The 257,711-nt window shown below is 47.2% G+C and overlaps 1 protein-coding gene across 3 annotated transcripts; it reads left to right on the top strand.

The window, feature by feature from the left end:
• Positions 1 to 45,583: 45,583 nt before the first annotated feature.
• Positions 45,584 to 250,143, top strand: ttc39b (tetratricopeptide repeat domain 39B). Of its 3 annotated transcripts, none has more exons than XM_072517056.1 (19): positions 45,584 to 45,752; positions 121,312 to 121,346; positions 161,778 to 161,882; positions 168,201 to 168,332; positions 189,129 to 189,205; positions 189,978 to 190,045; positions 198,161 to 198,225; positions 220,272 to 220,374; positions 220,498 to 220,563; positions 221,066 to 221,174; positions 226,192 to 226,259; positions 229,441 to 229,500; positions 233,145 to 233,306; positions 235,490 to 235,581; positions 238,691 to 238,811; positions 241,434 to 241,545; positions 242,293 to 242,410; positions 243,557 to 243,673; positions 245,858 to 250,143. In XM_072517056.1, the coding sequence occupies exons 1-19, from the start codon at positions 45,720 to 45,722 to the stop codon at positions 245,952 to 245,954; spliced, it is 1,740 nt and encodes a 579-aa protein (XP_072373157.1). In that variant the 5' UTR covers positions 45,584 to 45,719; the 3' UTR covers positions 245,955 to 250,143. The 3 variants fall into 3 exon arrangements, with proteins under 3 accessions (XP_072373157.1, XP_072373159.1, XP_072373158.1); XM_072517058.1 differs by lacking the exon at positions 45,584 to 45,752 and adding an exon at positions 79,115 to 79,201; XM_072517057.1 differs by lacking the exons at positions 45,584 to 45,752; positions 121,312 to 121,346 and adding an exon at positions 148,048 to 148,151.
• Positions 250,144 to 257,711: the final 7,568 nt, after the last annotated feature.

Genomic DNA, 257,711 nt, shown 5'->3' with positions numbered 1-257,711 from the left:
CTTTGCAAAAGATTCTGTCAGTATGGCATTAATTGACAACACACAATTTCATTTCTCTGTCATGACCTGCATTTCATAAATGTTTTCCTTATACCCCCGTGAAGCACATTGGAACCTTTTTTCCCTACATCAAAGATGTGACATGTTGTAATTCTACTGTACATCTTCCTGCCCAACATCCAGTAATGGGTGGGACCAAACTTTCTTCAGTTCAGCATTGGCAAGATGTAATCCATTTTAATTGCTTCTGCTTGGAATTAATAAAATTCCAACCCCCTTACCAATTTCTTGCTCACAAAGCATGAACTTCATTGACATTCTTGTTGATCCCAAACTTAAATTTAAACCCTGTATTCTATTGATAGGATTATTTATTCTACTTTCATAACATTGTTCACTTCTTTCCCTACCTCAACCCAACCCATTTGAAACTGTCATCCATCTTTTCTTCACTCTGACAATCCATTCAGGCTGAAAGTACAACACAGGTGGATGGCTATGAGGATAGACTTGACCCATAGTTGGCTGGAACCCACCCGTATTTCTGATATCAGGATATTTTCATGCCCTGGGAGCTGCTCCTATTGCAAGAGTGAGAGGAGTTTGAGAAATTTTTTGTCACCAAGATTGAGACCATCCAATCAGCTGCTTTTACCATTTCCCTCTTCCTCTAATGTAGCAGGCCATATTTCCCCTAAGGCAGCCCTTTACAGTAGCCCTGAATTGATCTAGTTTCTCCCCTATCTCTCTATCTTGTCCTCTCTAAGCTCAACCCGTCTACGGGACCCACCACTGGCTTTTTTCAACCCTATTCCCACTGAATTATTAACCACCAACCAACTTCCCTGCCCGGCTCCTATATTAGCGGACATTGTTTACAGTTTGCTGTCCCCAGGTTCTGTCCCTCACTCCTTAAAATGTGCAGTAATGGCCCCTTAACCCTTGATCCCTCCATCCTTGCAAGTTACCACCACATCTCCAACTTCCTTTTTCTTTTCAAAGGCCTTGATTGAACATGTTGTCAGCTCCCAAATTTGTGCCCATCTTTCCCAAAACTCCATGCTTGAATCCCCCCAATTAAGCTTCCATCTTAGCCACAGTACCAAGATTGCTCTTGTCCAAGTCACAAATTACATCCTATGTGACTGACAAAGCTAATCTATCCTGCCTCATTATTCTCAGCCTGTCTGCGGTATTGACACAGTTAACCACACCATTCTCCTCCAGCACCCCTCCACCATCATCCAGTTGGTTGGGACTGCACTCATTTACTTCCATTCTTAAGTATCCAATCGTAGCCAGAGAATTGCCATTAATGGCTTCCATTCCTGTTCCTGTACAGTTGCCTCTGTATTCTCAAGGACCTGCATTTGGCTGCCTCCTATTCCTCAACTACATGCTGTCCCGCAATATTCACCAGAATCCGAAACCACATCAGATTCATATGTACACTGACGATACCCAGCCCTCAACACCAACTCGCTCAACCCCTGCACGGTCTCTAAACTGTCAGATTGTTTGTTCGACATTCAGTACTGGAGAAGCAGATATTTCCTCCAATTAAATATTGGGAAGACTGAAGCCATTGTCATTGTTCGTACAAAACAAAATCTCTGTTTGCTAACTCCTGACTCCATTTCACTCCTTAGCAACAGTCTGAGGATAAATCAGTCTGTTGACAAATTCAACGACTTACTTGGCCCAAACTTTCAACTACATAAATCCACACCATTTTGGCTTATCTCTCACTTGTCATTTTAAATTTTTCTTTGGTTGCTTTGTTTAATACCATGCATGGTGATGAAACTTGGAAATTTAAAGTGCAAACTGGAATGCGTAACATAAAAATGTGAAAACCAATAAAAACACTTTTTAAAAAAAAAATCCACACCATAACTAAGACCGTCAATTTCTACCGCTGTAACATCACCCAGTTTCGCCCCGGTTTCAGTTCTGCTGATTACTTTCTATCTCTAGGCAAGAATGCTCTAATATACTGGCCTATACCTCTCGTATTGTATCCTTCATAAACTAGTGGTCATCCAAAACTCTGCTGTCCACACCCTTACTCACACCAGATTCCGTTCAGCCATCACCCCTGTGCTCCATGAACTATACTGGCTCTCAATTAAACAACACATCAATTTTAAAGTTCTTTACTCACCTTAAAATTCCTCCATGAGCTGACTCTTCCCTAGCTCTGTAATCTGCTCCAGTCCTACAACACTCAGAAATATCTTTGTCCTTAAATTCCACCCTATTGAGCACCCCCACTTTAAATCATTCCGCTATTGGTGACTGTGCTTTCAGTTGCTTAGGCTTTAAGCTCTGGAATTCCCTCCCTAAATCTCTCTGCTTCTCTATTTCCTTCAAGAAACTCCTTAAAACCTACCACTTGACCAAGCTTTGGATCATATGTGCTGATATCTCCTTATGTGGGCTGGTGTGTATTTTGTTTTATTATGCCTCTGTGAAGTGCTTTGGGACGTTTTATAAATTTAAAGGTACTATATAAACACAATTCATTTTCACTGGCTTGATAAGTTAAATCATATCCATAAGAGGTAGGAGAACTGTCTTTTCTCATACTGTTCAATATAGAATGGGTTGGCACAAATTCCCAACCACACCCATGAACATAGACCAAAGTACACTGATGTGTGAAGGAAGCTGTTATCGAATTCCAGTGAGATAATCTCTGCATCTTCATAGAATAACTCTTTTATTAAAATGGTCTTATTCATTTCACCAAACAACAGTAGTGTAGACTGAATGGTCACATGATGACATGGCTACTTAAAGGGTCACGTGTTGGAAGTGCGGCTGTTCTTCCCAGAGCATCGGCATGTAATAGTTGCTCAGAGTACTTAATAAACTTGTTGTTACAAGTTTAGTCGGTCGCCAGTCTTTGGAACCCAGGCATCAGGAGTTGGCAGCATGACACAGGGACTTTGCCGCATTGACCTGCTTGTGTTCAACAAAATAATTGCAGATAACTGGGTAAAGTTTGAAAAGTGTGGTGCATCTACTGTGGTGGCGATTTATCAGATAAATCCAGAAAGGTACAAGCAAATACTTTACAAAATCTAGCAGGCCCCTAGGCCATCAAGCAGTTTGAATATTTTGTCTTCCAAATGGAGCAGAAGAAAGAGGACCCCTTTGAAAAGTTTGAGAAGAGCATAATAATCGACAGGCATGCGCTTAACGTACAAACTAAAGTTTTGACAAATCAATAGTATCCTATACTGCAACTTAAACAATTTTAGCAAACATATTCTGTGGGCTCCACAGTGATCTTGTCCGCAAGCCGCTTCTGTGAGAACGATTTAACATCGCAATCAGCCATCAATAACTACATCCTAAATGAGCAGTCCCAAAAAAGCAGCACCATCATCCTCAGAACAGCATGTTTGGCGTTTGGTAAATGCTACAATAAATGTGGAAAATGGAACCATCTTGCGAAATGCTGCAAATCTAAACCACAGCAACCTTCCAATGTCACCAGCCACATTGCAGCCAGTCGTTTCTCAATGGGCCGAATGACCTCCTGCACTGTAGGAAATGTATGATTCTATTCCAGAGGCTGAGCCAAGGACATTTACCCAAGGCACGGCTGCAGCAACATGTTGGGCTTAAATAAGGGGCTCTTTCCAAGGGCCGATGCAAACTCAATGGGCTGAATGACCTTCTTTACTGGAAATTCTATGTTGGGCAAATATGATTGGTCTCCAACAACTCAAACCTTCTTCCTTTTGCCACACATTATTCCGAGTCAGGGCTGGTGCAACTACTAGGAAATCTAGGTGGTTGCCTTAGAGTGGCAGCATTTGACAGGGGATGGGGGAGGGGGGGGGGCAAGGGGTGGCAAAGAACTGAACAAACTATTCATCAAATTACACAAGTATAGAAACAGGTTTCAGCATTGGGAATGAAAGGCCCAGATCTACTGATATTAAAAAGGTAAAGTCACCATACTCCCAGATGACCATAGCGTTTTGACACCCTGGCAAGTGCGTGGTCAATTCCAGCCCCAAAGACCCCGGAGTCCCAACATAAGTGAATTAACCAATAATTTGTATATTTTCCTGAGATCTTTGACCCTTGACTGCTCCAATGACTTATAGGCACCAGATTTGCAAGTAAAACATTTAAAACACTTTATTTATAACACGATAGATATGTAATGGCAAAACATAGAACAACAATCTGCTGATCTAATTATTCCCCAAACCCCATACCACCCTCCACCCAGACACCTAAGACAGCCACACGGTGGGCAGGTATTGAAAGGGCTGGAGACAAATATTGCTGCTGAGGTGATAGTCTTTGTAGTCAATGATCTTGAATCATCCGTTGGTTTGGATCCTCTAATCTGTGCCTTGGATTAAAACCCACAGGTTGCAAATTTTTCTCTGGTGTGTCACTTTCACTTAACTGATCTCCATCTCCCTAATGATAATTAATAATAATCTTTATTGTCACAAGTAGGCATACATTAACACTGCAATGCAGTTACTGTGAAAAGCCCCTAGTCGCCACATTCCGGCGCCTGTTTGGGTACACAGGGAGAATTCAGAATGTCCAGATTACCTAACAGCACGTCTTTCGGGACTTGTGGGAGGAAACCGGACCACCCGGAGGAAACCCACGCAGACACGGAGAACGTGCAGACTCCGCACAGACAGTGACCCAAGCCGTGAATCGAACCTGGGACCCTGGCGCTGTGAAGCAACAGTGCTACCCACTGTGCTACTGGGGACTATCTTAGAATTCTCTACCTGAGAATTTAAAAGAAAGGTTTCCGTCCACTGGAATTCTTGTTTGCTCTTTCTGCAGATCAAGATTAACTGTTGTGAAGAGAAAATAAAAGGCCCTTTCTTCCACACCGTTAGCGATCTCAGGGGAGAGCTATCAGCACTGTGCCTTCCCCAACCTTCCAAACAGAGGTGAGGCTTTCACAGACCTGGCTGGAGGGTGTTTGTAGCCTTTTGAACAGAGGTTAAACTTACTTCACAGGCCTGGTTGCATAGAGAGAGTGTTTTAAACCTGCTTCTGACTGCTCTCGATGTCTAAGCAGAACTACTGAGAGACAAAATGGAATCTGCCTTCTGTTCCAGAATCTTTTGAATGGCTCTACCAATCACTTTTTAAAAATATAAATTTAAAGTACCCATTTCTTTTTCCAATTAAGGGGCAATTTAGTGTGGCCAATTCACCTACCCTGCTCTTTGGGTTGTGGGGCTAAGAGTCACACAGACACGCATGCAGACACGGGCTCTACCAATCATAATCGAGAATTGAACAAGACCCGGAATTGACTACTAGTAAAATCACACCATGGGACTATGCCACACAGGAGACTGCATCGAGGGGAATCCATTTGGACCATTTCAAATAGCAGCATACAGCGGTGAGGGAGGGGGTCTGTAGTTTGAAAGCAGCCAGAAAGACAGGAATTAAAAAGAACAAAAGGAGCAGACAAGGATTTAAAAGACGATCCTTACAATAGGCTGCTGTCCCCTTTGAGGAGGAGAGCTGACTCATTTAACCTGAGGATCACCACACTTCAGGAGAGGGGCAAGGCTGAGAAGGTAGGCCTTCGTGAATAACCTACCTACTGATATACATCCACATATACTGACGTACATATAGATTTCAATATTAATATTGCAGTCTTTCCCAAAAGTTTATTATATTCTTAATTATGTTTATGTGATAGTTTCACAAATTTATACATCTACATGACATATTGTCAAAGAACATAATTTAGTTCAGTCCACTATATCATAATTATTGATGTGTAGATTGTACATAAATCATCCAGTAATTTTTGCAGGAGCACATATGTGACAAATATTACACATTATAATATGCATTTCTTCTAGTACGTAGCCTGTGAAAAGTACAGTACAATGAGAATGTACAATTTGTGTTATAATCTCTTTTGTCATGTAAAATAAATCTAATAATTATGAATTCAGAATTTTTATTCACATGACTGCACAAATTTGATTTTTGAAATTTCATTGTGGGTCGGGGGCACAAAGCAGAAGGTTCACCTGTAGGGTACCTGAAACTCTTGCACTGGCTCTCTTCCTAGTGAAACCAGTGGAGAAGTGTCCCCGATTCCTATTGTATTCAGTTTTTCATGGGGCCCTTGATGCCATATTCGGTCAAATACTGCCTTGATGTCAAGGGCAGTCACTCTCATCTCACTTTTGAAATTCAGCTCTTTTTCCAAGCTTGGTCCAAGAATGTAAAAAAATATGGAGCTGCGAGGAACTGGTGGAACCCAAACTGAACATTTGTGAGCAGGTTATTGCTGAGTAAATGCTGCTTACGTAGCTGGCCGACAGCACTTTCCATCACTTTGCTGATGGTTGAGGAGAATTTGATGGAATGGTAGCTGGCTGGATTGGATTTGACCTGCATACCTGGATGATTCTCCACTTTTTCAGGTAGATGCCTGTTTTGTAGCTTTTGGAACAGCATGGCATAGTACAGCATGTGTTCTGGTGCACAAGGCTACAGCAGTACAGCTGCCATGTTGCCAGTCTCCATAGCTTACATTGCAGCCAGAATGCTTAGCTATTTTCTGATATGGAAGAAGTCAAATTGGCTGGAGAATTTGATCTGTTAGAGTGAAAATGTCAGGAGGAGGTTGAGATATGTGGCAAAACTACTTTCCACTCAGGCTGAAGATAGTTTCAAATAATTTAGTCTTGCCTTTTGCACTGTAGCCAGGTAAAATGGCTAACTCCCGATTTAGAATGGCTAACTCCCGATTTAAAATGGCGAACGGCAAAGGCTGATGGGAAAGTCAGCCAACAGGACACAAACGAGCAGCTGCATGTTGAGTGTGTATTTACCTCTGGAAAGGCCAGACAAGATCGATACCGGCAACCATCAGCATAACAAAACACCAGCCATCTGCATATTAATGAGCAATCCCCGGGAACAATGAGCAACATTTAGACACATAAAGCCAAACCAGACTCTTTGGCGCCAGCAGGAGCCTACACAAAGGGAGGTGAACGACCACCTCAGGACCGCCTATCGATCAGGCAACCGTTCCAGCATTGGAGAAAATCGAACCAAGTGATTGGGACAAAGTCCAATCACTTGGAACCAGGTACAGGGTCTGCCCCGAAAGGTGGGAAGCCCCTGGGGACTATAAGAATCAAGCCCAAGTTCAAATCGTCCTCTTCTTGACCGGGTCACTCAGCAACGTGAACCAACCCTTGACAGTGACCGGTCCAGCCGCCACTGATATCCAGTAAGTCTTACTTCAATGCTCGCTATGAGATAGGCGCTCCTAGCTACCAATCTGTACCAACTTTGAATCCCACAGGCTCAGAACCCGAACGAAAGGCCATTCATTTCCCTGACCTGGTGGGCCAGTTCCAAGTTAAGTATTGGCCTGTTAGTCGTAGAAGTAGCTTAGACGTAGAATTTGTACATGAGTAGTGATTACTGTGTATAATAAATGTGCTTTGATTTAAATCTTCCTAAGCGGTGTATTGGATTATTGATCATTACTCGGATTTGAACCACGTGGCGGTATCATAAAGATACCTGGCGACTCAAGAGCAAAGGTGATAAAACAGAGCAATTAAACTAAGGCAAAAGTTAGCAACATTATTTGCCGACATCCTGACGGGACCCGATCTAGAAGTGGAAAACCACTCCGGGAGAACCCAGAATTTGAATTAGAGATCCAATTGGAAACAGAAAACCACAAGTGTTCAAGCAGTTCTGATCAATAGTCATAATTTGGAAGTGTGTGTATGCATGTGTAACTAACAGGGCTATAAGGTAAAGCTGATTGATTTTTGTTGCGTCAAAACTGCCGGAAGTTTGTATATCGGAAAGTAGCGAAAGCCGTACCCGTATTTACAGCACCGCCTGAGCTCCCCTGTTCCAAATTTAAAAGAAGCATTCGGATAGGAAAGATGGCAATGCAGGCAATGCAGCGCCTAATGAACCCCGAGGAATTTGCGGTCGCAGCGACCAGCAGCAGTAGAGTGGGACAATGTCCCATTTGGGAGGAAGAGATCAGGAAATATCTCAAAGGGAAAGGATGGCCCCTTTGGAATGAATTCTGTGATAACGAGGAATCAGGTCCCGGGAGTATAAGACATTCTTGGTGGGACAACCTGAGCGAGATCCACAAAAAGAGCTCAGGGAAAGTTCGCAAGCCGATGGCAATCGTGTCCTGCTTGGCACAATTGCGAGGCACAGAGGATGTCGTTAGGACGCTCCGGAAAGAAGTAGAGGGCATACATCTGATGAGTAAGGTCGATGTAAGCGAGGTAGAAAAGGAGAATTTAGACTTGAGAAGGAAATTGGCAGCAAAAGGTGGAGAGGTGGATGACGCCAGAAGGGCTCACCAGTCTTGTCTGGCGCACTTAAGCAGCTTCCAGTCTCAATACGAAAAGGCCTATCAGGACGCGCAACGTGCAGTCCTGGTACGAGAAGAAACGGAAAAACAAGTAGAGGCATTACAGAAATAGTGTAGTGACCTCAAGGCAGCATTAAGAGCACTCCATGCTGCCACCACAGAACAAAGACAAAGCACATTAGACCACGCAAAGTGCCGGAAGCAGATTGCAGAGCTGCAATCACTGCTTTCTGTTCAAAAAGGTTTTCAGGAAACCTTTGGAGAAAGATTAGATCAGGAAGACGGCCCTGATTGGGAAGAATTGAATGAAACAGCGCAGAGATATGTTCAGGGAACATGTGCGCAGGGAAAGCCACAAAAGAGAAAAGCGCCCCAACCCCCCACACAGCAGATAGTTCAAGCTCCAATGAACTCAGTAACCACCCACCGCACAGCCACATCGGACGATGCGGAATTTCTATTTTCCACCCCCTTAACAGTGACCCAATTACGGGACGCGTGCGATAAAATCACACCGTTCCTCCCCACCTCAGACCCCCACCATTTCTTTGCCACAGTTAAGCATCAGGCGACCATGTACGGCCTGAATGAGCGAGAGCACGTAAAGCTCACCGTTTTAAATTTAGACCCGTCAGTAGCAGCAGCCCTTCCCGACCCACAGAATGTAGGAGGAGGCACCCTTGCAGAAATGCATACCGCGATCCTGGATGCGATCGGGTATAACCGGGGTGACCCTGTAGATGGCCTCAACAAATGTAGGCAAAAGAAATCAGAGCACCCCACAGCGTTTGCTGGACGCCTGTGGATCCACTTTGCAGCAGTCTTTGGAGACTTAGACCGTGCCCATTCGTCCCCAGACAACATGGCCAAATGGACCCGAATCCTTATCTCCCATGCCACAGAGGCAGGACAAAAAACCTGTACAATTTATGACCCCTCAGAGGAAGCCCACAATGAGAAATGGGTTTTAAAAAGATTGTCCCGCGACTGGGAACAGTCTGTACAAAGCAAACCCGCAGTTAAATAATCCCCCCCCCCCCAGAAACCACCGGAATGTTATAATTGCGGACAATTAGGACATTACGCACGAGAATGTCAAGCCCCCCTGAAACTGCAACGGAATCAGCCCACAAATGCCCCCCGAACCAGCGATGGCACCAACAGCCCCGACCCCCCACCCAGGGAACCATACCCAAGGGAACAAAGCACCAGAGAGCCTGCTCCACCTTATGTGCCCCAGGGGTCATGTAACAACTGCGGGCAGCCAGGACACTTCGCCCAAGACTGCAGGAGACCCCCACCAGCTAGACTAGCCCCCAGATATGAAGGAGAACACCACCCACAGCAGCAACATGGTCCCAGCTGCCCCATGCAAACTGTGAGCGCTTACCCACCACTTCTTATGGCAGCGTTCCCTCAGCAAGGCCACTTCATTTTTTTAAAAATAAATATTTTATTGAAAATTTTTGGTCAACCAACACAGTACATTGTGCATCCTTTACACAATATTATAACAACACAAATAACAATGACCTATTTTATAAACAAAAAATGAATAAATAATAAATAACAAAAATGAAATCTAACCCTAATTGGCAACTGCCTTATCACAAGTAACACTCTCCAAAAATATAATTTAACAGTCCAATATATAATTATCTGTCGCAACGACCTATACATATTATACAGTATATATTAACAACCCTGAGAGTCCTTCTGGTTCCTCCTGCCCCCCCCCCCCCCCCTCTCCCCCCTCTCCCCCTCCCCCTGATCCTGGGCTGCTGCTGCTGCCTTCTTTTTTCCATTCCATCTATCTTTCTGCGAGGTATTCGACGAACGGTTGCCACCGCCTGGTGAACCCTTGAGCCGACCCCCTTAGAACGAACTTAATCCGCTCTAGCTTTATAAACCCTGCCATGTCATTTATCCAGGTCTCCACCCCCGGGCGCTTGGCTTCTTTCCACATTAACAATATCCTGCGCCGGGCTACTAGGGACGCAAAGGCCAAAACATCGGCCTCTCTCGCCTCCTGCACTCCCGGCTCTTGTGCAACCCCAAATATAACCAACCCCCAGCTTGGTTCGACCCGGACCCCCACTACTTTTGAAAGCACCTTTGTCACCCCCATCCAAAACCCCTGTAGTGCCGGGCATGACCAAAACATATGGGTATGATTCGCTGGGCTTCTCGAGCACCTCGCACACCTATCCTCCACCCCAAAAAATTTACTGAGCCGTGCTCCAGTCATATGCGCCCTGTGTAATACCTGAAACTGAATCAGGCTTAGCCTGGCACACGAGGACGACGAGTTTACCCTGCTTAGGGCATCTGCCCACAGCCCCTCCTCGATCTCCTCCCCCAGCTCTTCTTCCCATTTCCCTTTTAGTTCATCTACCATAGTCTCCCCTTCGTCCCTCATTTCCCTATATATATATCTGACACCTTACCATCCCCCACCCATGTCTTTGAGATCACTCTGTCCTGCACCTCTTGTGTCGGGATCTGCGGGAATTCCCTCACCTGTTGCCTCGCAAAAGCCCTCAGTTGCATATACCTGAATGCATTCCCTTGGGGCAACCCATATTTCTCGGTCAGCGCTCCCAGACTCGCGAACTTCCCATCCACAAACAGATCTTTCAGTTGCGTTATTCCTGCTCTTTGCCACATTCCATACCCCCCATCCATTCCCCCCGAGGCAAACCTATGGTTGTTTCTTATCGGGGACCCCCCCAAGGCTCCAGTCTTTCCCCTATGCCGTCTCCACTGTCCCCAAATCTTCAGTGTAGCCACCACCACCGGGCTTGTGGTGTAGTTCCTCGGTGAGAACGGCAATGGGGCTGTCACCATAGCCTGTAGGCTAGTCCCCCTACAGGACGCCCTCTCTAATCTCTTCCACGCCGCTCCCTCCTCCTCTCCCATCCACTTACTCACCATTGAAATATTAGCGGCCCAATAATACTCACTTAGGCTCGGTAGTGCCAGCCCCCCCCTATCCCTGCTACGCTGTAAGAATCCCTTCCTCACTCTCGGGGTCTTCCCGGCCCACACAAAACCCATGATGCTCTTTTCAATCCATTTAAAAAAAGCCTTCGTGATCACCACCGGGAGGCACTGAAACACAAAGAGGAATCTCGGGAGGACCACCATCTTAACCGCCTGCACCCTCCCTGCCAGTGACAGGGATACCATATCCCATCTCTTGAAATCCTCCTCCATTTGTTCCACCAACCGCGTTAAATTTAACCTATGCAATGTGCCCCAATTCTTGGCTATCTGGATCCCCAGGTAACGAAAGTCCCTTGTTACCTTTCTCAACGGTAGGTCCTCTATTTCTCTACTCTGCTCCCCTGGATGCACCACAAACAACTCACTTTTCCCCATGTTCAATTTATACCCTGAAAAATCCCCAAACTCCCCAAGTATCCGCATTATTTCTGGCATCCCCTCCGCCGGGTCTGCCACGTATAGTAGCAAATCGTCCGCATACAAAGATACCCGGTGTTCTTCTCCTCCTCTAAGTACTCCCCTCCACTTCTTGGAACCCCTCAACGCTATCGCCAGGGGCTCAATCGCCAGTGCAAACAATAATGGGGACAGAGGGCATCCCTGCCTTGTCCCTCTATGGAGCCGAAAATATGCAGATCCCCGTCCATTCATGACCACGCTCGCCATCGGGGCCCTATACAACAGCTGCACCCATCTAACATACCCCTCTCCAAAACCAAATCTCCTCAACACCTCCCACAAATAATCCCACTCCACTCTATCAAATGCTTTCCCGGCATCCATCGCCACTACTATCTCCGTTTCCCCCTCTGGTGGGGCCATCATCATTACCCCTAACAGCCTCCGTATATTCGTGTTCAGCTGTCTCCCCTTCACAAACCCAGTTTGGTCCTCGTGGACCACCCCCGGGACACATTCCTCTATTCTCATTGCCATTACCTTGGCCAGGATCTTGGCATCTACATTTAGGAGGGAAATAGGTCTATAGCATCCGCATTGTAGCGGGTCCTTTTCCTTCTTTAAGAGAAGCGACATCGTTGCTTCAGACATAGTCGGGGGCAGTTGTCCCCTTTCCTCTGCCTCATTAAAGGTCCTCGTCAATACCGGGGCGAGCAAGTCCACATATTTTCTATAGAATTCGACGGAATCCATCCGGTCCCGGGGCCTTTCCCGCCTGCATGCTCCTAATTCCTTTCACCACTTCTTCTACCTCGATCTGTGCTCCCAGTCCCACCCTTTCCTGCTCTTCCACCTTGGGAAATTCCAGCCGATCCAAGAAGCCCATCATTCTCTCCCTCCCATCCGGGGGTTGAGCTTCATATAATTTTTTATAAAATGTCTTGAACACTCCATTCACTCTCTCCGCTCCCCGCTCCATCTCTCCTTCCTCATCCCTCACTCCCCCTATTTCCCTCGCTGCTCCCCTTTTCCTCAATTGGTGTGCCAGCAACCTGCTCCCCATATTCGTACTGTACACCCTGTGCCTTCCTCCATTGTGCCTCTGCAGTGCCCGTAGTCAGCAAGTCAAATTCTACATGTAGCCTTTGCCTTTCCCTGTACAGTCCCTCCTCCGGTGCTTCCGCATATTGTCTGTCCACCCTCAAAAGTTCTTGCAGCAACCGCTCCCGTTCCTTACTCTCCTGCTTCCCTTTATGTGCCCTTATTGATATCAGCTCCCCTCTAACCACCGCCTTCAGCGCCTCCCAGACCACTCCCACCTGGACCTCCCCATTATCATTGAGTACCAAGTACTTTTCAACGCACCCCCTCACCCTTAGACACACCCCCTCATCTGCCATTAGTCCCATGTCCATTCTCCAGGGTGGGCGCCCTCCTGTTTCCTCCCCTATCTCCAAGTCCACCCAGTGTGGAGCGTGATCCGAAATGGCTATAGCCGTATACTCCGTTCCCCTCACCTTCGGGATCAACGCCCTTCCCAGCACAAAAAAGTCTATTCGCGAGTAGACTTTATGGACATAGGAGAAAAACGAGAACTCCTTACTCCAAGGTCTGCTAAATCTCCACGGGTCTACACCTCCCATCTGCTCCATAAAATCTTTAAGTACCTTGGCTGCTGCCGGCCTCCTTCCAGTCCTGGACTTCGACCTATCCAGCCCTGGTTCCAACACCGTATTAAAATATCCCCCCATTATCAGCTTTCCCATCTCTAGGTCCGGAATGCATCCTAGCATCCGCCTCATAAAATTGGCATCATCCCAGTTCGGGGCATATACGTTTACCAAAACCACCGTCTCCCCCTGTAGTTTGCCACTCACCATCACGTATCTGGCCCCGTTATCCGCCACTATAGTCTTTGCCTCGAACATTACCCGCTTCCCCACTAATATAGCCACCCCCCTGTTTTTCGCATCTAGCCCCGAATGGAACACCTGCCCCACCCATCCTTTGCGTAGCCTAACCTGGTCTATCAGTTTCAGGTGCGTTTCCTGTAACATAACCACATCTGCCTTAAGTTTCTTAAGGTGTGCGAGTACCCGTGCCCTCTTTATCGGCCCGTTCAGCCCTCTCACGTTCCACGTGATCAGCCGGGTTGGGGGGCTTCCTACCCCCCCCCCCCTTGTCGATTAGCCATCCCCTTTTTCCAGCTCCTCACCCGGTTCCCACGCAGCTGTATCTCCCCCAGGCGGTGCCCCCCCCGCCCTTCTCCTCCCATACCAGCTCCCCCCTCTCCCCAGCAGCAGCAACCCAGTAATTCCCCCCTCCCACCCCCCCCCCCCACTAGATCCCCCGCTAGCGTAATTACTCCCCCCATGTTGCTCCCAGAAGTCAGCAAACTCTGGCCGACCTCGGCTTCCCCCCGTGACCTCGGCTTGCACCGTGCGACGCCCCCTCCTTCCTGCTTCTCTATTCCTGCCATAATTATCATAGCGCGGGAACCAAGCCCGCGCTTCTCCCTTGGCCCCGCCCCCAATGGCCAACGCCCCATCTCCTCCACCTCCCCTCCTCCCCCATCACCACCTGTGGAAGAGAGAAAAGTTACCACATCGCAGGATTAGTACATAAAACTCCTCTTTTCCCCCCTTTTTTAACCCCCCTCTTCGCCCCCCACATTCGCCCCACCACTTTGTTCAAACGTTCTTTTTAATAACCCGCTCATTCCAGTTTTTCTTCCACAATAAAAGTCCACGCTTCATCCGCCGTCTCAAAGTAGTGGTGCCTCCCTCGATATGTGACCCACAGTCTTGCCGGTTGCAGCATTCCAAATTTTATCTTTTTATGAAGCTCCGCCTTGGCCCGATTAAAGCTCGCCCTCCTTCTCGCCACCTCCGCACTCCAGTCTTGATAAACGCGGATCACCGCGTTCTCCCATTTACTGCTCCGAGTTTTCTTTGCCCATCTAAGGACCATTTCTCTATCCTTAAAACGGAGGAATCTCACCACTATGGCTCTGGGAATTTCTCCTGCTCTCGGTCCTCGCGCCATCACTCGGTATGCTCCCTCCACCTCCAACGGACCCGCCGGGGCCTCTGCTCCCATTAACGAGTGCAGCATCGTGCTCACATATGCCCCGACGTCCGCTCCCTCCGCACCTTCAGGAAGACCAAGAATCCTCAGGTTGTTCCTCCTTGCGTTGTTCTCCAGTGCCTCCAACCTTTCCACACATCGTTTCTGATGTGCCTCATGCGTCTCCGTCTTCACCACCAGGCCCTGTATGTCGTCCTCATTCTCGGCTGCCTTTGCCTTCACGACCCGAAGCTCCCGCTCCTGGGTCTTTTGTTCCTCCTTTAGCCCTTCGATCGCCTGTAGTATCGGGGCCAACAGCTCTTTCTTCATTTCCTTTTTGAGCTCTTCCACACAGCATTTCAAGAACTCTTGTTGTTCAGGGCCCCATGTTAAACTGCCACCTTCCGACGCCATCTTGGTTTTTGCTTGCCTTCCTTGCCGCTGTTCTAAAGGATCCACTACAATCCGGCCACTTTCTCCTCCTTTTTTCATCCGTATCCAGGGGGGATTCCCTTCTGGTTTACCGCACAGTGTTTTTAGCCGTCAAAATTGCCGTTGGGGCTCCTATCAAGAGCCCAAAAGTCCGTTTCACCGGGAGCTGCCGAAACGTGCGACTCAGCTGGTCATCGCCGCACCCGGAAGCCGGCCACTTCATTTTTGTTTCACTCCTCCTTCCTTTCTTCTTCGGTCACGCTGCACTCCCTCCATATGCTAGTTACACCCCAGCCCAAATGTGATTTACGATGTCCCGTATTCTGATGGAACCTGCAGAATGTTTTATGTTGTTTGTAAGTTTGTCAAATGTTGTATGTCCGACAGGAGAATTTTTTTTCTCACTGCCCCACGCCTATTCGGCCGATACCTCGGAGGACTTGCCTACAGAGACTCACCATTGCCAGACACTAGTTCAGTAGAAACCTCTGAGAGCTTGCCTGCAGAGACTGGTTAAGTAACCAGACGCCCGTTCGTAATTGCCCTTCTGGTTCAAAGGTAGAACCACTACGGCAGCCCCACCACGATGACTACATTTTTTGCCCGTTCTTGTCGGTTGCTCAGGTAGTGGAGAAACGGCTTGGGACCCGCCCTGCCTGGGGACCCCCCCCTCTGGTCAACTACGCTCGGGTAGGGGAGACACGGCATTGGTAGCCGTCCTACCCGGGGACTCCACCCAACCCGTACCCGTCGCGGCCCATACGCACCTCATTTTGGCACTTTTCGTTCAAAAAGTTGTTTTGTTTTAGGTAACCTTTAGGTTGCCAACCACATGCTATTTACATCCTGAAACATGTGGATGGTAAATTGCACAGTCTGCGAGACGGCTCGCACTGGTTCATTATTGGGAAGTGTGTCTTGTCCTAAAATTCAATTTTTGAAAAATAAATGAGGGAGTCACACATAGTGACCAATTATAAAGGGAGTAATTGGCACTACAGGACAGACACACTATCGTACGAGATATTAAACAAAGATCGTTACAGACACTATGCTTGTTTCCACAGAACTCCAGGACCGGAGAAGAGAAGAATGAAAAGGAAAGAGAAGAGCCGTGAGGACTTCCTTCATATGGATCAGCACCATGATTATGGACATTTGGTTGCGCGTGAACGCGAACCCCATGACTTCAAGCCCCCCAGCCATTAATGTTTCACTTCCCCGCAGTACCCAGAGCCCAGTCACCAGCGACACCACATCATCTTGGTGTGCCAGGTTTATAACCTGCTACTCTCTGTCCTATGTAATCAAAACATTACTGGTATTAGCGATACTCTGCTGCATTGTGCAGACTCTGCCATGAAGGAAGTGTTCCCCCCCCCAGGTCAGGGAATGGAAAGCACCATAGTTATGTGATCCTTCACGCTTTGCGTTAGGATCACAAGGAGGGAATGTAGCCAGGTAAAATGGCTAACTCCCGATTTAGAATGGCGAACGGCAAAGGCTGATGGGAAAGTCAGCCAACAGGACACAAACGAGCAGCTGCAGGTTGTGTGTGTATTTACCTCTGGAAAGGCCAGACAAGATCGATACCAGCAACCATCAGCATAACAAAACACCAGCCATCTGCATATTAATGAGCAATCCCCGGGAACAATGAGCAACATTTAGACACATAAAGCCAAACCAGACTCTTTGGCGCCAGCAGAAGCCTACACAAAGGGAGGTGAATGACCACCTCAGGACCGCCCATCGATCAGGGAACCACTCCAGCATTGGAGAAAATCGAACCAAGTGATTGGGACAAAGTCCAATCACTTGGAACCAGGTACAGGGTCTGCCCCGAAAGGCGGGAAGCCCCTGGGGACTATAAGAATCAAGCCCAAGTTCAAATCGTCCTTCTCTTCTTGACCGGGTCACTCAGCAACGCGAACCAACCCTTGACAGTGACCGGTCCAGCCACCACTGATATCCAGTAAGTCTTACTTCAACGCTCGCTACGAGATAGGCGCTCCTAGCTACCAATCTGTACCAACTTTGAATCCCGCAGGCTCAGAACCCGAACGAAAGGCCATTCATTTCCCTGACCTGGTGGGCCAGTTCCAAGTTAAGTATTGGCCTGTTAGTCGTAGAAGTAGCTTAGACGTAGAATTTGTACATGAGTAGTGATTACTGTATATAATAAATGTGCTTTGATTTAAATCTTACTAAGCGGTGTATTGGATTATTGATCATTACTCGGACTTGAACCACGTGGCGGTATCATAAAGATACCTGGCGACTCAATAGCAAAGGTGATAAAACAGAGCAATTAAACTAAGGCAAAAGTTAGCAACAGCACTCACTTGCTGGGCTTTGCGATCATTGAGGATGGGGCTGTTCATGGAGTCTCCTGCTTTTAGCTGTTTAATTGTCAACACAATTAGCAATTAGTTGTGGCAGGATGGCAAAGCTTTGATTTGATTGTCGGTTGTCTGATCACCTTCCTCTTTTGTTTTAAGATAATATTTTATTCAAGGCATTTTCACATATACACAGCAAAAGAAAATCAGAAGAACAACAGAACAACTCAATGAACAACCTCACCCCGCCTGCCCCCTGACACCAACCCCTCACCACATCTCACCTTCCCCATTTTAACCCCCTTAAACCCCTTCCTCCAACTGACCCCTCAATTCTCCTTAAATCGATAAGCGGCTTCCACTTCCGAGTGAATCCCACTGATGACCCCCTCAGAATAAACTGGACCTTCTCCAGCCTCAGGAATTCCGCCAGGTCACTCACCCATACCCCCGCTTTTGGCAGCTCTGACTCTCAACTCCCGTCTCCAGGTGATCAGGGAGGCAAAGGCCAAAACATCGGCCTCTCTCACCCTCTGGACTCCCGGGTCTTCAGACAGCCCAAATATTGTCACCTGTGGACTCAGAACTGCCTGCAAACCCGACACCTCGGACATCACATCCGAGAATCCCTGCCAGAACCCTCTCAGTCTTGGACATGCCCAGAACATGTGGATATGGTTCGCGCCACCCCACCACCCCCGTGCACCGCCCACACCTATCCTTTACCCCTGCAAACCACCTACTCATCCTCGCTACCATCATACGAGCCCGATGCAATGTGGGAGACTTAACCTCACACAGGACGAGGACGCGTTCACCCTCCACAAGGCCTCCGCCCGCGTCTCAGACCCCATGTCCGCACCAGCTCCTCCTCCCATTAACACTTAATGTCCCCCAACAGGGCTCTCTCCCACTTCATCAATTCCTTATAGATATCCAACACTTACCCCTCTCCTATTTCATCCTTCGACAGCACCTTATCCTGCTTACGAATCCCCAAACCTGCAGGTACCTAAAACCATTCCCCCTGGGCAACTAATGTACTTCCTCCAGCCCCACAAATTTCCCCCATGAACAAGTCACTGAAGTGCTCAATCCACGCTTGCCACCACCCCCTAAACCTCGCATCCAGCCCCGCCGGCGCAAACCTATGTTTATTACTTATTGCCGCCCGCACCGAGGCACCCTCCAGTCCCAAATTCTGCCTCCAATGCCCCACACCCTTCGGGCCAACATCACCACTGGACTCAGGGAGTACCTGGCCGGTGAGAACAATAAAGGCACCAATAACAAAGCCCTCAAACGCATACCCCCACACAATGCCGCCTCCGCCCTTCCCCCCACCAACCCCTCCCCCACAGCCCATTTCCTTACCATAGCAATGTTTGCCGCCCAGTAATAGTTCATCATGTTCAGCAATACCAGCGCCCCACACCCGTCACCCCTGCTCCAAGAAAGCCCACCACACCCGCCCACACAAATCAAGAGATCAGCCGATTGACTTTTCTAAAAACTGACTTGGGAACAAAGATTGGGAGGTTCTGAAATAGAAACAGAAACTTCAGCAGTACCATAATTTTCACTGTCTGTACCCATCCTGCCAGGCAGCACATCCCACCTCTTTAAGTCCACCTTCATCTGCTCCACCAGTCGAACCAAGTTCAGTTTATTCAACTGCGCCCATATCACCACTTTGATACCGAAATACTTGATACACGCTCCCAACATCCTAGATGGCAACTCCCCCAGTCTCCTTTCCTGCTCTCTGGCCTCAATTGGGAACACCTCGCTCTTTCCCATATTCAATTTGTATCCCAAAATCTGGCCAAAGTCTCCCAGGATCTACACGATGCCTCCAATGCTGCCCACCAGGTCAGAAATATATAATAACAGGTCGTCCGTGAATAATGGACCCCTGAGCTTGAGGCCGCCCCCACCACTTAATCCCTATCCAGCCCTAAGGGCCATTGCCAGCGGCACTATTGCTAAGGCGAAAAGCAACAGTGAGAGCTCACCCTAACCCCTGTCTTATCACAGTACTGCCGATGCCCTCGACGACTTGGGACTTGACCGGTCTAAGCTTGGATCTATAACCGCATTAAAATCCATCAACATTTACAAGTTTAATGTCTTTCAAAAAATGCTGCTTTTTTAAAAAAGTCATATGATCAAAGTGAATAACCTCATATGTCGCCATACTATACGCCCGCCACCTGCCACCTTGTTGCTCACTAACCAAACCTGTCTATGTCTCTTTGTAGCTTCTTTGTGGCCTTCTCACAGCTTGCATTCCCATATAGCTTCATTTCATCAGTGAACATAGATACATGTCTGTCTCTTTGTCTAAGTTATTAATATAGATATAAATAGCTGAGGCCCCAGAACTGAGTTTTGTGGCACTCCACTGTCACAGCTTGCCAAATTGAAAATGCTCAATTTATCCTTAATCTCGGTGTCCTGTTCATTAACAATCCGATCACCCCCCTGCTCCATAAGCTCTTGCCTTATGCACTATCCTTTCGTATGGCACTTTACGGAGCACCTTTTGAAAATCCAAGTATACTACGTCTCCTGGTTCCCTGCAGTGTTGTTGCCCACTCTGCACCAGATTTGCAAGCCATTCTTAATCCCTTCAATTTTGCATGCACAAAACTTGGCCTGTTCTGGAATATTGCCAAAGTAAAATTTGTATATCAATTACACCTGGTTAGTCAGAAATTCCACCTTCCGCATATTGGCGAAGGAGACACACTGGGATATGTTGGACACTTCCCATACATTTGCAGCTGACAAATATAAATTTCTTTACCCGTCAGTCTGGCCTCAATAAAAGTCGAGATGGATTTGCAGGTACAGCATTAGTTATTTTATTTGACTTGCAAGCCTGATTCATTTCACAGAGGCACAGGACTAGTCTCCTAGACCCTTGGAAAACAAATGAAGAAAGAGACAAAGGGATTTCTGCAAATACATTCAAATGGCATCAAGTTTCACATACACGATTCCCATAGATCATCCTATACCCCTCCTGACCTGGCCATACATCCTGATTGGCTCACTTCTCATCCCTTTCTCTGGCCCCCTATTACCCAGCATCCTTTTCTCCTCCTTTGCTGGACACACCTCCTCCTTGCTTTGCCATGCGGTCTGAAATCCTTTGTCTGTGAACTCACCAGGATGAGACTGGCCTATCTCTACATTACAGTAACTAATATCTCTAAAGTAACTATTTTATATCACATTCGTCATTCCCTCCTTTTATCATTCCATGATAACCGAACTATCCAATCCATAGCTACGGTCCCTCATCTAAAAAGATCCGTCGCTGCATTTCCAATTCCTGGCGTAGCCGCCCCCTTCATCTGCTGCACCCTCATGGATTTTGACAGCCAAGATTTTAGGGGCGTTGATCTGTTCCAGTGCACCCCGCATTCTACCCATCACACATTTAAGGACAGCTGGGCCCACAAAGATGCAGCCAATAGCCACTGCTAATTACATGGCCATATTTATCAAGCAGTCCTTCCAACCTCCAAATCCCCAGTTACCGCAAGAGCCAGGATCCTGCATTCCGTCCAGGTGATCCCGTATGCGATCCATAAATTTAGTGATATTAGCGGTTAAGTCTTGAACTCCCATGATACACTTGCCCTGTACTATGGCGCATGCCCCACCCTCACGGGCCAGAAGATAGTCAAGAGCATACCGGTTCTGCATTGCAAACAACCGCAGCTACAAGACGCTCAGAATTCCCCACCCGGCTGAGTGGCCCCGGTTAGATGCGAGAACCTGAGGTTTTTTCCAGTTCTCGCAGAATTCAGCTGAGACTGCCCAGCGGGTTAACTGAGTATGCAACATCCACGCCGAGGGGCAGGGGACTGTGGTAGGGACTAGAGTCCCAATAGCAATTTGGCAGGGAAATGGGGGTGACAAAACATTGGTCGCTGTGCCATTAAATAAAAAGTAGTATCCTTGCTCCGTGTGCAGGCTAGCATCGCAATCAGTATATCGGTTGCGTAAGGATCCCCCAGTAGCCCAGTTTATCCAGCTTTGAAACGCCCATTCGGGCCGCCTAGCAATGCAGAAAGCCCTAGTCCCAACAGTGATGTGAGAGACATTCGCCCAGCCACAAAGGAGCTGGAGGCCGGCGTTCAATGGAACGCAGGTGGTGTTGTAACAAACGCATTGGCCAGACGCCTGGGTGATATGGCACCTCCTGTCCGTAAAGGTGAGGAACAGACATGTTATATTTGTTTCCACCTCTACCAGCAAACAGCCGTATCCTTCACTTCTGAAACAATTCTTGTACAACCGGGAATCCCTATAGGGAGTGAAGTGGCTAGGTATGTACGCCCTCCACCATTGCAGCCTATCATACTGTGAGTGGGAATTATCCCGAGGAAGGGGAAGGCAAATAGCCGGTGGTGCTGAACCCAGATCACAAGGAAGAGTGACTTGCTCGGGCGGTGGCTCGGAACGCTGACAATGAACCACCGTTTGGGGAGTGCCCAAAAGCGGTGAAACAGAAAATAACCTAGACACCGCTGCGGGGTTCGGGTAGCAGACAACCCGTCCCTGGCCATACAAGCGGTGGTAAATCTGGTAAAAAAGAGATTCATACTACCCGGGTTTTCCTCAGTTTGGCCTCTAAATGAATTAAGTGTATCTCCTGATAACCTACGTTCTAGTTGTACTCCCCTTCTCACACCCTCCGCCCTCTCTCTAGTCCCCCTCCCTCTCCCACAACCTCTTCCTACTCTCTCCTGATGGTCTGATTTTACCTTTATCGCACCAATCTTAACACATCCAAAATCAATTTTACATGTACTCCAAAAACAAGGCAATGTCCATGTAATGTTCCCTTCCCATCGCCGGGACCGGTGCAATTGCTTCATGAGTCCTGCATTGTCCGTGAACTTGATGACCTTCCATGAGTCGATACCATGTCCTCGTATTTGGGGGCAGCGAAGAACATCACCTTTGCATAAATGAAATGTCCTTGTAGTTTGGTTGGGGTTACAAATGTAGATAATATTTCCCTTTTCCATGTCCGTCGCCAATAACACTCCAAGCGAGGTGAGGCCGAATATCACACAGACGGTGCGTAGCCACCCCATCATGCTCCACACCTGTAAAATAGCACTGGGGAAGGGAGGCAGGTTAATCTGTCCAAGAAAATGAGGCCCGTTATCAGAACTCAACTGAGCTGGTATACTGTACCGGGGAATGATTTTCCCGTTTCAGAACTTTAACCACAGTAGCAGCTTTATTATCAATAGTCGGATACGCCTCAACCCATCTGCTGAACACATCCACAATGACCAAAACATATTTATAACATTGACAGCTTTCCAACTCAATGTAATAGAACATAGAACATAGAAAATACAGCACAGAACAGGCCCTTCGGCCCACGATGTTGTGCCGAACCTTTGTCCTAGATTAATCATAGATTATCATTGAATTTACAGTGCAGAAGGAGGCCATTCGGCCCCTTGAGTCTGCACCAGCTCTTGGAAAGAGCACCCTACCCAAACTCAACACCTCCACCCAACACCAAGGGCAATTTGGACATTAAGGGCAATTTATCATTGGCCAATTCACCTAACCCGCACATCTTTGGACTGTGGGAGGAAACCGGAGCACCCGGAGGAAACCCACGCAGACACGGGGAGGACGTGCAGACTCCGCACAGACAATGACCCAAGCTGGAATCGAACCTGGGACCATGGATCTGTGAAGCAATTGTGCTATCCACAATGCTACCGTGCTGCCCTTAAGAACAAATAAATCTACACTATATCATTTTCCCGTAATCCATGTACCTATCCAACAGCTGCTTGAAGGTCCCTAATGTTTCCGACTCAACTACTTCCACAGGCAGTGCATTCCATGCCCCCACTACTCTCTGGGTAAAGAACCTACCTCTGATATCCCTCCTATATCTTCCACCTTTCACCTTAAATTTATGTCCCCTTGTAATGGTGTGTTCCACCTGGGGAAAAAGTCTCTGACTGTCTACTCTATCTATTCCCCTGATCATCTTATAAACCTCTATCAAGTCGCCCCTCATCCTTCTCCGCTCTAATGAGAAAAGGCCTAGCACCCTCAACCTTTCCTCGTAAGACCTACTCTCCATTCCAGGCAACATCCTGGTAAATCTTCTTTGCACCTTTTCCAGAGCTTCCACATCCTTCCTAAAATGAGGCGACCAGAACTGTACACAGTACTCCAAATGTGGCCTTACCAAGGTTTTGTACAGCTGCATCATTACCTCATGGCTCTTAAATTCAATCCCTCTGTTAATGAACGCGAGCACACCATAGGCCTTCTTCACAGCTCTATCCACTTGAGTGGCAACTTTCAAAGATGTATGAACATAGACCCCAAGGTCTCTCTGCTCCTCCACAATGCCAAGAACTCTACCGTTAACCCTGTATTCCGCATTCATATTTGTCCTTCCAAAATGGACAACCTCACACTTTTCAGGGTTAAACTCCATCTGCCACTTCTCAGCCCAGCTCTGCATCCTATCTATGTCTCTTTGCAGCCGACAACAGCCCTCCTTACTATCCACAACTCCACCAATCTTCGTATCGTCTGCAAATTTACTGACCCACCCTTCAACTCCCTCATCCAAGTCATTAATGAAAATCACAAACAGCAGAGGACCCAGAACTGATCCCTGCGGTACACCACTGGAAACTGGGATCCAGGCTGAATATTTGCCATCCACCACCACTCTCTGACTTCTATCGATTAGCCAGTTCGTTATCCAACTGGCCAAATTTCCCACTATCCCATGCCTCCTTACTTTGTGCAGAAGCCTACCATGGGGAACTTTATCAAATGCCTTACTAAAATCTATGTACACTACATCCACTGCTTTACCTTCATCCACATGCTTGGTCACCTCCTCAAAGAATTCAATAAGATTTGTAAGGCAAGACCTACCCCTCACAAATCCGTGCTGACTATCCCTAATCAAGCAGTGTCTTTCCAGATGCTCAGAAATCCTATCCTTCAGTACCCTTTCCATTACTTTGCCTACCACCGAAGTAAGACTAACTGGCCTGTAATTCCCAGGGTTATCCCTAGTTCCTTTTTTGAACAGGGGCACGACATTCGCCACTCTCCAATCCCCTGGTACCACCCCTGTTGACAGTGAGGACGAAAAGATAATTGCCAACGGCTCTGCAATTTCATCTCTTGCTTCCCATAGAATCCTTGGATATATCCCGTCAGGCCCGGGGGACTTGTCTATCCTCAAGTTTTTCAAAATGCCCAACACATCTTCCTTCCTAACAAGTATTTCCTCGAGCTTACCAATCTGTTTCACACTGTCCTCTCCAACAATATCGCCCCTCTCATTTGTAAATACAGAAGAAAAGTACTCATTCAAGACCTCTCCTATCTCTTCAGACTCAATACACAATCTCCCGCTACCGTCCTTGATCGGACCTAGTCATTCTCATATTTCTCACATAAGTGTAAAAGGCCTTGGGGTTTTCCTTGATCCTACCCGCCAAAGATTGTTCATGCCCTCTCTTAGCTCTCCTAATCCCTTTCTTCAGTTCCCTCCTGGCTATCTTGTATCCCTCCAATGCCCTGTCTGAACCTTGTTTCCTCAGCCTTACATAAGTCACCTTTTTCCTCTTAACAAGACATTCAACCTCTCTTGTCAACCATGGTTCCCTCACTCGACCATCTCTTCCCTGCCTGACAGGGACATACATATCAAGGACACGTAGCACCTGTTCCTTGAACAAGTTCCACATTTCACTTGTGTCCTTCCCTGCCAGCCTATGTTCCCAACTTATGCACTTCAATTCTTGTCTGACAACATCGTATTTACCCTTCCCCCAATTGTAAACCTTGCCCTGTTGCACGTACCTATCCCTCTCCATTACTAAAGTGAAAGTCACAGAATTGTGGTCACTATCTCCAAAATGCTCCCCCACTAACAAATCTATCACTTGCCCTGGTTCATTACCCAGTACTAAATCCAATATTGCCCCTCCTCTGGTTGGACAATCTACATACTGTGTTAGAAAAGCTTCCTGGACACACTGCACAAACACCACCCCATCCAAACTATTTGATCTAAAGAGTTTCCACTCAATATTTGGGAAGTTAAAGTCGCCCATGACTACTACCCTATGACTTCTGCACCTTTCCAAAATCTGTTTCCCAATCTGTTCCTCCACATCCCAGCTACTATTGGGGGGCCTATAGAAAACTCCTAACAAGGTGACTGCTCCTTTCCTATTTCTGACTTCAACCCATACTACCTCAATAGGGTGATACTCCTCAAACTGCCTTTCTGCAGCTGTTATACTATCTCTAATTAATAATGCCACCCCCCCACCTCTTTTACCACCCTCCCTAATCTTATTGAAACATCTATAACCAGGGACCTCCAACAACCATTTCTGCCCCTCTTCTATCCAAGTAATCCATTTGGAGCATCTCAAAGGGACCACTGGGCAACGGGGTTTGCCCCATACCACAAGGGATACCTTTGCCGGTGTTATATTGCTGACAAATCAAACACCGAGTGCTGATACTCTGAGCCAACCCCTGCATTTTAGGGTGCCACCAAGTGTCCAGCAACAAATCACTAGTCCCCCGAGCCCCACAATGAGTTGCAAAGTGTACACATTCAGTGACCCATAAAGCCAGTACATCAGACATACAAGTCTGATGTGCTGGCATGGTCCATTAAGAGGAAACAGAATCATATGTACAACCTAACCGTTTCCACATTTGTTTATCACTCTCAGGAGCATCCTCCTGTAACCTTATGACGTCTTGGATGGTTGGCATTGGCTTGTCAGAGGCAGACCTATTTATTGCAGAACTTTTAGTCTGACTTAACATTTTAGGCACCATCACTTGCTGAATTTGCGCGGCTGTCCGCGCTGCACAATCTGCTTGTTCATTACCAACGTCGACTGGGGTCTTACCGTTTGTGTGGGCAGCGCATTTAATGACAGAAATCTGCACGGGCATAAGGAGGGCCTGTAGTAGGTCATTAACTAAACCCCGGTGGGATATTTGACCACACATAATCATGTCAGGTTGTTCTGACGAAATATCACTCAAATTGTCCCTTATTGTGGTAGTTTCCTGAATCAAGGCTAAACAGTCGTGGCCAGGTGCGTCTTCATGGACAGGGGGACCACTAAGAAAACAGGCTGCATTGATAGTGGTACAGTGTTTAAATGTCAGACCTGGATTGTTCAAAAGGTATATCTCATACCTATTCTGACGAGCTGCGGTAAGATGCTGAGTCTGCAGTTGCCTCAGTAGTGCGATGACCGAGTGGGAGCTATACACCGTAATATCCTGTTGGAGAGTGAGAGCATGTAACGGCTGTGCGATGGCATTGATTGAATGTAAATCCTGTACTAATCAGTACTGGTCTGGCTTAGCTGGTTTAGGCACAGCAAGTATGGGGGTGTTACATTCTGATTGGCAAGGGCCCAAAATACCCTGTTGCAACAGCTCTCGGATTAATTTGTCCATAGACGGGGCTGCAGTCGAGTGTTAATCGTTTCAGGGACCTCAAAATGTTTTATGGCAGTGCCGTCTGGCGTGACTTGAAGTGCGTACTCTGTTGGATCTGAATGATCCACTGCCCTCCTTACCATAGGTCCCAGATCCCTGGCATGGTACTGGTCGTGGACCTGACGTGTAATATGAGGGCTTCCCGAAGCTGACTGTGGCGGTATTGTAACAAAATCGGCTGTACCTTCTTTTCCCGTGACTGTGGCTGTAACTTTGACTGGCCATTCGGTCCCAATTAATGGCCTGTATTTGTCCACCAACTCCCTGTTTTGTCCGGTTCTGTCATAGGCCAGGGTAACGTGATGCAGTAAATGTTCAATGTCTAACGTCCACCACTGGGGGGGGGGGTGATAGAAATATAGCACTGTTGTCTCATCCTCCATGATTGAACCGTTACCCCTTCGTCTCCGCACTCTAGCTGTAGCTGGAAGATACACAGTAAATCTCGGGCCAACAGGTTACAGTCCAATCCAGTAGTCATTACAAACTGATGATCTGCAGACTTATTCTCGTAAGTGACTGTCACAGGTTCAGAGATAGGATACTCACACACCTGTCCTTGGAACCCCGACAAATGCTGCGTGTGGTCAGATAGTGGTAGTCGAAGTTCTGATTGCACTGAAGACATGGCTGCTCCAGTGTCGATTACAAATGGGTGATGTTGATCTCCTGTCTGCAGAGAGATACTAGGTTCCCTGTCCGATTGGAGAGTCCTTATGACTAAATTAGTTAGTCAATCCTGTGTTGGGAAAGGGTTTGCCTGGGAGAAGTCAGTGTATCTCGTCTGTCCTCCCCTTGGCGGGTACCCCCTCCTTTGGGTTGAGTAGTCTCCTTCTGCTGCCTTTCTTTTAAAGGGGCATTCCTGATGCCAGTGATCTGCACGGCCGCAATTAAAATATGCATTGCTCCCTCTATATCTGCCCCGTCCTTTTCTCCCAGTAGACCAATGGCCCCTCAGAGGGGGCGGTGGTTGTAAAGCTATGGGTACATACGGTGGGCCATAAAGAGGAGCTGAGGGTCCCTTTGGGTGTGTTTGATATCCTCCCCCTTGCTGATCCACCCACCAAAGTCACAATATTGGGGTTCCAGCTGGTAAACCACCGTTTCTGCCGCTGGTTGGGGTCTCAGATCATCCTTTTTCATTACATACTCAGTCTTAATCTTTGTAACTGAGCCTCCTTCCTGGCCTACACCCTCCTTTCAATAAAATCTGACTGCCCTTGCCATCTGGGAAGGGTCGTTCTCTGTCCAATTCATGTTATTACATTTCACAGCAGTAGCCACGGAAGGTGGTAGGCAATGCATTAACATAGCACAATATTGAGGGGAATTCTGACCATTTTGATATGGTAAGTCGCCTGACTGGTAGATTTCATTAAAACTTTCCAGAAATTCCTCTGGCTCTTCAATCTTTTTAGGTTTGAGGTCTAAGATAGCAGAAATATTTATGGGCTTTTGAAATGTGCTATTCAATGCATTCAGGATTTGTGTCCGTCTATCGTCGTCCAACGCATGGGCTTGCTGAAGTACGGCGTGGCTAGCATAATTCAAGTGATTAAGATGATTGTGGTACTCTGCTGGGGTTAAAACCTGCTGGACTAGGGCCCAGAGGTCCCTAGAATCAGCTTGATAAATTGAGATGGTAGTTCTCAGGGAATCCACGAAAGCAGCAGGAGATTTTTTTCTGTCTGTGATTGTAGCCATAATAGCCATCATCTCACTGGGTGTCCATGGGAAATAAACGTCTATCGTGGGCTGGGCCCCGGCAGTCACTGCGTCAAGGTTTGGTATCTTCCTAATCGGCAACTGTCTCAGAGTCTCACCAGGGGGCACTCTAGCTATTTCCTCTGGTTCTTCCAAGACTTCGACGTCCCTCCCTGTCACTAGAGGGAGTTCTTTCTCTTCAGAATCATCCCTGGCATTTCCCTTTGTTCTCGAAGTTTGCGGTTTCCCCTTGGTCTGAAGGGATTTAGGTGGTATGCTTAATTGTTTCTGGTTAGGATCAGGCCCTTCTCTCGCTGTCTGAGATCGGGTCCTAGAGCTAACTGGGCTTGTGGAACAGAGCTCCTCTTCCCTCTTAGATCGTGAAGATGGTAAATCGGGACCCACGCTATCAACCAAAAGGGCTGGAGTGACTGGCATGATTGGAATCTGGGGAGCAGTGACTGGATATAAATTATTATACTCTGGTGGTTCTGGAATTAGTGCAGACAATGCTACAGGTGCAGTCGAAATCCTAGCCGACCTGGTCAAATTATCTTAATTTTCATCTTCTGCCTCTGTCAATGCAAGGCCAGCCATTGAACTACGTAGCCCATTGTTTGTTTGTTTTTTTCTTCACTAATTGGAATCCCCATTTTAAGGGCATTTTCTTGCCAACTTAATAACATGATCTTATCCCGCTCATGTTGACGATATTGTCTCCATAATCTAATTACTCTTTAGCTTTCATACTTTGGCTCTTTCTTTTTTTTTATATATATATTTTTTATTTGCTTATTTATAACCAATGACAATTTTTTTTTTTGCTCCTTGGCAAAATTATTAAAAAGGTTCTAACAGTGTTCTTTTAAAACTTAAAATGTTTGAAAATTCAAATTGAATTACTGCAACTTGCAAGCTTAGCTCTGATCTCAACTCAGAACTAAATTTACGATTTGCTTAACACAAACTTGCATAACATTTACAACTTAATTAATTCTTTATCTTAACAATTTTTCTTTTAACAAGTTTTTCTTATGTTCTCAAAAATGTTAGCTGCTATCAATGAGGGAGCAGTTAGCTGCGGTGATGTATACCGGAGCAAAGTCAACTGTCATCTCCAGATTTACACTTTTTAAAATGGTGTCAGTGAGTTTCTTTCAGTTTCTATTAATTCACAAATAAAATGAGATAAACATTATTTCAAGTAAGTAAAACTTAAGATTCTGGCAATTGCAATCAATTGCTTTCGAAAATAATAACTTTTATCAAAGAGGTGGAGAAACTCACTGATTTCCTTTAATTAATTCAAAACGTAACTTTGCTGGAGTTCACTGACTCAAAGGAAAGGTATCCGATTACACCACAGGCTGCTGCTGTTATCTCAAGGCCTATGTGAGAAGCACTGTCTGTCGTCTTTAACTTTGGCTGCTGTTGTTAACCCTTTGAGAGACTTCTGCTTTAACTAACATGCAGCATCCAGTTCTATGGATGTTCTTTGTTTTGAAATTTATCCAAGCAATTCCCCATAATCTCAACTAGTCCTCAGAACTGCGTTTTTCGCCACTACAGTCCAAGGGTACAATTTTAGCTTAATCAACTATAGATTTAAAACACTCATTGAACAGAACCCTATCCTGAGGTCCCATCAGTTCTCCAAAAACACTCACACATGGAATTAAACCATCTTTAGATTAAAAAACACTCATTGAACTGAACCCTCATCCTGAGGTTACATCAGTTATTCAAAACACTCGTAGAACTGAACCATCTTCTGATGTCCCATCAATTCATCAACAACACAATTAACCCAAAACTGAACTATCAATTATGATATCCCATCAGTTTAATTTTTTAATCCCCAGACTGACCTTTGATTTCGTTGAGACGATCTTTCCGTACCAACCGCGAGTGACCAGACTAATCAGACGATAAGAAGAGGGGAAAAAGCAATGCGCGGTCATTTTCCAGCTTTACATTGTGGGCCCCTTTTTCCACTCTCCCTCCGTCCATAAATCAGTCTAATTCTGAGTTCGCAGCTGGCCAATGACCATCTTGAGAAATCCCGGGTTTCCGGCACCAAATGATAAATATAAATTTCTTTACCCGTCAGTCTGGCCTCAATAAAAGTCGAGATGGATTTGCAGGTACAGCATTAGTTATTTTATTTGACTTGCAAGCCTGATTCATTTCACAGAGGTACAGGACACAGGACTAGTCTCCTAGACCCTTGGAAAATGAATGAAGAAAGAGACAAAGGGATTTCTGCAAATACTTCAAATGGCATCAAGTTTCACATACATGATTCCCATAGGTCATCCTATACCCCTCCTGACCTGGCCATACATCCTGATTGGCTCACTTCTCATCCCTTCCTCTGGCCCCCTATTACCCAGCATCCTTTTCTCCTCTTTGCTGGACACACCTCCTCCTTGCTTTGCCATGCGGTCTGAAATCCTTTGTCTGTGAACTCACCAGGATGAGACTGGCCTATCTCTACATTGCAGTAACTAATATCTCTAAAGTAACTATTTTATATCACATTCGTCGCAGCCACCTCCCTAAAATTGGCACCATTGATGAGGATATTCAACACTGGATCAGATGTGCCTACTCAACCTTCTACAAACTATGGCAACTCCACAAGCAATCAGGCAAAACTCCTACAAGGTCAACTTCGATGGACTGGACACTATCTGGATGGCCAAAAAGCATCGCTGCCACAGGTCCTCTTTACTCAGCTCACAGATAGCCAGTGCTGCAGTGGCAGAAAAAAAAAGTTTCAAAGACACACTGAAGTTCTCCTTGAAGAGCAGCAGCGTTAATATTAATGACTGGGAGATGCTTGTTACCAATCGTTCAGAATGGCAACTTGACAATCAAGCTGCATGATGTTTTGAGTGACAATGTTTAAATGATGAGGCAGAATAGCAGCAGAGAGGAAAGAAAAGGAATCAAAACCTGCACTCTGAATCCCACTACCTTACATCCTGCTTCATGTGTTTAAAGAACTGTGGGTTGAGAATCAGCCTGTTCAGTCACATGAAGACCCAAGGCAGAAACCCGCAACCCTGAGTAGATGTCAACCTCAAATCAAGGAACAGCTGCTGATGTTGAGTTACATCCTTAAAAAATTGGAATAAATTTGTCGAACAGGACTTCCTTTTCGTAAAACCATGTTGACTTGTTCTAATCATTTGCTTTTCTAAGTGCATTGTTAAAACCTAAAGAACAGATTCTAGCACTTTCCAGATGACTGACTGGTCGTAGTTCCCCAGTTCCTCACTTCTTCCTTTCTTGAGTAGCAGTGATACATTTGCTAACTTCTAATCTACTGGGAGCATTCCAGAATAGAAATATAGAAAATAGGAGCAGAAGGACGCCATTCGCCCTTCAAGCCCGTTCCACCATTCATTATGATCATTTTTTACATTTCGGCGCCTGTTCGGGTACATAGAGGGAGAATTCATAACGCCCAAATTACTTAACAATTTGTCTTTCGGGACTTGTGGGAGGAAACTGAAGCACCCGGAGGAAACCCACGCAAACACGGGGAGAACGTGCAGATTCCGCACAGACAGTGAATCGAACCCGGGTTCCTGGTGCTGTGAAGCAACAGTGCTAACTACTGTGCTACAAATGCCAGTCTACCGTGTATCCTCAGATTATGACCACTGGTTCTGGACACCCCCCACCACTGGGAACAGCCTTCTTGCATCTATCCTGTCTCGCCCCGTTAGATTTTTCTAGGCTTGTATGAGATCCCCCTTATTCTTTTGAACCCCAGCAAATACAATTCTAATTGACTCAATCTCTTCTCATATGCCCGCCCTGCCAGTCTGGTAAACCTTCGCTGCACTCTCTCTGGAGCAAAAAACATCTTTCCTCAGACAAGGAGACCAAAACTGCACATAATATTCCAGGTGTGGCCTGATCAAGGTCCTGTATAATTGCAACAAGACATCCCTGTTCATTTGCCTTCTTTACACCTTATGCATCTACATGCTTACCTTCAGTGACTGGTGATGGCCGATTTAGCTTACTTGGCTCGACAGATGGTTCATGGTGCAGAGCAAGGCCAGCTGCGCAGGTTCAATTCCTGTACCAGCTGAGGTTATTCATGAAGACCCGCCTTCTCAACCTTGCCCCTTGCCTGAGGTGTGGTGATCCTCCGGTTAAATCATCACCAGTTAGTTCTCCACCTCAACGGGAAAATCAGCCTATGGTCATCATCTGGGCCTCTGGCACCTTTACCTTTAGTGACTGGTGCACGAGGACACCCAGGTCTCATTGCACATTCGCCTCTCCTAATTTATGGGCATTCCCGTTTTTGCCATTTGCATTTGTCCAAATTATATAGCATTTGCCATTCATTTGGCCACTCACTCAACTTGTCCAAATCACACTGAAGGGTCTGCATCCTCCTCACAGCTCACCCTCCCACCCAATTTTGTGTCATCTGCAAATTTGAGGATATTACGTTTTCCATCATTAATGTATATTGTGAATAGGGGCGGCACGGTGGCACAGTGACTGCTGCCTCATGGCGCCGAGGACCCGGATTTGATCCCAGCCCCAGGTCACTGTCCATGTGGAGTTTGCACATTCCCAATGTGTCTGCGTGGGTCTCACTCCCACAACCCAAAGATGTGCAGGATAGGTGAATTGGCCGTGCTAAATTACCCCTTAATTGGAAAAAAAATAATTGGGCACTCTAAATACATAAAGAAAAAAAAATATATATTGTGACTAGCTGGGGTCCAAGCACAGATCCCTGCGGTATCCCACTCGTCACTGCCTGCCATTTAGAAAAAGACCCGTTAATTCCTACTCTTTGTTTCCTGTCTGCCAACCAGTTTTCTATCCATCTCAAAACATTACCCCTATCCCATGCACTTAAAAACCACATCCACTGGCTCCCCTTCATCAACTCTGCTAATTACATCCGCAAAGAATTCAAGCATGATTTCCCCTTCATAAATTGATGCTGACTGTCCAATCCTGCCACTGTTTCGAAGTGCTCTGCTATAAAACCTTTGATAATTGATTCTATAATTTTCCCCAGTACCAATGCCAGACTTACTGGTCTATAATTCCCTGTTGTCTCTCTACCTCCCTTTTTAAATAGTGGAGTTACGATAACTACCCTCCAATCTGTAGGCAGTGTCCCGGAGTCTACTTCTGCTTGGGTTTCTCCAGCACTTTCTTCCGCTGATATTTATTACCTTAGTTTCCTCACTCTTACATTCTAGGTTACTTTATATTTCTGGTATCTAATTTGTGCAATCTACTTTGAAAATATAAATATTTGTTCAATATTTCTCCAAGTTTTTCATTTCCCATGATAATTCTTCCTATCTCAGCTTCTAAGAGGCTAACATTTACTTTAGCTACTTGCTTCCTTTTCATATATGTGTAAATGCTCTTGCAATTTGTTTTTATATTCCTGGCTAGTTTATCCTTATATTCTGTTTTTCCCCCTTTTAACAACTGTCGTGGTCCTTTGCTGGTTTCTTAAACACTTCCAAATCCTCAGACTTACTACTATTTTTGCAGCCTACAATGAATTTTCTTCATGAGATCTTTCTCACTGAGTTTTTGTTTTTTAATGGAATGCATTTTCTTGAATGTTTTCCATTTACTTTTAAATGTTTCCCACTTTATTTATTGTTATACCTTTTAATCTATTCATCCAATCAACCATAGCCAGCTCTCCCCTCATACCTATACAATTAGCTTTGTTTAATTTAAGATTCATATACATAATTGGAGTGTGCCATTTTCAAACTTAATTTTGCATCATGATAACTATTTCCTTGTGGATTTTTACTCTTGATGTTGCTAATTAACCTTGCTTCATTACACATTACTAGATCGAAGATAGCTTTATCCCTGGTTGGTTCCACAACACATTCCAGGAACCGGACATGAAGCATTTACAAACTCATCTTCCAGACCACCTTTGCCAATTTGATTGGCCCAGTCTTTATGAAGATTAAAGTTCTCCACAACTATTACATTGTCTTTGTTACAAGTTTAATGCTCTTCCAACAAGTGTTATGGGGCTTATAAACTACTGCCAGAGATATTGTGGTGCAGTGTCCTTGCCTTTGAGCCAGAAGTTCTGGTTCCAATCACATTCTGGGACTTCATGGCCCGGCAAGGTGCATTCATTACGCAGCCAACCTGTGTCAACATGTAAATTCTTCACCATGTGTCAATGTCGGGCAGTAAGAATGGGAGATATTGGTCAGTCTGGTTATGGATAGAGATTGGAGCCTCTATTTGTAGCTCCAGGCTATAACATGTATGTAAAAGTGTATCTTGTCACAGAAATTTGGGGACTCTTTGTGGGGCTGGTGCAGCAGATTGGTTAAATTCCTGTTCTAGCTGGAGTCGATTTTGGATATGTCCTTTCCCCCTATCTGTGACAGCTTGCCTTTGGGCAGGGAACTTGAAGAAGGTAGCCCCACTATGTTTTCTCATCCTCGCTAGTTCTTTTAAAAACAAATTCCAATTAAGGAGCAATTTAGTTTGGCCAATCCACCTACCCTGCACATCTTTGGGTTGTGGGGTGAGACCTATGCAAACACAGGAGAACATTCAAACTCCACACGGACAGTGACTCGGGGCCAGGATGGAACGCGGGTCCTCGGCCCCGTTGTTAGACGTTTTAGTTGCTGTGAAATGAAGAGTCTAAAGTTCTTGTTCCTTTTCACCAAACACCATTTATTTCCCTTCCACAGTCTCTGCACAAAACTCTTTACAACACACCACCTGACAGAGGCCACCTGAAGCCCCTTTACATATCAGTGTCAATAAATGGATACTTAACATAAAAATGTGACAACTAATTGCAATGTCTCTTAACCCATTACTTAACAGTCTCCCCTTCCTTGGAGAAAAAATACAATTAGGTGAAAACAAAATTTCAAGAAACTCAAAAACACACACATGATGTCCCCCCCTTTTCTTTTTTTTTTTGTTTGGACGAGAAAGAAAAAAAAGCAGTCACAGAAACAAGCGCCCTTCATTAACAATATCCAAAGATTTCTGTGAACTCGCCCTTCTTTTCGTAAAACAGTCTGACAGTTGATAGCTCTTGTCAACCCATTTAATTTTTGTTATTTCCCCTCTGTCCAACATCTGCTTCAAACTTGCGATGTCTATCCGTAACCTCTTTTCATTGACACTTTTTGTAGAGTGCACATTTTCCCACAGGAATCTATTGTCAATAGGTATATTACCCAAATCCCCTAATCCCAAAATTTCTGTCAATATCTTATATAAAAGGCCATATCCACTGCCTCTACAAGGCTTAACATCTCAGCAGCCAAAGTGCTTTTTACCACTCCTTATTTTCTTTGTTTCCCACACAAACGGGCAACATTTACCATTGTTCCCCAAAAGGAAAATTATAAAACCTCCTGCGCTTGAAACCCTATCACATAAATTTGCGTAGGACGCATCACTATAAACTATGAGTTTCAAGTGCTTAAGGTCACCTAAAACCGGGAACTTCAAAACACACTACTGCATTTTTAGTTTCGCCAACGCTTTATTTGCTCTTATTATGTCTTCCACTTTGGGATCATTCATTTTTGTACTCAACTCTAAGACATCAAAACTCACGTCCGGTCTAGTCTGTCTACCTAACCAGTTCAGTTGCCCAATTAAACTTTGTAGTTGCTCTTTTTCTATCTTTGAAACCATTGCGTCTTTTTGTGAAACTCGGCCACGACTAATTGCTATTGGTGTGATGCTTTCCAAATAAGATTGCTGACGTAAAGTTGCCCCTAATTTAGTCTGTCCAATTTCCAGTCCAATATATTTAAATGCACCGGAAGCCTGACTTCCAACCCTGAATTCTTTCCTCAAACCAGAGATTACAATAGCTTCAAAATCACTAGTCCCACCCCACAAAAAATCATCGACATGCATCATAAAAATGCCAGAAAGATTTCCTTTATAATGGCAGTAAAACATTGCAGGATCTGCTTTCAACTGGCAACAGCCTAACTTTAACAAAACTGACCTTACCAAAAAATACCAGACTCTAGATGCATCATTTAATCCATATACACATTTGTTCAACTTCCAGAGTACCCCTTCTGTGTTAGCTGCTTCTTTAGGAGGACGGAGAAAAATGTCTCTCTGGAGCGGATGCCCCTACAAAAAGGCAGCTTTTATATCTATAGATTTGCATTCCCATGGCTTTGTGGCTAATCGAGCCAAGAAGATCTTTAAAATAACCTTTCCTGCTGTAGGTGAATCTACCCTTAAATCCTGATCTTCTAAGTTTTCTTCAAATCCCCTTGCACGAGCCTGGCCTTCGCCTTATAAGTTCCATCCGGAAGAACTTTTTCCATGCAAATCCATCTGTGGGGTAGAGCTCTTTGTCCCCTATCCGGTACTTCCGTGTATACCCCAAATTCACTCCAACTATGCAATTCTTGCTGTTTAGCTTCTTTAATAACTTTTTCATCTAATTTATTTGAAGCCACCAAAATCTCACGTGCATGTGGGCTTCTACTCCTATTAGTATTCGTAGTCTTACTCATGTTCCGAGATCTTGACAAACTATGTCCCCTCTCCCGCCTGGTATCTCGTTCTGTACTGCTACTGCTTGATCTTTCCCTTCTGCTGTGGAATGTCCTTTCAATAGTTCTCGACCTTCTCCTGCGGACCTGTTCACTATCCGATGTACTATCTGAACTGGCACTGCGTTTCTGTGCCCTCCATTTTTGAACTTCGTTTTCCCAATCCATTGTCTTGACTCCTTCCCCTGATTGCTGTACATTCAACCAATGTTTATACTTTCCAGTGGCCTTCCCTGCTCTACTAATAACAGTTGCATCCTTCCATTGACTAGACCCTTCAGGCAAGTATGTCACTTTTGTACCAACTTTTGGCAGTTGCCCTTTCGGAAAAATGGCCTGTTATAATTCACCAGAAGTGTTGTGTTCCTCCAGAGAAACCCTGTCTATATCAGCTAATTGGTCCTCAGTTCTGTAACACATGCGTACCAGGTGACTCTGGTTCCTCGTCATGTTTGTCTGCTCTGTCTTAATTTGAAAATTTGTGATCTGTACCCATTATCCTTGATGAATGTACCCTAACAGTTTGATTACCATGTTGCAAAATAATTGTTTTGCCATCTCTGCCCATGATCTTCCCTGGGCCTTTCCATTCATTAGAATTGCCTCTCTTATAGTATACCATGCCTCCTTGCTGAAAAATGGCATCTGGTGGCCGTATGTTATGTCTTAAAGCTCTGCGAATTCTTTCCGCGACTTCTGCTTCCAAAAAAGCTTTTCTACTGCTATGTAATGCATTTAAATGTTCAGCAAAACCAGAGCTAATTGTAGTCCCCTCCCAAGCTGGAGGCTGGTCATCCAAAATGGACGGAATTTTAGGATTTCTACCAAACACTAATTGATAACGACTATAATAAATTGAACATGGGGAAAAGTGAGTTGTTTGTGGTGCATCCAGGGGAGCAGAGTAGAGAAATAGAGGACCTACCGTTGAGGAAGGTAACAAGGGACTTTCGTTACCTGGGGATCCAGATAGCCAAGAATTGGGGCACATTGCATAGGTTAAATTTAACGCGGTTGGTGGAACAAATGGAGGAGGATTTCAAGAGATGGGATATGGTATCCCTGTCACTGGCAGGGAGGGTGCAGGCGGTTAAGATGGTGGTCCTCCCGAGATTCCTCTTTGTGTTTCAGTGCCTCCCGGTGGTGATCACGAAGGCTTTTTTTTTTTTTTAAAAAGGATCGAAAAGAGCATCATGGGTTTTGTGTGGGCCGGGAAGACCCCGAGAGTGAGGAAGGGATTCTTACAGCGTAGCAGGGATAGGGGGGGGCTGGCACTACCGAGCCTAAGTGAGTATTATTGGGCCGCTAATATTTCAATGGTGAGTAAGTGGATGGGAGAGGAGGAGGGAGCGGCGTGGAAGAGATTAGAGAGGGCGTCCTGTAGGGGGACTAGCCTACAGGCTATGGTGACAGCCCCATTGCCGTTCTCACTGAGGAACTACACCACAAGCCCGGTGGTGGTGGCTACACTGAAGATTTGGGGACAGTGGAGACGACATAGGGGAAAGACTGGAGCCTTGGGGGGGGGGGGTCCCTGATAAGAAACAACCATAGGTTTGCCCCGGGGGGGAATGGATGGGGGATATGGAATGTGGCAAAGAGCAGGAATAACGCAACTGAAAGATCTGTTTGTGGATGGGAAGTTCGCGAGTCTGGGAGCGCTGACCGAGAAATATGGGTTGCCCCAAGGGAATGCATTCAGGTATATGCAACTGAGGGCTTTTGCGAGGCAACAGGTGAGGGAATTCCCGCAGCTCCCGACACAAGAGGTGCAGGACAGAGTGATCTCAAAGACATGGGTGGGGGATGGTAAGGTGTCAGATATATATAGGGAAATGAGGGACGAAGGGGAGACTATGGTAGATGAACTAAAAGGGAAATGGGAAGAGGAGCTGGGGGAGGAGATCGAGGAGGGGCTGTGGGCAGATGCCCTAAGCAGGGTAAACTCGTCGTCCTAGTGTGCCAGGCTAAGCCTGATTCAGCTTAAGGTATTACACAGGGCGCATATGACTGGAGCACGGCTCAGTAAATTCTTTGGGGTGGAGGATAGGTGTGCGAGGCGCTCGAGAAGCCCAGCGAATTATGCCCATATGTTTTGGTCATGCCCGGCACTACAGGGGTTTTGGATGGGGGTGACAAAGGTGCTTTCAAAAGTAGTAGGGGTCCGGGTCGAACCAAGCTGGGGGTTGGCTATATTTGGGGTTGCACAAGAGCCGGGAGTGCAGGAGGCGAGAGAGGCCGATGTTTTGGCCTTTGCGTCCCTAGTAGCCCGGCGTAGGATATTGCTATTGTGGAAAGAAACCAAGCCCCCGGGGGTGGAGACCTGGATAAATGACATGGCAGGGTTTATAAAGCTAGAGCGGATTAAGTTCGTCCTAAGGGGGTCGGCTCAAGGGTTCACCAGGCGGTGGCAACCGTTCGTCGAATACCTCGCAGAAAGATAGACGGAATGGGAAAAAAGAAGGCAGCAGCAGCAGCCCAGGATCGGAGGGGGGGGGCGGGGGAGGAGGAACCAGAAGGACTCTCAGGGTTGTTAATATATACTGTATAATATGTATAGGTCGTTGCTACAGAATTATATATTGGTCTGTTAAATTATATTTTTGGAGAGTGTTACTTGTGATAAGGCAGTTGCCAATTAGGGTTAGTTTTCATTTTTGTTAATTATTATTTATTCATTTTCTGTTTATAAAATAGGTCATTGTTATTTGTGTTGTTATAATACTGTGTAAAGGATGCACAATGTACTGTGTTGGTTGACCAAAAATTTTCAATAAAATATTTATAAAAAAAAGATAAGGACTATAGCCCCCAAACATCTGCAATGAATTCTTTGCATGTACTGCCCATGCTAAAGCTTCCGAAGCATGTCATCGATGACAGCATGATTTATTTCATAGACACCATTACTAAATGGGCTTTCTGCAGCCGTATTCATAACTCTGATATTCATTTTTTAACACATATCCCTAAACTCATCATTAGCAAATTCTCCCCCATTGGCCGTAAGGAATTTTGCCGGTGGACGCATTCCTGTCCCTATCCATTTTTCCACGATTTGATCCAGAATTACTCTCTTTTCTTCGTACAATCGTTGATTGACTAAATCTGGTTGCTAAATCTACAAAATAAATATATTATTTGCTTTATCCCAGATCTTAAGGTCCATGGCCACAATGTCGTTAGAATCCCTGGCCAAAGGTAGGGTTACTATCGGTCGTGCTGGTGTCCTTCTGTACTTCCTACAAACTTCACAGCGGTCACTAACCGGATCTATCAGTTTAGTATAGTCGTCATCCCTTACCCCTACATCCTTTAATAGATTTTTCAGTCTGAGGAGACGGATGTGCAAATTGCCTATGCAGTTTTAATACCACAAGCTTTTTATCAGCTAAAATCCCATTTTCAACTGCCATTAACACATCCTTAACCACTCTACTTGAAAAATGATTTGTCAGTAATGGAATACAATAGTGTCCCGACTGTGTAAATTGTAAGTCCACCGTCTTTCCAAAAACTGTTGCCTTATCCTGTTCCATATCCAGTTTCATGTGTGCTTTCTTCATCGATGGTCTGCTCAGAAGCAAAGGTATCTCACTTGATACAACATCCGTGCTAATGAAATGATTCACTCGGCAATATTGCAAGGGATCACCACTCTTTTCAGTGACTTCAGAGTATTATCAACCCCAAACCTGAAACTTGTGGAACTTTCAAATTCCTTAAGCTTGTTACGATTTTCAGCATTCAAAGAGTCCAGGTAACATTTTAACCAGTCAATTCCACACACAGTAGATGTGCAGCCACTGTCCAATACAGCACAGTTGAAGGATTCTGCAACCAACACCCTCATTACTGGCGTAAAACTGCTTGTCAAAAGGACAATGCCTTCTTTCTGGTCACTATCTTTTTCCTCTTCTGACTCTTCCGTGTCATGTGTCGCTTCAAACACTCTATCATAACGAGTTGGACAGTTGAAAGCATTATGGTATTGAGAGTCACATCGAAAACATCGATTTATCATGCCCCGTGCATTTCTGGTGTTCATCTTCCTATTGTAGGTTCTAACTGGGTTTCTGTCTTCATAATTTCCTTGTCTCAGTCTCCGTCTATAGTCTTGAGCCCTGTTCGTAGCCATACGATTTCGCCATCCGGTTACTAGTGTATCTTCCATATTCTGCCTTATTGCAGGCTGACCTATTTGGGTCATCAGAGCCATCGGAATCAAATGTTTCCCCAGAAACTTTTGTAAAGCTTTTGTCATCTGTTCGAATAAGGTATCCTTATCAGTAAACTGAACTCCTGTCAAAACCAGGAGCCTATCCATGTTGCTCACTCTAGCACGGTCAAGTAATTTAAAGGCCAACACAGACTGTGGAAATTCCAGATTGTGTTTCTGCAGCCTTTTATATAGTCTGCCAAATTCCATTATATAGTCTTCCATGGAGATATCCTCCATTTTCCAGAACTTATCAAAATCCGACCATGCTTCATACGCACTTAACAAGTCATCTTTCTTATAAATCTTATCCATATAATGTAATAAAGTCTCCAGACCTTCTTCTGAGTCTAACTCTTCCAATTCCAGCTCAGAAAGCACGTTGTTTCGGATTTTACTGCCATATGGTAGAGAAAGAGCCAATGCCATACCTTGTTTTCTCTTTCCCAAAGCAGTTACTTGAGTCCACATAACTACTGCACTTCTCCATTGGTCGTACGATTCCCTTACAGAAAATAAGGGAGGATAGTCATATCCAGCCATCTTTATCCTGGGTTCAGCCATGTATCTTTTTTTTCCCCTTCTCACTCACTCCTTGATTTGATCAGGAAAAGTTGTATCTTTCAAACCTTCACATTTGCACAGCAACCATCCTCGGCTACCATTGTTAGACGTTTTAGTTGCTGTGAAATGAAGAGTCTAAAGTTCTTGTTCCTTTTCACCAAACACCATTTATTTCCCTTCCACAGTCTCTGCACAAAACTCTTAACAACACACCACCTGACAGAGGCCACCTGAAGCCCCTTTACATATCAGTGCAAATTAATGGATACTTAACATAAATGAGACAACTAATTGCAATGTCTCTTAAGCCATTACTTAACACCCGTGATGTATCAGTGCTAACCACTGCACTGCCTATCCTCATTAATTCTAATCTCCACCCACACTGATTCTACCTCCTGATTTTCTGCTGTAAGGTTTTTTCTCACTGATGTCATTATATCATCATTTATTATCAGGGCCACTCTTCCATCTCTTACGTTCTGCCATCTTGCTGGAGTGGAGCATAAATGGCTGAAAAAAAAACAGAGCTAACATTTCGAGTCTGGGTGAGTCTTTATCAAAGCCAAGACTGGTTCATCCGATTGATCTATTCCTATGTCATATAGCTCATGTAATCCAATGTACTGACCATAAATGTTGCATCACTTTATTCAATGTGCCTGGGGCCACTCCATTTAACTGGATTACCTTGTTTGATTCCAGGAAAATAATTTAAAGTATGTCTCTGGTAAATGACCTTCATTTATGCCCCCCTCCAATCTAAAAAAAAACCATTTGTGAAACAATTGAATCCTTTGGAAAATCCAACAGATTCGCGAGTCATCATTTTTATTCCATTCCTAAATTCTAAATTACCAACTGCTTTAGGGAGACTTGAATTCACAGTTGCTAATTGTTACTTCAGCTCCTTGAGTGCTAAACTAGTATAATAACCACTGCATCACCGCCTGAGATAGAGACGTGCCTCAAATAAAAACAGAAAATGCTGGATAAACTCAGCAGGTCTATCAGTATCTGTGGAGAGAGAAACAGAGTTAACATTTCGAGTTCCCTCGAGTGTTTGGGTTTTTCTCGGGGTACAAGCTGAATCTAGACAAGAGTGAGTATTTTGTGGTATCTCGGGTGGGGGTGGGGGTGGGGGTGGGGGTGGGCTGCCATTCCATAAGGCAGGGACTCACTTTAGGTACTTGGGGTGCAGTTTGCCTGGGAGTGGGGGCTCCGCAGGTACAACATTTCTAGTCTGGTGTGGAGAGTGAAAGCGGATCTGGCAAGGTGGGATGGTCTCCCTCTGTCACTGGCGGGTTGGGTACAGGCGGTTAAAATGAATGTGTTGCCACGATTTCTGTTTATTTTTCAATGCCTGCCGATTATCCTGCCAAAGGCCTTTTTGAGAGATTGAGGGAAGGATTACGTCGTTCATATGGGGAGGGAAAGTGGCCAGAGTTAGAAAGGTGCTACTACAGAGGGGAAGGAAGGCAGGAGGCTTGGGTCTTCCAAACCTGATGTATTCCTACTGGGCAGTGAATGTGGAGAAGGTGCGGAGCTGAGTAAGAGGGGTTGATTCCCAGTGGGTCAGAATGGAGGAGAGTTTGTGCAGGGGGTCAGGATTGAAAGCACTAGCAATAGCGCCACTCCTGATAGCCCCGGGGAAGTACTCAGAGAGTCCGGTAATAATAGCTTCACTGAAAATTTGGAGGAAGTTCCGCCAACACTTCGGGTTGGGGGCAGGGTCAAGGGAAATGCCGATTCGGGGGAACCACAAATTTGAGCCAGGGAGGTGGGATGGAAATTTTCGGAAATGGGAGGAGAAGCGGATTAAGACACTAAAAGATTTGTTTCTTAGGGGTCGATTTGCAGGATTGAAGGAGCTGGAAGCAAAGTATGCGCTGGAGCAGGGGGAAATGTTTAGATATATGCAGGTTCGGGATTTTGCTAGAAAGGAGATACAGAGCTTCCCGGAGGAGCCGGCCTCCATATTGCTGGAGGAGGTGCTAACGACAGGGGGACTGGAGAAGGGGGTTGTGTCAGCGGTCTACAGAGCTATTTTGGAGGAGGAGAAGGCACCGCTGGACTGGATCAAAGCAAAGTGGGAGGAAGAGTTGGGAGAGGATATGAAATGAAATGAAATGAAAATCACTTATTGTCACAAGTAGGCTTCAAATGAAGTTACTGTGAAAAGCCCCTAGTAGCCACATTCCAGCGCCTGTTCGGGGAGGCTGGTACGGGAATTGAACCGTGCTGCTGGCCTGCCTTGGTCTGCTTTAAAAGCCAGCGATTTAGTCCAGTGTGCTAAACCAGCCCCTGAGGAGGGGTTCTGGGGTGAGGTGCTCCGGAGGGTGAATGCCTCCATCTCGTGCGCGAGGTTGGGGCTGATACAGCTGAAGGTGGCATACAGAGCGCACCTCACGAGGGCGAGAATGAGCCGATTCTTCGAAGGAGTAGAAGATGTGTGTGAACGTTGCGGGGTGGGGGTGGGGGGCACTAACCACGTTCAGATGTTTTGGTCCTGTCCCAAGCGAGAGGATTACTGGAAGGAAGTTTGTAGGATAATTTCTAAAGTGGTGCGTGTGAAACTGGATCCGGGCCCCCGGGAGGCCATATTCAGGGTGTCGGACCAGCCAGGATTGGAAACGGTTCCGGAGGCAGATGTTGGAGCCTTCACCTCGTTGATCGCCCGAATGCGGATCCTGATGGGTTGGAGAGCAGCCTCTCCACCCTGTGCCCTGGCGTGGCGGGGGGACCTGTTGGAATTCTTGACTCTTGAGAAGGTTAAGTTTGAACTGAGGGGAAGGATAGAGGGGTTCTACAATTCATGGGCATTATTCATTATGCACTTTCAAGAACTGGATAACATTGAACATTAGTTGGGGCGGGTTGGAGGGCTGGGTGTTGATGGGGGCTATGGGGGATTCCTGATTCCTTTTTGGCAGTTGTTTATGTGAACATGTGGGTGAATGTTTTGGGTTTGGTGGGAGGATGGGATCGTTGTTATTGATATGGGGATTGACTTATTTGTTCCTGATTATTGTTGGTGGATGTAAATTGGGGAGAAAATGCGAAAAAGGAGAATAAAGGAATATTAAAAAAAAAACATTTCGAGTTCTTATGAGTCTTCGGAAAATCCCACCGAGCTTCCTCTGTTGCAGCCACAAATATCGATGTGAAGTGAGTGTGTGTATGATGCTGATGCACCTGGCGGGCAGGTGCCTGCCCCCTCCCCGGCTGTCACAGGGGGAGGAGTCTGCTCAAGACGACGACTAACAGAGGACTGGCTCCACTTTCGTTTTGTAGTGACACAGCGGCTGGATCCATCCGGCGGAAAGACCGCCACACAGGGACACGCTCGCCTCTCAGACCAGCCAGCCGGGTGAGCCAGTGAACAGAAACTTTCGGCAGGGTCACTCGCTGTGCAGATCATGGCCAACTGCAAGGAGACCGAGGCTGACGAGGTAAGTGCTCTGACCTTTTATGATTTGTTTTTTTAAATGCGTGTGTGGGGGGTGCAATGTTTGATCTGATTTGCATTTTTTGTGTGTGAATCGGAGCGAGATTAAATATGCTGCAGCTGAGGTGAGCCAGGTTAAAACACGAAGTATTGTCCTTGTATTTTTTTTAACTGGCTTTCACCCATTTTGTACTCTGGTGCAACCTAGCCGTCTGTCATGCCCAGTATTTTTAAACGTAGTAACCTTTATTTCCCCCTTTTACCAAAGCATATCCAATACTTTTACTGTTATTTTGGGGATCAGACATCTTATGATGTCTGCGGGTAGTGGCGCCCCCGGTCGCTGTATGTTAACCTCACTCTTGCCCTTAGATTAAGTGTCATTTAGAATGTATTTATTAATATAATGTGCATGTCCCCTTCCGTTTCAATGTTATTATTCCGAGATTGCAGCGCGCGCGCGCGGTGTTATCTGGTGACCGGGGCTTTTGCTAAGGGACCTTTCCTCTCCTATCGTAGTCATCACCCCCCCCCCCCCCCCCACCCCCGGTCTGAGGGGAGAAGCTCTCAGAAGTACTAGTCGGTGCTACCCTGCAGTTTTGTCCTAGGCTCGTCTGCCTCTTCAGAGTTAAGTGCTGCGCCCTAGCTTGTAAAGAGAGTAAGAGCATTTATGGACGTGGTCTTTTAAAATAATGACTGCAAAAAAAAGACCCAGAGGGAAACCAAATTATACAACTTGAAGATGGTGGACATACTTTGTGCGGCCAATTTGTCCACGGCAAGGCCCTCCAAACGTGGTTTTTTTTTGGGTGCAACAATGTTGGTTTGAGGGGTAGATTTTGGCCAGGACTCTGAGGAGTAAACCATGTCTTCCTTCAAAACAGTGCCGTGTGATCGTTTAGGTTTCACCTGAGAATACTGATGCGCCCTTGTTACACCTCATTCGAAAACATTTTTTTTGATAGTGCAGCATACCCCCCCCCCCCTCCCCCCGTGTTGAAACGCTAGTCGAGATTGTGTTTCATCAGAACTGGATCAGCTCTGATGAGCTGTTACACCAGAAGTGTTAACTTGTTCCATGTTCTCGAGATATGAGAGGAGATTATCTGAATATCTGCTCAGGCATGATGGATTTTTTGGACACACATACTGAGAAAACAGGTGGGTTGGAATATCTGCCTGTAAAGGAATCCGCCTATTTAAATAAATGAAAGGAAATTGGGTGAGGTTCTTTTTGAGAGTGTAATTATGATTTTACATATTGCCTGTGCCTAAGCGATCCAGTCTTCTTGGGTGCAGACCTGGAAAAACTTCCCCTTTTACTTTAATGAATGCATTTGGCATTCAAATTTGACTTAAAACGTTAATATTTAAAATCATTTTTTCAGTGTATTTTAAAGATCTCTTAGTTATTTCCTGTTCCTTTCCATAACTTTTTTCCTTCATTTGCCAAGTCTTTTGAACATTTAGAGAATAAAGTGGACTTTCGAATGCAGCCATCATGTTGTACATATCTGTCTGGGTTGTAAGATGTCCTTGCATTATGAAAGCACTATTTGCTAAAATGTAGGATTTGAAAATGTTGTGAATGATTATAATGCTCAAATGTCTACATAGTGCTTAACCAATTACGAAGCAGGTTAATACTGACTAGGTTAATACTGTACAAATTTAAGCCCACTTTTATTTTATTTTTAAAAAAATGTTTTTATTCTCCATTTTCACATTTTCCTTCAGAATTTACACCCCACCCACAAACAGTAAATGGTAACAAATACAAAATCAATCCCCTTAACAATACCAACGATCCCATCCTCCCACCACCCCAAACAACGGCCCACCTGTCAATATATGCATCCAATAAAACAAACACTCCCACGGTGGCAACAAAAAAGAAAAAGGAGCCTGGGACCGCCCATGGTCACCATTGACCTATGGCGTCTCCCCCCCCCCCCCACTTACACTCAACGCCCTCCAGCCTCTGAAAGAGTACCGTACATGATACCCAAGAGTTGTACCCCCCCCCCCACCCGGTCTCCAACTCCTCCTGTCCACTGCCTCTTGTAAAATTCCCCCCCCCCCCCCCCCCCCCAACCTCGGTTCCTTCCCCCCCCCCCCCAACTTTCCACCCCGGCTAGACCACTCGGACCCTGTTCTGCCAGGCTCCGATGGCCGCAGCCCCTCCCCCACCTCACTCCCGTTCACTGGCCGGCTTAAACCGGCCAGCGTGGAGGCCCCCCGCCCGGGTCCCTTTCCCCCTTGCCCGGCCCTAGGAAAGCCCAGAAATCCCCTTTTAGCACACAAACCCCGCATATCCACCTACATCTCAAAGAGCCCTCATTTTGAGTGAAAGTCCCATCATTTCCCTTGTCCAAATATATACAACATTGGCTCCTTTAGCCCATACAGCTGCACGCAGTGAAACAAAAAAGAAGAAATTACAGTCACGAGGTTACATCGGCACATGGCCATTTCTCAGTTCTGCCACAGTCTTTCTGCCTTCGCAAACTCCTCCGCTGCTTCCGCCGTTCCAAAATAAAAGCCCCTGAGCTTGTAAGTCACCCTCAGCTTTGCTGGATATACAATGCCGCACTGCACCTTGCTAATGTACAGTGCCCTCTTCACCCGGTTGAAGGCAGCCCGCCTCCTCGTCGGCTCCACCGTAAAGTCCTGGTATACACGTATACCAGCTCCAGCCCACTGCACCACCTGCTTCTGCTTGGCCCAGCTCAGGACCTTCTCCTTCACACTGTACCGACGGAAGCACAGAGTCACTACCCTTGGCGGCTCACTCGCCTTTGGTACAGGCCTCCACGACCGATGAGCCCAATCCAGTTTATATCGGGAGGGATCCTCCCCCTCCCCCCCAATAGTTTCGCCAGCATCGTGGCAAAATACTCAATCGGCCTCGGTCCTTCAACTCCTCCGGGCAGTCCCACAATCCTCAAATTCTGTCGCCTGGATCTGTTTTCCAGGTCTTCCATTTTTCATCGTAGATCCTTGTTAATGTCCATCACCTTCCGCATCTCCTTCCCCATCGAGGCAAGTTGATCACCGTGCTACAATAACGTCTCCTCCACTTCCTTCAGCACCTCCCCTTGCTCTCGCACCTCCGCCACTGCGCTCGCCACCGCCTTCGTCACCGGGGAAATCGCCTCCTCCACCAGCACACTCAATCTCTCTCATCTCCTTCCTCATTGTCTCTATGTATTTTGTAAACTGCCTTTCGAAATCCGCAGCCATCACCTTTGTTATTTCTTCAGCCGTAAGCAATGCGGCCTCCCCTGGTGCTCCAGCCTCCATTTTCCTTGGTGACCCCGCGGTGACCTTTCCGCTCCCCGACGGACCTTCAGCTGTTTTTCTTTCGGACGTTCTTTTGCTCACCCTCAACATTTTTCTTCACTGTGCCTTCACTCTGATGCCTCTATGCCTTCTCCCTGCTTTTGCCGCCTCCATGGACCCTGGGACCGGGCTTAAAGCCCCGAAAATGCCATTCCCGAATGGGAGCCCTCCATTATGCAGCCGCCTCCTGCCCGCCGTCCGCCCACTTTTATTTAAAAAAAGATTTTAGAAGGAATAAGGCGGTCATTCTTTTCATATGAACTGATAGAATCCCTACAGTGCAGAATAAGGCCATTCGGCCATTGAGTCTGCATCAACCCTTCGAATGAGCGCCCCAACCCGCCCCATTCCCATAACCCTGTAACTTAACCTGCACATCCATGGACACTAAGGGACTCTTCACCATATAGCCAATCCACCTAACCTGCACATCTTTGGAGTGATAATATATATTTTAATGTGTATGTATAATGTTTGTTTCAACTAAGAAACACTGCAATGTCATTATGTAATTTTGAAAATTATATCTATTTTAAACAATTTTTGACTGAACAAATATACGTTTGACAGAACTCTGGTTATATAAACGTAATTTACGCACTTGGGTAATTTCTTTTGAGACAGTCAACCAAATATTAAGAGCTCACAGTTACTTGCCATGCATAACTGTCTTTGTCAGTGTGCTACTTATAATAAGAAATTATTGTTAGACATATAGAATGGCACAGATGAAGGATTGAAATTCTAAAAAAACTTCTAAAGAGTTAAGGTAAGTGAATTATTAATGCCGTCTGAATCCTGGCATATTTATTTACTTCAAACTAAGGATTTCTTTCCAAATGCAGTGTAAGGTGCCCCGATGAATTGTTGATGCCTCAATCAGATTGTGATATTAGGTTTTGCCTTAATACTCAGCATAGCCTGACCTGTACCATAATGCTGTTTTTCGTTTTCTGCTTTTTAAAAATTTAAATCTCCATATTGTCCCATTGTGGGTTCATAGATTCCCTCTGGGCTCTCTCCAAGGCCTTGACATCTTTCCTGAAGCTTTGTTTTCAGGATTGAACATAATTGCCTAGCTGAACTTCGAAATAAAATTTAGAGATGCCCTGCCTTTCTTTGATAGGAAGATATTGAAACTGGTGTGATGCCTAGTTGGAATTAGGAATTTAGGAGCTTGAGGCCTTAATATCATGAATGTGACTAACCTTCATTTTTTAAAAAGTATTTTCATTTGTTTTGCATTTGTAATATAACATTGCAAGGAGCATGACACAGTGATAATGAGTTATTGACAGAGTGGGTATATGAGGCAGAAAAAAGATAAAATTAGGAATATAGGCAGGTATATATATACAAAGGTAAAGTGTGTACAGATGCGGGGGTCCTCACAATGGGTCCTCAGTGATCGGTTGCCACAACCGTGGCGTATTAACTGTATACATGTTGCCTCCTGAAGAATAAAGGGATTAAGGGTTATGGTGTTCGGGCCGGAAAATGGAGCTGAGTCCACAAAAGATCAGCCATGATCTCATTGAATGGCGGAGCAGGCTCGAGGGGCCAGATGGCCTACTCCTGCTCCTAGTTCTTATGTTCTTATGTTCTTCTGGTATTAAAACAAACTAGAGGTGTGTTTGGTGCTACCAGGGTGTACCTTGTTGCCATTGTTGTGACATCACCCATATGTTTCCTTGTCCTTTGTCCCCCCTGGCTTCACTGCCTTGCCTGCCCTGTATCCTGGTTGGTGTCCACCTCCCTTTCTCCTGCCCCCCCCCCCCCCCCCCTCTATTCCATTGTCAGGTTTTGTCGTGGCCTTTTCTCCTCCTCCGTCCCCCCCACCTTTCCCTTATTGGTTGCTGGTCACAAACAGGTCTTGGAACAGGCTGGTGAATTGCTTCCAGGTGTGGTGAAAGCCTTCCTCCGATCCCCGAATGGAGAATTTTACATGTTCCAATTTCAGAAATTCAGCTATGTCGGACAGCCAGTCCATGGCCTTGGATTGACACTGCTGATCTCGAGCCGTGCAGGCGGGCAATCAGGGAGGCAAAGGCTAGAACATCTGCCCCTCCCTGTAAAGAGGTCTGGCTGTTCCAATACCCTGAAGACCGCCACCAGTGGACATGGCTCCAACACCCTCTGCCCCACCACCACATTGGACATTGCCTCGAAAAAGATGATCCAGTACTCTACCAGTCTGGGACACGACCGGAACATGTGGGTGCCGTTGACCGTGCCTCACTGGCACCATTCACATTTGACCTCCACCCCCGTGAAGAACCCACTTGCGCATGTTCTGGTCAAGTGTGCCCTGTGCACCACCTTTAGCTACATTAGGCTCGCTTTGTGAAGGGTAGGTCATGCCTCACAAACCTTATCGAGTTCTTTGAGAAGGTGACTGAACAGGTAGACGAGGGTAGAGCAGTTGATGTGGTGTATATGGATTTCAGCAAAGCGTTTGATAAGGTTCCCCACGGTAGGCTATTGCAGAAAATACGGAGGCTGGGGATTGAGGGTGATTTAGAGATGTGGATCAGAAATTGGCTAGCTGAAAGAAGACAGAGGGTGGTGGTTGATGGGAAATGTTCAGAATGGAGTTCAGTTACAAGTGGCGTACCACAAGGATCTGTTCTGGGGCCGTTGCTGTTTGTCATTTTTATCAATGACCTAGAGGAAGGCGCAGAAGGGTGGGTGAGTAAATTTGCAGACGATACTAAAGTCGGTGGTGTTGTCGATAGTGTGGAAGGAAGTAGCAGGTTACAGAGGGATATAGATAAGCTGCAGTGCTGGGCTGAGAGGTGGCAAATGGAGTTTAATGTAGAGAAGTGTGAGGTGATTCACTTTGGAAGGAAAAACAGGAATGTGGAATATTTGGCTAATGGAAAAGTTCTTGAAAGTGTGGATGAGCAGAGGGATCTAGGTGTCCATGTACATAGATCCCTGAAAGTTGCCACCCAGGTTGATAGGGTGGTGAAGAAGGCCTATGGAGTGTTGGCCTTTATTGGTAGAGGGATTGAGTTCCGGAGTCAGGAGGTCATGTTGCAGCTGTACAGAACTCTGGTACGGCCGCATTTGGAGTATTGCGTACAGTTCTGGTCACCGCATTATAGGAAGGACGTGGAGGCTTTGGAACGGGTGCAGAGGAGATTTACCAGGATGTTGCCTGGTATGGAGGGAAAATCTTATGAGGAAAGGCTGATGGACTTGAGGTTGTTTTCGTTAGAGAGAAGAAGGTTAAGAGGAGACTTAATAGAGGCATACAAAATGATCAGAGGGATAGATAGGGTGGACAGTGAGAGCCTTCTCCCGCAGATGGAAATGGCTAGCACGAGGGGACATAGCCTTAAACTGAGGGGTAATAGATATAGGACAGAGGTCAGAGGTAGGTTCTTTACGCAAAGAGTAGTGAGGCCGTGGAATGCCCTACCTGCTACAGTAGTGAACTCGCCAACATTGAGGGCATTTAAAAGTTTATTGGATAAACATATGGATGATAATGGTATAGTGTAGGTTAGATGGCTTTTGTTTCGGTGCAACATCGTGGGCCGAAGGGCCTGTACTACGCTGTATTGTTCTATGTTCTATGCAGTGCTTCGCTCCAGAGTCCTTCCCCTATATCCATGCCTAGCTCTTCCTCCCACTTCACCCGCGTATCATCCAGCAATGACCGTACCTCTTCCAGTAATCATCCATACACGCCGGCGCATCTACCATGTCCTAGTTTGTGTACAGCCAGAACCTGTCCAGTAGGAGTGTCCTGGTAGCTGCGGTAACTTTGTTGTCTCTTTGCGGAGGAAGCTCCTTATCTGTATTATCTTGGCTCGTTCCCTTTCGGGAGCTGGAGCTTGTCGTCAGTTTCCCCCAGTGTCGCTACTCTGTCCCCTAACATCAGTACTCCTTTGACCTGTCTCCACCTTTTAAAGGAAGCATCTATTGTTGTATGGGTAAATCTATGGTTCTTGCAGATGAGGGCCATGTTGGACATTGCGACCAGACCGAAGTGGTGCCTGAGTTGGTTCCATGTTCTCAGTGTGACCACCACCAATGGTCTTGAGTACTTGGCTGGAGGCATTGGGAGTAGAATGTGCCAGTGCTCAGAAGAATGTCCCCGTGCAAGAGTTCTCTCCCCTTTTTACCCATTCCGCTCCGGGCTCTTTGACCCATCCCCGTTCTGCAGTGGCTGCCTGGTGATAAGAGTAGGAGGCCCCTACTCTATACCCATACTCCTCCTTCTTTGCAGGGCGCTCTTATGGATTCCCCCACAGACACAAGCGCCATGATTAATTTGTCTACTTTGGTGGCTGAAGATCCAAAGGGAACTGAACAGGAAGAGGAACCTAGGCAGTGCGCTTTCCCTTGCCCTTCCCTTCCCATGGGTTCACAGGGAAGATTTCACGCTTTTCAGGTTGAATTTGTAACCTGAGAAGGTTCTGAACTCCCTGAGGAATTCCATTATTCCTCCCATGCTGGCTAGGGGGTTCGAGATGTAGTGGAGCATGTCATCCGTGTCGAGTGAGACTCTGTGTTCCCTGCCTCCCCACCCTTCGCTGATCTGAGAGCGATGACCAGTGGCTTCATTGTCAGGGCAAATATTAGCACGGGCAGCGGGCATCCGTGCCTCTGTGCAACTGGAGGTACTCCGAGCTGGTGGTGTTCGTCCATACACTCGCCAGGGAGTGCTGTACAGTGGTTTCTCCGACGAGATGAACCCTGGCCCAAACCCAAACTGTTACAATATTTCCATGAGGTGCCTCCATTCGACTCTGACAAAGGCCTTCTCTGCAGCTAGGATGATCACTTCTGGTGTCTCCTCCCCGGGTGGGGGGTCATAATCACGTTCAGCAGGAGTCTGATGTTCGCCATTAATTGTCTACCCTTGACAAATGCTATCTGATCTTCTGCGGTCACCTCAGGCACACAACTCACAAGTCGCCTTGTCGGGCCTTCGCCAAGACTATGGCGTCAGTGTTCAGGAGTGACCCTCACTCCGTCGGGTCTTTTGTGTTTTTTGGGGAATCCGTGATATCGAGGTCTGTGCCAGCGTGGGCAGCACGGTCCCTTTCGATAGCGAGTCATTGAACATCTCACGCAGGTGCGAGGCCAGTGCTGCAGTAAATGTTTTTGTAGAAGTCCACCAGGAATCCGTCCTGCCTTGGTGCCTTCCCCGACCATTGCCTTCTTTCTTCTGGCTGCCTGCAGGTGCAACCTGTTGTAACTGGCATTCAACCCTCCCTCCTTGCCAGGCACCCCCTCCCTTTTGGTAGTTGCGCCGCAGCCCCCCTTTACTTTCATGTATTAGCATTTGCTCCCCCCCCCCCTCCCCCAGTTGAATAAGTGTTCAGCCTGGAGAGCAAAGACACGTTGTGTCCATATAAGTCCGCTATTGTTGTCTTCCTAGTCCGTACTTCTGGATGAACTCATCAGTGTCTTCCGGCATGTTAAAGTAATGTTTCTTATTGCCATACATTACCCAGAGTCTGGCCGGGTAAAGCACTCCGAACATCACCTTGTTCTTGAATAAAGCCGCCTTGGTCCTATTGTACTCAGTCCAGTCAGGTTGGCCCCAATGTTCTGATAGATTTGGATTGTCCCATCTACAGGACCGCGTTTCTTGCCCAGTTCAGAATTTGCCCCTTGTCCTGATATTTGTGGAGCTTGACGATAATCGCCTGTGCGGGTTCTCCTGCTTTGGACTTTGCCGGAGTCACCAGTGGGCCCAGTCTACCTCTGGCAGCTTGGGAATTTATCCCCCTGCAGTGAGTGGGCCTCTTTCGCGTTGCCGATCCCTCTTGATCCACCATATCCTGCTCTGCTTCGCTCCACATGTCTGCGGTCTGGATCTTCCTCCCCTGACTCTTGTTGCTTTTACCATTTTTCCGGCTCTGTGGCTGATTTTGAGGGTGTTTCCTCGGGTGGTTGTTAATTTAGTTTAAGGGTGGGGTTGTTATTTCGGTGTCCGTTTTTTGGGTTAAAAGGACCTAATTCCAAGTTAAGGAGAGCTACCTTTCGTGTGACTGTTCAGCACATCACCACCACCAGGAGTCCTTAGTTGTGAGTAGGTACCACTGGATACAGATCAGAGTGGGAATCATGGTTCTCTTTCCTCAGGTAACTTAAACTAGCCTTTTATGAGGTTGTGGTAGTAAAGGTATTACGGTACCTGAAAGGCTGCTGCACCATTGGTGGAAACTGTATGCTTTCAATTGGTTAGGATGTATGGTAGCTCCGCCCTGCTTGGCGGGGTATAAGAACCAGTGCCGCCCCAGCACCCTTCATTCTGAACCTGAGCTGTTGGGGGAAACATCTAGCTTATTAAAGCCTTCAGTAGTACTACAACCTCGCTTTAGTGGTCATTGATCGTGCATCAATTTAATAAGCTAGTTTAAAAAAAAAAAAGGATGGAGCTCCGAATCAAGCCAGAGTATCTGCAACTTAGCCCCCACGCGGCGAACTCAGCGGCAATCTTCAAGCACTGGCTGGCGAGCTTTAAAGGGTATCTCGGGACAGCCGAAAACACTACGGGAGTGCAGAAACTGCAAGTCCTGCACTCCAGGGTGAGCCCGGAGATTTACACCTTCATCAAGGAAGCGGAAGACTTTGATGCAGCAATAGACCTGCTAAAAGGACATTATATTCACCCGGTAAACCAGGTCTACGCCCGGCACCTGCTAGCAATGAGGCGACAAACCCCTGGAAGAATTCTACCGTGCACTCCTGGTTGTGGGGGAGAAACTGCAGCTGCCCGCAAGTTTCGGCGAGCGAACACACTGAACTCTTGGTCAGAGACACTTTCGTGGCAGGTATGCTATCCTCACAAATCTGCCAGCGACTGCTAGGAAAAGACACTCTAGGTCTCAAGGAGGCACAGGCCCTTGCAGGCTCCCTGGATGTGGCCTCCAGAAACGCCTGCGCTTACATTCCCGACCGCGCGGCAGCCCCCTGGGCAGCGTGGAACCCCTCCGCAGCCGACCCCGAGACATTCCCCATCCCTCCACAAGCCTGTGCTGCAAGGCAGCCTGGCAACCCCGGGGGGCCCCGCTGCTACTTTTGCGGGCAGGCCAAGCACACCCGCCAGCGCTGCCCGGCCCGTGCATCCACCTGCAAGGGATGCGGTAAAAAGGGCCATTTCGTGGTGGTATGCCAGGCCCGTGCGGTTGCCGCGGTCTCCGTCGGCGAATGCAGACCACCAACACAAAACTCTCCACGGTCCCCGTGCGGCCAGTGGTCGCGCCATCTTCCTACTCCAGGGCCACGTGCGGTACCCGCGCACTGCCATCTTGTCCCGCGGATGCCACGTTAGAGGGATGTGCGCTGCCATTTTGTGCACCCCCAGCCATGTGCGACCAGTGGGAGCCGCCATCTTGGATGAACCCCCAGGACCCCAGCTTGGCTGAACACTGCCCGAAGAGAACTCTCAACTGCTGTGATTATCCTCGGTGACTCTGGATCAGTCCTGGCCTCGAACGCTCTCAACTGCTACAACGACAGTATTCATCAACGGGCACGAGACGTTCTGCCTAATCGACTCTGGGAGCACGGAGAGCTTCATACACCCCGACACGGTAAGGCGCTGTTCTCTCCTCGTCCACCCCGTTAATCAAAAAATCTCCCTGGCCTCCGGTTCCCACTCAGTGGAGATAAAGGGGTTTTGTGTAGCAAACCTCAGTCCAGGGAAGGGAGTTCAAAAATTTCCGTCTCTACGTCCTTCCCCACCTCTGCGCGGCCACACTCCTAGGTTTAGACTTCCAGTGTAACCTTCAAAGTCTAACCTTCAAATTCGGCGGCCCTATACCCCCCTCCCTCTCGCTGTCTGCGGCCTCGCGACCCTTAAGGTCGACCCGCCTTCCCTGTTTGCTAACCTCACCCTGGATTGCAAACCCGTCACCACCAGGAGCAGACTGTGCAGTGCCCAGGACCGGATCTTTATTAGGTCAGAGGTCCAAAGGCTACTGAGGGAAGGAGTCATTCAAGTCAGCAACAGTCCCTGGAGAGCTCAAGTACATAGAACATAGAAAAATACAGCACAGAGCAGGCCCTTCTGCCCACGATGTTGTGCCGAACCTTTGTCCTAGATTAACCATCGATTATCATAGAATTTACAGTGCAGAAGGAGGCCATTTGGCCCAGTGAGTCTGCACCGGCTCTTGGAAAGAGTACCCTATCCCCATAACCCAGTAACCCCACCCAACACTTAAGGGCAATTTAGCATGGCCAATCCACCTAACCTGCACATTTTTGGACTGTGGGAGGAAACCGGAGCACCCGGAGGAAACCCACGCACACACTGGGAGGATATGCAGACTCCGCACAGACAGTGACCCAAGCCGGAATCGAACCTGGGTCCCTGGACCTGTGAAGCAATTGTGCTATCAACAATGCTACCGTGCTGCCCTTAAGAACAAATTAATCTACACTATATCATTCTACCGTGATCCATGTACCTATCCAATAGCTGCTTGAAGGTCCCTAATGTTTCCGACTCAACTACTTCCACAGGCAGTGCATTCCATGCCCCCACTACTCTCTGGGTAAAGAACCTACCTCTAAATTTCTCCCCCCCCTATATCTTCCACCATTCACCTTACATTTATATCCCCTTGTAATGATTTGTTCCACCTGGGGAAAAAGTCTCTGACTATCTACTCTATCTATTCTCCTGATCATCTTATAAACCTCTATCAAGTCACCCCCTCATCCTTCACTGTTCTAATGAGAAAAGGCCTAGCACCCTCGACCTTTCCTCGTAAGACCTACTCTCCATTCCAGGCAACATCCTGGTAAATCTCCTTTGCACCTTTTCCAAAGCTTCCACATCCTTCCTAAAATGAGGTGACCAGAACTGTACACAGTACTCCAAATGTGGCCTTACCAAGGTTTTGTACAGCTGCATCATCACCTCACGGCTCTTAAATTCAATCCCTCTGTTAATGAACGCGAGCACACCATAGGCCTTCTTCACAGCTCTATCCACTTGAGTGGCAACTTTCAAAGATGTATGAACATAGACCCCAAGGTCTCTCTGCTCCTCCACAATGCCAAGAACTCTACCGTTAACCCTGTATTCCGCATTCATATTTGTCCTTCCAAAATGGACAACCTCACACTTTTCAGGGTTAAATTCCATCTGCTACTGCTCAGCCCAGCTCTGCATCCTATCTATGTCTCTTTGCAGCAGACAACAGCCCTCCTCACTATCCACAATTCCACCAATCTTCGTATCGTCTGCAAATTTACTGACCCACCCTTCAACTTCCCCATCCAAGTCATTAATGAAAATCACAAACAGCAGAGGACCCAGAACTGATCCCTGCGGTACGCCACTGGTAACTGGGATCCAGGCTGAATATTTGCCATCCACCACCACTCTCTGACTTCTATCGGTTAGCCAGTTCGTTATCCAACTGGCCAAATTTCCCACTATCCCATGCCTCCTTACTTTCTGCATAAGCCTACCATGGGGAACCTTATCAAATGTTTTACTAAAATCCATGTACACTACATCCACTGCTTTACCTTCATCCACATGCTTGGTCACCTCCTCAAAGAATTCAATAAGACTTGTAAGGCAAGACCTACCCCTCAGAAATCCGTACTGACTATCCCTAAACAAGCAGTGTCTTTCCAGATGCTCAGAAATCATATCCCTCTGTACCCTTTCCATTACTTTGCCTACCACCAAAGTAAGACTAACTGGCCTGTAATTCCCAGGGTTATCCCCATTCCCTTTTTTGAACAGGGGCACGACATTTGCCACTCTCCAATCCCCTGGTACCACCCCTGTTGACAGTGAGGATGAAAAGATCATTGCCAACGGCTCTGCAATTTCATCTCTTGCTTCCCATAGAATCCTTGGATATATCCCGTCAGGCCCGAGGGACTTGTCTATCCTCTAGTTTTCCAAAATGCCCAACACATCTTCCTTCCCAACAAGTATTTCCTCGAGCTTACCAGTCTGTTTCACACTCCTCTCCAACAATATGGCCCCTCTCATTTGTAAATACTGAAGAAAAGTACTCGTTCAAGACCTCTCCTATCTCTTCAGACTCTATACACAATCTCCCGCTACGGTACTTGATCGGACCTACCCTCGCTCTAGTCATGCTCATATTTCTCACATATGTGTAAAAGGCCATGGGGTTTTCCTTGATCCTACCCGCCAAAGATTGTTCTTCGCTCTCCTAATCCCTTTCTTCAGTTCCCTCCTGGCTATCTTGTATCCCTCCAGCGCCCTGTCTGAACCTTGTTTCCTCAGCCTTACATACGTCTCCTTCTTCCTCTTAACAAGGCATTCAACCTCTTGTCAACCATGGTTCCCTCACTCGACCATCTCTTCCCTGCCTGACAGGGACATGCATATCAAGGACATGTAGTACCTGTTCCTTGAACAAGTTCCACATTTCACTTGTGTCCTTCCCTGCCAGCCTATGTTCCCAACTTATGCACTTCAATTCTTCTCTGACAACATCATATTTACCCTTCCCCCAATTGTAAACCTTGCCCTGTTGCACACACCTATCCCTCTCCATTACTGAAGTGAAAGTCACAGAATTGTGGTCACTATCTCCAAAATGCTCCCCCACTAACAAATCTATCACTTGCCCTGGTTCATTGCCAAGTACCAAATCCAATATGGCCTCCCCTTTGGTCCGACAATCTACATACTGTGTTAGAAAAGCTTCCTGGACACACTGCACAAACACCACCCCATCCAAACTATTTGATCTAAAGAGTTTCCACTCAATGTTTGGGAAGTTGAAGTCACCCATGACTCCTGCCCTGTGACTTTTGCACCTTGCCAAAAACTCTTTCCCAATCTGTTCCTCCACATCTCTGCTACTATTGGGGGGCCTATAGAAAACTCCCAACAAGGTGACTGCTCCTTTCCTATTTCTGACTTCAACCCATACTACCTCAGTAGACAGATGCTCCTCGAACTGCCTTTCTGCAGCTGTTATACAATCTCTAATTAACAATGCCACCCCCTACCTCTTTTACCACCCTCCCTAATCTTATTGAAACATCTATAACCAGGGACCTCCAACAACCATTTCTGCTCCTCTTCTACCTAAGTTTCCGTGATGGCCACCACATCATAGTCCCAAGTACTGATCCATGCCTTAAGTTCACCCACCTTATTCCTGATGCTTCTTGCGCTGAAGTATACACACTTCAACCCATCTCCGTACCTGCAAGTACTCTCCTTTGTCAGTGTTCCCTTCCCCACTGCCTCACTACATGCTTTGGCATCCTGAATATCGGCTACCTTAGTTGCTGGACTACAAATCCGGTTCCCATTCCCCTGCCAAATTAGTTTAAACCCTCCTGAAGAGTACTAGAAAACTTCCCTCCCAGGATATTGGTGCACCTCTGGTTCAGATGCAACCCGTCCTGCTTGTACAGGTCCCACCTTCCCCAGAACGCGTTCCAATTATCCAAATACCTGAAGCCCTCCCTCCTACACCATTCCTGCAGCCACGTATTCAACTGCACTCTCTCCCTATTCCTAGCCTCGCTATCACGTGGCATCGGCAACAAACCAGAGATGACAACTCTGTCTGTCCTGGCTCTTAACTTCCAGCCTAGCTCCCTAAACTCGTTTATTACCTTCACGCCCCTTTTCCTACCTACGTCGTTGGTACCAATGTGCACCACGACTCCTGGCTGCTCCCCCTCCCCCTTAAGGATCCTGAAGACACGATCCGAGACATCCCTGGCCCTGGCACCAGGGAGGCAACATACCTTCCGGGAGTCTTGCTCGCGACCACAGAATTTCCTATCTATTCCCCTAACCATTGAATCTCCTATTACTATTGCTTTTCTATTCTCCTCTCTTCCCTTCTGAGCCCCAGAGCTAGACTCAGTGCCAGAGACCTGACCTCTAGGGCTTTCCCCCGGTAGGTCATCTCCCCCCCCCCCCCCCCCGGAACAGCATCCAAAAAGGTATACTTGTTTTGAAGGGGAACGGCCATGAGGATCCCTGCACTGTCTGCCTGTTTGTTTTCTTTCCCCTGACTGCAACCCAGCTACTCTTGTCCTGTACCTTGGGTGTGGTTACACCCCTGTAACTCTTCTCTATAACCCCCTCTGTCTCCCGGATGATCTGAAGTTGCTCCAGCTCCAATTCCCTAACACTGTCTCTGAGGAGCTGGAGTTGGGTGCACTTCCTGCACGTATAGTCAGCAGGGACACCGGTGGTATACCTCACCACCCACATCCTACAGGAGGAGCATGCAACTGGCCTAGCCTCCATCCCCTCTTACCTTACAGAATATAGCTGCCCTGTGGACCAACTGGACCTCCGCCCTCCGACTCTGCACCCAGTTAGTTGCACTCTCTGTAAACTCCTGGCTCCCTTCTCGCTCTTTGCGGGAATGTAGGAAATGAAATGAAAGGAGCACCTTACTCCCACCTTGCCTAACTCCCTCAGTCACCAAACTCTCACTATAGCACTCAAATGCACCAAATTCAGCACTTCCTCAGTCACTAAACTCTCCCTATAGCACTCAAAAGCACCAAATTCAGCACTCAGTGCTAACAAAGTCTGCACTGTAGGTGGATCACTTTTATACTGTGAATCTGGCCTCTGAAAACTGGCCTAATCCAATTAACTAATTAACAAGCTCCAGCTGCAAGTACCTACAAGTAGAACCTTTTGTTTAAAGCTGATTGAAAATTCACCTTCTTCTAAACGAAACAGCAACTTAGTAATGGTGGTAAAGACCGGGGAGAAGCATAGGATGGTCATCGACTACAGTCAGACCATCAACAGGTTTACGCAGCGGGACGCGTACCCTCTCCCCTGCATATTCGACCTGGTAAACAGGATCACGCATTACAAGGTCTTCTCCACGGTGGATCTTGTGTCCGCCTACCACCAGCTCCCCATCCGCACTAGTGACCGCAAATACACTGCCTTCGAGGCAGATGGACGGCTCTACCACTTCTTAAGGGTTCCCTTCGGTGTCACCAACGGGGTCTCAGTCTTCCAGCGCGAGATGGACCGAATGGTTGACTGGTACGGTTTACGGGCAACATTTCCGTATCTCTATAATGTCACCATCTGCGGCCACAACCAGCAGGACCACGACGCCAACCTCAAAATTCCTCCAGACCGCAAAAATCTTTACATACAACAAGGATAAATGCATGTTTAGCACCGACCACCAAGCCATCCTCGGCTATATAGTGCGAAATGGAGTTATAGGCCCCGACCCTGAACGTATGCGCCCCCTTATGGAGTTTCCCCTCCCTCACTGCTCCAAGGCCCTGAAGCGATGCCTAGGGTTTTTCAGTTACTACGCCCAGTGGGTCCCCAACTATGCGGACAAGGCCCGTCCCCTGATCCAATCCACAGCTTTTCCCCTGTCGATAGAGGCCTGCCAGGCCTTCAGCCGCATCAAAGCAGACATTGCAAAGGCCACGATGCACGCCATCGACGAGTCCCTCCCCTTCCAGGTCGAGAGCGACGCGCCAGACGTAGCTCTGGCGGCCACCCTCAACCAAGCGGGCAGACCCGTGACCTTCTTCTCACGTACCCTCCATGCTTCCGAAATCCGCCACTCCTCAGTCGAAAAGGAGGCCCAGGCCATAGTAGAAGCTGTGCGACATTGGAGGCATTACCTGTCCGGCAGGAGATTCACTTTCCTCACTGACCAAAGGTCGGTTGCTTTCATGTTCGATAATGCACAGCGGGGCATGATAAAAAACGATAAGATCTTGCGGTGGAGGACCGAACTCTCCACCTACAACGATGAGATCTTGTATCGTCCCAGAAAGCTAATCAAGCCTCCTGATGCCCTGTCCCATGGCACATGTGCCACCGCACAAGTGGACCGCCTCCAAGCCCTTCATGAGGACCTCGGCCACCCGGGGGTCACTCCCTTTTTCCATTTTATCAAGACCCGCAACCTGCCTTACTCCATCGAGGAGGTCAGGACAGCCACCAGGGACATCTAAATCTGCGCGGAGCGCAAACCTCACTTCTACCGGCCAGAGAAAGCGCATCTGATAAAGGCTTCCCGTCCCTTTGAACGCCTCAGCATGGATTTCAAAGGTCCCCTCCCCTCCACTGACCGCAACACGTACTTACTGAATTTGATTGACGGGTACTCCCGGTTTCCATTCGCCATCCCCAGCCCCGACATGACCGCAACCACCGTCATCAAGGCCCTCCATAGCATCTTTGCACTGTTTGGGTTCCCCGCTTACATACATAGTGATAGGGGGTCCTCCTTTATAAGCGACGAACTGCGTCAATTCCTGCTCAGCAAGGGCATCGCCTCGAGCAGGACGACCAGTTACAACACCCGGGGTAACGGACAGGTAGAGAGGGAAAACGGAACGGGCTGGAAGACCGTCCTACTGGCCCTATGGTCCAGGAACCTCCCAGTCTCCCGCTGGCAGGAAGTCCGCCCGGATGCCCTCCACTCCATCCGATCACTGCTTTGTACCACTACTAACCTTACACCTCACGAACGTCTCCTTGTCTTCCCCAGGAAGTCCTCCTCTGGGACCTCGCTCCCGACCTGGCCGGCAGCACCCGGACCCATCCTGCTCCGAAAACACGTGCGGCGCACAAGTCTGACCCGTTGGTCGAGAGGGTCCATCTTCTCCACGCGAACCCCCAGTACGCCTACGGGGGGCGTACCCCGACGGCCGACAAGATACGGTCTCCCTACGAGACCTGGCGCCCGCCGGAGCCCCACGCACACCCCAGCCACCTGTTCCCCCCCCCCCCCCCCCCCAACCAGGCACCTGACAGGAGGATCGGTCCTTCCGCTGGCCCCGTCTAGGCCCCTCCATCCACCGACGCACCCCGCAGGAGCTCCCATCCCAGGTCAACCGTTTTCCCCACCAGCGCCGTCTAGGGGTGTCGAAGCTGCCATGGAGATCGAAGCCACGCTCCCGGAGTCACAGACGCTCGAGCCTCCACCAGAGTCACCACTGAAGCTAAGATGATCACAGAGGACGACCAGGGCCCCGATCGACTGATTGCTTCATTTTAAATTGTAAACTGTAAATTTAAATCGTTGTTAGAATTGTAAATAGTTACAAAACGCTGTACGGAGGTATTACGGCACCTCCATAACTAATTCTACCACGTTGCCATGTTTGTAGTATCAGGCCACCACCCCCGCCGGACTCTCTTTTTTTAACAGGGGGTGAATGTGGTAGTCGAGGTATTATGGTACCTGGTATGCTGGAGCACCATTGGTGGAAACTGTATGCTTTCTATTGGTTAAGATGTATGGTAGCTCCGCCCTGCTAGGTAGGGTATAAGAGCCCATGCCGCCCCAGCAGCCTTCATTCTGTACCTGAGCTGCTGGGGGAAACATCTAGTTTATTAAAGCCTTCAGTTGGACTACAAACTCGCTTTAGTGGTCATTGATCGTGCATCAGAGGTGCAGTAGCACACTAGGCAGTTCATTTATCCTAGTGTCTCCTAAACTATTTTCCAATGTGACTCATTTTAACACTAGAAAATTAATGTGATCCAAGACCGCAACAAAATCTAAACCACAACAAAGCAGCATAGTAATATTCGGGGTATAATAACATTTGTGCGCTCTGGTTCATCATATTATACATCATTGGGCAGCATGGTAGCACAAGTGATTAGCACTGTGGCTTCACAGCGCCCGGGTCCCAGGTTTGATTCCCTGGTGGGTCACTGTCTGTGCGGAGTCTGCACGTTCTCCCCGTGCCTGCGTGGGTTTCCTCCGGGTGCTCCGGTTTCCTCCCACAGTCCAAAGACGTTGAGGTTGGGTGGATTGGCCATGATATATTGCCCTTAGTGACCAAAAAAAGGTTAGGAGGGGTTATTGGGTTACGGGGATAGGGCTTAAGTGGGTAGGTGCAGGATCGATGGGCCGAATGGCCTCCTTCTGCACTTATGTTCTATCTATCTATCATATAAATATAGAACTCTTTTTAAAGTCCCTGTAAAAATGTTATTTTAGTCTATTACTTCATCTGAGCCATTCCAGCTCATGGACCTTGGCCAGGAAGTGCAAGCAGTCAGCATTGCTAATCTACAGCAACATCACATGAAAGCTCCCTAAAGGTAATCTTGACAGCATTGATTTTAGTGTGAGATAAGCCAAATAAACATTTCATTTTCTACTGAGGATTTCAAATGGCACAAAATTGTATTTGTAGTCCAAGAGACTGCAGCTTCACAGTGATTCCAGTAACACACAATTTGGCTTTAAAACAAAATGGATTTAATTTGCAAGGTAAGTAACTTATCTGAATGTGGAGCAGTGCTCCTCCTAATCTGGGGAAAGTAGAGTGCTTCTGAACAGGCATAAAACATAATGTGTGACTGTTACTCCCCATAGAACATAGTGCAGAAGGAGGTCATTCGGTTCATCGAGTCTGCAGCGACCCACTTAAGCCCTCACTTCCACCCTATCCCCGTAACCCAATAACCCCTCCTAACATTTATTTTGGTCACTAAGGGCAATTTATCATGGCCAATCCACCTAACCTGCACATCTTTGGACTGTGGGAGGAAACCGGAGCACCCGGAGGAAACCCACGCAGCCACGGGGAGAACGTGCAGACTCCTGTAGCCATGTAAAATGGCTGCGTTCCGATTAATCTGGCCAAAACCCAGTTTAAAACGGCTAACCCAAAAGACTGCTGGGAAAAGCAGCCAAGAAGACACAAGCAGGCAGCTGCAGACAGTTTTGCATATTCGGCTCTGGGAAGGTAGCCTAGATCGATACTGAGGGCTATCAACAGCCCATCAACCCAGGTATTCGCAGTTGCATTCAGGACTGTTTGCAGCCCATCTATTCAGACATCCACAGTTAAATCGGCTATCCACGGGAATAATTGCAACATATTAGCAATTGTATACCGGGCCAGACCTGTCGGCGCCTGCAGTGGCCGAAACAAAGACAGGTGAGCGACCACCCCCCGATCGAGGAATCGCCTCACCTTTGGACACATCGACCCCAGAGATTGGGGACAGATCCAATCACTTGGGACTCCGGGTCAAGGGCCGTCCCGGGAGGCGAGAAGCCCCTGGGCCCTATAAAAGTGAAGGTCCAAGTTCAGATATCTCTCTCTCTCTCTCTCCTCTTCGCCTGCTTGAGACCTTCGCAAGACCAGCCACCGGCAGTAGTAAGTTTGAATCCAGCGATCGCTACCCGGTAGAGACACCTAGCCACCGACCTGTAGCAGCCTTTTGAATCCCGCGGGCCAGATTTGATTGGACAAGCCATTCGTTTCCCTGACCTGGTGGGCTCTTCCTAAGTTAAGTATTGGCCAGTAGTGATAGGTTTATTATATAAATAGTAGTATTAGGGTATTAATATTGCTTGTTGTATATAATAAATGACCGTTTTAATCCTTACTAAGCGGTGTGCTGTATTATTAATCATAACCTGAACTTGAACCACGTGGCGGTATCATAAAGATACCTGAAGACTCATGAGCAAAGGTGACGTAAACAGAGCAAATAGACTAAGGTTAAAAAGAGCAACACTCCACACAGACAGTAACCCAGCGGGGAATCGAACCTGGCGCTGTGAAGCCACAGTGCTTTCCACTTGTGCGACCGTGCTGCCCATTGTGCTCCACACTTGAGGTTTCAGCCACGCTCTCCATATTGCCAGGTGACCGAAGACTTCCTGAAGTCCCACTCCATGCCCCAACCCTACACACACACACGCGCACACACACACAGTCATCATCCCTCTGGCCCCTCGCCAAACACAGGCAGGCACATACACAGTAATCCGCCTCTCTTCCACCCCCATATCATACACAGGCCAGCTAGCTAGTGGCAGCTCTGACAGTTTGAGCCCCAGCCTGCGCCTGAGCAAGTGTGGCTGTGGTGCTGCAGACAACATTTAAAAATCGTCTTGAGAAGAAGAGAAAAGCCCCAAGATGGTGCAATGAGTAGTGCAAAGGGGGCATCTGGCCCTTGGTCGGGGCAAGCTTTGGAGGAAGGGAAGCTCACAAACCCTGTCAATGTTTCTGTGACCCAATAGGGGCTACTACTGTTTCCCTTCAGACTTGCTGGAATAAAAGATATGATAATTAAGAGTTGTATTTGACATTTAGCTTCACTGGGGTAACCGGAAAATGGGTCATGCTGTAGTTGGGCAAGAATATGCAGCAACATTCTGTTTAGACTGTCTAGTTTTAAAGTTATGTTCCCAGCGACTGCTGGGAGATTAATTAGTACTACTTTAATAGGTGGTAAAATTACATTTGTTGAAAAATGAAATGAAAATCGCTTATTGCCACAAGTAGGCTTCAAATGAAGTTACTGTGAAAAGGCCCTAGTCGCCACATTCCGGCGCCTGTTCGGGGAGGCTAGTATGGGAATTGAACCGTGCTGCTGGTCTGCTTTCAAAGCCAGCAATTTAGCCCTGTGCTAAACCAGCCCCTGGAGATTATTATTAAGTTGTGGGTATTCTATTACGCGGTGTGAAAGTTGGCATCATTTACTCAAACAGCAACCATCACGATTATATATTTACAATTGTTGCGTGGTCACTTTCTGTGGCAACAACATGCCAAGTTCCACTTTGCAGTAGTAGATTCTGAGATTTTTCACCGGCAAATAGGGGAGGCCAGGCCATTCTATCTGTTTATAATTGTGCTGATTGATTTGTAGTCAGTGGTTATATTTTTATTGGATGGCATTGTGGAAGTTTGTAGAATCTTTGCATGTTTTTGGATTGTGGTGTTTGATTCTGTTCATTCATCCATGTTGCCACAAGAGGCTTTGACTGGAGCCTATTAAAACATTGCCTTGTCCCATTGTTTATAGCACCTTTTTGAACTCTGGAAAGATTGTGGTGCCCATTAAAATACAATACGGTTTTCCTGATGGCTTAAAGGGTAAATGCATGGGCTACAGTATGTGCGAGGTTTCAGTTTTGATCTTTCATCTTGCTAATTTAGCTTGTCTAGTGATGGTCGATAATGGGAGTGGGCCAGTGATCGGGGTGCTCTATCAGTCTGTGAGTCCAGAATACGGATCGGAAAGATCAGCTTGGGTTCACACCTTAACCGATTTGAATTAGCCAATTGGGCATAGTATTAGGCATATCCCTTTTTTTTTTAAAGCAAAAGAAAATTAAAGGCATATGTTTTTGACTTTGTGCCATCAGCTTTCATTTGCTTCTTAGCATAGTAACCAACTTATATATTGTGCAATGAATTTGAATTTTTTTGCAGTATATCACTTTCAATTAATGACTGACCAAGAAAAACTGCCAAGAAAACGACTCAGGATGAAGTTCATCTGCAGACAATGAGCCAAGGAATTGCTTTTGGGAACACATCACAAGACGTGACGGTAGCACTGTGGCTTCACAGAGCCAGGGTCCCAGGTTCGATTCCCTGCTGGGTCACTGTCTGTGCGGAGTCTGCACGTTCTCCCCGTGTCTGTGTGGGTTTCCTCCGGGTGCTCCGGTTTCCTCCCACAGTCCAAAGACATGCTGGTTAGGTGGATTGGCCATGATAAATTGCCTTTAGTGACCAAAAAGGTTAGGGATTGTTGGGTTACGGGGTAGGGTGGAAGTGAGGGCTTAAGTGGGTCGGTGCAGACTCGATGGGCCGAATGGCCTCCTTCACTATGTTCTATGACTTTCAACTGTGCTTCTGGCATCCAGCTTCTCCTACCAATGTGGGTGCAGGCGTTCAATAACAATGCAGAATAGTGGGAGTGGGTTTGGACGGGGCAGGGAGAAGACCAGGAATGCAGCAGAGGAGAGTCAGTGATGCCATCAGGAAGAACTAGTTTTGCACCAGTAAGGTGGGGAGTATTTTTGGTACATATCTGGGTGGGGGTTTTATTATGTCCGCTGAGCCCCCGCTATCTAGGAAGCTTGTATTCATCCAAGGTCATGGGGAAGCTCGCAGTCTGTACCCCGTGATTCTCAGGAGGGTTATAATCCCTTGCCCCCACTAAGTCCGTTGTGATGGGCCATCGCGCAGGACCTCGGGCCATCTTCGCCCTGGGTTGGCGCTCGGATGTCATCTGCGCAGGTTCTGGATGTGTGCAGCGCACGGGGGAATCGTCATTTGCCAGTTGAGCACCTGAAGCAGCATCTGTGTCCTGGTACATGGCAGCCTCCGTCTTCATTTCTGAGTCAGAATTGGAGATATCGGCATTCAGCATCTCAACGTCCTGGGATCTGTGATGGCGGTTCTGGCGCCAACATCGGTGGAGATGGCAATAATTATGGCAGTTCATCCGGATGAGAATAGGCCAATGCCGGTGTCCTGCTGCGGAGGTGATCTATGTGCCGATTTGAGACTCTACCGTGTGCCCATAACATGTACGACAGTGGCCTCGTCTGCTTAAACATGATGCCTGGGACCCACATTACTCCGTCACTGAAATTTCCGACATGTATCGTGTCGCCGGGTGAAAAACACCAAAGGGGCACATGCCTTCCATAGTCCAATTCTGATTGTGCCTGCCCGCCACGGACTTTCCCGCCAATGTCCGGCTACGCGAGGCTCAGGCATGTGTGGACGCACCACCCCATCAGTAGTTCTGATGCCATCGTGGTGGCGTGCAGCATAGTCCTGTAGTAGAAAAGGAAACTGGCCAGACACATCTCTTGGGAACCCGTAGTCTGCTTCCGCATTCCCCTCTTGAATGTCTGGACCATCCGCTCGGTCAGACCGTTTGGTGCCGGGTGGTGCGGTGCGGTGTGGACGTGATGAATCCGGTTGGTCTGCAAGACAACCCCGAATTCTGTGCTGGTGAATGCCGTCCTGTTGTTAGAGATGAGGATCTCTGGTATTAAAAGACTGCCAGAGCCACTCAATCATGGCCTTGGGGGTCGTCAAAAGCATTCGGTGAATGCCCATCCATTTGGAGTGGGCGTTGACCAGGATCAGGACTATCAATCCCTGGAAAGGGCCAGCAAAATCGATGTGTAGCCAAGATCGAGGCCATTTCCAAGGGTGGAAGGGTGCTGCTGGTGGCAGCTTTGGGTGTTCCTGGCACAGGCCACATTGTTGGGTGAGCTTCTCGATTTCAGTGTCGATGCCCGGCCACCACACGTAATTGCGGGCCAGCGTTTTCATTTTGGATACCCCTGAGTGACCGTTATGGAGATCCTACAAAATTGGGCCTCGCCCCTTCACTGGGACCATTTCACCTGCTTTCCATTGGAGGATACCGTCCTCTATTCTAAGATCCGTGATCTTTGTTGTGTAGGCTTTTAGGTTGTTGGGCAAGGTGAGGTGTTAGGCAAGGTGAGGTGTTGGGCTCCGGACAAATGATATGCTGGACATGGGCTAGCTGGGGGTCGTCTGGATCCAGTCCTGGATCTCGAACGCAGTGACGGGTAACGTGTCCATAAAAATGTAAAGCCACGATTACTTTGTCGGCACAAGCGGGCGGAAGGGGCCTGGTCGGCATGGGAAGCCGATTCAGGGTAACCTTGCCCAGGGAGGTGTTCCAACATGTAGTCATAAGCCGCCAATATTCAAATGTTGAATCTGTGCAGACGTGATGGGAGGGATCGCCCTGTCCTCTTTGAAGAGCCACAGGAAGGGTTTATGATCCGCTAATACTGTAAAAGCATGCCCACAGACGTACTGATGGAACCTTTTCACTAAAAATACCATGACCAAACCCTCCTTGATGATCTGGGCGTAATTCCACTCTGCCATGGCGAGTGTCTGCAAAGCGAGCACAATGGGTCATTCCGTGCCGTCGTCCATTCAGTGAACCAAGACTGCTCCGACACCATAAGGTGAGATGTTGCAGGTGACGATCAGTGGCTTGGCGGGGTCAAAATGGGTTAGCATTCGTGGCAACAAGAGGGGACCAACAGGGCCACAAGGTTTGGGATAAATCCCCCGTAATATTTTGTAAGCCCGCGGAATGAACAGAACTCCATAGGGTCGGTTGGGATGGGGGCCTGCTGAATCATTTGCACCTTGTCTTTGACTGGATGGAGGCTGTTTCGGTCCACGTGGTAACTGAGCCTCCCAGGTGTGCAATATGAGTGTACCCCAGCGGCTGAGAAACAGCGGAGCACCTCGTTGAGGCTCTTCAAATGTTCCTGGTCCGATGTCCCCGTGATCAGTACATTGTCAAGGTAAACCATGACTTGCGATAAGCCGTGCAGTATGTTTAGCATTACACGTTGGAATATTCGCAATCGGGTTTATTCGCACTAGCCCTGGTGTGTATTTACCGTCATGTATTTTCTGGATCCCGGGTCCAAGACCAACTGAAGGTAAGCATCGCTCATGTCGAGCTTCGTGTAAGAGTGACCCCGGCTGAGTTTCACATAAAGGTCCTCAATCAAGGTACTGGGTAATGGTCCAAACAGTTAACCTGGTTTACCGGCATTTTATAATCCCCGCAAAGGCATACGGTGCCAATGGGTTTTAGCACGGGCACTTCTTGTGCTGCCCAATCCACGGAGCTGTATTGGGCGGATGATGCCCAAACTCAGCAGACGATCGAGCTCAGCATCCACCTTTGGTCACAAAGAACAAAGAAAAGTACAGCACAGGAACAGATCCTTCGGCCCTCCAAGCCTGCGCCGACCATGCTGCCTGTCTAAACTAAAATCTTCTACACTTCCGGGGTCCGTATCCCTCTATTCCCGTCCTATTCATGTATTTGTCAAGATGCAACTTAAACGTCACTATCGTCCCTGCTTCCACCACCTCCTCCGGCAGCGAGTTCCAGGCACCCACTACCCTCTGTGTAAAAAAACTTGCCTTGTACATCTACTCTAAACCTTGCCCCTCTCACCTTAAACCTATGCCCCCTAGTAATTGACCCCTCTGCCCTGGGAAAAAGCCGCAGACTATCCACTCTGTCTATGCCCTTCATAATATTGTAGACCTCTATCAGGTCGTCCCTCAACCTCCTTCGTTCCAGTGAGAACCAACCAAGTTTATTCAACCTTTCCTGATAGCTAATGCCCTCCATACCAGGCAACAGCCCGGTAAATCTCTTTTGCACCCTCTCTAAAGCTTCCACATCCTTCTGGTAGTGTGGCGACCAGAATTGAACACTATATTCCAAAGTGTGGCCTAATTAAGGTTCTATACAGCTGCAACATGACTTGCCGATTTTTATACTCGATGCCCCGGCCAATGAAGGCAAGCATGCCGTATGCCTTCTTGACTACCTTCTCCACCTGTGTTGCCCCTTTCAGTGACCTATGGACCTGTACACCTAGATCTCTCTGACTGTCAATACTCTTGAGGGTTCTACCATTCACTGTATATTCCCTACCTGTATTCAACCTTCCAAAATGCATTACCTCACATTTGTCCGGATTAAACTCCATCTGCCATCTCGCCGCCCAAGTCTCCAAACAATCTAAATCCTGCTGTATCCTCTGACAGTCCTCATCGCTATCTGCAATTCCACCAACCATTGTGTCATCCGCAAACTTAGTAATCAGGCCAGTTACATTTTCCTCCAAATCATTTATATATACTACGAACAGCCAAGGTCCCAGCACTGATCCCTGCGGATCACCACTAGTCACAGCCCTCCAATCAGAAAAGCACCCTTCCATTGCTACTCTCTGCCTTCTATGACCTAGCCAGTTCTGTATCCATCTTGCCAGCTCACCTCTGATCCCGTGTGACTTCACCTTTTGTACCAGTCTGCCATGAGGGACCTTGTCAAAGGCCTTACTCAAGTCCATATAGACAACATCCACTGCCCTACCAGTAGTACCTCAGCCAATTAGTTACACTAATTTTTTTGCTGCAGCCGCTCATGGTTAAAAAATAATATCAAAAATGAAATGAAATGAAAATCGCTTATTGTCACAAGTAGGCTTCAAATGAAGTTACTGTGAAAAAGCTCCTAGTCGCCACATTCCGGCGCCTATTCGAGGAGGCTGGTACAGGAATTGAACCGTTCTGCTGGCCTGCCTTGGTCTGCTTTAAAAGCCAGTTCTTTAGCCCTGTGCTAAACCAGCCCCTTTGCATCAATCATATTTGTGACCTCCTCGAAAAAGTCTATCAAGTTAGTGAGACACGACCTCCCCTTCACAAAACCGTGCTGCTTCTCGCTAATACGACCACTTGCTTCCAAATGGGAGTAGATCCTGTCTCAAAGAATTTTCTCCAGTAATTTCCCTACCACTGATGAGGACATATGGAACCGGAGAAACACCAGTCTAGTATCCTGACCCCTCCAACATTGGTCTGGCTCTCGGCGGTAACGACCCCAGGATCAGAGGCAGGAATCATCGGACCCCGAAGGCAGCGCTCTGCGGGTGGCTGTACGCCTTAGACTGAGGATCTCCATGCCCCGTAAGTTCCAGATGCCTTGTTCCGTGCTCTCGCAGGATAGTGATTTTCAGTTGCCCTCTTCAGGTCCAAATGTGGTTCAGCTCAAAGTTTCCTCTATGCTGCAAAACGGCCTGTCTCACAGTGTCTCGGACAGTGATGCCCCAATTCATAGAACTCTGCAAGCTTCCGCAGGCGGACCAAAAGTTCCGGCATAGACCCTGTCCCCCAGTCTCTGAGGCGGTATGGAAATAGAAACGCTGAACAATAATGGGTGGCCTGGGGTTAAAATGCTCACCCACTAATGCGACCCAAGTCTGCGAAGGACCGTGTGTCCGGTGCGTCAGGGTATATTCATGCGGAACAAAATATTGCATTCGCTACACATATTGGGACCTATACCGTTGGGATGGTAAAGTCATGATGTTTAGAAACTTGTTCAGAACAATGCCACTGTGATTTTGGACAAAAGTCCCTAATAAGTGTGAATCTTGTACGGCTGTGGAAAATATTAAACAATGCAATAAAATGCAGGGAGAGTGCTGTTGGAGAGTGGTCTTGCTTGAGAGACTAAAGGAGTTCTGATTGTTCTCCTTTACAGCAGAGAAGGCTAAAATTGAGACATTTTGATAAATTTTGTAAATAAGGAGAAACTGGTTCCTTGGCAGGAGAGTGGTTCTCAGAAGACACAGATTTAAGATAATTAGCAGAAGAATCCGAGGAGAAGTTTTTTTTTGTTGTGTGTAGTGAATTGTTATGATCTGGAAAGCACTGTCTGTAAAGGTGGAGGAAGCACATTTAATAGGCACTTTCAAAAGGAAATTGGATATATATTTGAAAAAGAAATGTTTGTGGTGATATGCATCACTGTAACTACACAAGGGGTTAATGTAAATACACTACGACTAAGTAAACACTCGAGGGAGCACCAGAGACGTTATGACATGCAGACATACAGTTAATGAACACATAGAATAGAACACGATCAATGGGCAGTCAAGACACCCAGAGGTGACAGTACCACAAGGGGACATTACACAACCCATATATAAGGACAGGGCACACATGCTCTGTCTCTTTCCACAGGCGACACTTAGAGTCGAACAGGGGCAGATTAGAAGCATCACACCCACCACGTGGTTTAGAGCAGACTGGTTAGTTCGACCGAGTTACTGTAGCAAGATTAGCAGGAGAATCGAACTCGTAGAGAACTGTGCTAATGGTTCAATGAATCACATTGAACTTACTTCAAAGTATTTTGGTCAAAGCTGCATCAAGTTGCAGCCTGTGTTATCCCAGAGTACATAACACATCAACGTTTGTCGGACTTGGGGGAAATGCAGGGAAGCAAAATTAATTGGGTAGCTTTTTCAGTTGTTGTCAGACGCACAATGTGTTGCTTTATTTATTCTATGATATGGAATGCTTTGTACCCTTTCTGGTCCAGGACCATTTCCCATGAACCAAAGGACACAGTAATCTGGGCGCAGCATTGCTTGGGACATTCCAAGAACCCATTTCCTATTGGTATGCACACTGGAATCCAGGCCTGTTGGATTGGCAAAATTGACAGACTGCTTGTCCAGCCACAACTGAGTTTTGTTCACCTTAGAAAGAAATGTGAGACAAAAAAGTGAATTAACATCAGACAATTAAATATAACCAAACACAAGTTGTTGGAAATCAAATGATGGAGGGGATTTTGCGAATGTGTTCACAGCGAGCGCAAATGGCGAAGCGGACACAAAATCCCATGAGAGCTGGAAAATGAGAATCTACCCAGCGAGATCTTGTTTTCTGATTTTCTCCATCCCCGCCAATGACGTAATGAGTTTCCCACCCAGGAAGGTCAGGAACCTCATTTCAACGCATTTAAATATAACTCGTGGGCTTCCCAGCCATATTGTCCTCCCCACATTAGGAATTCCCCTCTCTCCGACATGACACGGTTTTAAAACTTTTTTAAAAATGTGAGCCGGGTGAAGGGAACCCGTGGTGGATGCACAGGTCATATTATAGCCCTTGTGGGAGAGGGACGTGGCCGGGCAGCACCCTGGTCCTGCACCAGGAGGTCTGCTTGTCAGGTACGCACTTGGGAGACCAGTCGCTCTGCTATTTTCAGAATCTATCACTTATGGTGTCGTCCCTTACACCTTTCTTGTCCTCCCTAAATACATCAACCAAATGTGCTGTGACAACTCGAACTACGAACGTGTGCTGTTAGACCTGCTGCAACAATGTTTGGCCCCATATGTAACAACACCCACTTACTTTATTGCAATGAAGCTTTCGTATAGGCTGTAAAGGAGAATAATAGGCTGTGGAATGACTTGAGATGAATACTGCAATAATGAGTGCATTTCTAGTGGGTGGTGTTACTGGGTGATGCGATAGGGGCTTGGATGGGGTGCTCTTTCCAAGGGCCGGTGCAGACTCGATGGGCCGAATGGCCAGCTTCTGCACTGTAAATTCTATGATTCTAGCCTTTCCTGGAGATTTGTGGCATTGAAGTGGCAAATGTTCCATGTTAGTTTGTATTCCAATCCGAAAGGAAGATGTGACGCTCATTTTGGTTCTTGTTCTAAAACCATTATAATCTATTCTCAGCTCAGTCTTCTTGAGAACTGAAGATGCATTTCTGTATGGATAATATTTTATGTCACTAATATTTTATGACAATAATATGCAGTTAAAGATCAAACCAATATCTGCATAATCACAACACACTATGATTAAGTAATTGTGAATAATGAACCATAACTCAGGGCGACGATGATGGGTCTTCTTGAACTCGTTCTGCAGAAATCATAATGGTGTTCTCACAATGGTGCTGTATAAGGAATTCCAGCAGATTGATTATTTTTACTTGGAAGGTCACCTGCAGTGATGATTATGACGTATCTGCTGGAGGGAGGTGCTGTCAAAGTGCCTTGGTGATTTGATGCTGCACATGCTGCCTGTTCATCTGCTTTAAATCGCTTGTATTATTATTTTATCTATATCCTCTTGTTCTTGGTTCTTCAAATACTTCTACCTATTCCATCCCATCTTTTCATATTTTAAAAAGTCTTTTGTAATGACCTCCTAAATGCATTGTTCCAATGAATAAAGGCTCAATTTTTCAAGTTTTTTGCACTTGTATTGTTCCCTTTCTAAGGGCCATACTGCACAGTGAGGCACAGTAAGACCTGAGGTCTTATGGAGATTTTTTAAACAAACATTTTGTTAAGGAATTTATAGTTTTATAACCACAAAAGATGCAAATACAAATGTAAATCTAATTCAGTGTGTAACACCCCCCCCACCCCCCAACCAGCAACCATACCCCGCCAACATAGTTTATGCACATAATCCCCAAGACCCTCCATCTCCTCTCGCTGAGCCCACCTAATGAGCCACCTCCGGATGAACCCTAACACTGATCCTCTCAGGGCGAACTTAATTTTCTCAAGCCTGAGAAACCTAGCCATGCGCTAACCCATACCCTCCAATTTTGGGGGCTCCGAGTCCCTCCACGCTAATAGGATCCGTCTCCGGGTTACCAAGGAGGCAAAGGTCAAAACGTCAGCCTCTCGCCCCCTGTGTCTTCCGACAATCCAAAGATCGCCACCCTCGCTTTTAGCATTGTGGACATGACATTGGCTAATCCCTGCCAAAATCCCCTAAGCTTCATGGAGGTTTTTTTATAGGGTCATTTATTACCTCTTGGCTTTTATTCTATACTTGGATGATAACTTCTAGACTTCATTTAGCGTTTTTTGTGGTTTTACCAGCTTGAGATGTTACTTTTACTGTGCAGTAAGAAGTTTTACAACACCAGGTTAAAGTCCAACAGGTTTGTTTCGATGTCACTAGCTTTCGGAGCGCTAGTGACATTGAAACAAACCTGTTGGACTTTAACCTGGTGTTGTAAAACTTCTTACTGTGCTCACCCCAGTCCAAAACCGGCATCTCCACATCATGACTTTTATTGTGAACCTAATACCCCCAAATCTTCCTTGCATTGCTGCCAGTACAGAGATAAATTCCAAATGCAGCGTAGATTTGCTTTTTAATTTGCCTGCTATTAACAATAGCAGATAGAATGTGGTCGTTTTACATACCTGAATCACTCTTTCTGCTGCCTGACCCTCAACGTGATCAGGGACCCTGAGCTCCACAGCACCAACATCATACAAGTGATTAGGCAGACACGGTGCTAAATTGTTTTAGATACCTTTGATCCAGGGCCAAGAATTCAAGGGATTTTGTTTATCAACACCCTGAATATACCAAGAATGTTGTAGATCAGGACTGCGAGGTGTGAAAAGAAAACACAGCTGTCACTGCACAAAGTAAATGGAGCAGTTATCACGCGGTAACAAGCAACTGTACCTCCTAGGTGATCCATTGTCATGGTTGCCAAACTCGTGCTTTATGAGGCAGACCCTAATTGAAAACAGAAACTGATCAGGACAGAAACTGATGAGGGCAATGAAAAAAGGAAACTGACCCTCCCCATTTCTTTTGTTTTTATAAATTTAAAGTACCCAATTCATTTTTCCAATTGAGCAATTTAGCATAGCCAATCCACCGACCCTGCACATCTTTGGGTTGTGGGGGCAAACCCTACGCAAACACTGGGAGAATATGCAAACCCCACACTGACAGTGACCCAGAGGCGGGACCTCGGCGCCATGAGACAGCAACGCTAACCACTTCGCCACCATGTTGCCTTCCTAGGAAATGGGGGTTCCATGTAGCTCGGGTTAGTTGTGCGCAGCCGTCGGCTTGGGGTCAGACTACAGTTTAGAAGGAGATTAGCTGAAATTCTTCATGAGGAAAACAGGTTTTGAAGGACTTTGTGACTGAGTTTGATGACCTGTGTACTGTGTGGGCTCAAGCCCATTTATGAGATCTGTCTTCATTGTGTCTGCCATTTAAAGTGTAGTTTATAATTGACCACAATTTGCCTGTTGATTCATGTTCAATTTACATAGAGGATTGGAGATAATCTAAGATAGTTTATTATTTGCTTTGTTTGAGAGGTGTAGTAAAATTTTCTGTTTAAACCGTGGAATCTTGTGTCTTTGTTCTTTTAGCAAATAACTGGGATTTCAGATTTTTCTTTTAAAGCAGTTACTGGTCTCCGAGATCGTAACATCATACTGTATTTCCAGCATGTCTCACAATTGCATGATTTGCAGACTAAAAGCTCACTTCTGTAGATTAAAGTCCAGGCAAAGATTCCCGTTCTTTGTGGATTTGTTCAAGTTAAAACATTACTTCTGGCAAACTGATCCATTTAATCACTGTTCAGCATGATTGGAAATGTTACTTGAACTAGAAATATACTTGCCCAAGTTGTTTTATATTTTTGCTTTGAGATTCATAATTTAGAATGTTTATTCAGTGTCTTGTTTACAAATTCCTGCTGTTAATAGCTAAGTCTGTTATAGATTCAGCAGTTTGACCAAGAGGTCTTTAAACTTGTCAGATGGTGCAATAAATATTGTTCAGATACATTAACTTTATAGTGCTAGGCTGATCATTCCTCCAGACACATTCTTCAATCATTTGGTTTTGATTGGTATCAGCCGTATTGCAGGGGTAGACAAAAGGTCATGGGTACACACTCCATTCCAGAAGAGAGCCCATAATCTACGATGACATTTCAGTGCAGTCCTGCTGGAGTGTTGCATTATTATTTGATTTGATTTGATTAATTATTGTCACATGTATTAGTATACAGTGAAAGTATTGTTTCTTGCATGCTGTACAAACAATGCATACCATACATAGGGAAGAAAGGAGAGACTGCAGAATATAATGTTACAGTTACAGCAAGGTGTAGAGAAAAGATCAACTTAATACGAGGTAGGTCCATTCAAAAGTCTGATGGCAGTAGGGACGAAGCTGTTCTTGAGTCAGTTGGTACGTGACCTCAAACTTTGGTATCTTTTTCCTGATGGAAGAAGGTGGAAAAGAGTATGTCCGGGATGCGTGGGGTCCTTAATTATGCTGGCTGCCTTTCTGAGGCAGCGGGAATTATAGATCGAGTCAATGGATGGGAGGCTGGTTTGCGTGGTGGACTGGGCTACATTCACAACCTTTTGTAGTTTCCTGTGGTCTTGGGCAGAGCAGGCTCCATACCAAGCTGTGATACAACCAGAAAGAATGCTTTCTATGGTGCATCTGTAGAGGTTGGTGAGGGTCGTAGCTGACATGCCAAATTTCCTTAGTCTTCTGAGAAAGTAGAGTCGTTGGTGGGCTTTCTTAACTATAGTGTCGGCATGGGTGGGACCAGGACAGGCTGTTGGTGATCTGTACACCTAAAAACTTGAAGCTCTCGACCCTTTCTACTTCGTTCCCATTGATGTAGAGGGGCATGTTCTCCACTACGCTTCCTAAAGTTGATGACAATCTCCTTCGTTTTGATGACATTGAGGGAGAGATTATTGTCGTCCAGTTCACCAGATTCTCTATCTCATTCCTGTACTCTGTCTTGTCATTGTTTGAAATCTGACCCACTACGGTGGTGTCATCAGCAAATTTGAAAATTGAGTTGGAGGGGAATTTGGCCACACCGTCATAGGTGTATAGGAGGGGGCTGAGGACACAGCCTTGTGGGACACCGGTGTTGAGGATGATCGTGGAGGAGGTGTTGTTGCCTATCTTTACTAATTGTGGTCTGTGGGTTAGAACGTTCAGGATCCAGTCGCAGAGGGAGGAGCCGAGGCCAAGGCTACAGAGTTTGGAGACGGGTTTCGTAGGAATGATGGTGTTGAAGGCTGAGCTGTAGTCGATAAATAGGAGTCTGACCTGGGTGTCTTTGTTATCTAGGTGTTCCAGGGTAGAGTGCAGGGCCATGGAGATGGCATCTGCTGTAGACCTGTTGCAGCGGTAGGCGAACTGTAGTGGATCAAGGAAATCCGGGAGGCTGGAGTTGATTCATGCCATGACTAACCTTTCGAAGCACTTCATGATGATGGATGTCAGAGCCACTGGACGATAGTCATTAAGGATCGCTGCTTAACTTTGTTTTGGTACAGGGATGATGGTCGTCGTCTTGAAGCAGTTGTAAAGAGAGGTTGAAGATGTCTGCGAATACCCCCGCCAGCTGATCCATGCAAGACCTGAGTGCTTGTTCGGGTACCCCATCCGGGCCATTGGCTTTCCGTGGGTTGACCTTCGAGAAGGCTGCTCTGACGTCTGCAGTGGTGATCTCACATACAAGTTCATCCGCGGCTTCTCGGGTGGAGGGCTCGCTCTAGCTGACCTCTTGCTCAAAGCAGGCATAGAATGCGTTGAGCTTATCAGCGAGGGGTGCTTTGGAGCCGATGATTTTATATGCCTTCATCTTGTAGCCCGTTATGTCTTGCAGACCTTACCATAGACAGCGTGGATCCGTGTGGCTAGCCTGGTACTCGAGCTTGGTCCGGTACTGTCTTTTGGCATCTTTGATGGATTTCTTTAGATCATATCTGGCTTTCTTGTATAGGTCAGGGTAGCCTGACTTGAACGCCTCAGACCTAGACTTCAGCAAGCAGTGGATATCCCTGTTCATCCAGGGTTTCCGGTTGGGAAACACGCGGATTTGCTTCTTTGGCACACAGTCTTCTACACACTTGCTAATGAAGTCAGTTACTGTGTGGCGTACTCGTTCAGGCTGGTCGCAGAGTTTTAAAATACTGACCAGTCCACTGACTCTAAGCAGTCCCGTAGGAGATCATCCGATTCCTCAGACCAACAATGCCCGACTTTCTTTGACGGATTTTCCCGCTTCAGTTTTTGCTTATAAGCCGGGAACAGGAGCACAGCCTTGTGGTCAGATTTGCCAAAGTATGGGCGGACGATAGAGCGGTAGGCATGTTTGATATTTGTGTAGCAATGGTCCAGGATGTTTGGGCCTCTGGTGGAACAGGTGACATGTTGGTGGTAACTTGGTAGTATGCTCTTGAGCTTAGCCTGATTGAAGTCCCCAGCTACAATGAACAAGGCCTCGGGATGTTTTGTTTCAAGGCTATTTGTGGTGGTGAATATTTTGTCCAATGTGATTTTCACATTCGCATGGGGTGGGATATAAACTGCCGTCAGGATAATGGAGCTAAACTTCCGCGGAAGATAGTAGGGGCGGCATTTTAGTGTCAGGTATTCTAGGTCCAGGGAGCAGAAACTCGTCAATGTTGCTACATCTAGGCACCAGGAGGTTTTTGTTTGGGAGGTAGACCCCACCTCCCCTTGCCTTGTCTGAGACCACCGTATGGTCCATTCAGTGGATTGAGAAGCCCTCTGGTTTTAGGGCACAGTCTGGTGATGCAGGAGTAAGCCATGTCTCCGTGAAGCAGAGCACACAGCAGTCCCTTAGTTTTCTTTGAAAAGTGAGTCTGGCTTTAAGTTCATCTAGCTTGTTTTCTAGAGAGTGGACATTAGCTAGGAGTAAGCTAGGCAGAGGGGTTTGGGGCCACATTTTTTCACTCTCGCCTGCATGTTTTCCACGCTTCCTGGAGTGACTGCTGCTTTTCGAGCCTGGGAGATGGTGAGAGTATGCAGTGTTCAGGGAATAGTTGTGTCCAATGAGGTTATTCACTCTGGTCGGTGTGTGGATGGAGGATTTGTTGCCTTGCTTGCGGTTCCTGCGTCGGTAGCTGGGTCTGCGCGATTGAGCGTTCCGGGTCGCTGTTGGGTTGCGGTTTGTCTTCACAGGTTGGTAGATGTCCAGACCATGCTCCGACGTGGATTGGGTGAAGGCCGGTAACTGGATGACGTCTCTGGGATCGCGGATGAGACGATGGCCGGGTCCGTGTGTTGGGGTCCGCAGGGTCCTTTCCAGATCGTGGTCTTCCTTCAGAGGGTGGAGGATCTCTAGACCTGCAAGTAAATTTGAAAGAGCAGTATTAGTGATTGTTAGGCTGTGGGAGTTGATTTTTAGGAGTGTGGGGTGACTCTTGAGGGGGGGAGGGGGGGGGAAGAAAGTGGAAGGAGTACTTGGGGCCTGCAGGGGGTCCCAGCTCTCCGGGTCACTGGGGTTGGAAGCTGGGGGGGTAGTAAAGTGGGGAATGAGACATTAAAGCACGGTTCTTGCTCCTGCAGGTGGACGCAAAAGACCCCCAGCTACTATTCATAGAAGAGCAGGGAACAAATTCTCATTGTCTTGATGATATTTATCCCTCCACTACCATGATCAAAATTAATAATTTCGTCATCATCTAATTGCTGTTTATGGGACCTTGCTGTGAACAAACATTACACGCGTGTCCGCACTTCAAAAGTTTTCATGGTTGGATTATGGAAGGTGCTATATAAATGCAAATTTATTCTTTTTGGCTATACAATCAATCCTATTTTCTACTTCACTGATACAAATGACCCCATGACTGACCAATACAAAATGACCAATGTTATTTCAGTCAGTTTTTGAGCACTGGCACCCTGTATTGATCTACAAAATATCATTGATCAAATATAATCTAGAAGTTCGAATATGGATTGAGTATGAACATCAAAAGAACAGAAACAGTGGCAGTTAGAAGCAATACATTAGAAGAAGCTAGAGTGAATGATGTCCCAATGGAAGAAGTAGATATGTTTGTCTACTTAGCACAAATGACAACCGAGGTTGGCAGATGCGATGCCGGAATTAGAAGAAGATAGAGATAGTTGGAAGTAATTTTGTAAGCATGAAGAATGTGTGAACAAGAAAATTCAAGCTTGGAGTGATGAACAATCTCGCAAGATGCCACATTCTATCTACTTTGCTGTATGCCCCATAAACCTGGATAACAAATAAAGATCTGTGAAAGGGAATAGGGGCCTTTGAAATGTGGATGCTAAGACATATGCAAAAAAAATCCATAAACAGACATGAAGAGGTGCTTCAAAACGCAAAAATAAACATGACTCTTCAATGACATCTAGAAAAGAAAATGTCAGTAACCAGCCATTTGAATCAGTTCTGAAAGGCTGCAGAGATCTCCAAGAGGGCAAAGTGGAATGAGGGTTGATCTAGGCCTGGTTGGGTGATGGATGTCACAGAGCGGTTTCAGACGAGCTGCAATGGTTGTGTGAGGATGGCGCAAGACAGACGAACATGGCGGTCCTGGATTTTTAATCCTTGAGGCGGGTAGGGGGAATCAGGAAAATTCCTGGCACAGCTTGCCAACCTCAGGAGAAAATGCCCACCATGGCGGAATCTTCATTGGGTTGGGAGCGAGCTAGAGGTTGGCCTGTTGACCCAGGAAGGGTGCTGAGATGGGCTGTTTAAAAGCACCGCTTTGGAACCATCCCTCACTCCTCACTCTCTCAACACTCCCCTGCCACCCCCTATCCTCTAATGGCTTTCCATTGACCCACTGTACACTTTTAGTATCAATGAACATCACATTGTAAATTAGGATGTGTAAAAAGAAGTTTTGAAAAACTGTACTTCATTGATGAGTCTCACCAAAGTCTGGACTGAAAGCTGGTAAAATGTCAATCATCGAGACCCTTCGAAGTTTCAAAAACCACAAATGGCAAACAATTTGCTTATTTTAAGAAACATTCGGAAATTGGCTGCAGAGATCAGCGAGCCTGAGCTGTCAATCAAAATATTTTACACTGGGGAGCGGGTGTTCTGTTATTCTAATAGATGTAAGGGCTCAGACAAGCCTCATTTAGTGCCGTTGGGCTGAGAACACATTGTTTCATTGATAACTCGGGCTCTTTGATCTCAGAAATCTATTTCACTGTTTGTTGACATAAGCAAATGTTTACATGTGTGTATTTTTTGAAGCTTCAAAAATGCTTGGATGTTTGACACTTATCAGCTCTCAGTCCAGACCTTTAGTTCATGGGAGGGATTCATCAATGGAGTACATTTTTTCAAAGATTTTTAAACACTTTACAATGTAATGTTCATTGACCCACTCTATGCTTTCTGGAGCCATTGAGCAAAGAAGTACCAGAGCTTGGCTTAGGGAGCTTGAGGGGACCAGCGGTGGGGTAAGTTGCAGCCTATCATAGGGGCTACCTTTTGAACTTGTGCTTTAAAAGGTACCCTCTTGCAGAGTAGGGTTCGTGACCCCTCATGAATCATGATTCCTTAAAAACCATGGCCCAACTCCAGGAAAATTGTGGAGGAGTTGGAGATGCCCATCTCTGCAACGGAGTCCTCCAGGGCAGTCATGCTACATGTAGGTTCTTATCCTTTAAAGGCACTCCGAAATCTATCTCAGCATGGGAATGGGGTTGAGAATCCTGAAATCGGGGCCCATTGCCATTTTCAAAGAGCTGCTGAGTTAATCCAACGTGAAAATCTGGCCCAACATACCGCAACAAACAAACAGCAGCCTTGATTTGTGAATCACCACAACAATTACTTTATTAGTAGTTGGAAAGTGTTGAAACTGAGGGAATAAAACAAAACAAATAACCTGCAAAATATAAAATACTACATTTATAGCTGCTGTTTATTATGGCATGCAGCCAATTTAATCCTTTTGTTCGTTTAATATGACAAAATCCTGCCACCTACAGAACAGCACAGTTTTAAATGAAGTCAACAACAATAGTGCTTATCTTCATTGGCACTGATACCATTTAAACAATTAAAGGAAATATGGCAGCAAGATCTGACAAACCACTATGCAATACTGACCAGACGGTGGGGAAACTTGTCTGTTTTTTAAAATAGCACTATGGGATCTTTACATCCACCTGAAAGTTACTCACTTTCATCTCTAATGCTCTATACATCTTTGTAATCCCTCTTTTTCTTCATAAAGCTAGCAGGTGTTAGGCATGCGCAGTGAATAGCGGGCTAGACGACTGCTGAATATGTATGAAGCTCAAGCTATGGAAGTGAGCTGAGGAAACATTGAAAGGTGCAATGTGCATCTGTCCGAATTGTTTCAAATCAAGAAGGAAAGCAATGAATCATTGCATTCTTTTATCAATTCTCACGTCCACAGGATGTCCCAAGATGGCAAATGTCAGACTATGCCTGCTTTATCTACCCTCTCAGCTGGGGGGAGAAAATAATGCCAAGGTTAACGCTGAGCAAGTCGCCTCACTACTCCTCAAATCCAGTTCCGTTCATTGCTTTTGTTCCAGACGGTGGAGATGGGGACTGTTGGGAACCACAAAGGGGATGAACACATCAAGGTGTGGCATGGCTGAGGCATTACATGAATACGTTACATCTGTCTTTACCAAGGAAGAAGATGTTGTCCAGGTAACGATGGAAAAGGAGATCGTTGAGAGTTGAATGGTTTAAAATTGATAGGTAGGAGGTATTTCTGTTTGTAAAGTTGGTGAGGACCCAGGACTGGATGAGAAGCAAATCGTGAGTGGAAATCATGGAGGCACTGACTGTAATTTTCCAATCTTCCTCCAACTCGGTGATGCCCACGTTGCACCCCATTCAAAAAAGGGTATAAAAAGAGAAACCCAGCAGTTACAGGCCAGTCAGTTTAACTTCGGTGATGAGGAATTTTTAATGAAAATTTGGGACAAAGTTAGTGGTCACTTGGGCAAATGTGGCCGCATTAAGCAAAGCCAGCATGGAATTGTGTTTAACGAACTTGCTTCAGTTTTTTGAAGAGGTAACTTATAGCATTAATGAAGGTAATGTCTTTGATGTAGTGTACATGAACTTCTAAAAGGTATTTAATAAAGTGCTGCATGACAGACTTGTGACCAATGTCAGTAGCAACATGGTTACAATTTTGCTAAGTGACGGGAAACAAAGAACAATGGTGAATAGTTGTTTTTCTGAAGGGAAGTTTATAGTGGCAATCCCTAGAGATTGGTGGAGTAGTACTAGATGAATTGCTCCTTCTGAGGGCCAGCAAAGACATGACAGGCCAAATGGCCTCCCTCTGTGCTGTAACCAGCTTATTCTTTTCTTAACCCTTTTTTGCTTTGTCGTTCTCCTTTCCCTACTATGAGTTTAGCCTGTAGTAACCAACTATGAAATTACTTGACTTGTGCCATTAGTAGCATTATCCCATGGTACTTGGTCATCTATATGGATTTTCTATTTACTTGAGGTGTGTGAACTTGTATGCAAGCGGGTGCAATGTAGCCTATATGTCTCTTGATGGTGTGTAAATTGTGGAGATGACCAAATTTGTTGAAAAAACAATTCATTGTATAAGATCTCTTTGTTCAAGGAGACTGAGTCACTCTGGTAGTCAGTACGAACAGTATTAATGCATATCATAATGTGCAATGTAAGAAGTCTTAAACATGATGTGCAATGTTTATGAATGCTCACTGTTTGACTTTCTGGAGATTTAAGGCTGGTCAAGTTGTTAAGTAACTGAACTTTTATACTTCTGATGTAGACTGACCAATATGTCCTGTTTCCCACTGATGGCAGCAGGAGGCCCTCTGGTCAGAGATTAGCAGGGGTCCACAGACGAGACTAGGTACAGTGCAGCAAAAAGGATGGAAAACCTTCTGTGAGGATAAGTTGCATGGTGCAGTCACTGCAATGTGGCATTCATAAGGTCATCAACCAATGTAAATGTGTGAATGTACAGAAATACTGGACAGGAGTTTGCGTTCCAGGCCTTGGCATCAGTGGAAACATGTGAGCTAAATGTGTGGAAACCAGATCATCATGGAACATAAGAACTAGGAGCAGGAGTAGGCCATCTGGCCCCTCGAGCCTGATGGAAGTTGTACCATTGCAGGAAGGTTTGTGTGTGGAATACTTACAGGGCACCGGAACTGTCATAGGCAAGCATGCTCACTTAAGGGGTAAGTTGCCCATCGAGATGACACTTGATAGCTGCAGGACAAAAGAGTGCATCACACCAGGAAGTGCTCCAAGACTGGTGATGGTGTCCCTGTCGAAGAGTTAGCAGACGAGCAAGCTGGTTGCTTCTGTGCAGACCAAGAGGCTGGAGTCTCGAGGCATCTGCACGAGAATGCCTCCAATCTAATGTTGACAACGGGATGTCAACAGGTATGCATGAGACATTGATGGGAAAATGGATTGTGTATTTTCCATTGCAGGTTCTTGCAGCAAGGTGAACATTGGAACCAGCATAAACCAAGCTGACCTCTGAAGACGAAGACATGGAATGCTCAGAGAATGCACCATCACATCAGTCGCCCACAACCTCCACCAGCACTGAGACAGTACACTCGGTGGGGAAACATTTGAGATTTGGCTCGGGATCACAATCTGGCGAGTACATCACAGAAATGCCCCCACAGTTGATGGAGGTTAAGGCTAACACCCAAGAGAGAGGACTTCTGGTGTCTTCTGGAGACCGGCTGAGGCCTGTGCTGATGGTGGATATGGTCATTAGACATTTTAAGAAGATGCACAGACAGGCAGGGGAAATCTAGCAGAGATGAAACCATGCGCCCACGTGAGCAAGTTCTGTTATAGCTTTGGCATGCGAGTACTTGTCTTCCTCCATGGAGCAGTTGGCCTCTGCCCTGGAGTGCCAGGTCCAGTGGAACTATTCGTGGCTGCTGGATATGGGCTCAAACGTGCATTCCATCACTCTGATCATGGACTCTATGCAGCGGTACTTTGGCGTAAAGGGGAACAAGGCACCTTGATCTTCTCCAGGAGCCCTTCTCCTCCAGGATTCAGAGGGATGCCATGGTGCACCAACAGGGAGGAGGAACACCAGCAAGCTGCTCGGGAGGTATAAATCAGAGGACATTCCAAGGGTGTGCTGCCATTCTTCCTCCCTCTGCCAGTGACTCCAGCAGCTGAGGTTAAAGAGGGTGCACCTGAACCTGTGTAGGAGACTCTCAGCAAGCCGGAGGACTCCGACAACCAGAGGACGTTTGCCAAGTTCATCTCAGGCAGTGGGGCGTAGCACGCCAAGGCTTGCTCCACCTCCGTTTCAGATGTTGGGGTAGCACCAAAGCACAGTTGTTGAAGGTGTAATCTTAAAAAAATGTTATGACGGGCTTTTGAATGAGCGTCAGAGACTGCAGCTGGAATTTGGGCTCCTGTCCACAGGTAAGGCAGAGGGACAGCTGAGGAGGGCAAGGGGGAGCGGTGTATGAATATGGAGGAAAAGCCAGCAGGATGCTGGCGCACCAGCTGAGGAAACAGGAGGCGGCGAGAGAGATTGGGAAAGTGAGAGATACAGGGGGGGGAAGGTGGTTTTGAATCCGGTGGGGGTAAATGATGTGTTTCGGGAGTTCTATAGTAAATTGTATAAATCGGAACCCCCAGCCGGGGAGGAGGGTATGGACCGATTTCTGGGAGGGTTGGGGTTCCCGATGAGGAGTTGGTGGAAGATTTGAGAGCCCCAATTGGGCTTGGGGAGGTTATAGACGGATTGGGGGCAATGCAATCGGGTAAAGCCCCAGGACCGGACGGGTACCCGGTGGAGGTTTGTAAAACGTTTTCCTGGCTGTTGGGGGCCGCTCTTTGTCAAGGCTTTTAACGAGTCAAAGGAGCTGGGAGTGCTCCCCCCAACGTTATCGCACGCATCGATTTCCCTGTTTTGAAACTGGATAAGGATCCTGAGAGCTGTGGCTTGTATAGGCCAATCTCCCTGTTAAATGTAGATCCAAAACTGCTGGCAATGATCTTGTCCATACGCATAGAGAATTTTGTCCTGGGGGTAATAGGGGATGACCAGACGGGATTTGTTAAGGGACGACACCTGATGTCTAACATTAGGTGGCTCGTTAATGTGATAATGGTGCTTGTGGAGTGGCGTGAGGTTGAGGTGATGGTGGCCATGGATGCAGAAAAGGGTGGATCGGGTGGAGTGGAGGTAATTATGGGATGTTCTGATGGTTTGGGGTGGCGGGGGAGGGGGGGGTGTGGCTGGGGGGAGGGGGAGGGGGGGTGGGTTGGGGGGGGGGGAGGAGGGGTGTGGAACATAGGGTCTTGCTCTGTGCAGATAATTTGCTCCTTTTATATAATAGACCCATTGGGGGGGGGGGATTGCAGGAATTATGGGAATACTGGAGGAATTTGGTCAGTTCTCAGGTTACAAGCTGAATATGGGCAAGGGCGAGGTGTTTGCGATCCGGACAAGGTGGTAGGAGAGGAGACTGAGGGAGATGCCGTTTAAAGTGGTGGGAAGGAGTTTTAGGTACCTGGGGATTCAAGCGTCAAGGGACTGGGGTCAGCTACATAAACTAAATTTGGGCAGGGTGATTAAGCAAATGAACGGGGACTTTCGTAGGTGGGATGTGCTCCCTCTGTCACTGGCGATGAGGGTACAGACTGTGAAAATGACAGTCCTCCCGACATTGCTGTTCGTGTTTCAGTGTCTTCCAATCTTCATCCTCCAGGCATTTTTTAGGAAGATGAATGTGGCGATCTCTGGTTTTATATGGGCCGGGAGAGCCCTGAGGGTGTTTAAGGTGGTGGATGAAATACCAATCCAGTGCACTGCTTTTTTCTGGATGATGTTGAGCCTCGTGTTGTTGGAGCAGCACTCCTCCAGGCAAGGTTGTTCTGCATGGGAACCGGGTATCCAGGCTTTGTGGGTTTTGCACAGGTATCATGAGCCATGTCTTCTGAGGATGTGCCCTGTTACCCAGAAGTCCACCCCACCCATGCGGCCATTGAGATGGAGAAAACCGGTGTGTTACCCGAGAGTGACTAAGGATGTAAATCTCATGAGAGCTCCCTGGGAAGTGAACACACAGGTGAAAGATTCCTTTCTGACCACAGACCAAATTCCAATTGAAAGAGTGAGCCCCCTTTTGTTTTATGAAGGCTGCTGGATGACCCCAGGCAACCTTTCCGCCATTTGTGCATTCAATTCCTCCTCTTATGTACAGACGTCCAGTTTTGGCACCAAATCCCCTAGCTCTGGCAGCCGGTCTCAGGCTCCTTGGTGAATTGCACAAAATTGTTAGCTCTTCTGACAGAGCGATGATGACCTCCCTGATACATTTGTGTGTTGCCACATATGTCTCCTGTAGAGCACTGGAAAGAGACACGGGCATAGAAATTCAATTCCACAGTGACTTCTCCGGTTTCTGGCATTGGATTGCCCCCAATCCATGAAGACATAGGCCGTTCTGAAGGAATGGACATAGGTGAATGACGGAAGCTCACAGCCACCTCAGCTGTCTCTGATATTTGCAGACAGTTGCAGCACTTGGTGGTGTCTCACTGGCCCCTGGTTGGCAGCATCCTGAGCTGCCAAAATCAATGCTGGCATCCCTTGTTTGTGTTTTGGATTTATGCCTGGCCCTGGGCCACCTTTTTGCCAGTTCCTCGCCAGCTGTGCCAGAGCTTGCAGAAACACTGGGTGCACTTGACTGATCTTGTCTGCCTGAGGTGAACTTCAAACAAAAGCCAGGCAAAGCCCTGGTCAGCACAGTCTTTAAGGCCCGCCCTCCTTTGCTGATCACTTTTGATCAGTGGGGAACCTTATACTTCACATTGGTCACATTCTGGTCTCGACCCACCCCACTGTGGACAACTCCATCCCTCCGCTTTACTCCAGAGAACTCTTCATGTTACAGTTATGTCTGTGGACATTCACACTGTGACCCTGGAAATGGAAGTCATCACCCTGCACCCTCCCTCAATCACCTTGACTTCCCCGCCTTCAATCTTGCCCTTCATTTGGTGACCCTCGCACTGTTGAATTGTTGAAAATCTAACTGGTTCACAAATATTCTTTTGGGAAGGAAATCTGCTGTCCATCCCTGGTCTAGCTTGTATGTCACTCCACTCCCATATCAATGTGGTTGGCTCTTAAATTGTCTTGTGAAGTTGCCTACAATTCACTCAGTTGCATGAGTATTGGGTAACAGCATCCACATCCACACAAGCAATTCCAATTAAAAACGGTGTCCGATTCGCTGGGGTCGGGTTTGACATACGAGAGGCTGACGGGCTGTAGCAACTCCACTCCCCACACACACTTATCCCAGCAAACAAGATGGCAACACAGAGAGCGGCACCCTTGTTTGCAGACCCCTACTGGCCGCCGTGGAGGAGAAGCGGGCCTGTAGCACCTGAGAGAGCTTTAAATAAAAAAGATAGAATGCTCACTCTGAACTTTACCAGCTTCGCGTACTACCTGGTTGGTGTCCCAGAAGGTGGTGTTCGACATTGGTGTTTTCAATCGAGCTGTTTACTGATTAGTTGCCTTCATCTGCGGAGTTCCCTCGTGAAATGACTAGCCTCTGTGGAATGGGAAAATAATATTAGATTTAAATGGTAGGAACTCTTCAAGAAGAAGTAATAGTCTGAGGTGCGTCTGCTGTGTGGAATTGTTTACACTGTGGGTGGATTACATGGTAGTGAGCAACAGAAAAACAACTATGCAACTCTTGCATAATAGCTTTTGCCCAGAGGTTATGATTCACAACTCCCTTTCAGATTGTGAGTTCTCTGTGCATAGATTGCCCGTGGAGAAGGGAAATGTGACTAAAAGTCCTCTGGCGGGATTCTCTATTTCAGAGATTTAAGTGTTGACGCCGGGACGGAATCTGTGGACTTCCACCACACAAAATTGGCACCGCTCCCGGTCCAATTCATTAACCATTAATAGGCCAGCACCGTCACGCGAAACACAAGCAATTCCAATTAGAAACGGTGTCCGATTCGCTGGGGTCGGGTTTGACATACGAGAGGCTGACATGCTGTAGCAACTCCACTCCCCACACACACTCATACCAGCAAACAAGATGGCAGCACAGAGAGCGTCACCCTGGTTTGCAGACCCCTGGCCGCCGTGGAGGAGAGGCGGGCCACCCTGTACCCTGGGGTGGGAAGTAGGTTGCCACCTGACGCTGGGGCTGGGTCATGAGCACTGTGGGCCCCACTGCCAGGACCGGACAGCAGTGCTACAAAAAACTGCACAACCTCTATAGGGTTGCCAGGGTGATTAGGCACCCCCCACCCCCCGGGAGAGGCTGCGCTGGGTTAGAGAAGACTGGAGGGGGACTGGGGGATCTGCAGCACCTCACCGCAGTTGTGCGGCGGGCACTGGACCTGGTTGGTAGGCTTGGAGAGAGAATAGTTGCTGAGGTGGAGGTCGGCATCGGGCGAGCAAGTGCTCCCCCGCTGAGTTGTACTTCCCCCATGGCACGTGTAGCACCACCCTCACACCATCACCCACGCCACCTCAACGTGCAATCCAATTGGGCAGCACGGTAGCATAGTGGTTAGCACAGTTGCTTCACAGCTCCAGGGTCCCAGGTTCAATTCCCGGCTTGGATCACTGTCTGTGCGGAGTCTGCACGTTCTCCCCGTGTCTGCGTGGGTTTTCTCCGGGTGCTCCGGTTTCTTCCCACAGTCCAAAGACGTGCAGGTTAGGTGGATTGGCCATGCTAAATTCCCCTTCGTGTCCAAAAAGGTTAGGTTGGGTTCAGGGGAAAAGGTAGAGGTGTGGGGCTTTTTTTTTTAAAAAAAAAAAAAAAAAAAAAAAAGTTTTTTATTGGGTTTTTGTACAGAGTATATTTCACCGTTCTGTACACAGGATATGATCTATCTGTATACATGTAAGTAGGCATCCGTTTCTGCCGGCGAGGCACTTTCCGGAGGGCAATCCTCGAGTGGGTCTGGTGCAGGGGTTGCCCCCCCCCCCACCCCCACCCGTGGTTCGCCTTTCCTTTCTCTTAGAATGAGTTGTGTCCCGTTTCCCCCCCCGGTCTATCTCTCCCTTTCATGCTTTGGCTTCTTTCCCCTAATTCTTGGCTACCTGGCTATTCTTCTCCATGTTTGTTGGCCACAAACTAGTCCCGGAACAATCGGGTGAATGGCTCCCACGTTCTGTGGAAGCCGTCGTCTGACCCTCGGATGGCGAATTTAATTTTCTCCATTTGGAGAGATTCCGAGAGGTCAGACAGCCAGTCTGCAGCTTTGGGTGGTGCTGCTGACTGCCAACCGAACAGGATTCTATGGCAGGCGATCAGGGAGGCAAATGCAAGGGGTCTGCCCTCCTCCCCAGGAATAGATCTGGCTGGTCTGAAACCTCGAAGGCCGCCACTTTCGGGCATGGATCCACCCTCACCCCCACCACTTTGGACATTGCCTTGAAGAAGGCTGTCCAGTACTCCAAGTCTGGGGTAAGACCAGAACATGTGGGCGTGGTTGGCCGGGCCTCCTTGGCACCGTTCACATCTATCCTCCACCTCTGGGAAGAACCTACTCATACGGGTTCTTGTTAAGTGGGCTCTATGTACCACTTTTAGTTGCGTCAGGCTGAGCCTTGCGCAGGTGGAGGTGGAGTTGACCCTATGCAGTGCTTCGCTCCAGAGTCCCCACCCAATCTCGATCCCCAGGTCCTCCTCCCTGATGCGACATCGATTCACTGAGAGACACGTTGAGAAGTAAACCGTGGTTTTAATCAGCTTACAACTGAGCCTGCCTGTGACCTGTACAACAAAGAATGCGGACCCGCAGATCAGCTTCCTTTAAAGTTCCTGTAAGGGGTGGAGCCATGGGCGAGCCCGTACATGCCCCGACATATTTCCCTGTGGGTGAAGCCGTACAGTGGCCCATAGGTGGAGCCCACAGGGTTAAACACATAACGTAATACGATACAGCAGTAACATGATATCACCGTGCACTGATGAATTAACAGTAGTTCCATTTACCACACTCCCATTTCCTTCTTGTTGGGTCCAGTACAATGTCGGCCCCTTCTACCAGTCGGTCGTACATGTCGCTGCAGTTTGCTCTCTCTAATATGCTTGCGTCCAGTAACACTTCCAGTAATGTCTGTCGTGGCGCTTGTGGGTAAGTCCTTGTCTCCTTTCGTAGGAAGTTTCTGAGCTGCAGGTAGCTTAGCTCATTCCCCTGGTCAGCTGGAATTTCTCTGTCAGTTCGTCCAGTGTCGCAACCCTGCCATCGATGTATAGGTCCCTGACTGTCAGTGTCCCCTCGTCCTGTCTCCACCTTTTGAAGGTGGCGTCGGTCAGTGTTGGTGTGAACCTATGGTTATTACAGATGGGAACTTTGACATTTTGGTCAGACCAAATTGCTGCCGTAGCTGGTTCCAGGACTGGAGGGTGGCTATCACCACCAGGCTGCTGGAGTGTGTTTTGGGTGGGGATGGGAGTGCCGCCGTGGCGAGGGCCCGGAGGGAGGTCCCCTTACAGAAGGCCTCCTCCGCGCGCATCCACTCGGCCTCTGGCTCCTTGATCCATCCCCTTACTCGCTCGGCCGTCGCCGCCATGATTAGTTTGTCTACTGCTTGGAAAAAGGCCTGGGAGATGTAGATCAGGATGGCTCTGAGTAGGAAGAGGTACCTGGGCAGCACGTTCATTTTGATCGTCTGGAGTGTGTTCCATCTTTGCAGGTCCTTTTTTACTTCCTCTGTCAGACTGGTGAGGTTCCATTTGTGGATCCCTTTCCAGTCATGGGCTATTTGGATCCCCAGGTAGCGGAATTTGTGTCGAGCTTGTTTAAACGGCAGTCCCGTTAATGCTGCCTCACCTACTTGTGGGTGTACCGGGAAGATCTCGCTTTTGCTCATGTTGAGTTTGTAGCCCGAGAAGGCGCCAAACTCTTTCAGGAGCGCGATGATTCCGTCCATGCTGCTTTGTGGGTCCGAGATGTAGAGGAGCAGGTCATCTGCATAGAGTGAGACTCTGTGCTCTCTGCCACCCCGTCGGATCCCCCTCCAGATTTTTGCCGCTCTGAGCGCAATTGCTAGTGGCTCGATTGCTAGGGCGAACAGCAGCGGGGACAGTGGGCACCCTTGTCTGGTGCCCCTGTGCAGCTGGAAGTATCGGGAGTTGGTGTTGTTTGTCCGTACGCTCGCCATGGGAGTGTTGTATAGGAGTTTTACCCAGGAGGTGAATCCTGTTCCAAGCCCGAACCGCTCCAGCCTCTGATGTATTTCCATTCGACTCTGTCGAAGGCCTTTTCTGCGTCTAGGGAGGTGATCACCGCTGGTGTTCTCTCCCCAGAGGGGGTCATTATCACGTTCAGCAGGCACCTGATCTTGGAGGTCAGCTGTCTACCTTTGACAAAGCCTGTCTGGTCTTCTGCGACCACCTCTGGCACGCAGTCTTCTAGCCTTTTGGCTAGAACCTTGGCCAGTATTTTGGCAACTGCGTTCAGCAGTGAGATGGTTCTGTATGACCTACATTCCGTTGGGTCTTTATCTTTCTTGGGTATCAGCGAGATTGAGGCCGATGCTAGCGTGGGTGGCGGTGTGCCCTTGGCCAGCGAGTCCGTGAACATCTCCCGCAGGTGCGGGGCCAGTGCTGTTGTGAATTTTTTGGAGAAGTCCGCCGGGAATCTGTCCGGTCGTGATGCCTCCCTGCCTGCATGGAGCTTATGCTATCCATGATCTCTCCCAGTGCTAGTGGTGCTTCCAGGCCCCGTTTTCTGCCCTCTCCCACGACTGGTATGTCCAATCCATCAAGGAACCGTTTCATCCCGGCCTCTCCCGTTGGGGGCTCCGAGGTGTACAGCCCTTGGTAAAAGGCCCTGAATGCCTTGTTGATCTTTTCTGGCTCTGTTTGTAATGCGCCTCTAGTATCCCTGATTTGCGCAATTTCTCTGGTGGCTGCCTGCTTTCTCAGCTGGTGTGCCAGCAGGCGGCTGGCTTTGTCTCCGTGTTCTTATAGGATCCCGTGTGCTTGGCGGAGTTGAAGCACTGCTTTCCTGGTGGAGAGCAGATCAAAGTTCCTTTGTAACTCTTTCCTCTCCGCCAGGAGCTCTACGGTCGGGGCCTCGGAGTATTTACGGTTTACCTCCAGTATGGAGTCGACCAGCTGCTGCCTAGCTGCCTTTTCCTCCCTATCTCTTTGCGCTTTGAAAGAGATGATTTCCCCTCTTAGTACGGCCTTTAGTGCTTCCCAGAACGTGGAGGACGAGACCTCCCCGTTCTGATTGTTCTCCATGTATTCTGCTATGGCCCGCGATATCTTTTCGTTGAAGGTCTTGTCAGCTAGTGGGGCAACGTCCAGCCTCCATGTGGGGCGTTGGGCCCTGCCTGTCTCCAGCCTCACGTCCATGTAGTGTGGAGCATGGTCTGATATCACAATTGCGGAGTGTTCCACTCTGTCTCTCCCCGGAAGCACCGTTTTCCCCACTGCAAAGAAGTCAATTCTGGTGTATACGTTGTGTACTGGGGAGAAGAAGGAAAACTCCTTCTCCCCTGGGTGGGTGAACCTCCAGGGGTCCACTGCTCCCATCTGTTCCATAAAGTGACCGAGTTCCCTTGCCATGTTTGCGGTTTTCCCCGTCTTGGGATTCCCCATGATTAGCCGGTGCGTCGCTATGTCAGGGATTTCTGCCATGGTCTTTTTGATGAAGCTCGGGACGTTCCAGTTGGGCGCATACACGTTAACTAGTACTACCGGTGCCCCATCCAGGGTCCCGCTAACCATGACTTAACCTCCCCCCGGGTCCGCAACCGTCTTTGTCGCCCTAAACATCGTACATTTGCTGATCAGTATTGCCACCTCCCTGGCCTTCGTCCCGTCCAGGAATGGTAGGTCTGTCCCACCCAGCCCTTTCTTACCCGCAGTCGGTCCTGCTCTCTCAGGTGCATCTCTTGAAGGAAGATTATGTCTGCCTTCATGTTCTTAGGTGGTTGAGGACTCTGGATCTTTTCACTGGGCCGTTGAGCCCCCTTACGTTCCAGGTGACTATCCTGGTGGGACATCTGTCCCCTCGCTCCTGTGGGATTAAACTTATTCGCCTGGTGGACGCGCCCCTGCCCTCTGGGGTTCCCCCGTTGTTAGGGGCTGTCCTAGATGGTCGCTGTCACTGCTCTCTCCATGCGGTCGGGCCCCTGCGCTCCGGGGCCTCCCTACGTCCAGGGGGACCCCACCATAGGCGGCCGCCACACGGGTAGCCCCCTTCACTTTGGGGTTTCCCTTCACCCAGAGGCCGTACTGGGTGGATGCCTGCAGCGATTCCTTGTTCCGACCCCTTGGTTGCGGCACTCCGTAGCCCTGTTCCTGTTCCTTTTCTAGCCTTGTTAGTCCCTCCGTCCCTGTGTTCCGCCCCCCCCCCCCCATGTCCCTCCCTTTCCTCCCCCTTTCTCCCCCTCTCCCGTATATCCCTCCTTTGCCCCCCTTTCCCCTGCTTCTGTCCCCATTTACCCTCCCGCCTCTGTTGAGTGGTCCCACCCGCCCTCTGCCTGGCGCCGTCCCCTCTGTTGTGGGCGCGCTGCAGCCCTGCTTTTTTGCATGTCCCCGGTGCTAGCTTTCTTGCTAGTGCGGCGACCCCCCTCTAGGGAGTTACTGTCTTGGTTCCCCCCTGCCCAGCCTCTGTGTTTTTTCGCCTACTCTTCCCCCGCTCCCCCTGTTTGCTCACCCTTCTCCGATACTCTCATATCCTTGTGATGGGGCCTGGATTCCCATCTATATCGTTGGGTAGCGGTTTGCTTTTTGTTCCAGGTGCGCTTGCCATGGTGGGGGCCTGGCATTGCCTCCCCACTTCGGCGCGTTGTTGCCCCTTACCGGGGTCCCGTTTTTCTACCCTCGCTGTTGGTTTTCCAGCTCATGTTCTTCGATAAATTTGTTTGCGTCGACGGGGGATGTGAAGAAATATTCTCTTTTTGGTATGTGACCCAGAGTTTCGCTGGGTACAGCATAACAAAGCGCACATTGCTCCTGTGAAGGGCTGCTTTAGCTCTATTGAATTCAGCCTGTCTCCTGGTCTGCCCCAATGTCCTCGTACACTCTAATGGGGTGCCCTTCCCATCTGCAGGTTCTGTTTTGCTTGGCCCAGCGCAGGATCGTTTCCCTGTCTTTGTACCGGTGCAGTTTGGCTATAACTGCCCTCGGGTGTTCCCCCGCCCTGGGTTTCGGGCGCAGCGACCGGTGCGCTCTGTCCATTTCCGGTGGGTTGGGGAACGTTTCCCTCCCCACTAAGTTGCCCAGCATCTCGGCCACGTAGGCCGTGGGGTTTCTACCCTCGATCCCCTCTGGCAGGCCCACTATCCTGACATTTTGTCGTCTTGAACGGTTTTGCTGGTCGTCCACCCTGCCCTTCAGGCTCCCCTGCATTGTGCCCAGTCTCGCCACCTCCTTCTCCAGGGCTGTGATCCGGTCGCTCTGGTCAGTCACGGCTTTTTCCAGCTCCTTAATGGTGGCCTCTTGGGCTTCCAGTTTCTTCTCTGCTCTGCCCAGGGCGAGCTGCACCTCTGCCAGGGCCTTGGCCATTACTGTCTGTACTGCGGCCTCTATGTCTGCTTTGGTCCCTGCCTTGCTTTCTTACTGGTGTTCCCTCAGTGCCTCGGCAAAGGCTGCCTTCCAGTTTCCCTCTGGCCCAGGGGGAGAAAGCTCCTGTCTGCCCAGTTCTTTTAGTTGCAGTGAGGCTGCCATTCCGCCGCTTCGTTAGTTAGCCCATCTGAGTGGGCTCGTGTATTGGCCCGTTTGCTTTTGGTGCCCTTTCTCCCTCTGCTTTTTGCTCCCTTCTGGCATTTAAAAAAAATTATATATATATTTTTTCAATTCCCTTATTCCCCCTTCCCCTCTTTTTCTCTCCCCCCTCCCTTCTGAGGAGACTTTTTTAAGGTAAGTTTGGTTTTCATTTTTGAGAAGCGTGGAAGGAGAGGGAGTGTTCTGTCCTTTTAACACTTTAAAGTCGGCTCCTCCCTTCGGCTCCTTGCGGCCCCCTCTCCTTCTCCCCTGGGGGGCTCTCCCCTCGTGCTTCTCCTGCTGCTCGCTCCGTTCCCGAGCGTCCGGGTCTCCGGCCCCGCTCCGCCTCGGAGTCCGGGTTGCTTCTCTTCCTTCTCTCCCGCCGTGCGGGGGCACAGTCGGCACAGCTCACACACCCGGGCGCGCGTTCTTCGTGGGGGGGACGGGGCGCGACTATGTGTCCCCCCCCCCTCTGGAGCTCCTCTATGTGCGACCGCTCCCCTCCGCCGCCGGAAGTCGAATCGAGGTGTGGGGCTTAAGTAGAGTGCTCTTTCCAAGGGCCGGTGCAGACTCGATGGGCTGAATGGCCTCCTTCTGCACTGTAAATTCTGTGATGATCTATGATGTGTCATGTCCTGTATTGGACGGCGGCCCGACCCCAGGAGCTAGCTGCCATCTGGACAGGTTTCGGGCATCTGGAAAGGGCTGTCCCATTGATAGTGGAGATGCAGTGACTGAACCAGGAACTACATGAGGTGTCAGCAACCATCCACTGCCTGCAGGTGCAGTTGGAGAGATCTAAGTGCCTCCAGGGGCAGAATGTGGTGCCAATCATGCATGCTACCCAGGCCAATACTGCATGTGTGGCATCCGTGGTGGACGACCTGGGATGGGCGGGGGGGAGACGGAGGCTGCGAACGTATAGGGCCAGGATACCAGCGGCCTAAGGCACTTTGTGCGGGCGATGGCTGAGGCACAGGACCGGACTGCCCTGTCATCACATGCAGCCATGTACAAGAGCCACCTGGACATTGCAGCAGCGCTCTCCAGAGCTTGGCCCAGTGGATCATAGCCTCCAGAACTGGCAGCGCCAGGTGGCGAGGGAGCCTCTGGGTTTAGTCTCGGTTGCACCCCAATCCCAAGGAGTAGCTCGTGGACATTCTGAGGGTGGAAGAGGTGATGGGGACCCTGCAGTGGTGGTGCAGGAACACTGCTGTCGCTCTCCTCGCAAGCCTCTGGTGCATCTGATTGGAAGAGCACGGTGGCGCTACGCCACCTTGGACACCGTTGTGGGAGCCTCTAGTCCTGGCACCCATCCCTGCTAACAGGGATACCTGTGACTGACACTACCCATGCCAGCGGTACACTCCGTGACTGCCATCTGGCACCCATCTGTAGGGGCTACTGTGCCCTTGGATGGGCCGCATGCTGCCCTGCCGGCGGATGGCAGCCAGCTGGGGGAGTGGAGTGCGAGGGCTGGCGGGTGGAGTGAGACTTTGGTGGGATGGAAACACCCATATGTCCGGTGTTAATCTGAGCAACCACAGGCCACGGTGGACGGTCAGTGGTGTGCACAGCAAGATGGCTGCCTTGCAGGCCGCAGCAATGGAGGTCCATGCTTGGATGCCCTGGTCCCACAGGGGTCACCCAGACCTCACGGCTCGTCCTCTGGTCACCCTAGTCGTCCCATGCCATGCCAGCATGAATTTCCCATGGTATCATATGCTAGTGCCCACCATGATGGATCAGGAAACTCACTGGAGTGGATGGGTGGAGCATCTACAGGCGGATCTTCCAGATTCATAGTCATAGAGGAGGTCCATTTTACAGCCTCCAAATGTTCCTGGTGATCCATTGTATTTTTCAGGAGTCCATCTTCTTTCTTCAATAGTGGGTCAGTGATGTTGGGCACTCTTTCGAGATGGTGTCTAGATATGATGGCAGACTACTCACCATCTGGCCTTCCCCACCATGGAATAAAATGCAAAACCCCTGGTTGCATAATTAGTGGGGTCGCAGCCAGAAGATATGGGGTGGTTTGCTGCCAGCCTTTGCAGTGGGAAGCACCCCATGTCCCCACCATGACCAGGTTACCTAGTCCCCAGAAGAGAGACTTCGGCCCTCGTGTTTTTGGAAGTGTTTTCGGCCTTATTAAATGCATATTGTGGTTTGTTTTGTTGCACATAATATATGCTGGAGATTTGGATCATTACAGAATGTGCTCATAATTTGGGTAAAAGCAAATAACTGCAGATCCTGCAATCTAATTATTTTTTATTTCAGGATAATGCATTGTATATTATGAGCCAAGATGTACACTGAGAAATAATTAACAAAATAGGTGTATGTAATTTTAAAAACATCTGCTCGATGAATACCTGGCCACTAAAAGCATGTCTTCAGGGGTATGACCCCAGATCTCACAACATTTTAAAATGCCAAGGTTGATGTGCGTCTTTGTCGTTGACGCTCTCACTCTAGTTATAAATCAATAGTTCTGAATCTTGTTCCTCATGTTTTGAAATTTCACATGTTGCATAACATCTCGCAAAGGTTGGTGCAGGTCATGTTATTCATCCACTGCTGTTGTGTATATCATGAAATGCCGAGCGCTATGTTTTCTCCTTCAGCATCCAAGTGGAAAATTGACCATTATACTTTTTGAAACAGAAATCGTTCATACATTAGACAAGGAGTGGCAAATTTCTCTCGGCTCTTATTAGTTTAATGCTGCCTTTTTGTTTGTAAAGCAACCCCACCTCAAACCATTGTATAAAAATCAAAGCCCAATTCCCTTCTATATTAGTAGATGAGGAAAGAATTGCATTCAATGGTATGCACAGCAAGATGGAAATTCCGTGTTGGCAAATGTAAGGTTTTTCCACTTCGGGAGGATGAGCAGAGTCAGGCCAGGTGCAGCACATAAGCGGTGCTCTTATGTAATCTTCTGTAAGGCGGCACGGTAGCACAATGGTTAGCACTGTTGCTTCACAGCGCCAGGGTCCCGGGTTCGATTCCCAGCTTGGGTCGCTGTCTGTGCGGAGTCTACATGTTCTCCATTGTGTCTGCGTGGGTTTCCTCCGGGTGCTCCGGTTTCCTCCCACAAGTCCCGAAAGACTTGCTTGTTAGGTGAATTGGACATTCTGAATTCTCCCTCGGTGTACCCGAACAGGCACCAGAGTGCGGCGACTAGGGGATTTTCACAGTAACTTAAATGTAAGCCTTCTTCTGACACTAATAAAGATTATTATTAATAGGGCGTCAGGAAGAAATGTGACATTTTTATTCTGTTCACCAATGCTGTGAACGGTCTGTGTGAGATCATGAGACTAGTGGTTGAGTGGTGTGTTTTTTAAAAGTAACAGATCGAAAGCTATGAACGAAATGTTGGGGATTTTGAAAAACTTGAGGATAGACCAGTCCCCCGGGCCTGACGGGATATATCCAAGGATTCTATGGGAAGCAAGAGATGAAATTGCAGAGCCGTTGGCAATGATCTTTTCGTCCTCACTGTCAACAGGGGTGGTACCAGGGGATTGGAGAGTGGCGAATGTCGTGCCCCTGTTCAAAAAAGGGAATAGGGATAACCCTGGGAATTACAGGCCAGTTAGTCTTACTTTGGTGGTAGGCAAAGTAATGGAAAGGGTACAGAGGGATATGATTTCTGAGCATCTGGAAAGACACTGCTTGATTAGGGATAGTCAGTACGGATTTCTGAGGGGTAGGTCTTGCCTTACAAGTCTTATTGAATTCTTTGAGGAGGTGACCAAGCATGTGGATGAAGGTAAAGCAGTGGATGTAGTGTACATGGATTTTAGTAAAACATTTGATAAGGTTCCCCATGGTCGGCTTATGCAGAAAATAAGGAGGCATGGGATAGTGGGAAATTTGGCAAGTTGGATAACGAACTGGCTAAGCAATAGAAGTCAGAGAGTGGTGGTGGATGGCAAATATTCAGCCTGGATCCCAGTTACCAGTGGCGTACCGCAGGATCAGTTCTGGGTCCTCTGCTGTTTGTGATTTTCATTAATGACTTGGATGAGGGAGTTGAAGGGTGGGTCAGTAAATTTGCAGACGATACGAAGATTAGTGGAGTTGTCGGCTGTAAAGAGACATAGATAGAATGCAGAGCTGGGCTGAGAAGTGGCAGATGGAGTTTAACCCTGAAAAGTGTGAGGTTGTCCATTTTGGAAGGACAAACATGAATGCGGAATACAGGGTTAACGGTAGCGTTCTTGGAAATGTGGAGGAGCAGAGAGATCTTTGGGTCTATGTTGATACATCTTTGAAAGTTGCCACTCAAGTGGATAGAGCTGTGAAGAAGGCCTATGGTGTGCTAGCGTTCATTAACAGAGGGATTGAATTTAAGAGCAGTGAGGTGATGATGCAGCTGTACAAAACCTTGGTAAGGCCACATTTGGAGTACTGTGTACAGTTCTGGTCGCCTCATTTTGGGAAGGATGTGGAAGCTTTGGAAAAGGTGCAAAGGAGATTTACCAGGATGTTGCCTGGAATGGAGAGTAGGTCTTGCGAGGAAAGGTTGAGGGTGCTAGGCCTTTTCTCATTAGAACAGTGAAGGATGAGGGGGCGACTTGATAGAGGTTTATAAGATGTTCAGGGGAATAGATAGAGTAGATAGTCAAGAGACTTTTTCCCCCGAGTGGAACAAACCATTACAAGGGGATATAAATTTATGGTGAATGGTGGAAGATATAGGGGGGATGTCAGAGGTAGGTTCTTTACCCAGAGAGTAGTGGGGGCATGGATTGCACTGCCTGTGGAAGTAGTTGAGTCGGAAACATTAGGGACCTTCAAACAGCTATTGGATAGGTACATGGATTACGGTAGAATGATATAGTGTAGATTAATTTGTTCTTGAAGGCAGCATGGTAGCATTGTGGATAGCACAATTGCTTCACAGCTCCAGGGTCCCAGGTTCGATTCCGGCTTGGGTCACTGTCTGTGCGGAGTCTGCACATCCTCCCCGTGTGTGCGTGGGTTTCCTCCGGGTGCTCCGGTTTCCTCCCACAGTCCAAAGATGTGCAGGTTTGGTGGATTGGCCATGATAAAGTGCCCTTAGTGTCCAAAATTGCCCTTAGTGTTGGGTGGAGGTGTTGACCTTGGGTAGGGTGCTCTTTCCAAGAGCCGGTGCAGACTCGATGGGCCGAATGGCCTCCTTCTGCACGTAAATTCTATGATAATCTATGGTTAATCTAGGACAAAGGTTCGGCACAACATTGTGGGCCGAAGGGCCTGTTCGGTGCTGAATTTTTCTATGTTCTATGAAACCATAATACAATGTGAGTAGGGCACATAATGCTGCTGTGCATTTATGCAGTGTAGCTGTTGAAATAAATAACTTGTATTAATGTCACATCTTTCACAACCTTTGACATTTCCAAGCATTTTATAGCCAATGACATAACTTTGAGGAGTAAGCACCGATGGGTCGGTGACACTGCTGCCTCACAGCGGCAGGGTCCCAGGTTTGATTCTGGCCTTGGGTGACTGTGGAGTTTGCACTTTCTCCCTGTGGCTACGGTTTCCTCCCACAGTCCAAAGGTGTGCAGGTTAGGTGGATTGGCCATGATCAATGTGTGGGATTACCGGGATCGGGCGGTGGAATGGGCCTATGTAGAGAGCTCTTTTAGAGGGTCAGTGCAGAATCGACTCGCTGACTAGATGACTCCTGCACTGTCGGGCTTCGATGGATTTATGAATGCGGTAGCCATGTTGCACAACTGACAAATACCTTGGACTTGATGGCCTGCAACCAAAAGTTCTGAAAGAAAAATGTCTATGGATATGATGGATGCACAAATAGGAATCATCCAAGACTCATTAGAATGGTCCCAGTGGATCAAATCTGACCCCATTATTCAAAAAAGGCGAGAAAACGGAACTGCAGGCCAGTTAATATGAAGGTGAAACCTATTATTAAGGAAATGGTAACAGGATACTTAAAAAATCATGGGCGTGATTCAATGGAAACATTTCTAAGTTCATTCATGGCGGGTTCTTCAAGGAGTTTCCCGCCGGCTCTGCTGGTAAGTTCCCAACACTATCCACTTAGTCACTTTTTTGGGCCCTGGGGAGTTCCTCACCTGGTTTAGCCCACACTTAGAATTTAATTCCGCATTGGGGAGCTGAATGCCAAGATTGGGACGCCGTTTTGAAAGGGTGCATCGATCTCAAAGTGAGCTTGTGGGTCCCTCACATCCCCCCCCACCAATGGAAAGGTTCTCCGCCGCCCCCCCCCCATCCCCCAAATGAGGACACACCCACTATGGGGTCCTTTCAGGCCCCCCATCCCCCTTAAAGCACCCCACCTCCCTTCCAGGACACCCACCCGTCACATCCGCACCCTTCATAGCCCCCTCCACCCTCCCTTCTTGGGCATGGCCCCCTGGAGCCCCGACCCTTGGCAATGGCACCCGGGCACCCTTACACTGCCACGCTGGCACCCAGGAGTGCTCCAGCCAGCTTGGCAGTGCCACCTGGGCATCTTGGCAGTGCCAAGGTGCCCATGTTGCAGGAGGAGGGCTAGGGGGCCACCCTGCACTATCCCGGATCACCCAGGGGTCTCTGATGGCCTGGAAGACCCCTCAGGTGCAATTCCGCCCTATTCACCTTCTTGTGGACCAACACTGATGGGCTCCCAGCTGCAAACTCGCTTGTGAATCTAGGGAGGCTGGTAGATCCCTCGAAGGTGGACCTTAAGTAGGTTTTCGACCTCCTTCAGCAAGCGCCATTCGGTAACGCCCCTTTTGGGCTGAGTTCCGATTCCCACACCTTGCGGGACTTGGTTGTAATCTCCGAGGAGCGGTATGCCGGGAGGCCCATGGGAGGCCTCTACCGGGATTCAACGCGGCTAGAGAATTGCACCCCTTATAATTAGGCAGAGCCAGCATGGTGTTATGAAAGGGAAAATTGTGTTTTACATAATTGTTGAAGTTTTTTGAGGCTATAAATTAGCAGGATAGATGAGGGGGAAACAGTCGATTTGGTATGTTTGAATTTTCAAAAGGCACTTACTAAAGGCATTCAGCAACATTCTGGGGTTTACCACTGATCAGAAATGGAACGAGACCAGACATATAAATACCCATGGCTACAAGAGCAGGTCTGAGGCTGGGAATTCTGTGTCGGGTAACTCACCATGTGAATTCTCAAATCCTGTTCGCCATCTCCAAGGCACAAGTCAGGAGTGTAATGGAATTCTCTGCACTTGCCTGGATGAGTGCAGCTCCAACAACGTTCGACACCATCCAGTACAAAGCCGCCCACTTGATTGGCATCCCATCCACCATCTTGAACATTCACTCCCTCCACCACCAATACTTAGTCGCAGCTATGTGTACCATCTATAAGATGCACTGCATCAATTCACCAAGGCTCCTTTGGCAGCACCTTCCAAATCTGTGATCTCCACAACCTAGAAGGGCAAAGGCAGCAAACGCGCCACCACCTGCAAGTCCCCTATCAAATTACTACTACCCTGACTTGGAATTATATTGCTGTTCCTTCACTGTCACTGGGTTAAAACCCTGGAACTCCCTTCCTAACAGCACTGGATTGCAGCAGTTCAAGAAGGCGGCTCACTACCATCTTCTGAAGGGCAGTTGGAAGTGGGCAATAAATGTTGGCCCAGCTGGCGGTGCCATACAGAGGTTTGCTTTGCAGGGTAAAGGCTTATGAGATCAGGGGTTAATTGATGTATAGCGCAGATGGAGAATTGATTAAGGACAAAAAACAGAGTTTAAATAAGCATGAATAAACATGTCCGTTTAAGATTGGCAGGTTCTTTCGAGTGGGGAGCTACTTGGGTTGCATTAGGCTCAGTTAATTTACCTATGTTTGCTGATGATAAAAAGGCAGGTGTCGTGGGGGGGTGGAAACACAGAGTCTGCAAACGGATGTAGACGGGTTGAGTGAGTGGGCAATAAGGTGACATGCAGTATAATGAGGGGAAATGTGAGGTAATTCACTTTGGTAAGAAGAATAGAAAAACAAGATACATTTACATAGTGAGAAACATTGGTGCTCGAGAATTTGGGATATCTTTGTTTGAAATGGGGAAGGTTAACGTATTGGTACAGCAAGCAGTTAGGAAGGCAAATGGTTTGTTGGCCTTTAATTGCAAGGGAGTTGGAACACGAGAAAAAAGAAGTTTTACTGCAATTGTGAAGAGCTTTGGTGAGAGCACATGGAGTGCTGTGTACAGTTTAGGTCTCCATATCTAAGAAATAGAATCATAGAATGATTACAACACAGGAAGCCATTGGCCTATCACAGCTCTGCTGGCCCTCTGAAGGAGCAATTCACCTAGTGCGACTCACCCAAGTTCACTGCAGCCCTGCGCATTCTTCCTTTTCAGATAATCCAATTCTTTCTTGAATTCCTCAATTGAACATGCCTCCACCATGCTCTCCAGCAGTGCATTCCAGATCCTAACATCTCATTGCATGAAAACTGTTCTCCTCATGCCGCTATTGCTACTCTTGTCAATCATTTTAAATCTGTTGGAAGGATCGAGAACCGGAGGGCACTGTGAGAAGAATTTCTCTCTGTCCAGACACTGCATGATTTTGAATATCTCCATAATATCTCCTCTCAACCTTCACTTCTCCAAGAAGAACAGTCTCAATTTTCCAGTCTTTGGATGTAACTGAAGTCCTTCTTCCCTGCAACCATTCTTGTGAATCTATTCTGCACCCTCTCTAATGCCTTCCCATCCTCCCTAAAGTGTGGCACCCAGAGCCCTGACACAGTATTCAGCTGAGGGTGAACCAGTCTTTTATACATGTTTAACATAACTCCCTTGCTTTTGTATTCAATGTCTCTAGTGATCAAGCCCAGAATGCTATATGCTTTATTCTGTACCTCAGCATTCACCAAATTATTTTCCAATAAGATCAATATATTCAAGAGGCGGCTGGATATTCAAGAGGCGGCTGGATATAGCACTTGGGGAGAATGGGATCAAAGGCGATGGGGAGAAAGCAGGATTATGCTATTGAGTTGGATGATCGGCCATGATTGTGATGAATGGCGGAGCAGGGTCGAAGGGCCAAAAGGCCTCCTCTTGCTCCTATCTTCTATGTATCAATTTTAAACCTTTAAAAGAACAAAGAAAATTACAGCACAGGAACAGGCCCTTCGGCCCTCCCAGCTTGCGCCGATCCAGATCCTATATCTAAACTTGTCACCTATTTTCCAAGGATCTACTTCCCTCTGTTCCCCGCCCATTCATATATCTGTCTCGATGCATCTTAAATGATGCTATTGTGCTCGCCTCTACCACCTCCGCTGGCAAAGCGTTCCAGGCACCCACCACCCTCTGCGTAAAAAACTTTCCCTTAAACTTTCCCCCTCTCACCTTGAAATCGTGACCCCTTGTAATTGACACCCCAACTCTTGGAAAAGGCTTGTTGCTATCCACCCTGTCCATACCTCTCATAATTTTGTAGACCTCAATCAGGGCCCCCTCAACCTCCGTCTTTCCAACGAAAACAATCCTAATCTACTCAACCTTTCTTCATAGATAGCACCCTCCATACCAGGCAACATCCTGGTGAACCTCCTCTGCACACTCTCTAAAGCATCCACATCCTTCTGGTAATGTGGCGACCAGAACTGCACACAGTATTCCAAATGTGGCCTAACCAAAGTCCTATACAACTGTAACATGACCTGCCGACTCTTGTACTCGATACCCCGTCCGATGAAGGCAAGCATGCTGTATGCCTTCTTGACCACTCTATCGACTTGAGTTGCCACCTTGAGGGTACAATGGACCTGAATTCCCAGATCTCTCTGTACATCAATTTTCCCCAGGACTCTTCCATTGACCGGATAGTCCGCTCTTGAATTAGATCTTCCAAAATGCATCACCTCGCATTTGCCTGGATTGAACTCCATCTGCCATTTCTCTGCCCAACTCTCCAATCTATCTATATTTTGCTGTATTCTCGGACAGTCCTCCTTGCTATCTGCAACTCCACCAATCTTGGTATCATCTGCAAACTTGCTAATCAGACCACCTATACCTTCGTCCAGATCATTTATGTATATCACAAACAACAGTGGTCCGAGCACTGATCCATGTGGAACACCACTAATCACCTTTCTCCATTTTGAGACACTCCCTTCCACCACTACTCTGTCTCCTGTTGCCCAGCCAATTCTTTATCCATCTAGCTAGTACACCCTGAACCCCATACGAATTCACTTTTTCCATCAACCTGCCATGGGAAACTTTATCAAACGCCTTACTGAAGTCCATGTATATGACATCTACAGCCCTTCCCTCATCAATTAACATTGTCACTTCCTCAAAGAATTCTATTAGGTTTGTAAGACATGACCTTCCCTGCACAAAACCATGCTGCCTATCACTGATAAGTCTATTTTCTTCCAAATGTGAATAGATTCTATCCCTCAGTATCTTCTCCAACAGTTTGCCTACCACTGACGTCAAGCTCACAGGTCTATAATTCCCTGGATTATCCCTGCTACCCTTCTTAAGCAAAGGGACAACATTAGCAATTCTCCAGTCCTCTGGGACCTCACCCGTGCTCAAGTATGCTGCAAAGATATCTGTTAAGGCCCCAGCTATTTCTTCCCTCGCTTCCCTCAGTAACCTGGGATAGATCCCATCCGGACCTGGGGACTTGTCCACCTTAATGCCTTTTAGAATACCCGAAACTTCACCCTTCCTTATGCCGACTTGACCTAGAGTATTTAAACATCTATCCTTAGCCTCAACATCCGTCATGTCCCTCTCCTTGGTGAATACCGATGCAAAGTACTCATTAAGAATCTCACCCATTTCCTCTGACTCCACGCATAAATTCCCTCTTTTGTCTTTGAGTGGGCCAATCCTTTCTCCAGTTACCCTCTTGCTCCTTGTATACGAATAAAAGGCTTTGGGATTTTCCTTAACCCTGTTAGCCAAAGATATTTCATGACCGCTTTTAGCCCTCTTTATTGCGCGTTTGAGATTTGTCCTACTTTCCCGATATACCTCCAAAGCTTCATCAGATTTAAGTCACCTAGATCTTATGTATGCTTCCTTTTTCATCTTAGCTAGTCTCTCAATTCCATCCATCATCCATGGTTCCCTAATCTTGACATTTCTATCCCTCATTTTCACAGGGACATGTCTGTCCTGCACTCTAATCAACCTTTCCTTAAAAGACTCCCACATGTCAAAGGTGGATTTACCCTTAAAGAGCTGCTCCCAATCCACATTCCCTAGCTCCTGCCGAATTTTGTTATACTTGTTCTTTCCCCAATTTAGCACTCTTTCTTTAGGACCACTCTCGTCTTTGTCCATGAGTATTCTAAAACTTACGGAATTGTGATCGCTATTCTCAAAGTAATCACCAACTGAAACTTTAACCACCTGGCCGGGATCATTCCCCAATACCAGGTCCAGTATGGCCCCTTCCCGAGTTGGACTATTTAAATACTGCTCTAAAAAAACTCTCCTGGATGCTCCTTACAAATTCTGCTCCATCTACGCCTCCAACACTACATGAGTCCCATTCAATGTTGGGGAAGTTAAAATCTCCGATCACGACCACCCTATTGCTCCGACATTTTTCTTTAATCTGTCTACATATTTGTACCTCCACTTCACGCTCGCTTTTGAGAGGGCTGTAGTAAAGTCCCAATAATGTTAGTGCACCCTTCCTATTTCTTAGCTCTACCCATATTGCCTCAGTGCTCGAATCCTCCATCGTGCCCTCCTTAATCATAGCTGTGATATCATCTCTGACCAGTAATGCAACTCCTCCACCCCTTTTACCTCCCTCTCTATCCCTCCTGAAGCATCTATACCCTGGGATATTTAGTTGCCAGTCTTGCCCTTCCCTCAACCAAGTCTCTATAATACCAATAACATAATATTCCCAAAGTTCCCTAAGTTCATCTGCCTTACCTGCTACACTTCTCGCATTGAAGCAAATGCACCTCAGACCACCTGTACCTTTGCGTTCATCGTCTCTTCCCTGTCTACTCTTCCCCTTAGTCACATTGCGTTTATTATCTAGTACCTTACTGGCTTTAGTTGCTGCCTCTTTACTGAACTCTAACTTCCTAATCTGGTTCCCTTCCCCTGCCACATTATTTTAAAACCTCCCCAACAGTGTTAGCAAAAACACCCCCTAGGACATTGGTTCCAGTCCTGCCCAGGTGCAGACCATCCGATTTGTAATGGTCCCACTGCCCCAGAACCGGTTCCAATGTCCCAAAAATCTGAACCCCTCCCTCCTGCACCATCTCTCAAGCCACGTATTCATTCTGACTATTCTTGAATTTCTACTCTGACTGTCTCGTGGCACTGGTAGCAATCCTGAGATTACTACCTTTTGAGGTCCTACTTTTTAACTTCTCTCCTAACTCCCTAGATTCTGATTGTCGGACCTCATCCCGTTTTCATACCTATATCGTTGGTGCCTATATGCACCACGACAACTGGCTGTTCACCCTCCCCCTTCAGTATGTCCCCTTCAGTATGTCCTGCAGCCGATCTGAGACATCCCTGACCCGTGCACCCGGGAGGCAACATACCATTCGGGAGTCTCGTTTTCGACCACAGAAATGCCTGTCTACTCCCCTTATGATTGAATCCCCAATGACTATAGCCCTGCCAGTCTTTTTCCCACCCTTCTGTGCAGCAGAGCCAGCCACGGTGCCATGAGCCTGGCTACTACTGCCTTCCCCTGGTGAGTCATCTCCCCCAACCGTATCCAAAACGGTATACCTGTTTTGGAGGGAGATGACCGCAGGGGACACCTGCACTGCCTTCCTGCTCTTTCGCTGCCTTTTAGTCACCCATTCCCTGTCTCCCTCACCAATCCTAATCTGCGGTGTGACCAATTCACTGAACGTGCTATCCACAACCTCCTCAGCATCGCGGATGCTCCAAAGTGAGTCCATCCGCAGCTCCAGAGCCGTCATGCGGTCTAACAGGAGCTGCAGCTGGACACACGTCCCGCACATGAAGGAGACAGGGGCATCGGCCGCGTCCCTGAACTCCCACATTGAGCACGAGGAGCATAACACGGGCCTGGGATCTCCTGCCATTTTTACACTTTACCTTAACTGATTACAAATATAATATCAAATAATGAATAAGTGAAAGGAATAAGGATTTTACTTACCAATCACAATACTTACCAATCCACGAAGAGTTAAATTTCACCCAGCAACTTACCTTCCCGACAGACCCCTGGCCACTGCTCCCGCCGAAAATCTGAAGCTATAACTTGCAGATAAAAGAAAAAGAAAAGAGAGAGCTTACCCGATATTCACTCACCCCCTTAGGTTAGAGGAGGTGGAAAGGTGGGAGACACTACAAGTGTAGTGTCTCGGGTTTAGCAACCGCCCAACTTAAATAGAGGTAAAAATCAAACACTTAAGCACCTACCTGATTCCCAAGCTGCACTCCGGCTCCCTCTCTCTCTCCCGCTCCTGGAAATGAAGGCCGCTGGAACCTGGGGGCAAGTTTAAACACCTACCTGAATCCCAAGCTGCACTCGCTGCTCCCTCTCTCTCAGTGATCCCATTAAAATGATCCCAGATACCAGCAAGAATAAAACAGCATAGTAATATCAGTATAATAAGTTCACTTCTATAAATCAACATATGCTACATCATGTAACTAAAAAGATCTGTGTGTTTGAAGTATTTGTTATTTTGTGTACTCATTAATCCATGACTTAATCTGAGCTACTCCACCTCATGAATCTTGGCCATGAAGCAGCTGAAACGCAAGTAGTGGGTTTTGAGATTGCTGATGTTGGAGCCCATGTCATTCTGCAGCACCATGATGAATGGGTTGGCTCAAACACAGATCACAGCTCAGTAGCGAAGACTTTAAATGGAGAGCAAAGTCTCCAGGAAAACTCTTGACCGTGAAAGATAATTCTGGAGTTTAAAGTTTCCAGGCTTGGAAAGGAAAAGATTGGACCTAAATCTTCAGGAACTAAAGAATCCTGTTTCATTCATTCTGGTAGAATTGTATTTGTCTACATGTTACTTGCGTACCTTTGTTTTTAAAATTTCGAGCACCCAATTCATTTTTTCCAATTAAGGGGCAATTTAGCATGGGCAATCCACTTGCCCTACACATCTTTGGGTTGTGGGGGCGAAACCCACGAAAACACAGGGAGAATGTGCAAACTCCAGAGCCGGGATCGAACCTGGGACTTCGGCGCCGTGAGGCTGCAGGGCTAACCCACTGCGCCACCGTGCTGCCCTATGTTACCTGCATACCTGATGGTGATTTTTATCAGCCGTGTTTAAAGTTAAATCATTTAGTTTAAAGCCTAATTTGTTTATGGATGTAGTGTTTAATTGAAAGTGCTTTTAACCTGTTTATTACAATAAACATCTTAAAACTTGAAACTTGTCATTTGGCATATTATTCAATTTGTACCCCGAAAACCGACCGAATTACCTCTAGGATCCCCCCAATCCTCCACAACAGGTCCGAAATATACAGTAACAAATCATCCGCGTAAAGCGAGACCCTGTGCTCCACCCCCCCCTCTCCCCTTGTACTATCCACTGCCAGTCCCTCGATGCTCTCCGCGCCATCGCTAACGGCTCTATAGCCAGGGCAAAAAGCAGTGTGGAGAGTGTGGTAGTCGGTATTAGGGGTATTACGGTACCCAGGTTCATGCTGTAAGACCATTGGTGTGGGAGGTACCTAGACAGCAATATCATTGGTGAAGCCTGCCTGCTGGTTCCGCCCAGTAAGGCAGAGTACAAGAGCCTGTGTCTCCCTAGCAGCTGCATTCTGTACCTGCGCTGCTGGGGGAAACATCTAGTCCAATAAAGCCTTCAATTGTCATCCAATCTCGCTTCTGGAGTTACTGATCGAGCATCAGAGAGTGGACATCCCTGCCTCGTCCCTTGGTGCAGCCTAAAATAACCCGAGCTCACCCGATTCGTCCGCACACTCTCCACTGGAGCTTGATACAGCTGCCGAACCCAATCCACGAAACCTTGCCCAAACCCAAAGCGCACAGTACCTCCCACAAATCGTCGCACTCCACCCGATCGAAGGCCTTCTCTGCGTCGATGGTGACCACCACCTCTCGTCCCTTGGGGCATCATTATCACATTTAGTAGCCTCCTGATATTAGCCGCCAGATGCCTCCCCTTAACGAACCCGTCTGGGGTCCTCCCCTATCACCCCTGGCACACAATCCTCAATTCTTGAGGTCAAGATCTTGGGCAATAACTTACCATCCACATTTAACAATAAGATTGGCCTGAACGACCCACACTGCTCCGGATCCTTATCCCACTTCAAAATTAGAGAGATCGAGGCCTGCGACACCGTCAGGGGGGGAGCACCCATGCCTTGTTAAACGCCCTTACCAACAAGGGCCCCAGAGTAAAACCCCCCTGGGTATCCGTCGGGGGCCTTGCCTGACTGCATTGTCTCCAGCACCTCCACCACCTCTACCAGCCCAATGGGGGCACCCTGTCCCTCCACCAGCTCCTCTTCCACCCTCAGGAACTCCAACCCCTCCAGAAACCACCTCATCCCCTTCAACCCAGCTGGGGGTTCCGACTCGTACAGCCAACTGTAGAAATCCCTAAACATCCCATTCACCCCCACCGGGTCCAAAACCATGGTTTCCCCAACCCCCTGTCCTTCACTTTCCCGATCTCTCTTGCTGCCTCCTGTTTCCTCAACTGGTGCGCCAGCATCCTGCTCGCCTTTTCCCCATATTCATACACCGCCCCTCTCGCCCTCCTCAGCTGCCCAACCTTCAATGCTTTCCATAATGTGGCCTCCGAGACCTCCCCTGTGTCATCTAGCTCCACATACCCCCGAGTGGCCGCCCTTACCCGCTTACACACCACCCCTCATCCGACAAAAGCCCCACATCTAGCCTCCATTGCGGGTGCTGGCCCCCCTTACTCACCCGCAAGTCCACCCAAGGTGGAGCATGATCCGGCACCACAATCATTGAATATTCTACATCAACCACCCCCGCCAACAGTGTCCTATCTAAGATTTTAAAAAGTCATTTCGGGTACACATGCAGAAAAAACAAAAATTCCTTTGCTCTCGGCCTCCCAAACCTCCATGGATTCCTCCCCCCCCCCCCCCCCCCCCCCCCCAATATGCTCCATAAACCCCCTTCGCTGCCGCCGACATCCTCCCCAACCTCGAACTCGACCGGTCGAACCTCCGGTCGAAAACCGTATTAAAATCCCCCCCCCCCCCCAATCCGTTATCGGTTGATGCGAGTCCAGATCGTTGATCTTCCCCAATACCTGCCTCATGACTCCACATCGTCCCAGTTCAGAGCATAAATATTCACCAACCCCACCGCCGCCCCCTCCAATTTCCCCCTTACCATCACCTATCTCCTCCGAGTCGGCCACCATACTCCCCATTTCGAACGCCACCCGTTTATTAATCAAAATCGCCATCGCCCTCATTTTAGAATCTAATCCCGAATGAAATACCTGCCCACCCTCTCCTCAACTTGGTCTGATCCACCACCTTCAGATGTGTCTTCTGTAACAGAGCTACATCTTCCTTTAGACTCTTTAAATGTACGAACACATGGGCCGTCTTGACCGGCCCATTCAATCCTCACAGGTTCCACGTGATCAGCCTGGTTGGGAGGAATCGGCCCCACACCGCCAACGATCAACTATAACTCCTCCTGGGCCAGCCCTCGAGCTCCCACTGTCATCGACCCTCCCCATACTACCTTTTAGAAACCCCTCCCCTATGAGGAGATCCCCCCCTCTCCCCACCACAAAATAACAAACACAACCCCCATCAACACATTAACCTCCTGTTCACCCCCCACTGCACTTCTGTGAACTATTGTTCCTCATCAGCCCCCTGTGCGTCCGGTCCACTTCCAAGGGCCGTTGAAAATGCCCCCTCTCCCAGCAGCATCTCGAACACCCGAGCCACTTACGCACCGGCATCTGCTCCCTCGCTGCCCTCCGGCAGGCCCACGATCCTCCAGTTTTGCCTGCGAGACCAGTTCTCCAGATCCTCCACTTTCTCCTGCAGCCGCCTCTGTTGATCCCGCATCAACCCCATCTCCGCTGCCATTGAGGCGAGCTGCTCCTCGTGCTCACCCACCATCTCGTCCACCTTCTGGATAGCCTGGCCCTGGCCTCCAACCTCGTCTCCAGGCGGTCGATCCCTGCCTTTTATCAGGTCCACAACCCTAGCCAGGTCCTCCAAATTCTCTTCCTCTGCTGGGTGAACATCTCATTCAGGAAGCCCGCCAGCTGTTCTGTCGACCACTGAGCGGGTATGGCCGATCCCTGACCCTCCGCCATGTTCACCTGTGTCGCAGGCACCAGTCCGACTTTGACCAATTGTTCCCTTTTTCGGCCACATCTGGTCCACGAATCCATCCACCGGTGGGACACTCTCTCCTACCACTCCTCCTGCACCTTCTTTAATTAGAAGATCCTCGTTAGCTGTAGAAAAGGTTCGAAAATTCCACCACGAGTGGGAGCCACAAAATGTGCGACCACTCTCACCATGGCCGTTACTGGAAGTCTGGAGCAGGGATGTCTTGATGCCAATATGCAGGGCCATTGTGAGACCACACCTGGAGTATTGTGTGAAGGTTTGGTCCTTATCTGAGGAAGGATGCTCTTGCTCTTGAGGGAGTGCATTGAAGGTTTACCAGACTGATTCCTGGTATGGTGGGACTGATATATCAGGCGTGATTGAGTTGGTTAGGATTATATTGTTTGGGATTCCGAAGGATGAAGGGGGGATCTCATGGAAACCTATACAATTCTAACAGGACAAAACTGGGGACTGTAAGAAGGATGGTTTGGGGGGGATGGTGGGGGGAGGAAAGAGTCCAGAACCAGGGCCACAGTCTGAGGATATCGGATGGACCATTTAGGATTGAGATATGGAGACATTACTTCAGACCGATGAGCTTTTGGAATTTGCTACCACAGAAAACAGTTAAGGCCTTAACTATGTTTTCAAGAAGGAGTTTGATATAGCTCTTGGGGCAAATGGAATCAAATGGGCTTCCACCTTAAACACATTAAATAAGCCATCCCCTATGGACAACCCTCTGTATACACAGGATCTGCTCAGACGAGGAGGAATGTAACAGACATTTACAGATGCTGAAAGACGCCCTCAGAAGAACTGGATATGGCACTCGACTCATCAATCGGCAGTTCCAATGTGCCACAGTAAACAAACAACCGACCTTCTCAGAAGACAAACAGGACACAACCGACAGAGTACCCTTCATCGTCCAGTATTTCCCTAGAGCGGAAAAACTACGACATCTTCGCAGCCTTCAACACGTCATCGATGAAGACTAACATCTTGCCAAAGCCACCTTCACTATTTGCCTTCAAACAACTGCGCAACCTCAAACAGACCATTATTTGCAGTAAACTACCCAGCCTTCAGGAGAACAGCCAACACGACATGACACATCCCTGCCATGGCAACGTCTGCAAGACGTGCCAGATCATCGACATGGGGTTACACGTGAGAACACCACCCACCAGGTACGCGGTACATACTTGTGCGACTCGTCCAACGTTGTCTATCTCATACGCTGCAGTAAAGGATGTCCCAAGGCGTGGTACATTGGCGAGACCATGCAGACGCTGCGACAAGAGTGAACGGACATCGCGTGACAATCGCCAGGCAGGAATGTTCCCTTCCAGTCGGGGAACACTTCAGCAGTCAAGGGCATTCGGCCTCTGATCTTTGGGTAAGGGTCCTCCGCGACAGCACAGAATCGCTGAGCAGAAACTGATAACCAAGTTCGACAACCAGGACCTTGGATTCATGTAGCATTACATTCACCCCAGCCTGAGCTTGCAAAATCCTACTAACTGTCCTGGCTTGAGACAATTCACACCTCTTTAACCTGCGATTATCTCTCCAGTCGCCCTGTCTGGACCTATAAAGACTTAATTACCTGCAAATACTCACATTCAAAGTATCATCTTGCATCATTGACTTTGTCTATATATGTGGTTGTGGAACCCACCTATTCACTCACCTGATGAAGGGCTGTGCTCCGAAAGCTTTAACCTGGTGTTGTAAGACTTCTTACTGTGCCCACCCCAGTCCAACGCCGGCATCGCCACATCATCATATATTTCTCTGGTCACCTTGGTCTGGCCCAAGTGTGATTCCAGACCCGCAGCAATGTACTGCCCTCAAAGATGGGTAATAAATGCTCACCTAGCCTGTGATGCCCACATCCGGTGAACAAATAAAGAAATAAACAATGATGGGGGAAATAATCGATCTTTCTGGGGCATCGTGACAGTTTAGAATCAATCTACTTCAACTGTAACACAGTGGGAATTTATTTTTGATGATGAAATATCCGGGGAGCACGGTGGTTAGCACTGCTGCCTCACAGCGCCGAGGAGCCATCTTAGATCCCGGCCCTGGGTCACTGTCCTTGTGGGGTTTGCACATTCTCCCAGTGTCTGCGTGGGTTTCACCCGCACAATCTAAAGATGTGCAGGGTAGGTGGATTGGCAATGCTAAATTGGCCCTTAATTGGGGAAAAAAAAAGAATTGGGTACTCTAAAAATGATGAAATATCAAAATCTATTTTTCATACATAGAAGTCCGTTTGCATGTAATTTTAGACCACAGCGATAAAGAAGTACTGCTTTTAATGTCCTGTGGGAGCCATAAGTTTGATATTCAGCAGTATTAGGGGTATTGAGGGGCTGGTTTAGCACTGGGCTAAATAGCTGGCTTTTAAAGCAGACCAAGGCAGCCCAGCAGCACGGTTCAATTCCCGTACCAGCCTCCCCAAACAGGCACCGGAATGTGGAGACTAGGGGCTTTTCACAGTAACTTCATTTGAAGCCTACTTGTGACAATAAGTGATTTTCATTTCATTTCATTTTTCATATTATTTTTTAACCATGAGCTGCTGCAGCAAGAAAATTAGTGTAACTAATTGGCTGAGGTACTATTGATTTGTGGGAGTGGGACTGGAGGAAAAATGGAGCTACAATGATCAATTTCCCATCATAACAGCAAGGTTTTTGGTTGAACAGGAGTCCCAGAAAATCACGGCATTGAGTGAATAATGGCGTATTTTACTTATGCCATAATGTTCCTCTGTTTGCCCTGGAAAACAAATCCAATACCTTGGTGCACCATTCCAGCAGCACAATTCTCTGGGAAATTCTTAGGAAGGGCAAAGGATTTTCATTAATATAGCACTTTTCATCTCTGGCGTACTAAAGTGCTTTAGAGCTAATGTGTGGTCACATGTTAGTTAGGAAAACATGGCAACTATTTGAGCACAACAAGGTGCTATATAAAGCAATGAGATATATGACCAGATTCAGAAAAGCTGGCTGACTGTGAAAATTAATCATGAAATAGCGACATGGGGGGGGGGTTGCCGAAATCGCGTTCGCCGATCGGCCAGAGAATCCCCATTTGCGCCAGAATTGGGGGTGGCGCGGCTTTTGCAATGCTCCACCCCCTCAAAAATGGCGTACTTGCAGAGTACGTCGCATGCCGTCAGGACAGCCACACAACGTCACCTGAGGCCCTCCCCTGATGCTCTGCCCCTAATGACCCGAGTTCCCGACGGTGTGGAACACTTATCCTTTTTATTTTCATGAACCCAGCATGGCGGCTGTGGAGTGAGCCACAGTTGGGTGGTGGGGGTGGGGGGGTCATTCCGCAGGCAGGGGGGGGGGCTTTGGCTGGGGCACAGGTGTGGGGTGGTCCGGGGGTGGCGAGGCTGATTACAGGGCGCGGATTTTGGCAGGCCGTGTCTGCGCGGCTGGCGCCATGTTGCACGGCACGGCCGCTGCCATGCGCATGCACGGCCACAGTCCCGGCAATTCTCCAACTGTATCCACAGGTAATGCTGGGGACTTTACACTGCGTGCCTGCTAACCCCCACCAGACAGAGGATCAGTACGCTTTTGCGCCGTTTGTTCGGGCGTAAAACTCCACTGTACCCACGCCAGCGTCAACACTTAGTCTTCAAATTGGAGAATCCAGCCTGGAACCTTTAACATCCAGCTGAGAGGGCAGATGGTTTAGTAACTCTTCTGAAAAATGGTACCTCTGACAAAGCGACTCTCCGACAATGCTACTGGAGGCTCTGACATTGGGGTCGCCATTGACAGCCCGAGGGGAAATTGGTTTATCCTGCCCCTTTATTTTCATTGGGTCAAGTGGGTTTTCGAAGGTGTCTGAAAACCCACCCTATTTGATGGTTCGTGAAACTTGGGAAAAGCCTACAGGGAAGTTGGAAACTTTCTGATGAGCAATGGTTTGACTGCTTCAGATGTCGCTATTAGATGTTGTATTATAAGTTAGATGCGTTTTTACTAGTGATGATTAGAGGGCTCTGTTCTGCAAAGGTAAGTTGAGCAATACATCAACCAGCATTATGTAAGTGTTGAAATGCATTGGAGTACTTTTCCCTTTGGGAAGGGCTATTATGCTGAAGAAAACCGTGCTTGGGAGCTCTGTTGTCATGGCCTGAGGATTGTCGTACTGGATACTAGGTGACTGGCTATGGAGAATACGTTGTGGGGGGTGGGATCATGGAGATGGCATGGGAATATGTGGAGGAATGTAGGGGACATGAATTTAAGGGGGCATAGGGGTTTGAGAAGATGTGGCAGCATGGGGAATATTAGGGGACCTTGGGGAGTTTGAGGGGCATGGAAGGGACATGGGGGTAGGTGGGCAAGCTAGGCTGGTGTTCCAGTGAACTGATGCAGGCCTACTAATCAGCGGGCACTCATCTGACACTGCCTAGGAACTCAAAAAATCCAAACTTTCCTGCTCTGAAGATGAAAATATGGGGGTATGGGCAGAGCTGATCGGCTTGTGTTTCTGCAGACAGGAAACGACCCGACTCACATTTCCTGGCACAAACATACAGGCCATTGCCTCAGTTCTGAATTAGCGGGTAGGAGGCTTGTATTTGTTTCAGCTTTAATTCAAGTAGATTCTCCTGTCACACAGGAAGCCTGTGTTGGTTTATACTGTGCAGTGTCACCAGTTTAAAATTTATCTTTGCTTATGTAGAGTCTCTTTTTCTCAAAGTATGTATATTGTTTATCCTTTTCTATAACTCTTGTACTTGCAGTAGGAGAGTCTATTGCCATAGATGTCTTTAAGAACAGATTTGTAGCTCAGCTCTCGCTGCAACATATTGGAGATGATAGCAAAGCAGCAGATAACTCAAATTAAGTTGCAAACAGTTACATCTGCCACCCCCTTTGAGTGTTGATCTGACGATTCTCTAATGGCTTTTGATCTTCCAGGTTGTACTTTTGTGAATTCAAATGCAATAATTTACACACAAGGTTTTTACTGTTCTTAAACCCACGTCAAAATTAAAATAAAGCAGTGCCAATTGCAGCAGTTTATCTCTGCCAACCACTATGATGTATGCAGTTAGCTTTTTTTCCTTATTTTTTTCTCACCACTGTAGTATTTTCAGCGAGGGGATAAATTTAACATTTGCTTGTGACTTGCAGTAATTTACAGATTAAATTCAAACGTAAAGCTGATATCAATTAATTTTTCAGATGATTCTAACTTTTTTATTCCACTGGTAAATTGAAGATTAAAATTTGCAATTTATCAGTTTCTTTAGCTGAATCCACCACTAGAGGGGCATCATTATACTTTCTTTGTTTTACAGGAGCAATTTGAAGATGCCTTTGAAAACATACCAGTGTAAGTAGAATGTTACTGTACCTAATTGTCTTTGCATATATGAGGAGACATTAGGTTCTTTGAAAACTGCTTCATCACTATTTCTAGTCATTTTTTATATATTCCGAAGTATTAAAAGGGAACTGTCAATGCTTTGACGGGGCAGATAATCATAGAATGGCTGTGTTCTGTGTGCCTATTGGGCATTGCAAGTCACTTTAATGTGCCGTATATTTGTCAATACGGTTTTAGTAACAACAAGGATGATGATGCCCATTTTAATTTTTTGGAAGTGTCTTATACTCCATGAGTCAACAAGTGAAATGTCCTTTGCTTTGTTAGTGTTAACACAGTCTTGCACATCAGCATATGGCTGCTGTTGTAATGCCTTTCGGGCTCCATGTATGGCTGCTTAAAGGGGGTCATCAGCCACCTACTTATCTCTCCGAAGCTAATCATGGATCAGTGATGGTGTCTGAAAAGGCTGAGGTAACTGCAAATTCCTCAGTGTAAAAGAATTGTGCCAGCTTCTGGAATACCATGCACATGTTTGCAGGAACACCTTGGAGCGGTCTGCACATGAGTGGACAGAGTTCTTGTTTATGAAGGTCCCTGGTTGACGATTTCGCACCGTTAGGATGAAATGTGCAGTCAATGGCTTCCTGTACTTGAGGAACATCTGCTATTTTTGCAACTCTGCCTCCAATCCTCTGTGGTCGTCATATCCATTGGGAAATTGTTATGCTCCTCTACGTGAGTAACTAGGGCATCTGAAACTGCTTTTATGCACCAGTGTGCAGCTGATTGTGAAATGGCACAGAGGCTTGTGGCGGACCTCTCTAAAGAACCAATAGCATAATAATTTAGAGCCAATGTGAGTACCACTGGCAGGGATAATGGATTTGCATACTGTAGTTCCAGATCTTGTTGCACATTTGGACATATTTTGATAACCAATCCCTATGTTAATCTGAGCTGCCTTCTGCACTGGTTTGCTGTCATATTGAGATATGACCACTACAGTTGGTATATCCTCATCTTGGAATTAAACAATGTTGTCCTCCTTCTCTTCACCCCCTTTTCCCTTGCCTGGTGCACGCTACTGTGCCTCCAACTCCTGGCTTTGTCCCTCCTTTCTGGGTGCACGTCCTGATCATGTGCCTCTATGGCAATGGTGCCACCTCCATTTTGCAACTTTTTGGCACAATATGTACTTGTCCCCACTTTTGGAATTCTCCTTCCTCTCACCTAGAATCCTGAGTCAAGTACGCCAAAGATATAGGCCCTTTCAAGGTCACCAGCCTTGTGACTCCCTTGGGTGTCAGCTACACGTTTGTGTTTGGAATGGATGAACATCTATGGCAGATAATAATCAAACATTTTGTGCTCACCTAAAATGTGCCTGACCTCGCCAAAGACCTAAGACTAGCTTTACAATTTTTGCAGTGTGGCAGGTTATGGAAATGGCAATAATGAAAACTCCTGCTTGTGGTCAGCAGTACTTTAAAATGTGTCTGTAAAATACCCATGAGTGAAATCCGTCTTGCACCTGTCCCCACACCCATGGTGAAAATGGTTCACTCCTAGCTCCACAATATGGTTTAAGTTTGTCTTTAGCAATATTTATTTTTAGTTCATTTTTACAGGTGCCATTGAAGAATCCTGGAGCAGGCCCATGATGTCTTGTTACCTGCCCTGTTCATCAGGAGCAAAGTTTGCAGAGGGCCTTTCAACAGGGGCCAGGCTCCTCATTAACATATTTGTGGTCGCCACAAATTATTAGTTGCAACTGTGCAGAATTGTAAATTTAGATTTTGCCATTTTCATGCTTTAGAAAATAGGCAGGATGCATGCCAATTTCCACCCCCAAACTGCTGGTTTCACACCAGGAAATTGAAGCACTTGGCTGTTCTTGCCTCGAATGGGTGATTTTTTTTTTCATTTTTCTAGAGGTAGGTGCGAGAGAGGCAGAGCTTGACCCAAGGCTTCAGAAAAATGAGCATTCGTAGGAAGAATTACAGGAGAGCTTCCGTTACCCAGTTGGGTTGCTGTGTCTAGACCTGAGAATGTTTCTGATGGCTAGAGTTACAGAATGAGCAGCCTGGGAAATGGTGGAAATGCTTAGCTTGATTTCTGCCAACCCATTTAACATTAAGGAAACAGCCCTGGCAGAATTTCAAAGGTACAAATTCACATTGGGAGGAATCCTGCCCGCCCTGGCGGGAGTCGTGGCGGGGACAGACAATTAGGCAGGAACTGTAAAATCATTCTTCCGACAGTGGGAACATGCGATCCTGACCATCATGGTGGGATAATGATGGGTCTCCATTTCTGCCAGAGGTGGCCAGGAAGCCCTTTTTCAACCCGTTGGCGGGATGCAAATGAACTCCCAATTAGACTCCTTCCCCCCACTGCCAATAATCACCCGCCCCCACCGGCATGACACCAGTCCGGAACCTAATCAGACCAACATGGCGCGCATATGTTGGGATTTACCTGGATGAAGACCTGGGCAGCTTGTGGAGAGTGGAAGAGATGGAGGCCTCTTGGAACAGATGAGGGTGTGAAGGGTAAAGGTTTTGCGTGTGCGGGAGGGAGGCTTCTTGCACATGGCTCGGCTGGCAAATATCTGTGCCTCCCAGTATACACGCATGATTCCAGGGGACGTAGATCCAGCCAGTGATGTCCCCCAGGGGGTGACTTAATGAGTAAGAATTACAGTGAAACTACATCGGGTCTGATTAAAGTGAAAGTGTAGTCTATTTACGAAAGTGTATGAACATTGAACAATTATAGTGCATCCATGCAACCACTTGTGAAATCTAAACTTCAAGGGGCTGGTTTGGCACAGTGGACTAAACAACTGGCTTGTAATGCAGAACAAGGCCAGTAGCACAGGTTCAATTCCCGTTCCAGCTTCCCCGAACAGTCGCCGGAATGTGGCGACTAGGGGCTTTTCACAGTAACTTCATTGAAGCCTACTTGACAATAAGTGATTATTATTATTAATTTTCCATACCTTGGGTGTGATTCAGCTAAATGGGAACAAAGTCTCATAGCGAGTACGTTTAATCTGTGTTTCCCGTCATTCGCAGAACCAAGAAACCTATGGCTATACAATGCCACTTGCATCAAATGAGGGACCTCAGTGGGAAACGCACAGCCAAAGCCGCACTGAGGTGCTCTGCATGCTGGAACTCCTTGGTGTAGTGAGAGATCGGGACACCATTTTTAAATGGCATCCCGATCTCCGAAGCCCCAGCCGTGGCCCCCAAACAAGCCAAGGTGCCCAAGCAGGCATTTTTTTTGCAAGGTGGCAATCGAGCCTGGGTTCCCTGCACAAGTGTTTGAGGGAGGAGGGGTCCGAGGGAGCCTAGGGACCACCTCCTAGTACATTTGAGGCTTTTTGGAGGGGGAGGGGGTCACATCGGGGGCTCCAGAGATTTAAAAATGGCATCCAGATCTCTCGTTACACTGAGGAGTTCTGGCAAGTGGAGCTCCTCAGTGCAGAAAGCAGGGTTATGCACGGGCTTGGCTGCGCGTTCCCTGCTGCGGCCCACTATCCAACCAGAGGCGCATTAAATAGTAAGAGTGTTTCTCAACACTGCAAGTGCCGGGAAACAAGCGACTAAACACACTTGCTATGGGGCATTGTTCCGATTTAGTTAAATTGCACCCATGACCGTTTATCCAGATTTAGTTATGTTATTGTGTCAGCGATATGATTTTGGCTGATTCCGTTTTATGATTTTGGCTGATTCCATTTTATGAGATGAGCTTGTTCCTGTTTGTGACTTACAGATGGTTGCTGGATTACAGATTAAAACAAGTCCATTATCCTTCAGCATATCGGCAACTCATTTATATAATGCTGTTTGTTTGTGGTTTTGAACATCAGCATGCATTCTGAAGGGTGTAGTAACAAAAAAGAAACCTTGTTGCAATGGGTGCTTAACTAATCTCCCTCACGGACTGAAGATCTTGACTTTTCATTCATGGTTTTTGGATACTTTCAATTGCAAAGTTTACTGCTGTTAATAATCACTATTTTTAAGGCACTGTTTGTAAAATCAAATAATTATCAGTAAATATTCAATTTTGAGAGCAAACTTTCTCTGGGATCTCTTATCAACATGGTCCAGGCAGAAAACATTTGGCCTGATCTGTTCAGAGAACAAGAGCAGTCACCTAAATGCAACTGGAGGGGGCCACAACGATAGGGCTGGCGGGGGTCAGGGAATGGGGTTGGAGGGGGGGGGGGGGGATCAGGGAGATGGGCTGGAGGGGAGGGTCAGGGGGCTGGGGCTGGAGGGGAGGGTCAGGGGGATGGGGCTGGAGGAGAGGGTCAGGGGGATGGGGCTGGAGGGGAGGTAAGGGCAAAGGGGCTGGAGGGGAGGTAAGGGGGCTGGAGACAGAAGGTCAGGGGGATGGGACCATAGGGCTATGGGAGTTTACAAAGGGATGCCTATATGGCTGGTGGATGTTACAAATATAAGAGAATTTGCTTCATTTGTTGATTTGCGCAAATATTTTGAAGTTTATATGCTCGGGAGAAAAGGAGCCAATGGAACAACCAATAAGACTGGGGGGTTTGTGAAGGATTGTGGTAGAATATGATGTTGTGGATTAATCGGTTGGTGTTTATGGGGGATGACGTTCGGGGATATTGGAAAGGCATTGGAGAATTTGAGTTGGGTGAAGCAATGTATTATGACCAACACCAAGGTGGGGTGGAGACTGGCCATGCTTTGAAAGGAAGAAATCTTGGTGTTAGTGGATAAGGGTTTAAAATCTCATCTCGGGGGCAACAAGGTCTCCGGCTGGATCACATTGAGAAGTGAGTTTGAACAGGTATCTAGGGATGAGCTGGCGAACTGGCTGAACAAGATGGAGTGAGTTTTGCTTATTTTGAGCTGTTTTTATATTTATATTTTATATTTTAGTCAATGCACAGCTTTGTCCAATTCTAGCTCTGACAGTGTGGTGATTGCAGCAGATAACTAAAGCTGTGCATCCTCAGGACCTTTACAAAAGATTGTGCACAATTATTAAGCCAGCTCCAGTGTTTTAATTGACCAATTTGAATCCTAGTTTGGACTGTCCCAACAAAATATATGCAAGATCAATCACTCCCTCACTTAATTTTAAACCAGCCATTCATCTTTTACTGACCAGTACTGACCAGTACAAGCAGAAGAGAACAAGTGAACATAATTGTCTCTCTGGGCAGTGTAAAAGCAAGATGTATTGTTCTCCCTCTCTGTCCCTTTGCTTAACCTCTCTCATTTACTCATTTTGGTGTTGGGTCTCAATGGGTAACACTCTCACCTTTCAGCAAAATGTTTGATCCCATAGAGGCTCGAGTTTAAAATTTAGGCTCATGCTCTAGCATAGTAATGAAGGAAATCTGCTGCTCTTACCCCGCCTCGCTGACATCTGGGGCGAAATTCTCCCCCAACGGCGGGATGTCCGCCGACTGGCGCCAAAGCCGGCGCCAATCAGACGGGCATCACGCCGGCCCAAAGGTGCGGAAGGCTCCGCATCTTTGGCGGCCTAGCCCCAACATTGAGGGGCTAGGCCGACGGCGGAGGGATTTCCGCCCCGCCAGCTGGCGGAAATGGCGTTTGTTTCCCCGCCAGCTGGCGCGGAAATGCGGCGCATGCGCGGGAGCGTCAGCGGCCGCTGTCAGTTTCCCAGCGCATGCGCGGGAGCGTCAGCGGCCGCTGTCAGTTTCCCGCGCATGCGCAGTGGGGAGAGTCTCTTCCGCCTCCGCCATGGTGGAGGCCGTAGCGGAGGCGGAAGGGAAAGAGTGCCCCCACGGCACAGGCCCGCCCGCGGATCGGTGGGCCCCGATCGCGGGCCAGGCCACCGTGGGGGCACCCCCCGGGGTCAGATCGCCCCGCGCCCCCCCCCCCCCAGGACCCCGGAGCCCGCCCACGCCGCCTGGTCCCGCCGGTAAATACCAGGTTTGATTTACGTCGGCGGGACAGGCAATTCCTGGGCGGGACTTCGGCCCATCCGGGCCGGAGAATCCAGCGGGGGGTCCCGCCAACCGGCGCGGCCGGATTCCCGCCCCTGCCCAATCTCCGGGAGCGGAGACTTCGGCGGGGGTGGGGGTGAGATTCACGGCGGCCAACGGCCATTCTCCGACCTGGCGGGGGGTTGGAGAATGACGCCCCTGACTCCAGACCCACAATAATATGGTTAACCCTTAACCGCCCTCTGAAATGGCCTAGAAAGCCACTCGCTTCAAGGGCAATTCGGAATAGGCAACAAATGCTGGCCTTGCCAGTGATTCCCATGTCCGTCCTATACTTAAAAGAGAAAAAAACTTTTTAAACCTTGCAGTAACAAAGACCATAAATGGACAATAAATGTTGGCCTTGCCATTGACACAATTTCTATTTTTAAAAAAATGTAACAATAGCTTTTGATAGAATGAAAAACAATAGCTAATCATATTGCAAAGCTTCCTTGTGAGCTCAGTCTTTCAAGAACTATCATTCTTTTTAGATTCTGAGTCGGTCAATCTTTAAATTGTTCAAGATCTGGAGAAATTATTGGAGAATCATTGAAAATGGAGCTGAGTGATTATTTTGTTCTTGCAACGAATTGGCAAAATTCTTCGGTGTCAATTAAAAATAGAATATTTATTAAAAGGATCCAATTTATTTTAATACACAAAATTATGACTAAGTTCACTCCTGTACGTTTTTAAAAATAAATTTAGAGTCCCCAATTATTTTTTTTTTCCAATTAATGGGCACTTTGGCATGGCCACCTAACCTGCACATCTTTGGGTCATGGGGGTGAACCCACGCAGACATGGGGAGAATGTGCAAATTCCACCCGGACAGTAACCCAGGGCCGGGATTCGGACCCGGGTCCTCAGCGCCGCAGTCCCAGTGCCAACCACTGCACCACATGCCGCCCTCCTGTACGTTTTCTTTAATGTAGCTGGACCATTTTCAGTGGAGAGAATTGAATAGCCAAGTTGGCAGAACCTGAATTGAAATTCAAAATTGACTTGATATCTGATCAAAACAATCCTGCTAATTTGGAATCAAATTATTCCTTCAAATTATTGGAACCACATCCTTCCTTGAATAAGTGGGCAGCACGGTAGCATTGTGGATAGCACAATTGCTTCACAGCTCCAGGGTCCCAGGTTGGATTCCGGCTTGGGACACTGTCTGTGCGGAGTCTGCACACCCTCCCCGTGTGTGCGTGGGTTTCCTCCGGGTGCTCCGGTTTCCTCCCACAGTCCAAAGATGTGCAGGTTAGGTGGATTGGCCATGATAAATTGCCCTTAGTGTCCAAAATTGCCCTTAGTGTTGGGTGGGGTTACTGGGTTATGGGGATAGGGTGGAGGTGTTGACAATGGGTGGGGTGCTCTTTCCAAGAGCCGGTGCAGACTCGATGGGCCAAATGGCCTCCTTCTGCACTGTAAATTCTATGATAATCTATGAAATGGAGCTTTACACTGTAATCTGCTGGTGAGGTTTTACCCAAATAGACACTCAAATGGGTGTAGTGCTACACTGGATGCACAAGTATGAACACTTCAATAGCAGAGGTGTAATTGCTGCAGCAAGCATACTCCCACGAGGCAGCTCTCCAGTGTTTTTGTAATTTATTTTAAAATAAATTCTTTCATGGAATGTGGGTGTCACTGGCAAGGCCAGTTGTTCATCTCTAATTGCCCCAGAGGAGGTGAGGATGAGCTGCATTCTTAAACCACTGCAGTTTTTGTGCTGTAGGTATTTTCAGAGCACTGTGAAGCGGGGAGTTTCGCGATTTTGAACAAGTAACAAAGAAAAACATGATATTATTCCAAGTCAGGAAAACACAGTGGAACTTGGAAGTGTGATGTTCACACCTGCCTGCTGCCCTGGCCCTTCTAAGCAGTATCAGTCACTGGTTTGGGCAGCTGTCAAAGTCTTGGTGAGTTGCCATAGTGCATTTAGTAGGTGCATACTGCAGCCACGCAATGTTGAGGAGAGTGAATGTTCAAGATTGTGGATAGATTTCTGATTTCTGATCCAATGGGCTGCTTTGTCCTGTATCTACACACTACCCCAGAAGACGTCAACTGCAACCACGTCAGTTTCCAAATGTACGCTGCTACGGCCGCGGCTGATGTTAACACTGGACAAGTCCGATCCCAGCGTGAAACCGGCTTGATAGATCATGACTTTGTTTTGTTGTAGAAAACCATGGAGGTCAGTCACTCTGCCAGTGTACTTTAGCACACAGCCAGAAGTTTCCGCCCCCGTCTCCTGCAGGCGTTTTGGCATGTGGGAGCAGAAAATGTGGCAAGAAGGCCAAAAATCATCTGCTCCATTCATCAATAACGAGCTGGACTTCCGGTGACGTCCATGGTGTGATTGTTCGCACACAAGGTGGCTCCTGCCTGGAGGCGTTGGGTTTTTGCGCTTTCTACCCGATTTTTGGGGGACTTTGTGGAAAGTTGTGAGGAGAGTGGAAGATGATCCGTTCTCTCCTGGACTGAAATATCTCCCGGATATCAGACCAGGTTAAAGACGGTCAGAGCTCTAGCCCAAGAGTTGGAGGGAACTCGTGGCACAGCACAAGCAGAGAAGATCGTGGAGGGGGAAGGGTCATCAGCGATGGCAAAGCTGCCAATGGATCGGTTGATGAGTTTCATCCAGGAGGAATTTCGGCAGCAAATGAAGGAGATTCCGGGGGATTAGTCGAAGGTGATTTGAGGGGGCAGTTGCACCTCTTGGCAGGACCTTGGATTGGGAGGAGAAGCGCTTGGGAGGCGCAAGGGCCGATGATCGAAGAGGTGGAAAGAGTGGTGTCAACAGAGCAACTGAATTGTATCGCTGACATTCTCAAGTCGCTGCAGGCGAGGGTGGAGGAGGAAGAGAATCGATATCGGCAGCAAAATGTGCATATTGTGGGCCTGCCAGAGGGAGTAGAATGAATGAGCGCCACGAGTTATGTTGCGAAGATTTTGCTAAGTTGGTAGAGGAGAATGTTCTCGATAAGGCCCCGGAGTGGACTGGCCCACAGGTCCTTGAGGCAGAAGCCGAGAGTGGGGGAGCTGCCACGGGCGGTGATTTGTGCTTGTGCACAAATTTCAGAAGAAAGAAAAGATTTTGAGGTGGGCCAGGTGACTCGTTCCTGCAGATGGGAAAGAAACCGGGCCTGGATATACAAAGACGCTGGAGCTGACCTGACCAAGAGACAGGCGGAATTCAATAAGGCTAAGGCTGCGCTGTATTGGTGCAAGGTCCGCTTTGTGGTGCTGTACCTGGCTAAACTGTGGGTAACATTTGAGGGCAAAGAATATTATCCTGGGACGCCGGAGGAGGCGAATAACCTCATCAAGAAGCATAGGTTAGGGGAGTGCTGAAGGGTAGACATTTGTACCAGTCGTATATAGTTTCACGTGTCCCTGTTTGTTTGAGGAACTTTGTATGTGCTATGCTTGCAGTAACCGTTTGTAACTGGCAGTAGCCATTGGGCCCCTCTGTGCCAGGCATATGCTGCTTGGCGTTTTGACCTTTTTTGTACTTGCAGGAATCGGCATCCGGATTTGCAGGCAACACCAGATCGCTTTCACGTGGTTGTAGCAAGCTAGTCTCTACTAATGGGCGGCACAGTAGCACAGTGGTTAGGAATGTGGCTTCACAGCGCCAGGGTTACAGGTTCGATTGTGCGGAGTCTGCATGTTCTCCCTATGTCTGCTTGGGTTTCCTCCGGGTGCTCTGGTTTCCTCCCACAAATCCCCAAAGATATGCTGAATTAAACATTGTGAATTCTCCCTCAGTGTAGCCAAACAGGTGCCAGAGTGTGGCGACTAGGGGATTTTCACTGTAACTTAATTGCACTGTTAATGTAAGCCTACATGGGACAATAATAAAGATTATTTGTGATTTTTATCAATGACTTGGATGATGGAGTTGAAGGTTGGGTTAGTAAATTTGCTGATGACACCAAGATTGGTGGAGTAGTGGATGAGGTGGAGGGCTGTTGTAGGCTGCAAAGAGACATTGATAGGATGCAGAGCTGGGCTGAAAAGTGGCAGATGGAGTTGAACCCTGATAAGTGTGAGGTGATTCATTTTGGCAGGACAAATTTGAATGCGGATTACAGTGTTAACGGCAGGGTTCTGAAGAATGTGGAGGAGCAGAGAGATCTCGGAGTTCATGTCCATATCTCTGAAAGTTGCCACACAAGTGGATAGAGCCGTGAAGAAAGCCTATAGTGTGTAAGCATTTATTAACAGGGGGATTGAGTTTAAGAGCCTTGAGATTATGCTGCAACTGTACAAGACCTTGGTTAGACCACATTTGGAGTATTGTGTGCAGTTCTGGTCATCTCATTATAGGAAGGATGTGTAAGCATTGAAAAGGAGATTTACCAGGATGCTGCCTGGATTGGTGGGTAGGTCTCATGAGGAAAGGTTGAGGGAGTTAGGGTTTTTCTCATTGGAGCGAAGGAGGATGAGAGGGTAACTTAATTGAGGTTTATAAGATGATGAGGGGGATAGATAGAGTGGACGTTCAGAGACTATTTCCTCAGGTGGATGTAGCTGTTACAAGGGGACATAAGGTTCATGGTGGAAGATATAGGAGGAATCGGGGTGGGAGATATAGGAGGGATGTCAGAGGTAGGTTCTTTACTCAGAGTGTTTGGGGCTTAGAATGCACTCCCAGCTATGGTAGTGGAGTCGGACACTTTAGGAACTTTCAAGCGGTTATTGGCTAGGTATATGTAGTGCACTATAATGATTGGGAGTAGGTTGATTTGATCTTGGTTTCAGATTAGTTCGGCACAACATCGTGAGCCGAAGGGCCTGTACTGTGCTGTACAGTTCCATGTTCTATGTCTATTACTAAGCAGACCACCAGTAAGGTAGGGGTGGTTTCTAATGTGAATAAAGGACAGATCACCGGAGAAGGGGCTGCAGTCCACCCCCTGTATGGGGGTTAGGAGTGGGGAAGGTTGCACTCCAGCACATGGGTGGGGAGGGGGCGGATGGTATGTTGCACAGTGTGGTTGCAATTGGGGATGTGTGAGGTCCACACAGGCCATAGGCACATCCAATTTAAAATGTTCAGGGGCTACCAAACTGTTAGGTACCAGAAGTACAATAGCATCAAGGAATTTCTTGTGAATATGCTCCATGTTGGATGGAGAGGTCTGTATGACCAAAGAGTATTTTGCTGAACAAAGTAAGTGAGAGCCATTCTTTCCGCAGGGCAATGCGATAGTCAATCAAGAGCCAAGCTGCTTGTTTATATTTTCAAACAATGCTAGGAGGTAAAATTGTCAGTAATCATTAGCTGGTGAATTCTCCAAGGCAACGTCTCTACCAACCTGAGTCCGCTTGAGAACCAATTAGCACTCTCCTCATAGAATATAAGGCTGTTGTTTTCTCTGACAATGTTATTCTTGCGATTGTCCTGATGAGTGCTAGACGAAAAGCTTTGACCAGATGTTTTCTTTTTTGAGCAATGCTCAAGTTCTGTACGACCAAGTGACTATTAATAAAGCATTCATTAAACAAGAAAAATGAACCCTATTACACAAGACAAAGGTTGGATAGATTTCAGTACAAATACCAGAAAATGATTCAGCCACACACTTCTCCTATTATCCCAGCAATATCCTTAAAGACACTGCCCCCCCCCCCCCCGGTGAAGATTTACCATTATCCCAACACCAAAGGCTTAGATTCTAACCATTCTATTCCAGCAGACGTCTGAACATTCATTGAAACCTTTTCCTCCAGCTCTCCCTGAGACACCCAAAAACCGCAATTCAAACTTGCTTCAACATCAGAGCAAACAAGAGTCCCCAGCCAATTTGCAAAATTTCTTACTAGAGAAGCTTCTGCCTCTGCACTTGCCATACACACACTAACTGACCGAATTGTCCCTCTCTCTTTTCCTGTGTCTCAGGACAAGTTTAACAAGAGTGAGTCTATCTCACCCTCCACGCTATGGGAAGCCCTTAAGGTTGTTATTAGGGGGCACATCTGGAAAGGAGTGTGAGGGTGGACTGGCAGAGGCTGGTGGACCCCATCCTTGAGGTGGACCATCCGTACTCGATTGATCCTACCCCCGAGTTGCTTGCGAGCAGAAAAAAGCTGCAGACGCAATTTGAATTGTTATCAACAGGTAAGGTGGTGAGTCAGCTACGGCGCTTGAGGGGGGGTAGTCTATGAATATGGGAAGAAGGCCAGTCGCCGTTTAGCATTGCTGCCTCATGGTGCCGAGGACCGGGTTCGATTACGGTCCTGGATCACTGTGTGGTGTTCGCACATTCTCCCCGTGTCTGTGTGGGTCTCACCCCCACAATCCAAAGATGTGCATGTTAGGTGGATTAACCATGCTAAATTGTCCCTTAATTGGAAAAAAAAAAGAATTGAGTACTTAAAATTTGAAAAGAAACCTTTGGCCGGGTCTGGTAGGGGGAGTATTTCGGGTATCACTAGCCAGATCCTGATCAGTGGAGTCTGCTTCATTGGATGAGGTGAAGACAAAGTTTGAGGGTGAATTGAATCCTATTCTGGATCGGGAGATGTGGAGTGAGGCTCTTCTCCGGTTAAACTCCACGTCCTCCTGTGCATAGCTTAGTTTGATCCAGTTCAAGGTCGTGCACAGCCACCAATGGCAGAGCGATTAAAACTGGTCAAGGCAAGGATGAGTAAATTTCTTTTGGGGGTGGAGGACAATTGCAAGCGGTGTTCTTGGAGGTCAGCCAATCATACTCCTATGTCCTGGTCGTGTCCCAAGTTGTTAAGCTTTTGGGTCTCTTTCTTTAACACCAAGTCAGAAATTCATTAAAAAAAAAAATAATAATAATAATTTTTCACAGATTATCACAACAGACCAATAGAACCCCCCCTTCACACAAATAATAAAACAACAAGAACAAAAGTGCATAAATAAACAAATAAACGTTAAACAGTAAACAATAGTGCATCCCCTACTAGACATGAACTTACCCCCTCCCCGGGTTGTTGCTGCTGACCATCTCCCAATGCTCCGCCAGAATGCTCACCTTCTCCAATTTAATAAACCCTGCCATGTCGTTAATCCATGATTCCACGTTTGGGGGCCTCGCATCCTTCCACTGAAGCAGACTCCTTCGCTGGGCCACCAGGGACGCAAAGGCCAGAATACCGGCATCTTTCGCCTCCTGCACTCCCGGCTCGTCCGACACCCCAAATATTGCACGCCCCCAGCTAGGCCTAACCCTGGAATTCACTACCCTTGACACCGTCCTCGCTACTCCCCTCCAGAACTCCTCCAATGCTGGACATGCCCAGAACATGTGCGTGTGGTTTGCTGGGCTGCCCGAACACCTCGCACATCTGTCCTCACTCCCAAAAAAACCGGCTTAGCCTTGCCCCGGTCATGTGCGCCCTTTGCAGCACCTTAAATTGTATCAGGCTGAGCCTCGCGCAAGAGGAGGAAGAGTTTACCCTTCCCAGGGCATCCACCCACATACCCTCGTTGATCTCCCACCCCAGCTCCTCCCACTTACCTTTTAACTCCTCCGCCGAGGCCTCCTCCTCCTCCTGCATCACCTGATAAGTTGAAGAGATCCTACCCTCTCCAACCCACACCCCCGAAAGCACCCTGTCCTGGACCCTGCGTGCCGGCAGCACCAGAAACTCCACCACCTGTCTCCTAATGAACGACCTTACCTGCATATATCTGAAGGTGTTCCCAGGGGGGAGCCCGAATTTCTCCTCCAGCTCCCCAAGGCTTGCAAACGTCCCGTCTATGAACAGGTCCTCCATCCTCCTAATACCTGCCCTGTGCCAACTCGGGAAACCCCCCATCCATTTTCCCCGGGACAAGCCGATGGTTCTCCCCTGTCGGGGACCACACCGAAGCACCCACCTCCCCCCTGTGGCGTCTCCATTGCCCCCAGATTTTGAGGGTCGCCGCTACCGCTGGGCTCGTGGTGTACCTCGTCGGAGGAAGCGGCAGCGGTGCCGTCACCAGCGCCCCCAGGCTCGTGCCCACACAGGATGCCATCTCCAGCCTCTTCCACGCTGCCCCCTCCCCCTCCATTACCCACTTGCGTATCATCGCCACGTAGCCTAATAGTACCCACATAAGTTTAATAACGCTACCCCCCCCCCCCCCCCCCCGTCCCTGCTCCGCTCCAAGAACATCCTTCTCACCCTCGGGGTCTTCTTCGCCCATACGAACCCCATAATACTCTGTTAACCTGCTTAAAGAAGTCCTTGGGGATCAGGATGGGGAGGCACTGAAACAAAAACAAAAACCTCGGGAGCACCGTCATTTTAACCGACTGCACCCTATCCGCCAGGGAGAGCGGCAGCATATCCCACCTTTTGAACTCCTCCTCAATTTGCTCCACCAGCCTCGTTAAGTTGAGCTTATGCAGGGCCCCCCAGCTCCTATCCACCTGAACCCCCAGGTATCTAAAACTTCTTTCTGCCCTTTCTAGCGGAAGCTCACCAATCCCCATTTCCTGGTCTCCCGGGTGCACCACGAACAGCTCGCTCTTCCCCATGTTGACGCAAGGCTTATACCCGGAGACATCCCCAAACTCCCTAAGGATCCGCATCACCTCCGGCATTCCCGCCACATACAATAGCAGATCGTCCGCATACAACGATACCCGGTGTTCCCCCCTCCCCTCGCACCAACCCCCTCCTGTTCCTAGACTCCCTCAAAGCCATGGCCAGGGGCTCAATCGCCAGCGCAAAGAGCAGGGGGGATAGAGGACACCCCTGCCTCATCCCTCGGTATAGCCGGAAATATTCCGACCTCCTCCTGTTCGTGGCCACACTCGCCACCGGGGCCTCGTACAGCAACCTCACCCAGCTGACTAACCCCTCCCCGAACCCAAACCTCCACAACACCTCCCACAGGTACCCCCACTCCACCCTATCAAAGGCCTTCTCCGCGTCCTTAGCCGCCACTATCTCCGCCTCCCCCCTCCACCGCCGGCATCATAATTACATTCAGGAGCCTACGTATATTGGTATTCAACTGCCTCCCTTTCACAAAACCCATCTGATCCTCGTGTATGACCCCCGGAACACAGTCCTCAATCCTCATGGCCAATACCTTTGCTAGCAGTTTCCCATCCACATTAAGGAGTGAAATCGGGAACATGGGGAAAAGTGAGCTGTTTGTGGTGCATCCAGGGGAGCAGAGCAGAGAAATAGAGGACTTACCGCTGAGGAAGGTAACAAGGGACGTTCGCTACTTGGGGATCCAGATAGCCAAGAATTGGGGTACATTGCATAGGTTAAACTTAACGCGGTTGGTGGAACAGATGGAGGAGGACTTCAAGAGATGGGACATGGTATCCCTGTCACTGGCAGGGAGGGTACAAGCGGTTAAAATGGTGGTCCTCCCGAGATTCCTCTTTGTGTTTCAGTGCCTCCCGGTGGTGATCACGAAGGCTTTTTTCAAAAGGATTGAGAAGAGTATCATGAGTTGTGTGGGCCGGGAAGACCCCGAGAGTGAGGAAGGGATTTTTGCAGCGTAGTAGGGATAGGGGGGTGCTGGCGCTACTAAGCCTGAGTGAGTACTACTGGGCCGCCAACATCTCAATGGTATGTAAGTGGATGGGAGAAGAGGAGGGAGCGGCGTGGAAGAGATTGGAGAAGGCGTCCTGTAGGGGGACTTGCCTACAAGCTATGGTGACGGCGCTGTTGCCGTTCTCACCAAAGAAATACACCACAAGCCCGGTGGTGGTGGCTACTCTGAAAATTTGGGGGCAATGGAGACGGCATAGGGGAAAGACTGGAGCCTCGGTGTGGTCCCCGATAAGAAATGATCATAGGTTTGCTCCGGGGAGAATGGATGGGAGATTTGGAACATGGCAAAGAGCAGGAGTAACACAATTGAGAGATCTGTTTGTAGATGGGACGTTTGCAAGTCTGGGAGCGCTGGCCGAAAAATATGGGTTGCCCCAAGGGAATGCATTCCGGTATATGCAACTGAGGGCTTTTGCGAGGCAACAGGTGAGGGAATTCCCGCAGCTCCCGACGCAGGAGGTGCAGGACAGAGTGATCTCAAAGACATTGGTGGGGGACAGTAAGGTATCAGACATATATAGGGAAATGAGGGACGAGGGGGAGATTATGGTAGATGAGCTGAAAGGGAAATGGGAAGAAGAGCTGGGGGAGGAGATTGAGGGGCTGTGGGCTGATGCCCTAAGTAGGGTAAACTCATCGTCCTCGTGTGCCAGGCTAAGCCTGATTCAGTTTAAGGTATTACACAGGGCGCATATGACTGGAGCACGGCTCAGTAAATTTTTTGGAGTAGAGGATAGGTGTGCGAGATGCTCGAGAAGCCCAGCGAATCACACCCACATGTTCTGGTCATGTCCGGCACTACAGGGGTTTTGGGTGGGGGTGACAAAGGTGCTTTCGAAGGTGGTGGGGGTCCAGGTCGAACCAAGCTGGGGGTTGGCTATATTCGGGGTTGCAGAAGAGCCGGGAGTGCAGGAGGCGAAAGAGGCTGATGTTTTGGCCTTTGCGTCCCTAGTAGCCCGGCGCAGGATACTGTTGATGTGGAAGGAAGCCAAGCCCCCGGGTGTGGAGACCTGGATAAATGACATGGCAGGGTTTATAAAGCTGGAACGGATTAAGTTCGTCCTAAGGGGATCGGCTCAATGGTTCACCAGGCGGTGGCAACCGTTCGTCGAATACCTCACAGAAAGATAGAGGGAATGGAAAAGAAGAAGACAGCAGCAGCAACCCAGGGGGGGGGGGGGGGGGGGGGGGTGGGGGTGGGGAGGGAGGGGGGGGGGGTGGGGAGGGGAGGGGGGGGGGGTGGGGGGGGGGGGTGGGGAGGGGAGGTGGGGAGGGGAGTGGAGGGAGGGGGGGGGGGAGGAACCAGAGGGATTCTCCGGGATGTTAATATATAAGTATATAAGTATAATATGTATAGGTTGTTGTTATAGATAATTGTATATTGGACGGTTAAAACATTTTTGGAGAATATTTATCTGGGACAAGGCAGTTGCCATTTAGTTTTGTTTTTGTTTATATATTATTTATTTCTTGTTTATAAAACTGGCCATTGTTATTTATATTGTGATATTGCTGTGTAAAGGATACACAATGTACTGTGATGGTTGGCCAAAAAATTTTCAATAAAATATATTTTTTAAAAAAGGAGTGAAATCGGCCTATACGATCCGCACTGTACAGGGTCCTTGTCCCGCTCCAGAATGAGAGAAATCTGCGCTCTAGACATCGTCGAGGCAGGACCCCCCTCCCTTGCCTCCTTGAAAGTCCTTGCCAGCAGCGGGCCCAACAGGTCCACATACTTCCTATAGAATTCCACCGGGAACCCATCTGGCCCGGTGCCTTCCCCGCCTGCATACTCCCCAGACCCTTGACCAGTTCCTCCAACCCAACCGGCTCCCCCAGCCCCGCCACCTGCCCCTCCTCTATCCTCGGAAACCTCAGCTGGTCCAGAAAGCGACCCATCCCCCCCTCCTCCGATGGGGACTCAGACCGATACAGTCCCTCGTAAAAGTCCCTGAAGACCCCATTAATACCCACCGCACTTCGCACCGTGCTCCCCCCTCCATCCCTAACTCCCCCGATCTCCCTCGCTGCCTCCCGCTTCCGAAGCTGGTGTGCCAGCATCCGGCTAGACTTCTCTCCGTACTCATGCACCGGCCCTTGCGCCTTCCTCCACTGCACCTCTGCCTTCCTGGTGGTCAACAGGTCGAACTCTGCTGGAGGCTTCGTCGCTCCTTGAGTAGTCCCTCTTCGGGGGGGCCTCTATCCACCCTTACCTCTCCCCCACTAGCCTCTCCCTCCTCTCCTTCCCCTCACTGTGGACCCTAATGGCGATCAACTCGCCCTGATCACCGCCTGCAGCACCTCTCAGGCCACCCCTACCTGCACCTCTCCATTATCATTGGCCTCTAGGTACCTTTATATACACCCCGGACACGCCCGCTCACCTCCTCGTCTGCCAACAACCCCACCTCCAAGCGCCACAGCGGGCGCTGGTCCTTCTCCTCCCCCAGCTCGAGGACCACCCAATGCGGGGCATGGTCAGAGATGGCTAGCGCCGAATACTCTATGTCCTCCACCCTCGGAATCAGCGCCCTGCTCATTACAAAAAAGTCAGTCCGAGAGTAGGCCTTAGGAACATGGGAGAAGAATGGGAATTCCTTGGCCCCCGGCCTCGCAAACCTCTACCGATCCACTCCTCCCATCTGATCCATAAACCCTCTCAGCACCTTGGCCGCAGCTGGCCTCCTGCCCGTTCTAGACCTAGAGCGATCCAATGCCGGATCCAGCACCGTGTTGAAGTACCCCCCCCCTCCATTATAAAGCCCCCTGTCTCCAAGTCTGGGACCCGGCCCAACATGCGCCGCATGAACCCCGCATTGTCCCAATTCAGGGCGTATACATTTACCAAGCCCACCCGCACCCCCTGCAGCTTACCACTCACCATCACATACCTACCTCCATTGTCTGCCACGATGCTCAACGTCTCAAACGACACCCGCTTCCCCACCAAAATCACCACCCCCTGATTTTTTTGCATCCAATCCCGAATGGAACACCTGCCCTAACCACCCCTTTCTTAGCCTTACCTGATCTGCCACCCACAGATGCGTTTCTTGGAGCATGACCACATCTGCTTTCAGCCCCTCCAGGTGCGCGAACACATGGGCCCGTTTGACCGGCCCGTTCAGGCCTCTTACATTCCAGGTTATCAGCCGGATCAGGGGGCTGCCCCCCCCCCCCCCCCCCCCCCCCCGCCCGCCCGCCCCCGTCGATTAGTAATAACCCTTTCTAGGCCAGCCACGTGCCCGCACTACCCGTTCCCCCCAGCGGCAGACCCCCGCCCCGACCTCCTCTACAGACTCTAACTCCCCCTTGGCCATTCCAGCTGCAGCCCGGTTTCTTTCCCCCCCCCCCCCAAGCTAGGTCTCCCCCTAGTAGCATTGCTCCCCCCATTGCACTCCCGTGAGTCAGCCGACTCCTACTGACCCCGACCACTCCCGCCGCTCCATCGAACCCCCACTGTGGGAGTCTCCCTCCCACCCACCCCCTCCTGTCCGTCAACGGGCTCTCTCCTCCTGTCCGTCAATGGGCTCTCCCCTCCACCATCCCGACCCCACCCCCTTCCCCTTGGCGTGGGAAAAAGCCCGCGTTTTCCAGTACCGGCCCCACCCCTTTCCACCCTTAGCGCAGGAAAAAGCCTGCGCTTTCTACCCACCCGACCCCGCCTCCTCTGGCGCAGCTCCCTTTCCAGGCCCAGTCCCAATTCTCCCGGCTCGGGCCCCATCTCCATTTCCAGCCACTGACGCCCACAGGCTTTTACCTGCCCCCCACCTACGAACCCACCTGACAGACAGAGAAGAAACATAGCCCAACCAACCGCACAATCCCCCCAAAACACGACACATCAGCCCCAGCCCTCAATCCGAGTCCAGCTTTTCGGCCTGAATAAAGGTCCACGCCTCCTCCGGTGTCTCAAAGTAATGGTGATGGTCCCTGTCGGTGACCCACAGTTGCGCCGGCTGCTACATGCCGAACTTCACCCTCTCCGATGCAGCACCGCCTTAGCCCGATTGTACCCGGCCCTCTTCTTAGCCACCTCCACGCTCCAGTCGTGATAAATCCGGATCTCTGCATTCTCCCACCTGCTGCTCCGCTCTTTGTTGGCCCACCTTAAGACACATTCTCTGTCCACGAAACGGTGGAACCGCACCAGCACTGCCTGCGGCGGCTCGCTGGGCTTGGGCCTCCTCGACAGCACTCGATGGGCCCCCCTCCAGCTCCAGGGGCCCCTGGAAGGACCCCGCGCCCATCGGCGTGTTCAACATGGTGACCACGTAGGTTCCGACATCCGATCCTTCCAGCCCCTCCGGGAGACCCAGAATCCGCAGATTCTTCCTTCTCTACCAGTTCTCCATGTCCTCGAACTTAGCCTGTCATTTCTTATGGAGCGCCTTGTGCGCCTCCACCTTCACCGCCAGGCCCAAGATCTCGTCCTCATTCTCCGAGACCTTTTGCCGGACCTCCCGGGTCGTTGCCCCTTGGGCCGTCTGAGTCTCCAGCAGCTTGTCGATTGACGCCTTCATCGGCTCCAGCAGCTCTGCCTTCAGCTCCGTGAAGCAGCGCTGGAGAAACTCCTGCTGCTCCTGTGACCACTGTGCCCACGCTGCCTGCTCTCCACCCGCCGCCATCTTGGTCTTCCTCCCTCGCACCTTTCTCTGCTCCAATTCCACTTTTTTCACCGCTCCACTCCTGGTCCAATCCATACAGTGCCAGGGAATATTGCTGTCCCCTTCCCACACTGGGAATCGTCGAAAAAGTACCGTAAGGGGCCCTAAAAAGAGCCCAAAAGTCAGTTTCTAGCGGGAGCTGCCGAATGTGCGACCTAGCTCCGCATAGCCGCAACCGGAAGTCAAGTCCGAGATTCATAATGTCGAACTGGAGCCTTGTCCATTGATGGCCATTTTCAGGGTATCGGGCTCGTCGGTGCTCCAGAAGGGTGTGAACACGGATGCCCTCACCTTTGTTTCGTTGATAGCCCAGAGGTGAGTTCTACATGGATGAAGGTCTCCTCAACCAGTGCCTCAACCTGGTTGGGTGACTTCATGGAATTTCTACATGTGGAGAAGGTCATGTACACCATTAGGGGGTCGATAGAGGGGTTTATACCCGAGATGGAAGCCATTCATTTCCTTTTTCAAAGAGTTAGTTACCATCAGTTGTTAAGGGTGGTTTTAGTTTATTGTTGTGGGGAAAGGTTTGGATGTGTTCTTAACTGTTGACTGTTCCTTTTATATTGTAACTTGAAGCATCCGTTTTATATTATATTGTTATAAATGAAAGCATTTTCAATAAAAATATTTATTAAAAAAAAGAAAATGCATGTACACAAAGAGGGCCCCAGACCTGCAGCACTCAAATCACAAAATAAATCCTAAATGTAACCAGACCCAGGTTTCATCTTTCTTTTTTTGTTAAATTTGGAGTACCCAATTAAGCGGCAATTTAGCGCGGCCAATCTACTTACCCTGCACATCTTTTTTGGGTTGTGGGGGCGAAACCCACACAAACACTGGGAGAATGTGCAAACTCCATACGGACAGCGACCCAGAGCCGGGATCGAACCTGGGACCTCGGCGCCGTGAGGCTGCAGTGCTAACCACTGCACCACTGTGCTGCCCTGGTTTCACCTTTCTATAAAAAATTAAACTTAAAGCTATACATTGTTCCGAACAAATCAATTACAAATTCTACCTTAACATAACCTCTCTTGATACCTCCCTTGCCTCTAAATTGTGAGACTGCTTGTCTGAAATCTAGTAATGGACGAACAGAAATTTCTCTTTCACCTATTTAAATATCGGGAAGACTGAAGCAATTGCTTTTTGTATCTAACATGAACCCTGCTCCTTGGCCACCAATTTCACCCCTCTGCTTGACAACTGCCTAAAGCTGAACCGGAATGTTTGCAACCTCAGTATCATATTTTACCCCGAGATGAACTTCTGATCATGCATCCACATTGTCACCAAGATCAACTTCATAGCATTGCCAGTCCTGCTCCTGTCTCAGTTTATCTACTGCTAAAACCATCATTTATGTCTCTATTACCTCTAGACTTGATTATTCAAATTCACTCATGCCAAGCCTCCCACTTCCTACTCTATGTAAACATGAGATTATCCTAAACCCTCCCATCACTCTCCTAACTCACATTAAGTCCTGTAAACCCATCACCCCTCTGCAAGTTTGTCTCTTGGTTAAGCAATATATAGATTTTATTCTCATTCTTATTTTCAAATCCCTAAATGGTCTCAAACCTCCCTATCTCTGCAATCCCTTCCAGTACACAACTATTTAGATACCTGCACCAGGTTAATTCCAGTGTCTTCCGGATCCCCAGTTTTAATCTGTCATTGGTGGCTGTGCCTTCAGTTCCCTGGGCCTAAGCTCTGGAGCACCTTCCCAAAACTGCTACACCTGTCTTTCTTCCCTTAATTTGCTCCTTAAAACCTACCACTTTGACTGAGCTTTCAGTCATCTGCCCTAATATCTCCTCATGTGGCTCAGCAGCATTATATTTTGTTTTATAATGCTCCTATGATATACCTTGGAACATTTTAAAAGTGCTGTATTAGTAACACTATTAGTAGTAGTAGAATGTGTTGAGCTGTTTGTGGCGTTGGTTGTGCTCTGGTCCAGGCAATTGGTGAATATCCCATCATGTTCCTGGTTTGTGCCGCCTTGTCTATCGGGACCCACAAGGTGAGTCGCTTGCCATTGGAATGTCCAGCCACTGACCTCTTACAGCCACTTCGCTCACCATTGTTGAACTGGAATCAGAGCTGCAGATGCTGTGTTCAGGGAAAGTGAGATATATATGAACATTTTATTCAGTCACACCCCTTGGGTTAGATAATGGTGCAGGTCTGGTTATTGGTTTGGCTGTGTGTCAGCCAATTAAGGAGACCCCTGGTGCTGGAAGAGCCTTGACTGTTGCCCCTAACCAGCAGGTGTGAATGAGGGCATAGTTTAAAATGTGGATGAGAAAACTGACCATTGCGCTGCATTACAGGAGGCCATCCAAGTGGGGCAAGTGAAAAAGAATGTGACACTAGTCGGGGCAGTATAGTCAGGAGAAATAGGTACTGTTGTTTGCAGCCATGACTGGAGTTCCAAATATTGTTTTGTCTGCCTGGTGCATTGGATCAGGACATTTCTTCACAGATGGGAAAAGAATGTGAGGGGGAGGGTTCAATTGTTGTGGTACATGTCATGTGGGAACTAGCAACATAGGGTGAACTAGGAATGAGGTTCTGCAGAGAGAGTTTTGGGAGCAAGGGTTGAAATAAAAATGCAGTACCTCCCAGTCAATAATATCTAGATTATTACTTGGTCTGTGGGCAAATAAATTCAAAAGCAGTAAGAGAAATGTCAAGACTGTAATTTTGGTAAAGATAAGCAGAATAGGTCAGGAAGTGACTAACAGCTTAAAGATAATGGAACATTACAGTTTCAGGTGACATCCAGAAAAAACATAAAAATAGTTTAAGCTAAAGGCACAATATCAGAGTGTGCAAAGCATTCACAACATAGTAAATGATTTAATAGCACATCTGTGAATAAATGGGAGTGTTTTCATAAGGGGTGGCAGTGGTGTGGGGGATGGGGGGCTGACCTGATGGTAAAAGGACAGCAGGATGAACCGATGGCTTACCTTAAATCAAAGAAGAACTTTTGAATGCCTATTTGTTTATTTTGATACTTTTATAAGCTTTGAACAGGATTAAGCCTTTTTCAAGGGGATGTTTGAATGAATGTTTGTTTATTTTGACAGTTTGATGAGCATTTGTTTTCATTTCCCAGTGTGAATGGACATGGAGGATGCACGGGGGATATGGAGGAGGAAGCAAGGATATGGCGAGGTCATGTGTTTGGGTGGTGACGGGTTGAGGAATGAGGACTAGGATGCTGAACATATATTTACAGAATTGGACCAATGCCCCAGTGAATGGATGTGGACCTTCCATCCTGCCTGTCTCAGTATCTGCCTGCTTCGTTTCCCACCTTGAGCCTGCCTCTAGTGGTGGCAATCTAGAATCCAGCCCTTCTCCACCACCCAAGAATAAAAATACCGTGGGCATACACTGCTGGATAGGAAGTGAGATCATGGCATCGGGAAATGACCCAACTCTCGATTCCTGCCTCAAGGAAGAAAACCTGAGCCTGAATGTTGAAACTGGATGCAGGCAGTACAGCTTCCACTAACCTCCAGAATGAAGAAGAGGAAACAAGTGGAGATTCAAGTTATATTCTCTGTTCAGCTTTTAAATTGCAGCAAATAGAAAGAGGCTGAATTAGCACTAGCATTTCCCTGGATGGGAAGGTAGCAAAATCTGGGTCATGTACAGTGGCCCTTGAGTATTTTGCTGTTTTTGGCCACGGGGAACATTTGGATAGACTGCATTCTTGACTGCAAGGTTAGCAGAGAATAAAATGATAAGTACAAAAGAAGTGAGGAGCACTCAACTAAAAATGTCAGCAGTTGTTGCATATATTTTTCTGCATAAATGTTGCTGCTTATTCCTATTAGCAGATGCCCCCCCCTTACACTGTGACATGGGCTGGCTCATCAGGGTGAGGGACTGACTCATGTAGAACATGGTGTGTGTAAACTCGAATGAGGAGTCAATGTCACTGTCAGCACAGGGATGGACAAAAGCGCATATCGCATCGCAAATTAATTTGTAATCGGAAACATCTGAGCCATGACATTGGATTATGGCTGCTAAAATCGGAAATGATTTGTTGGCAGAATCTAGTACTGCTTTTCTAACCATCTGTCGATCTAATGCTATCTGTAAATGGTGCTTTCTTTAACTAATATTAACAGACACCAAAGGGAATGTGGCTAAATACATATGGTTCTTTCACTCATCCTTGAAGTAATGCACTTATTTGAACCCTTGAAAGGAAAATTGATGTTGGAATTACACAGAAATGGTCTGTTGTTATGGTAACATCCAAGCTTCAGGCGGTACATAGAACTATGTCCTACCTTTTTAAAGAGGTCACCAGCTGTCATAGTAGAACTGTAAACTAACCTCCCCAAACAATGATCAACCATATTGCCAGAATCAGAAGCTCTTCCACATAACAACTTGATGGTTGGTTAACTCTCTTAGGGTGGCACTGGTTAGCACTGCTGCCTCACGGTGCTGAGGGCCCGTGTTCGATCTTGGCCCCAGGTCACTGTTGGTGTGGAGTTTGTGCATTGGCTGAGTGGGTCTCGCTCCCAAAACCAAAGATGTGCAAAGTAGGTGGATTGGCCGTGCTACAATACCTGTGGGGGGGGATTTTCCGCACCAGTTTTCTAGTACGGCGTGCCCCCGTTGGCAGCGGGATTCTCTATCCCTCCAGCTGGCCAATGGGGTTCCCCATTGTGGGTAGCCTGACGCTGTTGAGAAATTCCCGGGCGTGGGTGCACTGCCAGCGCAACGGAGAATCCTGCCGGCGGAGAATCCAGCCCACGTACTTTAAATTTTAAAAACACTTAGCAGTGTTTATTTGTGCCACAACACAAGGGGGAACACTTCCTGCACATGTGAAGATACAATTTCAGAGCCTGTGATGTCACAGCAACATCCCAGGCAGCTGCCATCATTAAAATGGACAAACGCAGGAAAGAAAACGCAACACTGTTCTGCTTCCCTTCCCTACCCACAGTGATTCCTTGTTTCTTCCGTTGCCACTTCACCTATACTCCCCACCCTCTCCTGCGGTCCCTTGCTTATTCCTTCACCACTGCCTTTTCCAGACTGGATGGTGGGGAGTAGAAGGGAGGAGTGAACGGGAGCGAGGGACCCTGGCAAAGAATGGGAGTGTGGGGGGGGGGGAAAGAAGTGGCGAAGGGGGCAGTAAGTATGTGGGAGGGAGCCGTAGGAAGCGAGCCTGTGGCCAAGGAGTGGCGAGTGCCAGTAAGGCACTGGCTTGGGGGAGGGGGACATGGGTCTCGGGGGTGGGGGGGGGGGGGGGGGATGGTGGAATGGCAAAGGGAGCCACAGTATTCAGGAGGGAGACAACAGCAGATGAGAAGGAGCTTGCAGTGGACACGCGGGTGCCGGCAACAGGCAGACGGGAGCTGGCAGCAGGTAGCAGGCAGGTGACAGTGGTGGGAGTGAACAGGCAGCGGTCAGGAATCAGCAAACAGTCAGCCGCACCACATTGATGTAAGTAGTTGAAAAAAGCAGGCACGATCCCATGGCTGGAGTGGAAGATAACGTACTGATTTCTGTTTCCTGTTCAGTGGCCGTTAGTGTTGTAAACGATAACTCACTAATCTGGCTGAGATGTACAGTAGCCAGGGCACTGGACACGCTGCCCCACTCTTTGGGCAGAATTCTCCCAACCAGCCCACACCGGGTTTGATGGTAGGTGGATACGGTGAATCTGGCAGGAGACAAAGTCAGAAATTTGCTGCCGTAAAGTCCCATTGTAATTCTCCCAATTGCAGTTCGCATTTCTGCTGACGGGTGGCGCAAACGCCATTTGCATTCATTTGAATCCCATGAATGGTCATTAAAACAGCTGCCCGCCAGTGTCCTGTCAGTCCTTTCAGTCTTGCATCACACCTGCGCGAATTTACATCGGCGTCAAACCTGATCGTTAATGAGTAAAGTGCACAAGGCAGCCGCAGTTCGCCAAAGACTTCGGGTGAGTGCAGCAACTTTCTGCCATCGTGCTGCACTGTCCCTGATGTGCTGTTCACTGCTCTGAGCAGACCAGTTCTTACCTTCATCTCCGAGCTGGTCTTCATGGACAGCACCATGTTGCTGGACCAATGGATCAGTCGTATCATGGGGTTGGCTAGACTATTAGTTTGTGATGCGGAATATATATATATATGCGACTTTTTATGGGATCATAAAACTACTGTTTTGGTGTAACCTTTAAAACTAAATATCTGCAAACTTGCAAGAGCAAGAATCCTTTTTTAAAAAATTGTCCTTGACGGTTTTCTTTTGATGGCAGATGCTGCTTTTGTGTCACACTGCCACTTGTGCTGTCTCTGAGCACTCTGATTCTGTGAAAGTAAAGAAGACTGCACAGAGTTGCTTATAGGTTTTTGTTGTGACTGCATGACGTTTGCTCAATAACGTGTGCGGAGATGAACAGTGAGACAGCATTGCCTAGTCTTTACAAAGCTGCAGTGCCTGTGAAAACCTTGCCTGCTGCTTACATTTGCTGGGACTGTCAGTGAGCCACAGGCCAGTTTAGTGGTTTCCCCCATGCAGGGAAAATTACAGATAACGAATGTAAGTGGCATGAATTTCCTTGTTTCTATAAAAAAAAAGCAAGCTTGAATGTGATGTCCTCAGCATATCTTGTTTTTACAGTGTGTTATGCAGTATCTTTTGATCCTGAGTGTATAGCAGAGGCCTTACTGCGTATTTTTGTTAGTGGTAGGAGGAGCTTCAGGTTCAAATGACTGAATAGCTGTGATAATGAATAATTCTATTTACATATACATCAAGGTATAAACGTATAGAATAGATGCTGCGGCAGTGACTGTTGAGGTTACAAGGAATAGATTTTTATGAAGGCTAAATGCTGCCATATGTGGAGTAACAGCAATGAATGTGTGTAAGCGTTAATGAAACAGTATGTACAAAATAATATGCCTAGAATACTCATGTAACCTGCGTAATGGTGATTGTGGGTTTGTTTATGTGATTAGGGCAGATAAAACTTAATGATCCGGGATGCAATAGATATTCCGTAGAATGCAACTCTTTGCTTTATGCTTTAAAATATAGGTAATTTATATCCTTTTGTCCATGGACTGGATTTTTGCATCCTGCTGGGGGCAGAAATGATGGCAGAAGAGGTTGAAATATCAGTGCCAGGTTTCCAGTGCCAGTCGGTTATATCAGGACAGGACATTGGGATCCAGGGGAAGACCCAGCCCTGAGATCCGTTCAATACATTATTTAGGCTGGATAAGTTAGTTAAAGTGTTCATCGAGAGTTTATGATTGCCACAGGAGCACATGGGCTGCAGACCAGCTCTATGCAGTCAGTCATGGCTGTCAGAAGATAATTGCTGGGCCTCATAAATGGGTGAATGGTGCACTGAGGGACTCTTTCAGAAAGGCAGGTTCCATCGGTTCAGTGCAGGTGGTGAGGAGAGTTATCAGTAAGTGCTCCGGCAGTGCAGTCAATCTCCTGGCATTATGGGGGCATGGGCGGGGGCCTCCAAGCAAAATTTGAAGTCAACATGAGAACAAGGAGGTCTGCAGCTAGCAATGGGGACATAACTCCGATTTCTGGCTCCTTAGTGGTGAGGAACAACACACTTCGCAAGAAGATGAAGTCCCAGATGTCAAGGAGACAGTGGACAGGGACACATGGCAGGAAGACCCCTACAGTGAAAATCCAGTGCCAAGTGAGTGAACACTTGGAAACACAACTTGATCCAAGGCTGATGTACCCGCATTAGTCATCTGCCTAATTATTTTGTTAAGTGCAGAAAAATCTTTGTCTACCAGCAGGAGACTCTTTATAGAGCCAGACACAACAGCTAATCAATGTGGCTGTATATATGTAAATTATGATTTAGGTCTATGCAAGGGATGAGGATCGATCACCTTCTGTAAGGACAGCTAATCAAGGTGGCTAAACAATGTTAACTGAGGAAATCTGGCCCATTATTCCATAGTGATGGGAACATTTTTCAGGTACATTAGAATACTGAGGATATCCGGCTTCTTCCATGTCAGCTCACACTTGGACAAGCGAGTAGAATTTAACACTACTAGAGACTATTGAGTTTCTGATTAAATATAGGACTTTGGATTGTCTACTTTCACTCTCTCTCCACAAGGAATTTGACACCATTGAGACTAAGGTGATGGTGTGGCTGAATTACAGATCTGGTGCTACTCATAGAGCTGTTATGTTACACAATGTAAATTACAGTCCCCACCTCCTCATGGGCTAAGATGTTTTTTTTACTTCTTTCATTGAGCTATACAAAAACCTAACATCACTGTGTAAAAAGCAAGATGGCCCATCCAGTCTTGTTTAATTTTGAATGTCAAATTATTTGATGCCACTATTTCCTCTCTCCCATCCTCTCCCCTCCCTCATGCTCCAGATCCACCACCATGGCAACCAACCCTGCCTCCCCCATGCTCACCCCCTCACCCCTCTCAACATCCTCACACCACCCACCCCTTAATCAAGGACACTTAGATCCCCACAAATCCATTTCTCATTCACATCTTCAAAAGAAAATTCTTCTTTCCTATTTTCCCTATCAAAGTGGATACCTTCAGTTATTAATGGTGCATTTCATGTGCAAAGTTCTTACCGAATCACTTAACCTGTCAATCCTTTTGCAGCCAATGTGTCCTCCTCAAAGTTTGCTTTGTTACCAGCTTTTTATTGTTGGCAAATTTTAATGCATCAAAACTCCAATTCTAAGTCATTGTTGTAGATGGTCATTCCTGAAGCCCCTGGAGATTGTTGTTCTCCCAACTGTCAAACTGCAGTTGACCCATTTATCCCTGCTCTTTCTGTCTGTTAACCAATCCCCAACCTATCACATTACCATGAGCTCTAACTTTGTGTAATAACCGCTTTGAGTGTCACCTTCGTGAATGCGTTATCAAAATCCAAACACACCATAGCAACTGGCTCTCCCTTCTCTACCCTACTAGTTTCCACTTTAACAGATACTCTCATGGATTTGCCAAATACAATTTTCATCTCATCAATCTGTTTATTTTGTGAAGTTATGTTATCAGTATCAAAGTGCCCTGTTACCTTTGCTGTAATTAGAGATTCTAGACATTTCTGTTATTCTGGACATTTCTGTTATGTCAGACTAACTGACCTAAAGTTCTCTGCTGTTGCTCTTCCTCATTTTTTAATAGGTGAGATATGTTTGCTATCTTCCAATCAGTGGTAACCATACTAACATCCTCCTACTGCTCCGCTAATGCTCGTCCTCCAGGCCCCCCGCCCCTGCTCGTCCTCCAGGCCCCCCGCCCCTGCTCGTCCTCCAGGCCCCCCGCCCTGCTCGTCCTCCAGACCCCCCCCCCGCCCCTGCTCTTCCTCCAGTCCCCCACCCCTGCTCTTCCTCCAGAACCCAGCCCCTGCTTTTCTTCCAAATCTCCTGCATTTCCACTGCCTTGACTCTCACTCTTCCTCTACCCACTGCTCTTCCTCTTCCTTCTCTTTTCTCCATCCTTCATTGTCTATATGAATATTCTTCATACCTTTGAGCAATTGAAGAATTTCATTGAGCAATGGTTCAAAGAATTATGATATACTTGAGACTTGTTGAGTGTGCCTAACATTACTTTTAAGCCCTGAAGATAAAAGGGATACTGACAATTTCAGTGACATAAAAGGGATACTGACAATTTCAGTGACTTTTTTTTTTAAAAACCAATTGAACTGATGTTTAGTGTGGACAATTCAGGTTTATTTTTCCTGAATAAATGGACGTGGATCTGGGCTGGGGTACAATTCCTCTGGTTCCCGGAGCGCAATGCTTAAGTGGCTTTTTCTCTAATGCTAATCTTAGTGAGTGATGGCAGGTTGATGAGAACCACCACTATTGGGCCCAGTCGTGTCCACATATGTGTCGTATTCAGCCGATACAGCCAGTCTTTGATGCCCATCACTTGCCTCGATATAGACCAGAACATCTTAATATCTGTTACTGTTCCTCTGTTACCTTTAACAGACGTTTGGACCCCCCCAGTGTGGAGGCCTGGATAAACGATATGGCTGGGTTTATCAAGTTGGAGAGGATAAAGTTTGCCTTGAGAGGGTCTGTGCAGGGGTTCTACAGGTGGTAGCAACCGTTCCTAGACCATCTCGCGGAACGTTAGGTGAGGGTCGGACAGCAGCAACCCGGGAGGGGGGGGACATCGTTCGTGGGGGTGGGGGGTGGGGGGTGGGGGAGTGAAGGGTGGGGGAGTGAAGAGTGAAGGGTGGGGGGTGGGGGAGTGAAGGGGGGGTGGGGGAGTGAAGGGGGGGAGGGGAGAGGAGGGAAGGGGGGGGGTGGGGGGAGAGAGGAGGGAAGTTGGGGTGGGGGGGAGAGGAGGGAAGCGGGGGGTGGGGTGGGAGAGGAGGGAAGGGGGGGTGGGGGAGGGGAGAGGCGAGGAGGGGGGGAGAGAGGAGGGGAAGGGGGAAGAGGAAGGAAGGGGGGGAGGAGGGAAGGGGGGGGGGGGTGTTCTCTGAGGGACATTTGAGCAAGAAAATACATGAATGATCCAGAAACTGACATGTACGGGAAGAATCCTATGTACAAAGTTATGTATCGTATTGACAGGCCATGTTCATGTCTTGCCACACAAGCTTTATTTCTTTTCTTTGTTACGGGGGGGGGGGGGGGGGGGGTTTATATGGTTGAAAATATTGTTGAAAAATTCTTAATAAAAACATGTTTTTTTCAAAAACAGACGTCTGGACTTTATTATTATCTAGTGTTTCTAATCTGTTTTGAGTTTCAGTACACATTACTCCATCATCACAATATCATCAGACCTCATTACTCCTTTCATCATTCATTTTGGTTAAGGCATAGGCATAGATTGATATTCCATTGTCTTTATCCTGCTTTCCGTAATCCTGTAATATTGACTATTGCCCTATTTAGTAGAAGTTTTTCATCAATGGAACAATACTTTTAGATTTTTCATCTAAAATTTCCATCCGACTCCTGCCAATTTTAGATAATCAATTTGAATTAAAAGGGAGACCAGCATATTTTTTTAAAGTTGCCATGATGTATGTGAGAGTGGATGGAACAGGAAAAATCAAATACAGTTTATATTTACATCAAATCCTTCAAGTAGACCCAAGGCACTTGAGAGATGCAAGAAAAACAAATACTGAGATAAAGAACAGTTTATAGAAAAGCTGACCAAAAGACTTGGTCAGTGAGATGGATTTTAAGTATTGTCTTCGAGATTGAGAGCGAGACATTAGCTTTAGGAAAGAAGTTCTGGGATGCAGGGGCCAGCACCAGAGTGCAGCTTGATTTACAGAGACAACAGGCAGAATTTAATGGAAACCTTTCTAAGTTCATTTGTGGGCGGACTTTTCAGGGAGTTTGCCGCTGGCTCTGCCAGCGAATTCCGCACCAGTATGAAACGACAACTTGGTCGTTTTTTGGGATCCTGCGGAGTTTCTTACCGGTTTAGCCAACACTTAGAATTTTTTTCAGCACTGGGGAGCTGAACTCCAAGATCGGGATGCCATTTTGAAGGGGTGCCTTGATCCCTAAGTTGGTGTTTGGGTCACCCCCCCAACCTGTGGCGATGTCACCCCCCCACACGCATGGGCACTACCCCACACCCCCCCAGTAAGGAAATCCTGTCATGGGGTCCCTGGGAGTCTCCCCTCTTCAGAATCTCCAACCTTCCAGAGGCCTCTACTTATATACATTTTTTTTTAATTTAGAGTACCCAATTATTATTTTTTTCCAATTAAGGGGCAGTTTTAGCGTGGCCAATCCACCTAACCTGCACATCTTTAGGTTGTGGGGGTGAAACCCACGCAGACATGGGGAGAATGTCCAAACTCCACACGGATAGTTACCCAGGGCCGGGATTCAAACCCGGGCCCTCGGCGTCATAGTCCCAGTGCTATCCACTGCGCCACATGCCACCCATCCAGAGGCCCCTACTTACCTGCCATGCACACCTCCCACCTTTCAAACCCCACCTTCAACCACCTTTCATGTGCATGGCCTCCCCTCGGGCCCTGATCCTTGGCAATGGCACCCTTGCACTTCCACCCTGGCACCTGGGAAGTGCTCCTGCCAGCTTGGCAGTGCCACCCAGGCACCTTGGCAGTGAAAGAATGGAGATGCTCAAAAAGTGGGAGTCAGAGGAGAAAATAGGGTGATGAATTTGAAGGGTTGCATAAGGTTATAGTAATAGATTTCATTATCGGGAGGGTTGAAGTATGGGACACTTGAACACTAGATTGAAAATGTTAAATTTGAAGCCTCGGGGAAATCAGGTGCCATTAAAGGTTAGTGAGGGAATAATCAAGCCTGAGTAGTATTTGGTACAGTACAGGATATGGAAAGCAGAGTTTTGCATGTGATGAAGTTTACGAAGGGTAGGAAATTGGGTGCAGCTTAGGAGCACATGGTGGTGACCAAGACATGGATGAGGGTTTCAGTGGAAAATAACCTGAGATAGTTTAATTGGTCAACATTATGGACTTGTAAGTAGGTGATCTTTTGCAATGGAGTGGGTATGGAGTTGGAAGCTGATTCTGGGTCAAATAGGAAGTGGCACTAATGAATAGGGGCCCCAGATGCTGCATAATGAGCCTCATGAAGCTTCATTGAAGCCTACTTGTGACAATAAGCGATTTTCATAAAAGGCCATTGCATGCGGTGTTGGTGGTGACATATTAATGTGGATAGAGGATCAGTTAATGGATAGGAAACAGAGTTGGGATAAAAGGGTAATTTTTAACTTGGCAAACTGTAACTAGTCGAGTGTCAAAGGAATTAGTGCTGGGGCCTTAACTATTTGTGATCTACATAAATGAATTGGATGAAGAGACTGACTATTATAGCTGAATTTACTGATAATACAAAGATGGGTCGGGAATCAAGTTGAGAGTCAGATATAAATAGTCTGCAAAGGAATATACATAGGTTAAATGAGTGGTGAAAATTTGACAGATGGAGTATGATGTGGAAAATATGAGGTTGTGCACACTGGCAGGAAGAATAGAAAAACATAATATTATTTAAATAGAGAGAGTCTGCGAAATGCTGTAGTGCAGAGGGATCTGGGTGTCCTTGTATAGGAATCACAAAGTTAGCATGCCGGTGCGGCTATTAGGAAGGCAAGTGGCATGTTGGCCTTTATTTCAAGGGGGTTGGAGTATAAGAATAAAGAAATATTGCTACAATTGTACAGGGCATTGGTCATATCACACTTGGAATAATGCATACAGTTTTCGGGGTCACCTTACTTGAGGGATATACTTGCATTGGAGAAAAATCAGGAAAAGTCAGGCCGATTTCCGAGAAGAATTCTTATGAGGAAAGGTTGAGCAGGTTTTCTCTACTCTCATTGGAGTTCAGACAAAGGAGTGGTGATTCTGAGGGGCCTTGAAAGGGTGGATGCTGGGGGGATGTTTCCCTTCAAGGGGACATCTAGAATTGGGAGGCAAGTGTAAAAATAAGGGGTCTCATATTTAAGTCTGAGATCAGGAAGAATTTATTCTCAGAGGGTCATTAGTCTTTGGCATTCTCTTTCCCAGAGAGCAGGGGAGACTAGGTCACTGAATATATTCAAGGATGATTTGGATAAATTTTTGATCAACAAGGGAATCAAGGTTTATGGGGGTTGGGCAGGAAAGTGGAGTTAAGGTCACAGTCAGACTAGCCGTGATCTTAGTAACAGATGAAGGAAATGAGGGACCGAATGACCTACTCTTGCTTATATTTCTTATGATCTTAAAGGAGGAAAGTGAGACAGAGGTGTAGGGATGGTCTTCCTTGTTCGTGTATAACAGGATTTGTGTGGCATACCGCGCGCGGCCATGGCAGCTGTTTTCCACATTTTCATTCACCCGCAATCAAACCGTTAATCATATTATCTGCTTTCCATTAGTGGTAATTACATACAGTATCATATGACATGTCGCAATTCCTGGTGGGTCTATTGGGTAGTCATGCAGCCAAGTTCTTGAGAAGCTAATAGAAGTCCTGCATTATTCCTGCAGTCTCACTGTGCTCCTGCTTTTGATGGTTTCTTCAGCATTTGTGCACATGCATCCACTACCACATGAAATTTAATTAATTGATAGCTTTGCTTATGGACACTGCCTGTTATGTATGGTAAGAAATCTATTCTGTTTGTTGTTTTAATTTTGTGTAAGTGTGAAGGTGTAATTTCACCATGGAAGGACGAAAAAGGAAATGTTTTCATTGTAACAGGACAGTGTTGAAAGCAGTATCACAGCCATGGTTGGATTGACTTAAAAGCTTCAATGTGCTAATGGCTGCGCATTTATAAAGCAGTAACGGATATTAGCAAAATCTCTTCTGTAAACATAATTAATAAGTCATAAATCGTTTTACTTGGGTGGCAATTTCCCCACTACAGTAAAGTTGAATTCTTTGCTGTGTTGAATGGGTTTTATCCCTCTGACATCAAAATCCTATCCTCCGCCTGCTATCTGATGTTCTTCCTTAGTTTATCAGGATATTTTTATCCCTTTCTCCTGGTTAATCATTATAAATGTTTATTATGTTACATTACATTCTTTATTTCTGCCCTTGTTTCACCTGAGAAACTTGTGAAAATAACAGATGACAATAAGTTGGAAGATTCTAAACAAAGTCATTCTCAACAAATCTAACTTGATCTTGTTTAGAATTCATCTTTCTATTTTGTGACAATTTAAGATTCTTGAAATGCTGCATCTAAACTGCGTCATTGTTGTCGCTAATCAGCGTCCTCCTTGGATGTTTTCCTGTCCTCTTGCCCTGAATATGGGCTCATTGGGTACAAAACGTATATGTTCTGGAAGCCAGTCTCCCTCACTGGTGAACGACAGCTTCTTCCAGCCTGCCCCACGTGACATGCCCTCTTGAGAAGGGTGTTCATACAAATATCACTTGTGAGAGCCAAAAGCAGCTAAACTAATCATGCTGACCTCCTGCTGATGTGATCCCCTAATTTGGACCGGGGAGGGTGAGGGATGGGGGGTGGGTGGGAGAGGAGAATATGGAATTCGCCAAGAGGCCTAAAACACAAGTATGAATTTCTCGTGCGATCCTCCACTGATGCTCACTATGACGGATCGGGAAACCCGCTGGTGGCTGGCATGAAATTGATTTTCACCCCCCCCTAATAAGATGCAGACAAAGGTCAGATGGGAATCTTCTCTCACACTCAATTCTTCACAATGATAGCAAGAAAACACACCAGTCCAGAATGCATCCAGAGCATCGTGGCATGTAGAAGTCGGGAAAAATGCCTGAGACTGATACCAGAGTTCAGGATGGAATCCGCCAGCAGCTGTGGACATGAACACCACAGCAGTGGGTGAGCGGAGCATCTGTCAGGTGAATCTTCCAGCCTCCGTGTCATCGAAGAGGTACCATCTTCCAGCCTCAAAAGTGTTCCTGGAGATCTATCTTATCTTCAGCAGATCCATCTTCTTTCTTCAATGGTGGGTCAGTGATGTTTGACTCCTTTTTCAATATGGCACCCAGATATGATGGTGGGACGCGCGTAATCAAGCCCATCCCACCACGGAATATGGCACCAAACCCTCGGATGCATAATTAATTAGGTTGGGGCTGGAGGATATGGCGTGGTTTCCTGTTGGCCTCCACAGCAGGAAGTACTCCCCTTCGACTTAGTCCCAGGTGGGAGAATTCCACCCAGTGTCTGGTGATGCCACCTGCAGCTTGCTTATCATGCCAGACAGTAGGATTAGGGTATTCTGGGTTTTGTAAAGACAACAACATACTGCAATCCTCAATATTCTCAGTGTTGCTGGATGCCGTGGGGAATTTATCAGCTGGTCCCATTATATAGAGAATCAATCCTTCCATAGGGCTACGTAGCAGCAAGCATCTTGTCCCTTTTTATTTCCTTTTCCTCGTTATGCTTAGCCCATTCCTTTCTTAATGTCTGCATCATCTCACTGCACCAAACGCACACTTTTCGGTGAAGAAATCTGCAAAAGATTTGTTAAGGACCATGCTTCCAATCTCCACGTTTTTTTAATCATCATATGTGGGTGTCGCTGGCTGGACCAGCATTTATTGCCCTTGAACTGAGTGGGTTGATCGGCCACTCCTGATGGCATTTACGAATCATCCAGCTATGGATCGGATCTGGAGTCACTTGTAGGCCAGACCAGGTAAGGATGGCAAATTTCCTTCTCGGGTTTTTCCAACAATCGGCAATGGTTTCATTGCCATCATTAGACTTTTGAATTCCAGATTAGAGCATCCAGAGCAGCATAAGGAGGGAGATGCCTCAGGGGAACTCCATACAGTTCCAAAAACAAGTAACAGGGCAGAGAGCAAAGAAATAGTCGGGAGCACAACTTCAGGAACTGCAGCTAATGGCAAAACTACAAGAAGTATACTGGTTAAACCAAAATTGAAAAATAATAAACAAGCAAATAAACACCAGTGCTGAGGGACAGGTATGGGGAATAGCCCACTGAGAGTTCTGTATTCAAATGCGCAGAATGTAAGAAATAAACTAGATGAGCTCCAGGTGCAAATGCAATTTGAAGATTATGATGTTGTAGCTATTACAGAGACATGGCTGCAGGATGGTCGTGACTGGGAATTAAATATACCTGGTTATAAAGTTTACAGGAGGGACAGGGAACATGGCAGAGGGGATGAAGTAGCCTTACTGACGAGAAACAGTAACACCTCAATGGTGAGGGAGAATATAATGAGGGGAAAGCATCCAGTGGAGCCCAATATGGGTGGAGCTGAGGAACAAAAAAGGATGTAAACTGTAATGGGTGTTGTGTATTGACCCCTTGGGAGTGTTAGATTGTATAAATGTAGAAATTAGTAAGTGTGTAACAAAGACAATAGTAATGTGGAATTTTAACTTACACTCAACTTGAGAGGCAGACAAGCACCTGTCAGAAAGGTAGTGAATTTCTAGAAATGTTTTCTGGATAGTTTCCTACAGCAATATGTTCTAGATTCAGCAAGGGGACAGGCAATATTAGATTTAGTTACGAGTAATGGGCCAAATTTAATTAATGGCCTAATTGTGTGCGAACATTTATCAAATATTAATCATAGCATGATTGAATTCGCTGTAGCGTTTGAAAGTGAAAACCCGATTCGGATACTAGAATTTTAGACTTTGGTAAGGCCGACTTTAACAGAATGAGACAGAGATTGTCCACGGTAAACTGGGAAGATCTGTTAATGGTCCAAACGACTGAAGATCAGTGGAGAATATTTAAAGAAACATTTAATGAGATACAGAGCAAATATATATTCCTGAGAGGAAAAAACAGCCACGGAGAACTAAAGAGGTTAGGGACAGCATAAAACTAAAAAAAAGGTCTTACAAAAATGCAAAATAAAGCACAGATTCGGAAGAATGAGATAGATACAAAGACCAGCAAAGGGTCACAAAGCAGTTTATAAGAGCTACTAAAAGGATTCTGAAAGGAAACTTGCAAGGGACATCGAGATTAATAAGAAGAAATTTTATAGTTCTATAAAGGGAAAGCGGGTGGTCGAGCCATGTAGGTCCAGTAACAGCTAACAATGGAGATATTGGGCGCGATCATCCCAAAAGGGAACAAAGTCCACGCATTTAGCCACGTGTTTCCCAGCACTCGCAGTACACAGTCAGTAACTAGGAAATTAATGGAACTGAAGAGTGACAAATCCCCAGGACCTGGCAGTTTCCATCTGGGGGTGTTAAAGGAAGTAGGGGAGCCCATTGTAGATGCCTCAACTATAATCTTTCAGTGTTCCCTAGATTCTGGAGTAGTCCCTCAGGATTGGAAAATTGCACATCACTCTACTTTTCAAGAAGGGTGAAAGGGGGAAACCAAGGAATTACAAACCGCTAACGTTTGTGCTGGGGAAATTGCTGGATAAGGGAGAGCCGGCATGGATTTGTGAAGGGAAGAGGCCTCAATTCATGTTGGGGCCTCGATTGTTCACATTATATATTAATTACTTGGATGATGGCATAGCAAGTCATATTTGTAATGATAAAAAGTTAGTGGCATTGTAGGCAACCTAGATGATGACATAAAATTGTAAGGAGATATTGACAGACTAGGTGAATGGGCAAAATTGTGACAGATGGAATTTAATGTAAGCAGGTGTGAAGTTATCTATTTTGGACAAAAAAAGTATAGAACAGAGTACTTTATAAATGGAAAGAGGTTAGGTACAGTGGATGTCCAAAGAAACTTGGGGGTTCAGGTGCATAGACCTTTAAAAATTTCAGGAACAAGTGCAGAAAATAATCACAAAGGCTAATGGAATGCTAGCCTTTATATCTCGAGGGTTGGAATATAAAGACACGGGTTATGCTGCCGCTATACAAATCCCTGGATAGACCCCACTTGGAGCAATGTGAACAGTTCTGGTCACCACACCTTAGGATATTTTGGTCTTCGAGGGTGTGCAACATAAGTTTACAAAAATGATACCTGGACCACAGGAATTGAGTTATGAAGAGAGATTACGCAGATGAGATAGTTAGATTTTGTTGAGCAACGTTATTAAGGGTTATGTGCGAAGGCAGTTATATGGAATTGGGTCACAGATCAGCCTTGATCTCATTGAATGGTGGAACAGGCTCGAGGGGTTGAATAGACTATTCCTGTTCCTATTACCTGGGTTACAGTCCAGTGACAAGACCATGACACCACTACCTCCCCACACGGGTTGCCATTCTGGTTTCAAATAGGCCCCACTCTTTCCTTCCTTACTCTTGACAGAGTTTTTATTTAAAATCCAACTGTGAACTATATTGGGACGTTGTATATCAAGTGTGATACAAATATAAGTTGTTCACTCAAGCTGTTGTCTTTTCAGTTCGTCATCCTTTTCCTTATGCATTCCTCCCCCACCTCCAACCTCCCCAGTGACCCCTTCTTAAAGCCCAACTCCTTGATCAAAGTTCTGTTCCTAATTCACTCCTTTTGGTTTGATGTCCATTTTCCTGAAAACTCCTTGGAGAGTGTTGTGAAATGTTTCTACATTCAATGGGTGCAATTTTCCAATTTTTTTCAGTCAGATTCTGACTGACACCTGACGTGTTGCACAGCTGAGTTTTCCGTCCAGAGTTTGAGCATCTCTCGGGAGGGAGAAAATTCAGGGGGCTGGTTTCTGCCATCACTGTGGCAGGTTGGGGCCTGCTAGAGCCGGCAAGGCCAGCTTCACAGAGATCTGGGTGCCCTTTAAAAACGGTGCCTTGTCCCTTGTCAGCACAGAAGCCCCCTAATGTGGGGGTTCCCTATCAGCAAAGGGGCTCCCTTCTCCCTTGCCCCCACAGACTACAAGCATTCGCATCAGGGGCTCCTTCCACCCCAACAATCATAATGTGAACCCCACCCCCAATGGGGCTCCCTGAATGGTCGACCCAGCACTGCTCTGGCACCACCTGGCAGTGCCAACCTGTACCGGGTGGGGGTAGGTGGGGGGGGGGGCACTTCCCAGGCATGCTACTTTACCCCTGGGGGCTATACCTAGCTTTGCTCCCCGGGGGATCCCCTCGACTGGGATTGCTAGTGTTGGTTGGATGTGCCCAGCAATTGTGTCCAGCAATCTCTGCTGAAGTCACACTTGGTGTGGACTTTGAATGAAAAAGGATTGGTTACCTCAGTGATGGCCCCCACTTGCTTGTGCTCACTTTTGAGATTTACACAGTGAATGTTGACAATTCAGCGGGTACAGAGGTTATTTGGGCCTATGGAACTGTAGAACAACTAAGGATAATGCCTTTGGTTGGAGCAAATGAGAAGAAAATTGTTAAGAAACAAATAATACAGTCTTGGAATGCTTTCTTTAGATTCTGCTCCTTAAAAGCATATTCCTGAGGGTGTAAGAGGCATCTCTTCCATGACATCAATTCCCTTCCAGTGCTGGGAGATTACCTTATTGCTTTATGATTCTGGACAGATGTGTGTTTTGTTTTACTTTGATTAAGACCTGTTAAAGATGCCGCCGTAACCTCTTGCATCCCAATGAGCCTTTCATGCTTCCTGTTATGTTACAATGGACTTATTGGGAATTTCTTAACATTTGCTAGCTTTCAATTTCTGTCCACGTTGGTATTTTTCATGTCTTCAGTTTTCTTCATTCCTATAATGTGCAGAATGATACCCATTGCCAATAAAGTTTATGTTTGCTTTCTATTATTTCAGGGCATCTCAGATGGACTTGAAGAGTGCCCTGGACGAATGTAACATTGCACTGAGTTTATTCTTAAGTAACAAATTCTCGGAAGCTTTGGATTTGTTGCGGCCATGGTAAGAAGCCTTTTGCATTTGAATTAAATGAGAAATATTTCAGTTTGTAGTTCCACATTTCCCATAATCGATCTTGCATAGAATTTGGACCACTTTCCAGTCCAATCAATTATCTACAATAATGACATACACGTGAATACAAGAAAATAAAGTTGACATTTAGAGTACAGGGTGCATTCTTGTGTATGTTGAAAAGATAAAATAATCACCGTTACCACCTTTATCACCTTTCCCGTACCAGCCTCCCCGAACAGGTGCCAGAAATGTGGCGACTAGGGGCTTTTCACAGTAACTTCATTTGAAGCCTACTTGTGACAACATGCAATTTTCATTTCATTTGAATTAATTTCAAGGTGCTTTGTTAGATATCAGAAAAATGGTTGTTGGCAGTCCCAGACATTTACTTTTAACTTTATTATTTTTAACTTTATTTATTGGGGCTGGTTTAGCACACTGGGCTAAATCGCTGGCTTTTAAAGCAGACCAAGGCAGGCCAGCAGCGCGGTTCAATTCCTGTACCAGCCTCCCCGAACAGGCGCCGGAATGTGGCGACTAGGGGATTTTCACAGTAACTTCATTTGAAGCCTACTTGTGACAATAAGTGATTTATATTTATATTATTTCACAGTTAAGCTTGAGAAGACAGTTGTTAATCTTGTTATATTGTTATTCTCACCAAGTGTTTGTGTTTGAGCCCAGCCCAGACTGAAGGAATAGAGATGCCTTCTCTGTATCAGTTATAAGGGCATTACGTAAAATGAAATTTACAGCTTTCACCTAGTTCTTGGTGGTCGTGATTTACATAACACAAAATTACCCATGATTTGACCTGCGGTTGGCCTGTGGTTGAATTGATAATGTCACTCAGATTACTGACTGCATGTTGCCCCTGAAGTATGTCCACCATACAGACCTTTTGCTTCTCACAGGCTTGCCCAATAATTAACTGAATTTCAAAAAAAGGTTGAGATGTTAAGAAAATTTTAAAAAGCTACTGAGTAAAAGTCAAGTAATGTCAAAGCATTCATCTGATAAGTTGAAAAGAGTAATTTTAATGACCAGGTCAGAGGGTTCAGTGTGTGCGTGTCTGTCTTACAATCAATTTCAGTGTGCTCACTCACTCATCCTCACCCACTGAGTATATGTTGGTATAGGGTGGTGAGAGTATGTGAGAATCCTATGGTTGGGAGTAAGAGCCACCCAGGCCTGCCGAAACTTTGTCCTCCTGAGGTTCAGCCTCGTACGAGCTGACAACCTTCTGCCTCCCACCCCTGGAGTTAATTAAACTAGAGGCGGTGTGAGATCGGTGTGGCGGGCCAGAGCCAAATGCATTGGGGGCTGCATCCAGCATGTGGGCCAAGGGTTAGACAGGTCTGGTGTATCCGGTCTGTTTCTGAGTTAGAAGGTTGTTGGTTCAAGTTACACTCCAGTGTCGTGCTGAGGGAATGCTGTCTATCAGAGACACTGCCTTTTAGAAAAGCCATTAAACTGAGACGCCGCCTGCTCAAGTCACAAAGAATCCCATGGCGCATCTTTGATGAAGAGCAGGGGAACTCTTTTTTGGGTCCTGGCCAATATTTGTCCCTCATTCAACATTACTGAAACAGACATCAGTCTGTTATCCAAATGCTATTCGTGTGAGCTTGCTTTGTGTAAATTGGCAGCACGTTTCCCAAACTACCTGTTTCTTCAATCTGCTATGATACTTTTAGGGATCCATAACTTTTAAATACAAAATTTGAATTTCCAATTGGTAGTTGAAAGGATGACCCGCTAAGTTTTCATGTTTTAAAACTGACTGTAACTAATGAACTTATTAATTTTATACCTGGGTGGGAAGATTCCAGAATGGAACCCTGGCTCAAAAAAGTTAACATTTTTTTAATCAAACGTGGCGGAACAGAGTCCCAGGACTGCTAAATAGTTTTACTAACAAGAAAAAACATTTATTAAACATGGAAAAATGTGATAATACTACAGCACTCCTTTACTCTCACTCTCTCTCACACACATACAGACACACACACACACCTAATACAAACAGGTTTGAAGTTTAACACCGATGTCAAAGTACTTTTGAAATACGATGGTCTCATTGACGCAAAGTCCCTTTGATGCACATAAGATGACTGTGGTCAATACAAATTCCCTGGGTGGTTCCCTAGGGGTTGGCTAGAAGAGCAGAGCTTGGCATAGGCGACAGGAGGAGAACCTTTTCAACTTGCTATTTAAAAGACTCCCTTCTGCAGACTGCAGTTTACGAGTCCTCTGAGGGCTGTGAACCATGACTCATGACTCTTTTTAAAAAAAAAAAATCACCTAACTCCATGAAAATTGTGTTGGAGTTGGAGTTGCCATCTCCGCAGTGGAGCTGGCCAGGTTGGGAGTGCTGGATGCAGGCTTTTGCCATGAACCAGCTTGTACCCTTTAAAGGCACCCTGAAATCAGACCACTAGGGAATGGTGTTGGGAATATTGGAATCTGGACCCACCCACCGTTTCCAAAGGGCCCTGAGTCATCAGAGCTTTGTGAAAATCCAGCCTTGTCTGAGCAGACCAGAACTTCAGTGTTGTAACTGAGATCTGGATAAGATCTTGTACAAGGATAGAATAGTATACTTTGTTTTGTTGTGAATTGTCTTCTAATTGCACTACAATGCCCCATGATATTTTTTAAGAACCACAAAACTAGTAAGTTAAAAACCATAGCATAACAAGTGAATGATTTGTTCTGTAGTTTTGAGATAAACACTTTCAAAATTACCAGTCTAATTTACCCACCTAACAGATTTAGAATGCGCTCACATCTCTTGGGGATTGATTTGTTTGTGCCTTGGATTGAGTTATGCTTGGATCTCTTTAGAAGTTAATGAAAGAAATTCCAAGTTCCATCTCCAATCGTGTCGCTCAGTTATTTGATGTAAATTTTATTGCGCAGGCTTAAAGAAAAACAATTGGTGAGGTGATGAAGCCCATACAGTGTGTTTGTTACATGTATGCCGATGAAGTGGTAGGTTGTTCCATTACATAAATGGGATGTTTCCTCCATCTTAGCTTTGGCTGCCAAATGTGAGGATGTAAAGAATTGCTTCCGCTCTATTTAGTAGATAACCCCATGGAACAATATTTATATCTTTACACTATTGTCTTCATTCTGCTTCCAAAGAAAATTATTTCTGGCAAGTTATATAACGGCTTCAGTGTCAGACAATGTTTGGCCCACTTCTGGTATCAAGTGGTGTTTTAAGTGGCAGAAGCAGGATTACTTGCTTTGTGTATGAGTTAATCTGACATTCTGCTTCCACCTCTATTCCCATAGTTTATAATTCTGACTTGAAGTGTTTGAATATTTTTTGTGACCAAATGGTACATAGGCATATATTTTTGATTGATTAAGGAATTGGAAAAGCTTTTGATCTCTTTTGAGTATATGAGACTGCTTGTTTGGAGAGTTATATACACCAGGTATGTGAAGGACAAACGTCATTTGAAGAATGGGGAAGATCGCATTAATTTTCCAAAAATAAATGACATTCCCCAATTTGCAGAGCACACAGCTCTCCTCTCTCCTACCTTAGGTTTTAAGTTTTGTTTTGCCTCTTGATCGTATTACCGTGATCTGTCGAATGGCTTTAGATTAGATATTAACTTTTGTAAATGTTACTCTTAAGTTCTGTTCATCATGAAGTGCTTCTGTTTTGCACTTTGGACAAAATTCTAATTGTTTGGTTCGAGAAATCCATTCGAATTTAGATCCACCCTTAGATTTATTTTTTTACTAAGCCATGTGTTGTAATGCAATATTTTGTGAGTGCAGTTTATTACATTTGGTAATCCCATTACTTTTAGTTCAAAGTAGACTATTTACTTTAATAAAAAAGCTTATTGTGAAGGCAATCTGTTATTTTCCCACTTCTGCAACATACCGAGATAAATGCGAAGTGATTCATTTTGGAAGGTCGAATTTGAATGCTGAATACAGGGTAAAGGCAAGATTGTTGTAAGTGTGGAGAAACCGAGGGATCTTGGGGTCCACGTACATAAATCACTCAAAGTTGCCACCCAGGTTGATAGGGTTGTTAAGAAGGCGTATGGTGTGTTAGCTTTCATTAACAGGGGGATTGAGTTTAAGAACCGTGAAGTTTTGCTGCAGCTTTATAAAACCCTAGTTAGACCGCACTTGGAATATTGTGTCCTGTTCTGGTCGCCTCATTATAGGAAGGATGTGGATGCTTTGGAGAGGGTAGAGAGGAGATTTACCAGGATGCTGCCTGGACTGGAGGTCATGTCTTATGAAGAAAGGTTGAGGGAGCTAGGGCTTTTCTCACTGGAGTGAAGAAGGAAGAGAGGTGACTTGATAGAGCTGTACAAGATGATGCGAGGCATGGATAGAGTGGATAGCCAGAGACTTTTCCCCAGGGTGGAAATGGCTGCCACGAGGGGATATAGTTTTAAGGTGATTGGAGGAAGGTATAGGGGAGATGTCAGAGGTAGGTTCTTTACACTGTTGCTATTTTTGTTTCTCTCTTTATGTGGCTCTGAATATGGCGGTCAATATGGTCGGCTTCCTTAATTCTAATTATGTTTTGCTCTAGAGTTACCAGGTATCTTTCGATACCGCCACAAGGTTCAAACCGAATACTGATCAAGGACTCGATACACCAGTTAGTTAGTTCAAAGTCAATGCCTATTTATGTACACACACAGTTAAATATACTCATGCACAAATACTACAGACTAAACTATCACTACTGCTAAAGCCTATACTTAGCTTCGGGCGCCCACTCAGTCGAGGAACAATGGCTGTTGTTCGGTTCTGAGGCTGCTGGGGTCGAAGTGGTGAAGGGGAACAACTAAGGTCGTCTGTCTGGTAGCGTGCGTTGACCTTGGACTTGCTCTGGTGCAGCTGTTGGGCAGGTCTCTCCTCGGTGAGAGCCGGGTCCAAGAGAATAATTCTCTCTTGAGGGATCCTTCTTGTACCCAAAGGGGCTTCGCGTCCTTTTGGGCGGGCCTTGAACTTGGCCCCAATTTATTGGGCTGTTTCTCGATCATTCCTATCGATTTCATCCAATAAAGGGGTGGGTTCCCTGATGGCTGGGCATGTCCTAGGTGGCTGTTGGCCAGCTTTGTTTCTTTAATCCTCTGGCGTTGGGGTGTCTGCCTTAATATCGGTTCCTCAAATGTTACTCTTTTGTTCCCAGAGATGGGCCATTAGTATGCTAATGAGCCTACAGTTTTGGGCTTGTCTGGGAGCTGCGGCTCCAATATACAGACAAACCCTGAACCTGCTTGTTTTCTCAGTATTGTCCATTTTCCCTGCAATCTTTGCAAAGTGTCCATTTTGTAAACGGGAAGTGGCCATCCCAGATGGCTACAACACAGAGTGGTGGGTGCGTGGAATGCACTGCCAGCAGAGGTGGTGGAGTCTGAGTCATTAGGGATATTTAAGCGACTCTTGGACAGGCACATGGACAGCAGTAAATTGAAGGGGTGTAGGTTAGGCTGACCTTAGATTAGGATAAATGGTCGGCACAACATCGTGCGCCGAAGGGCCTGTACTGTGCTGTACTGTTCTATGTTCATACCACCAACAGAGATCTCTATTTGCTATAGATATATTTAAAAAGGTACTGGAATAGCAGAAAAGTGCTTATTGTGATAAGGGAGGCAACCATTTCTCAGTTACAAGCTATATGGGTGCAATTTTAACTTAACCCACACGTCAGGAAATAGGCAGAATTTGATGGAATGCCAGTTTTAAACACTACCCCTATTACTGTCCATAGGTTCAGTGGAGGGTAAAATCAGATGGGACGTAGTCAAACCAGCAATGCCCACAATACTAGAAGCCCTCCAACTTAGGATAAAATTGTCTACAGTACTGTATTAATTGATGTATATTTTGAAACGAGTATGTCACTTTAAACGCCAAAAAGTATGGCAGAATGAAGAATCCGTAAAGGCTGGGGAGGGGGTTGAATAATAAAAAACAGTTCAATAACACATTGTGGATGTGGTACTCTTGCATCCCCCTTGTTGACTGTTGGTTTTAAATGGGGGGGTGGGGGGGGGGGGGGGGGTGGGGGGAAGGGGGTGGAAATTGCCATAAAACCCACACAGGACCAATTGATGTAGCTCGAAAAATGTAAACCTAGAAAATGAGTGGGGAAAATAAACAAAGGATTGGGAGGTTTGCCGAAAATGTTGAAGGAAAATGTCCCGTAATTTAATTGTGATAGTGGCAAAATCAGTACGAACATCCCTCTTTGCCATAGAACATTGTTCCCTCCAGATATGTAATTAGTTGTTTTTAATGCAGGTCCAAAAACAGCATGTACCACGCCCTAGGTTACAGCACGATGCATGCGATGCAGGCAGCCATGACCTTTGAGCAACACGATATCCTTGCGGCCATTGGAACAATGAAGGATGCTTTGCAAACCTGCCAGAGGTGAGTTTTGTGATGACCGGTATTGTACCGAATGCTTTGAGATTTGTTTATGGCAAACAACCACTATTACCACAAAAGGCATGTTTGTTGGAAGTATTAAGATATCCTTGTTGTACTTCATTTTTCTGATGGGAATTTTGTTGCCACAGCACAGGGACGAATAGTCATGCTTGATGTCGGAGATGGAAGGGTTAATTTCTCCATCCATTCTGTTATATAATATATCCTTTTAAAACCGTTATAATGAATATGTTTAACACTGTAAACAATTATAAAATTTGTTTAGAGCCCCTTCTGATGTTTTGTTTTTTAATGTTGAAATGCTCCACACTGTTTTGATGGCTACGACCTCTTTTCTGTGTTTAAGGGTAAGCATGTTGGAGAACCTTATAAAAGCAATAAAATCTAAGACCATAAGGCATAGGAGCAGAAGTAGGCCATTCGGCTCATCGAGTCTCCTCCACCATTCCATTAGGTCACGACTGATCTAATATAGTCCTCAACCCCACTTCACCACCTTATCCCCGTAACCAATGATTCCCTCTGTCTGTCTCAACATAATTAACGACAACCTCTAAAGCTCTCTACAGTAAAGTATTCCACAGATTCACTACCCTCTGAGAGAAGAAATTCCCCCTCATCTGTGTCTTAAACGGATGACCCCTTACTCTGAGATTATGCCCTCTGGTCTTAGACTCTTCCTATCCCCCAGCTCGCCGAGCTCCCACCACCCCTCCTCACCGAGCTCCCACCCCCCCCTCCTCGCCGAGCCCCCACCCCCCCGTCCTCGCCGGGCCCCCACCCCCTCTCCGAGCCGAGGCCCCCCCCGCCCTCCTCGCCGAGCTCCCACCCCCCCCCCCGCCGAGCTCCCACCCCCCCCCTCGCCGAGCTCCCACCCCCCAGCTCGACGAGCTCCCACCCCCCAGCTCGACGAGCTCCCACCCCCCAGCTCGCCGAGCTCCCATCCCCCTGCTCGCCGAGCTCCCACCCCCCCCCGCTCGCAAGCTCCCACCCCCCTCCTCGACGAGCTCCCACCCCCCAGCTCGCCGAGCTCCCACCCCCCTGCTCGCCGAGCTCCCCACCCCTCTGCTTGCCGAGCTCCCCCCCCCCCCCATCCTCGCCGAGCTCCCCCCCCCCCCCGCTCGCCGAGCTCCCACCCCACAGCTCGCCGAGCTCCCACCCTCCCTCCTGGCCGAGCTCCCACCCTCCTCCTTGGCGAGTTGCCGCACTCTGTCCAAAGCCGCACTCATTGCTGGTTGCATAGAGAGTGTGAATTCATATGCTCTGAACAAGGGGACTAGCTGAGCCCTGGTACAGCAAAGACAAGTTCAAGCTAGTTTCCTTCATTAAATAACTCTTTAAGGGCTGCCAGTAGATACCTTCTCTCCCCCCTACTTAGGCCCCTGGATGAGACATACTAGTTAAATAGTACTTGCAGTTGAATGTTAAGCACAAATTCAAACAATATTAGATTTTATGGCAAGATATTTAAAGTTTTCCTCTTCTCATCTAACTTCCATACTCTGTTCAAAGCCACACTGACCTATTTGGCCCTATTTTTCAGACAAGTCTTAATTGAGTGTGGATTAAGTATATTAAAAACGTTCTTAAATATTGCAAATTGGCATCAAAGTCTTTTTCTCTCTTGGTTTATAAATTTAAAGTACCCAATTTTTTTTTCTCCCCATTTAAGGGGCAATTTTAACATGGCCAATTCACCTACCCTGCACATTTTTTTGGGTTGAGGGGGTGAGACCCTCGCAGACACTGGGAGAATGTGCACACTCAAAATTGGCATCAAAATGTCTTAAGTCTGTTAATTTGGCCAAAGAGACTGCAGGATGCAATATGTTCACTTGCTGACTAGTATAACTTCGTGATCAGTCATTCGTGAGAAGTTACAATGAACATTTTATTTGCATTTTGTGAAATCATCTATTCTTCATGGGAACTTAGAATACATTGGCGGGGAGGCGGGGGTGAATTTGTGCTCGTGTTCGCTGCGAATGCAAGTGACGACACAGGCGCAGAATCCCGCGATAGGTGGATGCCCGCCAGGGACATCAAAAGCCACGGGTCATGGTATGCTGCAGGCTGCCTCCACCTCTTGAGGTGCGTGTCACTGTGCTGGTAGAGGGTGAGGATGACAGCTGTGACGCTTTGATGGTGGTGTCTTTGGAGTTCTCCTCTGAGGCGTTCCCATGGGAGGCGGGGGATGGGGCCACCCCGGTGGGGCCAACGCCGTCAGATGGAGAAGCTGTGGGAGAATGAACACGTGCTCCGTGGGGGGCATGGGTCTGTCTGTATGGCATTAACAACTCATGTGACAGGTCATCTGGGGGGGGGGGAGGACTTTGTAATCTCATCTCTGCGCCATACGCCAACCTCTACATTGGTTATTGATAAGTCCTCGGGCACCCCTGCGACCTCGTACGGGGTGAAGACTCTGATGTCCAGCATCCATCTGGACATTCACCTGCCTGTGGTGGGCTAAACTCTCCTGCGGGGGCACAGAGGGTGCATTGTTAGCTGAACACCTCGCTCATCAAGGGGGTTGGATGGGAAGCATCTGGGGTTGGGGGTGGGAGTGGAGTTGGGTGTCCAGTGCCAACTCACCCATGCGGCCCGGTGGAGGTCATTGATCTTGCCGCACTGGGTGCCGGTTCCCTTTTTAAAGTTCATTTACGGGATGTGGTTGTCGCTGGTTAGGCCAGAATTTATTGCCCATCCCTAGGTGCCCTTCAGAAGGCGGTGGTGAGTTGCCTTCTTGTACCACTGCAGTCCATGAGGTGTAGGTGCACCCACTGTGCTGTTAGGGATTTTGCGACAGTGAAGGAATGGTGATATATTTCCAAGTGAGGGTGGTGAGTGACTTGGAGAGGAACTTCCAGGTGGTGAGGTTCCGAGGTATCTGCTGCTCTTGTCCTTCTAGATGGTACTGGTTGTAGATTTGGAGGGTGCCGTCTAAGGAGTTACTGCAGTGCATCTTGTAGATGGTACACACGCCCGCCACTGTTCTTTTGTGGTGGAAAGTTTGAATGTTTGTGGAAGGAGGAGCAATCAAGGTGGGCTGCTTTGTCCTGGATGGTGTTTATCTTCTTGAGTGTTGTTGGAGCTGCACTCATCCAGGCAAGAGGAGAGTATTACATTACACTCCTGACTTGTGCCTTGTAGATGGTGGACAGTCTTTGGGGTGGTGAGGAGGTAAATTAGCCTTTGACCTGCCCTCGTAGCAACGGTATTAATATGGCTAGTCCAGTTCAGTTTCTGATCAATGGTAAACCCCAGGATGTTGATCGTTGGAGATTCAGCGATGGTAATGCCATTAAATGTCTTGGGTCGATGGTTAGATCCTCTCTTTCAGGAGATGGTCATTGCCTGCTTCTTGTCTAGCGCGAATGTAATTTGCCGCTTGTCAGCCCAAGCCTGGATATTGCCCAGGTCTTACTGCATTTGGACAGGGACTGCTTCATTATCTGAGAAGTCATGAATGGTGCTGAACATTGTCCAGTCATCCGCAAACATCCCCACTTCTGACCTTATGATGGAAGGGTGGTCATTGACGAAGCAGCTGAAGATGGTTGGGCCAAGGATACTACCCCGAGGAACTCCAGCAGTGATGTCCGGGAGCTGAGATGATTGACCTTCAACCATCACAAACATCTTCCTTTGAACCAGGCATGACTCCAACCAGCGGAAAGTTCCCCCCCTGATTTCCATTGACTCCAGTTTAGCTAGGGCTCCCTGTTGCCATACTCGGTCACATGCTGTCCTGTTGTCAAGGGCAGTCACTCTCACCTCACCTCTGGCATTCAGCTCTTTTGTCCATGTTTGGACCAAGGCTGTCCTGAGGTCAGGAGATAAGTGACACTGGTGGAACCAAAACTGTGCGTCAGTGAGCAGATTATTGCTGAGTAAGTGCCGCTTGATAGCACTGTTGATGACTCCTTTCATCACTTTGCTGATGATCGAGAGTAGACTGATAGGGCGGTAATTGGCTGGGTTGGATTTGTCCTGTTTCTTGTGTACAGGACACACCTGGGCAATTTTCCACATTGCTGGGTAGATGTCAGTGTTGTAGTTGTACTGGAACAGCTTGGCTAGGGGTGTGGCAAGTTCTGGAGCCCAAGTCTTCAGTACTATTGCTGTGATATTGTCAGGGCCCATAGCCGTTGCAATATCCTGTGCCTTGAGCCATTTCTTGATATGACATAGAGTGAATCGTATTGGCTGAAGACTGATATCTGTGATGCTGGAGACCGAGATGAATCGCCCTCTTAGCACTTCTGGCTGAAGATTGTTGCGAATGCCTCAGTCTTGTCTTTTGCGCATATATGCTGAGCTCCCCATCATTGAGGATGGGGATATTTGTGGAGCCTCCTCCAGTGAGTTTTTAAATTGTCCACCACCATTCACGGTTGGATGTGGCAGATCTGATGCGTTCATTGTAGAATCGCTTAGCTCTGTCTATTAATTGCTGTTTGGCACACAAGTAGCCCTGTGTTGTAGCTTCACCAGGTTGACACCTCATTTTTCGTTATGCCTGATGTTGCTCCTGGCATGCTCTCCTGCACTCTTCATTGAACCATGGTTGATCCTCGAACTTGCGGCTTCTGCCACTTCCTCCCAGCTGTCCTGTGGCTGACCCTCCGAGACTCTGGATGGAACAGGGTATCCTGACTGGTCTCTACTGCATCCAGTAATCTGCCTAGGTCGGCATCGCCGAATCATGGGGCTGGTCTTCTCGGTGGTATGGCTGCAAGCTTGTGTAGGGTTGAGTGTGCAGGATTGGTTTAAGTGCTGCTCTTCCTTGTTAGCGGGGGTGCCAGCGAGCGCAGTCCAAGTGTATCAGTTAAAATTTAGTCAACTGTCAGCGAATAATGAAATTATTCAGATGTCGAAGGAGCCTGTTGGCCCATGTCCCTGCCAGGTCTTTGAAAAAGCTACCAGGGCTAAATCGCTGCCTTTGAAAGCAGACCAAGGCAGGCCAGCAACACGGTTCAATTCCCGTGCCAGCCTCCCCGAACAGCCGCCGGAATGTGGCGACTAGGGACTTTTCACAGTAACTTCATTTGAAGCCTACTTGTGACAATAAGCAATTTTCATTTCATTTCTTTTCATTTCAAATTAGTCTTACTACTCTGCTCTTTCCCCTTAGTTGTATAATTTTTTCCATTCAGGTATTTCTCAGATTCTAGGTTATTATTGAATCTGCATCCACCACATTTTCAGGCAGTGCATTCCCGATCACAACCCACTATGTAAACAGTTTTCTTTTCTAGTGTCACCTCTGCTTCTTTTGCTGATTATTTTAAATCTGTGTCTGTTTACCAGCGTTTCTGCCACTGGAACAGTTTTTCCACATTCAATTATCAAAACTGTTTTTAGTTTTGAATACTCTACTTTATCACTCCTTAACATTTTCTGCGATGTAGAGAATAATTCAGTTCCTCTCGTCTCTTCCACATCTCTCAAGCTGCTCATGCCCAGTACCACGCCAGTAAATCGCCTCTTCAAGGCCTTGACATCAGCTGGAAACTGGCATCTACGTTCTGCCCTCCCACCACGATCTAACAGGATGTGACAAATTAGCAGGTTGCTCCTGTGGAGCCTTGTCAAATTAAGGACAGTGGCCTGGTTCCCGAGCCTGGAAGTGCGTTCAGCACGGCCCGTGGATATGGCCAACAGCTGTCTTGGCACTGTCGGCATTGCTGAAGGCCCAGCAGCAGGAGTGGCGGTGACACATCGGAGGCAGCTTCAGTAGGAGAGGATTGGCTGCCACTGCTTTAGGTACATCATTAGTGGAAACATCAGCCCCCCTGAACTGGCTGCAATGACATCTGTTCTGATTGGGGACACATGAGCGTTGAGAATTACTGAAAGGGTGTGTCTACGTGGCTGGAAAGGTTTTAGCCACTATTTCTGAAGTATCATGGCCACTTCCGGACATTACACTTTAACTGAGGGTCTAACCAGTGTTTAATGAAAGGTTTAGGATAGCTTCCTTGCCTTGGGAAGGCCCTTGTTTCCGAAGGCAAGGATCAAATACGCCCTTTGGCAGCTTTCTCAGCTCGTTGTATCCCGTTAAAAGACTTGTGCATCCAAGTCTCTGTTCTTGCACTCTTTAAAATTGTAACATTAGTTTTTATTGTCTCTCTTCTTTCTTCATACCATTCTATTGTCTGGTGAATTATCTATTATTGAAAACTTTAGCCAGCTGCCCTTACTTATGAGACGAACAAAGGACAAAAGCAGGTTTGCGGTTTAACCCAATTTTATTCACAATTCTCCGCATCTTTTATTGTAACTCTCTTTTATTTGGGTATTACAATCTTCAACATCACTCACACAGAATATGACTCTGACTCACAGCTGAGCTCTAGGTATTACCTGCACTTAGTGAAGGAAGCTGGCCAGGCTACAATCACTCCATGTGGATATCTTCTCTGAGCTTGGTACTCGGGGTCTCTTCTTCTTGCGATGGTTGTGCCTGGGAAATTCCCAGATTGTTGCTGATGATCTGTTCCAATGTTCCTTCTTTTATGCCGGTTCTGCTAGCGCGGAGTCATAGGTATATGGCTACACCTGGCCTGAATTCTGTTGTCCCATCCAGACTTAAACTCATTAATAGGCATAAACAGAATACTCTGTTGAGCTAGGATGATTCAATCAAGATCCATTGTCCTCTGAAACACTCTTGTCTGACCAACTACTTGCACATTATGGATCTAATGGCTCTAATGGCCTCTTAGTTTATCGTTCGTCCTGCTGCAAAGTTGATCACTTCTGTATGGAAGTAAGTTACATATTTAGAGCATGGTCTTGTTCTTTTGTGTAAAAGTGTTAACTACTGTGAGTGGGTAATCACAAAGTCCATAAAGCAATAACGAGTTTCTGTGTTGACTTGAGCGCTCTTGCAGTCGGCCAGTATCGATTTCAGCCAGGGCTTCAATTGGGCAGTTTCTGTTTCCGGCCTATGTGTGTTTTTTCTCCCTTGTCAGCCTGTTCCCAGTACCACAATTCCCACCAGAAGGAATCATTTCACACTTCTTTGCATCAGGTAAGAATGGGCCATTCGGTCTAATCAAGGCCATTCTGTCCACAGATTATGTACAATTTTCTCTATCCTGTACTTTGCACAATTTATTTAATTTAAAGGAATATTTCAATTTGACCACCAGCTCTCCCAACCCCCACCCCAAAGGTAATCCGTATTTTGAATAAGCATCTTTCCAACCCTACATTGTACTGTTTTGGATATATGAAAAACAATGACCATTCTACTTATCAATTTGTTTTTTGGTTCTCTGGGATAAGAGCACAGGGCAAATGACCTAGTTGCAAGTTTCCATAAGCCACACAAGGACATTTTCTTACGAGTTGGAGGATGAAAGGTTTATAGCAAATATAGAAGAGACATAGGGCTGAACTTACTGACCCTGGTGGCTGCCCTGTGTTCAGGATAAAAAGCTGGTGACAATTCCACTGTTGTCACTTCTGGGAGCCCCAATGGGATTAAATTTTAGCCTACAGCTTGCTGTGGGGGCTCCTATGCTTTAAAGGTGAAGAATCCACCTCTGAGAGCTGCAGACCAATCAGAGGACCAGCAGCTCTTCAATTGTGGCAGGGCCACCAGGAAGCATTGGTCACTGCTGGGACTGTAGCAGGCCCTAGGCCAGGAACCACAAAGGAGGCCCCAGAAGAGAGGTGAGTGGGGTGGACTTGCCAGGGCTGAATAAGTAGACCTGGGAGGGGGTGGTCCCCCTGGAGGGCAGTGAGTGTTCGTTCAGCAGGGTGGGAGTGATTCTTGACACTGGGAAGGCACTCCATGGGGCACAGGGTGCCTAATCAGGAGGGTATCCTGAACCCCATGGGGAGACGGCCAGGCAACACAACTTCCGCTACCTTCTTCCCAAAATATTTGGCAAAAAACAAATGTGCAGAAAAGTTTCTTGTTATGTTGATGGAGACTTGGATTTGATAGTGTTGGTTTACTGGATTTGTTGGTGGCACCCATGATGAATGTGTGGCGGAACGTATTTAGAGAATACGAGTAGAATACATGCTAATCTTGCATCATACCTGGTGTCTGCTTGACCTCTTTGTTTTTTCCCCTTGACTTTTCAAAAGAATAATATGCTGTTGAAATGCTTTTGAAAAGATAAAAGGAAAAGGCTGATGTCTCTATTTTCTGTCTCTCCGTCTCCTCTTTGCCACTGGATCAAATAATGAAAAACATTTTTTCTCTTTAAATTTTGTTTCTGCTTCCCTGCTGCACAAGATCAAGGTAAGAACGTTTCAAAATATTTTATTTCCTGACTAATTCCACAGGCTGTTCAGTCCTCTATCTGAAAATCATGTCAGCTGGCTGACGCCATCTCCAGCTTGGCCATTTCTGGCTTTAGCTGAGGCTGGAAAGTGGCAAAGAGGCCAGCTCATTCCAAGGAAGTGGTTTAGAATTTTAAAAGATGATAGTCAGGCTTGAACCTCTTCATCATTCAGGTTTGTGACTTTAGCTGCTATCAGCTTGTTTGCCCAATCATTGGGGAAGCACAGCAGTTTCATTGAGGCAAGGACTTTGTGGATTCAGGATGTGAGCATCTTTGATGGAGGAGCTTTCCAAATCTGGCAGCAATGCCGTCAACATTCCCCACACACCCTCATATATGGCCTCCAATCCAAACTCGCAGCCTCTGACCAACCCCAGCCCCCTGCCCCTCACCATTCTTTACTCGCTTTCCACAACTAGGCCCCTGATTTCCTCCCCAAAATGAGGCTTTGACTGTCCTGCACTGATTCCATCCTTCTGTCACCTCACCCCTTGTCTACTACCCTGGGAATCACCAATCAGCTCCCAGTCTGACTGAAGACCCAGTCTGTCAATCAGGATGTGAGGGAATTCCAAATCCCCCAGATATTCCGCCTGACTCTCTACCCTGAAAGTTGGGTAAGTAAAAGCTCTCCCTGGTAACTGGACTTTAAAAAAAAAAAAAAAAATTTAAATCGTCACTGTGTTTAATACTCCTTTTAATGAACAAAAACACAAACTGTGTTGATGATGGAGACAGAGGAGGAGGAAAATATGCAATTTTATTCTATGAATGAAAGCAGAAGCATTTTATGGTGTTAGGAGGAAAAGTTGAAGAAGGGAGTTTGTTTAGCTGTTGCTCTTTATACTATTAAATATTCGATTGCCACTTTGTACAATTGACATTGATTTGGTGAATCCCCATGTTCTCCCCATCTCTGCGTGGGTTTCTTCCGGGTGCTCTGGCTTCCTCCCACAGTCCAACGATGTGCAGGTTAGATGGATTGGCCATGCTAAATTTTTCCTTAGTGTCCAAAAGTTTAGGTGGGGTTACGGAGGAAAGGTGGGGCATGGACCTTGGTAGGGTGCTCATTCAGAGTGTCAGTGCAGACTTAATGGGCTGAATGACCTCCTTCTGCAATGATCTATGAGCTGCATCAATCACTTCCTCTTCGGATCATTTGGTAACAAATCCACTTATCATCTGAAGGAGTATGAAGTCCTTCGGTGGTCTGATGACTCTCAGAAGTCCACCAAGGTCAAACAAACCATACCTGAAGGTAACAATAATGTTGCTTTCTTTACAGTAAGATTGGTACTGATATATCATTGTCAGTCCTTCATCCAGTGTACAGGAACATTGCTGGAGGCACTCAATTGTCAACTTTTTTATGGCCACAATTGCTTGAGGTTTGACAAGATTGCCAGTCTTTCAGATATTTGAAGCAGATGTGCAGAATGCTTGTAACTTCATGAAGACGACCCTCATCCAAAAACGGCTCACATTTTCATTTGTTTTGTGCAAATAGTTTGATTTTGTTTTTGAGTTAGTGAAGCTGTGGCCTTTGTTGTCAATCAGATGCGTTTAATTTAGTTCTCTGATGAACGGTGCTCTGAATTTTTAAGCTAAGAATGCTTCCCAGTTTAATTTGAGGCATGCTGTTATCCAGTTGCTTTGCTTACTACCAGACGTATCAAAAGTAGAACGTTGTTTCTCACGCATGGGTTTTGGCAGTTTCCAAAGTTGTGTGTCTCACACAGACCTATTTAGGTAGTTTTGAGAGTTACCCGTTTCCAAGGGAAGGCTAAGCAGCACATCACCAAGTGAAAATTGTATCCCACACTGCTACCTCCATGCAGGGGAAAAGCACAGGTATATGTTGAGGATCATTGCACCTAGTCACAGGGCCTTAATCACTTCTGCTCAGAACTCAAATGAAAGGAACCTTTGCTAAGATCGGTTTTCAGTATAGCACATCTACCTGGAATACCTAATCACCGTTGAATTGATAGCACGTACATCCTACTGAATAATTCAGTTTTCTATCCAGGCAATTTGAAGTTCCTAGCTGTGGCCTCTGTCCACAATCCTTCCAACTTGAAACATTGTTGTTATGGTGGCATTAAGAATAGATTATTTGCCCACCATTTGGCAAGAGAAATCAAAGCGAGAGAAAACAAAAATGAGAAAAAATATTCTTAATCATTTCTTATTTTCTTGCTCTTAGTTGCAATATTGAACATTCAAATGACTAATAAATCCGGCTTATAGATTGTTTTAAAATTCATGTGTATATTTTAAATTCATGTGTATGTTTTAATGATTTTCAGGGAAGCTTAGTAGCTGGACTAAATTGCAAACGGTCTGAATCATAGAATCCCTACAGTGCAGGAGGCCATTTGGCCCATCGTGAAAGGGCACTCCGCCCAAGCCCCCCACCCTATCCCATTACCCCCCTAAGCTAACCTACACTGGGGGACAATTTAGCATGACCAATCCACCTAGCATGCACATCTTTGGACTGTGGTAGTAAACCCACGCAGACACGGGGAGAAAATGCAAACTCCACACAGCTCTGTTACATATCACAAAAAACATTGTGCTTTTATGTAAAGTAATAGGGAAATGGACTTGGTTATGTAGAGGGTAGTGATAGAAATTTCAGCACTGATGTAGGCCATTTGGCAGATAGTTATTGTACTAGTCTTCAATCCAAATTGTAGCTGTCTAGTATAATCCAACTTGTCTGCAGTTTCCCGATAGCCTTTTTAATATTTTTCCTCTGCAAGTATGCATTTCATTCTGTCTTGAACACCATGATTACTTGGCTTTACTGTCACCTGTGGTAATACATTCTATGCCATCGTAATGTCCCTTTGCATGAAAAACATTCTTCTAACTTTGCTCTTTCTAATTTTAGTGCAAATCATAAATTTATACTTCCTCTTTACCAATTGACCAATAAATGGAAATAATCTCTCACTATTTAACCTCTTAAACTTTTAAGCACAGATGAGATCCATCATAACCCTCTGTACTCACTGTTACACTTCCAGTTTTTCATGGACCTTTATACATAACTGTATCATTTTGTTCACAATCCTTTATAAAAAAAAAAAAAAAAAAAAAAAATTTAGAGTACCCAATTATGTTTTTTCCCAATTAAGGTGCAATTTAGCGTGGCCAATTCACCTACCCTGCACATATTTTCAGGTTATGGGGGTGAGACCCACGCAGACACTGGGAGAATGTGCAAACTCCACACACTGACCCAGGATCGAACCCGGGTCCTCGGTGCCATGAGACACCAGTGCTAACCACTGTGCCACCGTGCCACCCATTTGTTTTTAATTACTTTTTAGAGTACCCAATTATTTTTTTCCAATTCGGGGGCAATTTAGTGTGGCCAGTCCACCTAACCACATCTTTGGGCTGTGGGGATGAAACCCACCCAGACACGGGGAGAATGTGCAAACTCCACACAGTGATTTGTCCACCATCCTGTCTATAGAGTGATTGCAGACTGTACTTCAACTACAGCTGAGTTGATGTTGAGGAACATCTTTTGTATTTAATGTCATATATCCAAATTTCACTGTCTTATTTCGAACTGCATTTCTGCTGTTAAGATCTAAGTATCTGTATCTTGGATCATTTTGTCCACCACCCCATTGAATGGTCTACTATTAAGATGTCCTCTTCGTTCTTTGCTTTCCATACTCTACATACTGTTTTACATTTATTTGCATTGAACTACATTCTGTACACCCACTGACTTGTGCCTTGTTACAGTTTTTTGTACCCTTTAATGTGGCTTCAACAGTAACATTTTAAGGTGGAGGACGAATATGAACGGTGCCAGAGAGGCCCGGCCAACCACACCCACATGTTTGGGCCATCTCTGGACAACTGGTGATTAACAGTAAATACCAGCCGTGCCAACAATGACCACACCCTGAGAATATGCCATTTCCTTCTTACTATTTGTATCAATTTGTAGTTCCTTATCATCCTCCAATGGTACTCCTACAATCTGCCTTCACCCTTCTCTCTGAAAAGCTTATGCAGAGTTCTGAAGTACATCTGTCATTCTTTTACCCACTGTTACAAAATTATCATCTTCATTCCATTTCTTTGATGCCTTTTGTTTCTGATGTGCTTAAATGCCTTTATTATTTAGAATGTACCCATAGCTCGTCTAATCTCCCTTGATTTCTCTGTCACACTTTTGTATAACTTAAAGCAAGGAACTGCCTAGAAATAGACTAAATGCAGTGTTATATCAATTTGAGGATATTGAACCTACAATAGGTTGGCTATCTGTAAGGTGTAAACCCTTTATTCTGTGTCGGGTTTTCTGATGCATCTAGGAGATAATCCAATAAAAATTGGTCATTTTATTTTAAAAAATAAAAATACCCTTTATTTAGTGCCACCTTTGCAAAATACTGCTCATATCTCCAAAACCTTAACATCCTGATTTACAAAGAACAAAGAAAAGTACAGCACAGGAACAGGCCCTCCAACCATGCTGCCCCTCTAAACTAAAATCTTCAATACTTCCGGGGTCCGTATCCCTCTATTCCCATCCTATTCATGTATTTGTCAAGATGACCCTTAAACATCACTATCGTCCCTGCTTTCACCAGCTCCACCGGCAGCGAGTTCCAGGCACCCACGCCACTCTGTGTAAAAAAAACTTGCCTCGTACATCTCCTCTAAACCTTGCCCTCGCACCTTAAACCTATGCCCCCTAGTAATTGACCCCTCTACCCTGGGAAAAAGCCGCCGACTATCCATTCTGCCTATGCCCCTCATAATTTTGTAGGCCTCTATCAGGTCGCCACTCAACCTCTGTCGTTCCAGTGAGAACAAACTAAGTTTATTCAACGTCTCCTCATAGATAATGCCCTCCATACCAGGCAACATCCTGGTAAACCTCTTCTGCACCCTCTCTAAAGCCTCCACATCCTTCTGGTAGTGTGGCGACCAGAATTGAACACTATATTCCAAAGTGTGGCCTAACTAAGGTTCTATACAGCTGCAACATGACTTGCCAATTTTTATATTCAATGCCCCGGCCAATGAAGGCAAGCATGCCGTATGCCTTCTTGACTACCTTCTCCACCTGTGTTGCCCCTTTCAGTGACCTGTGGACCTGTACACCAAGATCTCTCTGACTGTCAATACTCTTGAGGGTTCTACCATTCACTGTATATTCCTTACCTATATTAGACCTTCCAAAATGCATTACCTCACATTTGTCCGGATTAAACTCCATCTGCCATCTCTCCGCCCAAGTCTAAATCCTGCTGTATCCTCTGACAGTCCTCATCGCTATCCGCAATTCTTTGTGTCGTCCGCAAACTTACTAATCAGACCAGTTACATTTTCCTCCAAATCATTTACATATATACTACAAACAGCCAAGGTCTCAGCACTGATCCCTGCGGAACACCACTAGTCACAGCCCTCCAATCAGAAAAGCACCCTTCCATTGCTACTCTCTGCCTTCTATGACCTAGCCAGTTCTGTATCCATCTTGCCAGCTCACCCGTGATCCAGTGTGACGTCACCTTTTGTACCAGTCTGTCATGAGGGACCTTGTCAAAGGCCTTACTGAAGTCCATATAGACAACATCCACTGCCCTACCTGCATCAATCATCTTTGTGACCTCTTAGAAAAACACTATCAAGTTAGTGAGACACGACCTCCCCTTCACAAAACCATGCTGCCTCTCGCTAATAGGTCCACTTGCTTCCAAAGGGAGTAGATTCTATCTCGAAGAATTCTCTCCAGTAATTTCCCTTCCACTGACGTAAGGCTCACCGGCCTGTAGCTCCCTGGATTATCCTTGCTACCCTTCTTAAACAAAGGAACAACATTGGCTATTCTCCAGTCCTCCGGGACATCACCTGAAGACTATGAGGATCCGGAGATTTCTGTCAAGGCCTCAGCAATTTCCTCTCCTGCCTCCTTCAGTATTCTGGGGTAGATCCCATTAGGCCCTGGGTGCTTACCCACCGTAATATTTTTCAAGACGCCCAACCCCTCGTCTTTTTGGATCTCAATGTGACCCAGGCTATCTACACGCCCTTCTCCAGACTCAACATCCGCCAGTTCCTTCTCCTTGGTGAATACTGATGCAAAGTATTAATTTTGTACCTCGCCCATTTTGTCTGGCTCCACACATAGGTTCCTGCCCTTGTCCTTCACTGGGCCAATCCTTTCCCTGGCTACCCTCTTGCTTTTTATGTGCATGTAAAAGCCTTGGGATTTTCCTTAACCCTATTTGCCAATGACTTTTTGTGAACCCTTTGGCCCTCCTGACTCCTTGCTTAAGTTCCTTCCTACTTTCCTTATATTCCACACAGGCATCGCCTGTTCCTAGCCTTCTAGCCCTGACAAATGCCTCCTTTTTCTTTTTGACGAGGCCTACAATATCTCTCGTTATCCAAGGTTCCCGAAATTTGCCAAATTTATCCTTCTTCCTCACAGGAACATGTCGGTCCTGAATTCCTTTCAACTGACATTTGAAAGCCTCCCACATGTCAGATGTTGATTTACCCTCAAAAATCCACCCCCAATCTAGGTTCTTCAGTTCCTGCCTAATATTGTCATAATTAGCCTTCCCCCAATTTAGCACATTCACCCTAGGACCACTCTTAACCTTGTCCACCAGTCTTTAAAACTTACTGAATTGTGGTCACTGTTCCTGAAATGCTCCCCTACTGAAACTTCTACCACCTGGCCAGGCTCATTCCCCAATACCAGGTCGAGCACAGCCCCTTTCCTAGTTGGACTATCTACATATTGTTTTAAGAAGCCCTCCTGGATGCTCCTTACAAACTCTCCCCATCCAAGCCCCTAGCACTAAGTGAGTCCCAGTTAATATTGGGGAAGTTAAAGTCTCCCATCACAACAACCCTGTTGCTTTTACTCCTTTCCAAAATCTGTCTACCTATCTGTTCGTCTATCTCCTGCTGGCTATTGGGAGGCCTGTAGTAAACCCCCAACATTGTGACTGCACCCTTCTTATTCCTGATCTCTACCCATATAGCCTCGCTGCCCTCTGAAGTGTCCTCCCGTAGTACAGCTGTGATATTCTCCCTAACCAGTAGCACAACTCCTCCACCTCTTTTACATCCCCCTCTATCCCGCCTGAAACATCTAAATCCTGGAACGTTTAGCTGCCAATCCTGTCCTTCCCTCAATCAGGTCTCTGTAATGGCAACGACATCATAGTTCCAAGTACGAATTCAAGCTCTTAAGTTCATCTGCCTTACCTGTTATACTTCTTGCATTAAAACATATGCACTTCAGGTCACCAGTCCCACTGTTTTCAGCAACATCTCCCTGTCTGCTCTTCCTCAGAGCCATACTGGCCCTATTCCCTAGTTCTTCCTCAATGTTTCCACCTTCTAACCTATTGCTCCGGTACCCACCCCCCTGCCATACTTGTTTAAACCCTCCCGTGTGACACTAGCAAACCTTGCGGCCAGGATATAAGCATTTAAGCATTGAAAACCCTAAACTCTTATTTTTGAAATGTGTCAAGTTTTTACAATGGCATGTGATCTTAAAATTAGAGAGAGGCCATTCAAGAGTGAAATCAGGAAGCACATTTTACAGTGGCTAGTGGAAATTTAGAACTCTTGCCCCAAAGGTCTATGGATGTTAGCTCAATTGAGACTTTTCAGGCACAGGTCAGTAGTTGAGGTACATGTATCAGGGTAAAATCATGTGTTAAAGATGGGTGAATGAAGCTGAGGCATCGATCAATTATGATCTAATTGAATGGCAGAACAGGATTGGAGCTGATTGACCTACTCCTGCTCTGTTATACTCTGTGCTTCCATTCTATTTTGGGAACAACACAAAAGGTTTATAAGAACAATCAGTGCAAACAATGTCAATCACTTGGCTGGAGAATGATCGCCAAGTTAACTTCGTACAGTGATGCTACCTTGTATGAAGGTGTAACAGGGACGGGTGTAATCAGCAGCTTCAGGATGTGGAGCATGAGGAAAGAGGTGGTCAAACGCTGAGAGAAGCAGTAAAGGAGGAGATAGTCCCGCGTTCTAGCCAATTCTCCTTATTTGCACTGATGACACCAGTTCACAAAGCTCATTCTGTTGAAATTGTCACTTCGCAGAATATGGAAAGGTTAGGTTTTCAGTTATGCATAAAACTGAAAAACCTCAACGGCCAACTTCCCTTTTGCGAGATCTGCAGGATTTTAAAGCCAGCCAGCCAACCCTGACCTCACTGCTCTACTTCTTTGTCCAGTTTAATCTGCTTGTAGACTGTTGCAACTTTACCTCAGCTTCTCACAGAAAATGTTCCATGTTCCAGTAGGTGCAGCTAAGGTGCTGTAAGGTTTGAAATTAACTACTGTGTAGCTGCTTGGTCAACCCTCCATGACTGCACTTTCAAACTAATCTGAACATGCTGCCCTCCCAGCTTGTGGCTCTTCTAACATTTTTCCTCTGACACATACTGACAACAAACCTCTTTTAATTAGCAAAATAATCATAGCTATTTCCCCTCATCTCCCAGTTTGACTGTGTATGTTGTGAAACAACTGAGAGGGCCTGTCTATTAAAAACATTTGATGACTTCATTAGTTGCCCAATTATCACTTCTTTGATTTATGATATGCTTGCTTGAATCAGTGTGTGTGCTGGAACTCGGCAAAATATGGAAAGGTTTGGTTTCCAGTTCTAAAGTGTTTTTTCTCAAAGTAAGGAATTACTATTCCAATTCTGTACTGTGCCATGGAAAGGAGGTCATGCCTGACATTTTCTCAAGCAGTGGGTTCCCAAACTAAGTCAGGGTATATCAGCCACGCTCTGGAAAAGAGGGAATATGAGGGACAGAATTGAACATTCTAGTAGGTCATAGAGCAACATTGATTAGAAACAGTAAGCAGGCCAGACATTTAATAGGTCAATATATATATTTCCAGGATCAACAAATATTATGGGAATGGTGGCATTGCTATTATTGGCACTGGACAAGCAATCCAGAGGTCATGATATCAAATTTCAGAATAGTAAATTGTGGAATTAAATGAATAGATCTGGGAAACTTTAAAGTTGTTGTTTACAAACCCAACTAGTTCACCATTGCCCCACCCCCCATGGGAAAACCTGTTGCGTTTACCTAATCTGGCCTGCATAAGACTCCAGCACTATACTACATAGACAGCTATGGATGATTAATACTTTATCAGTGTTGCCAGCATCTGAAGAAAAAAGGGAAATGGAATTCTCCAAAAACAGGTCAGCGTAGGACAAGTGGCAAGTGGTTCATTAGTGAGGGCCTCTTCAGAGAACTGCTGTGGTATGTTAGTCTGGGGAAAATGTATTTTTGGCTTCTATTCCATAAGGTTGCAACGAGAAAGAGATAATTGTTTTAAAATACAACATTGCTTCAAACTTCTATTGATATAAATAAGGTGGTGGGTATTCCTCTATATGTACATAATAAGAGCGGGCTTCACTGGCTAGATCCTCATATTGTTAATTTCTAGTTAACCATGAGCAGAAGGTGGTGAGCTGCCTTTTTGAGCTGTGATTTGTATGGGAAGGGTGCTGTCACGGTGCTGTTACAGTGCTGTTAGGTAGTGTTCCAGAATTCTGACCCAGCAACCATTAAAGAATGGCAATATATTTTAAAGTCAGGATGGTGTGTGACTTGGTAAGAAAATTGGAGCTGCTGGTGTTTCCATGCACTTGCTGCCCTGTGGGGGAATGTGCAACTTTGAGCTGCCAAAAGGTCAGGAACGTCTATGAGATGTCAGTGTTTCATCCAGGACTCAATTTGGTCATTTAATTGAAATTCTTCAATTGATCCAAGTTTTGAAGAGTCTGATTGTTGTTTTGCATTGTTTAATTCAAATTATTGGATAAATCAAATTATTTTAGCAGATGAGATCAATAAATAAGTCATGATGTGGAGATGCCGGCGTTGGACTGGAGTGGGCACAGTAAGAAGTCTTACAACATCAGATTAAAGTCCAACAGGTTTGTTTTGAATCACTGGCATTCGGAGCACAGCTCCTTCCTCAGGTGATTCACCTGAGGAAGGAGCTGTGCTCCGAAACCTAGTGATTCGAAACAAACTTATTGGACTTTAACCTGATGTTGTAAGACTTCTTACAATATTTTCAAGAAGAGGGTTCCAAAGATTCGGGGCCTTCTCTGAGGAAATTATTTTCACCTCATCTCCGTTTTAAATCGGCGACCCCTTATTCTTAAATAGCGACTCCTGGTTCTAGATTCTCCCACAAGATGAAACATCCTCTCCACATCAACCCTGTTAAAACCCCTCAGGATCTTATACATTTCAATCAAGCCATCTCTTACTACTCTAAACTCCAGTGGATACACCTTTCTTCACAGGACAACCTACCCATTCCAGGTATTAATCTGGTAAACCTCCTCTGAACTGCTTCAAACGCATTTACATCTTTACTTATAATAAGGTGACCAATACTATACACACTACTCCAAATGGGGTCTCACTAGTGCCCGTACTACTGAAGCGTAACCTCCCTATTTTTGTATTCGATTCCCCTTGCAATAAATTATAACATTCTATTAGATTTCCTAATTACTTGTTGCAGACTAGCCTTTTGAGATTCATGCATTAGAGCACCAGATTCCTCTGCACCTCCGAGCTCTGCAACCTCACCATTTAGATAATATGCTTCCTGACAAAATGGACAGTTTCACATTTTCCCACGTGGTACTCCATTTGCCAGATCTTTGTCCACCCACTTTATCTATATCTTTTTGTAGCCTCCTTATGCACTCTTCCAAACTTACTTTCCCACCGAGCTTTATGCCATCAGCAAATTTGCCAGTCATCCCTTCAATCCCTTCATCAAAGTCATTTATATAAATTGTGAACAGTTGAGGTCCCATCATTGATCCCTGTGACACAACACTTGTTACATTCTGCCAACCTGATAAAGGTATATTTATGACTAGTCTCTGCTTCCTGTTAGCCAGCCAATTTTCTATCCATGTCAATATGTTAACTCCAATAACATGAGCTTTTATTTTTCGCAATAACCTTTGATGTGGCACTTTATCAAATGCCTTCTGGAGATCTAAGTACAGGTACATCCACCGGTTCCCCTTTATCCACAGCACAGGTTACTTCCGCAAAGAACTCCAAAAAGTTGGTTAAACATTATTTCCCTTCCACAAAACCATGTTGACTCTGCCTGATTACCTTGAGCTTATCCAAGTGTACTGTTGTAACCTCTCTTTTTTTTTTTAAATTTAGAGTATCCAATTAATTTTTTTCCAATTAAGGGGCAATGTTAGCGTGGCCAATCCACCTGCACTGCACTTTGGGCTGTGGGGGCGAAACCCACGCAAACACGGGGAGAATGCGCAAACTCCACACGGACAGTGACCCAGAGCCAGGATCGAACCTGGGACCTCAGCGCTGTGAGGCAGCAGTGCCAACCACTGCACCACTGTGTTGCCCCTGCTGCAACCTCTTTAATAATAGCTTCTAACTAGCCTGTATTTTCCAGTTTTCTGTTTCCCATGCTTTTTGAATAATGGAGTTTTCCAATCTAATGGGACCTTCCCCAAGTCTAGGGAGTATTGAAAAATTAAAACTATCTAGCATCAACTATCTCACTAGACACTCCGTTTATGGCACTAAGTCTAGCAGGTCCCAAGCTTTTATCAGCTTGCCGCTCCATCAATTTACACAGTATCACTTCTCTGGTGACTAATTTTCTTGAGTTCTTTCCTCCCTTCCATTTCTTGATTTATTGCAGCTTCTGGGATGTTACTTGTATCAGTGAAGACTTGATGCAAAATATCTGCCCAATTCATCAGTCATCTCCTTATTTTCCATTATCAATTCTCCATACTCACTTTCTATAGGACCAATGATATAGTGAGAAGAGAACTGGGGGTAGGACACCCATAGCACTTGACCCTTGATTGGGACCCAACGTATCTGCTAGCATCACAGCCTTGCTTATGTTCCAGATCCTGGTCATGGATGGTGCATGTAAATCATTGGTCCCTAATGTCTAGAATGATGAGGACAGCAGAAGAGGCCACTACCTCTGTATTCCATTCCAAGGCTATCCTGACTTGGATATAACATACGAACATGCTGTTTGTTCGTTCATCAGTGAGTCAAAATCCTGGAACACCTACCTAACTACATTGGGAGAGTACCTTGCCACACGGATGTAACAACTCAACTCAAGTAGGCCATTACATCACCTTTGCGCTGGCAACTGGGGATGGACAATAATTGGATTTTAGAAAGGCAACTGTGGGTGTCCCAACACTGGAAAATAAAATAATTGTGAGAATTGAAAATATATTAACTCTTATTAGAAACAATTAAAGACATGCTATTCCTTCATAAAACAAGACTAGTTCAAACTCCAATCAATTACTACATCAAAGTTTTCAACAGGCTTAAAAATGTTTTGTCCAGGTTTCGAAAGAAGAATTCTGTTGTGGAGTCACTGTCACATTTAGTTTCGAGACAAGATTCTGACCGACTGACAGAAGGTACAGTAAACCATTGATGTAAATATATCAAAATAAGGCCAGGTGGCATGCCAGCTTGGGGGCTTGGAATGTGAGAAATGAATAAAGTTAGTGAGTACTTCGGACAGAGTATTAAGTGGTTGGGGTGGGAAGTATTAAAGATTTGGAGAGGCGAAGATAGTTGAGATATAATGTGTGTGGAAATGGAAAGTTGACGATGAATCGGGGCAGGGAGCTCAGTGGATAATTAAGGGGAAATGGAGCAGTGAATGGGGAAAGGGAAAGGTTGTGGTTGACGATGTATGTATTTGGTCAAAAAGAATATTGCAGGTGTATTTGAAAGGTGCTGTTGCTTTGGGAATGGCCAGGGCTCAACCCAAACCCCCTGGGCCAGCAAGCAGGTCACCAGGGTTCATTTTGCAGTCTCCCCACTTGGCAGAGCGCTCCACCTGTGCCACTGGTAAATTGCCAGTGGCGGCAGGAAGAGACCCTTAATTAGCCACTTAAGTGACTCAAACGGCCCTTGGAAGGGTGGGCTGCTGGAAAAATCTGCGAAGTCAGCAGGAGGATGATGGACAAGTCACCTCAAATCCCTTTGTTGTGTCTTTGGTATCATTTCTGCCTCTGACTGTTATACAAGTATCCACTTCATAAAACATGTTTGGAATGCATAATCCGGACAGTGAAATTGCACAAGTATAATTTCTCACCATTTATCTCGCTCTCTCATAAAGTGCTATTTTAAGCCAAAATTTTAATTGCATATAGTCCTGAATACATTGTTTACTTTTAGAGGAGATGCATGCAGAAATGTGCTACGCCGAATGCCTACTTCAGAAAGCAGCTCTGACATTAGTCCAGGTAAGAAATCACTTCTATGTTTAAACATGGCTGGTTTAATTAATGAAACAAATTGTTATGAAGCATTATTTACCGTTGAACTAGCCTAGCAGTTCATGTAATTATCACCAATCCAAAAATACTTTTAATGATTCATAATATGAAATAAAATGCCAACTGACATTAATATTTTCCACTTAAAAGCATAGATTTACTGATGTTTGGGGACTTAAATGATTAATACATAGGACAACTATGTGATAGAAGATTGAGAAATATTTGCCCAACACATTTTCTTCGAGGGGTGGGAGGAAGAGAGTGTGCGAGGGGTGGGAGGGGGGGAAAGAGTGTGTGCGAGGGGTGGGGGGGGGAGAAAGAGTGTGTGCGAGGGGTGGGGGGGGTGAAAGAGTGTGTGCGAGGGGGGGGAAGAGTGTGTGCGAGGAGGGGGGGAAGAGTGTGTGCGTGAGGGGTGGAAGGGAAGAGTGTGTGCGTGAGGGGTGGGGGGGAAGAGTGTGCGCGTGAGGGGGGGGGAGAGTGTGCGTGAGGGCTGGGGGGGGAAGAGTGTGCGCGTGAGGGCTGGGGGGGGGAAAGTGTGCGCGTGAGGGGTGGGGGGGAAGAGTGTGCGCGTGAGGGGTGGGGGGGAAGAGTGTGCGCATGAGGGATGGGGGGAAGAGTATGCGTGCGAGGGGCGGGGGGAAGAGTGTGGGCGTGAGGGCTGGGGGGAAGAGTGTGTGCGTGAGGGCTGGGGGGGGAAGAGTGTGTGCGTGAGGGGTGGGGGGGAAGAGTGTGTGTGTGAGGGGTGGGGGGGGGAAGAGTGTGTGTGTGGGGTGGGGGGGGAAGAGTGTGTGCATGAGGGGTGGGGGGAAGAGTGTGCGTGAGGGGTAGGGGGGGAAGAGTGTGTGCGTGAGGGGTGGGGGGGAAGAGTGTGCGCGTGAGGGCTGGGGGAAGAGTGCGTGCGAGGGGCGGGGGGGAAGAGTATGCGTGCGAGGGGCGGGGGGAAGAGTGTGGGCATGAGGGGTGGGGGGGAAGAGTGTGCGTGAGGGGTAGGGGGGGGGAAGTGTGTGCGTGAGGGGTGGGGGGGAAGAGTGTGCGCGTGAGGGCTGGGGGAAGAGTGCGTGCGAGGGGCGGGGGGAAAGAGTATGCGTGCGAGGGGCGGGGGGGAAGAGTGTGCATGAGGGGTGGAGGGGAAGAGTGGAGGCGTGAGGGGAAGAGTGGAGGCGTGAGGGGTGGGTGAGGGTGTGAGGGCTGGGGGAAGAGGGTGGGCGTGAGGGGTGGGGGGAAGAGGGGGGGCGGAGGGGTGGGGGGAAGAGTGGGCGTGAGGGGTGGGGGGGAAGAGTGTGCGTGAGGGGTGGAGGGGAAGAGTGTGCATGAGGGGTGGGGGGGAAAGAGTATGCGTGCGAGGGGCGGGGGGGGAAGAGTGTGCATTAGGGGTGGAGGGGAAGAGTGGAGGCGTGAGGGGTGGGTGGGGGTGTGAGGGCTGGGGGGGAAGAGTGTGGGCGTGAGGGGTGGGGGGAAGAGGGGGTTGTGAGGGCTGGGGGGAAGAGGGGGGCATGAGGGGTGGGGGAAGAGTGGGCGTGAGGGGTGGGGGGGGAAGAGTGGGCGTGAGGGCTGGGTGGGACGAGTGTGTGCGTGAGGGGCGAGGGGGGAGTGAGGGGTAGGGGGGAAGAGTGCATGAGGGCTAGGGGGCGGGAAGAGTGTGTGCGTGAGCGGTGGGGGGGAAGAGTGGGGGTGTGAGGAGTGGGGGAATGGGGGGGGAGAGTGGGGACGTGAGGGGTGGGGGGGGGGGGGGTGTCATAATATACACCAGTATATCATGGTGCAGATACACACTGATGGACACAGCGGGACCAATCAACATACACAACACCGCAGCCAATCACCAGTGAGAGCACACGCACTATAAAGACGGGGCATCAGAGTTCCCGCTCATTCGAGTAGCAGCTGGCTATGAGCACAGAGCTCACAGCCTGCAACACAGACATTCACCATGTGCTGAGTGCATCAACTGGTTAGGACAAGGCAAAGGTCTTTAGTTAAAGCTAGTATCGTATTTACCCACAGTTCAAATATGTTTAAATAGTTAACCTTTTAATAAAATAGTGTTGCACTACTTCAAGTGTTGGTGACCTGACTAGCACTTCTTAGACCTACCTGCAAGTGATCTGCCTCTTCGGCCAGCATTCCGTCATCCTGCAACATGGACAACATCAGCCCGCCGCCGCCGCTCCGCATCGCCGGCAACCTCGGGTCCAACTGGAAGATTTTCAAACAGCGCTTCCAGCTCTTCCTCAAAGCCATGGACAGGGAGGGCGCCTCGGACACCAGAAAGATTGCTCTTCTCTCCACGGCCGGGGACCATGCCATCCACATTTTCAATTCTCTCACATTTGCAGATGACGAAGTTCAAGACTGTTCTCCTTAAATTTGACACTCACTGCAGCGTAGAGGTGAATGAAAGTTTTGAGCGCTACGTGTTCCAGCAGCGTTTGCAGGGTAAGGACGAACCTTTTCAATCCTTTCTAACGCACCTCCGCATCCTTGCGCAACCTTGCAGCTACGGGCCCACCTCCAACTCCATGATACGCAACCAGATCGTTTTCGTTGTTCAGTCGGACCCTTTACCTCAGCAACTCCTCAAATTAAAGCAACTCGCCCTAGCGACCGCCATCGAGACCTGTTTCCTACATGAAAATGCCACCTGTCAGTACTCCCAATTATAAGCGGCTGAAATGGCGCGGCAAGGTCCCCACGAGGCGGAACAGGTCCAAATGATTGAGCACCTCCAGGGCCTCAGCCTGGATGAGGGCGGCCATTTTGCTTGCTTTTCGCGGACTCCCACGCTTGAACGCACCAAACGAGGGGACGGCGACGTGGAGGAACGTAATGCGCATGCGCGGTGGCGCAGCGAACGTGCTGACGTCACGACGTGCGGCAACTGTGGCTCCGCCCATTTAAAGCGGCAATGCCCCGCAAAATCTCGACAATGCCTACGATGTGGAAGACTTGGCCACTGTGCTGCCTGCTGTCGAGCAGCTCAGCCTTCCAATTCATATCGCTTCAGCCAGCCTCGCAGGAATGTTCGGGCAATTCAACCCACGGTCACCGAGTCCGATTCCGACCTCCCACACAGCAGTGACACCGAGGACCCGAAGGCGCCTTTTCGAGTCGGTGTCGTAACGAAAAACAGGCTGTCCCCGAAGCAAAGACACCAGCCGCTGTCTGTATACAGCATCGATCCAGACGATGAGTGGTGTGCCACCCTGACGGTCAACCGGTCCCAAATACGATTCCGCCTGGACACTGGTGCCTCCGCCAATCTCATGGAGTGGTCTGCTTTCCAAAGCCTTCGTGTCAAACCAACCATTCTTCCATCGGCCTGCCAGCTATTGGACTACAATGGCAACATCATTCCTGCTACCGACTCTTGCCAACTCGAAGTGACGCACAAGTCACGAAAAGCCATCCTTCCTTTCGAGATCGTGGGCTCCTCAAAGGACTCTCTGCTTGGTGCACAGGCGTGCAAGCTGCTAAATCTCGTTCAAAGAGTTTACTCTCTCTCCTGATCATGCGTCTTCCAGGATGCTGACTTCAGGGCGCAGCTCAGTGCCATCATGGACCAGCACCGCAACCGCTCCCACATACTTACAAGATCATACTCAAACAGAATGCCACGCCTGTGGTGCACGCACCTCGCAGAGTCCCAGCACCCCTCAAGGACCGCCTCAAGCAGCAGCTGCAGGACCTCCAAGACCAAGGAGTGATATCCAGAGTTACGGAACCAACCGACTGGGTCAGTTCCATGGCGTGCGTAAAAAAGCCTTCCGGCGAGCTCAGAATCTGCATTGATCCAAAGGATCTGAATCGCAACATAATGAGGGAGCATTACCCAATCCCCAAGCGCGAAGAGATCACATGCGAGATGGCTAGCGCCAAGCTCTTCACCAAACTTGACGCCTCGCAAGGATTCTGGCAAATTCAACCAGGCAGATCCAGCAGGAAACTGCACCTTTAACACCCCTTTTGGAAGATATTGTTACAACAGGATGCCGTTTGGGATCATAACGGCGTCAGAAGTGTTCTACAGAATCATGGAACAAATGATGGAAGGCATTCAGGGTTTTCCCGTCTATGTCGACGACATAATCATTTGGTCCACCACCCCGCAGGAGCATATCAGTCGCCTCCAGCGCGTGTTCAAACTCTTACTGGAGCAGGGCCCACGCCTCAACAGAGCCAAATGTTCCTTCGGCCAGACGGAACTCAAGTTCCTAGGGGACCACATCTCCAGTTGGGTGTGTGGCCGGATGCGGACAAGCTGGCAGCCATCACAGCCATGAAAGCGCCAGAGGACAAGAAGGCGGTCCTCCGATTTCTGGGCATGGTCAACTTCCTAGGGAAGTTCATCCCTAAATCGCCTCTCATACCACAGCTCTCAGGAACCTGGTCAGGAAGACGACAGACTTCCAATGGCTTCCTGCCCACGAGCACGAATGGACAGAACTTTAAACCAAACTTACCACGACCCCGGTATTGGCTTTTTTTGATCCAGCGAAAGAGACAAAAATTTCGACCGATGCCAGCCAATCTGGCATTGGGGCAGTGCTTCTGCAATGCGATGAGGCCTCATCAACCCCCTTGCATATGTGTCACGCGCCATGACCCCCACGGAACAGCGCTACCCGCAGATAGGAAAGGAGTGCCTGGGCCTTTTGACCGTTGTCAAGTTTCATGATTATGTGTACGGCCTTCCCCAATTCACCGTCGAGACCGACCATCGCCCGCTGGTCAATATAATACAAAAAGACTTGAACGACATGACGCCTCGCCTCCAGTGCATTCTGCTCAAACTCCGGCGATATGACTTCCAGCTCGTGTACACCCCGGGCAAAGACCTGATCATAGCCAACGCTCTGTCCAGGGCAGTCAACACCCAGTGTGACCCATCAGGATTCGTCTGCCAGGTTGACGCCCATGTGGCCTTCGTGGCCTCCAATCTACCTGCCACGGATGAACGCCTCGTCCAAATTCAGCGCGAGACTGCGGCTGACCCCCTGCTACAGCGTGTCATGCGCCATCTAACAGACGGGTGGCTCAAGGGCCAATGCCCGCAGTTCTACAACATCAGAGATGATCTGGCGGTAGTCGATGGTGTCCTCCTGAAGCTGGACCGCATTGTTATCCCGCACAGCATGTGCCAGCTTGTCTTGGAACAGCTACACGAGGGCCAGCTTGGCATGGAGAAGTGCCGCCGACGGGCCCGAGAGGCAGTGTACTGGCCCGGCATCAATGACGACATCGCCAACGCAGTGCTCAACTGCCCCACCTGTCAGCGGTTCCAGCCGGCCCAACCACGTGAGACCCTACAGCCCCATGAGTTGATCACGTCCCCTTGGTCCAAGGTCGGCATCGACCTGTTCCACGCGCTGGGCAGGGACTATGTTCAGATTGTAGACTATTTTTCAAACGACCCGGAGGTGGTACGTTTACACGACATCACATCGTCTGCAGTCATCCGTGCCTGTAAGGACACCTTTGCTCGTCACGGCATCCCACTCACTGTGATGTCGGACAATGGCCCCTGCTTCGCAAGCCAGGAATGGTCTAACTTTGCCAGGAGGTACAACTTTGTGCATGTGACCATCCAGTCCCCTGTACCCCCAATCCAATGGCAAAGCAGAGAAGGGCATCCACATAGTCAAACGGCTCCTCTGGAAGGCTGACAATGCGGGATCCGACTTCTACCTCGCCCTGCTGGCCTATCGCTCGGCCCCACTGTCCACTGGCCTGTCGCCAGCCCAGCTGCTCATGGGTCGCACCCTGAGGACGACGGTGCCGTCCATTCACGTCCCAGACCTCGACCACGTTCCAGTCCTTCAACGAATGCAACTGTCTTGTGCACAGCACAAGGTGGCTCATGACTCCCGTGCAGCTGATCTCCCTGCTCTGGTTCCAGATGACAACATCCGCCTCCATCTTCCGGATGGTGGCTGGTCTGCAACTGCTGTGGTTCTTCGGCAGGTGGCTCCCTGCTCGTTCCTGGTTCGTCTACCGGATAGTTCCATTTTGCGCCATAATCGACGTGCCCTTTGTCTCGTTCCACGCTCGCTACGTGATCCTCCGCCAGTGCCACGCCTTCCTGTTGTCCCTGACCTGGACTATGCAGAGATTCCAGTTACTCTGCATCCTCCTCACTCTGACGCAGTCCAGCCCGCTCCTCAGCCGGTGGCTCCTGACCCACCCTTGAGACGGTCGACCAGAACTCATTGCCCACCTCAGAGACTTATTAGTGCATAAAGTTCACAAATTGGAATCTCTGGTCTGTTCTGTAATTCCGTTTAATCGTTCAAGTGGTTTGTATATAGTGTTCATCTCGGTATTTGTGTGACACACTTTTTTCTGCACCAGGCACCTTCCCATGTAAATAGCTTAGTTTTATGTACATAGTCCTGTAAATATTTCGCACACACTTAGTCAGGAACATTCACCACATACTATTTATTGTCACGCAGGCACATTTTTTTATATAAAAGGGGGGATGTCATAATATACACCAGTATATCATGGTGCAGACACACACTGATGGACACACAGTGGGACCAATCAACATACACAACCACCAGTGAGAGCACACGCACTATAAAGACAGGGGGCATCAGAGTTCCCGCTCATTCGAGTAGCAGCTAGCTATGAGCACAGAGCTCACAGCCTGCAACACAGACATTCACCATGTGCTGAGTGCATCAACTGGTTAGGACAAGGCAAAGATCTTTAGTTAAAGCTAGTATCGTATTTACCCACAGTTCAAGTATGTTTAAATAGTTAACCTTTTAATAAAATAGTGTTGCACTACTTCACGTGTTGGTGACCTGTATGTGATCCAGAACACCGAACACATCAGGGGGAAGAGTGGGGGTGTGAGGGGTGGGGAGGAAGAGTGTGTGTGCGTGAGGGGTGGGGAGGAAGAGAGGGGTTGGGGGAAGAGCATGTGCGCGAGGGGTGGGGGCCGGGGCGGGGAAGAGCGTGTGTGAGAGGTGTGCTTCGGCCTTCAGTACCTGAAGTAGGAGGGGAATCGATAATGAAGCCAATCATAGGGCCCCACAAATTGTAAATCTGTCTCTGATATGAGTGATGCTGGCAAACAATATTTATTGCCGACCCCCGGTTTCTCTGAGTGAATTAAGATTCAGCTATTAGTGAGCAATCCAGCAGTCAGCAACTGGAAACCCAATGGACTGTAAGGTACATTGATGCATTAGCCAAATTACTTGGTTAATAATTCATTTGGACTGATGGAAAAGCAAAAATGCGATCCATCTGCCACATTGCACTTGTCACACATGCATTCAATGTAATCAGGGATCGATAAACATTGCGTAATTTATTGTCCACTGTTAACTTGTTACCTTACAACTAATCTTTGAGATCTGACAAATGGTTTAAAATTTCACCTGCGTTGTTGGGGTGGTTAATGATGTAGTGAATGTAGCTCTTATACTTTGTCAGTATGTATTTCTGTGGAACATCATGGTGCAGCCAAGCAGGGGTGTTAACATGGAGAGGTTTCAGGTGTGGGGTTTTTCCAAGGCATTACATAACCTTTCAGAAATGAAATCTCTTCATATTTTCAGCAGAAGCATATCGTCTTTAGCAACTTCACTAAAATACCCCTTTGCCAAGAGTTTTGTTGCAGTGTCCACCTATTTCCCCCTTTCATTATAAGGGACGCTATACCTATTCTGAGATTCCTTGGTGTGAAAAGTAAACTCACCAGTAAAAGGCTTTGCTTTTATAATAATAATATTATTATGTGAAAAGTGAACTCACCAGTAAAAGCCTTTTCCTAACGATGACCTTTCTGGATGGCACCAGAGGCAGGGCATACCTATTGAACTGTGCTCTATTATTCAAGAGGGGGAGATTTTTCTTTCCACTCTCCTCCTTTTTCCTCAACATTGCTAATAATATCAAAACCGATTATCTGGTCATTATCATATTGTTGTTGAAGGAATGTACATGAATTGTCTGCCTCGTTTCTAAATTTACAACACTTTAAAAGTATTTAATTGGCTGTAAAACATTTTTGGAAGTCCTGAAGACATGAAAGGCACTGCATAAATGCACGTTTTCTTTTTCTAGGATGAAAATATGATAAACTTTATTAAAGGAGGAATCAAAATACGGACAAGTTACAATATCTACCGGTAAATGCTTCTTTCCTCTCGAACTCTTAAGAATTCTGATTTAAAATTTCTTTGTATGTAAACTTTCCAGTGATTTATCTAGTGGTGCAAACACTACACAAGCCGTCTCACAAGTAAGCTGGCCTCTCCAGACCAAGTACGGTCAGTTCGTTCACACAACGTATTGGCATTTTGGGTGCACATCTCTTGATGTGCCAGCAATCACTGATGGGAACTTTCCTGGCTCGGTTGGTGGGCAGTGGAAGGCATGCAGACTATCTGATGGGGAACGAGGGAGGTTCATTGATGGCTCTCATTCCTGTGCACAGAAAAATGAGAGTATCACCTTTTATGCTGTCTTCTCCTCACATGTGTCTTGTTCTGGTTGTACATTGAAATGGGCACATCATTTAAATCTATGGAGCAGGGTACACACACTCTGTCCTGACTTCTTTGTTGCTCACCCTCACTAGTGGTCTGTGTGGGAAGTAGGAACTCCATGTGCCTCAATGTCTGCCATTGTACAATTGACCATAGATTAACAGCTTAAAGACTAAATTGGACTAATTAATGCCCTTTTTAAGGTAACAACATAGCCTCCTAATACTTGAAAATGGTGCCTAAGTTGCACAGCCAACATCTGACGCGAGGTGTCAGGGTGCAGTTATTTGGGACCACAACCAAACCCAAATGACCACTGACAGTATGGAGAGCCGGGGGATCATGATACAAATCAGTGTGCAAAAGTGATTTAACACCAACATGGTCATTTTCCAACTGCACTCCAGCCAATATTCTGTCTTAACCTTGCACATCTGAACGCAACATTGAACGGAATGAAGAACCCACCATATTTGAGCTATGAACTATTTGCAGGTTAGCTGCTGGATTATTTATTTTAGTTGCTGATTTACTTTGGAGCTTTTCAGTACTTGTCTAAGGTTTGAATAGTCTACAGGGAGTGATCTGGCTGCTGATAAAATGCTTCCTTGTTGATTAAAAGGTTTGCGCTGAAAAAAGTTGTTCCCTGGCACGGGTGTTTGGTTAAGCCTTCTTTTGGAAAGTGAGAACTGAAAGAACGAAAAGAGGCCATACAGAGCAGTGGGAGACTGGAGGATGTTGGGAACAGACAATGGGCGGGATTCTGCAGGAATCGGCGGGGCGGGCAACTCTGGCGCGAAGGAGTGGCGTGAACCACTCCGGCGTCGGGCCGCCCCGAAGGTGCGGAATCCTCCGCACCTTCTGGGGCTAGGCCAACGACGGAGTGGTTTGCGCCGGCCGGCGGGGAAGGGGCTTGACGCCATGCCAACCGGCGCCGAAGGGCCTCCGCTGGTCGGCGCGAGTTGGTGCATGCGCGGGAGCGCCAGCGTGTGCTGGCGGCATAGCGCATGCGCAGGGGGGGTTCATCGCCGCGTCGCCCATCGCGGAGGACCACAGCGGCCGACGCGGAAGAATAGAATGCCCCCATGCACAGGCCTGCCCGCGGATCGGTGGGCTCCAATCGCGGGTCAGGCCACCGTGGGGGCACATCCCGGGGCCAGATCCCCCCGCACCCCCCCCCCCTGATGACCCCGGAGGCCGCCCGCGCAGCCAGGTCCCGCCGGCACATACCTGGTGTAATGTACGCCGGCGGGACTGACCAAAAACGGGAGGCCACTAGGCCCATTGCGGGCCGGAGAATCGCCGGGGGGGGCCGCTGCCAGCGGCCGCCGACCAGCGCAGCGCAATTCCCGCCCCACCAAATCCCCGCCGCCAGAGAATTCGGCAGCCGGTGGGGGCCGGATTCACGCCGTCCTCCGGCGATTCTCCAACCCGTTGGGGGTCGGAGAATCCCGCCTCATGTCTCAACAGGAGGCCATATCTGCCAAGCCAGTGAGCAATGTAGGGAGAAATCCTCTTGCCTCGGCTTTAATGAGCACCAATGTTTGAGATGTCTTTGCTTTGCTTATGACTGAAATCTACCAAGTCCTACAGTCGGCACTGCATGCTCAAAACAGGGCACCAACAGCAATGTCCGTGGCTGAGAAGTTGATTGTGGCTTGTAATTCATATCTGCCTGGTTTATGTGCAACTATAAGCAACATCTGACAGTGTGCAGTGCAGTGGTGCAGAAGGGACAAACAAGTGAATCTCATTCCCTCTTGTCAGACAAAAGCAAGTGCTGAAACATGAGGTTTGCACCAATAGGTCGTCTCATGACGTTGGATGCTATTGACTTTCTGCAATTTGACTTGTGTGCATCTTTATGGGTGGCACAGTGGTTAGCACTGCTGCCTCACAGCTCCAGGGTACTGGGTTCAATTCCAGCCTCAGGTGACTGTCTGTGTGGAGTTTGCACTTTCTCCCCGTGTCTGTATGGATTTCCTTCGGGTGCTCAGGTTTCCTCCCACAGTCCAAAGATGTGTAAGCTAGGTGGATTGGCCATGCTAAATTGCCCCTTAGTATCCAAAAAAGATTAGGTGAGGTTACTGGGTTATAGGTGGAGGCGTGGGCTTAAGTAGGGTGCTCTTTCCATCCTTTCCAAGGGCCGGTATAGACACGATGGGCCGAACGACATTCTTCTACACTGTAAATTCTATGACCTTTTGAACTCTTTGATTTTGTGAACTGAAAAGGATTTTACACACTCAATCTGCAGCTGGCATGCAGTCATAGGCAACACATCATATAGGCACAGAAGTCATAAGGATTCGAAGCATTAACTCTGTTTCCCTCTCTACCAGACCTGAGTTTTTCTTTTTATTAAAAATGTTTTTATACAAATTTTTTTCAGTGAGGATAAATGCGCCAGTTACAATATACATGTCATTTTCCTCTGTGCTGATCCCCCCCTGTTCCTTCATTGCTGTTTCAGGGTCATTCCCTGGGTCCCTCACTGTACAATGGGCAGTTTTCTGCTATTTACATGTGGCCGATGCCCTCCCCTTCCCTCCCCCCTCCCTTTTGTCGATTGGCCTCCCTCCTCTTTCCTCCCCCCATTCTATCGTGTTCTCGGCCTTTCCTTGTGGGTTCCTCTTCTTGTGGCCTTGTTCTAGGCCCCCTGTGCTCTGTATCGGCCATTTTCCGGCCTTCCCTTTCTTTTGAGCCTCCCAGCAGCCCCCCCCCACTTTCCTGTCTGCTCCCTGTGTCCCATTGGCTCCCATGCGTCCCCTCCCCCACTCTATTGGCTGTTGGCTTCAAACTGGTCCTGGAACATGTTTGTGAGTGCCCTCCATGCTTTGTGAAAGTCCTCCTCTGACCCTCGGATGGTGAATTTGATCTTCTCCAGGTGGAGAAATTCCGATTAGGTCTGCTAGCCAGTCTGCAGCTATGGATGGTGCTGCTGATTGGCAGCCGAGCAGGATTCTCTGGCGGGCGATTAGAGAAGCAAAGGCTGACTTCCGGTGGCGGCGATGAAGGAGTAAGTCACACAGGTGGCTCCCGCTCCGGTCAGACTTTTGGACCTTTTCCCCTGATTTTCTACCGGACTTGAATTGAAAAACTGAAGACAGAGGCAATTGTGTACTGAATTCCCACATTGGTGCATGGAGAGAAGGACTAGAAGTGTTTGTAAAGGCAGAAACAGAAAGACAGAGAAGGCTTGGGCTGAAGCTGCAGCGGGAGACAACATGGCGGAGGACTGGACCTCTGGCTTGTCAACCCAGTGGTCAACGGAGCAGCTGATGCAAGTTATTCAGGAAGACTTTGCTCAGCAGAAACGGGACAGCTTTGACCTGATAAAAGAGTCGATTGAACGGCTGGAGCTTAGACTGGATGCCCAAGATCGGGCGATCCAGAAAGTAGAGAAGGCGCTGGCTGAGCAGGAGGAACATCAAACTGCGGTGGAGTTGGAGGTGGCGATGCTGAGAGACCAGCAGAAGAAGCTTCTGGAGAAGGTGGTGGACCTAGAGAATAGGTCCTGCCGGCAGAACTTGAGAATCGTTGGGCTCCCGGAGGGGTCCGAAGGAGCGGACGCTGGGGCATACATCGCAGACAACAGTATCCTGCAGGTCTACCAAGACCTGAGTGCGGAGGTGGCCAGGAGAAGAGCAGGCTTCAACCAGATCAGGTCAATCCTTTTTAAGAAAAAGGTGAAGTTCGGACTGTTGTATCCGGCCTGTCTCTGGGTCACGTACGAGAAACAGCACTTTTATTTCGGGTCGCCTGAGGACGCGCTGGACTTCGTGAAAAGTAAAGGACTGGTGGTGGATTGAGAACTTCCGAACTTTGCTGCAACGTTCATGGTTTTTTAAAAAATAATTAAAAAAAAATTTTTTTTAAATAGTTTCTTGTTTTTCGTTTTGTGGACATTGAATGTAATGCCTTCTGTATTGATTTGGGACCAGTGGCAGAGCTGAGTGAGTTAAGGTTTTCATTTGCACTGTTGGGGGATGGAGGTGTGCTTGTTTAGATTTTGGTGTTTTTCTGTTGGGCAATTGTGTTGGGATTGTTTGTTATTGGAGTATGTATGTATGAGAGGGGCGGGGGGGGTGGTGGAAAACAATAGGTAGGAGACTTTCTGGCACCAGGGATGGGGGCCACCAAGCTAGCTGGGTGGGCTAGCTCAAGGAAGCTTAGTGGGGGGTGTGCATATGTTAGGTTTATTAAAGGGGTTGGGTTACAGTGTGTTGCTACTATGGGGGGAGGGGGGGGGGGGGGAATGTTCTGCTGACGAGGGAGGGACTAGTGCTACGGGACAGAGAGGAGATTGGGGGTGGGGGCTGCCTGGGGGCGGGCCAGTGGAGGCGCGGATCACGAGCTGGAGGCTGGCCCAAAAAAGGGAATGGCTGATCGACGGGGGGGCAAATGAGCCTCCCAACTAGGCTGATCACCTGGAATGTTCGAGGACTAAATAGGCCGGTCAAGAGGGCACGCGAGTTCGCGCATCTGAGGGGACTGAAAGCGGACGTGGTAATGTTGCAGGAGACACACCTTAGAGTAGCTGTCCAGATTAGATTGAGGAAAGGCTGGGTCAGTCAGGTCTTTCACTCGGGACTGGATTCAAAGACTATAGAGGGGTCGCGATCCTGATCAATAAGCGGATGGTGGTGTATGAGGTGGATAAAATAGTCTCGGATGTGGGAGGTCGGTACACTATGGTCAGTGGGAAACTGGAGGGGGTGCAGGTGGTATTAGTAAATGTGTATGCGCCAAATTGGGATGATGGGAAGTTTATCAAGAGGATGCTGGGGAAGATACCGGACCTCGCACAGGTTGCTCATGGGAAGGGACATAAACACAGTTATTGACCCTGGCTTGGACCCGTCAAGCTCAAAAACGGACAGGGTGCCAGCAATGGCAAAGGAACTAAAAGGGTTCATGGAGCAGATGGGGGGTTGGGAATGGATCCATGGAGATTTGGGCAGCCGCGGGTGAAGGAATTCCCCTTCTACTCACAGGTGCATAAAGTGTACTCCCGGATTGATTTCTTTATTCTGATCAGGGCTTTACTGGCTGGTGTGGTGGACACGGGGTACTCGGCGATCACAATCTCAGACCATGCTCCGCACTGGGTTGACCTGCAGGTTAGTAAGGACAGTAACCAGTGCCCGCACTGGAGGCTGGACATGGGACTTTTGGCTGACGAAGGGGTGTGCGAGCGGCTGAGGAAATGTATTCAGAACTACCTGCAGGTCAACGACACGGGGTAAATTTCAGCAGCGGTGGTCTGGGAAGCACTGAAGGCGGTGGTCAGAGGAGAGCTGATCTCGATAAGGGCCCATAGGGAGAAGGTGGACAAGGCAGAGACGGACCGACTGGTAAAGGAGATACTACAGATCGATAGGAGGTATGCGGTGACACCAGAGACGGGGCTTTTAAGGTAATGGCGGAGGCTGCAGGCAGAGTTCGGCTTGTTAACCACAGGGAGGGCGGTGGAGCAGCTGAGAAAGGCAAGGGGGGCTTTCTATGAGCATGGAGAGAAGGCTAGCAGAATGCTTGCCCAGCAGCTTAGAAAGAGTGAGGCAGCCAGGGACATGGGGAAATTATATGATGGAGATGGGAACCTGGTTCGAGATTCAGCAGGGGTGAATAAGGCGTTTAGGGATTTTTACAGTAGGCTGTATGGGTCGGAACTCCCAGCAGGGCCGGAGGGGATGAGGCATGTCTTTAGTGGGCTAAATTTCCCAAAGGTGGACGGGGAGCTGGTAGAAGGGCTGGAGGCCCCGATCGGGTTGGAAGAGATGGTGGAGGGTCTGCATGCCATGCAGTCGGATAAAGCCCTGGGGCCGGACGGTTACCCAGTGAAGTTCTATAAAAAGTTCTCTGGGGGCAGCACGGTGGCACAGTGGGTTAGCCCTGCTGCCTCACGGTGCCGAGGTCCCAGGTTCGATCCCGGCTCTGGGTCACTGTCCGTATGGAGTTTGCACATTCTCCCCGTGTTTGCGTGGATTTCGCCCCCACAACCCAAGGATGTGCAGGGTAGGTGGATTGGCCACGCTAAATTGCCCCTTAATTGGAAAAAATGAATTGGGTACTCTTAAATTTATTTTAAAAAAGGTTCTCTGGGATATTGGGGCCGGTGTTGTTGAGGATGTTCAATAAGGCAAGGGAGAGAGGGGTGCTTCTACAATGATGTCACAGGCCACGATTTCGCTAATCCTGAAGCGGGACAAGAACCCGGAGCTGTGTGGGTCACTTGTTGAATGTGGACGCCAAACCGCTGGCCAAAAGTTTGTCCTCCAGGATTGAGGATTGTGTTCTGGACATTATTGGGGAGGACCAGACGGGGTTTGTTAAGGGTAGGCAGTTGGTGTCCAATATAAGAAGGTTATTAAACGTGATCATGATGCCCCCGGAAGGTAGGGAGGTGGAGGTAGTGACCGCAACGGATGCAGAGAAGGCTTTTGATCGAGTAGAATGGGAATTTCTGTGGGAGGTACTGGGGCGGTTTGGATTTGGGCGGGGCTTTATTGACTGGGCCAGGTTGCTGTATCAGGCTCCTGTGGCAAGCGTACGGACGAATAGGACAACATCGGACTATTTTAGACTGCACCAGGGGACGAGACAGGGATACCCCCTCTCCTCACTGTTGTTCGCGCTAGCTATAGAGCCACTGGTAATTGCTCTGGGAGCTTCACGGGGCTGGTCCGGGGTGGGGTGGAGCATAGAGTCTCGCTTTATACAGACGACCTGCTTCTGTATGTATCGGACCCAATAGAGGGGATGGAAGAAATCATGAGGAATCTAGGGGAATTTGGCTGGTTTTCGGGGTATAAGCTAAATATGGGGAAAAGTGAGATGCCAGGCGAGGGGACAGGAGAGGCGATTGGGCGAGCTACCGTTTAGATTAATAGGAGGAAACTTTAGGTATCCAGGCATCCAAGTGGTGCGGGAATGGGACGGGCTGCATAAGTTAAATCTGGCCCGACTAGTAGATCAAATGAAGGACGATTTTCGGAGATAGAACATAGAACGATACAGCGCAGTACAGGCCCTTCGGCCCACGATGTTGCACCGACATGGGAAGTCAAAAAACAAAAGCCATCTAACCTACACTATGCCATTATCATCCATATGCTTATCCAATAAACTTCTAAATGCCCTCAATGTTGGCGAGTTCACTACTGTTGCAGGTAGGGCATTCCACGGCCTCACCACTCTTTGCGTAAAGAACCTACCTCTGACCTCTGTCCTCTATCTATTACCCCTCAGTTTAAGGCTATGTCCCCTCGTGCTAGCCATTTCAATCCACGGGAGAAGGCTCTCACTGTCCACCCTATCTAACCCTCTGATCATTTTGAATGCCTCTATTAAGTGACCTCTTAACCTTCTCTCTAACGAAAACAACCTCAAGTCCATCAGCCTTTCCTCATAAGATTTTCCCTCCATACCAGGCAACATCCTGGTAAATCTCCTCTGCACCCGTTCCAAAGCTTCCACACCTTCCTATAATGAGGTGACCAGAACTGTACGCAATACTCCAAATGCGGCCGTACCAGAGTTTTGTACAGCTGCAACATGACCTCATGACTTCGGAACTCAATCCCTCTACCAATAAAGGCCAACACACCATAGGCCTTCTTCACAACCCTATCAACCTGGGTGGCAACTTTCAGGGATCTATGTACATGGACACCAAGATCCCTCTGCTCATCCACACTTCCAAGAATTTTACCATTAGCCAAATATTTCGCATTCCTGTTATTCCATCCAAAGTAAATCACCTCACACTTCTCTACATTAAACTCCATTTGCCACCTCTCAGCCCAGCTCTGCAGCTTATCTATGTCCCTCTGTAACCTGCAACATCCTTCCGCACTGTCGACAACACCACCGACTTTAGTGTCGTCTGTAAATTTACTCACCCACCCTTCTGCGCACTCCTCTAGGTCATTTATAAAAATGACAAACAGCAACGGCCCCAGAACAGATCCTTGTGGTACGCCACTTGTAACTGAACTCCATTCTGAACATTTCCCATCAACCACCACCCTCTGTCTTCTTTCAGCTAGCCAATTTCTGATCCACATCTCTAAATCACCCTCAATCCCCAGCCTCCGTATTTTCTGCAATAGCATACCGTGGGGAACCTTATAAAACGCTTTACTGAAATCCATATACACCACATCAACTGCTCTACCCTCGTCTACCTGTTCAGTCACCTTCTCAAAGAACTCGATACGGTTTGTGAGGCATGACCTACCCTTCACAAAGCCATGCTGACTATCCCTAATCATATTATTCCTATCTAGATGATTATAAATCTTGTCTCTTATAATCCCCTCCAAGACTTTACCCACAACAGACGTGAGGCTCACCAGTCTATAATTGCCGGGGTTGTCTCTACTCCCCTTCTTGAACAAAGGGACCACATTTGCTATCCTCCAGTCCTCTGGCACTATTCCTGTAGCCAATGATGACATAAAAATCAAAGCCAAAGGCTCCGCAATCTCTTCCCTGGCTTCCCAGAGAATCCTAGGATAAATGGGACACGCTTCCGTTGTAGCTAGCTGGGAGGGTGCAGACAATGAAGATGACGGTCCTCCCGAGATTTCTGTTTGTATTTCAGTGTCTCCCCATTTTTGTTCTGCGGTCCTTTTTTAAACGGGTCAACAAAGTGATCACTGGCTGTTTGGGCGGGCAAGACCCCACGAGTAAGGAAGGTAATGCTTGAGCGGAGTCGGGGGGAGGGTGGGCTGGCGCTGCCAAATTTTAGTAACTATTACTGGGTGGCGAATATAGCCATGATCAGGAAGTGGATGGTGGGGGGGAGGGTCGGCATGGGAGCTTATGGAGGCGGCTTCATGTAAGGGCACCAGTTTGGGGGCGTTGGTAACTGTGCCTCTGCCGTTCCTGCTGGCACGGTATTCCACCAGCCACGTGGTGGTGGCGGCCCTGAGAGTCTGGGGGCAATGGAGGAGATATGCGGGAGCAGATGGGGCATCAGTCCGGTCCCCAGTTTGTAATAATCACCTGTTTGCCCAGGGAAGTATGGATGGGGGGTTCCAGATATGGCAGAGAGCAGGGATTGAGAGGATGGGGGATATGTTTATAGAGGGGAGCTTTCCGAGTATGAGGACGCTGAAGGAGAAGTTTGGGTTGGCGAGGGGAAACAAATTCAGGTACCTACAGGTGCGGGACTTCCTACGCAGACAGGTGTCAACCGTCCCGCTCCTACCACTAAGGGGGATTCAGGACAGGGTATTTTCCGGAGGGTGGGTGGGGGAGGGGAGCGTCTCCGACATTTATAAGGAACTTATGGGGTCAGAGGAGATGCAGACCCAGGAGATGAAGTGCAAGTGTGAGGATGAGCTGGGAGGAGAGATAGAGGGTGGCCTCTGGGCGGACGCGTTGAGTAGAGTCAACGTGTCCACAACATGTGCCAGGCTCAGCCTGATACAGTTCAAGGTCGTTCATTGGGCTCACATGACAGTGGCCCGGATAAGCAGATTCTTTGGGGTGGAAGACAAGTGTGCAAAATGTGCGGGAGGACCAGCGAACCATGTCCACATGTTTTGGGCATGTCCGAAGCGTAGGGGATTCAGGCAGGGGTTTGCAGATGTCATGTCCACGGTGTTAAAAACAACGGTGGCACTGGGTCCAGAGGTGGCTATTTTTGGGGGATCAGAAGACCCAGGAATCCAGGAGGAGAAAGAGGCTTCGTTTTGGCCTTTGCTTCCCTGGTAGCCCAGAGACGGATACTATTCGCTTGGAGAGACTCAAAGTCCCCGAAGTCGGAGACCTGGCTATCGGACATGTCTAGCTTTCTCTGTTTGGAGAAAATTAAGTTCGTCTTGAAATGAAATGAAATTAAAATCGCTTATTGTCACAAGTAGGCTTCAAATGAAGTTACTGTGAAAAGCCCCTAGTCGCCACATTTCGGCACCTGTTCGGGGATGCTGGTACGGGAATTGAACCGTGCTGCTGGCCTGCCTTGGTCTGCTTTCAAAGCCAGCGAATTAGCCCTGTGCTAAACAGCGGGTTCACCCGGAGGTGGCAACCGTTCCCCGACATCTTTGCGGAAAATTAATCATCAGCAGAAGGGGGGGGGGGTGAGTTTAGTTTAGAGTAAGGGGGTTAATAAAGGTGGGACCTGTGAGGGAGGATTGGATTGGATTTGTTTATTGTCACGTGTACCGAGGTACAGTGAAAAGTATTTTTCTGCGAGCAACTCAACAGATCATTAAGTGCATGAGAAGAAAAGGGAATAAAATAAAATACATAATAGGGCAACACAACATATACAATGTAACTACATAAGCACTGGCATCGGATGAAGCATACAGGGTGTAGTGTTAATGAGGTCAGTCCATAAGAGGGTCATTTAGCAGTCTGGTGACAGTGGGGAAGAAGCTGTTTTTGAGTCTGTTCGTGTGTGTTCTCAGACTTCTGTATCTCCTGCCCGATGGAAGAAGTTGGAAGAGTGAGTAAGCCGGGTGGGAGGGATCTTTGATTGTACTGCCCGCTTTCCCCAGGCAGCGGGAGGTGTAGATGGAGTCAATGGATGGGAGGCAGGTTCGTGTGATGGACTGGGCGGTGTTCACGACTCTCTGAAGTTTCTTGCGGTCCTGGGCAGAGCAGTTGCCGTACCAGGCTGTGATGAAACCCGATAAGATGCTTTCTCTGGTGCATCTGTAAAAGTTGGTAAGAGTCAATGTGGACATGCCGAATTTCCTTAGTTTCCTGAGGAAGTATAGGCGCTGTTGTGCTTTCTTGGTGGTAGCGTCGACATGGGTGGACCAGGACAGATTTTTGGAGATGTGCACCCCTAGGAATTTGAAACTGCTAACCATCTCCACCTCGGCCCCGTTGATGCTGACAGGGGTGTGTACAGTACTTTGCTCCCTGAAGTCAATTACCAGCTCTTTAGTTTTGCTGGCATTGAGGGAGAGATTGTTGTCGCTACACCACTCCACTAGGTTCTCTATCTCCCTCCTGTATTCGGACTCATCGTTATTCGAGATCCGGCCCACTATGGTCGTCTTTTGCACTATGTTTATAGATTCATGTACATTGTTTACTTTGTTGTTGTTGTAATACCAAAATTACCTCAATAAAATGTTTAGTAAAAAAAAAAGATAAGCAAAGGCTAAGGCGTCGGCCCTCTTCCCCATCAATAGTTCTGGCTGGTCCAATACCCCAAAGACTGTCACTTGTGGGCACGGCCCCACAATCTTGGATATTGCCTCGAAGAAGGCTGTCCAGTACCTGACCGGTTTGGGGCATGCCGAGAACACGTGGGTGTAGTTGGCCAGGCCTCCCTGGCACCATTCACATTTGTCCTCTACCTCCGGGAAGAAACTGCTCATCCGGGTTCTTGTCGGGTGTTCTCTGTGGACCACTTTCAGCTGTGTGAGGATTAGCCTTGCGCATGAGGAGGTAGAATTGATGCTGCACAGTGGTTCACTCCAGAGTCCCCACCCTATTTCCGTCCTTGGCTCTTCCTCCCATTTTTCCCATGTCTCATCCAGTGGGGAGCACGTCCTTTCTAAGAGTCGTCCGTACCGGTCCCCACAGTTTCCCTGCCTCGGCCTGTCCGTGTCCCGTAACCCCTCGAGCATTGTACTTCTCGGGGTTCGTGGGTATGCTGTCGTCTCCTTGTGGAGAGAATTTTTGACCAACAGATGTCCGAGTTCGTTCCCGTTTGGTTTTTCCAGTCTCTCTGTCAGTTCCTCCACGCCATGATCATCATGTCCAATGAATGGAAAAAGATCTTGGGGGTATAGATCGTTATGGATCTGAACAAGACGAGGAACCTGGACAATACATCTTGATCGGCTGCACCCTCCCTGCCAGGGAGAGTGGGATATATCCCATTTCTGTTGACTTTTTTCGACTTCCTCCACCAGACTGGTCACGTTCCACTTGTGGATCCGTGTCTAGCCGTGGGGTATCTGGATCCCCAGATGGCAGAATTAAACAGGCTAGTTTAAATGGTATACCCACCAGCTCTGCCAATCCCTCTCTCGGGTTCACCAGGAATACTTTGCTTTTGCTGAGGTTGGGTTTGTAGCCCGAGAAGGCTCCGAACTCTCCTCTGAGCTTCATGATTTCTTCCATGCTACTTTGTGGGTCCGAGATGTAGAGGAACAGGTCATCTGCATAGAGCGAGACTCTGTGCTCTCTACCCCTCTTCGGATTCTCTTCCAACCTTTGCTGCTCTGAGGGCGATCGCCAGTGGCTCGATTGCCAGGGCGAATAAGAGCTGGGACAGCAGGTATCCCGGCCTTGTGCCTCTGTGCAGCTGGAAGTATTCACAACTGGCATTAGTCCGTACGCCTGCCTTGGGGCGTTGTACAGGAGTTTCACCCATGAGGTGAACTCTGTCCCTAGCCAAAACCACTCTAGTACCTCAATGAGGTACATCTACTTGACTCTGTCAAAGGCCTTTTCTGCGTCGAGGGAGACGATCACGTCAGGTGTTCTCTCCCTGGATGGGGTCATTGTCACGTTCAGCAGGCTCCTGATATTCGCAGTTAGCTGTCTACCCTAAAAGTCTGTATGGTCTTCTGCGACCACCACTGGTACGCAATTCTCCAGCCGCTTAGCCAGAACTTGAGAGTATTTTCGTGTCCCCATTGAGCAGCGAAATGGATCTGTATGATCTGCTCTCCATTGGATCTTTGTCCTTTTGGGTATCAGCGATATGGTGGCCTGTGTTCGCATTGGAGGCAGAGTGCCCCTCTCTAGCGAGTCTGCTAACACTTCCTGCAGGTTTGGGGTCAGTGCCGTTGCAAATGTTTTGTAGAATTCCACGGAGAACCAGTTGGGTCCTGGCTCCTTCCCTGCCTGCATGGAGCTAATGCACTCCATGACCTCGCCCGGACTGAGTGGTATTTGCAGTTCCCTCTGTCTGTCGTCCCCCAAGACTGGCATGTTCAGTCCATCGAGGAACTGTTTCATTCCCGACTTCAAAGTAAGCCTGGTTTCAGGCACGTTTGGCGGAGTGTTTCTCGGCGGCTACAGGGCCGAGATTCACCCGCTATTCACCCTGGCCGGCCTTTTGAGCCTCGGGAGTTTCTCCCCGCCAACACCACACTTTAATTGATTTCCTGCTGAATGGCTCCTTGCGGATTGGGATGCCATTTTGACCGAAAGCCCCGATCTCAGCCCCCCCTCCCCCTTCAGGCCCTCCCCTGTTTTCTGCACATCCCATCCCCTTCACCCCCAAACTTCGCAAGGCCCCTGGAACCCCCCTCTAATGGGCAAGGCCCCAGACCCGATCCCTGGAAGTGCCAACCGGGCACCTTGGAAATGCCAGGGTACAACCCTGCCCTGTCCCCGACCACCCGGGGGTCTCTAATGGCCTGCAAGACCCCTCTGAGATGCCGACGCTTTTGGGAACTAGTGCTAAACGGCACCCTGTCGACGTCTTGCTGGCACGGCCATTGACTCCCGGGCACCGAGCGAATGCGGCGGTTAATAATCAACCTTGTACATTGGCTTTGTGTTTTTGCCTCTTCCTGTGTGCTCCTCGGTGCTTCCCTTGTGCCTGCAGCATAGGTGTGGAGGGGCTACTGAGCTTTAATTGAGGACACTGCAGATTGCCTGAGACTGTGAGCTAGAGCATGGTAGCACTGGTTAGTACTGCTGCTTCACAGCACCAGGGACCTGGGTTCGATTCCCGGCTTGGGCCACTGTCTGTGTGGAGTCTGCACGTTCTCCCTGTGTCTGCGTGGGTTTCCTCCGAGTGCTCCGGTTTCCTCCCACAAGTCCCGAAAGACGTGCTTGTTGGGTGAATTGGACATTCTGAATTCTCTCTGTGTACCCGAATGCGCACCGGAGTGTGGTGACTAGGGGACTTTAACAGTAATTTCATTTCAGTGTTAATGTTAGCCTACTTGTGACAGTAATAAAGATTATTGTTTATTATGAGACGGGGCCAACAGGCTGACCAAAAATATCAGGAACAATGTAGGGTGGGAGACAAAATGCTGTTTTTCTGAGAAAAGACAGCAGGTTCATGTCCCAAAGAGATACTATCGCTTTGCTGGGGTAATGCTGGGGCAATCTGATTTATCTGTTTGAGAACAGATTGATGAACTGCTGAGGCATTCTGGGACAGTATTATCCAGAGCCATGATGGCAGCAGTCTGAGCTTCCTCCCCAGCACTCCAGACTTTGCTGTAAACTGTTCCTGCTGCAGTGGGAGCTGTGACGTTGGCCATCAGGTGCTGTATCATTGTGGATCCCACAGTGTCCAGATGGGAAGTGACCTGTACCTTGTTCAAAGGAATGGGCTCCAAGCCCTGCACAAAGCCCTGTGCGGAGTTGGTGTTGAACTTATTCCTTGCTTCTTGATATTGTGCACAATCTTTCTGGCAGGATTTCCAGACACCGACCATTTGGCTATGTATATCCATGAGTCCTCTTCTATAGCCTGGCCCTTCTTTTCAGCTTCACTGTTATCTTCCTTCTCAGACTGAGGAGGCTTCAGGTTTTGGGTATCTGAAATGAAAACAGGACGGGGGAGGGTGGGTTGTGGTGAGGGTAGAGGAGAAAGTAAGAAATAGGAGCAGGGATAGACTATATGGCCCCTATAGCCTACTCTGTTATTCAGTAAGATCATGGCTGATATGAACTTGGCCTTAGCTTAACTTTCTTGCTTCCAAAACCCTCGATTCCCTTTGTTCAAAAATCTGCCTGTCTAAACCTTGATATATTCAATCACGCAGCTCTCGGGTTAGGGAATTCCAAAAATACAAAAACCTCTGCCTTTAATGAACAACCCCTTATTCTGAAACTATGCTCTCTGGTTCTAGATTCTCACATGAGGGCAAACCATCTCATAGTATCTACCCCGGTAAGCACACTTATTTTTGGCACAATCCACCGGCCGCGTTGCGCCTCCGCTTGAGCCCGGTGCAGCCGGCAGCCCGCAAGGCGTCGGAGTCAGGATCCTGTCTAAAAAGGGTGGGACCCAACGGTGCGCTGACTTTGGTGAACTTGCCCGATATCCACTGGCCTCCCCAGCAAGGCCGCAGCTGGGTGACTTTCAACACTGGTCCACACAATCTTAGACCAGGCGGAACGGCACCTGATGTTCTCCCGGGCCTTTGGAGGCCCTTGGTTGGGCAGGGTTAGTGCAGGGTGGCCCCTTGGCCCTCCCCCTGGATTGTGGACACCTTGTCACTGTGCAGTTGGCACCTTGGCACCATCTCCAGCTGGTAGGAGTACTGCCTGGGTGCCAGGTGGCACTGCCAAGCCTCAGCGACTGAGGGGGCCATGCCCATGAAAGGAGGGTTGAGGGAGAGTATGAAGGGTGGGGGTGTGCATGGCAGGTAAGTAAGGGCCTCTGGGAGGTTGGGGATGTGAGTTGGGGGGGGTGGGGTAGTGCCAATGTGTATGGTGAGTGACATTGCCCATGGATCGGGGTGTCGGGGGCACAGATAGGAGCTTCTGTGGACGTGAAAGAGACTCCAGTATGGTACGTTACCTCCCTGGTGCCAGGGTCCAGGATGTCTCAGAACGGGTAGCGGGCATCCTGAAGGGGGAGGGCAAACAGGCAGAGGTCGTTTTACATATTGGTGCTAACGACATAGGCAGAAAGGGGCATGAGGACCTGCAGCAGGAGTTCAGGGCGCTAGGCAGAAAGTTAAAAGACAGGACCTCTAGGGTTGTAATCTCGGGATTACTCCCTGTGCCACGTGCTAGTGAGGCTAGAAATAGGAAGATAGAGCAGCTAAACAGCTGGTGTAGAAGGGAGGGTTTCCGTTATCTGGACCACTGGGAGCTCATCCGGGGCAGGTGTGACCTGTATAAGAAGGACGGGTTGCATCTAAACTGGAGAGACATAAATATCCTGGCCGCAAGGTTTGCTAGTGTCACACGGGAGGGTTTAAACAAGTATGGCAGGGGGGTGGGTACCGGAGCAATAGGTTAGAAGGTGGAAACATTGAGGAAGAACTAGGGAATAGGGCCAGTATGGCTCTGAGGAAGAGCAGACAGGGAGATGTTGCTGAAAACAGCGGGTCTGGTGGCCTGAAGTGCGTATGTTTTAATGCAAGAAGTATAATGGGTAAGGCAGATGAAATTAGAGCCTTGGAACTATGATGTTGTTGCCATTACAGAGACCTGGTTGAGGGAAGGACAGGATTGGCAGCTAAACGTTCCAGGATTTAGATGTTTCAGGTGGGATAGAGGGGGATGTAAAAGGGGTGGAGGAGTTGCGCTACTGGTTAGGGAAAATATCACAGCTGTACTGCGGGAGGGCTCCTCAGAGGGCAGTGAGGCTATATGGGTAGAGATCAGGAATAAGAAGGGTGCAGTCACAATGTTGGGGGTTTACTACAGGCCTCCCAACAGCCAGCGGGAGATAGAGGAGCAGATAGGTAGACAGATTTTGGAAAAGAGTAAAAACAACAGGGTTGTGGTGATGGGAGACTTCAACTTCCCCAGTATCGACTGGGACTCACTTAGTGCTAGGGGCTTGGACGGGGCAGAGTTTGTAAGGAGCATCCAGGAGGGCTTCTTAAAACAATATGTAGATAGTCCAACTAGGGAAGGGGCTGTACTGGACCTGGTATTGGGGAATAAGCCCGGCCAGGTGGTAGAAGTTTCAGTAAGGGAGCATTTCGGGAACAGTGACCACAATTCAGTAAGTTTTAAAGTGCTGGTGGACAAGGATAAGAGTGGTCCTAGGGTGAATGTGCTAAATTGGGGGAAGGCTAATTATAACAATATTAGGCGGGAACTGAAGAACATAGATTGGGGGCGCATGTTTGAGGGTAAATCAACATCTGACATGTGGGAGGCTTTCAGATGTCAGTTGAAAGGAATTCCGGACCGGCATGTTCCTGTGAGGAAGAAGGATAAATACGGCAAATTTCGGGAACCTTGGATAACGAGAGATATTGTAGGCCTCGTCAAAAAGAAAAAGTGGGCATTTGTCAGGGCTAGATGGCTGGGAACAGACGAAGCCTATGTGGAATATAAGGAAAGTAGGAAGGAACTTAAGCAAGGAGTCATGAGGGCTAAAAGGGGTCATGAAAAGTCATTGGCAAATAGGGTTAAGGAAAATCCCAAGGCTTTTTCCACATACATAAAAAGCAAGAGGGTAGCCAGGGAAAGGGTTGGCCCACTGAAGGATAGGCAAGGGAATCTATGTGTGGAGCCAGAGGGAATGGGTTAGGTACTAAATGAATACTTTGCATCAGTATTCACCAAAGAGAAGGAATTGATGGATGTTGAGTCTGGAGAAGGGTGTGTAGATAGCCTGGGTCACATTGAGATCCAAAAAGATGAGGTGTTGGGTAGATATTAAGGTAGATAAGTCCCCAGGGCCTGATGGGATCTCCCCAGAATACTGAAGGAAGCTAGAGAGGAAATTGCTGAGGCCTTGACAGAAATCTTTGGATCCTCACTGTCTTCAGGTGATGTCCCGGAGGACTGGAGAATAGCCAATGTTGTTCCTTTGTTTAAGAAGGGTAGCAAGAATAATCCAGGGAACTACAGGCTGGTGTGCCTTATGTCAGAATTAGGGAAATTACTGGAGAGAATTCTTCGAGACAGGATCTACTCACATTTGGAAGCAAATGGACGTATTAGCGAGAGGCAGCAAGGTTTTGTGAAGGGGAGGTCGTGTCTCACTAACTTGATGGTGTTTTTCGAAGAGGTCACAAAGATGATTGATGCAGGTAGGGCAGTGGATGTTGTCTATATGGACTTCCGTAAGGCCTTTGACAAGGTCCCTCATGACAGACTAGTACAAAAGGTGAAGTCACACGGGATCAGGGGTGAGCTGGCAAGGTGGATACAGAACTGGCTAGAGAGTAGCGATGGAAGGGTGCTTTTCTGATTGGAGGGCTGTGACTAGTGGTGTTCCGCAGGGATCAGTGCTGGGACCTTGGCTGTTCGTAGTATATATAAATGATTTGGAGGAAAATGTAACTGGTCTGATTAGTAAGTTTGCAGACGACACAAAGGTTGGTGGAATTGCGGATAGCGATGAGGACTGTCAGAGGATACAGCAGGATTTAGATCGTTTGGAGACTTGGGCGGAAAGATGGCAGATGGAGTTTAATCCGGACAAATGTGAGGTAATGCATTTTGGAAGGTCTAATGCAGGTAGGGAATATACAGTGAATGGTAGAACCCTCAAGAGTATTGACAGTCAGAGAGATCTAGGTGTACAGGTCCACAGGTCTCTGAAAGGGGCAACACAGGTGGAGAAGGTAGTCAAGAAGGCATACGGCATGCTTGCCTTCATTGGCCGGGGCATTGAGTATAAGAATTGGCAATTCATGTTGCAGCTGTATAGAACCTTAGTTAGGCCACACTTTGGAATATAGTGTTCAATTCTGGTCGCCACACTACCAGAAGGATGTGGAGACTTTAGAGAGGGTGCAGAAGAGATTTACCAGGATGTTGCCTGGTATGTAGGGCATTAGCTATGAGGAGAGGTTGAATAAACTCGGTTTGTTCTCACTGGAACGACAGAGGTTGAGGGGCGACCTGATAGAGGCCTACAAAATGATGAGGGGCATAGACAGAGTGGATAGTCTGCGGCTTTTTCCCAGGGCAGAGGGGTCAATTACTAGGGGGCATAGGTTTAAGGTGAGAGGGGCAAGGTTTAGAGTAGATGTACAAGGCAAGTTTTTTTACACAGAGGGTAGTGGGTGCCTGGAACTCGCTGCCGGAGGAGGTGGTGGAAGCAGGGACAATAATGACATTTAGGGGCATCTTGACAAACACATGAATAGGATGGGAATAGAGGGATACGGACCCAGGAAGTGTAGAAGATTTTAGTTTAGGCGGGCAGCATGGTCGGGACAGGCTTGGAGGGCCGAAGGGCCTGTTCCTGTGCTGTACTTTTCTTTGTTCTTTGTTCTTTTTGTTCTTTCAAAATGGCAGCCCGATCACTGAGAGCAGCACCCTAGTGCTGAAAAAAATTCTAAGCGTGGGCTAAACCGGTGAGAAACTCCCCAGGACCTAAGAAAGTGACTGTCGTTGGATAGCGGTGAGGAGCTCGCCACAGAGCTAGCGGGAAATTCCCTGAAAAACCCACCACAAATGAACTTTTCCAGAAAATTGCGCCTTTTGTTTCAATAAAGTCACCTCTCGTTCTTCTAAACTCCAATGAGTAACGGTCCAACCTGGTCAACCTTCCCTCATAAGATAACCCTTCATCCTAGGAACTAATGTGTAGAAATCCTTCATTGAATAGCGTCCAAAGCAAGTATTTATTTTCTGAAATAAGACCAAAGCTCTATGAAGTATCCTTGCAGTGATCTCAACAAGGTCCTGTACAGTTGTAGCAAGACTTTCTTACTTTTAGGTTACATACCGCTTGCAATGAAGGCCAACGGTCCATCTGCCTTCTAATTATTTTCTGTACCTACATTCTAATATTTTGCTTTTGAAACTTCTAGATCCCTCTGTCGTACAACATTTTATACTCGTTCTCCATTAAATAATATTTTGCTTTATTATTCTTCCGAACAAAGTAGATAACCCAGCATTTTCCCACATTATAGTCCACCTGACAAGTTTTTGCAGACTCACTTAACCTATCCATATCGTTTTACAGACGCTTTATCCTTTTTATTTATTTATTTATTTTTATTTTAGAGTACCCAATTCATTTTTTCCCATTAAGGGGCAATTTAGCATGGCCAATCCACCTACCCTGCACATCTTTGGGTTGTGGGGGCGAAACCCACGCAAACACGGGGAGAATGTGCGAACTCCACATGGACAGTGACCCAGAGCCGGGATTGAATTCTGGTCCTCGGCGCCGTGAGGCTGCAGGGCTAACCACTGTGCCACCGTGCTGCCCCTACGCTTTGTCCTTTTTACAGCTTTGCTCATCCAGGCAAGTGGAGAGTATTTCATTATACTCTGACTTGTTGGTTATAGACGGTGGACAGGTTTTGGGAGTTAGCAGGTGATTGACGTTGAGTTCCCAGCCTCTGACCTGCATTTGTAGCCACAGTATATTTGTGGTTCGTCTAGTTTTGGCCAGTGTTGACACCCAGGAGATTGATGAAGGAATCGCTGATGACAATGTCATTGCATTTCAGGGGGGGTATTTTTAAATGGTCATTGCTTGGCACTTCTGGGGCACAATTATTACTTGCCACTTATTAATGAAAGCCTGATATTGTTCAGGTGTGTGGGCAAGGACTGCTTCATTCCCTGGGGAGTTGTGAATGGGACTGAATACTGTGAACATCAGCATGCTGCCCCAATACTGACCCTATGATAGAGGGAAAGCCATTGATGAAGCAGCTGAAGATGATTAGACCTAGGATACTTCCCAGACCAACACCTGCAGTAATGTCCTGGGGCTGAGATGATTCACCTCCAATAGCCACATGTATCTTACTTTCTGTTTTGTATGACTCAAACCAGTGGAGATTTTCCCCCAATTCCCAAGAAGTACAATTTTATTGGGCTCCTTGATGCCACATTCTGTCAAATGCAGCCTTGATGTCAAGGATGGTCACTCTCACCCCACCTCTGGCATTCAGCTCTTCAGTCCACGTTTGGACCAAGGATGTAATGAGGCCTGGAGTTGAATGGTGCTGACAGAACCCAAATACAGCAGGTTAATGATGAGTAAGTGCTGCTTAATAGCACTGTCGCCGCCAATTTCTGATTCTTTGATGACTGAGAATCACCTGGTATGGCAGTAATTGGCGGGACTGGATTTATCCTGATGTTTGTGGACAGGAAATGTCTAGATAAAAATTTTTGCATTGTCAGGTCGATGCCAGTTTTGTAACTCTATTCATCATCGCCGGCTGTCCTTCGATGTGAGGATGACGTCATCTCAGGGTGGTGAGCTTTTACCACGGGTCTGCTTATGTGACTGACCAGGCCAGTTCTCAACCCACAGATCTGCGGGTACACTGGGCAGGATACATTATGGGATGTGGAGTGCAGGATTTGCTTCTTTTTCTTTCCTTCTCTGTTGCTGCCTGGTCTCATCGTTAAGCCTTCTGGACTCAGCCTGATGCAACTTGGTAGGTGAGTTGTCGCCATTTTGAACGATTTGGCCATTCCACCAACTGTTTTGGAGCAGCTTAGCTGGAGGCATGGCTGGTTCTGTACTTCAGTACGACAGCTGGGATTTTGCCACTGTCATAGCTGGTTCTGAGCCACTATACCTGTATTGGCTTTGTGGACATCTTGAAGCCTGACAGCGGAGGCACCGCTGGGGGGGGGTGACTGAGCCAGGGACATCCTGCAGTTCCTGGGTTATCCAGAAACGCCCAAGCCAGCTCCAGCTAATTTCCAAGCTTCACTTAGGAGCTGGTCCCTGATACACACCTCAATAAAATAGTGTCTCAGTGAGAAGCAAAGGTTGTGATGGCAGATGCCTTCTGAAAGGGAGAGAGATGATTGAAATCAAATAAAAGAATCTCCTACAAGGTTGAAAATTAGAATCCTTTCGGAAAAGAAGAACAGCATATTGAAAGCTCCACCCTTTATCATTTCCTTTTTTCAGATGGATAGTTAATTGTAACTGAATATGCCTTTGCCAGGAGTGTACACATTGTCATGCGTTTAGAAGTCCGGTGACATTGAATTGTGCCAATTGATGGTAAGGTGGGTTTGTACTCTAGGTTCTTGGTTAGGCATTATGTCTTTATGTTTATTGTTTAACTTGTTTACTGATGCTAATATTTGATCTGTTTATTAAGAGAATGTCAACAGATTGTGCAGATGACACAAGACCGAGTCAGAACTGATGCCTACTGCCAGTTTGAAGGAGGTGTAAAGTTAGGGATTGGAGCTTTTAACCTGGTAAGCACGCCCCCTTTACACCACAGCTGTCCATCATTTAACTTGGGAAAATGTTTTGGCGATCTACACTTGTTATTTGAGTAATTTATTGATCTACAATGCTTTCATCCCTTTCCCACCCAGATGCTGTCTCTTCTACCTTTGAGAATTCTTCGACTTCTTGAATTTATTGGATTTTCGGGTAATCGGGTATGTATTAGTAAGCGTATACGTGTAAATATAGCGTGCAACAATTGCATTTTAAGTTTCGCCACTGCCTTCCCACAGTCTCTTGAAGTGAACACAATTTGAGCTTACTGCTTGTACCTGTGTGTTGGAAATGGAAGATTAGCCCTGCCAGTATGATGTGTTCCTGTGGCCATACATTGCCATCTACTGGCAAACTGCAGTAGTGCACACATTTCAACGGACCCTGCCCTGGATGTTCACAAATCTCCTCAGTCAATGGCTACATGACCTGAGCTACAAGCAAACCCAAAAATTATCCATAACCCACTCCCATAGGCTGAATGGCCGTCTCCAATTCCTAATGTTTATGTGAATAAAGGCTCCCCAAAACTTTGGCATTTGCAGGATGATGTGCCCCAAAATAGTTACTCATAACTTCTAATAATTTAATTGCTTATGTCCTCTCATAGTTGCATAAGTGAGTCGGGATTGTGTTGCATTTATGTGTCACTGTTTGCTTCAGGATCTGGGGTTATCCATGCTGCGTGAAGGTGCCAGCAGCCATAGCTTGAGAGCTGTATTGTGTACCTTGACCCTATTGATGTATCAAACTTACATTACTGTAGTTCTCGGTAAGATGCATCTTTTTATCCCTTCTAATCTTTACTTGTCAATAGAATAATGTCAATTTTTCATGTTTTATCAAATTAATCAATGCAGATTTCTGTTTTGTACATGGATTGAGGAATATTTGGATGGCCGCAATCGTTACTGAGAAATATTGTTAACAATTGATTATCAAAACGTAGAACTGGGTATGGTAATATCCATATGTGACAGTTAAAGGGTTATTTCTCTGACTAGTAATCCAGAAATGTGTGGGATTGGGCAGCAATATTTATCCTTCAACCACTAAAGTATATTATAAGTTGAATATCTCCTTACTGTTTGTGGAACCATGCTTTCTGCAAATCAGCCACTGAATTCGCCACATTACATCAATTCCAACGCAGGCACGTTCGGAGTGTCCAGCAAGGTTTACAGGATTCTGATCCTGGCAGCATTACGGATCCAGAGGACGATTGCCTGGATGATGCCCTACCATATGGGCATCATCACCACACGTGAACATGCCTCACCGACATCATCACGGAGCCTGCCCATCCTCACTGTGGATTCTGCGGACGAATGGCATGCGTTGATGCAAGTAAATCAATGCTCTATCCAGTTCAAGCTGGACACAGGTGCTTGTGCCAATCTCCTTTCACAGGCAGATTTCAACGGCATCAAGAAGCCACCCAAGCTCCTTCCAGCAGCATGCCAGCTCCTGGACTATAACAGCAATGCCATCACAGCACTGGGATCCTGCCATCTGCTCGTCTCCAAAAGGAGCATTCACGCAAGGCTAAGGTTTGAAATAGTCAAGCCAGGCAGGGCCTCCCTGCTCGGCGAACATGCATGCAAGCTGCTAAACCTTGTGCAGCGGGTCTACACAATGACCTCCCCCAACATGGATCTTCAAGCCGGCATTGACTACAACCTCGCTCAGTATCCGGATGTGTTTGACGGGATGGGCACTCTGCCATATCGGTACAAGATCCTGCTGCGGCCCGATGCCATGCCTGTGGTCCACACTCCACGCCGGGTCTCGGCTCCACTGAAGGAGCGCCTGAAGGCACAGTTAAAGGATCTTCAGGACCAGGGCATCACCTCCAAAGTTACAGAACCGACTGACTGGGTCAGCTCGATGGTATGTGTAAAGACGCCTTCGGGGAAGCTTGCATCTGCATTGATCCCAAGGATCTCAACCAGAATATAATGCGGGAACACCCCATCCTGAAGCGAGATGGCACACCCGGTTTTTCATAAAGTTAGATGCATCACACGGGTTCTGGTAAATCCAGCTGGATGAGTCCAGCAGAGGGCTCTGCACCTTCAACACACCGTTTGGCAGGTACTGCGATAATCGTATGCCGTTCGGCATTGTCACGGCCTCGGAGCTCTTCCATGGAATCATGGAGCAGATGATGTAGGACATTGAAGGGGTTCGTGTGTACGTGGACGACGTTATATGGTCCACAACCCGGAAGAGCACATCTCTCGTCTCCAGCAGGTATTCTGCCATGTCCATGCCAATGGCCTCAAGCTGAACAGGGCAAAGTGTTCCTTTGGCATGTCGATACTGAAGTTCTTAGCTGACCAGATATCTCGGCAGGGTGTGCGCCTGGACGCAGACAAGGTCAAGGCCATCGAAGCCATGAAGACCCCTGAAGACAAGAAGGCAGTGCTGCGCTTCCTAGGTATGGTAAACTTTTTGGGCAAGTTTATCCAAAACCTGGCCTCATACACCATGGCCCTCAGACACCTGGTGAAACAGTCTATTGCCTTTGAGTGGCAGGCAGCTCATCAAGCTGAGTGGTTGGAGCTGAAAGCCAAGCTCACCACTGCACCTGTATTGGCATTTTTTGACCCTGACAGGGAAACAAAAATCTCGACAGATGCGAGCCAGAACGGCATCGGCACGGTGTTGCTCCAGCGCGATGACACCTCATTCTGGGCACCGGTTGACTATGCATCACGGGCGATGACACCCACCGAGCCCAAATTGAAAAGGAATGCCTGGGCCTTCTCACTGGAATTCTCAAGTTCCATGATTATGTCTACGGCCTGCCGACGTTCCCGGTCGAGACGGTCCACAGGCCTCTGGTCCACATTATCCACAAGGACCTGAATGACATGACGCCCCGGCTGCAGTGCATCCTCCTCAGACTCCGGAGGTACGACTTTGAGCTCGTGTACACGCCTGGCAAGGAGCTCATTATTGCGGATGCCTTGTCCCACTCCATTACCTTGCCTGCCGACCCGCCGGCATTCGACCAACAGGTGCAGGGGCCAGCCACCTCCCGGCGTCGGATGAAAAGCTGATCCGCATTCGCGATGAGACGGCCAAAGACCCTCTTCTGCAGCGTCTCATGCACCACCTCGCCAATGGCTGGCAAAAAGGGCAGTGCCCTCAATTCTTCAATGTGAAGGACAACCTGACGGTGATTGATGGTATCCTCCTCAAGCTGGATCGCATTGTCATTCCACTCAGTCTCCATAGCTTGGTGCTCCGTCAAATCCGCGAGGGACATCTGGGTGTCGAGAAGTGCAGGCGCAGAGCCAGGCAAGCTGCCTACTGGCCTGGGATTAGTCAGGACATCTCAAATATGGTCCTCAACTGTCCGACCTGTCAACGCTTCCAGCCAGCACAGAGCAAGGAGATGCTTCAGCAGCACGAAATCGTGACCTCCCCGTGGTCCAAGGTGGGCATCGACCTCTTTCACGCCAATGGTCGTGATTATGTGCTAATCATTGATTATTTTTCCAACTACCCAGATGTCGTGAAGCTCTCGGACCTCACATCCAAGACCATCATCAAGGCCTGTAAGGAGACATTCTCCAGGCATGATATTCCACTCACTGTCATGAGTGAAAATGGTCCTTGCTTCAGCAGCCAAGAGTGGTCAAGATTTGCCCAGCTATATCAGTTTCATCATGTCAATTCCAGCTCACATTACCCGCAGTCCAACGGGAAGGTTGAGAAAGGGGTGCACATAGTGAAGCAGCTCCTCTGCAAGGCCGCGGATTCTGCTTCTGACGTCAACCTTACGTGCTTGTGTACAGTGCAATCCCTCTGTCTACCGGCATGCCACCGGCTCAACTCCTGATGAACAGGGACCTGCGGACGACTCTTCCAGCCATACACTTACCTGATCTGGATCACCTCCCAGTGCTGCAGAAGGTGCAGAATCTCAGGGACCGGCAAAAGCAGGGCTATGATGCACATTTCACCGATTTGCCTGTGCTATCCCCGGCGGATGCTGTTCGGATCAAGCTACCTGATGGAGGTTGGTCAGCTCCAGCAGTTGTTGTCCGACCTGCTGCTCCTCGATTGTACATTGTGCGTATGGCTGATGGCTCTGTTGTGCGGCGAAACAGCCGGGCGCTGCGCGCAGTTGCCCTCCTGCAACCACATTCTTCGTTGTTTCCATCTGTTATTGTGCCACCTCCTGACACCTCGAACCACGGGGCCACCAGTCCGGCTGCAATCCTGCCCATCAAGGCGCCGTCGTCCCCACCTCCACCTCTCCGACGGTCGACCAGGATCAGAAGCAAACTCCAGAGACTGGACTTATGAACATTTGTCTTGTTTGCTATGTTCTGTTTTTGCACATTAGACACCTGTTTTCACATGTACATATGTTCCCATCTGCCATCTCATGTAAATAAGTTAGTTTTTCGGCCTACACATGTAAATACTTTCACATATGCTATAGAAAACATTTCAAAAGGGGAGATGTCATGATATGCAGACATGCACATATTGAGATACAGACAGGCAGCTAATGAACACAGAGAACAGGACATAACCAATCAGCAGGTAGAACACTTGGGGGTGGTTTCCCACTATAAAAGGCACAAGGCACTCACACTCAGCCTCTTTCCACTGGGAATATCTAAGAGTGAGTCCGGTGCATATATCACATAACACCTACAGCACATGGCTAAGAGCTAGTCTGGTTCAGTCAGACAGAGTAATCACACTTGGGTTAGCAGAGAGTCGAACTCACCGAGAACTGTGCTAACTGTGTGACAGGTTCAATAAATCAAATTGAACGAACTTCAAGGTCTGGAGTATATTTCAGTTATAGCTGCATCCAGTTGCAGCCCGTGTTATCTCCGTGTGCTTAACACGACAAAGGGGAGCACCCCAAATCCCTCATCAAGGAGGGGCATCCTCCTGCCCCCACCATTGAAATTACGGGTGTTCTCCCCTTTCCCACCCCCCCCAACACCATACACACATGAGGGTGACCAGAAACCCCTCAAACCCCCGTAAAGACCGTCTTCAGGCTCTTTCCTTTAGTCCCTGGCACCCTAGCAGTGACACCCTAGCTTGGACCCTGAGGGGGATCAAGTGATGTTAGACCTTTGCTCATGTGCCCCTCTGCCATTGCCAGGCTGCAGAGGGAGGATCCCCAAGGGTCCTGAGGGGTTGGGTGGGCTCGGGCTGTAGGTAAGGGGTTGACCCAGGGACCCTCCCCCCAAGATGAGGGTCCTCTCTCTGAGCTGCCCCTTCCAGCCCTGAGCTGAAGATCACACTTGGGAACCTTTTGGTCAGAATCAGCATCCTGGTCTGATCTGTTTAAACTTTGAAGTAGCTTTTTCACTCTGAACTGCTCTGCCTGACAGCTGATGAGCAGATAGTTCATTGAAGATACAAGCCGGGAAGACCTTCCCTTTCCTCACATCTGCTCCCTCAGCCCAATGCTGTTAAAACTGCCAATTTCTGAAGTGTCTGAGCCTACCTAGACAGCCCACAACAGTTGAAAAGCCTGGAAATCCACTGAAATCTTTTGAAATGCTAAGTATTTATTCAATTTCAGAATGCAATGCCTTTCCTTAACCTTTGATTGACAGCAGGCTGGAGGTTTGTTTGTTTATCCTTCCCTCTATGCTTGAATGCTTCAACGTACCCTCCATTGATCCTAACCGGGAACGGACAATCCCGCCCAATATTTTTCTTTGGTGTCCAATCTGCTCAATTGTATTTATTTCGTTGAAGAAAAAAACTTTTCCTTTCTCAAATGTGGAACTTTTTAACAGGTGCGGGTGAAGGCAACCTCCAAGAAGCTGAAACACTCCTTCAACCTTACCTCGAAAAATATCCCAGTGTAAGTATTGAAGAAAAATAATTCCCAATTTACTGTCTTGTCCTGAATCGTCAGTTGCAATGTCCACACCCTCGAAGTTGAATAATTGCATCAAAAAGTGTGTTACCAGAATAAACTCTCAAATCATCAGCAAGAGCTGATAAGTAGCAAGCACTCGTAGTGTCTTCCTTTGGCAGCACGGTAGCATAGTGGTTAGCACAATTGCTTCACAGCTCCAGGGTCCCAGGTTCGATTCCGGCTTGGGCCACTGTCTGTGCGGAGTCTGCACATCCTCCCCGTGTGTGCATGGGTTTCCTCCGGGTGCTCCGGTTTCTTCCCACAGTCCAAAGATGTGCAGGTTTGGTGGATTGGCCATGCTAAATTGCCCTTCGTGTCTAAAATTGCCTTTAGTGTTGGGTGGGGTTACTGAGTTGTGGGGATAGGGTGGGGGGGTGACCTTGGGTAGGGTGCTCTTTCCAAGAGCCGGTGCAGACTCGATGGGCCAAATGGCCTCCTTCTGCACTATAAATTCTATGATTCTATTATAATGATATACAGGCAACAACATTGAAATGGGGTTGCGCAAACACGAAGTGGGTTCATCTTTGAGACACATGGGAACATTTATACTGAATAAATGAACAGCAGAGCTGCATGTGAGCTGTGCCCTGTTCAAAAGCAAAAGTGAAGTTAAAACTGGATTGCATGTCGCACTTCCTTTCCAGTGATGTCATGCTGCAGCTCCTTAAAACACATTACAACACATAGAATGTAAGTTTTAAAGGATTATGTTATACGTTTTTGTGGGTGCCAGTATTTTTTTGCCCTGCCCTAGTTGCCCTGAGAAGATGGTAGGGGGCCTTCCGTTTGAACCACTGATAAAGCTTTAATAAAACTGTATGACTTGCAAAGCCACTTCAGAGGACAGTTAAGAATCAACCATTGTGGCTTCATTCAGACTGGCGTCATACGAAGGCCAGATTGGTTAAGGACAGTCTCAATTTCAGTTTTACAGACTGCAGTTTTTTTTAATTTTGAGATTCTTAAAAATGGGAACTAAATTCATGTTCTAACTGTTGAAGTGTGATTTTAATCCTCATTCTCAGCTTTATTAGTCCAGGGCTTGAATTAGTCATTCAATAATCAGACCTGATCCCAAAGAAAGCATGTATACTCTTTTTTTTTTGATTGCATTTTTATTATTAGAATGACAGTAAGCTAGATTATCCTCTTGTAAAGCTGCAGAGCAGGAGGGAAAATGGATAGGTGGACAACTTTAGATGTCCACCTCTAGAATCATCTGGCTCCCTCATTCCTTCTCCACCTTCACCTCCTCTGCACTTTGGGCAGAAACCCCTTTAACTGCATTGGGATGATGTTGAGAGCAGATGACTTTCCTGCAACCGTCGGCGCAATGTCAGCCCCAGTTAAGACCAGAATAGAGGGGTGGCAGTACCAAATGCAACAGCAATCGGAAAACTATTAAAGGTCCTGAGGGAGGTAGAGAGACCTGGTAGTGACCAGCTCTCACCTGCCCTTACCACTACATAATCAGGGTTTGTCCTGAGCCCTTTATCAAACTGTCACTGGAAGTCTTCAGAATGCTGCTTGTTGCGTTTGGTCTTCTGGACCTTGCAAAGGAATCCACCAAACACCTTGACTTGTCCAAACCAGGATCTTATTGAATCTTGTGTGAAAAGATAGCAATCTGTTACAGAGCACGATATCATGGACTGTCCTTATTGCTCCTCTGGAACTACACCTAGCACTGACCATTCACTTGTATGTCTTATTACCACCTGCAACTATCTGATGATGGCCGGATGTGTCTCCACTTATATGGGAGTAGTTGGTCATCTGACCATGGTTTTGATACTGCGTGATATGTCTGCACCACCACCTGCTGGTTGGAGGTCGCACACCATCCATCTATGATATTGGCCATCGGCATATCACTACACTGCTTTTTGTTTTAGCTGTTGCTTCTCCTCTTCCTCTGTCGATGCTGCTCACCTGTTTGTATTTTCTTGCTTGGCAGAGGTGGGCTCTTTCTCTGTGTTGGAGGCTCCATTGGGAGCCCAATTTGCAATATTAATTAGGCGTTAACAAGGGATAGGGGCCGGAGGAACATCTGGTTTGGGATGGTCTAGATCTAATCCACTTTCAATGGTGAAATAGCCTTGAAGGTTAATCATGCTCAAAACTTTGTAGGAAAGTTAAAATGTTGGGAGAGAGAGCTGCTGTCAATGTATTTTAAAAAATGGGGTCTTGAAATTATGCCAGAAATATTATTCTGGCCTGCAAAAGGAATTCTTGTAAGATTCCTTTCGGATATGCTTTTTGCATTTATTGGAATTTCTTCCTTTGCTGTACTATAAGAAGCATTAGTCCACCAAAGGTTTATTTTGTGCGTATGTACGTAGTCGTAACACTCATCTCTTGAGTCAGGACTTGGGCTCAAGCTCCAGTCCAAGGACTTGGAGCATAATCTAAACTAACTCTCCACTGCACAAATGAGGGAGTGCTGCATTGTCAGGGTTGCCAATTTGGGATGAGACATTCAACCAAGGCTCCACCTGCCCTGCTATGTTGGCATAAAAGACTCTATTGTACTATTTTGAGAGAGAATAGGGGAGTTCTCCCTGTGTCCTGGTCAATAATTATCCCTTGCCCAGTACCTAGAACAAATGGATATTATTCACTGCTGGTCTCCCACTTGATACTGGTCCCTTTTCATGAGTCTGATGTCCCCAGGCAGCTTGGTGGTGAAGAAGATTCAAATCTTAAGCTGCTAGACAGCTGGCAGCGACCATTGGTTAGAACCTGATAGAAGGAAGCAAACTTACTATCGTGTTTCCTGTACAACAGTGACTGCACTTCAGCAGCACTTCATGGACGGTGAAGCACTTTGTGAAATGTCCTGAGATTCTAAGGAATGGTGTGTAAATGCAATCCTTTTCTTTCTTTCTTTCACTTCATTTCTTTTCTTCCTTTTAAGGTGTCAAACTTGCAGCATTGAGTATGGATAATCACAAATTTTTCAATGATGCTGCCCTCCGAGCAGTGCCTTGTAGAAAAACCTATTATGTTGGAAATTTATTTTTCAACAATGCTGTGAATTATGTATTTGCGAACATTCCAGTGAATTGATGAAACCTTTAGTTTTATTTGAGATAACAAGCGCCCTGTCCTTTGCTTTTAGGGCTCCATTATATTATTTTATTCGGCAAGAATAAAAATACTCAGGGGAAACTTTGAAACGGTGAGTCTTTTTAAATTTAATTTTAAATGTGACAAATTGCATGCTCTTTTTAAGCTCTTAATAGGTGTATGTTCAATTCATTACACAATATAATAGACTGTTAACTGTCTTTGTGAGATTCATTGCCAATCATGAATGTTGCATTAATTCTGGGTCTCATAGTCTACACATGCAGTGCATAAATTTTCACTGTGCAGTTGATCTAGAAAGGTTTGCTAACTTGCTCAAATTTGCTAAACTCTAGACTGTGGAGCCAATAATTCTAGTGCTCTGCGCAATTAGCTGCTGTAAGTTTAAAAAGTGACAGTGACTGTCATCAAAAATAACTCCGTCATTGTGAAATGCCTTTGAGGTGACCTGAGAACCTGAGTGGTGCTTGTCATGTTTTGGGGGTTTACTTTACGAGAAGGATTTGGGGTTGAGTCATGCATCAAGGGCTGTGTTTATCAATGCAGTGGTCTAAAAATGGGATCCTACAGCAGGCTGCACCAGAACGGGAAGGCCAAAATCACATCTGATATTGGCTCTTTGTCTTCATTTACATGAGACTGATATTCCCCAGGTAGCTCACAGGTGTAGACCATTTACATTTCGGGCCAGGGTGTCCCCAGCAGCGGCGTTCAGGTGGGTGCTGTATTGGGGGCGGGGGGGTGGGGAGAGAGGTGTTGAGGAGTTGAGAATAAATCGAGCAGGGATTGGGGAATAGTCACCACACCCAGTCTTCTCTGATCCACATTCAGGTAAGATGCACCAAAAATAAGGCGGATCAATGAGAATGTTTAACAAAAAATGTATGTCACCATGTTGTTACTTTTACAAAAAAAAATTCAGAGGAAGCAAAAGGCATTTTATTATCAGAAATGTTTCATATTAATTCATGGGATGAGAGCTTTGCTGGCTGGGCCAACACTAATTGCCCTTGACAAACTAGTGGTGAGCTGCCCTCTTGAATCAGTGCAGTCCATGTGGTGTAGGTGCACCCTGTTAGGGACATCCTGACATCTTTTTCATCTTGCTGTAGTGCGAACTGGGGAAGACTAGGGAAGGAGGAGTGATGCGACCTAAGACTGATACTGAAATATGTTTTGTACCAAGCCTCAAGAAAAACAAAGGCGGCAGTCCTCATTGAAAGATGAGGTTAAGCATTGAAAATAAAGACATTTACAAGAGTTCAAGTATTCTTTTCATTGACCAATGGACATATATGAACATCAATTGGTAGATTAATATGGGACAGGCTGGTTATGCAGCGCTGAAGGAATGCTGTCCTTTTTTGGGGGGGAAAATATTTTTATTCTCCATTTTCACATTTTCTTCAGAATTTACCCCCCCACCAACAAACCGTAAACGGTAACGAATACAATGTCAATCCCCTTATCAACAACAACGATCCCATCCTCCCACCAGCCCCCAAACAATGTCCCGCGTGACAATATAAGCATGAAATAAAACTAAACCTCCCAAGGAGGAAAAAAGGAATCCGGAATCGCCTATGGTCACCATTGACACATATCGTCCACTCTCCCCCCAACCCCCCCAATATTCAATGCCATCCAATCCCCGAAAGAGTGTCGTGATGGCACCCATGAATTGCAGACACCTCCCAGAATCCTCCCCTCCACTTCCTCTTGTAAACTCCTCCCCCAACCTCGGTTCCTTCCCCCAACTTTTAACCCTGGCTAGACTCACCGAAACCTTATCTACCAGGCTCCGATGGCTGCAGCCCCTCCCCCCACCTCACTCCCGTTCACTGGCTGACTTAAACCGGCCAGCGTGTAGGGTGTGTATGCTGGGGTTGTGTGCTAAAGGGGATTTCTTGATTTTCCTGGGACCGGGTCTCCTTCCCCCTTGCCCGGTCCCAGGAAAACCAAGAAATCCCCTTTAGCACACAACCCCAGCATACACACCCAAGCCCCAAAGAACCGTCATTGAAAATAAAAGTCCCAATTCTTCCCTTGTCCAAATATACAGTGTCGACTCATTTAATACATGAAGTGAAATGAAATGAAAATTGCTTATTGTCACAAGTAAGCTTCAAATGAAGTTACCGTGAAAAGCCCCGAGTCGCCACATTCCGGCGCCTGTTCGGGGAGGCTGGCACGGGAAATTAACCGTGCTGCTGGCCTGCCTTGGTCTGCTTTCAAAGCCAGCTAGTTAGCCCTGTGCTAAGCCAGCGAGTTAGCCCTGTACTAAACATACACAAACACGCAGTAAAAAAATAAAGTTACATGAGACTACATGAGTACACGACCCGCTCCCAGTCCCATTTCTCAATTCTGCCACAGTCCTTCTGCCTTCGCAAACTCCTCCGCCGCTTCCGCCGTCCCAAAATAAAAGTCCTTGGATTTATTTGTAGATCATCCTCAACTTAGCTGGATATACTATGCCGCACTGCACCTTGCTGATGTACAGTGCCTTCTTCACCCAGCTGAAGGCAGCCCGCCTCTCGCCAGCTCCACCGTAAAGTCCTGGTATATGCGTATACCAGCTCCAGCCCACTGCACCACCCGCTTCTGCTTTGCCCAGCACATGACCTTCTTCACGCTGTACCTACGGAAACAGAGTCACTACTCTTGGCGGCTCACTCGCTTTTGGTATAGGCCTCCTCAACCGATGAGCCCGATCCAGTTCATTTCGAGAGGGATCGTCCTCCTCCCCTAATAGCTCCGCCAACATCGTGGCAAAATACGGCCTCAGGCCTTCCACCCCTTCGGGCAGACCCACGATCCTCAGATTCTGCTTTCTGGATCTGTTTTCCAGGTCTTCCATTTTGGTTCGCAGAACCTTGTTAGTCTCTGTCACCTTCCGCAACTCTGTTGCCCCTGGGACCAGGTGTTAAAACCCTGAAATTTCTAATCCCGAGCGGGAGTTCTACAACATGCGGCTGCCTCCCGCCCGCCGTCACCGGAAGCCCTGGAATGCTGTCCTTCTAATGAAAAGTTAAACCAAGGTTTTGTCTGCCTCTCAGGTGGACATAAATTACAGCATTTAAAAGAGGAGGCATCTTTTTCCCAATATTCTGGCTAATATCTTCCCTCAAACAACAACACAAAACCAGATCATACAGGGCGGAATATTACCAAAATCTCATTCCTCCTATTCGATCACTTCTGCCCCCCCCCCCCCCCCCCACCCCAAAACCATGGGATCCCACTTGGGTCTGCCCCAGCACAGGTTGGCACTGTGCTGACCTGGGAGTGCCAATGAATGTGCATGCCAGGGGCAGAGCCAGGGCATGTTTCCCCCCCCCCCCCCCAACCCAGGTGGTGGGGGCGAGCTATATTGCCTCTGCGACCTCTTCTCATTTGGCCACATTTGATATAAACCTTGCCAACGGTATTAATATTTAGTGAGGGGGAATCGAATTTCCGAATCTGTGTTCCCTTTCTGCCCACACCGCTGATCCTGTGCTCGGCAAGTGCAGGCTCAGTATCGCCTCTATAGGTTTGATTGCATGGTTGTGGTAGTTTGCTACATCCAAACTGGCTGCTGAGTCTGCCCACGTTACAGCGGTGCTAAATATACTTCATTGGCCAGAGATCACTTTGGGAGGTTATATATCATAAATGTAAGTCTTCATCTTATTTTCAGTTCATGTTAATCAGCGTTTCTTCTTCCAATTGTATTCTATCATGAAAACGTAGGCTCAGGAGAAGTTTGAAGAATGCATCGCAGCTCAGGAAGAATGGAGACAGATTCATCATTTGTGTTACTGGGAGCTAATGTGGAGCCACTCCTTTCAGCAGCAGTGGCTGCAGGCATACCGCTTCGCTGATCTCCTCTGCAAGGAAAGCCGGTGGTCTCAAGTAAATGAGTTTGTAGTCAATGCGTTACATAAAAGATCTTGGGCGACATTCTCCGACCCCCCGCCGGGTCGGAGAATCCCCGGGGGCTGGCGTGAATCCCGCCCCCGCCGGTTGCCGAAGTCTCCGCACCGGAGATTCGGCAGGGGCAGGAATCGCGCCGCGCCGGTTGGCGGGCCCCCCCGCTCGATTCTCCGGCCCGGATGGGCCGAAGTCCCGCCGATAAATTGCCTGTCCCGCCGGCGTAAATTAAACCACCTACCTTACCGGCGGGACAAGGCGGCGTGGGTGCCCCCACAGTGGCCTGGCCCGCGATCGGGGCCCACCGATCCGCGGGCAGGCCTGTGCCGTGGGGGCACACTTTCCCTTCCGCCTCCGCCACGGTCTCCACCATGGCGGAGGCGGAAGAGACTCCCTCCACTGCGCATGCGCGGGAAACTGTCAGCGGTCACTGACGCTCCCGCGCATGCGCCGCCCCGAGATGTCATTTCCGCGCCAGCTGGCGGGGCACCAAAGGCCGTTTCCGCCAGCTGGCGGGGCGGAAATTCCTCCGGCGTCGACCTTGCCCCTCAATGTTGGGGCTCGGCCCCCAAAGATGCGGAGCATTCCGCACCTTTGGGGCGGCGCGATGCCCGTCTGATTGGCGCCGTTTTGGGCGCCAGTCGGCGGACATCGCGCCGTTTCCGGAGAATTTCGCCCCTTATACTCTACCTGTCTAACTGACACAGTTTTCTGTTTAGCTACTTTTCATTTGCTACTGATGCTTCTTAGTCCAATTGTGTGTTAAATTCTACATGATAGTTCGGGTGGCATGGCAGCGCAGTGGTTAGCATTGCTGCCTCATGGGGCTGAGGACCCAGGTTCGATTCCAGCCCCGGGTCACTGTCCGTGTGGAGTTTGCAAATTCTCTCCTTGTCTGCGTGGGTCTCACCCCCACAACCCAAAGATGTGCTGGTTAGGTGGATTTCTGTGCGAGGCCCAAAAATCAATTTTACACCTATGTGAATCTCCCACAATATCTTCTGCTGGTGCCCCCATAGTGGATCAGAAAACCCAATGGTGGCCATTATAAAACTGATTTCTACCCCACTAATGAGATACAGATGAAGGCCAGACCAGACTCTGTCCTCCACACCCAATTCTAGGTGATGCCAGCAGGAAGACATGCCGGCCCAGAATACATCTGGAACAGCCAAGGCGTGCAGAGGTTACGCCTAATCTGAAGAATTCCGGGGGGGTGCGGTGGAGGAGGAGGAGGAGGAGAAGAGAGCATCTATCAGGTGGATGTTCCAGCTTCAGTGTCACTGAGGAGTTCCATCTTTCCATCTTCCAGCCTCTTGTGTTCTGAAGATCCATCTTCTTTGTTCAACAGAGGGTCAGTGATGCTGAGTGCCTTTTAAATATGACCACCAGATATGACAGCAGGACTAACACAATATCAAGCCCACCCTGCCACCAAATACAGTGCTGAAACGCCAGATGAATAATTAATGAGGTTGGGGCCAGAAGATTTGGCGTGGTTTCCTGTTGGCGTCTGCAGCGGGAAACACTCCCTGTCCACGCCCCACATAGTCTCAGATGGGGGAATTCTGCCCATTGTGGTAAAGGTTTGATGATCCCTTTAAATGAATTGGGAGGAGTTGACCCATTATTAAATTAGTTTGTTTCAGCAGAATCTGTTCGCTCAGTCACTTTAATGTTGGGAGTGCTGCACTGTTTGCAGTGCAGTCTTTTGCATGAGGCAGTAGAGCGAGGCCCCTTTTATTTGAGCTTAAAAGATCCTGCAGCCCATGAGAAGAAGAGCAGGGTAGTTCAGTGTCCTGACCAATATTTAACTAATGCTACCAAAAACAGATTACCTGTTCATTATCTCAAGACTGGTTATGGACCTTGCTGTATGCAATTTAATTGCTGTGTTTCCTGCATTACAATGGTGATTAGGTTTCAAAGTATGCTGAAGGTGCTGTGGTCTCGAAAGTTGCTTCAAGATTTTTATTTTATTTAATCCAAAGCACTATAATGAGAGGTTATGTGATATATGAAATGTGTCTGTTTTTGTGAATGTGAACCCAAGAAACATTTCAAAATCAGTTGTAGGTAAAGCAGATAAGTGCCCATTAATGTGATAACACATGTTATCTGGTGAAGTTTGAGATTTCTGACAGAGATTACTATTTTTGCCCTAGGCAATCTACATGTTTCAGAAAGCTGCAATTCTCAGCATGCTGCCTGAGCAGGATATTCAAAAGACTGGAGAGAAAGTGGAAGAACTATTCAGGTCAGTGAGGCTTTGGTTGTTGTTACTGGCAAAAATGTTATTCTGAGGTGCTGATTGTTTAAGGATCCTGCAGTGATCCCCTAAGTTAATTGGCTATTTTTTTTTTTTACAAACTGAACAAAGGACCTCAGATGCAGTACTTAAGACCCACAGATAGGATCAAAACTGGGATCCATTCTCCTGCAGTTCTCAGTTCTTGCTGACACTGGGCAAAATTCTCCACCTCGCGATGCTGGAAACGCGAACCGCGATCAGGTGGAGAATCGGACGTCTGGTCAAAATCGAGGTCCGCGCCCGGCCCCGATTCAGGCACCATGCTCCGGAGTCCCTCGCTGGTGGCGATAACAAAGTGTACGCCCTGCGCCGGCATGCAAACACAGCGTTTGCATGCATTTAAATATGATCAGCGGGTTGGACACAGTATGCTCTGCCCTTCCACAATGCTCTGATCCTCTCAGTTGGAAGTCTCGCAAGTGTGAATTACTGCAAGTATTTACAAACGTGGACAGGGCGCCATGGCTTCAGAGGGGGAGCGGGAGGCTAAAATAACACTGCAAAACCGTTCAAAGCTACTGGGCTTGCTGGGGGGATGGCAGCCCGGGCCGGGCAGAGCTCACCTCAATCAGAGGACACCTGCACCGTGGCCTATGGACCCCTCCCTGGTTCTCTGCCCCTCTCCGGGCCGAGGCCTCTCCAGTGACTCCCATCTCTCTGGATCACCTAGTGAGACAGGCAGCGTTGACTGCCTCCCAGGTGCTGTTCAGGAGGGCAGGCCTGAGTCTGCAGCCCATGCTAGGGAAGGGGGTGTCCCTCTGCTCCTCACTGGCATGGAGCTGCCGGTCCACCTTGGACACCCAACCTTAATTTGGGGGGGGGGGGGGGGGGAAGGCAGGTCTTCTCTGAGCCATTTTGGTGGCTGCAGTGAGTGTGTGGTAAGTGGGACACTTAAAGATAGCTCCAGCTGCTAGGCTCTTTGGCGCGAACTCCGGCCCCAGCGATTAGAATTCCCACACTGCCGGGAATTGCTCAGACTTCACGCCAGCGGAGTGCTGGCTCATTGGCATGACCTGAATTGCTCCAGGAATAGTGTCCCCAGTGGGAACAAGAACTGCACGCAATTCAGTCCCGGTGTCAACACTTAGGACGCGATTCTCCGGAAAGATTTGTAAGTGTTGTAGCGAGCGGGAATTGCTGCGAGCTTCCTGGCGCTCGGCCCAGCGAAGTCAGCAACACTATTCAACGTTAATTGGTCTACTTAATGAGGCCTCACGGGTTTCTCGCTGCAAATGAAGGCTCACCAGCTGATTAGCCAGCACCGCGCTCGCCGGCCCCCGCTAACGGTCGAGCAGCACTTGCTCAGCCACCCCAGCCATCTCGTAACGATAGAGCCCAGGAGACCAGCCCCAAGATTCAGTGATGCAGATCTAGGGAGGCCCCTGGACGCAGTGGAGGCCAGGAGGGATGTCCTGTTTCCCCCGAGGGTCCCGGCGGGCTAACCATAGGGCAGCCAGTGCTGCCTGGGACGAGGTGTCGTGGCGGCTGTGAGCACTGGGTGTGTGACCAGGAGGACTGGCCTCCAGTGCCGGAAAAAAGGTCAATGATCTACACCGGGCAGCACGAGTGTTTAGACACCAACGCTCACCACCCCCCTCCTTCCCCCGAGACCTTTCTGCCCCCATGCGAGTATCCACTCCCCTCAATTCTCCATGCGACCCCAACCCTCCCTTCACTCCCCAGTGCCGGCAATGCGTGGCATTGAGTCCAACACTGCTAGGGTGGAGAGTCTGGTGCACAACGTCAGCACCATCAGTGAAGGTGTCCAAAGCGTCAAGCAGTCGGTGGCGGCCATGGCCAGCACACGGGACAGGGCAACATGGTTGTGCATTTGCCGCCGACAACTGAACCAAGGCCCTCCAGGCCACGGGACGAGGTAAACAGCTGGTAGCCTCCACCTCAGATATGCATCCTGGGGACACACCTAGACGTAGTGGTAGAGCTAGGAGGGCCAAGCACATTGAGGATTACTGAGGGCACTGGGGAAGGGGGGAAAAGGGTGGTTGGTAGGGGGTGAGGGGGGCCGGTACCATCAGGAGAGTGGGGAATTGTTACACACTAAACACCCTTGTGCACAACCAGTATGATGACTCTGTCACTTTCTTCCGCAATGAGAGCTGACCTCCGGACCCTTGGCCCAGCTCTCCAGGTATCTCCCCCTCCCTGTGGCACTCGCCCATCCTCCTGCCATGGACATGTCCCCGGAGCTGTGTCCCATCCCCTGGTTGTTCGGATGTTGGCTACTGCATGTGTGGTGTTGCCTCCTGCAATGTTCAATCACGGTGACCCAGATTGGGATGTTGGGCAATGACTTCCACATGCTACATGGCCCACCTACCCACCCATCCATGGGAATCCACTTGGGTTGTGTGAAGTGCTCACTTAACCATGATTGCCAATTCTCTATAAGAAATAGCATTCAGCTGCATGGCCAGATGCCTCGGCAGTCAATAGGGGTTATAGGGGTTATGGATGGTCAATGGGGCAGATGGGCAGTGACAAGTGTTCAAGGGTTGCCCCCAGAATAGGTACACATGATCTAGGGGTTGGCATGGTGGTGCTGCACACGGTTGCCCCCCCCCCCCCCCGCTTGCACAAAGCACTGAGAACAGTTGGTGTGAAGAAACGCTTAAAAAAGCTAGTGAATCTAGCCTCCAATCTCTTATTCCTTGCAGTTTCTGTTTGCAGCACTGCACCTATTCTGCATTCCTTTTCATAGAATTCTACGAGGCCACTTAGCCCATCGCGCTTTTGCTGGCTCTTTGGAAAAGCTATCCAATTAGGACCACTCCCTAGTTGATATTGTCCATAGCACTAAAAGTAGGACTCCTTCTGATCTCCATTCCCCTGTATCTTCTCGCATCTCCCACTGATAATGTAGCAAGCACTGTGAAACATTTTGAGAGGATTTGACACACCAAAGGCACTATTATAATTGCTGATTGTTGTTTCTGTTTTCTTTCTACAAAACAAACCTTTGACCAAATGTTTCTTTTCATGAAGAATTGCAATATCCCTTATTACTTCTGCTGTTGTGTGACTCTTTGGATTGCAGACAGGTTGAAGGCCTGAAGCAACGGATTGCTGGAAAATCTATACCCACAGAGAAGTTTGCAGTGCGAAAAGCCAGACGGTACATGTCTCCAAACCCTGTCAAACTGGTCCTGCCTTTACTGGTGAGGATGCTTTGTTTCAACACGCATTTTTCAGATGCAATATATTTTTTTTAATAGGTAGGCTATGACAGGTGATGCCTCAATAAGATGGTTTAGAAGCAGGAAAATTCAATTATGTAGTGGATAAAGACACAGAGGGCGTAATCCGCCGGCCGCGTTGCGCTCCTGCTTGAGCACGGTGCGGCCGGTGGATGCCAGGAGAGGCGTCCCATGGTTTTCCCGGCAGCCTTCACGCCTCAAGTTCTACCCAAGTTCCACAAGGTGTCCGAGTCAGAATCCCTCCCAAAAGGGGTGGGACCAAACGGCGAGCAGCCGACTTTGGCGAATTTACCCGGGATCTACCGGCCTCCCCAGCGAACTGCAGCCAGGCGCCATTCAGCACTGGTCCACACAAACCTGGACCAGGCGGAACGGCACCAAGGGGGGTCTCCCCGGCTATCAGAGACCCCTGAGTGGTTAGGGAATGTGCAGGGTGGCCCCCTGGCCTTCATTTTTTCCAATTAAGGGGCAATTTAGCGTGGCCAATCCACCTACCTGCACATTTTTGGGTTGTGGGGGCGAAACCCAGGCAAACACGGGGAGAATATGCAAATTCCACACGGACAGTGACCCAGGGTCGGGATTGAACCTGGGACCTCGGTGCCATGAGGCAGAAGGGCTAACCACTGCGCCACCGTGCAGCCCAGAATTATGGTTAACATAATTCTCTGGGAGATAGCAAATTGATGTGCAGTGGAATGTGTTTCCGTGCTCAGGTTAAACAGCCAAAGAATGTGATCTAATCAAACTTGGGTCGAAGGAGATTGTCATACTATGGGGGAAACTGGATTTAGCAAATGTTGTTTGTATTAAAAGTGATTGGCTTATAATCCAAAATTAGCAGCTCATTAAGAAGCTCTTGTAGAAGTTGATTTACTATGCTGAGTTTGCTGTTGTAAAAACTGATTTATATCAATTGTATAGCAAATGGCGTACGTTAAAACTTTTTTCATCACCTGGCTGGTTGTCTATAATTCCTCATCTGGCCATGTTTGTTCTCCATTTGTTTAATACAATCCATTAGTAGACTTAATATAATAAGCAAGGAGTCTAAAAAGCAGGGAAAATGGAGGAAAAGACTTCCTCCCTGTACCATGCCATTGAATTCTCTGCAGAGAGAGCATCAGTTTGCCCTTATTTGCTTACCTTACTTCAGCACACCATCTGGACCTGTTGCGTTACATGTTTTGGATGGGTGCCCCACCTTTTAAAGTGTACCCCAGTTGAGTGCCAGATATATTTGATTGCAGGATGGAAGCATTTTAAAGTTTAAATGCCCTCCTCACCCCAATACCCCTACCAACACTAGATGCCAGGATGTCCCATATGCCAAGTGTGCGAATGGTGGGAAATACCTTGTAGTATGCATTTCCCCTCATTTTCAAGGCATCATTGTATGTCTGTCCAAGTTTGTGGCTGGTGTATTGTGCAACCACTGCAAAAAAAAAACAGAAGTTCTGGCAGAGAAAAGCCTGGCACCAGGCTCTGCTGTATTTTCCACCCAGGGCACACCATTTTAATTTCAGTATCCCCCAGCATGGAGATTTGTGCTGGGCAGCACGGTAGCATTGTGGATAGCACAATTGCTTCACAGCTCCAGGGTCCCAGGTTCGATTCCGGCTTGGGTCACTGTCTGTGCGGAGTCTGCACATCCTCCCCGTGTGTGCTTGGGTTTCCTCCGGGTGCTCCGGTTTCCTCCCACAGTCCAAAGATGTGCAGGTTAGGTGGATTGGCCATGATAAATTGCCCTTAGTGTCCAAAATTGCTCTTAGTGTTGGGTGGGGTTACTGGGGGATAGGGTGGAGGTGTTGACCTTGGGTAGGATGCTCTTTCCAAGAGCCGGTGCAGACTCGATGGGCTGAATGGCCTCCTTCTGCACTGTAAATTCTATGATAATCCAGCAAACAAATAAGTGGCATGAGAGATAATGGAATTGGTGATGTAAACCCAAACGAATAACTTCAGTCACATTTTTAAGTGATATTATTATAATATTATTATCACTCGCATTCAAATGCCTCATACAAAAAAACTGGAAGATACTGGGGTTAGACAAAGTATGTGAATAAATAGAATTTATTTATGCACTTGCCTATTCCATGATTATCGGTAAGTTCCTACCAAGATTAGCGTAACAAGACAACCGAGTTTGAGTAAGCTAATGTTTTTTGTAAGTAAAAACATCCTTCTAACAGTGAGATTTTAAAAAAATCTTTGTACTTGGAATGTGGGCATTGCTAGCAGTGTGGACATTTATTGCCCATCCTTAGCTGTTTTTTGAACCACTGCAGTCTGTGTGGTGAAGGTACCTGCATAGTGCTGTCAGGTAGGGAATTCCAAGATTGTGGCTGAGCAACAAAGATATATGTCCAAGTTGGGATAGCATGAAACTTTTGGTGAGGAACTTGTGAGGTAATTGAGCCACCCTTTTCCTTCCAGTGATGGGAATTGTAAGTTTGGGAGGTTCTGTGGACAAAGCCTTGGCAAGTTGAGAGTCACATTGGGGTTCTGTAATTTCATTCCACTATTTAGTTGGGATTGATTATCAATTTGATAAATACATTAATTGTTTCCTCCTGATAGGAAATGATGTACGTGTGGAATGGATTTGCAATACTGGGTAAACGAGCAGACCTGACTGAGAACATGCTGGTTACCATAGAAAAAGCAGAAAGAGAGTTACAAAATCACCCCAGTGAGTACATTGTAATGTTGCACCGAAAGCACATGTCTAGGACACTTGTAAAAAAAACACTAGGAAGGCAAGTCTGCCTCAAACACTTACCTTCTCTGCTTGGTTCAGTGAGAAATGCCATGACTGATCTGCTAGTACTTTTGTTTGACAAATTCTCTCTGTGGAAATCTAAGAGTGGGGCATAATTTAGAGGCATGAAACGGAAAATAACTCTGATACAATAAATAGATTCCAAAGTAAATTCTCAAAGATTCTTCTTTGGGCGTTTGTTGTGTCAGATATTCTCAGGTATGATATCTGAAGAAATGGTCTTTTCACCTTAGCTAGAAAAAAGTGATTACTATTCAATGACCCTTTGCTGGAGAGTGCACACATTAAGATTGGCCGATGATGTATACTATCCACGCTCGCCTGTGATCTCTTCCCCTGCCCTCTCTCAGTTGAATTGCCTGATGCTGTCCACTGTCTATACTTGCAACTGAAGAAAGGCTGGTTGGCTGAGCTACTGATGCTGCCTGATGATCTGGTTTCTCATCCCAATAAAAGAAGCATCCAAATAAATATAGGGCATCTGTAAGATATTAAAGAAACATAAATTTATGGGGAAAATACAATAAAGAACAGTGTAATAAAATATAGACATTATAACAAATGTTTTTTTACTGAAACAATAGGTACTTTAGATGACAAAAGTTGTCAAACTTTCTTGACTGGAACAATTCACTTGCTATTTCTTGTCTCTAAAAGAGCCTGTTGAATACCAAGTAGATGATGAGAGTCTCGTGCAGCTCCTAAAAGGTCTGTGCCTGAAGCATTTGGGCCGTCTCTTACAAGCTGAGCTCTGCTTCAATCAGGTGATCCAAAGGTAAGATGGCTTGTTAACACACTGTCTTCTGCTGGTTCAAACTTCCATTTAATCAAGTATGTGTTGCATTATACAGGATGGAAATATGCCAGCGTATGGTGAGTGCTTGGAGAGTTTGTTGAATTAATCAACAGAAAGAAAATGCAGTCAATTAGACTTCAATAAACCAAGCACACCATATCTGAATTAAGTGAAGAAATATGTTTTGCCAGATGAGGATTTATTCAGAGTGGGTGAAGTCACTAAATGTATTGATAAAATAATCACATCTAGCACTGCTCTAAATCCGCATGATGGATATTAATCTATTAACAACAACTTGCATTTATTTAGTATGGTTAACAAAGAAAAATGGCCCAAGATGCATCACAGGAGCATAATCATACAAAACTTGCTACTGATTTATACTCTGAGCTGCAAGGCAGCTCCTTACTGAATTCCTCTGCTCTCCAACTCTGTGCCCTTTGTGTCACAGCCAAATCAAACTATTATTTTGCTGAGCAGGTAGATCCCCAAATGGAGCGGGAGGCACGGTGGCGCAGTGGTTAGCACTGCTGCTTCACAGCGCCGAGGACCCTGATTAGATCCCGGCCCCAGGTCACTGTCTGTGTGGAGTTTGCACATTCTCCCCGTGTCTGCGTGGATCTCACCCCCACAACCCAAAGATGTGCAGGGTAGGTGGATTGGCCACGCTAAATTGCCCCATAATTGGAAAAAATAATTGGGTACTCTCAATTTATTTTAAAAAGTCACCAAATGGAAACTTTATTCCTTTTTTTCCATGTTAACATGCTGATGTCCAGCATTAGAAGAGTTTGTGTTCTAGACTGTGAGCAGCCAATGTAAAAGTAAATAAATGATCAGCAGTATGGATCAACAGACTTATGTCATTCCTATGATTGCATATTTTTGATCTCTGGTTGGCTGGTAGCTGCACTTTTCACATTTACTTTACAGGTATGCTAGATGTACTTTTGTTCATGCTGACTTTTGAGACCATGATAATGGGTGCAGGTTTTTGTACTGGTCAGAAGCAGTGCATCGAGTACTGGATTTTAAAACAGACAGGATGTAGTTGACATTCTAGGTCATCACATGTTCAGGACTGTGAATATTTATTTGAGCTTCCTGTTTTATTTTATATAGTGAGAAGAGGATAAGGTATGACCATTATTTGGTGCCATTTACTTTTTATGAAATGGGATTATTATACAAACAGCAAGGACACAACGATAAAGCCAGAGTGTACTTTGAAACAGCAAAGTAAGTCCCAAGTTAAAATGTTACATTTTTAACTATTATTAGTAATTAATTGATTATTTTTCATTTCCGCTTCCATTATCTACCTTGTGGCTAAGCCTTTCAGACAAACCTCAGATTTAAATTTCTGCGTGACATTTTGACATTATGGCCTGTGATTTTCACCATGAGGGAGAGGATCTCAGTCATGGAGAAAATGGCAGACGAGCCGTAAATCCCACCCGGAACATGGCACTTCCCACTTTTGGGGGTGTAGGAATGGAGGTGGGGCATGTTTTGTGGATGCATGGTTCAGGGAGGTAGTTAGATCATCAGCTGCCTCCACAAAAGATAGATTTTGGTAACCTAAAAGTGTGGAACCGGAAGTGTGCAGACTAAACGTGGTAAGAGCAGGTCTGTATTTTTGTCTTTTTTTGGAGAGCCATGGTGGACCCTTTTGGAGAGGGAAGGTACCCCTGAGGAATTAGTTTTAAACTTGTCTTCACTGCCCCAGACTTGGCACAAACTCAATACCAACTGCCTTACCTTAAGTCAAGGGTGTAGGAAGGTGGGGCTGGTGGACTTGCAGAGCAATTTCTTTGCCCCCACTGATTCGTGCACCCAGATGTGAAGAAAATATTTGTGCCTGAGAAGCGCATTGCGCTTCATGTAAAGGAACATAGAAGATGGGTATGGCACCCTCGTGAAAGAGGCCATAGCAGCCACTCAATGTGAGCATTCAGAGGTCAGAGGGAGGGCAGGAGGAAGAAGTTGTGACCAACGCACCAGGAAGGAGGAGGAGAGGTAGGACAAGCAGGTACTACCCTGTGGGAAGGATGTAATTACTTAGAACATTTATCTCAATATGACAGAAAAACACCCCTCAGGTGTTTCCTCCCCTCCCCGCCCTGGGACCCCTGACACTTGCTTGTCTTCCTGGTCCCTGGACCTAGCCCCAGGCAACTTCATGCAATACCTCTTCCGCCCACTGTAGTGCTGTGACTATAGCGATGTGAGAACTGCTGGCCTACCTGAAGAACAGTCGTTCGAACACTAAACGTTGGGTGGAATTCTCCCCCAAAATGTCATTTTGGGTTCCAGTGCGATTCCCATTGCGATCTTCCCACTCTCAGTATGTCCCTCACGTCTCGTGCGATTCAACAGCCTCGTCGCATCACCATGTAAATCACGCCCATTGTAAAAACAAGCAGAAACTCTCCTCCATGTATGATCCCATCTATTGAAAGCTGCTCAACCTTCACACTGTTCAATATTGCACTGTAACAGGATGTCCATTTGTGGTGTGCAATCTGGCTAATATATTGCCATTGTGGCCCATATCCTGAAATGCCTCCCACTGACATGAACATGTCGATATTCCACAAACTGCTTGCCCGTTCCATATCTGAAGTTAAAATTAGCTCAATGTCTCAACATGCTGCCCCCGCTATGATTGGATAACATTTGTATCTAGAGATTAAACTGTTCAAACAACAAGGGAAGACTAAATACATGATAGTTGTTCTAACAGTGGAGAGAGAAACCAAGTTAATGTTTCAAATCCGTGTGACTCTTCTTCAGATTGGCCAGCAGCTCTCCAGTTGCACCAGGAGCAGCACTACAGTGGGCGGAAGAGGCTCTGCCCGAAGCTGCCTGGGGCTAAGTCCTGGCACCTGCAAGTAGCAGGGGTCCTGGGGTAGGGAAGCGTAGGGAAAGTCTCAAGGGAAGTGTTTTCCATCATACTGAGGTAGGATGCCCTAGAGGTCTGTTAGAATTGGTCTAACATTCCTTATTATTTCTCTGCATAAATGAGTTGAAACTTGTTGAACTACTGGGCGAATGCCATGATGTAAATAGAACAAAACAGTTTTCTCATCTAGTCATATTGCTGGGAATTTAACATAAAGGTGAACAAAATAGCTGGTTAAATATATTTTGCATTACTATTACCTGGGAGTACAAAACGCTCTGCCTCGTTCAAGGGTTAGTCAACCATAATTTTTCCCTAATCTTAATTAGTAGCTAAAGAGCTGCGACGCAAACAAACCTAATAGTTTTATTAAACATATTTGTTTTTTCCAACCGAGAATGACCATGAGAAGATGCGCATACCCTAATTACGTTAAAGTGGAGTTTGATTATTCATTACTTTCTTATAAGTTGTTTTCCATTCAATGCATTCTTATATTTTCTTTGCACCTACTGCAGGAATAACTACAAAGACTATTCAATGGAATCTCGGTTACATTTTAGGATCCATGCTGGGCTGAACAGCTTGAAGAATTCCCCTACCTCAACACCTTGACTAGTCCTCAGGAGCAAGTTCCTGTCGTATGTTGCAATAAATAAATGCCTGTGTACGGGTAGGAGTGATATACAAATTACAGACGAGCAAAATAATACTGACGTAATCTGCTGTTTTAGAAGTATTCTGAATGTAGTAATGTGTCCCCTTAATTTTCATTTTACAAAATTAACCAGGTTTTTTTTTCTACAGTGCTGTAAAGTGTGTTCTTGCATAAAAATAAAAGACAAAGATTTGTTCTTTATCAAAATAACATTTATAAAATTTGTTCTTACTTGAATGCAAACAGGACAATGTTGGTGCAATAAATTTATAGAAGTGATTCAGGCAGTTTATTTTAATTTAAATGTTTTAAGAATCCGAATGAAAGAAAAGCTGAGCAGAAGGATTAAAAAAAAAGCCTTACAAATGTTAGAAAACTGAAATTAAAGCTAATGTGAATGTTCAACTGGCTTGTTGGCATTCATAATAAAGTTGGTTGGAGACGTTTCATCAGAATGGAGAATCTCCGCCTAAATAGTGTCTATATTTACTGTTGATGGACTTGTTATATATTTCCCTTGTTTTCAATTTCTATTACAGTGGAGCCTTACTCCAAGTATATTGTCTCTGTATTACCATGGATTTATTAGTTATTGGAACTGTTAGTGTCCATGAACGTGCAATAGTAGATTTAGCTGTACAGTGCTCTCCACTCTTATGGACTGGTCTATGGCAAATGTTTATTCTAATTGGAAGTGGACCTACCAATGTCTAAAACACAATATACGACACAAGTAACTGGATATAGGAGGGTAGCCCACATGCTCAGCCTATAATCCAGGCCTCTAGTCCCAGCAGTTTGGTCATATTTGTTCACTGGGTTGTTTGGTTTGAATATTGTGGTACTGGAGCTTTGGCAAGTCCATACTTGGTTCTGTTGTTTCATTGCCAAATGAGTTCTAAATCAAGCCAATTAGATCCATTGCTCTTGGTAGTCAAAGATGCATACAAATTACTGGGCCATGAAGCATGTGGCCAATCAAGTTAAAAGCTTTGAACACCATTGCTATAATAAATGGGCTCAAAACTGCAGCAAGGTCTGAGATTGAAAATTATACATGGACACAATGAATGCAATAACTAATAGACTCCAATCAGCACCTGAATCATTACAATAATAGAACAATTGGCATTATTTCAGTCCATTTGGATTGTTTTTTTGTCCAATTTTCCTGCCTCTACAAATTGTATTCCACTTAAATGGTATACACTGTTTATTCTTTATGTATGAACCATTGTTGTCTGCCATTGTTGTTTCCCAATTAACTGCATGGGAGTAATCAATTCCCCAAAATGAACCATGGTTATCATTTCCTGAATTTATCTTACTAACGTTGGCCATTGACTTCCTACTGAAAATTGAATTCCATTCTTGCAGATGCAGTTGAACTGAGCTCTAATTATTCTACAGTCTTTCTGGGACCTTTTTTAAAAAAAAAAATTAAAAAAAAATTACCAATTAAGTGGCAATTTTTAGCGTGGCCAATCCACCTACGCTGCACATCTTTGGGTTGTGGGGGTGAGACCAAACACAGACACGGGGAGAATGTGCAAACTCTACATGGACAGTGACCCGGGGCTGGGATCGAACCCGGATCCTCAGTGCCGTGAGGCAGCAGTGCTAACCACTGCACCACCGTGCTGCCCTGGGACCTTTATTTTTAAACAGGAGTGTATAAAATTTTGTGCTAACAATTTAGATTACTACTGTGTCTAAATCATTTCTTAGCTCCCACATAGCCCTAGTCACTCGTCTGCCCTGTGCTTGCTGTGATCTGCATTGCCTCCTGGTTAAGCAATCCCTCCTTTAAAATTCTATCCTTATTTCAAATCTCTCCATGGCTTTGCCCATCGCCATCTGAGTAGTCTTCTCCAGCCAGCCCAGCCAACCAACCCCAAAGACCTCTACACTCTGCCAATTTAGGCCCCTTGAGCATTCCTAATTTTAATTGTTACACGTATGGTGGCCATGCCTTCAGCTGCCTAGGCTCTAAACTCTGCAATTCCAACTTAACGTAAGTCATTCTGCTCCTCTCCCACGCCCTCCTCCTTTCACACCATCCTTAAATGCTGCCTCTTTGGTAAGCTTTCGATCACCTGGGCTAATATTTCCTTCTGTGACTCGGTGTCAAATTGTGTTCTATAATCCTCCTGTAAAGCACCTTGGGATGTGTTATTATGTTAAAGGAACTGTAAATGCAAGTTATTGTCGTGCAAAGCTGGTTTAAATTCTTTTTTATAGCTGGAGTTTCTGACCAGTTAGCTGTTTGTAGTCAAAATTATAACACCATGTGGTGTGCATGTTTTTAATATTACACATGTGAACTCTGCTCCAGTGAAAGTAGTCAGAGATCTGTCTTCATTGGGATCTAAATGGTGTGGAATGGCAGTGATGTTTTTGTTAGTGAGTTCATGGCAACAAAAGAAACCGTTTGGATCTGCGTGATTTGGATAGTAATGAGGATATCTTCAGTTTGGCCTAGGAACCAAACACTCTAATATGTTAATTATTTACACTTTGTTGATGAATAAAACATCAATAACAATAGACAAATAAGGAGCCATAATCTAAGGGCAGAATAATGCAGATGCTGTGAGTTTGAAATAAAATGAAAAGTCACTGACCTTGAAACATCAACTCTTCTTCTCTTTCTGAAGATGCTACCAGATCTGTTGAGTATCTCCAGCATTTTCTGTTTGTATTTGAGTCATAATCTAGTTGGATCTGGTAAAAACTGCCATTTAAAACTTTTCACACCTGGGCTGGGTTCTGTTAGCCTGACCGGAGTCTCGTCCACTAGTCGGAGAACTGGCGGGAAACCCCTGTCGGTTCCATGGCATGGACCTGACGAGATCACTGTCGAGCCCTCCCCATGATTGAGATTCGATGCAGAAAAACACCCACCCACTTGAGAACTGTCAGCCGATCAAAACAATTGCCCATTGATGCCAGCGCCAGAAGGAGCCAGAGGCCCAGGATTAATGAGGAAAACTAGCCCTAGGTGGTTTTCAGTGGCCACCTCCTTCCCAATTCCGAGTCCCTTGATCGGTCCCTACGAGGGACCCAACCCTGGGAGACCAATGGCAAAGCCAACAAGGTTTGCTGGGCAGCCGTGCGTGGACCTGCAGCCTCCATTTAATCCCGAGGCCACCACCTATATTGTGGTAGGCTCAGGGATAATGGGTGCCAGTTAGCTGATTAATGAGTCTAACTGATGCCTTGTCACTTGCAGCCAGAAATCTTGTGTCACCCTTTTTGTCCTCCAACATGATCAGGAGGGACATCCTGCTGGCCTCTCTTGTGATTCAGTGGGCTCGGTCGCCATGGTCCCTGCTGTGATGGGCTACATTATATTTAATTCCCTATCGCTAACCTAAATCTTGTCCACTTCCAAAATGCCCTCAGCAAACTATAATGTATTTTAGTCGATATTTCCCTATATGGGTTCTTTGGTCAATAGTGAATGCCAAATCTTCTGTATGCAGTAATTATATTGATGCTGTCATGACAACATTTTGCTGATCTGATTCTGATGGAAAATGTTTTCTATCAATGAAGAGTAACACTTTGTAAACACTAGTGGGGAAATGTGCAGGCCATAAAGCTTAGATTTAGTGGGAAACTGAGCCTATTTGCTGTACCCTTTACTTAATTTGTGATCTGTTAAGATGGTAATATTTGATAATACTGGAAAAACAATGTGTAGGAACATCTGCCACACATTGGCTTTCATTCTGGCAATTCTGCACAACATGACTCTTGTTCTGTTGCATCTGAAGGTAGTGCTTTACTATAACTTGTTCACGTTAACCCATGGTGAGCATTGTAAATGATGATTAAAGATCACTTTGTAGAATGTTACAGTAAAGCATGTTTTTATTCCCACCAGACAACTAAATGGTGTTGGTGCCTTGAAATGCAAATCTCTTGGTCATTGTTTTAACTAAAACCAAGAGGAAACTGGTAGATCATTGATCTTTCCTAAGATTAGCCACCAGTGATAAATGTGTGTGCATTACTTCACCCTGCCCCTCTGCGGATGAATTAATCCTTCTGCTATGTAAATTGGCATCTGCTGCGATTTGTCAAATTTCTGCTTTAAATGATTTAAGACATTAAATCCTTTATATATTCTTTTACATTCAATGCCTTGGATGACAGGATTGCGTCAGTGAATCATTTGCTAAATTCTGCTATTTGAATGTTGTGCCTCAGTTGGGGTGTTATACTGGAAATGGGGGCAGAATAACTGTGTGTCTTGAATGCCTCTTCAATTTCCTCATCTATTATTGGGAAGGATTAAGATTAGTTTTCAACTTCTTCCAAGGGATGGATCAAAGTTGAGCTTAGTTTATTATTTGAATTTTTAGGCTCAAGCTCCCTCCCAATTCTTTATGTAAATACATAACTTGCGCAGGTTCATTCGCTACTCTGTGTTCAGTCAACTGAACTGCCATTGTGACAACAAAGGCTTGTTTCCAGCTACCCTGCACTTGGGAGAGCCTGTGTTCTTGCACCTAAGCTTATGTAGTGATACCTCCTGAAAGCACACGGGTGTAGTCGCTGGGCAAGGAATAGAATGGGCTTACGTGATCTGGTTACTCTGCTGGATTCTCTGGTTGGCAGTTCCTGTTCAGGTTATCTTAACCACACCAAGTCCTTGGATGAAAAATAGGAATAAAGGAGGAAACTAGTTTTCATTGATGTTCAAGAATGTTTTAGTTGCGAGTTTACTTTTCATTTTATATTTTTACCAACAGAAATAAATTGCACGGCAGAGTGCAACTAAAGTATCTTGATCTAACATTCTGCTTTGTAATTCTGTAGACGTAGGTCCCATTGTCCATGCCCCATGTTCATGCAGTGTACTGGTCATTTTTTCTGTGTTACTCTTCTCCCATCTGACATATTCTTCACTTCTGGAAAATCCGGACTCCCGCAAACCGATTTGGAAGCAATTGCCCTGGATATTCTCATTTTTTGTTCCAAGGGGGCTGGTGTTAATGGGAGTACAAAAATCTGTCTATCTCAGATTTAAAATTAACATGTGTATTCATTGCATCACATAAAATACTTTATGAACACTTGGAGCTGTCAATCAAATTGTGAACTTACAGGTTCCCCACTGTGATAAATGATGGGTTGTGGAATTAGTCATACAGCAATAATCCGATAATAATAACCCTCAGGCTTATGTTAATAACCATCTATTGAAATTGCAAACAGTCACAGCAGGTTGTTTCCTCTGGAAAAAAAAACCTTGGGCATTTAAATGTCTTGACAACCTGTCAGTTCCAATGAGTTCATCTACTTTTTATGCACATTCATGCCTACTTTTAACAATCCCAAAAGGCACTTGACTTCTCCCAAAAGGGTCCCTCGACCTATCCAAAAGAGTCCCCGAACTTCTCCAAAAGGATACCTTTTGTCTCCAAAAGGACATTTTGATCATCCCACTAAAGAAACTTGCATATGTTTGAAGTGCTGCAGCCTCTGTGAACCGTGGATGTGTAAACTACAACCCACCCCTGTTTGCCCAATCATTTTAGTGAGGTCAGCAACCCCCTCTGTGCCTGTGAAAATTCATGTCACAATTGGCACTCATTTCTTACCCATTCCTTACAGGACCATCTGCCTAACAGTAATGAAAACCATTCCTGAACTACAAATAGCTTGGCGTCCTGTAATGTAACACCTTGGATTGGATTTAGCTTTGTTTCGACTGAACTAATTCATCTCCTTTATTGAAAATTGCAGCGGTGGGCTGACCAGGAATGCTAATCTCACTTTGTTCTGATTTCCCCCAAGCATTTCCGCCACCTGCAACTGCAAAACTTTTGCCCTGAGTCAATTCCATAATATATATGAACATTCTCTTACATAAAACCAATACTTGTCAATTTGTGTCTTTGGTATTTTCTGTAAAAAAGCAGATCAGCATCTGATAGAACCTGGAATAAATTGCACTGGATACATTTTCTTCTAATCTTTTCTAAACTGTGTAGATTAACACAAGTGGAATGCCATCTCTGCTCTGGAAGCTGAATGCTGAAACTCCTTTCCATGCTTTGGGAAGGTCTGTGTTGCTCTTTCAATATGAGCATTTCTATTCTCTTTCTTTCAGAAAGTTATGTGATAATATATCTTGGTGTAATAAAATTATTTCAGTTTTTCAGAAATTGGGGTTTATTTTCTTTAAAGTTCTGAGCAAAGTCCTTTTGCCATACAGTCTTCAAAACTTCCCAACTTGATCAAAATAATTTTCATTTAATGCGCAGAATAATCGCCCACAGCAGTTTCATTTTGTTTCTTGCAAACCTAACCAACAACTTTCACCTTTTGCCTTTACTGCTTCCATCTTAAGTATTACTTCATTCTCTCCTCTGACCTCGAGGGGAATTTCATTTCTCCCCCACTGTTGACTCTGCCTTCAAAAAGCTTGCTATTCGTCTTCCATTCCATACACTTTTTGTCCTTCCATCCTGAGAGTTTCTTCGCCTACTCCATCATTGAAGACAACACAACTCAGCCTGAATTGAATATGTATCAGAAATTGACCGCACTACTTCCAGTTCCCATTCCTAGTCATTATGACAGATTCAGATGAATTCTGTAGCACAGTTTGATATAAATTCACCTCTGGAGAATTACGGAGGATAAAAGTCTAACTTCTAGTATTCAGGGCCAAATGTACTATTCTGGGAAATTCTGGACCTGACATTGTTTTATGAATACTTGTACTGGTCTCAATGGATACGGTTCTCCACCCAAGTGCCTGTAGATTTCCTTTCAGCCCACTGATAAGATGCTAGGTAAATCTCTCAACCACTTTTGAATTTAGTGATTTGCTGGACAGTGAATCAAGGGGTTTGTTTTTTGCACAAGACTTCTCAGCTACTATGTAATCTCAATGTACTCCTCACCTGTAGACTGACAAGACAATTGGAGGGGGAGGGGGGGGGGGGGGGGCGGGGGGGGGGGGGTTACCTGAGGCTTACGAAGTGTAGCCTTTCCCATTTTAAATATGATAGTTGGTCCTTTTGCGGGCCAATACATTTATTTGTCCTTTGTTTTGCTTTTGTGCTGCATATGTGCATGATTTATTTGAATAGTGAAGCAGACTCCGAGGGATTGACTGGTCCACTTTTGTTCCTGTGCCCCTATTTTGAACTAAAAATCCCTGGCCCATTATAGGCAATTCATTTCCATGTTTTGAATGCAAAAATATAGGGAGGCAATGGCGTAGTGGCATTGTTGCGGGACTAGTAATCCAGAGACCCAAAGTCATGCTCTAGGGACCAGGGTTCATATCCCACCAAGGCTGATGGTGAAATTTGAATTTGATTTTGTTTAAAAATCTAGAACTAAAGTCTAACGATGCCCATGACGACATTGTTGATTGCCGAGGTAGGGTGCTCGTTTGAAGGGTTAGTGCAGACACGATGGGCTAAATGGCCTCCTTCTGCATTGTAAGGATTAACTTGACTGTGAAGAGAAACACAGTTAATGTTTCAGATTGACGTCCTTTCTTGAGTGCCAGGAAAATGCAAGGGATGAACAGCTTTTAAGCAGGTACAAAGCCAGTGAAAACAGGAGAGAGTGGCAGGGGCAGGGAAAGAACAAAAGGGAGAGATCTGTGATGGGTGGAGGGCAGAAATGATGAAATGACAGAAAAGACGATGATGCAAGCCAAAAGGAGATGATGGAAGGGGTTCTCCAGCCTCCCAGCTACATGTTCTCGGCGGAGTGCTGTTTGCTGACAACAGAATTCTCTGCTCTCGCTGCTGTCAATGAGAATTCCCATTGAAGCTACCGCACACCGCCGGAAACCCGTGGTTGGGGGTGTGCTGCCGGTGGGACCAGAGAATCCTGCCATCAGCGAACGGCCGGAGAATTCCAGCTGATAAGTATAGGGACAAAAACTGGATCTAGTGTCAAAGTTCTCTTTTTCTTAACTAATCCAAGGTTATCATTAGAAACCACAATGTACTCCAAAAGTATTTTAAATGTTTTTTTTATTCAAAGTGAAATTTGTTTTTTTTTTTCAAAAAATCAATTATAGATCGCTAAATTTTATCAATGGCTGGCAGCATTAATTTTGGATAGAATATTTCTTCCTTTCTGAATGGTAGCAGGCTATCATTTAAATCCGGTCCAATTTTTCTGTTGACTTGGGACTACTCTCCCTACATGCAAATGTGAGGAAACTGGTTTGTTATGGTACTTACCTGGAATTAAGGAATTCATAGATCCTCTCCACTCCCTTTTCCTTCCCAGAACATTTTTTTTAGTTGCTAATCTTCTTAACAGTGGCACTATAGCTGTACAGAACCGTACAGTTAATGTGTTTCCAAGGCAATTGTTATTGTTGTTGTTGTTGCTCTGTTTTGATGGGTGGGTTGAGGTGGATTGGCCAAATTAGTCAAATTCTGGAACTCCACCATGACCATTCAGTCAAGGTGTCGGGACCTGTGGGAAATAGTAGCAGGTCCTTCTCAAAAAGAGAATTTTACCCGCTCCCCACACACACACACACACACATCCTCCAATGAACAGAAAAAAGATACTCTGGACCATCCATGCTGGAAATGGTGCCACTAACAAAAGATTAGTCCATTCTGATGGTGTTGCTTTAATTTCTTGGAAATATTTTTGTACAATTTGTGTTGAGTCAAATAATAAATATCATTGTCATTACTGTGATTTTAATCACTTATAGTTTTGAATGATATAAGGTTGTAGAATTCATCACTTGCTTTCTGAATGTCAAAAGAAGCTGAAGTACATTTTAACAAACGAAAACTGCAACATTCCATGAATCTTGATATATTGAAATAGAAATACAAGAGATGCAATATATATATACATATATATTATTTATTTTGTCCAACTAGCGTCTTATATTAGCTCTAAAATGGAAGAACATTAGACACCATTATATTGGAACAATATATTTTGTGACAAGTGGATAGCAATGCTATATATTTTTATGTTGATCATACTGTGATCATGCATTCATTGCATTTTCTGTGACATGTGTTGCTCCATATTATGAATGAGTAATTATAATAGATAATATTGACAGAGACTACTATATGCAGCATCTATGCATTTTTAAAATCTGAAGATTGGAATTCTCCCATTTTATTCTGTATGTATATTCCCTGATGCATTATGTTGCTATTGAGTTACATGTTGGAATGTTGCACTGTAATTGGTCTGCTTTGGTGATAATTATGTTTATCCCTTATAACCATAAATCAAATCAAACAAAAACAAAAACATAATGGTTTATTCCAATTTTCAGCTCTATCTCTTACTATGTTTACAATAAATAAAAAAAGTGCTGGTACCGGTGTGATTTTTGTGTTTATTTTGATAAGCATAGAATACATTAATTACTCGAGAGTTCAAATCCATCTATTATTTATGCTGTTTCCTGACTAAACCTGCCAATTTCAGTTGTGTGCATTAAGCCTTGTAGCTTACTAGCAAACCATATCTAATTTATTATATCCATTATTATCTGGCATCTTGAAATCAAATTTTGTTGCTTTATAAGCTAACTTATTTTGGTATTCTCCAATGCCATCCACTAGCATTCATCCAAGGCAACTTGTGACAATCATTCCTCGTGATTCCCTAGGGAGGTGTTTCTGCATTATCCTCGTACTCTTGCATTGAAGTCTCAGTCCATTTTGTTTGTGTCAGAGTTCCCAGACTAATGCCTCATGTGTCCCTATATTTACTCCACTGCTGTTTCAGCAAGAGTGGGGCTTCCGAGGGATGCATTGCTTCCTAGGGATGCATTGTAGCAAGATATAGCTCTTGATACTATAGGTGGACTAATTTTGCTCTGCATGAGGGGTTCACTACTCAATGCATTTTTTCTTGACCTGAGGAAGAAGAATTGGATTTCCTGCTCCACGGTGAGGGATTTAGAAGTGTGGTGTCAGAGGAAAGAAAACACTAGGGTTTCTAGGCATGAGGTGAAACGGATAATCTATAATCTTTATTATTATCACAAGTAGGCTTGCATTAACACTGCAATGAAGTTACTATGAAAATCCCCTAGTCACCACACACTGACGCCTGTTCAGGTACACTGAGGGAGAATTCAGAGAATGTCCAAATTACCTAATAGCATGTCTTAAGGAACTTGTGGGAGGAAACCGGAGCACAGTGACCCAAATCGGGAATCAAACCTGGGACCCTGGCGCTGTGAAGCAACAGGCTAACCACTGTGCTACTGTGGGAGATTACTCGGGCAAGGGGAACAGGCAAAGAGATCCAAAGGAGGAATCAGAGTCTAGAAATATTTGGGAAGAGCATATGATTATTGGTACTTCCATATATATAAAATCTCAGTCTTTCAAGCACGACTATTGGTGCTCTTGAGCCAGTAACACTTGTAGGAAGTTGCCGTTTTGGATTCTGGAATTTAATTCCGAACAATTGAAATGGCTTGCACTTATTGGTTGTTGTGTTGGGTGCTCTGGATCTGTGAAACACACAGGCCACCAACACTTAAAATAGTACAACACTATTTTATTAAGTTAGAAACTGTTGAACATACTTTCGCTGTGGGTTAACACAATGTTATATTAAACTAAAGACCTATGCCTGTCCTAACCAGTCTATGCACTCAGCACATGGTGAAGATCTGTGCTGTAAGCTCTGTCCTTCTAAGAGGCTGCATCCCGAATGAGTGGGAACTCTGATGCCCCCGTCTTTATAGTGAGTGTGCTCTAACTGGTGATTGGCTGCGGTGTTGTGTGTGTTGATTGGTCTTGCTGTGTGTCCATCAGTGTGTGTGTGTCTGCACCATCATATACTGGTGTATATTATGACATCCCCGCCCTTTTATAAAAAAAAATGCATGTGTGTGGCAATAAATAATGTATGGTGAGAATGTTTCTAACTACGTGTGGGGTGCGAAGACATATTTACAGGACTACGTACATGAGAACTAAGCTGTTTACATGGGAAGGTGCCTGGTACAGAGAAGCAGTATGCAACAAGAGTAATGAGATCAACACTATATACAAACCAAGGAAAAGTTCAAACAAAGCAACAAAACAATTCAGAGAGTCCATAAGTTTGCAAAGTTCATAAATTTAGTCTCTGAGGTGGGCGACGAATTCTGGTTCCGCCTCCAGGGTGGGTCGAGAGCCGCCGGTTCAGGAGTGGGCTGGACTGCGTCAAAGTTAGGGGGATGCAGTGACAGGGAGCTCTGCATAGTCTGTGGCAGGATCAGCAGGAGGACGAGGCAACACTGGAGGATCACGTGGCGAGTGTGGAACGAGACGAAGGGCGCGTCGATTGCAGCGCAGAATAGAGCCATCCGGTAGACGAACCAGGAACGAGCAGGGACCACCTGCCGAAGGACAACAGCGGTTGCAGACCAGCCACCATCCGGAAGATGGACGCGGACGGTGTCATCTGGAGCCAGAGCAGGGAGATCAGCTACACGGGAGTCATGAGCCACCTTGTGCTGTGCACAAGACAGCTGCATCCAGCGAAGGACCGGAACGTGGTCGAGGTCTGGGACATGGATGGACGGCACCGTCATCCTCAGGGTGCGACCCATGAGTAACTGGGCTGGCGACAGGCCAGTGGACAGTGGGGCGGAGCGAAAGGCCAGCAGGGCTAGGTAGAAATCGGACCCAGCATCGGCAGCCTTGCATAGGAGCCGTTTGACTATATGTACTCCC

The sequence above is a fragment of the Scyliorhinus torazame genome, chromosome 9 (genome assembly GCF_047496885.1).
Source record: "Scyliorhinus torazame isolate Kashiwa2021f chromosome 9, sScyTor2.1, whole genome shotgun sequence".
NCBI classification, from domain to species: domain Eukaryota; kingdom Metazoa; phylum Chordata; class Chondrichthyes; order Carcharhiniformes; family Scyliorhinidae; genus Scyliorhinus; species Scyliorhinus torazame.
Note: the sequence above shows the minus strand (reverse complement) of the source record. Positions and strands in the feature narration are given on the sequence as shown.

What these genes read in the sequence shown, in the direction of transcription:
- ttc39b (XM_072517056.1), top strand. Translation starts at nt 45,720, where the DNA reads ATGGCCAACTGCAAGGAGACCGAGGCTGACGAG. An exon ending in AGGAGACCGAGGCTGACGAG is followed by an intron (nt 45,753 to 121,311) that starts GTAAGTGCTCTG and finishes TTTGTTTTACAG; the next exon opens with GAGCAATTTGAAGATGCCTT. An exon ending in GCTTTGCAAACCTGCCAGAG is followed by an intron (nt 168,333 to 189,128) that starts GTGAGTTTTGTG and finishes TGTTTTGTCCAG; the next exon opens with GTTTCGAAAGAAGAATTCTG.